This window comes from Sinohyriopsis cumingii, chromosome 18 (genome assembly GCF_028554795.1).
Source record: "Sinohyriopsis cumingii isolate HCF-2022 chromosome 18, ASM2855479v2, whole genome shotgun sequence".
Classification (NCBI taxonomy): Eukaryota; Metazoa; Mollusca; class Bivalvia; order Unionida; family Unionidae; genus Sinohyriopsis; species Sinohyriopsis cumingii.
Window position 1 is genome coordinate 85,588,282 of NC_142978.1, and position 233,290 is coordinate 85,821,571.

Below are 233,290 nucleotides of genomic sequence, written 5' to 3' on the forward strand. Positions count from 1 at the left end.
TTGTGAATGAAATTGTGATTTCCACTGTTGGAAATCATTAGGCCATTGATGGACACTACGTTTCCTAGCTTGAGACAAAAGATAAGCATAATGGTCACAAAACCATCGATCTACTTTCACATCGTTTCTAGCAGAAGAACGAGGATCAAAATGAGTCACTAAATGTTCTAAGGAATAGCCCAGGCTGCGATGATGCAGAAAATACACACAGTACTGTCCACACACCAAGGAATCTGTGCCTTGTAATTTCACATTATTGAATCGGGTGGTTTGAGCATTTCTTCTCATAAAGTCGATGATATCGTCTTCCAAAGGGGGCAATCCGTACGAATCAAAATATTCCACACATCCTTCTTGAGGAAAGTAGACGGCTACCCAGTGGGTTCCTGGGAGATGACTGTCATCCGTGTTGATCACGTAAGCTTGATGGTCTTTAGGTTTGCGATGAGGAAGTTCATCTTTAGCACAGACGACAGGATTCCACGAAGCCGTATACGAACTGTGGTTCAAAAGGTAATAAAGTTCCCAGGTATCCATTTGTGTTTGTTTTCTTCTTCACAGGTAATAATAAGTCGTCAATTCGATCCTGACTTTTTGCTTGAAAATGTCTGACGAATAAACGTTTCTTCGTTCTGTTTCCTCACTCTGATTCAGGAGAGCTTCGATACGATGGATCTCTTGAGTGGTTAATGGTGGACAAGAATGTTCACGCAAGTCTTTATACCACTGGTGCAACACGTCTTTGTTCGAGATGAGACTCCAAGCTTCGTCCAGATACTCGTCCAATTTTTCTTCTTGACTCAACATCAGGCATTTATCGTGTTGAATTTGACTGGGATGATCGTTTTGACATCCATAGCAATTTTTCTTGATCAATTCCGTCATTTTGTCGACCAAGTGTTTGGCAAAACAGGAGACTAAATGGGCTTCTTGTTCTGGCCATCTTGACTTCATCATGACAACTTCTTCGTCTTTGTCTTGAGATTCTTCTCCTTCCACGGTCTCCTCACATTTCATCTCCAAAGTTTCTCCACTTTGTAAAGAGGGATAACAGTCTTCCATGGTTTCTAATAATCTAGAATGACTTCTCTCAAACTGTTGATTTCTATGGTATTATTGAATTCTGCATACAGGATGACGTTCACTGTCTGGTCCAGTGGCTTTGCAAACTGAAGTTCCACACGAATCTGGCCAGATTTTATAGGGTGGAAATGTCCCTCGTCGCTGCCTTGGTCTGGAGTGAAATCGAAAGCCCACAAAGCGTAGCCTCCGTCATAATCGTCGTATGTAATGCCGTGACTGGTGTTGGTTCCTAACTGTCCCGTGGCTTCGTACAGGGACAAGTACGATCTCAAGTAATTCTTCTGGGCAAAGTTGGGTTCGAAAGGTCGGGTACACAAGGTCTTGCCATCGCGACTGACTTCGATCTTGCACACGCCAAAGTGATGAAAGTTGAAAGGATTTTTAGCGAAGGCTCCGTTGAAGGCTTCATTCTCGACCATACCAAGGATCAAACGTTTGGGTAACTGTCCTTGGAACAGATGATCTTGGGTTATGGATTGATTGTTACGGGGAATGGTGAACGTTTTCACTTCCACGCGTCGGATGGGATACTTGGCGGTCGTTCTGCTCAACGTTTGATTGATGTCATTTCCCACTTTAGGTAACACTTCCACGCGTCGTACGTAGAGTTTGGCCACCATGATTTCGCTTTTGGGATTGCCACCAGTAGTTGCATCACCATCAGCCAACAAATGGAAAGCGGCACTACTGCGATTCAGTCTCAGGCGAATATTCACTCCGTTTAGCAAATATTTCTCTTGCAACCACATGTCCAAATGCAAACGATCCATCAGTTCTAAACTCTGTCCATCTAATATTTTCTTTCTTCGTTCTACAAATCCCTCATTGGTGGATGCTTTTGTTTTGGGGTCAGGCTCAAGACCTGTTTTATCAAAATCGCCCGCTTCGTCAGGTTGCCACAGCACACAGGCATCGAGATGAGTATCCTTGGCATCTATTCCGTACGTCAAGAGATTTTCCAAGTAGGCACGGTAAGGGTAAGTATCCATGCTGCTGCTGATTAGTTTGTTGTTCAAGTACAAGTCCACTGAGCTGAACAAGGAATGCATGAAATTGTTGATGGGAGCTACTTTCTCTTCGCCGCTTATAATATCTCCTCCCTTATCTTTAACTATGACTTTCAAGTACAAGTAACTGCTATTCAAATCGATGTAATCTTCGGGTTGTCCTTTGATGTCAAACTCGATGGGAGCGGAATCGATCAGTGAGGAGATGGGATTAAATTCCACCCATTGGGATTCTTGCATGGTCATCATGGTGGGGGGCATGGCAAACAGATCCAGTTCCGTCTTGGAACAGGCGCAAGACTCTCGGTGCATCATTTTTCTGTGTTTCAATAATCGAAAACGTCTAAGTCTCGAACGGTTCTTCTTTTCTTGGCCTTTCTAGCTTGAAGTCTGGTGAAAGGGTGTTTTCTTCGTCGTCTCTTTCTGCCTTGTCCTTGCTGAATGCCTGACTCGGTAGCGTGCAGGGCATTTATAGGTGTGTCTCGTCGGCCTAAAATGTCTTTGCCCGTTTGCAGCAAGACATTTTTGCCAGCCCTCATGAAGGCTTCTTTAGGGTTCTGTTTGTCGATGATGACATTTTGGAGAAATTCTTTGCCTTGTGTCAGTGCCGCATCTTTCAAGGCGTGCAATCCGCGTGTCACCATCGGTTTCAACACCGGGGCCACCGAACGAAAGGCCGATTTTAACATGTCTCCTAAACCGTGTCCTCGCTGTCGAGCCACCCCTTGGTACACTGGATACATGACTTGCTTACGAGTCGTGAGAGAACCGTTTTCGAAAATGGAGTTTCACCGTGACTTTTCCTTTGGTGAATGGAATATTTTGTCCCAAATCTCCTTTTATAGAAATGTTGACCGTGTCCAAATACGACTTGCTGACCGGTAAATAGTGAGGATGGACAAATTCGCGGTGGACGTGATAAGTGTTTCCACCTTCCTCGTCAGCGTTTGTGGCAGAATCCACTTTGAAAGGAATGACACGCAGTAACGGCACGGAGGTGTGTCCCACCACGTTGTATTCCACCACATCGGAGTACACGAAGATCAAATTCAGTCCTTGGTTCAGTTCTACCGGGAAACAAAAATACCTCGCAAAAGAGTCGTTGTCATGAATGACTGCTAATTCGGGGCTTTTTTTTGTTCTCCTATCTTCCTCAGCTCCGTGTCACCGCCCAATATGTCAAACAATTCAGGACAAAATAAGAAAGACATGAATTTTTTGGACCCCTCAGAAAATTTCATCAGAAAGCGACGAGCTATTTTGTGGTATTCCAGGGTAACACTTTTTTGGACATTCCCCAAAGCTTTATGGAACACGCCATTAAACTTGGAGGCTATGGCGCTGTCCAAATGATGACCACTGAAATAATAGCCTGGGAGAATGGACAAGTTGTAGGTCCACGTTTTAGTTTTGTTATCATAGGTTCTATTGGTATATGTGCCAATCTTATCCAACTCATCTTGCAATTGTTTGTCATGAACTTCCACCTTAAAATAATTTTGATTGGGAATGACATTGTGGACTTGGGTTGGGTGAATCATTTCCACTAAAGCCACTTCCCAATGGGCTTCGTGATCTAAGGGGATGGCTTGAGGTAATTTGGCCGTGTAACAGCACAACGTGTTATTGGGAAACACCTCCATGGAACTGTCACTGGGTAAGGTTAAGTAAAATTGGTTTTGGTGACTCATAATTCCAGAGTTCTGTGGCTGTCCGAGGGGTTAGTGGACGTCAGAAGCGTGTCTCCGCCCAAAATGGGGTTCTGGTTGTGGTTGTTGGAGTGGTGACTGACACTGGCACTGGACACAACGTTCCCGTTCGAGGAGAATTTCAGGGAGGGATTGGGAAGCAGGTAACCGATGCAACTGCTCAATAAAATGGTCCACAATTGTTTGTCTCCTTGTTGCAAACTCAAATTGGCGATGGCTGCCCCGATGACACAATACACCACGAAGATTTGGCAGAAAAAGACGATTTGCGTTTTAGGCACACGTTCTCCACACCACACCCACAAGGGTTGTTTTTGTAAATCTTGCACAGAAGAACTAGGGGAAGAAGGAGTGGTCGACGTAGCTGCGTCTGCTGCTGTGTGAAAGGGCATGATGGTCACTTCTTCTTTTTGTAGTCGATGACTTGCGAAGCGTCGATCCAAGAATCGAAACTGGGTGGATATCCTTTCCAACGTACTTTCACTTCTTTGACACGTCGTTTGCCCACTTTACGGGTTCTGCGTTCGAGAATGCTTTCGATGTCGTACACGTCGTCTTCTTTTTTGGTGACACGTTGTAACTCGGGCAAATAAAACGTTCCTTTGAGCACTTCTCCGTTCATGTCTTCCAATTTATAGACGGCAGGATGACGGCCATGTACTCGTCCAGTGACGCGAAACAGTTCGGTCGTCCAGTTAGGTAAGTAACCTTTGTCAAAAGTGCGTTTGGTTTTGCCAATGCGCACCCAATCTCCTACGGTCAACTCTCCACTTTTCTTGGGGACAGCCCTCGTCGGGGACGTACCGAACAGACGCTCGAACACCAGCACTTCGTTGTCGGGAGTCACGTCTTGCGGGGCACGTCCGATGCTTCGATGGTAAGATTGGTTGTACGCTTGCACCAGGTGCGGTAAGATGTCGATGTACTTCAGAGTGTGGTGATGCGTAAAATATTTCCACATGCGTTCTTTCAAAGTGCGTTGAAAACGTTCCACGATGCTGGCTTTGGTTTCGGGATTCTCGGTGGTAAAAAAATGAATGTCACGTTTCTTTAATTCTTTTTGGAAAGCTTGGTTCAGAAATTCGGTGCCTTTGTCTGTTTGCCATCGAAGAGGGCGACGACCGCTTTGTTTCAACACCCGTTGCAGGGCTCGCACTAACTCGCTGCTCGATTTGGAAGTCAAGGGCACGACCCAGGCAAATTTGGAAAAGACGTCGATGACACAAAACAAATATTTGTAACCGCGATTGTAGCTGGCCAAATGAGAGACATCGGCTAAATCGGCTTGCCATTGATGATCGATGCCTTCCACTCGGGTGCGACTTCTGGCAAACTTGCGTCGAATGGGTTTGTGTAAAGTGTAGGTAGCTTGTTCTTGTAACCATCGTTGCACTTGAGGTAAACGGAGACTTTTCAGTCGCGTTTTGGCAGCACGATACAATTTTTGAACTCCTGCGTAACCTGCAGGATGCGAGGGATCGTAGTAAATGCTAGCTAAGACTTTTTCCATTTTTTTGTGTTGATTGGTGTCTTAATAAGGCACCCACTCTTGGAAGAGGCTACTCTTTTTTTCTTGGGGTATTTTCTTCGATTGTAATGCTTTGCGTGTGCGGCCAGCAATAGGTGTCGAAGAGGAGGAGGATGTCTGAGCAGGGGATATCGGTTCTTGTTTCACTTCTGTCTTCACTTCTGTCTTCACTTTCTTTTTCTCTTGTGAGGAAGAAGGGGTGGCCATCATCTTTTTAATCCATCCAATTCTGGAGGTAGGTGGTGTTGTTAACTTGCGTACTTTTTCTGGTGGAGTTTGAAACCCTTCTTCTTCTTCTTTTCCTTTTTCTGTTTTGGTCACGGGTACTGGTGGTACTGGTACTGGTAGTCGTTGCAAGAGTTGACCGTACTTTTGCGATTTTTCTGTTTCGGACAAATCTTGGCGATCCATCAAGGACTGCAATTCGTTTTGTAACTGGAACATCTCGCTCAAATTGGGATTGGGAGGTAAATGCGGGGTGCGTTGTTCTTGCCACCGATGGTATTCCATCCATCGTTTGTAAGGCACTAAAGCTAGTTTTCATCCTTCCATGGGGTTGTCAGGGGTGAATTCTGAGATCTTGGGACTTCCGAAGGCCTTTTTATCTTGCTCCCACCAGTCCTCCCAACATGGTTCCCAAGACTCCTTTCAGTATGGGGCCTAACAAGAGAGGTAAAATGCCTCCACGTTGGACCAACATCTTCTTTTTTTGACGGATGGGAATTTTCTTTTGAACCATTTTCCGAAGAACGTGACGATGTTTGCCTAAGCATTGTTTCTGGTGTTTGGACAAAGGGATCGTGCCTTTCAAAACGTTCAAACAACATTCGCACACGGTATCGATGACCTCTTTGGAGGCCGTTTGAATGAGTTTTTTCGTACGGGTGGAGAAGCTTTGGACAGGAAGATAACAGGTCCCCATGTTTGGCTAAACGTGGTGGTAGTCCTTTTCTTTTCTTTCCTTGGGGTTTTCTGGAGGGTGACATCTTTGAGTCTTTAGGAGCACCTAAAAACACTGATACCCTACTCGGTCACAGGCCTTTTTTATACTGGAACGCGTCGCCACTGATTGTCTTTACGTTTTATCAGTTTGAGGACAGGCATGACACGTCGTGCAGGGGTACGCAACGGACTAAATCGAGCCAGTTCTTGCTTGGACAAATCCAGTAAACTTTGTAACATGCCTGATCTTTCATGGACTTTGATTTTGGGAGAAGGTACTTTGTGAGCAGCAGCCACTGCCGCTAAATTGGAAGGTCCTGCCACTGGGGAAGTTCTTTTGGGGGTCATCAACGGAGATGTTCTTGGTGTGATCAACGTCTCCAAGTACTCTTCAGTTCCTGGTGACATCAACGGAGAAGTGGACAAACGTGAGGCTGCCGGAGACGCTGTGGCAGGTCGTGGCTTGCGAGTGTAAGGTTGCGTCCTGGCCGAAGTGCCTCTCTTGCGACTAGTTTTCTTCTTCTGTGGACTTTTCTTTTTCTGGGGACTTTTTCTCTGTTTCTTTTTCTGGGGGCTTCTTTTCTTTTTCCGGGGTGGTGGTGTCTGGTAAGAGGAGGGTCCTGCCACTGGAGAAGTTATTCTTCTTGGGGACTTGGTCTTTTTCTTTTTCTTCTTGGGGCTTCGTTGAACTTTTGTCTTGGGGATAACTTTGGGGGCATTAGGATCCCATCTTAAGAGTGAGCGAATGATGACCCCTCCTAGAGTACCGCTCCCTCCAGGTTTCAAAATGATTTGTTTTTTGGTTTGAGTGTCGATGCGGGGATCGGCCAGTTGGACCAAAGCGACTTTGTTTCGATCGAAAAAGCGTTGGGTTTGATGAGGAATCTGAATGATTCCTTGGAGTAATTGACGTGCCGTCACCGTGAACCATCGTAAGACTTCTTTGAGACTAGCTTCTAAGACACGGGCTCGTGTTTGTGGATCTTTTTCTCGACTGATGCCATACAAGGCACGAATCAATTTGACGGGACGTCATGTTGACGTTGTGTGAGACAGACGAAAAGGGTCTGAGGTTTTTATAGATTTTTTTCATGGGGAGTGAAATGAAGTCGAGGACGGAGACGTGTACAGGACAGGCCCTCCGTCTTGGCACCAGTGGTGAAACAAGTGGGTACGAAATCGCAAGTCATCGGGAGTCGTAGGTTTCAAATCGACGAGTAAATAGGCGTGTGGCGTTTGAGTGGCATCGTCGTACGCGTGAGTCAGCCAAGGCGTTACTAACTGTTTGGCTAAGACTTGCACTTGCGATTTATCTCGAGGGCTTTTAAATAAGACCACGTAATGCGCATTGAGACTGATGGTGCGATGGGCTTTACTTTGTTGAAACAAATTTTGGGTGATGTAAACGACACTGGCATTACGGTGATGCCCTTTGCGCGTAAACCACAGTTTAATTTCTTCTTCGTCTTCTCCTAACATGTCGTCGAAAATGACCAAATGGGTTAGACGGGAGTCAGAGACGATGCCATCGTCTTCTTTAGGAATGCCTTCCACAAACACGATGGAATCGCCTTGACTTTCTCGCAAGAGGCTGTACGCCGATTGCCACTCTTTGTAACACCACACGATCCGTTGAGGGGGTCGATCGATCAAATGATGTTTATGTTCGATCAAACGTTTGACGAATTCGGTTTTGCCTGAACCGCTAGGTCCAGCAATGAGCATGTTAAAGGGATGGCGAAGATACAAAGCCTCCCAACTGGCACGATCTAAGTGTTCGTCGATGACTTTGACAGTAGAGGAAGAGGGAGCAGAGACAGCAGAGGTAGCCATGGTGTGAGAAATGTCACTTGTGACACGAAAAACAAACAAGACAAGAGTTTATATACTTTTTCAGAACACGTTTATTGAATGTTTTTTTTTTTTTTCAAACATGAATACGAAAGACAAAAATGCATAAAAGCCAAAGGCTTAAGTACAAGGATAAAAGGCACATGATAACGATGAATGTGGAATAAACACAAGTGTCTGTACAACAACCACATGCTTTGGGTAATGTTCTAACCAGTTCTATAGTAGGGGGTAAGGTCACACAAGTGTACTCCCGAAAGGGTCTTTCAGGCCTGTCCACGACAGTCCTGTCCTGGGTGACGGGTTCTTCTTCTGGCACCGTCACTAACACGGGTTGAAAAGTAACTTTTTTCCTTGAACAACTCTCGTGCATACTGGGCCACTTCTTGGGTCCAAGCCTCAAAACCCCATTCTTTCCAGGCACGGACATCTGTCCAATGGGGATGTAAGTCACAAGCTACACACACATCGTCATACACGTCTTGGGTAGCTAAAAGTTGACGAATCTTTTTTTCCTGTTGAGGTCGAGAAGTGTCCAGATGAAAACGCACGGCTTTGAGCAAAAGGAGTTTTTCGTGACCATTTAAGGCCATGGAGGTGGTAAGTACTGATCGTAAAGAGTCCACAAAGAATCGGCTGGTAAACGAAATCCCAGAAAACAAGTCACTAAGACACACACCACTTGTCGTCCCAAATTGAATGGATACAATTCTTGTAATAATCGATGGTAATGATCCACGGTTTGAATATGGTCATTGAGTTCCTTCCACGGAATCTGTTGGATGACATACGACATAAGTCGTGGCATAGCAGCCTGTTTTTATAGTCTCTTTGTTTCGAAAAGAATACACGTACTTTCTAGCCAGTGATCTTCGTTCTCCAGTTGGGAATGTAAATCTTGCATACTGTAACCGAAACGTCAGAGTTCGATTAGAAGTTTCCTCTTCCGCTAAGTAGATTCCACGTAACAAATGTTGGTAATCCTTTACCTCGTCTTCCTCAATGGGTTGCTCTAGGTGAATCTCGAAGTAACCAAAATGATCAACACGTGAATCATCGGGGGCCTGGAAGTATTGAACAAGGTCTGACCACTGAAACAATTTCTGACGAATCAGTTCTCTTATACCATTCAGGTACCAGTGGTTAAAGATCTGGTGACGTAACGGATGCAGTTGTTCTTTACGTTTCACTTGTATTTTCACCAGCTCTCGGTAAATGCGTTCTCTCAACTCCACAGGCAAGGCACGAATGTTCTCTAGCAAAGTATCCATGAATAGGTCATACTAAATCCTCTTTGGTCTGACACAATAAATGTACTCTTTGCACAAACATGGTTTCACTTCAGTGTCGAATTTAAATCGTTGAGTCACTAATCTACAAATTACAATTCGTTCAGAAGTTTCCTCTTTCACTAAGTTGACATTGTGTTCAAGATGTTGGTAATTCGTTAACTCTTCCTCTGGAATTCGATGCAGTACGTTTACAATGATGTAACTACAATCGTCCATACCAAACCAATCCTTTTTAAAACTAGAGGATCGTTGATCAATGTCTGTCCGATGGAACACTTTCAATTGAATCAATCCTTGTATAGCCTTCAGGTACCAGTGGTTCAAACACCGGTGACGTAACGGATGCAATTGTTCTTTACGTTTCACTTGTATTTTGACCAGTTCTCGATAAATGCGTTCTCTCAACTCCACAGGCAAAGCACGAATGTTCTCTTGTAAAGTATCCATGAACAGATTATTATGGTAAGAAGTTACTTCAATGTCTTGGTCCCACTAAGGGTAAGTAATGACAATTCGGTGACCATCGAGCATGTTCTAAGTAGGCCGAATCTTGCGGTTCCCAGTGGTGAAGTGACACACCGCAACTGAAGCACTTGACTTTATCTCCTTCGCCCAAGTAGAAAAATCCGGCTCTGGCTAATTCTTCAGGGGTCGGTCCTCCCAGATACTTTGGCCATTTTCCTTTGAACGATTGAAGACGATTTTCAAAGTCGCAGTATTCCGACAAACGCACAGGAAACGAATATTCGTCTTTCACAAGTTCGTTTCGATGAGGGTTGAGTGACATGGGCAGGAGTTTGTTCAGGGCTGGATGACATCCGTAGGGGGGTAGACGTGAAGGTGAACATTCCCCTTTAAAACGAAACCCAGTAAAATGTCCAAGAGGACGAGCGGCATCGCTTTCGCATCCCTCAGGTTTGACACGCACAGCATCACTTTCCATGATAGGGGTAGGGACACTAAAGTTCCCATGATGCTTTACGGCATCGCTCAGGTCACAACGTACAGCATCGTACCCATCGCAAGGCTCACAATCGCACTCATCTGCAAACTCCGTTACGTAATTACAATGGTAACCACATGGACAATCGCAGTTTCCTTCCGGACATTTTCCGTCGCAATGCTTGGGTCTTATCCATCCAATATTAGTCACACTAGAGGAAGATACAACTTTTTTACAATCCCCAAACTGGAACGATGCCTCTTTCAAAGTATTCATCTTGTTCGCTCGGTCTTGGTAGTCACAATGAACTATCGATCTTGCCTAGGGTTCCTTTTTTATATACAGACCAATACCGACGTGACCGTACGGTAAGGTGAAATGATTGGGAAGTCGAACTCGCTTCTGGTATACAATTTGATAGATTTTTTCCAAGGGTCGACTGACGATGTGGTGAGTGGGTAAACGTACAATTTTGTTCGGTTGGTAGGTGGTCACTTTAAAGTTTCCATCCTCTCCCGATTGCAAGGCTTCTTTCAATACCCCAAAGTTGACCACTCGACTGGTACGATAATTCAGAGTCAGTCCTTTCACTTTGCACGTCGTGTGCACTTCTCCTTGTTTGTCACGGTATTCGTAGCCGTAATTTTTAGGACCGCCACTGACGAAACTTAAAATCTTGTCGTCGGGATGCTCGTCTGTCCAGGCTCCTAAACGGTCTCCTTCGATGTTAGGGTGATGTTGAATCGGGTGATGGATGTAAATGCAACTGTCCGTGTCAAAGTACAGGACGCGTTCCCCTAACAGTTCTAAAGCTTCGTACAATTTTAAGCGAGCATGGGCTGTCACGTAAGCCGCAATGATGACATTTCCAAAAGGGTCGTCTTGTACAAAGTCCAGGTCTTCTTCGTAATTGACCAAGATCAAATTCTCTCGAACGACGTCCACGTGTTTCATGTATTTGGTTTTGTCGTGAATCATCTGGAAGTAGCGGGAAGGTTCTGTCAAATATTCCGTCTTGGGTAAACACGGTCGTTGTGCCATTTTACCCCACAAGCAATTTAACATCACTTTGGCAAACGATCGCCTGCCTTCGTTTTTCTCGATGTGGTCTAAAGTGATGCCTTCTTGTTCGTAGTATTTCTCTTTGAATTGTATTTGGTCTTCGGGAGTGTGACACCAGGAAGGATAGCCGCTGGCTTCTTGCTTCAGTTTCAAAAAGGCATCCACGTAGTCTGTGAAAATGCCTTTCTGCGTGGGGTCACCCTTGCGGTATTGTTGTGTCTTGGGAAAGTGACAAATTTCGTACACTTCTAACAGTTGGTATCCCATGTCCAGAGCTTTGAACAATTCCACGCTGACCCAGGTTCCCGTCAAGGCACGTTCTTCCTGGCTGTGATGGCAAGGTTGGTCTTGGTTGCACGTTTCGGCACAAGTACGGCACAAGGGAAACATCAGTTTGCCTTGACAATGGTGAGGTAAGACGGGATGGTATAGGTTCGTGGGAGGCAAAACTTTGCACTTGATCAAGCCTTCGTATTGTCGAATGTTGACCAGGTCGATGTGTTCCGTCAGCAATTGTGGGTGCCCTACAGGAAAGCGACAATATTTGCACACGTAGGGATACAGCGAACACACGTCCAAGTATTTGATTTCTTCTCCTTTCTCTTCGTCGGCTTGGTACAGCAAACAGGTGGCATTGGTCCTTCCTCCGTACAAACTATCCCTCGGGTTCAGCGGGTCCATGAACTGGTAACTTTCCACGAGGCGTTTAAACTCGGGATCGGTTTTCATACGGTGATCGTACTCGTGTTCCCACATTTCCACCACTTGGTATCCTTCCTGTTCTAACTTTAGGCGCCGCTGACAAGTGTCCTGGTACAAGTCTTCCATGGTTCGTTGTAAAAACTGATTTTTAGTACCACGGTCAGGGTAACAGACGGGACATCCGTGAAATAAGCAACCGTTAAACTCGTACACGATCTTAGGGTTTTCTAAGTCCCAGCCATCGACCGAATACGTTCCGATGGTCTTTTCGCCCCCTCCGTTGCGGGCATGCTGAATCCATTTGTCTTCCTTGTCGCACAAGTAATGTAACCAACGTAGGGCTTTGACCGAGTATTGACGCTTGACAAAGTGATTCGTTTGAGGGCTGATGACAGCCACGGTGTTTTCAGGCATGAATCGTTGTCGATACACTAAGGAACACGCTTTGGCAATGGTGCAAGCTTCTTTCAAAGGATCGACCCCTCCGTGTTCCATGAACAGTTCTCGAAATTTTCCACAGCAACGCCGTAAAATGTCCACGTCGGAACGACAATACTTTAGCATTTCTTCCTGAAAGTCGAAAGGGTCCGAAGCGTGAGCCTGGTACCAAGCGTAGAAAGCTTCTCGTTGTTCGGTACGCATGTTGTCGGGGTCGTAATAGTGAGCCTCAGGTAAATGGGGTAGAACGGCGTGTTGATTGGCTTCCGTATTGAAAAAGTGTGGAAAGTACCCTTTAGCCATTTCTTTCATTCCAAACGTTTTAGGCATTCGACTCAAAGGCATGGCCAAATAGCTCATCGAATCTTTAAACTGTACTCGTCCCACTTGCATGAAAATGATTTTGGCTCCGTTCAAAGTCACTTTAGGACGCTCGGTGCCTTGTTCCGTATAGTACCTCAAAAGAAACTGTCCATCGTATCCGGAGAAATTGTGAGCCATCACCGTGGCATGACGATGACAATCTCCGTAACGTTCGATGTCCTCTTGGCTCCACGTCTTGTCGACGGGGTCTAAGACCCATTGGGCAAAATCGGCTAACGTGTTCGGTCCCCGAAAGATTTTTTCACGCCCTCCGGGAATCTTGCTGCAGTGAGGGCAATGACTGAAGATAGGTTCTTGAATGCACTTCTCGCACGCTCGATGAGCCACGCAGAAATTAGGAATGTGAATGCCGGTCTCTTGCATGCATTCGAAATCGAAAAAGATGAAATTGCCTTTCTTCTTGTGACCGTCCTCTTTCTCTGGTGGGGGTTGGTATTTTTGCACGTAGCATTGGTGTTCCAAGTCCACGATGTGGTGACAAATGTGACATTTTTTCTTTCCTCGACATACGTGTGCCTTGGCATTATTGGTAAGTATGCCTTGTCCACACGTAGGGCACAATCTGAGCAGTTGACAAGCGCATTTCTTCTGTGAACCTTGTGTTTTCAGATGTTGTTGGTAACAGGTAGGGCTGACAAACGTACGCAGACAAGTTGAACAAGGCACTGGTTCTTCGCTCAGACAGGGTGGAGAGGCCAAACATCCTGAGCATTTCCATCCACAATGTTTGTGTTGCTCTCGATTATTATAACCATAGTCACATTTCTCACAATAATAAGCATATCCCAGGAATCCAGTGATACTGGTAATGGTATCGAAATGGTCATCGTGATGATAAAGGTGAATGTATTTTCCGTCCTTAAAATCTTGGCCTCGAAACAATAGAGGCCCGCGCATTTCTTGAGGGTGCACTTTCAAGGTGTATCGTGGAGCTAGGACATCTTGCAATCTTTGCATCTCGGGAATGCCACAGGGTGTGTCTTTGGGCAGTCCGGCTTGTTGTAACAGGAGTTCTGCTTCGTTTCGTTGTTTGGCTCGGTCGGAACGTTGAATAGTGTTCCAGGTTCTTTTCCATTCTACCGTGTCGTTCTTGTTGGCATAGGTTCGTCCCACCACGATGGCACGGGCTAAACACATCTGGTCATGAGGGTTGTTAATTCGGACGAGACTCGTTTTGGTGTTGCGAAGGTCGTCCACCAATAACATCTTTTTGCGTCCTGTCCCTTGAGGAGGAGAGACGTGGGTCATGTCCAGTGTGGCTTTACCATCGGTGATGTCAAACTGATCATTAGATTGTTGTACGTGTTGAATCTTGTCCATGACTTTGGAAGCAGTCAATTCTGCAGGGGTGCTAAACTCGATCCAAACAGGGGATTTCAAACCGTCGTGTTGTATGGAAAGTCTCAAGCGATCGTCTTCTTTGGGTTGACATTGTCGCTTGAGTGCAGTGAGCAAAGAATCCCACACCTCAGTGATGAACACTTCTGCTTTCTCTAACGGCACTTCAGCCTTGAAATCTTTAAACTTCACCGTGTATTTGTAAGCCGTGGTTCTAAATTTTCTAGAGGAGCGCTTTTCCGTCTCTCGAATGGAATAGTACTTTTCAGGGTTGACAAAGGGTGGTGAACTTGGTTTAGAGGGTTCGGATTCTGGTTCACTCATGTCCTCTTCAAAATCACTGGCATGAATTTGTGCCAAGATTTCAGCCCTGGTACGAGGCGATAGATCACGTTTCTGCCTCTTACTTTCTTCTTCTTTCTTCTCGAATGAATGGGATCGTTTCATCTTGAAAGCAAAAAGTCAAATGACTCAAGTTCAAACACCATAAACTACTTTATAGTCATAGCAGACCAGCGTATATAAAAGGGTGTGTGTCTTGTCCTTTCACTATTCATTTCACTCTCAAGCCAAGCACAACGATGGAAGAGACTAACCAGATGGAACGTTTCGTCAGAGCTTTGCGAGGGGTCATTAGAAAATTCTCTTCAGACCAGCCTACGGACTACTCTCCTTCCTTTAGAGATAAAAGTCAAGATACTTGCTATATCTGTCAGAAGAAAGGGCATTGGTCTTCAGAGTGTCCAGACCGTCAAAAAAGAAAAAAACAGGGGATAAAAAAGACAAAAGTCAAGATACCTGTTATTATTGTAAAGAAAAAGGACATTGGTCTCCAGATTGCCCAAAAAAGAAACAAGAGGAGTCAGAAGAAAAGAGGAATTCTTCAGAAGAAGAGAGGGATTCTTCAGAGGAAGAGAGGGATTCTTCTGAGGAAGAAAGAAGACAGGTGAAGAAAAAGAAACAGGAGAAAAAAAGAAGAAGGGAAGAAAGCGAGGAGGAAGAAGAAGAGGAAAAGAGTGTGACGGTGAAGAAATTCAAAAAACAGAGAGACTAAACAAGGAGACAGAAGAAATCAATGAACTTTTTATTAAAGTGTTGTGTTGTGAATTGTGAATTGGATTGTAAAAAATGGAGAAAAGAATAAATGAATGATATAAGGTAAGAGTCTTTGAGTTTTGATTTTAAAATAAGAAGCTACACTCACGCACTCATACACAGACACGTACTATAAGGGTAACATGGGTGAGTTTTTTTTGAGTTATTGGCAAATTGAAATTGTATTTCTTTTCGAGAAATGTGGGTGGCCCTGAAAAGGGCCTTTTTTTCTTTATGGTGCAGGGGTGAGTTTAAGCAATCAATTTTAACTGCCTTAAGCCTTTGCCACGGCCAAGGCCTACTTCTGGACTGCGTAATGATGATAATGATTGGGTTGAAATCACTAAGGGTGGTACGGTAGGCTTAGTCACAGGGTTGACATGTTTGGCTCGGGAAGGTCGTATTCTCTTCGGTCGTGATAAAGAAGTCTGATACATTTGTTTCAGACTTCTTAACTCCGCTAAAATGTCCAACAGTACCGTGACCGTTTGATTTTCACCCTCTTGTTTCTTTGTTGCTACTTCTTCTTGCTGTTGTTTTTTTCTTACCTCTTCTTCTTGTTGCTGTTGCTGTAGGAGAAAAGCCTGTTCCGCTTCCTTTTGTCGTTGTATAAATTTCTCCAATTCTTCTTTCTGTCTCTGTCTAAAATTCTCCACTTGCGGTAATGAAGAAGGTAACGAAGGTTCCGGAACAAATTCTTGCGAGGAGAGAAAATCCACAAAATCCCAATGTACCTCTTCTGAAAGTAAGTCCGGATTCCCTTGGGCGGTCTCCCCTGCTGGTGCACCCCACTGGATCGTTTTCTGAGTTTCCGTCATGTTGAATCACTATCGCATAGATTGACTGCACACAAGCGCTAGCGAATCTATATTGACTACGTGACGTCACAGACTGCTCTCTTCGGATTGGATGCGGGCTGACTGAATTCTGTAACGCGTGTTCGGATTGGTGAATGAACTCAATCCGTTTCAATCCTTTCTGTCCCTATAAATAAGCGCAGTTCACTGCATTGATTCACCTATTCTCGGAGCCTCAACATGTGGACCGACGTTGAATCTTCAACCCTTGTGTCAACAATGATGTTCAGGACGGACATGCTCATGTATGTCCGATCCAAGTGGACCGTTGTCTACAGGACCAACAGCAGTCTGTGGATAAGAAGAGTCTATATAGAGAGACAAGGTTGCCTCAAGAGGACTCTGATGTATGGCCCTGCTGTAAGACGAAGTTTGAGGAAAAGAAGATGTCGCAAATGCCCTTTATGTTAAGGGCATATTAACATAAACCAAAGGCCCTTTTCAGGGCCCCCATATATCTCGAAAAGAGATAGCCTTTGAATTGCCTACCCCTTTTTTTAAAAATTTTTTTTTAAAAATTTAAAAAAATCCCATGTTAAATTCCCCTTGTACGTAGATTGTCACACGATTTATTGCCATGTTAAATTCCCCTTGTACGTAGATTGTCCCACGATTTATTCCCATGTTAAATTCCCCTTGTACGTAGATTGTCCCACGATTTATTCCCATGTTAAATTCCCCTTGTACGTAGATTGACCCACGATTTTTCGCCATGTTAAATTTCCATTGTACGTAGATTGTCCCAGGGGTCCCTGTAATGCTAATTCCCATTGTACGTAGGGTGCCCCACTTCACTACTGGCCTATTTTGATCATCCACATCACAGATACAAATGAGACCTGGAATCACAATAAGAATAGGGGCTACTAAACGTAGTTGATTCTTAGTAGGAAGCCCAGGATGGCAAAAATAAGAAATAAATAAAGAAAAGAAACCAAAATATAGTCACCACTGAATCGTAAACAACCCCTTTTCACAAACACGGCGTCAATTCTCTCTTTCTTCTTGCTAAAGCTTCGAAAATTCAGGAACACTCTCTCAAGGTTAGGGTTCTCGAAGGAAGCTTCACTCAAAGGTTCAAAATGGGGTTCTGATAACGCCTAAAGAACACAAGAAAGGTTCCAGCTAGGCAATAATGAGCAAGATACCGGCCTCTAAAGTTAAAAATACCTGACGTGATTAGAAAGATGAGAATCCAAACCAATGGTGGAACCCCTAGAGAGCTTGAGAGTGTTAGAAAGGGCTGCCATATGTCCTTAATGTTAAATACAGAACCTTCACTTTCCTCGAAATGAGGGTAAGAAAGTCTGCAACCGCAGTTAATGAGGGACAGAAGGGATCAACTCATTTTTACTACACCAGTAAGAGAAGATTCGCCTCTTTGCCTCGTAAACTTGAGAAACGGATTGCCTCCTAACTTTGGAGATGCAGCTGGCAACCCTGCTCAAAAACTGGTCTTTGCGGATTGATCACTGAAGATGACCCAAACGTTACGGTGGATAATCTAAGAATTGTTATGCAAGACAAACCTTGTGCTGTGGCAGCGAAATTATTTTTTAAAAGAGGGGTAGGTGTAAGAGTACAGACGATCCCGTTTTAAACCAAAGGCGTCCACCACTCAGACCCTTTGTTCTGGTACTAGAGAGACATGAGGAGGGAGCTTGTTGTTTAGTCTCATACCAAGAAAGTCCACAAATAGCCTCCAGCATAGTTGAAAAAGTGACTCTGCCACTAACGAGTGCAGAGACCATTGCGTGAGAACGGCCCCGTCTGGACATGCCGGGGGACACAATATTCCTTTTGCCTGGAATAATGCTAAACCTGAAAGTGTCAAGAGGATGCTCTACACTTTTCACCCAAAGAGAAGGGGAATGTGTACATCCTTGACGCTTGAAGTACGCAACCGCCGAGCTGTTGTCCCATGTGATCATCACACAACAACGATTTATGTGCTTGACACGCCCTTTTAAGTCCTGGAAACACTGTCCGCATATTAAGGATGTTTATGTCATGGGTCGTTTCTTCCAGAAACGAACAGTCCCTGGCACCAGGTGAGCTCTTCATCCCGAATTTGATACATATGTGTACAGAAGTGTGCTTTGGGACTGTGAAACGGAACTCCAGCCAGGAGCTAGCAACCAACTCAGATGGAGACAAAATTTGGATCCTGGGGAATCCAAGCTGATAGTGGGTAATTGTTTCCAGTTTCCTACATGCAGCAACTGGAGTAGGCGCAAGTGAAGTCTCACGATGGGGAACTAGATCCGCGTCTGCTTTCAGATTTCCTAGATCAGGGAATCGAAGTCTGTTTTTTCTGTCGTATGCTACTCTCCCGACTGCGCAATTCAGTAGAAGGGTGTACACCTCTTCCCTAAGATGAACTAGTCTTGACTGTTGAAAATAAATTGGGTCTGTGAGAGGGGAGAAGGTTCCCGGAAACGAAGAGGAAAGGCTCCACGCATCGTATGATTGTCTGTAATGTCCAACTAATACTCGAAGTTAAGAAAATTGCTGTGTGTGTGTGTATGTGTGTGTGATTTGGATTTTTAACGTAGCTTTAACAATGTCGCAGACATGTAGCGTGATGTCCCACCCAGTCACATTATCTGAAGCCAGGCCGACCAGTCCTAACACTAACTCGTAATGCTGAGCGCCATGCGAGGAAGCTGTTAGTACCATTTTTGTAAGCCTTTGATATGACTCGGCCGGGGATCGAGCCCACGACCTCCCGCAGCCGAGACGGATGCTCTAACCACTAGGCCAACGTAGCGGTAAAAACGGGCTAGTCACGCACCTACTGTGACCTGGGAAGAGGAGGATGTAGCATAGGGATGTGACTTTCTGGGGCCGACTGCCTCCCACCTTCGGGAAGAGAGAGAAGTCCAAAGACATCCATACTTCGACCCGCACGTTTAGCGAAGAACAAGCGGGAGGGAGTTTTGAACTGAGATTGCTTGTGTGGCTGTTGAAGTTGGCCCTGTTTTTAAAAAAAAACTTGAGAGGAGGTCCCACCTGTGAATCGGTGTCCTTCCTTGCCGCCGTCTCTTGAGAAGCAAACGGTGGAATGGGCAATTGGTCATCTCATAGCCCTCCAAGAAGGGAACGGTACCAACCTTACTATGATATCTCTTCTGTGAATGTGATTGATGATCATTTCTTGACAATCGTGGAGTAAAGTGGTGGTCCAGCTCCATTCTTTTGGACAAGGCCAGATATGGTACAGGTCCACACCCTGTCATGTCCTACATAACTTGAAACCAAGGCAGAGGCATCCATGATTGTCAAGGTGGAAACAAAAAGACTCCATACCGCGTAGTAGGACTCTCCAAATCCTTTTAGGATTAAACAGGAACATCAAACAGAGTGGATGCCAACCTGATCTCCTTCACTAGATAGGCAAGCGAAAATTGACTCCCTATCTTCATAGGGATCATAGGGATTGAGTGATAACCTGGAAAATTGGAGCGGACATCGACTCAGTCCATGTCCCAAGACCATCAATCAAAACTCAGTGTGTGGTTGCTCAAAAAGCATCAACTGGTGACTGGCGCCTTATGACTAGTGCCCGATACCCCGTGAGCAGTGACTTGCACCATATGACTGGTCAAAGATCATTTTGGAAAAGATCTAGAGACAAAACTCTGGTGAGTCTACATCAGATCTATATTACCAAGTGTTGCTCTTATCAATTTTCTGGAAGATGTAACTCACTCATATCAGTCACTATCCCTTCACATTCCTCCTGAGAGTGCTGCTCATCCTTGCTGGCAAGCTATGACCTCTTCTCAGGCACCAGCACTGTTCCTCTCTTTGGAAGAGACAAGAATTTATCCCTAACAGGCACTGACAACAATGGAATGAGCATCAGGGATCCAAGTTGTTTTGGTAATCTCCCAACCATGGAAATCACTACTGGTTTCTGCTCACTATGGATGTAGACTTCCTTAAAAATGGAAGTGATCCTGACCCTTCTTGGTAATAGAAGGCACCTTCAAGGGATGAAACAAGGAAGAGAGGTCTTTCTTCTTTCTCCAGCATTAAGTGCAGTGACTTTCTGTCAAGTACCACACTTAATCTGTTCACAGGCAACAAACAGAACATATGTCCATACATAAACATTTATACATGATAAGACAGATAGGGTGAGTGTGCCAAAGGGCATTCTTATGCCCACAATGTAACCAGAAACCAAAAATGGGTAAGTTATACTTAACCATTATCCAGTACTAAAAAGGGGGAACAATTAAAAGAAGCAGCACTTTGCTGAACAGGATGTAAAAACCCTTTAATTTCAATAAAAAGTAACACAAAATGACACAATTAATGTAATAATGGAGAGAAAAAGATGACATAAAATGAGAAACATCTGGCAAAACCAAGTAGTTAATGACAGCAATGAAGGCAAAATTCATTAAGTGTTCTGATGTATGTGTACTCATCTGCATGTCCAAGGAAAAAGAGCAAGATATTCCATATATTGGCTATAACAAAGGAAGCTGGCTGGGATCACATTTTCAATTCATATCTGGGCCTCCAAATACTAAATAAACATAGAAGGAATATTTAGCATGAACTGGTAGACTAAGCATCCTGGAAAAGGAAAGAAATACAACAGTAGCAGGTATAGTATTACTGGTATTAAAATTGCTTGAGTATCATCAAAATCCAGCCAGGTCATTTTCAAAAGGAATAAACGTGTGTCAATTTTCATTTCTGAAGTGATTTTGTGAAATTATGCTGGCAAGATATTAGTTATTGTGGGTTGTAACTGCACTTTTAACACATTATTAGCTATATCATAATGAGGAGATGGGAGCCAAGTTCCTTTCTCAAGGACACCCTAAGGCAGCAGACCTAGGTACCATGACCCCTGGATTTAAAGTCCATTTCTACATAATTTAGTCCTAAAAGGTAAAAAATTTATTTTAAAAAATTAAAAAAAACAGGTAATACTGCCTTTGTGGAACAAAAATCCAATCATGTCATCAAGATAGGAATGCAAACATACCTTCAGGCCTTCTTTATGTCTGATAGTTTCTGCATAATCTATTTATCACAAGAGTCCATGCCCCAAAAAGCTGTATAATTTTATGCTAAAAATTGAATACTTCATATATTTTTTAGTGGGATGAAATTCTAATCAGGTCAAATACATATGCATAAAAACATGACAGCCAAATTTATTTTGTCCAAGTAATTTTTGTGCAATCAAGCTTCCATCTATGCTGGATGGACAGAAACTTAGAACTTAGATGAACACAGTATTTTACCAAGAAAGAACATAAAATATTATTCAAATGTATTCTGAAATTCATTTTCTTCAGCAGGCCATTATCTTAAACTTTCTTTGAATGAAAAAACGAAGAAGAAATGTTATTGTAAAGTTTATTTTCTTTTTTTTGGTTTAACTTTATTATTTTTTTCCAGGTAGGGGTGTTTTTATGATGGGACGATGACACATCAACAAAACAAATATGCCCAATAGGACAGCATCGTGTAATTCAATAAAAATAATAGTAAAGAAAATGCTCTGTAAAAATACAACCATCGGAAGATTAATTATGCATATATACATCTATTATATAATATCCACTGCTTACATTTTTGATGGCAGTCCACATTTTAGTAAAGGTATTATAAAAATAAACAAAAGAACTGTTAAACATTTTTAAAAAATTCTCAGGAGATACCACCTTCAAATAAAAAAAAACACATTTAAATTGTAACAAAATTATATAGGTGTCTAAAGCTTAGAATAAAAGATAAGAGTCTTCTGGAAATTATACAAAATACTGTTCAAATGAATAAAATTAGGGACGGAATTCGACAAAAGCATGGTGAGAATATCACAGACGTGCTTGCTTGACAATGTAGATCCTAAAACAGTTTTTGGTAAAACATACATGCACAAGTAAATATACCATCTCAATGCAGTTCTATCATGTAAGAAAATGACTTCGAATAGTTTTGATAAGTCTTTCTTCATATATAAATGTACATATTTTCTTACTATGGTCTTAAAATATTCAGGACACACTGTAACTATTTGACTGTATTAGGACATGTACAAGAATAATAATAGCTCTTAAAAAGCAACAAAACACACAAAATAACTTACAGATATTCGATACTCCTGTGATAAAAAATAATGTATTTATCTGAAATAGTCATTTCATCCTTCTAATGGCTGCATATGTGCATCATATCAGTCCATCACAAGAAATACAAAACTGTTTATATATAACACACTGGCATTGAAGTTATCTTTCAATTAACACAAAAATTATTTCAATAAAAATAAAATCGCAAAAATGATTTTTCCAACTAAACAAAATTTAACAAGTTCTGTTTCGCAGCAGAGTTTAAATCCAAGGAATGTATCGGACAAGATTAACTCACTTAATCACTTTCTGAATTTTTTTCAATGAATGGATTATCCAAAAAATTGCAAAAATTTGTCTTCTTTTTTCAAACTTGTGATATAGTACCACAAGTATGTACTCTTTGTCATACTGGTGTCTAATCGGTGTTTAGAGTCAAACAGACTCCCTGTAGTGTCCAGTGACTGATGTGTTCTGTGGTAGCCAGATCTGCTTCAAACACCAGGCCCACACCCATAGCATTACGTCTCTGTGATGTCACATAAACAGGGGTTCGGAAAGTGTTCTGAAAATCAGCAAAGCAATAAATAAAATGAAGGCTTACAAAATTTATATTTGTTTTGAAACTATTTGGCATGGACAAAATCAACAGATAGAAAATCAGTGAAAACTCGACACTAAGCATGCAATGTTAAAATAGGTTCATACTGATGTCAAACACGTGTATCCTTTTGAGACACCATATCAGATCCTAAGTGAACTGCTCCTACAGTCATCCTAAAATTTCATAACCATTAAACCACAATCTCAAAAAATAAGGATTTTGAAGAAGACTTCAAAGTTAACAAAAGTAAACCGAATATAAGAATTACACTATATCTGTAGGAACCTTAAAAAGAAAGATGAAAACGAGCAAATTCATTTCTTAACATTCTCCTCCTATTACAAAGCTTGGTGCTCAAGTCTTAAATTTTCTGTGAGTAATTTCCCTTTCTGACCCAATGATACTGTCTGTTAATATCCCTTTATACTTAATTTTCTTAAACTATAAACTTGTTAAGTGGCATAAATGTGTACATAGCAAAGAGTGATTTACCATGAGCAAGCAATGCCTGACATAATCATAGTTTAACAACTGTGGCAGGTGAATAGCAGTAATTTCTGTGACTTACAAACACTACCTGTCAGTGTGTTTGAAAATGTACCCATGACCAACTCCCAATGTGTAAAAGAGCACTTGTAACTTGCATTCCTACAAATACGTACGAGTAGAAACAACTATTAAAAACAAAATCATTTTCAATTCAAGCCTGTCAAACCTAACAAGACTCTTGCAGTAAAGTGGGTCAATATTTTCCTTAAGTTAGACTACCAATTTTTTGTTTGGTGTAACAAAATATGTACTGCAACACTCACCTTAGAAAACATCCATCAACAGTTCAGTTTTAGAAACTGCAGTTCCAAACCCCATAGCATCAACAACTTCTTGCTAAATCTCTCAACATGATAAAATCTTTGGGGGGGGGGGGTTTAATTCATGTGGCAGTGGCAATCACTGCTCCAGCCATGAGCAATCAATATAACATGATGTCCAATAAATGTAACTGTTATCTTTCAGAGTTTTCCAAACATGATCAAGAATCTGAATACTCCTTTTTAAAATGTCTGATTGTGTGAACTTTTTAAGTGACTGATTGTCCCTTTGGCATTCAATGTATTTTCATTTGTTGGATTACATTTCCTCATGATGTTATAATATGAGCACAAAAGCTTGATCAAGTTGGCAGATTAATGCATCTGAGGTACTCCTGTAAAAGTTAGTCTGGTTCTCTGACCAACTCCACTGAATCTAATATAAATATCAGAATCCAGATCAAACCCAGACAAGTCGATAAACAGATCTGACCGCAACAATCCTATTTTCACAAGTTTGTAATTTAAGGGTCATTTTGCAATGATTTATATGGCCTAAACTGACCAAATGAATCCCAGTCAACAGCTAATATCCCATACTCTGATTGCATAGTAGAATTGCTTGCTCACAGTCAAATGTAGCTTGCAGTACGCATGCAACTAAAGATGTACATTGTTACAACAATTAAGTATTAATGCCCCAAAGGAACATGAGTTATGAGTGTAGTTAGACAAGGGTGACCTGGTAATCTCATCTTTCATTCAACACAGCATAGACTACCTGAGAAATACATAATATGTATTCCTCAAGTAGGCTGTGTTATATACAGTTTTACATGCTATGAGTACACACAATATGAACAGCCTAATTTTATCCAAACAATGTATGTAAGATGCACAGTGATTTACAAAGAGGACCTGATGAGTGTTCCACCAATCTGTATAATTCAAACACCATGTCGCTTTGATTTATTTCATGCAATGTGTGTGTAAGGATATCTTTTTCCCCAAACACCTCCTCTAAACTTAGAGCTAGTCAAGCAGTCCAAGAAATTAACAAGACTGCTCCACAGACACCTAAGACTTGTATTGAAGTCCTGGTGGAATTCAGTGATGACAGTCTGCCACCCACCTAAGACTTGTATAAAAGTCCTGGTGGAAGTAAGTGATGATAGTCTGCCACCCACCTAAGACTTGTATTGAAGTCCTGGTGGAAGTAAGTGATGATAGTCTGCCACCTACCTGAAGTTTCAGCCTGTGAGCCTCAATAGGGATAATCTTCATGACTGGCAGCTCTTGAATCAGCTGTTTGGGTTTCTGTTTCATCAAGCATGATTCCTCGTGGTTCCATGCTGCACCTTCAAGGTAAAGCCCAGACACAAAACAACCTGAAATCAGAAAAATAGTGAAGATTTTAGTTTAATTATCAGCATTATCTTGATTGTTCACTGTGTTATGGCTGTTACATTCAGTCTGAAATTGTACTAACCTTGATGAGCCTTTTCTGTCACATCACCTGGTGAAAGCCATTTTGTGACAGCAGTGTACAGTGTTGACTTGTCTAGGGGCCAGCCATTTTTACGACATGTGGCCTGTACCAGCGCAGTCAGGTATGACTCAGGGATATGAAGTCCTGACAACCACATCACCGCTGGTTCAGCTTCGTTCACCTGTAAATAAGAAAATGATTCTAATCTTTCAGAAATAAGTAGTTCATAAATCTGTGCATTCCATATAATTTTTCTGCAATAAAAAACATTTTCTCAGCTCAAACTAATAAATATAATTGTGTAAAAAGTGTAATTAGTTTATTGTGAACTAGGACCATGATAGAAAATAATACTAATTTCCGTTGTGCATCACAATTTTAAAGCTAAATATGGGAATTACTTCTTGGTAATTAAGAGGTCTAAATGTTAATTTCTTTGTACATCATGTATCTTGTTGAAGATGACATTCTAATAAACCTATTTACAAATTTAAGATTGTTCACTGTTTCAGATGGAACTAACAGAGCTCATACTAAAAAGAAATGATAATAAAATAAAAATATCCATGTCAAACAAATGCAAATATTGTACAAAATTTTAATAAAGATTTCATTAAAATTAAAAATTCACTGCTGGTAGTCACAAACTTGTTTTCAATGTTCTAAACCCATGGTATAGAAAAGCCTGATCTGAAACACCACTGTTTTGTAAGACCACAAGTTTTTAATGCACTAATAAATAGCATTATTATATAGTGAAACCCCTCGAAACTGAGCCCCTGGATATACTCAGATCCCCTCAAGACTCTAAGTTGTGTTTGTTCCCAAATTTTCCTTCTTTAATATCAACCTGTTTAAATCCAGTAACCTAAGCCCCTCAACTTTATACTTTTGATAAAGTACTAAAACAAAATCCCCATTAAAATGAAATTCATTTAAAACATGGAAGTATATTTTAGTTATGAACGTAAAGACACCTACCCAACTATAATACTGCTTGTATCTACTATCAAAGTGAATCATCCAGTTTCCAAGGGACTTAAGTGTTGCTGGTGCCAGTCTTCTCCAGATGCCGGGAATCTGGCCATTGAAGAGAGAACGTGCCACATCATCCAGTTCACTGCTCATACCCACCTCTCCAGCAAGGGCCTATAACAACAAGAAAATAAACTTGTTTGCTATCTTGTTCTTCATCTTACTTCTAATAAGACAATAATTTTACACAGCATGTTGGGTTAGAATTAACCATGGCATAATCAGGTAGCCAATCTGTATATTTTAATCAGGTCGTAAAGTGATGCATCAAGAAGAAAATGTGTCACTTGGGTTCATTCTTTTCACAATTCTAGGGAACAAACATTTTCACCTGAATCTCTAGAAAGTAGCAAACCATAAAACAGGCACCAAAATTGCTAACCATCTACCTGTGAATTTCAACCCAGGTGTATCATAAAATGCACAAATTATTATACAGTTGTTCCATTTTGCTTGAAATTTTAATTTTGGACACTGACTTCTGTGGGAAAAAGCATGGATTCATGTTTATCTTATCACTTTGCCAAGGTCATGAATCATCTTTAGCAACAAATGTTAACTCCGAAAACATTTTTCAACTAAAGATGACATAGATTCTGCTACACAATTTTATTAATTTCAACAACTGTATGCATCGTTTTTAATTTACAATCTCGATTCTATTTTCAAACTTTTGTCGTCCAACATTTACCATGTACATGTTAAAAACAACATTGATATCTAAACAAAAGAATAAAACAAAAGGAAGTGAATAAAAAATTATCAAACTAATCTGATTACATTTTAAACATATTTACCCTTTTTAAAGTGGCCAGGGATTTCCTCATTCTGTTAACAAGTGCATTCCAGCGTTCAAGCTCCTGTAGCAACACAACGGTGGTTGGAGATATGTCCAAACCAAACTTTTTCTTGATCTTATCCAAGGCAAACTCTTCTGGCAGTTTCCCAAGTACATCAGTGGCAATCTTATCAATGAAATCTTCACGACTTACACCAGATGATGATTCTCCTAAACAAAAGAAGAAAAATACCAACTGAAGGAAAATGTACTTAATAAGTTATTTGTTTTGTATTCAGCTTCTTTAAATATAGTGTAGATTCCATTTGAAATACTTGCTTTTGATGTCTCATTGTTTACATTTACAAAATACAACCATGATTTACTACCATGATGCAAAGTGACAATGACAATACAAAAACAAAAGCCGTCTTTCTCACTCGACATCAAGGCATCCACAAGCTTTGGTGACGGTATATAGCTGAAAACTGAATGTTATATTGCAGAAATAATTTTTCTTCATTACTTTCTAAGCCACCATAGTGTTCATATTAACATCTGAAACACTTTTGGAGGAATTATTGTGATTTCCTTTTAAAAGCATAATCTACTGCTGTTTCATATATTACCACCAGTGAAACAATATCTAGGGCAGATAACTATTATCATTTACCAAAATCTCAGTTGCCTTCCTTGACATAAAAGTAACCTAAAAAGCCAGTGCTATACTTTGATACTAATTTTATTAAGATGATCAGATTTGTTACTATTATTAAGTACACACTATATTTAGCAAAGGAGAATGGGCAATATGCCATAAAGCATCAAGGGACTGAATTTCATCAAAATCAAGTACAGTTTCAAGGGATACACACATTAGTCTCCTGGTATCAAAATCGTGCTTTCAAAGAGCAATTAAATATGAAAACTTAACCAAAATCAGGATCTCCCGTACTATATGTTTGGTCTGCAAATTGCACTATAACGCTTATTGTCTGACCTTACAAGTTTGGACAAACCCTCTAAACAGTGGTGACAATAATGCCAATGCATAACAAGAGTACCATAAATGGTATATTGTAGCAGGAATTACATTTCTTTTATGTTAAATACTCTTTATCAATGGTCAGATACCCTGATACTAAATGACACAGCACCCATTTAATTTGTGTTCTAAATTGCCGTTGTTAAGTGATGCAGCTTGGCAATACAAAATGATGTGCTCCCCTATTGAATAGCTATCTTCTTTGTCTCAATGCCAGCCAAAATTGGTCAAGATAAAAGACAGAGAACTCAAATTAACTTGCAGAAATCATTCTTCCTGTTTTAGTCTTGATGACACTGACCTTTGATATTTTGATCAAAGAAAATCAATAAGCACCTTTCTTGTCTCAAACAGAGTGTCTGTCTCTGTGTGTAGTGGGTTAAAAGCACATCAGTACAATCCTGTCTATACAGTGTCAAGTACTTTTAAGCAGCCCCACCAAAAAGTTTCATAAAACAAAGATAAAGCGAAAACTGCAACGAAGTTCTGTTCTTGATCTAATCCAACTTTTTAAAATGTCAGCTGGAAAATCATCACACAATGCACAAAGATTGGTCAAGGTCTATAGTATATGACTATGAATCATTTTGTGAAAACTGCTTTCCTTCTTGAGTCCCTCTGGCTTTGACCTTTCACCCCAAAATCAATCAGTGCATTATTTGCCGTAAGTGCAAGGTATATACAAAGTTTAGTCAAGGCATATGGTACAGAACTTAAGTAGTTTTGTGAAATGATTTTTTCTACTTCAGCCCCAGGCCTGTAATTGTGAGCTTCAACTTTATAGGTGCATTCCTCATATAATATGCAAGCCATAAACAGAGTTCAGTCAATGCATGTGGTACAGAACATAAAACTTAATTACTAGTTATTAAAAAAAATCATCAAAATGTAAATTCTATGTTTTTTTTGTAGAACATTACATGTACATAAAATATCTGTTTCAGGTGTCATCTTAAATATAGTCCAACCAAATTCTTGAATTTAACATTAAAATTAACAATAAGTTAGAATGTCCAAAATTACCAACAGGATTACCTCCCTTGCATAAGACTCGGTGTGCTGTTATACTCCAATGCTATATTTCATTGCGGATGCTGTATTATCACGGCGAACATCAGTTGCTTACAGATGTAAAGCTGTAGCCAGGATGGATGCAAATCTGTCAGAGCACAATTATCTCCAAAATGTCACATTTTTGGTATTATTATACCATGTGCTTGCTGCCATACTTATGTTAGGCAAATACCACAATAATATAGAGTTGTTCTCCCATGGTACGGTAATCAGGTTCAGCCGCCATTAGCAGTTTTATTTACATTTACTTGATTGGATTGACAGAGAATTTTTTTTAAAGGAAAAGATAGAGGCAAAGTCAGAGGAACTTTACAATTTGTAACAATGTAGCAGTAACAGAATGGTTTTAATATCTACTGATTACAACATTATGTACCACGATAATACAGTGCTCCAGGTTATATGCGATGTGGCTCTACAAAAAGCTGACAAGCCACTAATGTAGAAGTGTATCAACTGTTTCATTATTTCAATTAAAAATGATAGATTTTGTGTGATAATAAGGATCTGATGCATTTATTTTCTCAGTGTGGCTAATATAATATGAAAGGTATAAAATATATGTCAAGATTGCATTTCTATACAGTTTTGGGGATTTTTTAATTCTTTTTACATTAACTGTCATTAACTGTCATTATCTTTCTCTTGATCTATCGGTGACTATATTCACCACAGATGTAGCATTAGTCATTTCAGTTTCTTAAATTTCATTAGAATAACTATTCATTTCCCAACTTGTCACAAATTCTCTCCAGTGGCCGAGTGGTCTAAAGCGCTAACTGTTACAGATCACTGCCATCTTACCTCTGTTTGCCTGGGTTCAAGTCTTGGATTCAGCCAGTGTTGGTATGTGAGAAAGCTTACCAGTAGCTTCTCGTGGGTCGGTAGTTCTTTCCATGAGTTTCCAAGGTTCTTCCTCCACCATTAATACTGGCCGCCATGTATAGCCTATCATGTGCTGCAAAATGGCATTAAACCCAACAACAACAACAAATTCTCTACCTTAAAATCTCTCCCCATTGACTTCTTTGTTCTAGTGATATGTCACTTTGCATTGACCAACTTGTGTGTTGGACATAATTGTACTTTTAAATGCAATTATTTGCAAGCAATGTAATAGAAATTCATAATAACAATGAATATGTTGTCTTCAAGTATGGAAGATCAAAAACTAAATTTAAACAGAAACCTCCATATCTGAGTTCAATTTTTGCAGAAATAATTTGTTTTTCTTCTTTCAGACCTGTAAGCCAGACCTCTAACCACAAAATAAATGTTTGCCTTTCTTGTCTCAAGTGCAAGACATTTACAAAGTTTGGTCAAAGAAGATAAAAGAGAATTCAAGGTATACTATGTAGAAATAAATTATCTTAGAGTCACTGTGACCTTGACCTTTGATCCTATAATCAATGGGTGCCTTAATTCAAATGCAAGCCACAATTTGGTCAATTTGGTCAAGGTGTCTGGAATACAAATTACTGTGTGAAAGGAGTTTTCATTCTTTCAGCCCTTGTAACCTTAACATCTGATCTTTAGATTCTGGAATCAATCAGTTTCTTTGGTGTTTGAAACTCGAGCAACTTACAAAGTTTGGCAATGTTAGATGGTGAAGTTATTGTATGGAACATGATATGCTCCACACTGTGGCGTGAATGTAACATTTGCACCTTTTTATAATTCTGGCAAGAAAATAAAAACCTTTTAAGGAATAAAAATGTTTTTTAAACCTGTAAAAATTCAATGTGTTGCAAGTACCTGTTTGAGGCTGTAATTCTACCAGATATAGCCACATATCTCGTGCCGCTTGGGTGTAGTAGCCAATCTCAGCATTGGGATGGAGTCCAAATACCTCAGGGGTGTTGGTTAGAGGCAAACTCTCAATATAATCTGAAAACAAATCCAAATGTATTAAATGGACCAGAAAACAGCAGAGGCAAACCATACAATGGAAATATATGAAAATCTATACCATAAGTAAGCTGAGAAAGATTCCATCTATAAAGTGGAAAAGAAACCCCTTATTTCTCAAGCTGCATTAATCTTAATGACTTACACATTTAGTTTGAAGATACTTGTGCTTTAAGTTGGAAGAACACATGCACACACACACACACACACACACACAGAAGCTACCAGCATTCCTAAAATTTTGGATTATACCTGACATACTGCAGTTCAGTACATAACACAGTTGGCATTTATGGACCTCAAGTACTGTGTTCTGATCGGGGAAAGCTGTATTTGTTTTATGTTTTTATTAACATGATTCTGATACTGTGTCATGTTATATTTGTTATTGTAATACTTACTGCATGAATAGGGTTTCCTCTTTTTGCTATGCATGTGGTTTGCTAAACCCATCTGATGGCTGATGGCTGGTCATTTTGTAAGCTGGGCAAGTGTACACTTTTGATTTGTGTTCATGTATCGAGTTCGTATTTGCATGAAGATGAACTATACAGTAGGTATTTTGAAGAGACATAAAACTGAGTAATTTTATCCAAAAATACATGTTTCAAATTTGGCAAGTTATGTTTTAGCAATTACAAAATAAAGTGATATTCGGATGGGATTTATATCCATGATGTTGTTCTGAATCTTCAAAACAACTACAATTTTCCATCACTAAATATGCTCACTACAATCTCCTTTCTGCATATCACTAAAAGTAAATATTTCATATGATTTGGTTTGGATTGGTCTCTTGTGATACAACAACACAATTAAGTTACTTAGTGCTGAGACAATTGGGGTAAAATGCCTTCCATGTCCAAGGTGCCACAATAGCCATCCCAGGCTGATCCCATGATAGGATCCAACATGCACCTTTTGGGTGGGAGTCGGGCATGCTACTGTTTACCACTTAGCCACTGCAGTTCCTCTTTAAAATAAAAGTACAATAACAGGCAAAGAAGGATAAGAGAATATTGGTTGCCATCTTCTCACAGCAGACTTATCTGAATTGTTTAGATGAATATAGGAAAAATTAATATTCAACGATTAACTAAAAAGACAGAGATATTCTGTTTTCTAAATTAAAAAGTTTGGCAAGAATTCTTTTTAAATTAGAGTTTAAAAATCTGTCCAATATCAGTAACCGAAGGCATCACTGCAGTATTCAAGTTTCTATGGCTGTTATTCATGAAACTGTAATAGTTTCCTACATTATTTGACTTCTCCCCATTAAAAGTGATTTAGGACACTCTTAAATCCACACTTATGCTTGATATTTTACAACTGGAAATTGCAGACATCAGTTTCTAAATACAAGTGTTCAAACGTGAACAATTTCATGAAATAAATGAAAAGATGACACAAATTACACAAGAAATTGTTGTAGATTTGTAATGATTTGCATTTAATCAAGTGTTTTTGGTGGCATTAAAACAAATTACATTCACTCAATCTGCTTTAATTGTTCCTTTGTACGTTCAGTAATTTAGATGCTTTGGAAGTAAATTGGCTAATTTCATGTTATAATTAAACAGTACTTACCATTTCTGCTTACCACGTAACAATTAACAGTAATTTCTAGTAATCCAATAGCAAATTACAAAATAGTTGATTGACTAGATTGACTGTTATCGACAGCCTGTGGACAAGTATATAATAACATGATTGATAGTGTACTTGAATAAGGACTAAAACATCTGCAATGACAGTTTTTCATTTACACAGACATAATGACATAACTAAATTTGATTCAGAAATTCATTTTCCATTTTTTAAATTTGGCATCCCCATAATGAATAAAAACTGAAACTTAAAGACAGTGACTATTCTTTAGTTTATTAACAAAGAACTTTAGACTGAATTATGGAAAATATAAGTACTAAGTATACTGGCTACATTTATACGAATTAAAAAGTTGGAAAAAATTTAAAATAGAAAACTGCAAAGAAAACTTTTTGTAACGTTATGATCAATAAACGTAAACATGTAATGTGATAAGATAAAATATTAAAGGTAAATAGTTTAAAATTCTGTAAAGTCATATAAAGTAAGATATGAGGGTAAAAAATATTAACTCCACTCCCTAAACTTTCTCTTGTGGTACATCATCACAAGGTTTTTCGGACCCGAGTTTACATTCAGTAAACTCTGTTTCAGTGTGTGAAAGTAGATGTACTCTACAAAAATGTTCTCCACTGTCTGGGTTTGCACTTTGGTCAAGGCTCATGCTTCTGGAGGTATGTGTGAGTCAAATATGTATGCCCTATACACTCATCACCAAATATGTATGCCCTATACACACTCATCACCAAATACGTATGCCCCTATACACACTCAGCACCAAAATATGTATGCCCTATACACAGTCATCACCAAATATGTATGCCCCTAAACACACTCATCACCAAATATGTATGCCCTATACACACTCATCACCAACTATGTATGCCCCTATATACACTCAGCACCAACTATGTATGCCCTATACACACTCTCATCACCAACTATGTATGCCCTATACATCCTCAGCACCAACTATGTATGCCCTATTAACACTTGTCACCAACTATGTATATCCCTATACACACTCAGCACCAAATATGTATGCCCTATACACTCAGCACCAACTATGTATGCCCCTATACACACTCAGCACCAAATATGTATGCCCTATACACACTCAGCACCAAATATGTATGCCCATACACACTTAGCACCAAATATGTATGCCCTATACACTCATCACCAACTATGTATGCCCCTATACACACTCAGCACCAAATATGAATGTCCTATACACACTCAGCACCAAATATGTATGCCCTATACACAATTAGTACCAAATATGTATGCCCTATACACACTCAGCACATCACCTCATCTCTGTGATCTGTTCTCTATACGGATGCCACTCTTCAATGATGAGTTTGATGTTCCAAAGTTTGTTTGTGGAGTTTTCTTTCTACATATATTTCTATGTATACAGAACATGCTGATTTATGTAATATCTTAAGTCACTACATGAAATCTTCATCTCAGAAATGGGGGACTAAAGGGTAGTTTTAACTTCTTTATCAGCCCTTTCATTCCCTTTAATATCAAAGTGATATGGCAGCCCCCAGTTATAGTATACTTTTTCCGTAACACTGAATGAGAAAATCGGGTTTCTTTATGATCTGTGAAATTAATGTGTTGTCAAATTTTCAGTTTTTGCAAAATTCTTAGTGTGGAAAAGAACTTGTCTCTTTCAGCAAGAGCAAGTCAGGAGGGTGACTGTCTTAATAAATGTTATTGTCATACACTCTCTTTTTCCTTTTGTATTATAATGTATTGAATTTAACAACTAATTAGCAGCCAGCAAACTAATGATTCTTTTCAGCTTAAGCTATGTGGGCTTTTGTAATAAGCAATTTGCATCAACCTGGGAAATATAAAGATAATGGATGATGCACTGGAAAATTATAAAGTTCATACTTAGCAGGATTTCATTTTAATCTAGTTCATATTATTTTCATTCAATGGCATTCTTTGTTTATTATAGCTTCATCACTAACTTACCAACATATACATCCCTAGGCCCAAGATCTGGAATTCTGTAATCGACCTCTGGGTTATGGTAGAAATGGAATGGCTGGAATTTATCAAATATGAAGTCTCCCATGTATTCATCCATGTATGTCCGCAGAACTCGCCTGTCAAAGTTGTCAATGGCTCGGCCACCATACATCACCTGAAATGGTTAACTCTGTTTATTAAAAAGGCAGGCATGAGACAACTCACAGAATCATAGATGAATAGTCTTCACAAAAAAATCTATCAATCCAAATGAACTATCATTTTACTTCACTGTTTGAATCAATCCTATCTTTCCAATTTTAAGACTATCGAGAAATGAATAGTAGCAGTTTCAAATATATTATGAAACATTTAATATTCCAGTAAAACAACAGAAAATTCTACACTGCATAACATTAAATGGAAATCTATACACTGATATATCAGAGTCAAAATAATGTTATTCTATCTGGCTAACAATTTAAACACCTAAATTTCTTTATTTGGTAAAAACAGCTTACATCTGTAACTACTTTATTCTAATGCAGTTTTTATACAGTATTTTTGTTCTTTTTTCAATTGTATAATGTACTCTGGGGGTGCTGTAAAAACACGATTGTGCAATTGAGTATCTTGGATGGCAGATCTGTCTGAAGATGTAACGGAATATATGGCATACCTCTCCAATCAGGTATTTTAAGCTGCCCCATGGAATCTTGGCATCACCCTGATCTGATGCCTTTGTCAAGTATGTATTCAAGATCTGCATGCAGACACGGAAATCTGACTCATTGAAATCATAGGAGATGTTCCAACCTATCTTGCCATACTTCCTCCTCTCCTGAACGACAGCATGGAAGAAGGCCAATACAAACACTATCGATGGGAATGCCTCATGAGGACATTCACTCAGAGCTACTGATGAGATCTTGAGATATGTGCTACGCAGATTCAATTTTAAGCCATTTGGAGGTTCTGTCACAACCTACAATGAGAAATTACATATTTTTTGTTAGCAGACACACACAAGTTTGTTTTTCTAACATAAATTTCTGTATGCACTTTATGTTTTTGCTTACTGCATTCTGATGATTTTTCTATGTGCTTCAAGTTCTGGGATATACATGTATTTTTATTCTACAAACATCCTATGAAACATATGACACTCTAAACTTTTCTCAACATTATGCCAATAAATCTCATCTCAGTTTCATGTTCTTCTTTCTAAATGATGACAATCTTCATGATTAACTGCTAAATTTGGAATTTAAGTCCATTACATTACACATTTCAATTCTTGCACTAAAATAACTTATTATTTTAAGCCATAATAAGAATAGTCCTTAGCTACTCTATTTGGAATGTTTGTAATGCTGACACAATCACACTGTCATACTGCATGTATCATATCATACATCATAATGCTATATCACATTGTAATTCCTTATCACTGTTTGTAATGCTGACACTATCACACTGTCATACTGCATGTATCATACATTATAATGCTATATCACATTGTAATTCCTTATCACTGTTTGTAATGCTGACACTATCACACTGTCATACTGCATGTATCATACATCATAATGCTATATCACATTGTAATTCCTTATCACTGTTTGTAATGCTGACACTATCACACTGTCATACTGCATCTATCATAGATTATAATGCTATATCACACTGTAATTCCATATTACTGTTTGTAATGCTGAAACAATCACAATGTCATACTACATGTATCATACATTATAATGCTATATCACACTGTAATTCCATATTACTGTTTGTAATGCTGACACAATCACACTGTCATACTACATCATAAATTGTAATGCTATATCACATTGTAATTCCACATCACTGTTTGTTTGTAATGCTGACACTATCACAATGTCATACTACATCATAAATTGTAATGCTATATCACACTGTATATCCATAATACTGTTTGTAATGCTGACACAATCACACTGTCATACTGCATGTATCGAACATTATAATGCTATATCACACTGTAATTTCATATTACTGTTTGTAATGCTGACACAATCACAATGTCATACTACATGTATCATACATTATAATGCTATATCACACTGTAATTCCATATCACTGTTTGTAATGCTGTATCCATTTGTGAAGATTTAACACATTATATCAGCTTGTGATTCTAAATAACACTAATTCTCATTAACACCATTTACATTAAATTTTTTGATAGTCAATCACATGATTTAAGAGTTATTATAACACTGTATCACAATTTGAAATGCTGTACATTACAGTAAAGCTTTATCATACTGTATTAATGCTGTATTTACCTTAAGAGATCGCTGCAGAATGCCGATGGGGAAGCTAGGAGTGGGTTCAGTGGTTAGCCACAGACGGAAGTCAGGATGGGGTTTAGTGAGTTTCTCTAGCTGCTTTTCCAGCTGCTGCAGCCACTTAACCAGCAGGTGACAGTTTTGTAACATCAACCACTGACCACGTGCAATGGCTGTCTCCAATAACTGCAGTGCCACCTACAACAAAAAAAACAAGGTACATATCAAGTTCTGTCATAAAAATCAGAAATGTATACACCAGCAAAATCTGTAATAATCATATATATATATATATATATATATATATATATATATATATATATATATTGCAAGAACATTTACCACATGGTGTAGGTAAAACATAGGTATTAATATATATGTAAAATAAACTGTAATTACAATGTTGTGTTAGCTTTTATTTTCACAATAGTATGGTCCTATTCTAGGGATCATTGTCCAATCAGAAAACTAAATAATCAATCTTTTAATAGATCTAAGATACAGCAAATAAAATGATGAATCCACTCTACACTGTACTTCAGTCTCTCCATTCATTTATCATTGATTAGGAACTGAATGAAGAATTACCTTTTCTTGACCCTGTCCCATGGATAGGAATTTTATCTTGTTATTTCCAAACTCAATTCTTTCAGCCAGCTTCACAAGGTCACTAGCAGGATCTGAGCCTGGACTTAGAATGAAGACGATCGGGGACACGGGTGTACTCTGCTCAAAGATTGATTCATAGCTGATGATTGGTGGTGTGACATACTTCTCTCCCATAATTTTGGTGACATAAATTTCCACAGCACGATAAATTCGGTCCACTCGGAAACAGCGAATCAACATCAGTCGCTGGAAATCTGACAGGCTGGTATCATACTTCAACGGAAAGGGCTGAGACTCTGGAGCATCATGATCATACCACTGAAAATGGTCAACATATTCATGTCAAAAACAGACAAAGTGTTAAATTATTTTCTTTAATTCTTTTTAATATCTTTAACATAAATTCATCAGAGAATAGCCGTGAGACTGTGGCTACAGGATGTGAGTATGGTTTTACAGGAACACTGCACTAGAGATATACTGCATGCTATGAGTCTGTTAAAGATAAAAACTTAATCAAATACATCTCCATGTACTTTTCATTAGGTATTAATTACAAAAGTAAGAAAACAGGTGGATATGTTCTGACATAACTTTAAATGTTTGATTTATTTTTCACAATTAATCTGTACTGTTGTAATTTTTTCTTGAAAAAGACAAAGAATTTAGTAAACAGTTTAAGACAGTATACTGATTTTGGTCTTTTATCTACCTGCTGGTCTTTTTGACTAATTTTTTACTTTTCACCTCAAACAGTACTCAATCAATCAATCAGTAAATTTCTTCTTTGTTCAAAATCTGTATGAATAAAAAAAGGGCAATTACATAACATATTCAAAAGATACTGTTACACAGAATCAACATCTTATTCATCATCTAGTTCAGGTTTCAAGACACATAATGAAATAAAAGCTTACTTGCTTCCTTATCATTGTAAACACAGTTTGCCAGTTTAATAAATTATAATGAAGATAGTGTTCTTCTCATTGATTCTTGGAAGTTTCCTGTACAAGATTAGTTTGGCAGTAATGAAGTTCTCCATGTATGAGCATGTTAGGAGAACAAAAAAAGCAACAAGATTTACCTTTTTCCAGACTTTTTCATTTCTCTCTATATCTTCCAAAAGGGATCCAAATACACTGGGGAAGTCTGCTACCAGCCGAATGCAGTCCTCCCACCCCACATCTGGGAACCATTCAAATGACTTTCTTCTCTTGCTTTTTTCCAAAGCTATATTACCCTAATAAAATAATTGCAGAATTATTCCCTTGAATAAAAAATCAAACATCTCAATCACTGAACAAGAGAATATAATGCATTTTGAAACTTAAGGTTGAGCATGCATTCTAATCAGTCCAATTACTGTTCAAGACAGTGACAAATCAGATTTATGCTGTTTTTACAAGTTTATGTGTGTGGAATTGAAACTGTCAAATGGCACTAACAAATGTGAAAACATCTGCTGATAGCAACAATTTTTGTAAGGGACAACCTTCATCTTAAACTACATTCTATAAAAGTCTGGATGCAAAACCAGGTTACAGAATGACTTAATGCTTAGAGAGTTTGGGAGTTTTTACATTTCATCCTTTCAAGTGAAGAAACTCAAAAATGTTTGGAGGACTGTAAGGCAGGTCACTTGGTATATATATATATATATATATATATATATATATATATATATATATATATATATATATATACACACAAAACACACAAAATACTAGTATAATTGGAAGAAATTTTTTTTAAAATCCTCTTTACATGTTATCTTAATTTTCTGTCAAGTTTCAGAACAAGAAATGTCTATTCCTCCTTAAGGATCCTGATCTTTAAAATATAAATGTTAATGTGCAGCTTGAAATGATATGATCAGTACAATATGGCATCATCAATACAATGCCACTATGTGTATTGTAGTGAAATGTAACTAAATGTATTGTAGTAAAATGCCACTAAGTGTATTCAAGTACAATGCCACTAAGTGTATTGTAGTGAAATATCACTAAGTATATTGCAGTGCAATGCCAGTGAGTGTATTGTAGTGCAATGTCACTATGTGTATTGTAGTGCAATGCCACTGAGTGTACGGTAGTGAAATACCACTGAATGTATTATAGTAAAATGTCCCTAAGTGTATTGTAGTGCAATGTCACTGAGTTTAATTTAGTGCAATGTCACTAAGTTCAATGCCACTAAGTGTATTGTAGTTAAATGCCACAGAGTGTATTGTAGGGCATTGTCAATAAGTATGTTGTAGTGCAATGCCACTCAGTGTATTTTAGTGCAATGTCACTAAGTGTATCATAGTGCCATGCCATTGAGTGTATTGTAGGGCATTGTCAATAAGTATGTTGTAGTGCAATGCCACTCAGTGTATTTTAGTGCAATGTCACTAAGTGTAAAATAGTGCAATACCATTGAGTGTATTGTAGTGCAATGGCACTAAGTGTATGGTAGAGCAATGCCAATAAGTGTATTATAGTGCAATTACATTTCAAGAGACTAAACATAAAATGATTTGGTTGTGATGTATGTTATATGATGTAGTGAAAAATATCTACACAATTTAATAACTGCAATAACAGTTATGTGAAAGAAAATTACAAAGTCAATGAAAAATATGCAAACCATGGGAAATCATTTGCTATTTACAACCTGTTGTAAATCAGCCATGCAAGCTTTTTGTTGTGGAAACCTGAGATGATATCAATTAATGGTTGATATAAAAAAAATTCATTTATCTACAGGCTCTTTTCTTTGTGTATTGGACAAGAGCAGTCTGTAATCTACATAGTATGAATTTGATGAATTTGTAAAAACTCATTCAGTTATCATTTTATGGACAATTAGTGACATGGCACTTTTCCTCATAATTATCTATCTAATTAAAATCATGTTGAGATAGATGCACAACTAAGAGTATTACAGGAAAAAGAACACCAACATTTTAAGCGACCTGGATCACTTGGACCTTTAGTTGTGTTAAAATATCAATTTTATATGAACATAAAGACTCCATCATTTCACAAATAATCACCCTAAAATAACTATTTTCTGAAATGATACATCGATCTGCTTGCATATCTGTGCCAAACCTGCAAATAGCATAGATCCATATTGACAAATGTAGTATGAAAATAAAGATCTGGGTCTACGCTAGATAAAGCTAGGTATTCCTTTAACAGAAGTAATTGTAATTGTGGTTCCATTTCTTGTGGATAGACCCACACTGATATACAAACGTAGGTCAGATGGTAAGGAAGTTACCTTGATAAAGAAGTCAATCTCTTCTTGGCTGGTATGATTAAGGTCCTGTTCTATTTTCACTGTGATTTGGAAGGAAAACAACAGCTTGTGCTGCTCAAAGATACCTGAAAAAGATCAGATGATTTTCAATTAAGATAATGAAATTACTTACATTTTCAAAGATGAAACCTTCAATATCCCACTGGTATTAAATTTAAGAAGCATTTCTAGCAACACAATTTGACAAACAGTGCCAAGTTAAAGGCTGTTATTTGCATAAACTGTCTAGGGGACTGGTCAAATATAATCTAAAGAAATGTTCTGAAATATTTCAGTCATTATAGGATGAGAGAGAACTGAAAAAGATCAAATGATGGACAGTTTTCTTAGGAAATTATTTTCTCTTGTTACTACATAAGGATAAAGGACCTGATTTCCTTATAGATGTAACATTTTGAATATTAGAGCCATACTTTGCAAATACAGTGTGCTAGTATATATTGTTTCTAGTACATATTGTTTGTGAGTACCTGTACAGCCATAATTGTATACATTGTGTGTTAGAGTATCTGTGATGTTACGCAGTCTTTTCTGCAGGATGCTATCTGGCATGCTCTTCCTCAGGGAGAATTCAAACACCTCCAGGTAAGAGGACAGGGAGTATTGATACATGGAGTTAATCATAGCCAAATCTGCTAACACGAAGAAAAGGATGGCACCACGTCTTGCTGCCGGTCGATACCCATCCCTCAGTTTGTCAATGTCCACAGCTGTTTTGGCTCCAAGCTTCAATTTCTCAAAGACCTAGAATAGACGAAAAATATATTGCTCATGCAGAGAATATTTCAAAACAATTGTGGACCATAAAAATTTTTTTATATATTAAACTGTCTTAAAATCTGTGTTTCAATTTCCAATGGCATACTACTGACTCCAATGCCACAGACCCAGATCTGCTACTGCATAATGTGCAGAGAAATCTGGTTCCATTCAGTTTTCTAGAAGTAATTAGTAAAACAAACAAACATACACCCTGACTAACTGGTGCATTATATGATGACAGATCAGGGTCTATGTTGTGTGTAGTGGGACCTAACTTACAACAGGGTATATAGGACACTGATTCTTATAAAATGGGCTTATGATGTACTCATTAGCTGCATCGGTTTGGCATGATGAATATTCATTATTTGAATGAAAGCTTAGTGTTTTCCTTGCTGATAGTATACACTGTAAAACTGATACATGTTAATATCATACCATTATAAACAAAAAATCTTGAACACAAAAACGTAGACTTTGACTTAAAGTCTTTAACACAACCCCCTCCCCCCAAAAAATGGCAATTACACCAGCAATACCATATTACTGATTGTTTTATGACATTATGTTTTTTGTCATCAAATACTTTAGGTAAAAATAATGTTTGTATGCCTGTAATATTTGGACATCTTTTAAATAATTTATTTGTCTGCTTTTGCTGTCATATACAATTGTTCTCTGATGATAAGATGGACAGACTACCCTTGTTTTCTTTAAGCGATGGAATAGTGGTTTTCATTGAAACTTGCCCTGACAAGTGATTGTTGAAAACTGAAAAAAGCACAGTTCACATTTGGATGCTGACACTGATACTATAATAAGACTATTTGTTTTAACTGCATCGTTTACATGATGAGAAAAACTTCAGTTGTAAAAATATTATAAGAATATGTTACCTTTACTAAAAGAGAATAATGTTAAAACAGTTCAAAGAAATAGCACAAAAGAGACCATTAACACCTTCATTGTGGCTAATACAAAAACCTGCCTCTTCTCTTATAGCTTACTCAACATCTTCAGTAAGAAGCCAATTTTTGTCCCCAGCACAACATGGTTAGGTCAAAACCTTTTAATCTCAAATGGTTATAATATCACAGGATGGATGGAAAAGTAAGTTGTAAAACTTAAACACTAAGCTACAACAACCTAAATGACTGCATCTGCCAATATGATATATAACATCTGCTGGTGACGATGTACAAGTACATAAAGTTTCATCACTTAAACTCAAATGGCTTTTAAATTATAGAGAAGAAGGGAAAGGCTGATGAAAATCTTAAAATACTGAACTAGGAAATTGACTTTGAAGACAGGACCCATAATGTGGTATGTGACACACCTTTTAGTGAAGATATACAGGTATACAAAGTTTCATCTCCTAATCTCAAATGGCTTTAAATCATTCAGTGATGGGAAAAGTGTGACGAAAACATAAAATATTGAACAATGACTTTAATTTTAAAGATAGGGCCAATAATATATGATATACAGACTATGCTTCATCCCTTATCTCCAGTGGCTTTAAAGTTATGGAGTGGAAGGGAAAGTTTGAAGAAATATTGAACCATGACCTTGACCTTGAAGATACTATCCCCAATGTGGTATGCAACGCACTTTCTAGTGATAATATGCAAGTATACCAAGTTTTATCCCTTAATTTCAAATAGCTTTTTGCAGTCACAAGTGGAAGGGAAAGGGTGACTGAAAACTGAAAATACAAAGTCATGACCTTGAGCTTGAAGGTACCAATGTGAATGTGATAATGACACACCTTTTTGTTATGATGTATAAGTAAATAAAGTTTCATCCCTTAATCTCAACTGGCTTTTTAAGACATAGTGCTAAGGAGAAAGTATGATGAAAAATGTATCAGGTTGAGTTGTGACCTTTACTTTGAAGTTAGGATCCCAAATGTGGTATACAACACATGTTCTAGTGAGGAGCCAAAAGTATACCAGATTTAATGCCTTAGCTCCAAAGGTTTTCAGTTTTTAGGGAAAGTGTTATGGAAAAAAAAAGAAACATAACCTTGACTTTCAAGGCAGCAGCACCCCTCACCTGTCCCAGTTTGATTTGTGACACAGCTTCTAGTGATGATGTGTAACTACAATTTTTCTCATCCTGGTGAATGTTTGTCCCCATCCTGGCATGGAAAGGTTGTCATCCATTTATCTCAAATGGTTTTGAAGTTATGAATTGTAACAGAAACGATGATGGAAAATTGAAAATATCGAGACTCTGAAGACAGGACTCCCACTGTGAAATGTTCCATATCTCCTAATGATGATAATTATATCAAGTTTTATTCCTTAATCTCAAAATGCTTTGACAGCAGAAATTAAATTGGAATGGACAGACACACTGATGGAAAAAATTATACTTTGTCCCCCACTTATCTCAAAATGGCAGACTTGGAAATTTTACTGAAAATGTATCAATTAAGCCTTTGATTGGTTAAAATATTTTTAAGTAAGACTTTGAGTTGAATAAAGTTTTATGATTGAGGAGACTGGCCATGTATCTTGGAAAAAATATCACTGGGGAATAACTTAAGAATAAATTTAGAACAAGATATTCTTTATTACATATTTTACATACCTTTATGAAATTAAAAGTATTTGAATGTAATTAAAGTTTTGAAAAGTCTTGCAAAAAGCTTCAGTATGAAACCACTAACTCCAGGTTATATTAGCAATATAGAGATTTAGAATTTGACTTTCTACTATCCTACCTGCTTCTCTACCAAAATACATTTACAAACATTATTAATTATATGGAAATTATAATCAAGACCCATCCTGCTTTTCATCTAACAAACCCTAAATGCAATCTTTGTTATATCTGTGTAGATGATGGCAGGAGTGTAAGCAAGGCAGATTGTTACATCACACAAGATTTGTCACATGCCTGCATTTTCTTATAGACTGAATAGATGTGACAAAACAAGACAAGTAATGTCTGTCTTCATTCTCTAAAACTGTGCAAAGTGTGATTACCATATATACACACTTATAAGTTGAATAAAACTGAAAAAGCACATGCAGGTTGGGGCTTATGTTGTGTGTTGTACTGATTAATCCTATCAAACTGTATTGTCCCAGATCTGCCTGTAGAGTATTACAAAACAGCAGGTTTAGGTTTATGCAATTTGCAAGTGGACTCAATTTATAAACAAGTATATATGATAACTTGCTATGGATGGGGTAGCCCAAAATATCATAGGTGTGGTATTTGTTGCTGGAGCTTTGATTTTTATTTATTTTTCAGACAATGAATACAAATATTTTGTATGTTTTGGGACAGCAAACAAATTTATTTTTGCCATCCAAAAACAAATGGTAAATATGATGATAATAATAAAAATAATAATAATACAAAGAAGAATAAAAAGATACAAAATGAAATATCTAGACATCACATACCTGTATATCAAGACAGCTTCATATTACAAATGACTTTTCTTCCATCTCTGACATTAGCACAAAAGAACTTCAAAATAACAAAAATTTACCTCAGTGGCCTTCGTTTTGGTTTCCTCCAGTGTGGAAATCAGCTCCACATTGTCCAACATGTTTCCTTGAGACTGGGCAAGCTCTCGGAGTAAGGAGTCTTCCAGATCCTTCAAAAGCTTCTTGTTAACACTAGTTTCCTGAATCAAGCGTTCACGCTGTTCTTCCAATTCACGGCGTTCAAACTTGACAATAACACTGAGCAACTGGTCTTCCAGACCCTGGCAACAAAAAGTTTGAATGATTGCAATGTTATGGTAGTGATTATTTTATTTATCATTTTCTCAGTTTATTGAATCATCTTTATATAACACTTAAGATATAAAATGGGAGACTGATTCAAACTGCTTTCATGATGAAGACAAAACCTTAATTCAGATAAGGTGTAAAGGAATTTGAGTTCAAAGAAATGGACTAATTTAAACTGTCGATAGTTGACATGAAGGCTGTTAAAAACATTAGTTCCTATATGAATTACTGTACAGTCAAGTATAATGAAGAAGCTTAGAAAAACTGGATTTATGTTTGTAAAACACATTGGCCCCCACTGCTGACCAAACATATCTACCCCTAGCCCACCTGAAATTTAAAAAAAATTTCCATAAAATCTAATCAAGTAATCTAGATTTGCATAGAAGCTGGTTTAGTGGATTTCATTTGTATACCTCAAGTTGGATTTACCTGACTGTGCTAAGAAGATTTTTGTTGATCACAAAACTTTAGTTGCAAAAGTTCATAAATGTGAAAAAACATTTAAAAATTGTTGTTGTTGTCGTAGGGTTTAACGCCACTTTTCAGCACAAGATAGGCCATACATGGCGGCCAGTATTATTGGTGGAGGAAGAACCTGGAAAGAACCACCGACCCACGAGAAGCTACTGGCAAGCTTTCTCACATAACCACATTAGCCGAATCCGAGACTCAAACAGACGCGGACAGAGGTGAGATGGCAGTGATCCGTAACGATGAGCGCTTTAGACCACTCAGCCACTCGGGGCCCCTTTAAAAATTGATGCAATCACCTAAAATTTTACCCAGTCAGCAATATATGCATACAAATATGCCTTCCAAATTTCATTTGCCTACCTCAAGTAGCTTTTCCAGACACATGCTAGCTAATAGTATTTGAAAATCAATTCCAAAGAATAAAAAACTGTGTAAAATAAGTTATTAAAATTGGTGCATTGGCCTAAAATTTAAGCATGTCATGTTGATGACCATGATAAAGTGTGTAAACTTTCCAAGCCAATAGTTTAACTCATTATGTACATTAATGCAAAAAGGGATGTGAATATGGATAGTTATATAAATGTCAAGATAGATGTACAGTAGCAAACAACATGCCATCTCAACTTGTTTATAAGTCCAGTCCAACTGCACAGTGCACAGACCCAAATCTACTGTCACATAATGTGCCAGCAAATCTGGCTTTTTAGAGTGTGAGAAGTAATCATTAAAACAAGTAACACAGACACTGATATGCCAGCATATTATGTTTTGGCAGATCAGGGTTTTATGCTGTTTGCAGCTGGATTTGACTTGTAAGCAAGTATATACAATGACTCCTTCTTGTACCACAATGAGGGCATACCAAAAAAATGAACTCAAAGACCTAGATCATCTTCCTGAAATTTTACGGCAAAATGATGAAAACTACACCTTGATTCTAGGTACATAACGTAAAGTCTCATACCAAAATCTAGTTTCAATCCATGAAGTCTCACGTTACTGGGTGGATACTGTTGGTCATCTATTATTCTAGATAAAACAGCTCCATACAATTTTGCTAGAAGATGATTAAAATCAAAACTGGACATATTTCTCCTTAATATAAAGCCTCATACTCAATTTGGTTTCAGTCTGTAAAGTTTTTTTTAAAAGGCTGCTGTGCAGAAATGAAATTTGTGATGAAGGTAATATTACTTGATGTGACAGACTGACATAGCTAATACCATCAACATGCCGGAGGGCATAATACAACTAAAATGTGTGTTTATCTATGTCCTGTCTTACAATTCTAGGGGGAGAAGCATCGGAATAACAGAAAGACAGAGATAGAGAATGCCTACCTTGAGTGTGACAGTGTAGTTGATGACCATTGACTTTCCGAAGACATTGGGAGAATATTTAGGATTGGACAACTTGGTGTTGAGATAGAGTCTGAAGTTGGGGTCATAATCAACCTCCTTATCTCCAAGTACAACAAACTCTCGACCCTGGCCACCTAAAGTATCAGAAATTGGGGAAAGTCAGTTCAAATGCTCCTTTTTCTGTTTTCATAATGCTTGCAACTTTAAGTCACTATGGTTTTTCAACTTTGCTCAGTATTTATATTACAAGATGTTATAATTCACATATTCTTTCTTCTGCTCCAAAACTTCCATGTGACAATAAACTTAAGTTGAAACATTAAAAAAAATAAAGTTATTCAAAGAGTTTGTGAAACTGATATAAAAAAAAAATTAAGAGCTCAAACAGATTTGTACTTAATTAAAAATCAACTTCTCAGAAAATGTTATAGATTTGTGTCCCTGAGCTGAATACTTTTGGAAGTAACAGGGTGCTAAATTGGAACTAATATTTTGAATTCTGAAATCTTGTTAGGTTAAAATTATATGAGTTCTTCAAAGCTAGCTGTGTAACTGACAAATTAACAACCTGAAACCAAAACAACCACTTACATTGCCTAAGAATTGTGTGCAAGTACTGGTAAAAAGCAGGCATTATAAGGAACATTGTACTTCCATTCAAGCACAGAATAAAAATGAAAGTAACAACATCAATGACAATCATTTTGTACACAGGTCAAATCTTCATCTTTAATTTATGGTCTGTGGATAAAATCATGCAATTAAAGGAAGATCATTGCATATTTATCTAGAATTTTTTTAAATAACAATTCCCTAATTTGGCTGCAGCTTTTCTGGAGCAAGAGAGGGTTTTCATTTATGGTACTGCAGAAATCTTGATTTGAACAATGTAGAGCAAATGTATCAACATTAAAATATAAAAATGAAAAAATAAAATAAATTTAAAAAACAAAACAAAATAAAGTTATTAAATACAACACAATTAACAGTGAATGCATGTTTACTTACCCTCTGTGTTATTTTCAAGTACATGAATGAATAAGTTAGAAAACAGTTATTGTGCCAACATGAATTAATAAGTTAGAAAACAGTTACTGTGTCTACATGACTTAATAAGTTAGAAAACAGTTATTGTGTCTACATCAATTAATAAGTTAGAAAACAGTTATTGTGTCTACATCAATTAATAAGTTAGAAAACAGTTAATGTGTCTAATCAGACAAAGATTAATGGATATAATGCAATGTCCTAATGAAGATACACAACATCAAAAATAAAAATTACATTGTATTACAAAATTTCAGGAGTTTAATATTTCCAGTAATTTAGCAAAGACTCCCAATTTGCTTTTGCTATGTTCCTTTAATTAGAAAATAACTGATATCTGTATATTATATGATACATTTCAGCCAAGTCCAACTACACAGACCCTGATCATCCTTCATACAATGTGTAGTCAGATCAGGAAAGCTGTTTGTTAGGAATAATGAGTAAAAACAAACAACACAGACACTGATATGCTGGCACAATATGCGATGGCAGATCAGGCTCTGTTGTTTGCAGTCTGACCATATTTGTAAGTAAATATATATGGTAGTTTCTTTTGCAAAATATCTGTGCATTAAAAATTGGCTAGAAACATTAATGATGCCAAAATATTGAAAGTGTATTGTTAAATTGAAAGTGTATTGTTAAAGTGTATTGTTAAATTGAAAGTGTATTGTTAAATTCTGACCATTCAAACCCTTCTTACGTAACAAAGTTTTGTCCAATTCTTTTAAATATGAATCTTTGCATGTTGTATGACATCACCTTGAACAGAGTGTGTACCTAAATAGGCCCTGTGAAAGGTCCTGTGAGATTTGATATCAAACATAATGTATTTCAGACCATTCTTTTCTGAATGTGGTTTGTACATTTTATGCAACACACTGTAAATTAGACTTACATATATTTCAGAATCAATTCACACCGGGTGTACACAGAAAAGCAGCCTGAATCATACACACTTTGCAGTCATATTATGAAAGAGAGATATTCCCATGATTATACTAGAGAATCATGTGATGAAAGAGAGATATTCCCATGACTGTATTAGAAATTCATGTGATGAAAGAGAGATATTCCCATGATTGTATTAGTAAGTCATGTGCTGAAATATTCCCATGATTGTACTAGAAAATCATGTGATGAAAGATATTCCCATGATTGTACTAGAAAATCATGCGATAAAAGAAAGATATTCCCATGATTGTATTAGAAAGTTAAGTGATGAAACAGCAATATTCCCATGATTGTACTAGAAATGTATGTGATGAAAGAGATATTCCCATGATTGTACTAGAAATGTATGTGATGAAAGAGATATTCCCATGATTGTATTAGAAAGTCATTTGATGAAAGAGAGATATTCTCTTATGTTATTTGTTCAGGCTCGAAAATACAGGAACAAAAGAAAGATTGAAAACAACAAGCTTTGAAAAATTTAACAAATAATTTATTTCCCTGGAAAAACTCTGTAGAAAATGAAAAACTAAGAACTTACGGTTTTAAGAATCAAATCCAAAAATAATCCAAGAATAATCCACCAATTAAATTTTAGAAGTCCTAATAATGAAATGTTCTAATGAATCCAAGTTTGATTCCCGACGAAGAATCCAAGATGGAAGGCGATGACGTCTACTGTATCCTTTGTGGTGTTGTAATGTCTACAGTTCTGTGTTATTCACAAAACAATAATCCAGTGTTTTAATTTTGCAAAAAAAAATAATGAAATGTCTTTGTCCAAGAATTCTGTATGAGCACTCATATATTTCCAGGAAAATGAATTAATCTTTCGGAATCCAAATAATTTGAATAAACATTAAAATAACTCCAAACTGACACAATGAAAAAACACCTTGACATCAAGTGTTTTAAGCCCAAACTGAGAAAACTCAATAAACAATGATTATACAGTAACTCAAAATGAAAGAGAGATATTCCCATGATTGTACTATAAAGTTATGTGATGAAAGAGAGATATTCTGCATTGCTGTTCTATGCTGCATAATAAAATCATACACATGTAGGATTGTGAGAAAATCAAGTACTGTATTACATGTGAATTGGTCCTATCTCTACCTACCTTTAATATTTTTCTCCAGAACATTATCAATAACTGGGTCAATGTATTCATCCACATCTTGGAAGAGGAATGGGAAGCCATACTTGATTGCTAGCTCAAGCTGTTTCAAGAAGTCATGGTCATTAAAAGTGCAGACCTACAAAATGAAAAGTAAGTTTATTAGTAAATATCTACTTTGCATGGTATGATTTGAAACATACTCCTATAAAACGAACAGCTAATTTCAAGTATTTGCACCCAGAACTGCACTCACAATGGTCAAGATTACAGACCTGTCGGCTGCGGTCACCTATGGGAGAAGTTAAAACAGGCCTTAACCTTTAAAAATTGGTTTTTGAACAAAATACCATGCATTCAATATCATCACTATTATTATTATTATTATTATATTGCCAAGATTGTTTAATGCTCATTATTCAACAAAATCATAAAATATATGTATACGTTGTTCTTTCCTAAATTTAAGTTCCATACAAGGTTAATGTATCCTGCTAATTTCGATCCATTCTATAAATTAAATGATCCCTGACTTAAAATATTTACTGAACTAAATTTGTTTTGTTCACCATGACAAAACATTAATTTCGCAACTGACTGACAACTTACATATGACTAAAATAGAGGACCGACTCTTTTGTTGGCCAACTTCTATAAATTAGACTTGGAAACAGTATCCATGCTTCAAAAAACATCTGCATTAGTCAGCTGCTCAACTTGCCAAAATCAAGAGAAAGTCGGCTTATGCAAGAGGCTAGTAATCAATAGGGAATCAAAATTAATCAATAAGGAATCAAAAGTAACCAATAGGGAATCAAAAGTAATCAATAGGGAATCAAAAGTAAGCAAGAGGGAAACAAAAGAAGCTAGATATGGCTATCCACTGTTATCCATAAAATGAAACTTCACCTACATATATAGTCATGTTTTAGATATTGAATGACCCCTGACCCCAATGAAAAGGGATGTAACGCACATCTCTTCACAAAGATGAACAATGTTCTCAAACTTGGCCATAATATCTCAGTTATGATTAACAATCCCTTGGATCTGAGTTCATCCAACTCCCACTAATTTTATTTTCAATTAAATACTCATCTTACATGTTAGCGCCTCATTCATTTGTAACAGTCTTACCTTCAAATTATTGGCTTCCTCTTTTTTCTTGATCCAGTTGAGAGCTTGTTGCTGTGGATCAATACACAGAGGGAAGCGACTTGCCCGGATTGTCAGAATACCGTTCTGGATGGACAGTTCATCTGGAGGCAACCCCTCTGATGTCCATCTTTAAAAGGAATTCAAAAACTGTTCAGGTGCATAATGTGTAATTATAGAGTTAATGTGAAGACAAAGAAATCTAGTGAAACCTCCCTTAAAGGATACCACAATATAATGAACACTTGTCCATGAAGGACAATTTCAGGAATCCCAATGAAATCTTCATATTATTGTCTTTTATATATTAGGAATAAACGTTTATTCATGGTGTCATGAATTTCATGACTGCTTCAAACCACAAGATGATAAAATCTCTTTTCTGTCAGATGCAAACCTTAAAATTTAAGTACCAATTATACCTGCTTGTAAGTCAAGTTCAACTGAAATGCACAGACCCAGATCTGCCGTCACATAATACACAGGCAGATCAGGGTTCAGGCAGTTTTTTTATGAGTAATTAGTACAAGAAACAACACAAATCTGGCTCTGTTGGTGCAAGATGTGTTCGCAAATCAGAATCTATGTTGACTGAAGATGGACATGACTTACAAGCAAGTATGTATAGTACTGATAATGTAATTTTCGGCAAAACCATGAAATTTGATAACCATGGAAATAAATGAATTCATATTAAAAATGAACTGCAGAAACTTATTTTTTTTCCAAATGTCCATTCCCCATGCATCACAAAGACAGCAAACAAAAATAACAGTTGTGAACTTTTTCTTGTATAACAGAAAGAAAGTTGACATCTTGTCATTGATGTCAATGATATTCTATGAATAAAAAAATAAGGACCGAACATGAAAATATACATTCATACAAAAAGATAGACAAAAATATATAATAAAAACAATAAATATTAGCAAATCAAAAACTGCAGTTTACAAATATAATCATTATTAAAAATATGTTTAAGACAATTTGTCTTTTCAATTGAAACATGATACTGCAAAATAATATAAACACCAATGCATGATCTATTATAGCTGGGATATAATTTCAAGGAAAATAAATCTTTCAAGAGTGTGTATTTTCTATAAAAATACATACTTGCTAATTTCCACATCATTGGTTAGGAGATCTTCCACTCTGTAGGGATCACTGAGAGGCACTCCTCTCTTTCGCAAATCATTCATCCAGTCTTTGTATACAAGATCATTTCGGAACTCCCAGCTGAAAGCCCCCACATAACTTAGGAAAGCTGAGCTGATCAGGCAATCACCCAGAAGCTTGACTCTCTTCTTCTTCAGATCATCCAGATCGTTTCCCCATCTGAATATACCAGTGAAGAACAAAAAAATAAAATAAATGACATAAAATCTTATAATAAGTAAGCCCTTACACACACACACACACACACATACACACACACACACACACACACACCTCTTATAAATTAAAGTTTAGGTGCACCTATTACTGTTGTGCTTGTGCTCAGGAGAACTAAGAACATTCCCAAAAATACTTCCAAACTGACAATCTCCACATATGAAAATAATTAAACATGGAATAATGATATTATTATAAATAATCTTACTATCTTCACAATGCAATTCCACCGAGAGAAGCTATTACTACTGATATGTACCACAATCTCTTCATTCAAATGCACTGTGAATGCTGCACCATAATTAAAGGGCAAACACTTGTTTTTAAGGAGTTTCAATTTTATTTAATATTTGTTTTAGTAATGCAAACCATGCACAAAACATTCCAGATATCTTTCTTTCGTAATGCAATTTTTGGTTCTTGTTATACTGAATTATGACAGTCTTAGTCATTTAGAGTTACTGATGAAGTTTACCTGACATTTTCTGATCCCAAGCCAGAGATCAGTTTGTCAGCGGCAATGAGACGACGTTCCATGATTTCTGCTTCCTCCTGGAGCTTCTGTCTCTCAGACATGGCCTCCTCATATTTCTGTCCCAGTTCCTTCAGCTCCTTCTCCAGGGCATTTACTTCATTAGTGATTTTCTCCAGATCACGCTTTGCCTGGAAGTAGTTCCTCTCCAGTTTTGCCACCTATGGTATGGAAATAAATTGATCAATGTGGAAAAAAAAGAGAAAAGTTGTAATTAACAACGAAGTCTAATCTAATTTAATGACTATTTATTCATCTACTTCTCAAACACAATAAATATAACTTATTTATCAACAGAACTAAAAATCTGATTCATTTATCTCATCTATTCAATGCTTATGGTAGAAATGCACTGCATCAGATTAAATCTGACTGGACGGTATTATTAGCAAATATCTAACTGCAAGATTTAAACAAAACTAAAGTTTTTTAAAATTCTAACTCATCTACCAGTATGACAGCATTTTATGCTTTGTATAATCAATGACATTATGATATTTAAACCCTGGTAAGAACAACCAACCCAGAGAAAACTACTGGTAGCTTTCTCACATAAGCACATTGGCAGAGCCGGAGACACAAACCCATATGGACAGAGATGATATGGCAGTGATCAGTAAAGGAGTCTAGTACTTTAGACCACATGGCTACCTGGTGCCCCAGGAGAAGTTACATGTATAATGCATAGGGACACACATAGGGTGCACAGGGTCTCCTCTATTTCCTGAAAAAGCATGGGACTGTAGAGAATTTCCTGATGATAAATTCAAATAGATGAATTTATTATATTAAAAAATTTGTGCTTTCATTTCCAACTCTGTAAACGTTTTGCTAGGAGATTGAAGATAGGAAAAAATTTCACATTCAAACCAGTTTTTATAGGATGGTTCTGTTTATGATGCTTGCCCTCATTCAAAAGAGATATGACAGAAATTTTTTTTTTAAAGAACCTGGATGGCAAAGTGGTCTAAATTGTTTGTCTTTACTGATCACTGCCATCTAACCTCTGTCTGCATGGTTTTTAGTCTTAGGCTCAGCCAAAAAATGTAGATATATAAGAAAGCTTCCCAATAGCTTCCTGTCAGTTGGTAGTTCTACCCACACCAGTTATACTGGCTACCATGCATAGCCTATCAAGTGCTGAAAAATGGTATTAAACCCACAACAATAACTGTGCAATTTTATGAAAACACATATTCTATACAAATAGAAAATTTTCAAAATTCTTCTCCAGCCCCATGAGCAATACACACCTTTTCCCTCTTAGGTTTGATCTCTCTAGCCACATTACAGTAGCCAAGCACTGCCTCGACAAACTTCAGCAATCCTGCTCCTGCTCTGCTCACACTCCTCATTTCCTCTACATCCATGTCTATCTCCTTTAGCAGACCTAGTCAGAAAAAAATCAACGATGACGTGAAAGACTTGATATTATAGGAACTATCCAGACACTAAATGTATGTATCTTAGTCTCTGCTGTAATAACGTGTGTCAGTTCACAATTTTAATTATAGTATGTTTCTGTTCTACACAAATTTTAAAAGTTTTGCAGAATATAATCAATCCTCTTATCAGGCATGATAAGGAATGAACGGTGATTTTTTTTGTCCATTTAGCAGGTAGGTTGTCTCCCCTGTAATATTCACCGCAACAACCATAAATAACAGAAACAGTATTTATTGATTATCTAATTTATTACTTTTATTTTGATTTAAAAATTGCAAATATGTTTTGAAACAAGCTGCTTTGGAACTCAAAAACTTATATGAAAGACACATAAATCAAATGCACAAAAACTTTCACAACACATATTCGATTTAATAAACACTGATTTGGTGTATCCAGTAAAACAATTTTAACATAATTATTAGTCATAAAATAATATGCGGTCAATAAGTAATAGACCCTATGTCTCTTTCTGGACTTCCAATGAAGTTGAATTGGGTATACAAGTTTTGGGCAGTACATTCATTTCTTCAAGATATGATTTCACAATTAGTTTAATTTTGTTTTTTCCCCACGATAACCCCATGCTGGATCACATGACTATTCCCCAATTTTACCAAATTTGATCAGATTTTAAATCAAGCAAGCTTCTTTCTTTGATAAGCACAACATGTCTACAATAAAGTTACAAGGCAGGCCATGTCAGCAGTACTCAGACTGGTCAGTGAGTGCTTACTCTTTGTGGCCTGGGTTTGTTTCTGTGTAATGCCATCCACATCCATCCTGGTCAGGGACTGCAGAAAGTTGGCTTCGGACATCATGGCCTTTGCTGACTTCCATGACACTTCACGGATACCACGCAAGATTACAACACACTCACATATAGTTTGTACTGCTTTTGGAGGCTTGGCAAAGGATCTGTTGTGAGAAAACAAAGAAGACTTGTAATAATTTAATTTACTTACTGTATATACTCACATATAAATCAGACCAAACTGCAAACTGCACAGTCCCAAATCTGTTACTGTATACTGTACCACCAGTGCTGGGTCTAAGTAGTTTATATGGGGTAATCAGCAGAACAAACACAGACCTGGATCTGCTGGCGCATTATGCTAAGGCAGATAAGGGCTATGATGTTTGTAGTTAAACCCTAACTTTTAATGACATTTCACAAACCAGATAATAAATTCTGAAGTCCTTTTATACAATACTAGATATCAACAGAAAAATGTCTTATCCTGGAGGTTACAACCTTTTCGAGCAAAAATTACAGCCCCAATTAAAAAAAATGAAACCCTGAAATCCAATTTTGAGTTTATCAGTCTATATGAAACATATTAAAGATAAGATTGCAATTTAAAATAGTGTTATATTTCTATATACATGACTTTTCATATTGTAAAATATTTTGAGCTCACAATCAAACATATTTAACCTTTAGGTTTGGTCACGTCTGATGGTAAACTTTGTAAAGTTTTCTTTCTGTTGTTATCCTCAGCTGAGAACACAAGGTTTGGAACTGATAAAGGACTTATGCATTGCAGCTGCTACAATGTTTTTGTGAGTATTCATGTATTTGAAGTCAAGGTACTGTGTCAGAATGTTATATACTAATTAAGCTGAAAAGAGATCTTTAATGCTTATACAGGGCAGTTGAGCTATAGATAATCTCATGAGCCATATTTACATTTCTCTAAAATGTTTACAAAGAAAACTTCATTAACATGGATCCACTGGCAAATATGATATACTGTTATAAATCAGATCTCAAATCTTCAATTTCTGGTTATGAACTTTAGCAATATTTCATGGTACTGATTTGCATTCATCAATATTCTATTCACAATCAAAAACACTGATTCCGATTTGAAATTATTGAGTACATAATAAAATGAATGGGATGAATTTTTTTACTAATGTAATATAAAAGCATACACTGACGGTTATTGTCTCCTGAGGAGTATCATATTCAATTGAAATAAATTACATATATATAAAATGAAATGAACACAACTGTGAATGGCATGTTATACACTCAACCCATGTTTAACAGTCCGCTATCTAGGCAACTGTAGAGTGTGGTTGACTCTGGAAATTATTAACCAACAGGTCTCAACAACCTTGATGTCTGATCAAGGTATGTAGTCTTGAGGTAAACTTACAATGCAGAGCCATTATTTTCTTATTAGATTTACCATGCCCTTGACTTTTAACTGTCAGACCCCAAATTTATAGGTTACTTTGTTATCTTAAGTGTATGCAATCAATGAAGTTTAATATATGATCTAACTTTAGAATAAAAATTATATTCTGGAAAGCCCATTTTTCTTTGGGCCACAGTTACCATGACATTCTGAATCCAAAATGAATAGGTATCTTCCATACTTAAAGACTTCACAGACTCTGGTCAAGGTATGTGGTCTGGAACTGAATGTATTATGAAGAAGAAAAAACATTTTCTTTCTCAGTCACAGTGATCATGATCTTTGACCTTTGATCCCAAAATCAATAGGGTTTTTTCTTTTTAAATCCATCATGTTAAGTCATCAACAAACTTTGGTAAAATGGTCCAGATCTGAAACTTTTGTTCAGAAAAGTTTTCTTCTTTCAGTAAAAACAGCCTTGACCATTAACTTTTGACCCTAGAATTAATGTGGATTCTTCCCTATCCAAAGTATAAGTCACGCTCAAAGTCTGGTCCAAAACCTGTGATGAAGAACTAATGTTATTGTGCTGAAATAATTTTCTTCTTTCAGTCAAAGTGAACTTGATATATGATCTTTGACCCCAACATCAATAGGCTTCTTTCCCACCCCATGTGCAAGCCATCCAAAAGGCTTGGTCCAGGTTTGTGTTGTAGAACTAAAGTGATTGTAAAATAAAATGACCTTGACCTTTGACACTTTTTTTACTCTGAAATCAAAAGACTTCATTCTTAACCCAAGTGCAAGTGAACAACACAGCTTATTAACTGTAGAAGGTGCAGAACTTGAGTTTTGTGCTGAAATGAAATAGGGAACAGACAGACATATGGGTAGAAAACATCACAACATTATATGCCCTACCTCATGGCAGGTATATAAAACGGATAACGTTTGCTTAAAATTCCAAAATGTCATTAATCAACAAATTTTAGATTTTGAAAACATAAGGTAAGTTTTATTAAAATTCAAAATGTCATCAATCAACAAATTTTAGGTTTTGAAAATGGAAATGAGAAAAAAAGTGTTTAATCATGTGTACAAAGTATAATGTTACACATGGTTGATAAACTTCTTGATTACTCGACTAGGGTCCAATTTAAGTGAACCTATGCTGACACAAAATAGATAAACAGCAGCATTACAGTCAGCATACCTTATTTCAGTGACATCAGACTTGTTAAGATCATCAAGGGCCAGTCTAGCTCCTTCTAGGGCAGGCAGAGCTTCAGCCAGGGCATCCTCAGCTTCTTTCTGCAAGACAAAAGCAAAGGAACTGGAATAAGTTATTATTATCACAATACAAAGAAAAATATCATTTCAACCATCAAATGTCAACTCAAAGAAAGTAAAAAGGCTATTTTTTTTTTACAATTCCAAATGGAAAAATGATTCTAGCTTTTAAGCACAAGTCTCATTTAAAACTTTCAATATCTATATGCCAGCAGGAAAATACATGCATTTCTATTAATTTTTTTTTACCCTCGAGATAAAGTCAAGACTATTTGAATATTTTGTAAGATTGTTGATAAAAGACTTCATCATTTATCATTCAAGTAACAATTAACGACTGATTTCAAATTAAAATTGCAAAGTCTTTCTCTTCCTGAAAACTTGTTGATTTGTTATAAACATTTGTTTCTAAGGATGACTGTAAGAAATATATTTTCAGGAATATTAATTTATGGTGATATTAATTTATGGTAATCAGTATATTTATTTTTTAGTGATAATTATTTGCTATGAAAAGCAGGCCAACACATTCTGAGACACATGGAGGGGACGCTCTGTAACATGTATTTTTCTGTCCAAACATATTAATAAAAATTTAATGACAGACTCAGTATTTTTCAGTGAAAATCAATTTTATGGATGACTAGTATGTAAGATGCAGTCTGACTTGGTTTATGATTTCAAACATTCATCCGATTATTTTGTAAGGAATACACAAAATACAATACCTTTTCTACTTCAATGACTTTAGACTGCTCCTCTATTTCTTTTCCCTTGGCTTCTGCTAGCTTTTTCTTTTCTGTGGCTCTAGTTGTACCAGATGAAATTTCCGCCAGTAGTTTCTCACAGGCTGCTGTTTTCTCTGTTACAGCAACTTTTTGAACAGCAAGCTTAGCATTTAGTACTGCAAGTTGTTCACTAGCTTCTGCAATTTTTTGTAGCCCACCAGCCAAACGCTCACACTGTTGCAGAAAACAAATCTTATCACACTGCAAACTTTTGTACAATCAGTTTTCATTTAAATGGAAATATACTATTAAACAAACCATAATAAAAGAATAAAAGACAATAGAGACCATGACCAAAAGATAGATAATATAGAATATTTTTAAATGGTATTTTTCAAAGATTCAATTCATTCTGCAGCATGCTGTGTTAAAGCTGTTCATAAAGTTATCATGAATAACGTGCTAAAACTGAAGTCTTTAGATGGAGATACAAGTAAACTATAGCATCCACTAATTTCTTGTCAACCATACATCCTTTTCTCTGCTAAAGCATGTATTACAGTGGAATGATGAAAGCACATGTACTGCATGTTCAAGGTCCCAAAGTTTATATGTTTTTGCTTTTAATTTCCACCTTTATGGTCCAAAGTTAAAACATTTGACACAGACACGTTTTAACTGCCCTCAATGGTTGGTTTTATTTACTTGCTTGTTGTTTTCCTGTATGTTTTTAAGTTCATCCAACATTGTGAAACTCACCTGCCAATCTAAACATCACCTGTGATTTAAAGTTGAATATTAATGGCTGATACTAAAATAACATCATATTTTTTAAACTAACCTGTGCAAGAATAGATTTATCCTTTTCTTCTAGTAACTTCAGATAGGTGTTGATGAAATCCAAGTAATTTTTAGGGGTGACATAGTTGTTTCTCCTCAGTCTTTGTGCAAAGAGCTTGCTGTAAGTCCCTACACTGGTGTGTACCAACACAATATGGCTAACAACAGCTTCACGGAAGTTGTCTGGTATAAGCTGATTCTGGAAGTAAGCATGAAGAAATATTTATCAAGAAATTACAACTTCTTTATCTGATTTTATAACCTAGATAAGTGAGTTAGATAGTGTTCATGAAATACTACCACCATTTCTAAACATAAAAAGTGTAAACACAACTTTGAGAAAAAAGGGGAGATTGCTCTACAAGTACTAACCTGGAAAAGCTGAATCATACGTCATACAAACTCTTTTCATGATACAAACAGACACCAAGTTCATGAAAATATCACAAACAATTCTGGAAATATTGATCAGACAAATGTGCTGAAATGTGAATGGACATAATTGACTAGAGAATTAGGTTAAGTCTTAAAAATTAATGCTGGTCAAAAATGACTCCAATTTTTACAGGACACAATATCTAGCCATAATACAAAACTTACAAAATAACATGAGAAATCTGAAAGATCTCAGGAGATATTCAGTGAACAAAAGTTCAATAGACAGCTAACTTAAGTATATCCCCAGACCCCAAACTTTGTCTGTGGCTGTATAATACTGTTTAACGTTTTGCAACATTTATCCGATACAAAATTAATGGAACGCAATTAACTTTAATGATAGCTTATGGAAGAATTATAAACATGACAACACTCAATGTAAACTTACACAGCAAATAAACAAAATATGAGGAAATATTCAACCTCCAACTTAGTAATTAAATGATACCAATTAAAGATAAAATTCTAAATATGAAAATGTAAAAACATTTTGCACAAAACTTTAAAATCACAAACACTTTCAAATAAAGCAAATATGAAGTACTACGAAATAAAGGATATAAAGTATAACTGTTTAAACTCTATATAAAATATAAAATAAAGTTAAAAGTCATTCAAATATTGGCAATTACTTGACATCAGGGTCTTTCTTTCAGTACCATAAGCTGTATCATTCTACCTGCTTACCAATGATGTAATCTATGTACATTTTACCAGCTAAAAAATGTCTTTGATTCTATTAATACAAGCTCATAATTATACAAAACTTCTAAACAACTAGCTAATTACCTTTGCTTTTCAAAGGATTATATAGAAATGTAACCCATTTAAAGCACAATATTTCAAAGTGGAAATTGCTATAACCATAACACAAGAAATTCATCCATATGACAAGGAAAATACCTGCCAAATGGTTTGTTTGAAGAAATGATGGTTCCATATGCAAAGCCAAAAAAATAATAATTCAAACTAGGACAAAACGTTGGCAAGACTTATTTGAACATTTTAGATCTTCATATTAAGACACTTAAGAAAAACTTAATTCTATGAAACCCTGCCCACGTTATCCAGCAGAAACAAAAATTCCTGATGCAAGAATGAACTTTTAAGTTAAACAGAAGTCATAACTTGGTTAAAATCTAATTTAAATAAATCTACTTACTATTAATCCTAAAATAAAATATAACATAATCCATAAAGTCTTATAAAAATTATATAAATTAAATGGATGGATTCGAGGAACTATGTGCACCCTAGATAAAAACTACAGGAACATTTGAGGTTTACAGGCTAAAAATGCCAATAACCAAGCGACATTATGCCATGTACATGCTAAACACAAAATGGAACTTGATACATGCATACTTACATCAGGAGATATGAATACACTTGCAACAGCATACAGAGCCTGCTCTGGCCAGGGGAAGAACCAATCAATATTTGCATTGTTGACCATGCCTAAAATGTGGAAAACAAAGAGTGAAATTAGTCCTAAAATCCATATGACCATATCTCATTGCAGCAGCAATAGATATCATAACACAGGTATTAAAATTAGGTTCACAATTAACACTAATATATTTTTTAAAAACATTAAAGTAACAACAATCTTATTATAGTCTATAACATTATCAACCAATTCCACATGTGTATTTTTAGTACCATACATTAATGCATAATGATTTTAACATCATATTCTAACAGTCAAAATGAATGTCAGTTTAGTTTAATACCCTGCTTGGTTTCGATTGCCTCTGATCAATTAGCAGCTTCATGTGGCATAACAATTTTACATCTTCATGAAAGAAATCTGTTTAACAAGTAAGCATGTTTATCCAGCATATAAATCTAAATTTGAGAGAAAAACATGGAACTCCAAACTAGCTGACTATATAACATATTATGCTAAAGTAATATATTTTAAAACGATAAATATGATGAGTATAAAAACTTATATTATTTCAGACGTTATTCCAAGATGTAAATATATAATCATTTGTAAAACTGTATTGTTTTCTGACTCCTGGACATCTGTCACACATGATTATGCTTGAAATTCAATCAAATCATTGGTTTAGTGCATAAAAAGTAAATTTTAGCACATTTGTGAGAACTCAAATCATTTCTCAATTTTTTAGTCAATATGCAGTACAAATTGATCATTTGTGGGTTACCTGGGAAGTTCCTGCAGCGCGTTCTGAGGGTTTCTCCAACCGGTGACATGGCCAACACAACATGAAGATTATTGGCACACTTGGTGACAAAGTACTGCCAGATACTCTCCCTTGTATGTCCACTTCCGGCAGCCAAAGCCTCATTCCGGATCTGATTAAAAAGATAAAGATGTACAATAAAAAAAAAAGTAGACTGCGAACTAAAAAAATCCTGAAATCAACCTAAAACAAACTTATTAACTAACACATATTGCCTTCTCACAGATGTCTATTTAATCCTTTTGACCTCCAATGACCTTGGTCTTTGCTTTATTAGCCTGCCCACAGCTTGAAATTCTTGTATGCAAACCCAGGTACCGAATCTGATGGCTACTCACTGCACTCATCCCAAATTCTTCAGTAAATAATGAAGTGCAACATGAATGCCAGTAGAATGTCTTTGTGGAGCTATCAATTGCCTTTATGAAAGTATTTCAAAGCTGAGATTAAAAATGAACTAAATGGTTCAGGTTGTTTTGAATTCCAGGTCCTTATTTTACTGAGATGTCTTACATTAAAGAAATTTGAATTCCTATTCAAAGATCAACTCTTATAAGCCCTGGTCCTGGGCTGCATCAGCAATAACAAGATTAAACATTCATGCACCTATCAATAATTCATTTTATTTGCAAAGGATGAAATGAAACTTTTCTAAATTCTATGTGGTTTTCACATATCACATGTGCAAACCCTATTAACATTTCTCAAGTATTCTAGACTGCCCATATAGCTGTCTCACTGGTGACCATTGCAATAGGAGACAAATGAAAAACTGAAAGGAACAATTACCTGTCATAATCACTAAACCTTGCTGTGTCAGCTCATGGATCTTACATGTCAATGCTGAGATATGGAATAAATGTACTACTATCAAGAATAGAGAGATACAAAAATATACCACTACTGTAACAGTGAATGCAGAAATACTGAATAAATGTGCTACTGTTGCTGTGCAATCCAAAATCATACATGCCATCAAGGTTGATTTGGTAAATGTAACACTTACAGAGCCAATGATGCCTTCTTTCTCATCATCTGGGTACAAAGCTGGTACCATCCCTGATGTCAGCATGTTGTTAATCAATTCCAGGAATCCTGAAGGCATTACAAAAACACAATATACACATATTTAACCATGCACACAATATATATAAAAAACAAGGGAAGTAATTGTACACACAATATATCAAATAAACAAGGGAAGTAATTTGACTACTTTATCTCAATGTCTGGAACATTCCTCAAAAACTTTGAATCATTTATTATGTTGTTGATTTTATCATACTATTTTTAATTTTCAATAATTCTATTTTCACAAGACAATCAGCATCTGCAATCACAAAATGGGGAATAATAATTAGGAAGTAATGCTATAAGTGGGGTCAGGTTGTTGATGTAGTTTAAGATAAGTTAAAACATTCATTTACTGTCTGAAATGAACCGATACCAATGTTTTGAAGCAACCTTTCATCTAAATGCATTCCAATTATTAAATCATATACAAAATAACATTTGCTTCATTATAATCACAGAGTTTATCTTACTGCAGTAATGTCATTCATATGCAGTGTAAGCTAAGATTTAGACAGGTGTCAATTGCATACATCGGACCTTTAGGAACAGATTTCAATTTCAATTAAAGTTGTATTTTACTGACAGATATCAATTACATTTCAATAAATATTTCTGCCCTTTATGGATCAGGTGTCATTTGCATAAAGTCGTCTTTTTAGAACAGATATCAACTCAAAAAGTTGTCCTTTACAGACAATGCCTATCACATAAAGTTGTCCCTGAGGAACTGATGTTGATTTAAAAAATAGTCCTTTAGGGCATGTTTCACTAGCATCATTGCCTTGAAAAATGCAGAAACAACACAATCACATACCCTTAAATTAGCACTGACATTACAAGCAAAGACAGGAAAAGGAAAAATATATTTCCTTCACCTACCCTCTTCAGCTACATGCTGGTCTGTAAATAAAAAGACTGTCTTCTTATTCTCAATTCCAAGTTTGTTGTACAGAATCTTTAGATCATCACGGAATGTGGATTCATTGTAGCCACGGCTTAACTGGATCTCGAAAATCTCACATCCTGCAGCATAGGAGGCCAGTTTACACAGACTCTGTTTTCCACTCCCACCAACACCAACAAGAAGGGCATGACCTTGATCCATCCTGATCACACGGTGTATCCTTGTCAAGTGATCCAAAGCATCATCAAACAGGACAATATTCATGGGAGTGTGACTGTCATTGTACTCTTCTGCAATCTGCCAAAAAAGTATTACCTTTGAAGATACAATGCCATCTTATTCATATCACCTTGTTTATATTACATTTTCAGGCATGTGCAAGTTGTTATTCACCTAGCATAATCTGCCTTACACAGAGAAACCATGCTACAGCATCTGACCATAGACTTAGGATTTCAGTTTATAAACTCTGCCCAAGTTAACTTTCCATATTTTCCATGTATTTTGTCTCTGACAGTTTGATTCACCAAGATTTATATAAATTTATAAACTGCATGAAACAGATCCATGTGGCTATACACCACAGTTAACACTCCTGAGAGCTGAAGCTGGCACAGTTCATGTGAGGAAAAAAAATACTCAAATTCATTTACAGACAGATCAATGCTAAATAATATCATCCCATTTCTATGGAATAGTCTTAGAGTGTGAAAACAAAAAGGCTGTTTGCTGATTAAATACAAAATATTTGCATAATTATCAACAGTCTTGTGACCTTGTCTTCATACCATAAAAAATAAGCTTATTTTTGTTCAATGATCTATGAAAAAGCCATCAGTATTGATTCTTCATATATAAAAAAAATTCTGTTACTAAGCTTGGTAGAAAGCATAATGGCTCTCTGATTTGAAAATTCCAACTTCTTGATTAATTCCAAAAACAGTTGCTGTGAGAATATATGAAATAAACAAGTCTATGCAATTCACTCTTGCTGTATCACATTTTCAAATTGTTAATTACAAATGTTCAATGGTGAAGCCAAACAGGACATCGCATACCTCCTGAAAAAGTGCTTTTGCCGCCTCAAAGTCCTGAATGTCCTCATACAGTCGTGGTTCGGACTCCTCAAGTGCTGTCCTATAATCTCCATACAGTAATGGATCACGCATTACAAAATCCAGGTGAGGCTTGAAGTTCTCATCAATAAGCAGCCTAATGGAGTTCTATGTGTAAAGAACAGAACTAATGGTATTTGATATTTTACAAATTAACACAATTTAAGGACATATCAGTCATTAGCCTTTTTACAATGATTCTGCCTTCAACTAATTAAGTCTAGGATTAAGAAATTATTAAATTTTCCAATTAAAATTTTGTATGGTAAGACATGTACATTTCTCTCCATAACTTACATATATGTTCATTTTGAACCTAATCTATGCTATCATCTTCAACCTCTTGAGGGTTTTAATTATTGTTTTTCAGTCAAGTAAAGGACAATCACCCAGATTTATCAGTAGAGTATTGTGTACATTATATTACATTGTTTGGTTAAATGAAATACTGTCTTAAAACAAGGTACATCTCCAGGGAAATTCTGTCAATGAATGCAAGAAAAAATTCTTGAATAGTGGTCTGTGAATAATGTAAGTGTTTCTTCTACACAAAGTTAAATGCAGACTCATCATCTAATTGTGAAAACTCTAATTAATACATTAGCATGCCTTTCACAAAAACCTACACTTCTGCAAAAACGTGATTTGTGCCAGGAATGGTACTAAAAAACAAGTCTAAAAAATAACCGCAGGTCATAACTGCCTTAAGCTATACATTAACAGACATTTTACTTGAGGTTATTGACACTCATATCTCCAAAACACATTAAATTAAACAAATATAAATTAAATTAAAATTCTAAAATGCTTAAACTAATATATTTTAGTAAATAAAGGCTCTTGTAGGCTGACATCATACATTGACCAGCTCTTTGTCCGTGTCGATGATAAGCCGGTCTCCAACCACTCGCTGGCACTCATTTCTCCACACTCGTAAAAACTGCTCAATCTTGCTGAAGCGATCAGTGGTTGTGAGACACATGCCCTGGTAGATTCGAGACAAATCTCGGAGATTGAAGATGTAATGGAACTTGGATGGTGTGGGAGGAAGATCCTTGACAATTGTGCTGCAAAAATAAAAACAGCAGATCAGAACTGGTATTTATCATTGCTTGCAACCTTAGATTAATGGAAAACATGGATGTCCCACCACACAGCCTGACAAATGACCTATGGGTAACACATGACAAAGGTGAGAATGACAGAGAGAAGGATGCACAATGTTCTACATGTGTTCTGGTTATAAAAATGCACGGCTGCTACAAATTTTGAAAGATAACCAGCATAATAATTTTACCAATCATTGCCATGATGAAAGGCTTGAGTGGACAAAAGCCTGCATAGATGTGAAGATACAAAATAACTTAATTCACAGAAATCATATAGTATTCATACTTTTTTCTACAATGTACAAAATAACAGCTCTAAAGCCCCAATGCTGCCATTTATCATAAATTTCACCATTCTCTCAATCTAACTAAAGTTTTGAAGAAATGGAAATGATTTGTTACAAACACTATCTGACATAAACTGCTCTTTAAAATAATTAATATGTTAGATTTGAATAATGTTCAAACATTCAGTTTAGAATTAAGAGATGCCATCCCTTAACTCAGTCAATGATGTAACTGATAATTTCAATATTTCAAAAAATTCAGTCATATCGCTACGATGTCTATAGTGTGGCAGTGATGTCTGGCAATGAGGCAGTCACATTATCCTGACACCAGGCTGACCAGTCCTAGCACTAACCTCTTAATGCTGAGTTCCTAGCAAGGCAGCTGTTAGTACATGTACCATTTTTATTAGTCTTTGAGATGATTCGGCTGGGGTTCAAACCCACAACCTACTACATCCAAGGTGGACGCTCTAACCACTCAGGCCCCTGCAGCTGTTTTTAAACCTTTTGGTATATTCATAAATCTTAGTTTTGCAGAAATAATAACATAGTATATGTTAGACATGCATAACAAACATGAATTTCTTGAATATACTGACATTCTTATGATTGAAAAAAATGTGCAGGAGTCCATTGCAAGACCATTTCTCATTTTAACTGCCGAGTGTTTAAACCATCTCTAAAATTCTTGAGCAATAAAAGGATTTTCAAAATTGGCCACTGGTAATCATTTTTTATGTAACTGGCACTATTTTCATTTAAGTAAGTATATGTGTGTGTGTGGATTTGGATTTTTAATGTAGCTTTAACATTGTTTCAGCTATATTGCTACAATGTCTACAGTGTAACAGTTTCTAGTGATGACTAGCACCAGGATATCATGCCGCAGATATTTAGCTTTATGTGCTATTCAGTCACATTATCCTGATACCAGACCGACCAGTCCTGACACTATCCTCTGGATGCTGAGCACCTAGCAAGGCAGCTGTTGGTGCCATTTTTATAAGTCTTTGATATGACTCAGCCGGGGTAGGTAACTATGTATGTAGGACCATTTTAGAACACAATAGTGGCTTTATAGAGATAATTAAAGTTACATGTTTCAAAAACATAAAAGTGAATTGCATACAAATCTGAAAAAAATAAACCCTTAAAAATAAATGTAATCGTGAAGTACAACCAACAAAATATAAATTGCAAATGGTATTATTCTGTACAATGTACGTCACATAAAAGATTTGTTGTTGTTGTTCTAGGGTTTAACGCCATTTTTAGCACAAGATAGGCTATTAGGCTATACATGGCGGCCAGTATAACTGGTGGAGAAAGAACCCTGGAAAACCCAGGGAAGAACCACCGACCCATGAGAAGCTACTGGCAGGCTTTCCCACGTGCCTACGCTAGCCGAGCCTTGGACTCGAACCCACACAGACAGAGGTGAGATGGCAGTGATCCGTAACAGTGAGCGCTTTAGACCACTCGGCCACTCGGGGCCCCCACATAAAAGATAAAAGTAATGCATGTAAAATCCATAAAAGATTTGGTCAACATTTATTATATAAACTGCATTCCTTCAGAAAACCATGTTAGATGATCATGAAGTTGACATCAACATGACTGTCACAATTCCACCTCATCTCATTAATTTGTTCTATATCGGTGATGCCACTAGATAACAGTGGGGTTGATGTTCTTAAGTTTGTGTAGTGTTCATTCCAAATATTTTGCCAAGAATCATGAACATGCTGATTTATAAAAAGATGTAAAACATCATTATTTGGAAAAAATCCCATTTCAATATGATCACCCATTTGGAAGTAGTGATAAAAAAAAAATTCATGAAGGCCATCATGGCAGCCATACTGGATTTAAGAGTGGTACCATTTTCCTTCTGAAACAAATAGATATCATAAGAAGTCATCTCGTGAAAAGCACATATTCATATGGCCATCCATTTTGAATCAGTAAGGATAGCGAGATATTCAAGAAGGCCAAAATGGTAGCCATATTGGATGTTTGAGTACCATCATTTTCAGTTAGGACAAAATTAAACATCATAAGAAATCTTCTGGTGAAAACCAATGTCAAAATGTTTCTGTTTACAAGGCAAAGCAATGAAAAGAATTTAGAAATAGTTGCCATAGCAACCAAATTGGACATCAGATTTGCACCATTTACATTTATGCCCTAAAAAGACATCATCAGAAATCTTCTGGTGAAAATCCCCTGTAGACATGTCCATACATCTAGGTGTAGTAGTTATTTCAATAAGATTTTCAAGATGCCTGCCACAGAGGCCATATTGGAGGTCAGGTCAGCAACATTTGCATTCAGGACCAAAAAGTCATCAAAAAAAGTCTTCTGGTGAAAACTGTATGTCAATATAACTTTTTGTTTAGGAAGTGAAGCAACAGAACAATTTTCAAGATGGCTGCCATTGCAGTCATATTTGATGTCTGATCAGCAACATTTTCATCATAAGAAGTCTTCCTGTAAAACCTGATGTTGATAGTGATAAGTAGATTTGTAAAATGGCAACTGTGGTGGCCATTTTGGACGTCCAAGCAGCACATTTTCATTTAGGACCAACTTTACCTTGGGATGCATGTATGTGTAAAGTTTCATGGCAATCCTCCAAGTAATTTATAAGTAGCAATAACAAACCCGTACTACTAGCAGATGGAAAACTGATAACATGTCCTCCCAAGCTCTTCTGGTTTATGACTTGTAAGGGTACAATTAAAATCATTTTTATCGCACATCCTAATTAACCAAATGTTTAAGTGGGTACCTGTAGAGTGACATGGTCATCTTTGTAATTGTGGGCACACAATCCTGAATATCCTTGGACATGGGCTGAGTATGACCACTCAAGATGGAATTATAGATGTGAAACAGTGATTCATCAGATGGGAAAGTCATATTGTAGCAGCTAAAGAGGGAGATAAATCGTGGGTCAGTCTCATTACGGCCACCACCTGCTTTTCCCATCGCAGCCATGTAGCCCATGTCCTTCAGGTTTTTCCAGTTCAAGTCTTTACCACGGTCATAAACACCTCCACGCTCAAGCAGCAACTTCAACAAGGCAATAGGTTGCTGGGTTCCATACTTGTCAACCTGTTTGTGTGATGATAAGAAACAAAATTACTTCATCTTAAATTAAACCCTCTAAAATAATCTGCTGAAAACATTTCTAATTACATTCAAATCAAAGCTACCAGAAAAAAAATCAAATAGGTGTTCCAGTCCCATATCTCAATGTAACACATATCAGTTTCATACTGGTCAATTTAACAACAGGAAGTTTAGTCATAATGAACCTATTCCTCTGAAAGAAAATGTAACTTTTATACAATATACTGATGTATTACTGATCATTCTTAAGTATTATTTACCTTCATCCTGCATTAAAAAGATGTTTTGGAAACCTCCAGCTTATAACAGCTATGAGTCAATTGTCACAATATGATAGAAGAATGAGTAACAGCCAGTTCAAGAATGCTTTCCTTTCTTGTATGCACGATAAAAATTGGATATATAAAGAAGCATGGTATAGCTGTGTCAATCATGAACTAAAATTACATTCATTTCATTTTGAAGAATGAATAAATCCTGAATCCAATATTGCTTTCTTAATAATTTAATTGTCAGAAATACAATGATTTAATTGTCAGAAATACAATGATTTAAGTGTCAGAAATACAATGATTTATTTGTCAGAAATACAATCATTTAATTGTCAGAAATACAATCATTTAATTGTCAGAAATACAACGATTTTGTCAGAAATGCAATCATTTAATTGTCAGAAATACAATGATTTAATTGTCAGAAATACAATCATTTAATTGTCAGAAACACAATCATTTAATTGTCAGAAATACACTCATTTAATTGTCAGAAATACAATCATTTAATTGTCAGAAATACAATCATTTAATTGTCAGAAACACAATCATTTAATTGTCAGAAATACAATCATTTAATTGTCAGAAATACAATCATTTAACTGTCAGAAATACTATCATTAATTGTCAGAAATACAATCATTTAATTGTCAGAAATACAATCATTTAATTGTCAGAAACACAATCATTTAATTGTCAGAAATACAATCATTTAATTGTCAGAAATACAATCATTTAATTGTCAGAAAAACAATCATTAATTGTCAGAAATACAATTATTTAATTGTCAGAAACACAATCATTTGTCAGAAATACTATCATTTAAGTGTCAGAAATACAATCATTTAAGTGTCAGAAATACAATCATTCTAAGTCACAAAATAAGATCTAAAGCTTGATCAAACTCTCAATTTTCTGAAATTTCACTGTGCTCACATGACACTTGGTAAGAACATACAGTTTTTAAAAATCCACCATTTTATCACAATCTAGTCAAAAAAAGTAAATATTAGGTCCAGTCAGCATTATGTGACAAAGCTAGTTAATGTTGAGCAATTTTACAAAATCTAAAAAATAACCCAGCAATGAAAACAAAATTCACCCCCTTCCCCCATCCAGAAATATGATTATGCATGACAAACCTGTGGCATGTTCATGTCATCAATGAAGATCAGAAGCCTTCTGCCTGGAGGTGGGCCATATGTGTCCTTGGTCCTCTTCTCAACATTGGCTTCCAAATTCCGCTGTACATCAAGTGAGGAAGTTCGGCTGGAGAAGTTCATGTTGAGCAACAGCTGCAAAGCAAACCCAGTTTAATCAAACCAAGAATTATCTATGACATGCTTGTGTGATTTTAACTTCTGAACTATATAAAGAAGTAACTCAAACTAGCTTTTCTTGAAGAAATACAGAAATAAGGTCTCCAAATTAACCATACTTTTCCAGGATGATATATACAAGATGGTTGGTCATTTTCATAAATGGCAACTTACAAATATGTCATGCATGGTGCAGTGGTTCACCCTCATTTAAAACATGACACTGCAAGAGAACTATTATATACATAAAATATCACACACAATATTATGGTCATGTGGTTGATAAATGTTAATTTTTTTAATACTCCATTTCAACTCTATTTTCATTTTTTTACAGCTCTATTTTTGCTGGCAAATACTGTATTCCTAAGCCTCATTGATAACTTTAAGAACAAGTTTATGGGTGCTAAAGCAAATTCATGTAAAACACTTATGTTTGAAAACTACAATGGAAGTCGCATGTACAAAAAAGTTTTTGAGCATTGCTCAATTCTATAAAGATGAAAGTTTTTTTTATTTAATTCCACTTACATGACTTTCTGAGTCCAGTGTACGCAGGAAATTGGCAATAGTGGCTGTCTTGGAGGTACCAGTCTCTCCAATAAGCACAACTGGGCGCTTAATGCGTACCATCATTGTCAAAAGCCATGTTGCTCTCACTGTATCTACAGTGGGCACAAGAATCTGGTTATATTTCATCTCTGGCTTATGCACATATTTTGGAATAAGCTTTATCCACGGCACCCATTTTGCCTCTTCTATGTTCCAGAAATATTCATAAAGAGTTGGTTGTGCTGTCGGTATCTCACCAGCTTTAGCAAAAGTCTTGTCATCATCTGACACATTCTGCATGGAGGCCAAATATTTCACCTGAGCATCAAACTTGATGCGACCATCCTCGAGAAGACAAGCACCAATGGACCAGGTTAGAGCTTCTTGGAACAAGGCTTCCAATTCTGCTGGATCACTCAGTTCTTTCTCCAACAGGGCATCAAGCGTGTAGGCTAGTTGTGTTACCTGCAAATTGAACATTGATAAATCTGACAGTCTTGAAATATCATTTCTGAATAGATCAACTTGAACTTATCTGAAACATGCTTTATGTTAGAGTGTAATTATTTTGCCTCAGCATCACATTACACTGGACAACAAATTTTTACAAAAGTCATGTTACTGAAATAAAATTAGTCAATTCTTATCAATTTTTATGTGCTGAACACGAATATGACAGTCAAATTGCAAAATTGGCTCTAGTTTTTTTGTAATCTGCAAGAAATTAATGTTTACATAACGAAATGCATTTCAATAGTAAAAGGTCAACTGTAATAGCCTACCTATAAAAAATCAAGTCATTGACTACATCTTAGATTTCTTCGCCTGTCTCTTGTACAGCTGTTCGGGAGCATCTCTGAGGAGTGTCCAGCAGTAGTCAGCCAGCATTGTAGTGGACCATTTTCCCTGGCATCTTTGTTCCATTGTTGCGATATCTTGATGAAAACGTTCGCCGTGTTCATCACTAACAATACCACAGTTGCTAGGAAAGAAATCCAAATGGGAATGAAGGAAGTGAATCTTTAGAGATATATTGCAGCCAAGTTTCTTATACTTCATCAACATGTCTTCTACTAGTTCCTTATAGTTTTCTGCCCTAACATTTCCGAGGAAGTTTGTAGAAACTAGGCGAAAAGCATTCCATGCTTGTTTCGCGTCACCTTCCAGCAAGTTGTTGAACCGGTCATCTTTGAAAAGCTCTCGAATCTGAGGACCCACAAAAACTCCCTCTTTAATCTTTGCTTCGCTGAGTCGAGGGAATTTTTCATGCAGGTATCGGAATGCTGGCAAAGTCCGGTCAATGGCTTTCACGAAGTTCTTCATCAAACCTAGTTTGATGTGAAGGGGTGGTAGCAAGATTTTCTGAGCCTCAACCAGAGCTGGGTGTTGGATATTCTTCTCTCCAATGGCTACATTCTGCCCGTGAGTCCATTCCTTCCTCATGTAGTGCATTTCCCTTGCTCGGCTATCCCACTCGCATAAGAAACACATGTATTTTGTATATCCTTGCTGCAGTCCCATTAAAAGGGCAACTACCTTCAAATCACCACAGAGGTGCCAGCTGTACTTGTTATACTCAATGGAATTCAGTAGCTGCCTTAAGTTATCGTATGTCTCTTTCATGTGGACAGCATACGCTACTGGAATAGATGGAAGAATGTTTCCATTGTGCAAAAGCACAGCCTTGAGACTCAGTTTCGAAGAGTCCACAAATAGTCTCCATTCTTGTGGGTCATGAGTGATTTTTAAAGCATTCATGAGGCCCTCAATATCGGAACAGAATATCAGATTACTTTCCTTTCTGAAGAAAGGCTCCAATTGCTGGTGGCGCTTTCGATATGCAGTAATTGTGACATCTTCTTCTAGAAGATTCCATTGTTGGAGTCTTGATCCTAGCAATTCTGCCTTGTTCTTTGATAAGTCCAAATCACGAATCAGGTCATTTAGTTCTTCCTGTGTTATTCTGTGTGGGGTTAATGATGCACCACAGTGAAAATCTGGATCACTGCATGCTGATGGACCAGGAGAAGAACAGGTCGACTCACCTTTGTCTTCGTCAGATGAATCAAGAGAATATTCTGCTGGAGGTTCTGGAATAGGAAGTCCCTCACCATGTGGAACTGGTCTCAATGCAGACGGAATGTTTGGGTAGACTATTCTCGACTTCTTTCGCTTCGTTATTCCGCCGGAAAGAGGAGGAACCAAGCAGAAGTAACAGTCATTTAGGTGGTTGCTTGGCTCTCTCCACACCATTGGGACTGCAAACGGCATTGATGACCTTTTGCAATTCAACCACTGTGAAAGCTGTGTTGTACATGTAGCACAGCATATATGCGGAGCCCAAGGCTTGTCTTGGTCACCAACCTTGCATCCGAAGTAAAGATGATATGCCTTCTTCACTTGAGAATTGATACTTTTCTTCTGGTTGGCAAATGTCACTTCCCCACAAATATAGCAAAAATTGTCCGCGGTATTAACACTTTCGAGGCATTACTGTTCTTTATTGTACGTAAATGGATAAAATAATAAGTTTTATGTAACAGTAGCTTGAACTGTCTCGCACAACGTCTAAAATATTTTAAATGCTGAACCTATCTGATTGGGCTTTATATAGTACACTGCTTACGTCAGCTTCAGCAGCCGCCTGGCATTAGTATAATAGGCCTACACATGTATAGTACACTGCTGACGTCAACTTACTTCAGCAGCCGCATGGCATTAGTATTGCATTGCATCAGAAAATGATGCAATCAACTGTGGATGATGTGAGCATGATGGTATTATGCAATGTTACATCATTATTCCGGATGTTGCTGCAGTCCTACTGGAGAAATTTACACAGTGAAACATAGAAAATGAGGTATATGAATATCTTCAAAACGAGAGCCAATACAAATTTTTCACGGTTATATTCGTGTTCGGCACACCAAAATACTACAGATTAGGGCCTTTTCAAGTCAGTAATGATTTCACTGTTGACCAGTGTTATAAATTTCAATTTATCTTCAAAGGCAGGTTTGCCTAAGAAGAAAATCAAAATCCTAAATCAATAGGAAAAGATATAATAAACATGTCAGAAATTTTAGGACACTACCCCATTTACCAGTAATTAAGAATATAAAGGAGGTACTAAGACATTTACAGTATTGAAGAGTGATGTATCATAGCATTAATTTCATCAACAGTATCAAATAATAATCTTTTAAAACATAAAAATAAGATCGTTATATATTTTAAAATGACTCTTTGTTATTTATTTATACACACTGAGTATATCTCTCGAAGTTAGTACTTTGATATTAGGACTGTTCAATGAGTGATCATCTATAACGAGTACTTTGATATTAGAACTGTTTTTTGACTGATCATATTATATGTTAGTACTTTGATATTAGGACTGTTCACTGAGTGATCATCTATAATGAGTACTTTCATATTAGGACTGTTCACTGAGTGATCATCTATAACGAGTCGAGTACTTTGATATTAGGACTGTTCACCGAGTGATCATCTATAACATGTACTTTGATATTAGGACTGTTCACTGAGTGATCATGTATAATGAGTACTTTGATATTAGGACTGTTCACCAAGTGATCATCTATAACAGTACTTTGATATTAGGACTGTTCACTGAGTGATCATGTATAATGAGTACTTTGATATTAGGACTGTTCACCAAGTGATCATCTATAACAGTACTTTGATATTAGGACTGTTCACTGAGTGATCATCTATAACGAGTACTTTGATATGATTTTACCAATCATATATAATATGTTAGTACTGTGATATTAGGACGTTTTGACTGATCATGTAAAATATGATAATACTTTGGTATTAGGACTGTTCATTATGTGATCATGTTTAATATGACAGTAAATTTATACTAGGAGTATTCATTGATTTATCATGTATAATACTGTGTAGCTCTTCTAATAATACACGAGATAAATATGTTCAATCCTTCAAGTGTATAGCTGAGTAATGTGTGACAAGTTGGCTGAAAACTTCTACATACCATATTTAGGTTTGTCAGGGGTAAAATAGTCTTCATCTTTTCTCCCTGTCGGCCATCTAAAATGCCCTCAACTACCATATCGATCAATGTTGGTACATACTTCTCATACAAACGATGTAAATCATCTCGCTCACTCTTGCTCTGCCGGGTGTTGACCCACTTCTCCCAGAAGGGTTTATAACCCAGATTCTTTGGGTCTACATACACCATACCACATCTGGATACAGTGGCTGGGGAGGCATACTGAAGATCAAACACCTACAAAAAGAAATTATGCTAGCTTTGCACCCTCAACTCAAGGATAAAACAAAAACAAAACAAATGGCAAGTACACATTAATTTTTGTGATCTTGCAAAGTTTAATGTGTTCATAATAAACTCATTTTGCTAAAGTCATTTATCTGTCATGTACATATCTGAAAGATGACTGAAAATACAGAGCACAGAATGATGATGTGTGTATCACATAGGGTTTTCAATTGAAAGAGTAACTAAATTATAAACTTATTTGAATTGTTGGTATCTACAAAAACTAGAAGCTAACTACAGTCAGCATTCCAAGACTGTTCCTGAGCTTTTTGATAACTTGCTGTGTACTTCCAGATGTATCCATATACCATGTCATATGAGTCTGAGTAAAGTAAACAGTACCTAATAATCTGACCGCATAATAAATTTTAATACCAACTTTCAGCTAGAGTGTGGCCAGATGGATGGACATAAAGACAGATGGATGGACAGAGAAATACAGACATATGCCAAAGTGACCACTAAGTCCAGCATCTGCCAAGGTGGCTTGACAAATAGATATAATTATATACAGTTTACAAACCTCAAACAACATGGCACAGTGCTTCTGAAGCCTAATTCTCTCTCCATTAGCAAGGGTAAGCAGTTTATTGTCATCCATCACAGAGTTCATGTTTTCTACCCACAATGCATCTACATCCCCATCATACACAATGTACTTCCTCTCATTTTTGTCTGTAGGTTTGTTCATATCACGGAAAATGTTTGACAACAAACCATCTGTCCAGTCACGAGTTACAGGATCCAGAATTCCATACAGTTCTATAACACTTCTGTCCTTTGGATTGATAACAAACAGCTTGGTAGGTATTCCCAATCTGAAACATGTGCCACATGTTGCAAAAATCAACTATGATATAAAATCAAGTGAGAAATTACTAAATCAAGATTTCTAATTTGACAGATTTTTATAGTGATGCACAAAAAGACAGATCAAAAATAATATTTGTCCTAGTTACAAGTAGCCTTTATATGCCTCTTCAAACACTGATATATATTCCAAGCTTTATGCATGAAACAGACTCCTCCCAAATAATAAATGATTAAGTTGATGCTTTTTACTGATACCTGCCCCCCACCCCCCAACCTCACTGCAGACACAGGGATGTAGAATAGACAGACTTTGCTTTACTGGATGCTGTAAACAGAAACTAATGAAGTCAGTCTTTTCACCCATTGATGTGCTTCGAAATCATATTTACGCTGAGAAGGTACTGAAGGTTTTGAAAGAGTACAGATTAAATTAAAAAAATTCAACTTTGTATTGTTACTCATAAAATATTAATTTCATTTTCTTGAAACTTAACCAGAAGTTTTGAATCTCTATGATGCATATAATATGTCAGTATCAACATGCACATTTTCAAAATCTTCTCAACAATAGATTAAATCTATCCTCACAACTCTGAAATAGTAGACTAAATCTATCCTCACAACCCTGCAACAGCAGACTAAATCTATCAATATAACTCTGCAACAGTAGACTAAATCTATCCTCACAACCTTGCATCAGTAGATTAAATCTATCAACATAACCCTGCAACAGGAGACTAAATCTATCCTCACAACCCTGCAAAAGTAGACTAAATCTATCAACATAACCCTGCAACAGTAGACTAAATCTATCCTCACAACCTTGCATCAGTAGACTAAATCTATCAACATAACCCTGCAACAGTGACTAAATCTATCAACATAACCCTGCAACAGTAGACTAAATCTATCCTCACAACCCTGCAACAGTAGACTAAATACATCCTCACAACCCTGCAACAGTAGACTAAATCTATCCTCACAACCTTGCATCAGTAGACTAAATCTATCAACATAACCCTGCAACAGTAGACTAAATCTATCCTCACAACCCTGCAACAGTAGACTAAATACATCCTCACAACCCTGCAACAGTAGACTAAATCTATCAACATAACCCTGCAACAGTAGACTAAATCTATCCTCACAACCCTGCAACAGTAGACTAAATACATCCTCACAACCCTGCAACAGTAGACTAAATCTATCCTCACAACCTTGCATCAGTAGACTAAATCTATCCTCACAACCCTGCAACGGTGACTAAAACTATCAACATAACCCTGCAACAGTAGACTAAATCTATCCTCACAACCTTGCATCAGTAGACTAAATCTATCAACATAACCCTGCAACAGTGACTAAATCTATCCTCACAACCCTGCAACAGTGACTAAATCTATCAACATAACCCTGCAACAATAGACTAAATCTATCCTCACAACCTTGCATCAGTAGACTAAATCTATCAGCATAACCCTGCAACAGTGACTAAATCTATCAACATAACCCTGCAACAGTAGACTAAATCTATCCTCACAACCCTGCAACAGTGACTAAAACTATCAACATAACCCTGCAACAGTAGACTAAATATATCCTCACAACCCTGCAATAGTAGACTAAATATATCCTCACAACCCTGCAACAGTAGACTAAATATATCCTCACAACCCTGCAACAGTAGACTAAATACATCCTCACAACCCTGCAACAGTAGACTAAATCTATCCTCACAACGCTGCAACAGTAGACTAAATACATCCTCACAACCCTGCAACAGTAGACTAAATCTATCCTCACAACCCTGCAACAGTGACTAAAACTATCAACATAACCCTGCAACAGTGACTAAATCTATCCTCCCAACCCTGCAACAGTAGACTAAATATATCCTCACAACCCTGCAACAGTAGACTAAATCTATCCTCACAACCCTGCAACAGTAGACTAAATATATTCTCACAACCCTGCAACAGTAGACTAAATATATCCTCACAACCCTGCAACAGTAGACTAAATCTATCCTCACAACCCTGCAACAGTGACTAAATCTATCAACATAACCCTGCAACAGTAAACTAAATCTATCCTCACAACCCTGCAACAGTAGACTAAATCTATCTTCACAACGCTGCAACAGTAGACTAAATACATCCTCACAACCCTGCAACAGTAGACTAAATCTATCCTCACAACCCTGCAACAGTGACTAAAACTATCAACATAACCCTGCAACAGTAGACTAAATATATCCTCACAACCCTGCAATAGTAGACTAAATATATCCTCACAACCCTGCAACAGTAGACTAAATACATCCTCACAACCCTGCAACAGTAGACTAAATCTATCCTCACAACCCTGCAACAGTAGACTAAATATATTCTCACAACCCTGCAACAGTAGACTAAATATATCCTCACAACCCTGCAACAGTAGACTAAATCTATCCTCACAACCCTGCAACAGTGACTAAATCTATCAACATAACCCTGCAACAGTAAACTAAATCTATCCTCACAACCCTGCAACAGTAGACTAAATCTATCAACATAACCCTGCAACAGTAGACTAAATCTATCCTCACAACCCTGCAACAGTAGACTAAATCTATGAACATAACCCTGCAACAGTAGACTAAATCTATCAACATAACCCTGCAACAGTAGACTAAATCTATCAACATGACCTGCAACAGTAGACTAAATCTATCCTCACAACCCTGCAACAGTAGACTAAATCTATCCTCACCTCACAACTGTACAGTAGAACAGTAGACTAAATCTATCATCACAACCCTGCAACAGTTGACTAAATCTATCCTCACAACCCTGCAACAGTTGACTAAATCTATCCTCACTACCTTCCAGATGATATTGTCAAGCACACATTTTCTTCCTTTTACTTTCATTTGTTTATATTCAGTGATACCTAAATATGTAAACAACAGCTGGCTAGTAATGACAACACAAACCTGGTCTGTGATTGTGCCAGGGTATTGATGACCACAGACTTTCCACCACCAGTTGGACCAACCACCATGGTGGTATGACGTGTCATCATTGTCTCGTACAACTGTATCACCTTGTCAACCTGGGAGGTAGAAAAAAGCAAAGATCTAATTTCTCAGATGTGATATATACTATATAATTCAGTGACATATCTCTTGTTTGTTAAATCTGCAATGTTTAAAACAATAAGTTCAAACAGTGCCATAGTTCTTAATAGGAAAAGAAGTTTATAAACAGATATGCATTTTATCACAGATCACAACAGAATATTGTAATTATTTAAGTGGAAACACTTGTATGAGGTTTCTTAGATAAATAAATTTAATCCAGGATGACAGAAAACAATGTCAACAAACCTACTGGCATCTTACTTATCATGACATAATATTCATAGTGAATATACTATCAAGGTAACTTCAACAAGAGACCCTTGAAAGGACTAATGCTCTACAGGGCAAAAAGGAATTCAAGACCATTTCTTCCTTTTAATTCCTGACTCTTGAAACCATCTCTGATATTCTTCAGCAATAACAAGACTTTCAAACTGGCTGCTGTTGGGAACATAACTAATGTCATATTGGCACCATTTTCATTTAGGTCCAACTAGGTATCATAAGAAGTCTACTGGTGAAAACCCCATGTTTATATAGCCATCCATTTATCAAGTAGAGGTAACAGTATTTTCAAGATAGCCACCATGGTGACCATACTGAAGGCTATTAATTTTCATATATAACCAAGTAGATAGGATAAAGACTCTTCTAATGAAAATCCCATGTCTAAATGACTTTCCTTTTAAGAGGAGTAGCAAAACCAAGATTTTTAAGACAGCCATACATTTGATGTCAGATCACAGCATTTTTAATCAACAAAAACATTATAAGAAGTGAAAACCCCAAGATATGATCATTCATTCAGGAGAAGTAGTAATAACAAGATTTTCCAGCTGGCCACTGTGGCACCCATATCAGACCTGAGATCAGCACAATTTTCATTAAGGATCTAGTAGAAATCTTAAGCAGTGTTTTGGTGAAGACTCCAAGATAATACGACTTTCTGTTCAAGAGAAGTAGTGATAAAGAGTTGCTGTGGTGGCCATATTGGGCACCAGATTGGCACCTTTTTCATTTAGGACCAATTAGACATCTATTAGTGAAAACTTCATCGTGATAAAACAGCCCATTCAGGAGGAGTACTGATAACAAGATTTTCAAGATGAACACTTTGTTCTGGCATGTTGAATAAGTTCAGGACCATGCTAATTTAAGACCAACTGGACATCATAACACATCTTTTGGCAAAATCCACATGTCAATGTCACTGATCTTCAAAAGGAGTCATGATAAGAAGATATTCAAGATGGCTGTAGAATTAGCCATACTGGACTTTAGTTAGTATCGATTTTATTTAAAACCAATCTGACATTTTATGTCTTTTATTTAAAACCCCATGTTATATGATCATCCAAGCAGGAGTAGCGATAACAAGATTTTCATTATCACCATTGTATTGGCCATATTGGACCCCAGATTAGAAACACTTTCATATAAGTCTAATTAGAAATCATAAGAAGTCTTTTAGTGAAAACTAGAAATCATAAGAAGTCTTTTAGTGAAAACTCCATGTTGATATTACCTTCCATTCCGGAAGCATGGTGATAACAAGATTTTCAAAATGGATGCTGTGGTGGCCATACTGGATTTCTGATGGGTGCAATTTTCATTTAGGACAAAGCAGATATAATAATAAGTCTTTTGTGAAAACCCCATGTTGATATGAACATCATTTCAGGAGAAGTGAGGATACCAAGATTTTCAAGTTGACCACAGTGGTGGCCATACTGGACGTGTGAGCAGCACCATTTTAAATCAGGACCAACTAGACCATGGGATGACTATGTGTGTAAAGTTTAATGGGAATCCTCTAAGTAGTTAAGAAGAGTAGCGATAATAAACTTGAGCAAGCAGATGAACGGATGTCGGATGACAGACACCTGACAACGGACAACAGACTATCCCATAAGCTTCTTTTCTTCACTGACCAGTATAGTTTAAAATCAATGATTACAAATGAATTTTGGGTTATGTAATGACATCTGAAAACTGACAGGATGGGAAGGCTGATGAATATCAAATGTAAACATGATAATTCTGCTAGACTGATTCTGCCTTTTCAAAATGACTTTTCTAATAGATACTTTTAAGTGTGAAATAGCATTTTATTGATGCCTTTTGCTTTTGCTTTACAGATTATTTCATTATGACTGCACTATGTTACTTCAAATCATAACAGCAGGAATTTCAAGTAAAGCAGGACCTAACCTGGACTGGAAGTAAGATGTAGCCATTATCCTGTAGCACCTGCTCCACTGTGTCATTGAAGTTGGGATATCGGACGCGAGGACAGTCCAGGCCAGGGAAGAGATCTCCAATAAGACCCAGGAAAAGTGGAACATCTTCATACACAAACTTGGGCAGGTTCATATCACGCAGAGCCCTCATTAATACTACATCCTGCAAGATAAATTACAATTGCTACTTTCAATGACACTTATATTGATATTTGTATATATCAATGACTTAATAAAATTTTTACTTGAAATAACTGATTCTAGTTTAAGACTAACATAAATAAATACAGTGTTCATACAGTCACCTCATCAAGAAATTCAAGAACTTTTCAAGGACTATAAATACCTCCAACTAAGCTTTGGAAGAACATTAATTGCGATGTGTAAAGTCAACACAGTATCAGATTTAAGTAATGGGAAAGAACTCTGAAACCTTTTACTGATTCAATTAGTTTTGAAGAAAACACTGGCTGAGGGGTCCTGGGGCATTGCAGCTAGGAATACAAGTATCTACAACAGTTGCACAGTAGGCAGTCTTATTTGTCCACCTGTTTGACTTCCTACTGAGACTTTCATGTTTAAACAAAAGGTATTTTAAATCATTCCTATTGTTGACATTTCACTCTTTTTGTGCTTTTCCCTCTTGCATGCCCATCGCATAGGACATCAGAGCACTTTCACTCACTCATCCAACATAAAAGTGGCCAACTTTTCATTTGATGAGTTACTCTCCTAGCAAATCATTCACACACCAATTTTCATGAATGGGTCAAATAGGATTCAAGATATTGAGCACATAATGAACAGGTTGCTGAAAATATAAAAATATAAAAATAACTCAAGTGTGAAAATTTGGTTACAGTGGCCTAATTTTTGTAAGGTTAAGTTACTCTCCTTGAGATGGCTACACATTTCAAGTTTCATGAATGAAGATTAAAAAAAGGATTCTAGATACGGAAGGTGAAACAAATGGATAATTATTAACTCAAAACTCACTCAAGCATGGCCTAGTTTGTATATGGTAAGACTAATCACCTTGATATGCATCTGCAATGCATTTGCCATAAGCATATATAAAATAGGGTTGAAATTATTGATGCTGTAGTGAACAGAAAACAAAAAATAAAAGTCACTCAAACAGGATTATACGTTCACACTTACACAGTACTCATATGGTTGAGTTACTCTCATTATGATACATCCACATACCAATTTAATGAGTGTAGGTGAAATATGGTCCAAGATAATGATGGTGTAACAATGAATTAATCAAAATTCATGAAATTTAGCATGAAAATTAGGTCACAATGACCTAGATTTTGTATGCTTAAGTTATTTCTTTGAGATCTAATCAAACATTCAATTTCCTGACTGTTTGTGAAATAGGATCCAAGATAGCAATGGTGTAATGAAAAAGCTGCTGAAAATACAAAAGTCACTCAAGTGTGATAGGCTGGTTACAATGACCTAGTTCTGGCTGAATTACATTCATCAAGATGTTATCAACATTATCAACATACTAATTTTCATTAGTGTAGGTGAAACAGGGTTTAAGACATTTGAGAGTAAAACAAACTATCAGTTGAAATACATGAGTCACTTAATCATGAAAGGTGGATCAAACTGACCTCGTTTTTTGGTATAGTCAGTTATTTTCATCAAGAGGTATCTACATGCTAATTTTCTAAGATACTGAGGTTGTAGTGAATGAACAAAAGTCATGAATGCTTTGCAAAACAAGTCACAGGGACATAGTTAGCCATGGCTATGTTATTCTTCCTGAAAAGCATCTATATATCAATTTTTGTACGTGAAGCTGAAAGATGGTCTGAGATGTTGAAAAGGTATTGAATGACTAAATGAACACATGAACAAATGAGAAAATTGTTAGATCTTCTCCAAACTTCACTGGTGAGGAAATAATAAAAAATATAGAATAGCATTTTAAAATTAATCAAGGTATCTTCCATCTGGAAGACAAGGAATGTAAAAGCTTTAGAATCATTTTGTTTCAGCTACTCCATACTTGCAAATATTGCCTTGACACATTGTCATGTCCGCCTACAAATGGTCGATACATACATCACAACTACTCAACAAAGTCATACTATTTTAAGCTACACATGATCTTGAAAAGTGTTTGAATTCAAGTAGCTGCCTTTAAAAGCACTTGAATTTCAGGTCTGCTCCAAAACATACTGGAAAAGTGTTTGAAAATGCAATTAATAATTGTACCAATATCTTTTCTGCCCCATCAACCAGTCAGGTGTATTTTCTCATGCAGATTTCTCGCACATTTATATGAAAATGTCTTAAATATCTCTGGAAAGAAACTCCTAAATTAATAAAATCCATGCCTTTGTTGTTTCAATATAATACTGTATACATAATGCTTTATCAAACATGCTAATTCAGTTCACATTCATCTAACCCAAATTTATTGTATCAATGTTTGTATTAACCATATTTTTTACTGCATAAGAAATTAAAAAGCATGTATATTGATTAAAAATACAGGAAGAAGAAACATTTATGATAAGGAAATATGCAGAAAAATGGCACACCTCAGGCAGTTCAGCAGATCCACGCTTCAGTTCTCCAGCCATCACCAATACTGATTTGAGGGCCCGCAAACCAAAGTCATAGTGGTACTGCTTTGATAGCTGCTCACTAGCCAGTTTGTACAACACTGTCATTTTCTTTGCAAGAATCTATCAAGTCAAAAAAAAAGAGATAAAAATTAAAACTAACCTCAGAAGAAATAAAGAAAAGACTAAAAAAAATGATGTGAAGGTCATAAAAAAACTCCTTCCTATTCAGAGAAAAACAAACAGCTACACTGCTCCTTACAAGCAAAACTGGCATTCAAATGGGTGCAGTCATTCTTATTTCTAATAATACAGCATGAATTAGCTGCATGTGTTTATTTCATAATTCAATATATCAATGTTGGATTAATTTACAGAAATACACATCAATTTCTAAAGGGTTAATGTACTTGTGGACTAATAATATCTTTTACAATTATTTTCAAATGGGGAAAATATAAATGGGCTTAAGAAGTCTAAAAACAATACTGTAAATTATATCAGGTTCAAGATCTTTTGGCAAAGTTTTTCTGTGTCCGTGGGGTCAAGAATTTGATATATACAGTAAAGGTAACATCTTCATCAATTCTTACCTTTCTTATATTATTTCCATTCCTTATGAGATAAGACATTTCATAGAGTTCCAACAAAGCTATAAGCATGTGCCAGATGCTGAAAACTTGCTACTTTCAGCCCTCAGTCTTGAATGGATAGTTTAATTTCAGAAGTTATTAGGAAGATAAAGTTTAAAATAAAATTTGATATTTATTTATCTTTTTCTCTCTTTACTTTCTTTTTTAAACTTGTTTTTTGTAACAGTATTTTAATATTTAATGACATAATTCTTACCTTAGCGAGAAGGAAACCTTCTGAAAACAACATGATTTCACAAATCTGCTCCAGGTCTGGAACAATTACTACCACAGGTCGAAAGAGTGCCTTGACTGACTCTGGCAGTTCTGTCCTACCGGCATACCCAGGATTCATTGTGATGAAGATACCAACACGAAGGTCAAGATCAATCTCCTGTCCTTCAAACTGGAGATAAAAAAATATATTCATGATATAAAAAACTGCAAAAAATAAAACTTACTGTCATTAACTTTGTTATATTTCCCATACAATCTTTCCTTTTTGGAAGCTACCTGTTGAAATTTTTTAGTGATTCTCTCCAACAGCAAATAAGTATCTGGAACCCTCAGAGTACAGTTAAAAACATCAAGATTAGAATACACTCAGAAACTGCTTATGAGGGGCAGTCATACATATATTATGTCAAAGCTGTTGAACTTCAGGAAGATGAAAAATTGTATTCACTTGTTTAAAAATGCATGTTTTGCAGCAAGTTGAAATAAATAATATTATAATATTGAACCATCACTTAATATTTTGGTGCAATGAAAACCAAAATTGATAATTTCTCAAGTTTTGTTACGAATTCATAAACCTTATGTGTATCTTTCACTGCTTAATGCAGAATCCCCTGCATTTATAGTAGGTATCCTGCATACTTACTGCATGGCAGAAAACGAAAAGTTGTTACTCACGTGGAATCTCTTGAGCTTGAGGATGAGAGCATTCTGTATGGTTTTCAGCTGGGTTGATATGACTGACAGCACAGACACATCAATGCGGTTGAACTCATCGAAACAACCCCAGGCTCCACACTGGCACAAACCAGAGTAAATCTTCCCCACAGCCTGAAATTAGGAAAGAACACAGATGTTAACAAATCAAACTAGCTTTTAAAGAAGACTGAGTACTTGGTATATAAAACCTAATATTTGTAAAACAAGTAACATAGGACAAGTGTAAAATTGTTCAGCAAACAAAACAGGAACTAAGCAAGAGGTTATTTGCATTTGGGAAAGCAAGTAATTCTCTTTATCTACCCTTCTTCTAAATCTCATTGTTTGAAACATGGGACACTGCAATACAGAGAAGATAAATTTGATAATGCTCTAATCAAAACTGAATTAAGTCCAAAACCTTGGACATATTGGTTCATGCAATTCATATGATGAGCATGAAATCTAGAACAGAAACTCTTACCGTGCTTTATTTCATTTAGTGTTTCATATTCAAACGGTAAATAGAACTACACTTCTATGCTATACAATTTATTCCTAGTACTAATAGCACAAGTAAAACAATATATATATGTAAGCCACTGATTATGAATGAGGACAAGAAAGAGCGGTTGTTGAATGTTTGAAATATTACTACTGTAACTCTAGATGCACTTTATTTAACTACAGGAAATATTAACATATATCTAGGTGAAAATTTCCACTCGTTATTGCACATAAAGCATAAACTTTAAAATATAAAAACTTATCATAAAACTGTACACCTACCTTGAAGTCCATGCCCTCACCACAGTTGGTAACAACACACAAAAGTCCTAGAGCTTTAGCCAAGTCTTTGACTGTTTCTGTCTTCCCAGTTCCTGCAGGACCAGCTGGGGCACCACCAAGGTTCATGGACAGGGCCTAAACAGCAAAATGAATTGACTGACTGACTGACTGATAAGAAACTGGGCATAAAGAAAGTAAAACAGACAAGCAAAACAATGACAGAAGGATACAAAGATGAATACATACTGAAGAATGAATGATAAACAGATGATACATACATGTAGGCAGAAAGACAGACAGATAGGTGCTTAAGTGACAGTAGAGTTCTCTGTTTATACAACTTTTAAAATATTATACAACACAGTATCCTGTCATTAAGGATAATACTAAAAATTTTCCCCATAAATCTTTAATAATATTTTAATGACCACAGCAACAAGGCATGATGTTGAGCAATAGGAATAAAGATTTATACTCAAATATCAAAGGTAATAAACAAAACTTCAAAACTGAGCATAAATAAACATCTATTCACTTGTCATTCAGTATAATTTTGCAAATGTATTTAAATTTAAGTAATAGTTTGATTTCCATAAAGGAAGAGTAAACATTCCATTACCTGTTTTCTGGCTTAAAGTGCAAACTCTTTATTTTACATCAAATTTAAGTCGTCAAAACAAGGTAACCTAAATGGCTCTGATATTCGCCATCATCGGTCCTTGATGTGGAGGAAACCAGAAAGCCTAGAAGAAACCACCAATCTATGATGGGCAGCAACATAAACTTGTTCATGCTGGAACCAGGAATCAAACCTAAGGTGCAAAGCCAGTATAATTACCTGGGAGAGAGTGAGGTAGATTCTGTCAGTGAGTGGGGTAATGACCAATCTGCCATTAAGACCCATGTACTCATAACCATAGCCAAATTCTCCCGTACACTGCCTGACTATCAGCTCATCTGGTTCTTTTATCCAATAGAAACGAAGCTGGCTCTCCCATTCAAACTCCTTTGCATCCATAATGCTGAAAGAAAAAAAAAATAAGAAAGATCTGTGTATGTATATATATATATATATATATATATATATATATATATATATATATATATATATATATATATTGTATGCCAACATAGAATTCACTGGCTGACAGGATATTAGTGTTTTTACTGTAAGGAACAGGGTTTTAAAAAACTATCAGTGAAACTACTACCGTACACATAAATGTCAAAGATTTACAACATTTCTATTCATCTCCATAACAATCAAAGCTTCACAAATTCATATAATGTTATGTCAAAGTTTCCTAGAAATATGTATGGATTTCACTGCCTGGTACTTTAAATGTTCAACCGATGAGATAGTATTTTTCAATATCACTTGTATTAGAACAGACAAATCACCACAATCAGATTAGCATGCCTAGCATTTCCTGCAAAACCAACATTTTTCTGTTGAAAAATGTTTAATCACATTATAAAAGTATATTTCACAAGGTATAATAGTAAACACTTTCGGTCTTCTGAAAAAGTACTTCATTAAATTAACAATTGTACTTACAAACCTTTATAACATGAGGGCTCAGTTATTTTGAGCTGGTAAATACATTTTTTTTTTCAATTAAAGGTTCACTTTGTAGCAAATGATGGCAAATGCATAAATTCCTGTACAAACCAGAAATTGTTTCAAGCCATTGTGAGTAAGCCACTGCAGGGCATCCAGGGTAAATTTGGTTCACTGCTATACTTTCACTAGTTCATCCCCCCCATCAATAAAAAAATATTGCAAATTAGAACCTCAGACCAGTCATATCCAAATTACCTTGAAGAAAATTACCCACAATGACATGTAAAGATGGAACCAATTTGTACAAGAGCTTCTCATGTGATGACCACTATCTGCAAAAAGTCAAGTTTCCAACTTAAAACAACATCCATTTACCTGCTCACAATAAACCTGAACTTTAGTATTGTCAAGGTATGTTAACTACCATTTTAAAAAAACTGAAGTATTTTTAGAACTGCTGGAAGAATATACAAAGTAGAAAATGTTGAAATAAAGTTCAGAAACACATCATTGGTTGATTCTGAAAATTGCAAGCAACATGGATAAACAAAAAATATTTAACATTATTCGAATTTGAATTCTTACATGCAATATATTGAAATCAGTTCATATACCTGATCATCAAGGTGAGCAGAACACACCATCTTAGTCAATACAATGTCAATCAGAATACGTTTAAAACTTTTTGCCAATAATTGGAAAACACCTCAGATATGCAATAGCTACTGAGCTGCTGCTCTACCTTACTTAACAAATGACATCATTAGTACACCACACTCTCTCATAGCATTCATTATGAGCAATTTGACTGCGATGACTTATTCTTGGCTGAAACATTCTCAAGTTCCTTTTTCCAAAACAAGAACTCATCAGAGATATTTCTCTCACTAACTTGTGCAAATAATTCCCTAAGAGCATCATAATGCTTTTAACATGGTTCTACATTGCTAAACATGCTTTGGTGTGTGACTGAGTTCTCCACCACTGTCGCCTGATTTCACCTTTTTTATGCTGTAACACTCCATTAAAGTATTTCCAAGATGTAACTTTGTGGGTATTCCAATCGTACAACTGGTAAATTATGTAATAGTACCATGCTTACCAAGTGGCACATTGGAATTTTGTAATAAACAACAGCTAATGGATGGTGGTACATAAAGTTCATTGATTTGTCAATTGTTTGTTTATTTCCTCTCATTTGTGCATAATCCAATCCTTCTACTTCTTTCACATAGCAAAGGCAATTAACCAGCAGAAGTTAAAAATATTACATTTAGAAATCCCTTGTTCCAAAGACACATGCAATAGACATGCATCACATGGTTTACATACAATATCAATCAAATAAAGGTAAAAAACTTATTTCTTAATTGTCTAGCCCTACATATGTTAAATTCTTGCATATAACTTTACTTTTTATACTGATCTAATTGTGATATATCTACAAAATAATTTAGGTATATATTTTTGGACAGTTCAATGAACATGTCTACTGAATATTAATTAGAGATTCCAATTAAGTAAGAGTTTAACGTTTTTTTCTGAGTTTATCGTGGTATAAACTGTCAGTTGCTGATTCACACAGCAAATAATGCCCGAAGGGCATTATGTAAGCTGTGTGAGTCGGCAACTGACAGTTTATACCACGATAATCTCAGAAAAAACAATGTTAAACTCTTATAATTGAAATTTCAATTATTATGTTATTTTGCTTGCATCATTAAAAAATAGAAATCTTAATTAAGGGTAGTAATACATGTTTGGGGTTTTTCTGTTACGTAGCTATATATAGCACTTGGGATTGTCCTACTTGATCATAATAAGGTCATCATAATACCAGTCCTTCAACCAATGGAAGCCAAATTTATTCAATTATATTTTTTTTAAAATGTAAGAATGTTGTTTTCCTTTAATGCTTACTTCATTTTTGTCTTCAATGGCAGTGTTTATCTTATGCTGTACATGTGACTCTATTTACAGAAGTGGAAAAGTAGTTCTCCTTATAGCTCATACAGAAATGAACGCAATTCATTTTGATCACGTGGTAACATTCTGACCAATGGAAATGTTACTTTCCTGTACCAGCTACGGCCATTGCAACTATTCTGCTATAATTATTTGTTAGTTATACATACCTGTCCCTGACAAAGGCATCAATAATATCCCTGGCATGGACATCTATAATCAGAACTGTATTGAACTTTTTGCGGTCGTTTTTACTCATAGGAGATCTGATCTATAAGTAAATATGGAGAAGATTATAATCATACAATTTCTGCTGTAACATGACAGTATTGAATACAAAACAGCCAGTAATGATGCTTTAACATTATTACTCTCTTTGAGAATTGCTAACACTGGGAGTTTTAAATGTTTTACAATGAAACATGATTGAAAAGTATAACTAAATTATTTTAACAATTTCAATAACACTACAAGTTTATCAAAGTTTACTAAAAGTAGCATACTTGAAATAAAACATAAAAAAAAACAGAAAAAGAATGAAAACTGGATAGTATGTATTTTCATTCCTTGCACATTAGGGCAGGATGCTCCTAAATGCACAATGATATTTAAAGCTTTATATTCAATGCTTTTATTACAATTTCAAATGTGCAAGTACCTGGACTAAAGCGGTCATACCTTAACTACAAGCTCATTGATTTGTCCGTGTAACTTCTTGGCATAGTCTTTGAGGGCTGTTTTGACTCCTTTTTTAACTTTGTTGAAGACATCCTCCACTTCCCATGTCCACCAGACCTGGTTCCCGGCAAGACACACCATACCCTGGTATAGCAGCATCCAATCTACTCTGAAGAGGGCACACATAATAAAGGATTAAGTATTCATATAGAAATCAATCTGGTACCAAAGGTATTCCATTAGAAGAAGCACTAGCTATAGTTCAAATCTAGGTCAAGCTTTCTTTTATTTCTTCTATAACTTTCTTTCTCCCCCCCTCCCCAAACCATAACCAGGCAAATGAAATGGCATTATTGATTGAAGAGAGAGACAGAGGCATAAAGAAAAATAGAGACTGCCTTGATCAGAAAACTCTTCCTCCACCGTTTATGAATATATATGTTAAACTTTTGGATCTGGTTAGCAATGTTACACTGGAGTTGGCAGACTCAGAGGGGCAGTGAGATGGGAATGAAGGCGATGAGACTGAATAAAGTGAAGACAGGAATTTACAATATAATCAAGGTAAACATGGGAATTCTATGTTGCAAATATCTAATTTTATTATGCATTGATTGCATTTTCCATCAGAGAATATTTTTTCATACCAATCTTAAAAAGACCAAGATTCTTGTGTTAATGTTAAATTACCTGTTCTGGCCATTGGCACAATAGTAGAATACAGCTTCCTTGGTGATGAGTCTGTTGGTTTTCCTCATCTCTGCCAAAATATTTGTCATCCAGTCCTCTACACGTCCCTCTGCAGGAATGTGACTGCTGAAGTCCATTACTTCACCCTCCGCAGATATCATGGCTGTTGCTAAAGTCTCATTGTTAGCACCTGCTTGGAATCTCAGTGCAGAAATGTTGTCAAACATCTGTATGAAAACAAAAGGTGAATGATTGGGCAATGCTGTATTTCTTTTAGAGCAACATAAATTATATATTTAGCTGCACTGACTGATAGTGATCCCAATTCTATGGGGAAATATTTTATTTACAATTATTGCTATAATCCTTTAATTATTGATGGCAACTTCAATATAATATCACAGCCAACTTCACTTTCTTTGGCCCTGATATGATTCATGACTTTGGTGGTTCTTAACTTGTACATTTGTTTTAATTATGATTACTATCGATTACTAGACTAAGTCCAAAAACTTACCTATATTCTTTCCTAGTATGAAGTGGACTGTGTCAGGAATTGGATCAGATTACACTTTTAGCTTCAAGTAGAAACAAGCCTACACTATTTAAGACAATTTCTAAACTACTCATTCACTGCAGATATTATCTATTTTTTTATGTGATATCAATTTTCATGGGGTACCAGATTACACAGATTCGATGGTAGCTACAAACCACAAACTGAAAGACCCAACAAATAATTACACATTTTGGGAAAGAACATGAACCTTTCTCAATCCAAGATTTTAAGAGTACCAAGAAATCTATAACATTCTGCAAAATCCCAAATTAAAATTTATACCCACAAAAATAAATAAATTCACATTAACTTACTATCTTAAAATCCAATGTACCATAATTGTATCAATCCTTAAAAGTCAATCCATAAATCATTTACACTTTAGTTTATTGCAGTTCCTTTCATTTACAAATCAGGACTTCTTATATGAGAAATTGATCTTTAGACATAGTACATTAATCATGTGTTCCTATACACACACTGAGGCACAGCTGAAATAAGGCCTTCTTTCATGAGAGATTAATGTTGACAGTTAGCACCTTAAACATGGGTTCCTCTACACACTGGGTCACTGCTGAAATGAAACTTTTGTATGAGAAAATGATGTTGTGAAGTAGTACCTTAATCATATGTTCCTGTACACACTCTGGGTCACTGCTGCCAAGAATGCTGAGCAACTCATCATCAGAGATAAAGAAGAATCGTGGAAAAGCATTCCTTTTTGAGTCAAGGTAGTCATTCAGAGATTTCTGACATTTCTCCAAGCCCACGCTCAGACTATCCAATTCAGACAGGCGATTCTGGGCATGACATGCAATCTTAATAATAGGAACTTTGTGTGTCTCAGTCATGATCTGGAACAAGAAATACAAATAAAATGTAAGTCTTGATGGAACTTGAACAATTATCATCAACAATTTCATTGACAAAAATTCAGGAGATTAATATCTCCTCACAAACTGGCAATATGTTGGCATGTTTATCCAAGGTTCAAAGCAAGATGCCTGTAGAATAGGTAGGTGTAGACTTCTTCTTTGGCCTTTTATCTAGAATCATTCATATAAGATCAAAAGGAAAACAATGGCATAGCAATGCACTTATCTGCCAAAACATGATATTTATAATGAGCTAAAACAAATAGTATAGTGATAAAAACAGTAAATGTAGCGTACACAATTGAAATATCCCCCAAGCCTAAAAATTGCAAGAACTCTGTGATGAATGGTTTTGAGAGTGAACATCATCAGCTTTACAGCAAATTCAGAAGGTAAACTAGAGCTATTAGTAATCGGTCACTGCAAACAGGTCTGCTCACTGCAATTTCTTACACAGAGACTTAAACTGAGAAAATGTAATTAAACTGGGAAATCAGAACTAGAAGATGGGCATTCAAGAGTCATGACACATCAAAATAATGACATGGAATACATGCAATCCACCCTTCTTCAAGGATTTATCAATACAAGATATATAGCATATCAACAAGGATTATAACTCTGTATAAAATGGAGTAGGCAAAGAAACAAGATGCACAGTTTATCAACAAGGAACATAACTCTGTATAAAATGGAGTAGGCAAAAGAAAACCCATAAAAGACAACTCCAGGTCAGTGAGACAATATTAATCTGAATCAGAATATCTAGAATGAATCTTGAGTTATTTCAGTTAGAATCAATATACCTTTTGAATAGGCCTAGTGGTCAGAGTGTCCGCCTCGGATGCGGGAGGTCATGGGTTCGATCCCCGGCAGTGTCATAATAAAGACTTACAAAAATAGTACTAACAGCTGCCTCAATTGGCACACAGCATTAAGAGGTTAGTGTTAGGACTGGTTGGCCTTGTGTCAGGATAATGTGACTGGGTGGGACGTCATGCTACATGTCTGCGGCATGATGCCCCAGTGTTAGACTTCACTTTAAACTGCCACACTGCAGACATCATAGCAATATGACTGAAAATTTTTTAAAGCTGTGTTAAAAATCCAAATCACACACACCTTTTGAATATACAAAAGTAACTGTCAAGAGCCATAACATGTGTTGATAAGACAAAACACACACTTCTGTGTCAATGAACAGATCAAATTGTATCAAAATATGTTGAACAGATCCTGAGCTATTCAGGTTACAAGGATCTTCTGAACTGAATTTCTTTTTTTTTTTTAATGATAGAAAAGGGCAATAACTCCACCAGAACTGAACCAGAAAAGATAAAACATAAATTGTATATTTATGTGTCTTCGCAGTTCACCTACCTAATCACATGAATTTATGAACATGGGTTGCAAACCATAGTTACAAGAAGTTTGAATGGATGGACAGATGCACTAATGGCCAGATGCAAAAGGTGATTACTGGATCATGCATCACGATGACGAGCCCTAATGATTCTACATCCCTTTTCTGGATCTTTACCTTTTACCTTCCTGATACATACAGAAAAGCATAAAATGGAAAATTTCTAGGTTTTAATTACCTTTTTGAAGGTCTTGTCAATCTGGTCAAACTTCTTGGCTTCTTCTGGCAGCTGGGATCTAATGTCACCTCCAATAAAAATGCCTTCCAGGTACATCCACTTTCTCTGTACCACCATCCATACCTGGATGAAAGAGAAAAGCCCTAATCATAATCAAATTTAGAAAACATACCATCAATTCTTCAGTGAATAAATTACAATAAGTTTGTTTCTGTACCTGTCCATGGGAGGCTTGTGAAGTCTTTCATATACACACACATTGTAAATTTATTGTTTTTCAATACCAATAGTGAGGGACATTCAAGAATTTCATGATTATATTCCAAATTATGACCAGTGTTATGTATATTTGATTTAATTTAATTGTTTGTAAGTTTTAAAATCTTTTTATTTTTATTTCATTACAGTAATGTAATTTTGTTTACTGAAATTTGATACTTTTCAGAAATTAGTTTGACCTGAATGTTTTGTCGTAAACACCTAAAGCTGACCTAGTTCCCGACTTTGATTCGGAAACAAGTGAATCAAGTAAACAACTTTCTGTTTTTTATCTTATTCCAAGAGTAAAATGATGGTTTTTGTCAAGGTCATACTGGAAACACGTGACTTTAGATGTAACAGCCTCAATTTCGAAAATCTGGTTTTACCAGAATTGCGCAGTAGTCATAATTAACACTGATGTTTATAGAGAATTTAGTCAGTTTGGACTTAAAAACACTTGATGTCAAGGTGTGTGTTTTACTGTGACTGGCGTTAAATTTGAATTTTTATTCAAATTATTTGGATTCCAAAAGATGAATTCTTTTTCCTAAAAATATTTGAGTGCTCATACATAATTCCAGGAGAAATACATTTCTTTAAATTTTATTCGGAATTCAAACACTGGAATATTATTGTCTGTGGATCAACAAAGAACTGTAGACACAAGAGCACAATACTAGCTATAGCATACTTCATTGCCTTCGTCAGCACTCAAACTCAAATTTCGTTAGAACATTTAATTACTAGGACTTCTAAAATTTAATTCATGGATTATTCTTGGATTATTTTTTAATTTGATTCATAAAATCGTAAATTCTTCTCCTTATTTTTACATCATTTTTTCCAGGGAAATAAATTGTTTCTTAAGTTTTACAAAGCTTGTTGTTTTTCACTTTTTCTTTGTTACTGTTTTTTCGAGCCTAAACGCATAACATAAAACCAGCATGACATACAGATTATACTGTAGACACGTTATACTTAATGATACATTATAAAATGATGAAATTTATGTCTAATATAATCTTATCCTTCATTAATATTTAAAGTGAAAAGAATACCCTGACTTGTTTGACTCAGCTGACATGCACTTACATCAAGGACTTCAGAAATATGAGACAAGCTCTTTTCCCACATCTGTACAGAGTTGAGGAAGGGCCCAATAAACCGTGATGCTGACATACTCTGCATATTCATAGCACTGTCATCAAGGATCTGTAGAATTTCATCCACGGCACCCAGGATGAATCCACGGTTTGATGTTCCCTTCATATATGGCACAACTGTGAATTTCATATTGTTCCAGGTCTCCTCAATCTCTTTGACACCCTTAAAAAAGAAAGAAGATGCACATTTATGTTAGCTATTTCATGACAATGCCATGTTGGGGAAAATATGGTTTTAAATTAAGCATTTCAAGGCAATTAAACAATGTATTCAATGCATACTATGGTCAATTAAAGGCAAATACAATTTTTATCCATATGAATACAACTGTGTTTTCTATACGTCACTGGACACATTGGTCATGGACACCTTTTTTTTTTTAAAACAACACTTCCATACCTTGTAAGTTTTGGGTATTGTTTTAAAAGAATTTGATTTACACACCAATACTGGGACATACTGGTTGTTGTACACAGATAAGACAAGAGAAAATGACTAATGCTGCTATTGCAATGTGGTGTGTAGCCTTTTTTATCACTGGAAATGAACTCAAAAAGTTGCATGTATAATTAAAATTGTCAAAAATTTGATAATTATTTCAATGTTAGCTCACTAACACCAATGGGAAAAATAATGTGTGTTTAAAAGTATGTGATGTATAGAAAAACACTGAATTCTAAAAACGTTAGAAAAATATGTCCCAGGTTATTAAAAGAGAGAACTATTAAAAGTGAAAATCTTTATTCTCAATTTTTTTGTTTACATCTTCAATGTAGAAAATACTAAAGCCTATACCTTATCATGTACCAGTTGTGCAGATTTCAATTAGTTTCTGTTGATAATAACATAGTTTTTTTTAAAATAACCAAGTAAAAAACATGTCTTTATTTCTTGTGTTTCAGATATTGTTATGAATTTATAAATACTGGAATGTTGTTGTTTGTCTTAACACAAGTTTTATTACCAGACTGCATAATGGAACTGGTCAATTTGTTCTGTATATGGTAGATGCAAGTTTTAGTATTGTCTACAGTGGTGGTGTTAAATTACTTTTTCTTCAGTTGAAGACTTTCACTTTAGCAGTTTTCATTTTTAATAAAGAGTGATAATATCTTCTAATGTGCATACAATTTAGATTTTGTTTTTCTTATAGCTAAGTCATATAGTTTTAAAGGAATGTCATTTGTTGTATAAGTTTTGGTTTGGTGCTTGTCAGTACACCAACACAAGTAGGTTATTTAGTGCCAAGCCAATGGGAGCGAAGTGCATTGCCCAAGGACAAACTATGGTAGCTGACCAGGCTGGTCCTATAGTATGATTCAAACCTGAACCCTTTCAATTGTAATTCTGGCACATTAACCACTGAGCTAATGAATAACAAAATTACAGTATTCCAAAATTTCAAGAATCTGAATCGTAAATGTAATTTTTGAAACAATTCTGGATGATAAGCGAGCCATTCCTCCAGTTTTCTACAGTGTATCAGTCTGTTTCTCTCTGTCTTTTCGGGCCCCGAGTGGCCGAGTGGTCTAAAGCGCTCTTCGTTACGGATCACTGCCATCTCACCTCTGTCTGCGGCGGTTAGAGTCTAAGATTCAGCCAAAGTGGGTACGTGAGAAAGCTTGCCAGTAGCTTCTCGTGGGTCGGTGGTTCTTTCCAGGGTTTTCCCGGGTTCTTCCTCCACCATTAATACTGGCCGCCATATATAGCCTATCGTGTGCTGAAAAATGGCGTTAAACCCCACAACAACAACAACAACAACAACAACTCTCTGTCTTTTCACTGTAGAACTAGTACTGTGTCAGAAAAAATGATACAATTACAAGGAATGATTTTCTATTTGTATTTCATTTATAATTTCTATTACACTAATTAAAATTTTGATATATATTAAGGTAAATATAAAACATTTGCTGTCTGAAAACATGCAGAAAATACACTGTAACTCAAAATGACTGAGGGGAAGGTCAGACTTATCCTGAGGTTCTAGTTGGACTAATTCACAAACCAGTGTATCTGTCGAGGACATAATACAGTGTGAAACTTAAGAAGAAACCAGTGGAATAATACTTTATTGCACTGAGGCTTGAAATGAGTATGCTCTCCTCTGTCATAAAGAGATAATAATCTTTTCATAAAATTTGCTTATTACAGAAAGTCCAATTCATTTTAATACTGCATAAATGCTATGATAAACAAGAACTTGAAAACAAGAAGCTTTTTTCCAATTTTATATGCCTTTTCCTTGAACTATAAAGACAATTAAATCCTTTATATTTTCTTACCTTTTCTATACCCATTTCCTTGCTGGCCATGGTGACAATTTCAGCAATGGTCTCCTGGAAGCGATGCAGTTCCATGGCAAAGATGTTGGCCAGAGTGAATGTCTCAGGATTTATGTCAAATTTCTGACCTGTTTTAGTCATCAGTTCTTTCCAGTGCCTGTAGCAAAAGAATATGAACTATAATTTTAATGATTATCAAGCTTCCTACACATCAGAGATATAGATCCATGAGTCATTCTGCAAAACATATTTTTACAAATTTGCAAAGATAACAAATCTTTTTTAAAATATAGCAAATGCAGATGATAATATGGTAACAAAAACTGACTCAGGTGAAAGAATTTTATTACAAATGTTATTGTGATTACAGATTTGTCCTGCAGATATACAGTTTGAAAACTGACATTGTTGACTTTTCAGAAAACTACAAAGTTATGAAACTAATGTCAACTATCAGTGCAACATTAAGGTACAAACAACAAACAAATTTGTTATCATTTCCAATTTAAACCCAACAAAATCAATCAATACTGTTATTATAAAGGTTTTTGGACAAATGGACCTGAATCCTTAATAACCGAAGATCAAATTCTTACAGTTTGTACCTTCCTACTGGGGGCCCCGACTGGCTGAATGGTCTAAAATGCTCTCTGTTACGGATCACTGCCATCTCACCTCTGTCTGTGTGGGTTCGAGTCTAGGATTCAGCCAATGTGGGTATGTGAGAAAGCTTGCCAGTAGCTTCTCGTGGGTCAGTGGTTCTTCCTGGGGTTTTCCCATGTTCTTCCTCCACCATTAATACTGGCCGCCATGCATAGCCTATCGTGTGCTGAAAAATGGCGTTAAACCCCACAACAACAACCTTCCTACTGCTTATCCATTTGTAACTTCTTTCTTTAAAGAGCTTTTCTTTTTTAAATTAAGAAACAATTTGGCATCTAACAGCTCAATGTAGCTGCTGATAATAGTCAGACTGGTACAGCATTTCAAAGAAATCATGTTCTGAACAATCCTGCTTTGAAAATGATAATAATTATATTTCCTAGTCAGATGCATGGTGCATCTTCTTCCTTCATATTAGATTCTTACCGTTCCCGCAGAGCTTCATGCTTGAGGTCAACAAACAACGGCAAGGAGTCTTTAAATTCTTTCATCTTCTCCTCCAGTGCCCGAGCAACAGGCATCTGTTTAACCTCACGTGCCATCTTGCGCAGATTTTTCATCAAGTTTTCAATACCATCCTGCAGGATCTGTATGTTCAGATTGGCCCATAGTGTCTCGGCCCACTGCTCTCTGGCATTCTGCAAGGTAAACAATTGTGTTACGGCCTCTGGTTTACATATGTAAGTAAATGCAAATAAGACTTCATCAACAACAAGTATGAAAAAAGAGTCTCCTTTCAGCAATTGGATTTTATAAAGCAGAGTAAAATCTCTCCTTCAAAATGAAGCAACTACATCTACTACTTTGTAAAACAGCAACTGAACTACATATTGCATCATATAGTGTATTAAGGTAAAAGACAAAAGGGAAAACAAAAATTCAGGGAGCAAATTAATACAATATGCTAATTTTTTTATACCTTCATCCATATCAGATGACACATGCAAATCATTTGTCAGTAATAGTCACTTTTAGTTTTTCCCAATAGTTTTTCTATTTTTAGAACTAGTGGCCATTTCAATGGCAGATATGCATCTTTGGTACAAAACTGAGAGCCATCTATGCTAGGATGCTTTCTGTCAATGTTGGTCAAATTAGGCTGTGTGGATTTTTTAAAACATATTTAAAGATTTAGTAACGGGCATTATTTGAAAAAAGTTTGAAAGACTTTCAAGTCAGGATGCTTTTTTATTTTTAAATTCAGTCAAATTATGATTAGTTATTACTGAAAATAAGTTGTTCAAAGATTATTCTGTTTTGAGTAATGTTGGCCATTTTTGATGGCAGACTTGCATGCTATAAATCACTTTGAAATAGCTTTAGGGGAGGATGCTCTATATTGAATTTCAAATTCTGTTGAGCAGATTATGAGATGTTGTAAAAAGCAACTATGAGTGGACAACTTACAATAGATGACACAAGATGCATGATGGATCAAACCAACCTAGCAGATCAAGGTCAGTAAGTTCACTTGGCCTTACAAGGTGAGTTAAAACTAGTGAGACTAGTTTTACTTACAGATTATAAAATACAATGCATAGATTTATAAAATAAAATGGGCAATAACTCCAATAAATATTGTCCAACATACATATCTTTAAAATATTTACCAAGTTTTTTTGGCAATCCATAAAAAGCTGTAGGACTAGTTAAACTAACAAGATTGCATCATACACTGAATTTATCTGCAAGACAATAATGGCAATAACTGTAAAAAAAAAATGGAACAAAGTGATGTGTTTACTTGTGCATCTTCAGGCAATGACCATAATATTTACCAAGTTTCATGGAAATCCATCAAAAACTGCGCAGCTAGTTCCATTAAGAATATTTTGTATAACATAAAAACGGCTACAAGACAAAAGAGCAATGATTTTAATAAAAACATATAAAGCAAAGTTTATATGCACATCGTCAGATGATGACATAATATTATGAAGTCTCATGGCAATCCATCAAAAGTTGCAGGACTATTATGTTTACAGGACTGTGTCATGTATGGCATTAAGCTACAAGTCAAAAGGGGCATTAACGCTATCCTAAAAACAAAACAAATTGTTGATATCTGCATTATTAGGTAATGACCACAGTACATACATTTTAAGGTAATCCATTAAAACTGGGAGGCTAATTGTTTTTCACATGTGTGGATAGAAGACTAGACAGACAAAAGAACTACTATTTATCCGACAATATATATATATATATATATAGAGAGAGAGAGAGAGAGAGCGAGAGGGGATAGCACAAAAATAACTGGAACTCCAACTTAATAATACCTTTTGCTCCTCATAGAGGGCATAAATCTGTTCCAGCCCTTTCATCTGTTTCTGGACTTGGAGAAGGTCCGGATACATGGTGATTGGTAAGTCAAACAATTTCTCAGCATTAGCTAACTCTTGTCTCTCAGCCTCGTATCTGTTGGTTTCCTCACGGTATTTCTTCAACAATTCCACACCTGAACAATTATGTATTCATATAAAAAGTTTAAACATTTGCAAACATTTCTATGCTTTAAAACCCATAGAATATCTCAGTCAAACAGCAGCACATGGGAATAATTTAAATATTCAAAGAACAAAATTGCTAAATTAAATTAAAAAAATTAAAAAGACTGAGCAAAACAAGATGAAATCTTTTCAAACAAGTTTAAAATGGTATCAATCTGATGTGTTAATTAGGTTACTTGAAACAGTCAAGTGAAACTTGACTTTTAGTAACATTTTATATCAAATTACTAATCTTCTAACCTCGGCAGGAATTTTTTTTTGCTTGAACTATTTAAAATTTACTATGATTTTGCCATTTCAAAACTTAAAGACAAACTTTGATGTCTGATTTTCTCACCCCTTTCCAGATCAGTACCCACTGAACCAGGGCCTTCTAGGTAAAACCTCTCACCAAATTCCACTAGGTCTTTCCTGAACCCTTTGATCTGTTCTTGGGTGATCTGGCAAAAGGAAAAAGGAAAAACTGAACTGAAATGTAATTTTCATTAATATGTATAAAAAATAAACATAGCATCAAGCATGCTGTATCTGACAAAGAGCTGTGGGTAGACATTATATATATATATATATATATATATATATATATATATATATATATATATATATATATATATATATATATATATATATATATATATTGCAAAGAATCAGATCTGCCATTGCATGTACCAGCAGAGATTTAGATCTATGCAGTTTGTCAGGTTTAGTCAGTAGAACAAAATAACATACACCTTGATCTTACAGCATATTATACAACCGCATATCAGGGTTTATCCTGTTTGTAGTTGGACTCCACTTTTAACTGAGTGTATATGGTAACCACATAATGGAAACCTCTCATAATAAAAACTAGGAACATCAGATATTTGCCAGTTACACAGGTTTTCAATCTCATTTCCTCTTCTTCATGTATTCTGTTTAGTCTATAATATCATCGATGGACGAAAACATTTATTAGGACACTATTATGGTATTTAATTTTAACAAAATCAAATCTGCAATTAATTATTGGGATATTAATATTTGGCATAATGTAGTAGGTGTTATCATAAATAGAGGATCTTACGAAATTTTTGCCATAAGTAAATAACTTCTACCTTTGCAAGTCTTGTTGAACAAACAGTTGAAATTATTTAACAAGTTTCATCAGCTTCATCTGAATTACGCACAAATGCAAGAATTTATATCACATGACAAAAATGACTGATTTCATTTAATGAAACCACAGCAATCAGCAGTAAAATGACTCTGAAATACATCTGAATGTCTCTGTCATTACTTCCTGCCATGTTTAATGTTACGACATGAAATATAATGTCATGAGATGATATCATACCTGAAACATATAAAAATGATGAAATTAGTACCCTAACCTAAATAACACTTTAGTCATGTGATAAAACCATGTACATAACATTAAACACAATATGAAGGTCATTGTATAAGACAATAAAGTGAGGAAAATGAGAAACCTCATTGGATGTAAAGAGTAAGGGAAGAAGGAGCAGTATGTATTTACATATGGTATGATTTTTCTCTTACATGCTGAAAGTGAAAGGCATAGCTCAAGTGCAAGCAGGTGGAAGTAATTTCGGTGATGATCCATTTTCTTGAGAAAAGCCAGTAAAATGCTAAAAAGTATTTCCATCCAAACATTAAAACCCTTTCCATTAATCAGGATGGACACAAAAGGCCAGGATCAAGTGAGAGGAAAGACTTCAAAATATTTCCATCCAAACATTGAAATCCTTTTCATGAATCAGGAAGGACAAAAAGAAAGTGGGATCAAGTAAGAGGAAAGACTTTAAAGCTATTTCATTCATTGCTCATGAAAAACAAATTGTGACCACTGTAGGCCATCCCTAAGCATTATAAAAAAGGGCAACATCGACTTCTTTGAGCATTACTTGATTACCATCTTCAAGACCTATGAAATTTCAGTAAAATATCAATATTTCTTGTGACACACTGATTGACCTCTACATACATTTACTTGCCATATTTTTACTTCCAGCTGTATGCTTATGTCAATGTTTAAAAATATGAAATAAATAAAACAAATATAAAAAGGGGCTTGACTATTCTTCCTAGAGATAATTATCTTCAAATCTCACATTTTATAATATACTGAAATCAATTCTCTACTTAAGTGGCAGATTTCAACATTATTTTGCATTATAAATTTTTGGGAAAATTTAATCTATTAAATATTGTTAGGGTCAAGACATATAAGGTGTTGACTGAATTACTGAGATAAAACTGTCTCTTTTGTTTTTAAAGCAGAAAGAAACTAAAAATGCATTCATAGAACAGGAATGCCCTTCCAAAATGACCTTAACCTTACGGATGCTTACAAAGGGTAATACTAAGCCTTTTCAACATTTGTAGAGTGGTATGTAAAATATTTTAAATTTTAAAACCAGAAATGTTTTCAAACTTATTAGATTAGTTTTAAATACCACATGTGGTCCCAGCTGCTTGTTCTATCCATGATTCTTATGCTTATCTCAACTTATTCTCCACTCATTTCAGCTTCTGGTTCAAATGAAATGAATAGAATGCTCTTCTATACTTACTTCAGTGAATTTCTTCTTCACAACAACAAGGCTGGCATCAATATTTTTGGACTTAAGAATCAAGTCATCCCAGAGCTGAGGCAACTTCCATTGAAGCTCTTTTTCCTCATCTGTCACCTGGAAACAAATGCACTTAATTTTGTAGTACATCTGGGTCTGGGTATTTCTCTTCAAAATTGGGAGAATAAATCTGCTAACATGCAAAATTAATATATATAAAAATTTAATATGACAACTATTTAGTCAGAGGTAATCTGTGGTATTTTGTTTTAAAATTAACTTACAATACGCAAAGATATACTTGTCTTGCAGTCAAGTTTACTAGCATTAATGTTTTAGAATATCTCATTTTTTAAAACTATAATGGATGAAATTTGGTTGTGAATGCACAGATGCATAAATTATAGAGTGAGGGAAAAAAAGAAGTGAACGAGGTAATATTAAATGACATTTTCTTCAATGCTGCAGGAGAGTTCTACTTCATTTGACTCTTTGGGTACATAATTATATCATAACAGACTTCATGGTTAATGTTAAAATCCCTTGATTACAAGTCATTTACAGAATTATTTTTTTTTTTAATCTTAAAACAGTTTGAACAGATTAATGAAGCAGGATTCAAAGTATTCACTGAAAAACTATTAAAGATTTGCATGAAGCTTGTAAACATAGACAGCTAAACAATTGTAAAAACGAATTCAATAAAAACTTTTAAAAGATCTCTCTTTCTCTCTTGTTTTGTCTATTTGTAAATATGTTTTTCTGCCTCTTTATCATATATAGGAGAAGTTTTTTATCTGTTTGATATGACTCATGGATTCATCTCCCATGACATCTGAATCTCGATGTACCTATCTGTGTGTTTGTGTGTCTGTGTGTGTGTGTGTGTGTGTGTGTGTGTCAGCATTGTAGCAGTTCATATTGATGTACAGCACTGGGACATCATGCCACAGACATGTAGCATCATGTACCATCTGAAAACAGGCCATCCAGTCCTAAAAGTAACCTCTTAATGCTGAATGCCAAGTCTGGCAGCTGCTAGTAACATTTATTTTAAAGTCATTGGCATGACTCAGATGGGGTCTGAACCCATGATATTCCATTACAGAGGCAGACGCTCTAACCACTGAGGCCACTGGAGAGGTTGACACATACATACAAACATACATACATACCTAGGTAGGTACACATGTGTGTATGTACGTGCATGCATGCAAGCATGCACACACACACACACACACACACACACACACACACACACATTTAGGACTTGTTACTAAATGTAGCTGTTACATACAGATTTAAGGAATACTGTGTTTTATATCTGTTTTGCACGAATTATAATTTATGTTAAAGTGTGCAAACAGGAAGGACAGAATATGGGTCATTTGTTTATGCATATAACTTCCAACATTAGTAAACCAATGTATTTTTTTTTTAATACACTGATGTCGAGCACATATATATATATATATATATATATATATATATAGTAATACCTTGTGCATTCACATTTCTGGATTCGTGAAATTTTCATTGGTACCCTCTACGTAAATGTTTTCTTTATTTTATTGAATTGTACCTTCGTTATATGACTTCTGTGACATATGAAGTTTACCTAGTTTACCTTTCTGACAATGACAAAGAAAACATCAGTCATTAAGTTTACAGTCCCATTCGTTACTTGGTTTTACCTTACTGTGAGTGCAAAAGAAAATGGCAGCCAATGAATTAGTATAGGGGTAATATTAGTATACATGTACCGTACTGTAAATGCGCTAGTGTGGCAAATACCCATTAGGCGATACTGTACTCTATTTTTACGTCAACCATTTATTTCTCTTTTTAAGGGTAATGTATTAAGCTAACATTTAAATGAAATTAAAGTGCTTTGGGAGCATGACTTGGGTCATATTTAGGGTTTAAACCCTAGAAATAAGCATTTATTAGCATTTTTAGTGACTCGTACCAAACATTTGCGATTCCTCCTGATCCGCGACTGGTTCTGGAACCTAACCTCACAAATGTTCGAGGTATTACTGTATATATATATATAGAGAGAGAGAGAGAGAGAGAGACAGACAGACAGACAGACAGATATTGTGTGTGTGCCTCTGTATGTGTGTGTGTAATCCTCACCTGAATATCATACATAGAAAGAGTCCTGTATCTCTCCTGTATATCTCGTATCTTCTCCTCCACCTCCAGTGATATGGACTTGATGTCAGAGATGGTGGTCAATACAAACTTCAGATCCTCTAGTTTGGTTGGGGTCTGCTCTAGGTCATCTGACCTATCCTGATCAAAAGAAGAATAAGAGTCATCAAGTGGAACAGGTATCTCCCACAGACAATGTACTAGTAAGCATATGAGATTCCACAGACAATATACTAATAAGCATATGAGAAACTCCAAAGAATCCTGATCTCTCTGACAAATTATATATAGGACCCAAGCAACATGTATTTAACAGTTCTGAGAAATTTTCTTCTTTCAATATGATAGAGATCCAGGCAAAATACAGTGCACTTTAATATATGTCGTAAGCAACTGAGTCCCAATTTATCAGATGCCACAATGATAAATTTATCATCTACACTGGAATATATTCTTTATTAATGTAACTACAAACTATATGAATGCTAGCTGTACTTTATCATAAGATTGTAACTACCAGCAGGAAACAGACTGACGTATGTTACCAGCTCAGCAGAAAAAACTATCAAGGAAACTAAAGGCATAAATATAGAAAAAAATTCAGTTCAACAGATATCAATTATCTGAAGCAACTAATAAACTGGTCTCTTGTAATGCCCCTGAAAATAGTGTAAACTGGTAACAATTTCTTCGATCACTGACTTTATCTCCAAATTTCGAGCCTATTCTCAGTCCTTATTTGAAAATTGTACAAGTTCTTTATTTCCTTTCTTGTAGGTAAATTTTTTGTTTGTCAGTTACTAAAGACAGAAAACACATTAAACAAGTTTTGATATGTGACTGTAAAATAACCAGGCCTTACATCTAGCTTGTCTCTCAGTTTATAGAGTCCTTCTTTTGCTGAATCTCTAAGGAGCTTCCCAAGACAAGAAATCCACTGTCTGGCATGCTCCTTGACAGAAGATGCCAATGGCCCCATGTGGAGCCGGATACATTCCTGATCTTTTACAATAGGTTGGTTCTCCACTTCATCAATGGTTTTGTGGTAATACTGGAGTTTGTCATCAAATGACACCACCGTGGGATTCTTCTGGAACCATCTGTCAGCCAAAGCTTGCTGAAGTAAGAAAGCATCATCACAATGTCACGATGATTACAAGTGAAAAAACATTACACAATAAAGGTATATAACTGAATTTGTAAGACACAAAGATGCAACTTTACCCAGAAATAAGTACAGATGAACTTGTTCAATAGGCTGATTAAAATTAAGGGTAAAGAAAAAATTTGCAGGACAGCTGATTTTAATGAATATAAATCATATTTTAAAAACTCAAAACAAGGTCTCTTAATTTGATTTGAAGACATCATTTTAGACAACTAAGAAGAAAGCATTACACATTTATTGTTGCTGGTTTGATTTCTTCTCTCATTCTCAACAACAGCAACAACAGCTGCAGTGACAACAACAATATAACAGCAACATCTCAGATAAGACACAAATTTCTGAGAGTAAACAAGGTCCTTTTTAACAAATACCCCCCTAAAATAAGATTCATTAAACATTTATGTAGATATGCTACATTATTATCAAAATAAAAAGCCGCTACTCAAACCAGTTAGACATTTCTGCAACTGTACTTTATAGTTATTGTGCTCCATACAAATCAATACCAATTGGTATTCACTATGTCTCTCTGAACAGTTATCTTTGCTGTAAAAGATTACCTTGTCCACTTTCCAAATACTCCTGTAGTTTTTCCATTTGTTGAGGTACCTCTGCATGTTGGTCAAGGTGTTCTTTATGTCAAAATGAATGGTCTGAACAAGATCTATTATATCTGGATTTTGCGTAATATCCGAGTAGAAACTGAATGTATACATTTCATCCTCTCCTTCAACTTTCTGTGGAGGACATTCAATACATGTACCATTCATCCACCTCAGAAACATTTTTGTTCTGTTTAAAAAAAAAAGCATCTAAAGTCATTGTTATAGAAATGAAATGTGAAAGTGAATGCATATTCAAGAGCAGGTTTCTATGATTGTTCACAAGCAATTCAAAACTGCTGAGCTTGGACATCCTTTACATTGTTAATTGGATGCAATTCCACATTTCACACAAAAAAGGTGTTTTATATTTTATTTTATTCTGTGTAATGAAGATGTCATCAGGCTGCATCTTACATAAATTTTATAAAAGAAACAAAAATTTATAGAAAGAATAAGAAGAAAGACTGATCCCCTACCCACTTGAACATAAAATTACAAATATAAAGTTAACATAATCTGGCAATTTTATGTACAGTAACCTTGACCTCTAATCTACTGATCACAGACTCATTTGGAAGCTGTCCTTCCTCAAATGTAATTCAACTGTGTTGTTCATAATAAAATTGGATGCAGGAAATTTGAGGAAGATAGATTTATCATGTGGAACCCAAAATGAAAATTTTGGCTTCTGTCACACTGATCTGTGACCTCTGGACTTAAGCACTGATCAAGAGGTACCTCTGCCCAAGTGTAGACTACCAATGGAATTTGACAATAAATGGATAAAGGAACTATACATATTGAATTGAAATGCAAACAATTACAATGTTGAATCAAATGACCTTGACCTTTTACCTCTGAGCCTGAAAATTAATAATCAGCTATGCCTGCTAAATACAGTCTATATATATATCTTTGTGTGAACAAGTGCACACAATTAAGAAATCTGTTATTTTTTATATTTTATTTTAAATATGTGCATTTAATGAAACATTAGCTGAACAATATACGTTCCTAAAAAAGATTACATCCTATCAGATGAATCAATATAACTCCTCTTCATTGAAATGAGAAATGAGATATGGTACTTTAATTTATAACTTTACTGTTAAGTCCACTGGAATTATGAATGATACTCCACAATCTTTAAATACTCCATATAATTCACAATGTTCACAGTTCAAGAACCTGGCCCGAAGGCAGCATGGAGCATTGTCTGTTGTTTCTTACATTGTTCATTAACTAATGTGACTTATTTTAATTACTCCATTTATCGTGCCATAGCCAAATAATGGTCAGACTTAGCAGTCTCCAATTTTTTAATCACTTTCATAAGGTCTAAAATTTCAGGGTATGTCATATCACTGCTATGTGGCTCAGAGCATACATTCTCATCATTATTTTCATCGCTTTCATCATCAGCCTGATTACTTTCACATAACTGCAACACAAGTTCAAAGTCACTTGACTGCGATGTAGATAAGGTCCATGTGATGTAGCATTGTTGAAGAACATAATGATTTGTCTCTCCTGCTGACTTACCAGTTTGTTTACATTATTTATTCATACACCTCTTCCTCGATAACTCACTCACAACAGGGTCCACAAACATAGACCGCACTATAAACGAGGACAAGAGTTACCGAGGGACCTCCAAACATTTTTTAAAATTGCTTTGACATTGAGAAAATTGGGGAGGGGCAGTGTTAGGGAACTGGGCTGTTTAATGACTTAATCCTCATTTTATAATTATGTCGATAATAATTTTTAATAACACGCTTTTTATAATGAAGTTGTTCATTTGTCTGCATAAATAACATTTATTTTCAAAATGTCCAACATGTGAAAGATCGTTCCAACAGGTTTCAACAACCATCATGTGTATGCAAAAAATCTGTGTATTATGTCACTGCTTTTTGTTTTCTTGATGAGTCTGGTTCCCATATTGGTGTTTAATAGCAATCTACCAAATCAGAAGACCCAAGAGAGCAGGAAACTACACTAACTGTTGATACACTACCAAACAAGATTCCTTTTTTCAAAAACAAGCGATACTTATTTCACGAGACAATTATCTACGTTGAAACTCAATTTTTGTGTTGTTCAATTAATACAATATTGATGTTGTTGTTGTGGTTGTTGTTGTAGGGTTTAACGCCATTTTTCAGCACACGATAGGCTATACATGGCGGCCAGTATTAATGGTGGAGGAAGAACCCGGGAAAACCCTGGAAAGAACCACCGACCCACGAGAAGCTACTGGCAAGCTTTCTCACATACCCACATTAGCCGAATCCGAGACTCGAACCCACGTAGACAGAGGTGAGATGGCAGTGATCCGTAACGGAGAACGCTTTAGACCACTCGGCCACTCGAGGCCCCCTATATTGATGTTGTAATTTCATTGGAGGTAATAATGAAATTTCTTATCATTCTTGAGGAAGTGCTAGTGCAAGAATTCTCTGAAGCTCGCTTGCCCACAAGCAAAATAAAAAATAAAGCTTTTTTTTTCATGAGGAATTCATTTCACTTGGCTGCCTTGTTATCTTTGATCACAGTTATGAAGGAGTTGGTTAATTTAAGGTAGTTTATGTTATATACACAATAACATTTATAACAGTGTTCGACTGATCAAATGAAGTGAGTTCACCCAACATATGACTGGGGCCGCTAGATTTTAAGTTTGTAGGCTTTTCGTGCCTTTTAACTTTTCTTTTATTCCATCTCCTTTATTTGATTCAAAAGAAATAACTAACCTGATAATACAAAGGAGGCCAGCTTTTAATTCAGTGCAACAATACAACAAATACTTCTGCAAGTCCGTTATCAAAACACAGTCGGCACTTAATTAGGTTCTCTGAGAAATGTTCGTGGACATAGCTGTTTGATTAGATTTATGCATTTTACGTTTAATTACAGGAGGACACATGCACTTATGATGATTATACTTAAAAATAACTAAAAGACAGAAATAGACCTCAAGTTTTAATTGATAAAAAATCATTTAATTTGTATTTATTTAATAAAGTACTGCCTCCACTTGGTGTAAGTGACATTTTCATTGAAATTTCCTTACGTATCATTAACTGCGGTGTACTAGGAATGTCGTTTGGAAAGAAAATGTAAAAAATTGTATGACCTATTTTTAGATTTTATATTTCATAATGTTGATTAAAATTTCCTTGTCCTATCTACTGTTTTTGATGAGAAAACGAGCGATATTTCAAAGTGTCCCTTACCAATTTTGATTGCAATTTTCTTCCAGTTCAACAAATAGGGATCAATTTTGGGGGTATTTTCTGGTTAAAAAAAATGGGATCCATGCCTGACCCTGTGTTATAAGAGGGTTTGCGAGTTATCAGGGCGTGAGTTATCGAGGGAGTGGTGTATAATGAATATCTGTGCAGTCATCCACAATTTCCTGTTAGCTACATATGTCACTGGTGAGTTTTTAACATTAATATCCTTAAAGAAGCTGGGTTTCTAAGCACTGATGATTACAAGTGGTTTCAATTTCTCACCCATAGCACTGCATGCAAAATATCACAGCTTTGAGTGAAGATAAATGACAGTCATGGCTAAATATATATATGTAATGATATTTCTCTACTGAAAATCATTTGAGTGAATCTGACTTTTAAATACTGCTTTGTCGATCTCCATCGGCAAAGCATCAAAAGTGGTCACATGCCTGGTTAATGAAGCACTGATATTTAATTTAAAAAACAAGCAATGTTCTATTTATCGTCTGTACAAATAAATAGCATCAATCATAATTAGATAATCAGCATATAAATAGATTCATTCTTAAATAGCTTACATAACAAGCATTTAGTTATTATTTTTAGTTATTATTACATGTAATTAGCCTTAAAAGCTGGCTCTTTTGTATGGTACAAAGACTTCGGACCAGCCTATCATCATTCCTAATCTGTGTTGGCATGTATGTTTTTTTGTTTTTTTTAAACAACATGTACCCTTGGGATAATTACTTTACTGGGTCCTTGTTTTATGGATCAGACCACTCTAGTACCTGTTAACGATAATTAATCTGTTCCAGCATGTGTCAGAAATTTAGTACCTAAATATATTTCTAAGTTTCAACTGAGTTTCCGTTGTACAGAGTACTTTTAAGTGCAAACTTGAAATTTCAGATTGAAATTTGTTTCGGTATTCAGAGTTTACTGGACGAAAAAATGATATTAAAGACGGGAAATTTTGGAACTAAAAAAAATGGGTCTTGAGGGGTTTCAGTATATATATATATATATATATATATATATATATATATATATATATATATATATATATATATATATACACACATACACACACACACATGAAGAGTTATCTCCTTTTGTCAAAGTTCTGAGTTTTTTATTTTATACTTTCTCTCTCTGTCTGAAAATGATTGTGCGGAATCTAATGTAATAAATGATCCATTTCTAGACTGATTGACTTTCAAGTGAAATGTTGAGAGCCACTAGTCATTTTTGCTAGTAAGTTTCAAGCAAATTATAATGTTTAAGGCAAGTTTTAGCGATCTCCTACCCATGAGGTATGCTGGGATCAAGATACATCCACTCATAATGTCTGATGGCTGTTTGTGACCTAAGATGGATGTGTGCACTTACTGCAAGATGTATGGTCATTATGGAAAATGTGATACTTATTTACATCCACAAAATGCACAAACTTAAATCAATAAATGTTGCAATACTGCCAGTATAATGGTGACCAAATAGATTCAAATATTCTGAGAAAACTTAAATTTGTAAGATAGTCTTTTTTAAGAATTTATCAGCACGGAATTTCTACTATCAACATACTGAAGATAACATCAACGAATTCCTATATATTCTGTACAGGACGAAAATTCTGTAATTTGGCATTAATCCAAAGCAGAATCTGATCCACGTGAAACTGAGAATAAACCTCTATTTCAAAAACTTAATTCTTTTTACAGACAGGTATTGTTACTAATATGTACGGAACAATAAAAAATAATATTTGAAACTGAATTATGTTAGGATCTTAAGCTTAATCTAAAAGGTATGAAACAAAATATTATCAAAATAAACAGCTACAAAACAAAAATTGCCAAAAGAGAAAGCAATGCAATGTATACAATTTGGATGGAACAGGGGATTGAAACAAAAATATATATAAATATATGTAAATGCATATCAATTCAACATAAGCCTCAGTTTGACTCACCCTTCAACACAGTCCCTAACACACTGCAGTGTTAGCTTGTACACTTCATTGGCCTGCGGATGTAGCACCACATCTGGAGCAGCCAGAAGGGTCTCCACTTGGAAGATGGGTTTCTGTGTTCTCAAGGACACCTCAAACCGTCTCAGGTTTTCTGATATCATCTGCAGGCATACAAGAAAGTAATCTGTATTATTTCCTACAGGTATTCATGTCTTTAACAAAAGTTATTCAGGTTAATTTCTGAACAGCTCCAGGTTTTAGGAAACTTTATTGGAGTCCAATCATGACATAATGCCATGCATGTAAAGATCCAAGTTTCTGGAAAAATTTATGATAAACATACATTACATATCAAAACAGTGCCATGTCAAAATGATTTGTTGTAATGATAAGTGAGATAATCCAAACTTAAGAAAGTAAAAAACAGAAATGTTCTTTTATCTGATGAATTTTTGCATGCATCCCTGAACATGTAAACATACATGTATCTCCTTGCCTGAATTACATGTTCCATTTTTAATTTTAATATTGTTTTGTTTTTATAATCTTACCTTGGTCAGTGTATCATAGACTTTCCTCTCCCAGTGACCATAATACTGGTTAAGTTTGGGAGACTTTCCTGTGTTAGTATGAACCACCAGGCCTTCCATCTTGGTCAGCAGAGGTCCAATAGCTTTATACTTTCTGGCCAGGATCTCAAAATCTTTGGTCCGCTCTCTCTCAATGTGTTCAAAGAACTCCTGTCAAAGTATATAACATTGATGAATATGTCGATTACACCCCTGATAAATTTAGTGGGCAAACTCTATGCATTATGCTGACAACAGTCTTTACTGCAGTTATATTTATATGACAGATACGATCTTATTTATTGTGTTTCTGCATAAAGCAATTGCATTCCTGCCAGTGAAATTTATTTAATTATCTCCAGGCTCATCAAGGTAAGTGCATGGATAGTATTCTATATACAATACCTCTTCTCATCCTGCCTATCTTTATTTATGAGTTCTGTTTTATAATTGGGGCCCCGAGTGGCCGAGTGGTCTAAAGCGCTCTCCGTTACGGATCACTGCCATCTCACCTCTGTCTGCGTGGGTTCGAGTCTCGGATTCGGCTAATGTGGGTATGTGAGAAAGCTTGCCAGTAGCTTCTCGAGGGTCGGTGGTTCTTTCCGGGGATTTCCCGGGTTCTTCCTCCACCATTAATACTGGCCGCCATGTATAGCCTATCGTGTGCTGAAAAATGGCGTTAAACCCTACAACAACAACAACAACAACTGTTTTAAATTTATGCTGATTTGTGAGAATTATATAAAGTTTTGCTATAAGATTTATTGACACTAGCACAAACATAACAATTTACAGATGACTTCCTTAAAAAGAGGCATTCAATTTTAATGGCAAACAAGAGTCAGGTTATTTTAAAATCCAGTAGAACCTGACATGAAAGACCACCTATCTGCCCCCACAAAATAGTCTCTCAAGAATGGTGGTGTCTTATAAAAAGTCGTAGCATTACATAATAAAATAAATTGGATGGAGATCCTGGTATCTCAAGACAGGTGGTCTCTCAAGACAGGTTTGGCTGTACCTATAATGGTACCAAACAAAGCCAGCTCCTCTGAAAGAATGGTAATGTTGAACACTGATTGAGCAAATTCAAACTGGTGTATCAAATTTGTTTTCAATCTAATCAATTATTACAAAAAAGTCTACACATTGAAGAGGTCACATCAAAAATACGTCTTCAACAGATTGTGCTAAGTACCATTACAACTCCTTCACTTCAGACTGAAGATTGGTCAATTGACCAAATGAGCTACTTCTTTTAATAAAGTCATTATTATTTTTATTATTATTATTATTATTATTATAAACAAAGCACAAGAAAAAACTAGAAATGTATTCATAAAACATGAATATCCGATACCACAGTGCCTACAGGACAACAACATAAACTAAGTGTGATTGGAAGACAGCTGGCTGGTTGGAAAAGGGTAAGAATAACACCATGGTGGGACATAAAAAAGCTGGTCATGCACTGGTATATTCCTCATTTCTCATTACCCAAAAACATATCTGATAAATCGTTCAAGTAAGTATGAAGCAACCACATATGTCAGATCAAGAAAATATCTCCGACAAATGCCATGAGGGTAAAAAGTTCAATCTGACTGGTTCTTTACCTTGCAACTAGGTAAGATGTCAGGATACTTCAATGGAGGCTGTTTAAATAAGTTGGCACGTGCAATCATCTGCAACCTCTGATCTATGTCTTTAGAATTCTTCTGAACTTGATTGCACAGCGATTCAAACTTAGCAATGGCCTGCAAAACAATATATAATTATACATATAAAAAGATAAAAAAATTTCATGGTATAAGAATGAGGCCTAACCGGAAATCGCCTCAAACATTCGCCTCGGCCGAATATCCCGTTTTTCGGTACTATTTGGAAGTATTCGCCTCGGCAAATAATACGCGCACAAATGGTTACAAGTAAAATAATTCAATAAATATCGAACTTTAAAAAAAAAGTTTTTTTAATACATAATAATTTAGTTAAAAATAAATTATAATTACACAAACAGTTAACATTCCATTGGACTTCATGAATCATGATTGATGTCGCACCTACTACTCGGTTCGTGCCTGGATCTGGCAAATAGTGCATCCAAATACTCGGATTTGGTACTCTGTGAAAATTATCTACTCGGTTAGGCCCTATATAAGAACAAGATCTCAGTACAGTAAATATAAAAATGCATAATGAACAATAATACACTCACAATAATACACTCATGTTATGTTCTCCTTGGGGGCAATTGTTATTTCCATAACTATCCATTCATATCAGTGAAGGTTAAATATTCACCTTTGTCATCTAATTTAAAACTTGCTGACCTTCCCAAGTTTAAAAATTTGTTCATGGCACTTTTGATATATCTTCATCTATTTATATATCTTTTCAGAATTAGCAGCTTTTGCCCTCCCCAACCCCATCTGTAAATAATGTACAATGACTATTCCTTAGAATAACTTCAAAAGTAATTATGCTATCTGAAATGTATCCACAACTAAAAATAATTTCTTTCAACCAGACTCCTGCATGGAACCATTAGATCTTACAAGGGCCTGATAAAATACTTTAATGCTGTTACAGACAGAAAGTCAAACCTTGAAGAAGCGAAACTAAAAAGGCATTTCTCCCTAGCTCAAAATGTATCAATACATACTTTCTGCAATACTGAAGCAATATTTTTATCATTATTATTAAATTCTATCACCTAATATTACTTTTTAAACATACACCTATGCAGGAGGTATGTCTTAATCATCCAATTAATCAATCAAAGCTGACATGAAACATATATCTCATTATCATAATTATGTACTAAGTCATTTCATCTGATCACGGCAGGCAAACAAATCACTCTTCCAAAATCTGAGAAAACTTTGTATTAGCTTACCTGGAGAAATCTCCATTTTTTTAACAAAACCAACATTTGGAAGAGATTTCACATAGCTATTTGAAAGGCCTAGCCATATATGACAAAACTATAAAAGCAAAAAATGGGTACTTCATTGCAAGTAACACCACTCCATTACAACCTACATGTATTTTTGTTAATTTCTGCATTAAAAAGGTGCAAACAAATTCACTAATATTCTACCTATGTTTCTGACCTTTAACTGAAATGAATTATTGAATCTGAAATACACATCACTTTTTATTTTTTATAACATTAGCCCTCATGTATTAATGCAACATATATTGATCAAACAGTCCAACCTATTTTACCTGTTCACATTTCTGGCAGAAATCTCGTATACCCAGTGAGTTCCAGTTGAGACGTCTGGAGCCAGGCCTGATGACACGGCGTAATTCTCTCATGTGGTCCTCTAGTAGCTGAGTCTGAAAAAGAATTAAGGATCATCAGTATAGTCACACAACCTTTGAATCAGGCTATAACCTTCTCTCAATTATAGAAACACGAGTCCCTTAAAGGGGACTGCTGCTTTATGCACCAAAATGAATTTCCACGAATTGGGTCTGTTTCTTCTGTGCTTTTATTCCTTTTAACTGATGACTATTAAAACCATCTGAGATATTCTTGAAACACATATCAAATATGGTAGCAAAAATACTTTCTTCTGTTATATACTTAAGTGTGAAAAATAGAGACTTATTGGTGAAATAATTTTCATATTTTTTTTCGTTCCTTTATTTTCACATCTGAAAAATATAGCCTTATATTTTCATATCTGAAAAATATATCCTTACATTTTCATATCTGAAAAATATATCCTTATATTTTCACATGTGAAAACATAAGACATGCCATCATGCCATGCGACACTTGATTGTGTGTGCCCACAAAAATTGTGCCAGTAGAAACAAAAATGGGTACTTTGTGAGCTAGAAAAAAAAAAAAAGAATCTGCCTCACATTACAAACATGGAAATCAATCTTTGATAAACAAATCTGACCCGATTCCATTCACATCTCTCTGGAGTTATTTCCCCATATTTCCTTGACAACAGTGATAAACCCTTGGCAACGCTTTACTGAATTGGGCTCACAATGTTTTCAGATAGGGTTAAATAGTTTACAGAATGACAAAAATTTAATATAGTGTGATGGATTAGGTCAGCCCAATCCTACCACTTTCTTAGGTTATGTATATTTATATGATCAGCCTATGAAAGTACAGTGAATTTATAAAAAGGGGTTGGGACAAACATATTGTGCTGGAGAGTGAGTTTAATCTTCTAAACTTTGATTCTGGAACAAGTTTGGTATTGAATAAAAACAATTAAATTGTCTTGTCCTATGTTAATATGGGATATATTTCATCTTGTGGTACCAAACATGATATATTTTAATTCATGGCTTTGCCACTCATTAAAATATTACATTTTTGATACTACGTAATAAAATTAATCTAGTATTAACATAGGAAAAGAAAATATCCTCTTCTATGTTTGATTTGACATGATACTAATAAGTGCAGTTCAAATTCTTTGTCATGGCCTTTGACCTTGAATCTGATGTCAACAAAGGCATTGGCAACAATGAACTTGTCTCAAACATTGTTAAGATAGACCCACACACTAATTTTGGTCAAATCTATAAATAATAATTTAGGGGAAACAAAAAGTTACTCTCTTGAACTACATAAATAGTAGACAGCATTTCCTGTCAAATATACAGCTCGAAATCACTGGCTACTGGCTTCTATTGAAACTCTGTCAAAGTAAATACTTTCAGACCAAAAAAAAAACATGAAACTCAGACACCACTCCAAAGTGCATGAAACTGACCTAAATGCTAAACTTAACCAAAGCAAGACAAGACAAATGGATGAAGAGACAGAGGTCTGGAGTTACACTATGTTCTACCCCTTTTTGTTAAGGTGTCAAAAAGGCTATGAATTAAACGAAGCTAAATAAGAATTAAAATGATCAATGCTGAGTTACACCTTTACCTATCATTGTCCTACTTGATAAATAACTAATAAAGGGCCAGCATGCTCAGAATTATTAAAGGATTTGATGGAGAAATAGCAAGGCTGGTGGTTAGTCACCAAGTCAAGGCATGGCATAAATAGCATTGCTTTCCTTATTTAACATAACAATACCATGAGCATCTACTAGGACTACACAACCTCCAGCATACCTCCCCATAACCTGCATCTGAAACCAATTTTCAATTAGATGTGTGCAGGGGTTTATGATGGGTCATTAGGATATAACCTGGTAAATATTTTGGGGTAGACACTCTGAAATTTGAAGAAAAAACTTAATTATTAATTTGCTTGTTTTGGAATGTGCTTGCTTTTGGATATATATATATATATATATATATATATATATATATATATATATATATATATATATATATATGTAGTGGTCCCCCTCTTGTATGGTCACCCCTAATGCACAGAGGAAGTGGCCTTATAAAACAGGTGGCCTTTCCAGAGGGGGACAAAAAATTTTGTGAGGAAGTATATGTAATGTACATAGTAAGAAAGCTACATACTTCAAAGCATTTGATATCTTCATTTGAAAGTAACATTAATTACTGAAAGGTTCTTCTTGTTATAATAACAAACTTATTTCAACTGAATATACATTTAATAGTTCTTATTCTTGATGTAAGCGTGATACGCGAGCAGGTGTTGTTGCCATGCACAATGCAAAACCATTCAAAAACGTCATTTAAATCTTGGTACATACATAATTCTCTTTCCATTTGCTCTATTTTCCCCAGTGCTGCTGAATAACCTCCTTATCAGTTATGACATTGTTTATTCGAGTCTTTTCAACATAAAATTGTTTTATTCCAGTCTTTTCTACATAAAAATGTTTGGCAAGTCCCCCATTCGCACCTCACTTGATGTCATCAAGCAGAATAACAGACTTTCTTCTATAATATTATGCCTCTGTTTACATGATGACATGCTAATGTTTGGTAATGATTTATTCAGATATTGCTAACTGTATGCAATTTAATTATGCAGACAAAACTTTTTTAGAGTGGAAGAAATGCCTTCTTGGTAAAGGAAGCGATAAATGTATTGTCACGTGATTTTTCAGTCTTTGTCTGGTACCCTGATTTGTTCAAGGTTAATTTTTGTGTGTGTGTGTGTGTTAATGCATAAAATCTAATTTTAGCCTATGCTGACCCTGTTATGATCTTGACAATTATGTCCGGTTGTAATCATCAAAGAGAAGAACTCAACAGATGTTTTAAACCCAAAACTCTATCATAACGTTGTTGAGCCCATTTCCTGTAAATGTCAGCTTTTATAGACAATAATATAATATTAATGTATTTTAGTCAACACTTCTTTCAGTAACGGAAACTTGACACTGGGGGACATGTATCGACAAGAGAGATAGTCTGATTACTTACCTTACATCACAATATGACTTAATTATTGGTTCTGGATACGTTTGAAATAAAAAGTGGTCAGTTGTGAGGGGAATATTTTACATTTTTGTACTAATATGCTGGCCACTGGTCGTGTTAGATGGGTGGCCATTCTTGAGGGGTACTTTTGAGCACAAAATTGGTGCCAAGGGATTCTGGCCGTAAGATGCACTTCACTGGTCAGGGGGACCGTTTAAGAGGGGGACTACTATATATTTAGGGTAAGACTCAGTTCCACCTTCTTCTGACTGCTACAGAATTCTCCAGGAATAATAATGAAAGAGAGATAAATTAAATACATATTGACAATATGCCTAGTCTTACCTCTGCCTCATCCAGTAAAGCCAGCAATTTGTGATATCTCTCTAACATGTGTGTTAGACTTTCCACATATTTGATATATTTCTCTTCCTGGAAAATCAGAAGGAAAAACAATTAGTCCCCTAAAAGAATTATCTAACTAGTAAGAAGATGTGCAAGGATGATGATGATGATGAATATGATGATGATGATGATGATGATGATGAATATGATGATGATGATGAATATGATGATGATGATGATGATGATGGTGATGAATATGATGATGATGATGATGATGATGAATCGCTATTCTTAACAACAAAAATTAATACATCTAAATAAATAGAATATAGTGTTAGCTAGCAGTAATTTATTTCAGTCACTGGAACAGCATGTATTTTCATTAGACAAAATTTATGAAATGGAGACCAGTGTAACACATTTGTATGGACACTCCAAGCTCTATGCATTTCAAACAATGTATGATGTTTCCTTTAAGTAAATGTGCAATGCCATCTTTCTTATTCCTCAGTGCAAAGTACATGCATTCAATAGTAACAGTAGTTTAACGATTAAGACTTGAAAATAGGTTATCTATTTTAATTGATCAATATATATTTTTTCTTTAAAGTTTCAATTTTAAATTATCACTTAGCATGAAATCATGAGGGAATTATACATATACATAAAACAAAATGAACCTTAAAAACACTGGTATTTATTTATTGGGACAGATGTGTCTTTTTATGAGTCAATTCAAAACATGAAAAGTAAATTATTTTCAACATAATATTTAAACCACATGCACTCTGTCAAAGTAGTACTACACAAGCATCTCACTCAATCAATTGCTACACACTCTTGTGATAATTTTATAGTGAAACTGTAAAAAGAATATTCAACTTGCCTTTATCGCAAATATAAAGCAAAACAAGGACATTTTGTTGGTAATATATTAAAACAAGAATACGATTCTGCGTATCAAAATATTGCGATGAAACATGAGAAACTTGAAGCGTGTAAGTATGTCGAGTTGGTCTACTGACCTGTAGAGCCACATTTCTTGCAAGTTCTGGTACAGAGAAACCTAGCTGCTCCATATACCTGGTCTCAGAAATGATCTCCAAAAGCATGGGGTCAAAATCGACCACGTACTTCAAGTCTATGGAAGGCCCTGCAATTTGCAAAACATGTGATACAGTTCAAAGTACTTTAAGACTAGTGAAGTTTTATGGTGGATCTTGCTGTCAGAAACAGAGAGGGCATTTTCTTCCATTTTAATATTCATGAAAAACATTGCTTGAAAAAGTAATGATCTATTAGTTGCTTTTTTTACTAACAGATTTGATATATTCTCAATATGTTTCCATATATGGGAGTGACTTTCATCTTTCACGTAACTGCCCCAAGGTCAATAATTTTTTGCTCCTTCTCAGTGGAAAGCTTATGAGACATGTTTGATAAACTGTATCAACACACTACATTCCAGCAAACACTCCAAATTTATATATTTTCAGGGCCAATTTTTGTGGATTTGCAAAGAACTACCATAAGGACTTGCTTATATGTCAGGTCCAACTGCGAACTGCACAGACCCAGATCTGCCATTTTATAATGTACCAACATCTGAGTCCATGCAGTTGTTATGAGTAATCAGTAGAACAAATAAAAGACTGGTCTACAAGCACATTATGTGACAGCAGATCAGTGTCTATGTTGTTTGCAGTTGGAGTTGACTTATAGGCAAGTAAATACAGTACATGCTGATCAGAATTTAATTTCATGGATAAGGGGAAAAGGGTCTTATTGTTGTCATTGATAATCATTGTTCTTTGCATCTTTACATTCACTGTTTAGAGCAACCACAAAAAAACAAAATAACTGACACCCTCCAAGTGATTTTACTGTAGGTAAAGAGTGAAAAGAATAACATTAAGAACAACGAAACATTTTTTATACTTTTTCTCCTCAAGTTTGTGATATGAAATATATATTCCACTTACAGTATGTATGTATGTATGTATGTATGTATGTATGTATGTATGTATGTATGTATGTATGCATGTATAATAATGGCTTTATGGTGCCAATTAAAAGTAAAGTTCTAAAAATGAACAAAATGGTGAAATGCACAAAAACTTTAGGAACATAAACCTTCCCTCAAAAATTAAATAAAGTACTTAAATATAAAATATAAAAGGAAAAAAATTCAAAACTTTGCACAAGGTATATAAAAAATATATTAATGGTAAACATGTACAATCTTTAAAACATATGGTCAAAAATTCAATTATGTAACCACATAAGTCAAAGATTTTTCTAGGGTGACACATCATTATAAAGTTTCTTAATTGAGTTCTCAATCAAGTAATTGTTTTTCACAGGATGCTGCAAGCTGAAGGTAAATTTAAGACCAAATATAACTGAAATTAATATGAATGAACTAAACTTCAACAGAGATGCATGATAGCAAAATAAATCAGAGCCAAAATGCATGTAGTTAAAATAACATTATTATTAGATTCATGTACTTAAAATAACATTACTATTAGATTTGTGTAGTTAAAATAACATTACTATTAGATTCATGTAGTTAAAATAACATTACTATTAGACACATGTAGTTAAAATAACATTACTATTAGATTCATTATAGCAAGATATTTATTCAATATGATACAAAATAAAAGGTGTCAAGACAAAATGTTGTCAATAAAATACAAGAACACTGTGAATGGTACATTACTTGCCCACCCCACAATTAACAGTTCTTTATACGGACACTGGTAAGACAAGGTTGAAGATCACTCACAAATCGGACTCAGTGACATGAACATTGATCAAGGTATGTGCTCTTCAACTGTCACTTTGCAGATACCATCATTTTTTTCATTGTAATTACCAAGACCATGACCTCTGACCTCTAGACCATAGAATCAGAGTTTTTTCAAGGAACTTGTTGTTGCTGATTTTAATGAAACTTTCAATACAAGGTAGTGGCTATATTGTGCAGAAGAAATGGGAGCTAAGTATCTTCCCCAAGGACACACCAATTAAGGTTACCAACCTAGGTTGGCCTGGGTGGGTAACGAATTGGCAACCTTTGGATTTCATGCTACCAACTGAACTACCAGAACTTAATCTAGGAAAACATTAATCTATAATAAAAAAACAACACATTTTACTTAAGTTACAATGACCCAGCATTCTCTCTTACCTTTCGACACCAAACTCAATAGACCTCTTCATACCTCAAGTGCAAGGCCGCCATAAATTTTGCTTTTAGGTACATGGTCTAGAATTGAAATTTCCATGCAAAAAAATATATATATTTTTTTTTCAGTCAATGTGACCATGACCATTGATCTTTTGACCCTCAAATCTACAGGCTTCTTTCTTACTCAATGTGCAAACTATCTACAAACTTTGATGAAGGCATATGGTCAAGAATTGATATGTATGTATCAGATTCATTTTGTCTAGTCACAATGACATTTGACCTATGACCTTCTGACCCTTTAGATGATTAAGAACATAAGTTATGGTTCAGAAAAAGAGAAGTAAATCGGCAGACAGAGAGACAACCTGAGACAGGGTCAAAGCACATACTACTCAGCCAAAAGGTAAGCATATAAAAAGAAAAATTGTAGCTCAGTCTACAGTACTTCACACCCAGCACTCTAAATCTAACAGTTTTATTCTAGAAGTTATAATTGGTCTTGTGCAACCTACCTACCCAATAATACTGCAAACACAAAGCAACATTTTGCAGTTTAAGAAAAATATGCATTATTATCATATATTTCAGCATTTCTGTAACTAGTAATGTCTTCACAGAGCATGAATGCCCCGTGACACCCACTCTTTTCATTTTAAAGCAAAACTTAACTAGGCAATAACAAATGGATGAGCAGAAAAGGGTAACATTGTATGCCACAACAATATTTTCTAAGGGGCATAACAACTGTAACAGATCTAATATTCAATAATTACTTAAACATTAAGTAATCTCTAAACTGCACCAGAACTAAGTGATTGTTTGGAGAACTGTAATAAGCTTGGTATGTCCTCCTATGAAAATGGATCGTACTGACAAATTTCATGAAAAATTCACCCATTAGTATCAGGAGAACCCAACAATATACTATGCCATATATATATATATATATATATATATATATATATATATATATATATGATAAGTCTATACTTACAAATGGGTACAGATATATTTCAGTAATGTGTGGAAATACAACAGTTCTTAGCAGTATAGGAGGTCTCCTTTTGATACCTAGAGAAGCAAACCCTGTACTGGACTCCTCTGTTTAACTTACACAAAGCAGGTGAATGATATAGAAGCTCCTTAGTGTGCAAAACATAACTCTTACATGATCAGGCTAGTATGGGCTGTCTGGCTAGTATGGGCTGTCTGGTTAGTATGGGCTGTCTGGTTTGTTATCATGTACCTTTGTAACATCAGCTGCACTAAAACATCAGAATTCTTTGTGTTGCTTCAGTAAAGATGTTTTTTTTTAAAACTGTGTTTTCTTTTTGAAGATATTAGGTACATAATTTATATATGTAGCAACTGATCATGCAAGTATAACAATCTTACACAGTATGACAGGACTCAAAATTAATGTCAGCACAAAAGAAAAAGCTACTTTTGAAAGAAATTTCAATTACCGGTAGTATTATGTTGCTCTATTCTTTCCTCATTTTCTTTTACTTAAATTGTGATCACTGGCTTGCCATATTAAGAATCAAATTTAAAACTGTTCATGAGATTAATTAGTTGTATCAGCTATTACATGTGTCTGACAAAGAAAGATAGGAAGAAACCTATAACATGTATAAAGATGGACCTCAATCTGATATAGATAAAATGTATAAAGATCGTCTTCAATCTGAAGTAGATAAAATGTATAAAGATAGACTTCAATCTGATGTAGATAAAATGTATAAAGATGGACCTCAATCTGAAGTAGATAAAATGTATAAAGATATGCATTATATCTGAAGTGGATAAAATGTATAAAGATAGACTTCAATCTGATATAGATAAAATGTATAAAGATAGACTTCAATCTGATGTAGATAAAATGTACAATGATAGACCTCAATGTGAAGTAGATAAAATGTGTAAAGATATGCATTATATCTGAAGTGGATAAAATGTATAAAGATAGACTTCAATCTGATATAGATAAAATGTATAAAGATAGACTTCAATCTGATATAGATAAAATGTATAAAGATATGCATTAAATCTCATATAGATAAAATGTATAAAGATATACCTCAATCTGATGTAGATAAAATGTATAAAGATATACCTCAATCTGATGTAGATAAAATATATAAAGATGGACCTCAATCTAATGTAGATAAAATGTATAAAGATAGACCTCAATCTGAAGTAAATAAAATGTATAAAGATATGCATTATATCTGAAGTAGATAAAATGTATAAAGACAGACCTCAGTCTGATGTAGATAAAATGTATAAAGACAGACCTCAATCTGAAGTAGATAAAATGTATAAAGACAGACCTCAATCTGATGCAGATAAAATGTATAAAGATGGACCTCAATCTGATGTAGATAAAATGTATAAAGACAGACCTCAATCTGATGTAGATAAAATGTATAAAGACAGACCTCAATCTGAAGTAGATAAAATGTATAAAGATAGACCTCAATCTGATGCAGATAAAATGAATAAAGATGGACCTCAATCTGATGCAGATAAAATGTATAAAGATAGACTTCAATATGATGTAGATAAAATGCATTAAATCTGAAGCAGATAAAATGTATAAAGACAGACCTCAATCTGATGTAGATAAAATGTATAAAGACAGACCTCAATCTGAAGTAGACAAAATGTATAAAGACAGACCTCAATCTGATGTAGATAAAATGTATAAAGACAGACCTCAATCTGAAGTAGATAAAATGTATAAAGATATACCTCAATCTGAAGTAGATAAAATGTATAAAGATAGACCTCAATCTGATGTAGATAAAATATATAAAGATGGACCTCAATCTGATGTAGATAAAATGTATAAAGATAGACTTCAATATGATGTAGATAAAATGCATTAAATCTGAAGTAGGTAAAATGTATCAAGATAGACCTCAATCTGATGTAGATAAAATGTATAAAGATGTGCATTAAATCTGATGTAGATAAAATGTATAAAGATAGACCTCAATCTGATGTGGATAAAATGTATAAAGATAGACCTCAATATGATGTAGATAAAATGTATAAAGATATGCATTATATCTGAAGTAGATAAAATGTATAAAGATAGACCTCAATCTGATGTAGATAAAATGTATAAAGATAGACCTCAATCTGATGTGGATAAAATGTATAAAGACAGACCTCAATCTGATGTAGATAAAATGTATCAAGATAGACCTCAATCTAATGTAGATAAAATGTATAAAGATGTGCATTAAATCTGAAGTAGATAAAATGTATAAAGACAGACCTCAATCTGATGCAGATAAAATGTATAAAGATGGACCTCAATCTGATGTAGATAAAATGTATAAAGACAGACCTCAATCTGATGTAGATAAAATGTATAAAGACAGACCTCAATCTGAAGTAGATAAAATGTATAAAGATAGACCTCAATCTGATGCAGATAAAATGAATAAAGATGGACCTCAATCTGATGCAGATAAAATGTATAAAGATAGACTTCAATATGATGTAGATAAAATGCATTAAATCTGAAGCAGATAAAATGTATAAAGACAGACCTCAATCTGATGTAGATAAAATGTATAAAGACAGACCTCAATCTGAAGTAGACAAAATGTATAAAGACAGACCTCAATCTGATGTAGATAAAATGTATAAAGACAGACCTCAATCTGAAGTAGATAAAATGTATAAAGATATACCTCAATCTGAAGTAGATAAAATGTATAAAGATAGACCTCAATCTGATGTAGATAAAATATATAAAGATGGACCTCAATCTGATGTAGATAAAATGTATAAAGATAGACTTCAATATGATGTAGATAAAATGCATTAAATCTGAAGTAGGTAAAATGTATCAAGATAGACCTCAATCTGATGTAGATAAAATGTATAAAGATGTGCATTAAATCTGATGTAGATAAAATGTATAAAGATAGACCTCAATCTGATGTGGATAAAATGTATAAAGATAGACCTCAATATGATGTAGATAAAATGTATAAAGATATGCATTATATCTGAAGTAGATAAAATGTATAAAGATAGACCTCAATCTGATGTAGATAAAATGTATAAAGATAGACCTCAATCTGATGTGGATAAAATGTATAAAGACAGACCTCAATCTGATGTAGATAAAATGTATCAAGATAGACCTCAATCTAATGTAGATAAAATGTATAAAGATGTGCATTAAATCTGATGTAGATAAAATGTATAAAGACAGACCTCAATCTGATGTGGATAAAATGTATAAAGATGTGCATTAAATCTGATGTAGATAAAATGTATAAAGACAGACCTCAATCTGATGTGGATAAAATGTATAAAGATGTGCATTAAATCTGATGTAGATAAAATGTATAAAGATAGACCTCAATCTGATGTGGATAAAATGTATAAAGATAGACCTCAATATGATGTAGATAAAATGTATAAAGATAGACTTCAATCTGATATAGATAAAATGTATAAAGATAGACCTCAATATGATGTAGATAAAATGTATAAAGATATGCATTATATCTGAAGTAGATAAAATGTATAAAGATAGACCTCAATCTGATGTAGATAAAATGTATCAAGATAGACCTCAATCTAATGTAGATAAAATGTATAAAGATGTGCATTATATCTGAAGTAGATAAAATGTATAAAGATAGACCTCAATCTGATGTAGATAAAATGTATAAAGATGGACCTCAATCTAATGTAGATAAAATGTATAAAGATAGACCTCAATATGATGTAGATAAAATGTATAAAGATATGCATTATATCTGAAGTAGATAAAATGTATAAAGATAGACCTCAATCTGATGTGGATAAAATGTATAAAGATAGACCTCAATATGATGTAGATAAAATGTATAAAGATATGCATTATATCTGAAGTAGATAAAATGTATAAAGATAGACCTCAATCTGATGTGGATAAAATGTATAAAGATAGACCTCAATCTGATGTAGATAAAATGTATAAAGATAGACCTCAATATGATGTAGATAAAATGTATAAAGATATGCATTATATCTGAAGTAGATAAAATGTATAAAGATAGACCTCAATCTGATGTAGATAAAATGTATAAAGATAGACCTCAATATGATGTAGATAAAATGTATAAAGATATGCATTATATCTGAAGTAGATAAAATGTATAAAGATAGACCTCAATCTAATGTAGATAAAATGTATAAAGATAGACCTCAACATGATGTAGATAAAATATATAAAGATGGACCTCAATCTAATGTAGATAAAATGTATAAAGATAGGCAAAAGATGATGTAGATAAAATGTATATAGGATACATTGTAAATCAGCGAAGAATTTTAATAAGGATAAAACTAAACATTGTCAATAATTGTTGCATCTAGTTGCTGAAGGTACACAAGTTCCTAATCAAGTATTTCAGGATTAACTGGATACTGCCATAGACAAAATGTTAATTTTGAGTCCTATACAAAACACACAGCCCATCACTTTAAAACTTATTTTAAAAAAAATAGTATTTCCACTCTGCAGGAACTTATCCCTCTACTCTCCATCTGCCAATAACCAAAGAAATAATACAGTAACTACTAGATGTGTACTATCCCAAACCAAAAAATGCTGATTGACCTATAGAAAAAAGCACCGCATCACGTTACTTATCACTTTATCTTTGGTCATTCAGAAGCAACCTAATTATCATGCTATTTAAGACAACTGATCACAAAGTTCTAAAACAAACACCGTAAAGCAAACGTTATGGTATTTTAACATTTGAAATCATTTTAGTAGATCTAAAAGTAACTTCCGTTGACGGCATTCATGGCAACATGGTGATTGCATCCTTTACTTTCTTCTCTGCTTTGTAATGGTTTTCCCCATATTCCCCATACTAAAAATCTTTTTAATTAGGGGAAAAAGTCAGATGTGACAGTGATTTAAATTCGGGCTTTATGGTGGGTGATATAGGGTTTCAATTGTAAAGACTGCATTACAGACTTGCATGTGGGTATGGGAATGTTACATTGGTGCACAATGAAGGTATCCCTCAGTAGAGTTTGGACACTTTATGTTAATAGCGTCTAGTAAATTGTATTTTATTACTGTGCCATGCTATTTTCCATTTAATGTGGTTTTTATGGTACCATGTGGTTTAAAAAATGCTCCTTGTGAATGGAAGAAATAATACACATGATCTTTCTAGCAGATTTGGTAAGACATGCTTTGAATGATGATGGCAAACTTCCATACACTGCATTTTCTGTTACTCTCAGGTTCAAATTAGTGTATCCAAGTTTCATTCCTGGTAATAATCTAAATAGAAAATTTTGCCTTGTCATTTGTACCTGAGTGTATAGTAATTCTCTGTAGATCTTTATGCTTAAACACATTTATTCTCTATCAAGCAACCTAAAGGGGAACAAACCCTGTGCATTCCTAACCCAATGGTCAAAATTTCATTTGCTATGCCACATGAAATAAACACTTATCTTCTACCTTTCAGGCAGTAACACACCTGTATTGCATGATACACAAGTTCCATGAAATTTTTACAGCTTGGCCTGAAAGAGATATCTTTAACAGCTTCCCTGCCATCACTAAAGCATTTCATTCACCACTGATTCCAAATTTAGCAAGTGCCTTAGGTCCATAAATAGCATTCAAGTCAGCTTTTATCTGTGTCAAGGAGTTCCCTAATTTTGCAAAAATTTATAATCACTCTCCTTGAAAATGCAGTGTTATTTTCTTTAGAAGATGCTGCATTTGTTCTAGAATATTTTGATCAACACTTGTACATGTTCATCTATGCAGATCTTCTTATTAGAAGTCACTAATCTTATTCTAAATCAAAGGCATTCACTATGTCCTCGGTTTTTACATTACTATGACTTCCATGCTTAAGATAAACGTGTGCCTTCTCTGTAATTTATGACAACCTTTCCCTTTTATTTCCTAAACAAAAGTGCTTTTTACAAATGACAAAATGTATTTTTTTATATTGTTTCCACAGTAAAACAGTGATGTACAAATCCATAGCTCTGTTATAACTTCACTACAAAGTGCATCATTTATTTACCATATTTTGGTATGCATAATCTGCACTAATGTATAATATATATGCCACCCTGATTTTCAACCCAATATGATGTGAAAAACCTTAGTTCTATTGTACACTGCACATGTGATATCTTATGATTCAAAATCTTTATGATTTGGCTGTTTTCATCATGAAACAACATTCCACCATTTTAGACAGTGCAACAATTGTCATTTCTTATATAATGTTTTATTGGTTTACAATAAAACATCACCTGACTGTATCTCTGTTCTCTTCTTTTGATGCTTAATACTTCTTTTTGACTATGATCATTAGCTTGTCTCTTTCAGTGAGAGTTTCTTTTGCAGGCCATGTTAATCTCAATGGGCGATGTTTATTCAGATTCAAGATCAAACACAAGATGCATTGTGAAAATTCAGGTCCAGTATTTATCCTTATTTGGTCTAGCACAACACCTCTAAAATATATCTCAGTGTCTAATTTAAAATTTACACAGCCAATCCATCAAATTATTTCAGGCACATCAAAGCTTTAACCAGTGCAGATTACCTTTGAAAAACACCATCAAGATGATTCAATGAAGTGTTGATCACTTTAAGGACACAAAGAAGTATCAAATACTGTGATATAAAAATAAAACATATGACCATATTTGTTATCCAAAAAAATGCAAATAAATTCCAAATTGTAATACTTGTGCTTAGCAAATCAAAACTTTAGCCAGTACTCATTACTTCAATGCACCATGCCGAGTCAATGAACCACTAATCACTATATAGTCATAAAGAACTATCAAATTATGTAATTTAAGATGAGAAATGAAGCACTGAACCAAGCTTTTTTGTGTCTCATAAAAGTCAATAATAGCAAATTTACCTAGACAATGAATTGTTCTCTTTGCATTGTACATCCAAATGTTTGCCAACACTGATCGTATTGGAACAACATGCTGACTCTATTAAGCATTGATATCTATAAAGGGGCACAAAGAAGTACCAAACACTGATTCAATATGGAAAGTAGGACAAAAACCAATTCTTTTTTCCAAAGAAAAGTAAACAAATTGCAACTTTTTTTAATACAATGACCTATTTGTTAGTTTCATGATATGTATCTAAGCTATCATAATGCAGTATTTTGCATGACTGAACGATGAAAAATAAATTGCCAATCTCTCATGTATATTTCTGGCCAAGTCACAGAACAAAAACTATGCAGCAATGTGAAATGAAAAGAGTTTTATTTATATTAGCAATCAAACAATAGGACTAGATAGGTTTGTAATATTAGTTATTTCTTAACTAACTAACAATGTAGTGGCAATGCAATGAATTCAGAATTTCACCAGCATGTCACATGTGTAGGCAATTTTAGTGCCATGAATCCCTAGTCAGATCCACTGAGAAATTGTTACAGAATTGACTGTAAAATGCAACCCACCCTTGCTGAAAATAGCAAAACTAGAGACAAGTGTGTGTGTTATACATACCAAAATACAGTACATCAAAAACATATTTCCAAAAGCGTGTTTTGAGAGTACAAAAAAAACAACCTGCAAAAGTTCCCAATATACAGTATAGGAAGAAAGCTCCAAAGAGCCACATATTTATCAACAACTAATGATAGCTACAAATATCTGGCTAGATTTTCAGAACAGTCGTATTTTAGCAGATAGAACTCCTGAATCTCTGTCATTTTTTTTTACTGAAGATCTCTACATCAATATTACACAAGCAGAATCATTAAGACTGGATGATAGTCACTCCCAGTAATTATACCACATCTCTTCAATCTCGTTTTTTAAAATGAGTCTGTGTAATTAGCACTTAGAATGTTTATAAAATGCTTAATGATATACTATTTCCAGCTACAAATTATTCAGGTTTACATCATTGCTGCATATTTGTTATGATATGGTGCCTTCAAACCTTCAATTTTTTTAATCAATAAAGCGGGAGCTCCAAAAAATTTAAAAATGTATCCATGGTTGATCACACCAATATTGTACAAATGAAAAAGCCTGGTTTAACATGAGAGGGCAAAGCTCTCAGTCAGACGGAGGCCATAACTTGGTCAAAAGTTTGTCTGCAAAAATTTAAAACTAAATTTGACCAAAGTCATTTTAATGAAATGCCTAATACTAAATTTTAAATTTAATCCATGTAGCTCCTCAACTATTACTGAGTGAAAATTATATCTGTTGTTTAACTGAAATGGATGGACAGACAGAACAATACAGGATGGGGAAAAAAATGGACAAATGTGGGTAACCTCTCTAGAATATGGCGAGAGCATACTACCATTGTTATATAGGGTTATCAAACTGAAAAGTTAGCCAGATATCTGATTTTGTTCTGACATGTCTCCTGAGTAACTAACATGAAACCAGGCAGCAAAGAGAGATACATAAAGTAAAGGGTGTAGAAGGGTGGGTGACAACATCACTACACAGTCCACGACTCCATGATTTACCAGAATTGATCCCTTCAGGAGGCCCCTTTGGGGTTGCTGGAGCCTCCGGGCTTACATTTTTATCTGTCACATTATTAACCTGGACTGTGGGGACAGTTTTAGCTGCATGGGTAAAAGAAGGAATGACATAATGCATGATGATAGCTTATAATTACAACACTAGTACATGTTAAAGATAACAATCTTTACTCCAAAGAAGCATATTTATTACATAAAATATAATGTATTAAAATGATGTTATACAGTATGTCTAAAATTCACTTCATGTGGTTAATGTAATGTAACAATAATGAATAACACCTATAAATGACAATTTTTAACCAAGCATTACTCCCTCATTATTTACCTCTTCAGTCTTCTTCTGCCTCTTTTAAAACACTGGTACATCACAGATTTCATTCAAAAGGTTTGAGTTTTGTTTTATCATAGGTACTTACTTTAATTTCACTTTCTGTTAGTTCTGGGCTAATGGGAATCAGTTATAATGTGGTTTGACCTTATTAAATACTAAATTTCTGTGTATTTCTGTATTATTCTAATGTGGTTTGACATTATTAAATACTACATTTCTGTGTATTTCTGTATTATTCTGATGTATTGTATATACTCACACATATATCAGGCCCAACTGCAAACTGCATACACCCAGATCTGTCATAGCACAATGCACTGGCCATACTAGGTCTATACAGATTATTAGGGGTAATCAGTAGAACAAAGAAACACAAGACCCTGATCTGCTGGTGTATTATGCAATGGCAGATCTGGGTCGATGCTGTTTGCAGTTGGACCTGGCTTGTAAGTAAATATATATGGTAGCCTTATTAAAACTGACTTCAAGCTAGTTCTGTCTGGCTGACTCAAACCATTCACTCTGGAAGTGCAAGACTGATGTATGATTTGAAAAAAAAATCCAATTTCAAATGTTCCCAATCAAAAAATCTTAGTATGCATGTCACTGTATTAAGACCAAAAGTTCTGCACAACACTAGGTCTCTTCTGTAAATAGTGCTATAATGTGGGTTACATGATTTTAAGAACCTGAATTATAGTATCAAATATCACAAGAACACCCAAGAATATTATGTCTCACCAGCGCCACAATAGTCTCATCCACAAACCGTGCAAAGCCACTGGATTATGATCAGTAGGTCACAGCAATCTGGTTTTGGTCATGGTGAAGAGAATCCATTAAGATAAATATATACATAATGTTTCATACCTGTACATGAAACAGTATCGGAGATCTCAGAGAGATGTCTATATCTTTCTATCGGCTAACATAGGTAAGCAATCACTGGTAGGTAGTTCAATAAAGTAGACTAAACAAAATCCTATCAATATGAAAAAGAAAGGAAAAGAAATTTATGTGAACCCACCAATGTCTTCTTTCTCCTCTTCCTGTGCCTGAAGTTGGAGCTGTTGAGCCTGTGTGGGTTTGACCAGAAGATTACGTTTGAGTAGCGAGGGTAAAACCTGCTCTACGTGTTCACGCCACTGCTCATACTTCAAGTCCTCATATGATTTCATCTGCTTCCCGACACTCAAGTACTTTGCTCTCGTCTGTACAAAAAAAATTCAGCTAATTAGTAAACTAATCGGTTTTATGCACTCTGACTGTCCATAAAATTGAAGATGTGTCAAAACTACAGGACAAATCAAAAAATTCTAAGCTTACTTGAGGTGAAGTACAAGTACACAATTGCCCATGTGTGTTTTACAAGTTTGAAATCATTTTTGCATGCATTGAGCATAACTAGTTGCCCAAATGGAAAGAATAGCTGATGACAAACAATAGCAGCCATGTGCTTTCTGTGAAGTAAACTGAGGAAATAACTATGGCCAGCATTCAATCACATGAAAGTCAGAATAGGTTAGCTTCAAGTGATAACCAATCAAATCTTGACTGTGAACTATTAAACCTACTCAGTAACATCTGTGTATTAATTCATCTGCAATGCCTTTTTGTCAACTGTTGAAGAATAGGAATAAAGTTCAAGAAAATATTAAATATAAATTCAGGTTTTTCCAAAAAGATAAAGCAAAAATTTGAACCAATGAATTAACTTTAAGTATATCCTTGACTGCTTACTCTGAAGAAGGAATGGTTAATTGCAATGGGGATTTACATGGTGTTTAGTGACATGTACTTCAATCTGATTACGGTCTTTATCAAACAATGTGACCTGCATGACCTGCAGGGTTTTGAGAATTAAGTGTTTATCTCTGGGGTTTTTGCATGTGGTCAATCACTGCAATGTTAAGTCACTTATTCTGCTGAAAAATCATGATTGTTTGCTGTGTTCTACAGGTGGTTTCTCACAACAGTGCATTTATATAATTATATAATACAATCGGTCCAAGTATGATAATTGTTTTCATACATAGCAGGTGGTCACTCATGGCAGAGGTCACTCAAGACAGGTTTTACTCTAATTGTATTTGCCAAGGAAAATTTCTGATTCATTACTGGTATGATAGTTTAGCAGACAAAAACTAATGTATGCGATGTCAGTGAGTGTGTGAACATACAAATAGTGGACTACATCATGTTCCTTTTTCACACCTGTTTTCCCATTTCACTAGTCATCATATCCTCCAAGGACTGGAAGCGGATGATGACATGCTTGACTCTGTGGAACAAGGATCTTTCCCAGAAGATGGCACCAGCCACAGGAGAGTGATTTTTGTGGAGGGGAGGGTTATCTTTGTTCTCTTGAAATAGTTTGTCCATCAAATCTACCTGAAATGATAAATATACAGTTTGTATATGTATTAAATTCATCCAACATAATATAAACAATTACTGTGTTTTTTCAGTGTAATTTGGAATTTTTCCTTTCTTAATGCAGATCCTTTAAAATATACAGTAAATAAACACTGACAAAATTAACCAATCAATTTTTACACAAAGTTAAATCAACAACAGTTGGCACTTGAATTTGCCCTGAGTTATGCTTAAAATATCCAGACTCACCAAGAAAAACATTTTTTTGTGTATTTGATAAGGGCTATTCCATTTAAACATACCCTGGGGGGGGGGAAAAGGCACATTCAAAAATGGGTGACCACCCATAGAAGTGATTTTTTTCTACCACCACCAGTCACAGCAGTGAAGTTTGGACACCCATGGCCATGCATCTTTTGATATGACATGGCACAGAAGTGATTATTGTTTATTGATGACCATGCATGGAAGTTTTTTTATTTTGTCGTCCATGGGGTAGTGGTATGTTTAAATGGAATAGCCCTAAGAAGTCTATAACTCTCAAAATGAAGAGAAAAAACCACTATAACACAATGGCTGAGGTCACCAAATTGCCATCATGCCAAGTTTTGTGCAATATCTAGCCAAGGCAGTCAACTGAAGAATATTGTATGCGTATCAGTTTAGATATACAAGAGGGGGGGGCAAAACCACAGACTTCTCTAATGCAGTCACAAACTTACTTGATGCATATTCAACAAGAAATATTAAAACAATGGGTAAATGAAGTGTAAATATTTAGCATACATGTACTCACCAGCTGATCTCATAGTATTCATAATAGTAATTCCATTAAAAATGTTCACCAAAAAATACAATTTCTAGAATTATTCTGCCAGATTCCATTTATATCCTAAATACTTAATTTCTTGTTAATACACACACAATAACTTTATGAAACGCTCTTTTTTATGAAACATACATATTTACTGGACATGTCCAAAGGATATCATTTTTCACCAACAATAAAATACATAAATCAGACATTGTGAGTTTCTAAAGAGAAATTTGTGTTTAGGTTTGAAAAATACTTTAAATGAAATTCACATAGCGGGTCAAGGGGACTGATCATTTAATATACTGTAGCATCATCATTTTTTGTGGAGGACCAATTTTCATCATTTTCGCTGTTGCCCCGAACCCTGAATTTAAATCCCAAACTAAAAATGAGCCTCATAGGAGGATGCCCCCCGCCCTCCGTTTTCTTACAGTGTTTCATTCCTAGAGATTAACACAGCTATTAGTATTTGATAAAAATCAAGATCAATACTGTAATCTGGTAAGTAAACATTAGCTTTTACATGTGTTTGTTTTATTTTTTATTTTAACCTTTTGAAACAAGAATTATAAATCATTTTATATTGTTTCAATGCACACATTTCATAAGGTATCTGATAGCTGTAATTTTACACTCACTGTCTTAAACTGATATGTGAGATAAGTAAGGATAGAGAGAAAATAGAGAAAAAGCATAAGGTATTCAAACAATAATAATACTGAAAATGAAAGAAAAAATAACACAAAATAACAGTACAGTATATGAAAATTAAATTTAATACTTATTCAAATTGATCCTTCATTCGAGTACAACTATTGTTGAAAAGTTCATGTGTGATTTGTATTTTTAACGTAACTTTAACAATTTTTCAGTCATATCGCTATGATGTCTGCAGTGTGGCAGTTTATAGTGATGTCTAGTACTGGGGCATCATGCCACAAACAAGTAACATGATGTCCCACCCAGTCACATTATCCTGACACCAGGCCAACCAGTCATAACACTAACCTCTTAATGCTGAGCACCAAGCGAGGCAACTGTTAGTACTATTTTTTAAGTCTTTGGTATGACTCAGCTAGCTGAAGCATTTAAATCCTTCTGAAGGCACGTTTCAATTTATTCATGCATTTATAATCCAAAAGAACAACAATCCTGCAAAATACTATAAATATTTCTTGAACAACTATTATTAATGAAACACTATGTATATACACTAATTACAGCAGAGTATTAAAGTTCACACTTCACTGATTTTGGACAAAGCCACTGTATCAACATTGTGTCAATGAAGTCTCTTGGTAGTCATAAATGCTTCTTAGGTAAATAATCCCTAAATTGCTGAATTAAACAAGTCCAGCTCTCTCAAAACCACTGATAATTTCATTCATTGTCGCATGAGCTGCAATAATCCACTCGGCATGAATTTGCTTGATTAATGAGGATGCAAAGCTTACTAATACTGTGCACTGATTGTCACCAGTAACATCTTTTTCCGTAATGGTGTCCATGACCTGTTTAGCATACCACTCGTGGAAGTGTGACTTTAACATTATAAAAACATGTGGTCTGTGTACATGGATGTTATCTGGAGTTGCCAGCATTTCAAAAACAAATCAATATAACTAAGAAAAGGGGGGAGGGGGATATGTGGCAATGATTAAAACTGCTCCTGACAATTTGAGCAATAAACTTGTTTCAATGGGTGTGCATGATGACTGATCATGCAGGCACTGGAGTTCTTCTGTTTCCCTTTGTTTTAAGCAGTTTGTTGTTGTTGTTGTTGTTGTTGTGGGGTTTAACACCATTTTTGCAGCACATGATAGGCTATACATGGCGGCCAGTATTATTGGTGGAGGAAGAACCAGAGAAAACCCCGGAAAGAACCACCGACCCACGAGAAGCTACTGGCAAGCTTTCTCACATACCCACATTGGCTGAATCTTAGACTCGAACCGCCGCAGACAGAGGTGAGATGTCAGTGATCCATAACGAAGAGCGCTTTAGACCACTCGGCCACTCGGGGCCCCTAAGCAGTTTGTGAAATTACTGCAAATTTTTGGAAGCCACATCACAACTGTGCAGTATCAAACTCTTGTTTAGTTTATTACTAAAGCTTTCTAGTACTTCAAGCAATTAGTGAAATTACTGTAAAGTCAAATTATTAAATCCAACTCTTGTATAGTTTGGTGCTAAAGTTTTCTATTACTTCACGCAATCAGTTAAATTACCGTAAATTTCTGGAAGCCACAACATAAATGTGCAATATATGAATGTGTGTTATAACAAAGTGCATTATAGCAGAGTTTCACTATCTACAGAATAAATGGATTTCTAAATTCTGAGTCTGCAATTATTTTATTGACAATCAGTAACAGGATGCCTTTTCCCGTACTTTTCAATACAATAACCCCTACTTGGGGAAAGATATTGAGGTATAAAATGTATTACAAATGAATTCACACCAATCTATAAATGGTTCAGTTATTTTGGACCACTTGGACAATTAGCTATGTAAAAGTATGAACAAGTGAAGAAGTTAAACGCCCCAACATTACACAAGTCATAATCCTTGAGATGCCATGTGGTGGAATGAGGCTGTCTTTGAGAAGGAGAAAATCAAAGAACTCTAAAGAAACCACCAACCTCTATTGGGCAACAAACTTACCTTTACACCATCTAGCTTCCAGGATCAAACCTATGACTGCACAGATGCAAAGCAAGTATGTTAACACTTGACTATCCAGTACATCTTTATGTTTACTAAATAAATATTTTTTTAAATTTGCACAATGAAAACAAAGTGAACATGCTGAAGTTTCCCATACATTGTTGAAATGAACACCCGATACAAATATTGTAGTAAAAACTGCAAAATTCCAAACCAATCCTATACAAATTTTCCTTTTGCCATACAAGGAAATAAACTTTTTCACTGCCATTTTGTCACCTATCATTAAGTCCAGCTTGATGCTATATGTTTACAATAAAATCCCAAATAACCGGCTTTGAGAACATGAACACCACTAAAGTGGAAATTCTGAAATGAATAACTGTAGGGCATTTATCACTTACCTGTGTTTCAAAAAGGGATTTCAATGCACTCAAAGTCCTTGATAGTAATTAGTAGCAGAATATAACCCAAAACAAAAGTGCATAGTACAAAACTATATATTTGCAATATTTCCAAAATATGTATCGTTCAAAGTGAACGTGATGGGATATTAAATATCTTATAAAAGCTTTTTGTTTTGATGGTTTTTTAAAAAAAACTTACTTCCTTTTGATATTGCACAAGAATGTCTCGAAACTTTTGCATCATCTGGGCATTGATTGCCTCCCTTGATCGAATGTGCTTGAAGTTAAGGAGCATGTCAAAAGCACCCTCAGCAGACCGAAGAGACTGAAATGACTCATCGATGAACATCTTGGCTTCACCCTCTATGGCCTCCACCTCACGATCAAACCTGTCCATGACACTCTGCCATTGGGATTGGTGTTTGATCACAAATGGATCAAAAGCCACCTACAAAAAATAAGGAGTTTTAAAACTTACTACTTTACTTCATTTTGTTGATTATACACCAGAGTCTAACATCATGTAAAAAGGTCTGAGTTTCTTTCATGACCAGTGGTAACAAGAGAAAATCTTTATCATAAAGCCTTAACATTGACGGTGTCACTGCTGCCAACATTAATGTAAAGGAATATGTGGGGGGGGGTATGTGTGCATGTGTGTGTGTGATTTGGATTTTAACGTAGTTTTAACAATTTTTCAGTCATACTGCTATGATGTCTGCAGTGTGGCAGTTTATAGTGATGTCTAGCACTGAGGCATCATGCCACAGACATGTAGCATGATGTCATACCCAGTGTATCCTGACACCAGACCGACCAGTCCTAACACTAACCTCTTAATGCTGAGCGCCAAGTGAGGCAGCTGTTAGTACCATTTTTGTAAGTCTTTGGTATGACTTGGCCGTGGATCGAACCCACACCCTGTCGCATCCGAGGCAGATGCTCTAACCACTAGGTCACCAGAGCGGTGTAAAGGAATAATTTATCTCACTATCTTCTAGCGATAACAAGACAAAATGTTGGAGGGAAGCACTACTCTTTCTATGTATATATTGTGTAATGCAGAGACTGCATGGCCCTGCACTGTCAGTAACTGACAAAAAGTATTTAGCAAATTTTAACTTATCCCCAAAATCTGCAAACTATAACAGTGAACATTTCTAAACTCAAGCATCTCATTTTATTCTGACAAATCTGTCCAAATATTCTGGAAACATTTTGACAAGAAACTCAATCACAAACACAGCACTCCAAATTCAGATGCGATACTTAAAAGTTCACCTACATGATGGAAATTTAGCAGTATAGTAAAGGGACCTCAGTTCTAAAAACAGATCTGAAAATTCAGTCATTCAAACTTTAACTGTTAAAGATTTGGAACTTTTAGCTTGAGCTTGAGTTTCTTACTCAAAAGTTTTGTTACAAGTCCTGTCTTCTTTTAAAACTTAGAAAATTTCTTAGTATGCTGCTAAACATTCCCAAGTGTTCAAAACAAGTGTACTATTTTGTTTTGGACTTCCTGTATCATATAATTATCTTCGGGGGTGACAGTATTAAGTACAAAGTTATGTGAATTGTGACTGTTTACTGTTTATATAGGTTACAAACATATATCACGGTATCAAGAAATATTTCACTCATTTTTCTTTTCTTTTTTTCAAATAAGATTCATTGGAACTTCCAAGTCATGTTTTCAGAAACATTACCATGCTAGATGCTTTTGCATGACATAATAACTGGCAGGTACGATATCAACAATAAAATAAGAACTTAAATATCATTTTAGAATTAGTCATTTGTAAATATTTCCCAACTTAATGGAAAATTACAAAGAATTCTAGCAAATAAAACTATATAAAATGCAACTTTCCATCTTGTTGTATCCGGCTTTATTCTGCACCACATGAATGCAAGATTGGATCTCTTTTCTTCCAGACTGATGTACTTTATGACAAGAATGCAACACTTTTAAATTAGCATAACTAATCAATTAGCATGAGTCATAAAAATCATTTCTGAAAAAGTACCTCTTCTAAAGGTTTGACAAGGGCATTCACTCTGACCAGAACTTCTTCAATCCTCTTGGGGTCTCCTGTGACAGCTTTTAACTCTGGACCAAAGATGTTGTAGAATTCCTCCAGAACCTGCATGTCAGGAATGGTTCTTGTAGTGAGTCAATAACATCAAAAGCCCAATCACTAATTCAATTTTAATGTGAACAACACCACTAGTAAGTCTTTACAAAAAAAGAAATAGTTGAATTGTTTTAACTTTAATGGAAAAATTCTGAAAAGTATCAATTTATCTCAGCTTTTATTCACTTTATATTCGAACCTTTGATGATTATCTTGACATGAAGAAAATATTATATATTTTAATATTAGTATTCATTACAGAGAAATATGCAGCTAAACACTTTATTTGTATACTGTGAATTCATAGTTTTTAGTGTACATCAACTATCATGGTAAAAAAGGACATTTTTGCCGGTAAATAACTTTGTGGATAGGGGTGGGATATCATATTGATATACCAATCTTCATTGAGTCTTGAAACATTTCAATGGAGAGGGTCCTATGTTTGAACTGATGCATCATTCTTCATTGAGTCTTGAAACATTTCAATGGAGAGGGTCCCATGTTTGAACTGATGCATCATTTTTCATTGAGTCTTTAAATACGTGGATGTGGGTGGGGGTCCTATGACTACTGATAAATTATTCATCAATTTGTTTTGTTTAAATATGTGGGTGGGGTTCCTATGTCTGTATTTAAGGTTCATTGTTGATGAGTACTACAAGTTCATCCAGTGAACTCCATCCACATTGTTAAGACTAAGTGAAGCCAGTTAAAATTACTTAATAAAAGACAGAACATAAAATCATAAAATCAATGTGGCAGTTAATTTTTCTACCAGAATGAAAGCAAACAATATTTCTATATTTAAAATAAATTCCAAATTAAGACAACTGTACAATGAATTGTCATTTATGCACAAGCAGGCAGCTGATGAAGCTGTCCTGAGACCTAACACAGCTGATATATATATATACAAAGTCATCAAAAATGTGAATGATTTGAAAATGTATTTCCACAATGTGACAAAATTCAGAACACTGATGAACTTAATTATGTCTTCAACTGGGTACATTCATGGTTTATATGCATATTACCCATTGCCGATTTCATTCCCCCATAACCGACATGTTAAGAATTGTTCATGTAATGAGTAAATAATGTCAATAGCATAATAATTCTAGCATCATCCAGGGTAAAAGAAAATCCAGATTACCCATTGCTGATTTCAGATTAAATTTGTGGCTAGCAGATACTCACCTGAGCAACATTGTAGAGGTCTAGGCAAATTTTGGACATGTAGTCTGTCCTTTCAAACAGCTTCTTTCTGTCAAACTCCCATCTGGGGTCTCTCCCTGAAGATTCTATCTTGGCTCTGACAGTGAAATAGGATTGTTTCCATGCCTGAAGTGTTTTCTCAGCCTCTTTCGTTTTCCTCTTAACCTCCTCAGTATTCCTCTTATCCTCAGTTCCATTTCTATTTCATACAAGAGAAATGTACAATGCGTAACTGACAATCCCATGTGTGTGTGTGTGATTTGGATTTTAGCTTTAACAATTTTTCAGTCATATTGCTACAATGTCTGCGGTGTGGTAGTTTATAGTAGTCAAATTATCCTGACACCAGGCCAACCAGTCATAATGCTAACCTCTTCATGCTAAGTGCCAAGCAAGTCAGCTATTAGCACCATTTTTATAAGTCTTTGGTATGACTTGGTCAGGGTTTGAACCCACGACCTCCCACACCCAATGCTGATGCTCTAAACACTTAGGTCACTGGAGCAGTGACACTCCTATGTCACACAAGAGAAATCAACATATGTAACTGACACTATGATATAAAAAATTAGTGAAACTTTTCGAATTTAATTTGCTTAAATTTAGTCATTTCATACAATACAAGTACTCAATGGTCTTATCCAGTTTTAAGTACTATGTGTTCAATTTTAATTTTTAAATTTTTTTAACATTTATGCTACTTGTTCAAGTCTTTGAGTGATATGCCTATATTTTAATTGTAAAAAAAGACACACAGACAAACAAATAGGATCTCAGAAAATTAAGAAATTCTCATGCTACTGTAAGATGACATTATCCACGAGTTCTATTTTCTTGCAGTGTCAAGTAATTTCATCATGATTAGACTAAATTTAAATGGTTTGCACTTGAATCTCTTGTACTGATTAAACAGTATGACTGTTCTGTTTGGCCATGTTAAACAAATTCTATCATATAATTTATCTTTTTTCCTTGGGACTATTAAAAATGAACAAATGAGATGTAGAAAAAGTATATAATTACTTGAAAATGGTTCGAATGTTAATCACTTTGTCAACTCTTTCTGCCAGCTCCCATGCAATTCTGCTCATCAGCGGAACCATTCGTTCATCTTTGTTGTAATGCCGGGAAATGATCCAGACCATGCGTAAAGCATTCATCATGGATGGAATTGTCTCAATCACAACTTGAAAGGTAGCTCCGTGTGTGATGTTTTTGAAATGTCTTTCCAATGTTGACAAAAATCGGACATTATCTTTTGCCTCCACATAAAATTTATTCAGCTCTACCTTTACATCTTCAAAGTCATTCTCCAGATGAGAATAAGCCTCTAACATTTTGCTCACAGTTGGAATTTTCAGCTGTTCTACAAGAGCACTTAGTGCTGCATTTCTCTCACGCCAGAAATCAATTTCAGCAAGAGGTCCATTACCCTGCGGTATTTTTTTCACCTGAGCCTCCAAAGCACCATGTACCAATTTTGTCCACTCAGAACAAGTTTCCCTAATTTTGTCCATCAACTCTGTATTGTTAACAATTTCCTCTATATTATCACTAAGTTCTAGATCTGGTACTTCCAGTCTGACCTCTCCCTCAATTTGTTGTATAGTTCTATTTATACTGGATGAAAACTTTTGCATGTTTATTAAGAACTCATCTCTCAACATAGCTTTGGCCCTGGACTCAGCAATGTTAACTTTTTCTTCCTCTTTACCCTCATGGTGTTCTTCTGAGACTTGTGAAGCTTGAGTTTCCATCTGACTTACAGGACGAATCTCAGTTTTCATTGACTCCAGATGCTTGTGTTGATTGAAGGACAACAGAGGCATGTATACCTGTAAAGTCATAGGTCAAAAACTATACAGTTTATTACAATAGTGAATGCAATCATGTAATACACACAAATGTTGTGTATATTTGATTTAATTTATATTTGATTTAATTTAATTGTTTGTTTGTAAGTTTTAATTTTTTTTATTCCATTACCATTGCTATGTAATGTAGCTTTATTTACTGGAATAGAGCTCTGTACTGACTGATTTTTTTACTTTGACATAAACAACTTTATAGAGACAATGTATCTAATGCTGACCTAGTTCCTGACCTTGATTCAGAACCAATGATAGTTGTAGTAAACAACTTTTTTTTTTTTTAATTATTCTTTCTCAGAGTAAGATTCATAAAGTGGAATTCAGGCCATACTTGGAGTGTGTGACAAATAACGTGGTAATTGTTTCAAACTCTGGTTTTTCCAGAGGACTGACCACATCCGGGCATCTGTTTTGCATTTTAGTTAGATTTATTACTGATGTTTTGAGAAATAATAATTATTCTTGCCTTAACACTTGAGAAGTTAAGTGTTTTATGCTGTGACCAGTTTTAGGCTAATTATTTTAATTTTCTTCAAATTATTTTTAAGAAAAGTGATCCTTTTCCCTGGAAATACTAGTGCTCTAAATAAATTCTTGGACAAAGACATTTATCGAAATTTACACAGAATTCAAAAACTGAATATTATTTTCTGTGATTCAACAAAGAACTGTTGACACATCAGTACGACGCTGACCACAGCATATGTCATCGCCTTCCATTTTGGATTTCATCAGGATTTGACCTCAGTTTCATTAGAACTTTTTATTACTAGGACTTCTGCTTTTTAATTCTTGGATCATTTTTTGATTTGATTCATAAAGCTGTAAGTTCTTTTTATCATTTTTACCATGTTTTTCGAGGGAAATAAATTATTTGTTAAATTTTACAAAGCTTGTTGTCTTCACTTTTTTCTTGTTGTGTTTTTTAAGAGCCTAAACAAGTAACACAAATTCAACATCTTTGATAAAGATTTCAGTGCATAACACTTTGTTGACAAAACACTTAATCCACAGTCATTATGATAATGTATTGTCTTCAAACTGTCTTCTGTCGAACTGACCAAGTATGTACTTTCTTATGATTTATTCAGTCTATTTTCTAGACTGGGCAAGTTTCTTGGCATTTCACTAAGTGTCATATACTCAAAGAATCTGAATTAAAATCCACTCTGCTAAGTGGTGCAAATTTATGATCACCTTTTCAGTGATACATGTCTGTTGTAACTGATATAAAACAATTAGCCCTTTATCCAAAATAAGTAGTATTCTATTGCAAAATACAATTTAACACAAAATCTTAACATTCTTGATTGCTGCTGCCATAAAATAAAATATTACGTGTACCTGCAGCTTGCTTATGTACAGCTAATGAGATAATACAAAACCCCAATTAAACAAAACCCTGACAATTAAAAATCCTGGTCATGGATCAAACACTTAAGCATTAAGTCAGATTCTCTAATAATGTGAAAATAATGAAATTAGATCGCTGATGGACACAAGCATTTGCAAGTGAACAGGTGTACACAATGGCAAATTGCCATAATGTCCACTTTTCTCCTAAAATCACAAGACATGTATAAATAGAAAGTCAAATGTCCAATGCAGAGGAATGTTTTTATTACAAATGTCAAAAGAAGGGAGAATAATTTTGCCAACTTTTGTTTTAAAAAGTAACCAGATTATTAAATCAATTTATCAGTTTAGATTAGATGACTTGTGCAAATACTGTTTGTCATGGAATTGTGTAAATCGTTTTATTTATAAAAAACATGTACTCAGGTTTTGTTTTTGTGTACAAAGATACCTGAGGGTGATTTATGTATACTGTACAAAGATTTCAAAATAGTGAGTTTGGTTCATCCTATGCCACGTGTGCGAAGTGCTTTCAATGGGAAGAACCAAATACTTCCAGTGCACAGACAATGTATTGCGGCATTGTCTGTGTATAAATACCTCACCGTAGGTCAAAATCTTTACATTACAGAATGTCTTGTTAGTGAGCAGTCTACTTTAAGGACTTGCTCATCTTCAGCTGTAGAGGTATATGAGTTATTAATTTCTTGTGTATAAGTTACAACTATTGTACTACCACATTTATTTTTTGTATATTTCCTATGTTGCTTAGGCTTACATAGTATCATGCAAATATTTTCAATTCTTGTCTGTGACTTAGCAAGAGATTTATATATGCAATATATAAAGTTGCAATGTTTAGTACCGGAGAATTCTTGTTGGGCACAATTAGGTTCACTTCTGAACTTGTGTATTGTTTTGTAATTATTGTGCCGATAATGTAATCTGTGTAGCTTACTGTACATAACATCATTACGTTTTATCATATATGCCCATGTCATGCATAGTACATGGTGTTAGATGTATTTTCAGCTGACCAGAGTGATCGGAGTCGCAGCGGTACAGCTGATTGGAGTGATCAGAGTTATCGGAGTGATCAGAGTCAACTTGGTACCAGCTGCAGAGCTAACCACAGAAGTTGACAATAGCAGCTGTGAAGCTGAACCATAGCAGCGATAGAGCCGAGTAAACAGTGTTGCTGGTTGAGTAGCAGGTGATCAGGAATTGCTGACCGAGATTAGTGGGCGCTGATTGCTTGACTGACCAACCTGGAATACTGACTGCTTGATTGACCAGTGTGACTGGTAGCCAAGTGTGCTGATGATGGAGTGTGTAACTCCATACGTGTAATCTTTTAGCCGTGGTCTAATCTTTGGGGTTTGTAATACCCAGTGTGTTTTTGAGACTGTAAAGATATTTTGTACATTTGTCTCTTTGTTTTCATCATTTTCACTATCTGAGTGAATACATTTTTATTATATGAGTAAAATACCACAGTTTTACTATTTGAGTAAAACACATCATACTTTTGTTGTGAAATCACTGTGAATCATTCACCCCTTGTCCCTGTACTATGTAAGGTCTTTTATTTGAATTTTCATTATTTATTTCGTGTGGATTATGTTACTTGATCCAATATTTGGATATTATGCACACATATTAATCATAATTCTTTTCTCTTTCAAATCATTTGTCATTAAACATTGTATTTGTATCACCATCAGAAGTGTTATGTTGTAAATCTGAAATCCCACCCGGTTATCTTGTTACACTGTTTTCAAACCAAGTGAAGAGGACTATTTGGAAGAAAAGTGAGATTTACTTCGAGCTGTATTCAATTATTCAACATGCTGGTACATCATGATATTATTTGGTCAAATGGTATGAACAAAGCATTTCTTGTCATGCTTTAACTGCATCAAATAGGATTAGGAACTCATTATTCTAAACCGTCAATCATAAATGAGGTAGATTATCACTCTTATTAACTGGCACCATTGTTATACCTTTATTATTTAGCGATTATGAGGCAGCATGATTATTACATGTTTGTTCCCTGGCATATTTGTTATTTAAACAGCCACCGTATTTTACCTTGCCTCAGTGCACCCAGTGAAAAAAAACAAACATTACAATTGAGCAAATTTTCTCTCAACGGTCAAAAACAAATATTGTAACCAATTAAACATTGTACCATTGGGAATGCACAGTAATTAGAAACTTGGCCAGGGAAATTAAACTCGACTGTCCTAACAGAGATTATATTTTAACCATGAAGACAGTAAACACAGATTTAGCAGATTTGTATTATTATGCCTATTATAAATGGGCTGCAGTGTACTTAATACTACCAACGATCAACTGGTAGGCTTATATGTTACCTGTGTAATAATGTGTTCTAACATGACCAGAGAATGACCATTCAAAAGCCCAAACTCAAAAAAGCCTGGCAGTATCTGAAGGGCCTCCTCCATGCTGTTGGGTAGGGCCACCATGCCTGGCGTGTTACGAAGAAAGTACACACACTCCTGTTCTATGAATTCTTCAGGGAGATGTTGATAACACATGTACAGGTATGTCCGCATCACTTTCTGAAGAACAATTTTCTGAAAGACAATGAAAAATACAAGAATTTTAAGTACAACTATTGTGAACACTTTCAACACTAAATATAGTTAATGACAGGAAAACTACACATTATGTCACTTTTTTAAGAAGATTTCTTCTGACTGGGACTTTATAAAGTGGTAAGGCAATAACAATGACAGCAGTCTGACATCTTATACTGATTTGTCAACTTTGTGACAGGGACCTTATGTCCTACAAATCACAAAAACTGCTTACCGCATGTACTTGCTTATAAGTCGAGATGAACTACAAACATCACAAACCACAATCTGCCTTTACATAATATGCTGGCATATCAGAGTCTATGTTGTTCTACTGATTACTCCTAGATAACAGCACAGATCCAGATTTGCCTGCACATTATAAGATAGCAGATTTAAGTCTGTGCAGTTTGCAGGTGGCTGACTTACAAGCAAATATATATGGTAATTTCTTCATAGATAATATACAAGATTTGATTACTCCTGAGGCACAGATGATACTGAATGTTTTCCATCTTTACAAGACTATAGTATTCTCACACCATCACATTTTTTGTACCCCCCTACCAGTTTTAAAAACAGAAGGCATTAAGAACATCATAAATGCACAAAACTTAGTTATTTTATTCACTGATTTATAATTTCTAACCTGACTGTTGCCAAGAGGTTCCTACCAAAGTCAGTTTATTGGCTTCAATGCAAACGGAAGCTCCCAATGAAAACAAGCATACAGACTGTTTACTGTCCATTTCTGGTTTCTAGAATAGTCAATTTCTGTGAAATATTGTGTCATCTGCATCCAATATTTGCAATATCTAGTTAAAATATTTCTAAATAAATTGAACATAAAGATATGAGGAACTATTGTATACATGTGTTCAAAGAGAATTAACTCCAAAATTTACAGAAATTTGGAGATTACCAAAGACGATGAAGTACATCCATTGCTTGAAATATAGACTGGCCCAAGCAAATATGGCAACCATGATGTTAAAAAAACTCCCATTTGATTCAAAATTCCAACTAGCTGACTGTGTCTTGGGACCATCTGGCAGCAGTCAGGTTATAATGTATAATTCAATGAATGAAATGACTAAGTTTTGTGCAATTATTATATCCATAGTGCCATGTTTTTAAAATCGGTAGGGTTGTTGTTGTTGTTGTTGTAGGGTTTAATGCCATTTTTCAGCACAAGATAGGCTATACATGTTGGCCAGTATAACTGGTGGAGTAAGAACCCTGGAAAACCTTGGGAAGAACCACCGACCTACGAGAAGCTACTGGCAAGCTTTCTCGCGTACCAATGTTAGCCGAACCTGAGACTCGAACCCACGCAGACAGCGGTGAGATGGCAGTGATCCGGAAAAGTGAGTGCTTTAGACCACTTGGGGCCCTAAAATCGGTAGGGGGTTTATGAACAAATGGTACTGTGTGCGAAATCTATAGTTATCTGACTGCTGTGTCTAAATTTAAAATTTGTTGAATGCATTGAACAAAATTAGGTAATATAATCCAATCTGCAAAATGATTTAAACACAAGAAAAATATATCACAGGTCAAAATGTGTTCAAAAATGAAAACTATACATACAGGTCAAAATGATTTTGAAAAATGAAAAATATATCACAGGTCAAAATGATTTACATTTTGTAATGAATCTAATTTAACTGTGAAAACTTGACAGATTCTCAACTGGAGGCATCATACTCTACAACTGTAACAATTTTCTGTTTTTCCTACAGCTGCATTCAGCATCAAACATTACTCCAAGATCAAGTCTGCAAATAATAAGGTCCCTCAAATCCTTACAGACATTTGCTCATAATGAGGCACAACCAAACAAGTCACAACATTATCACTAAACCAACAAATATTAAAATGCATAAAACTGGGTCACAACTATATCAAAACCTATTGTACAAATCTGGTAATTTCAACAGGTCTTCTAAGTATCATTGTAATATGTTCAATCTTCTATGTGTGCTTCTGCTGAAAACAGATTCAAGGATAGTGGCAAATTGATGTACAGCAGATTCAAGAATACTGACAGACTGATGTTTAGCAGATTCAAGGATACTGACAGATTGGTGTACAGCAGATTCAAGGATACTGACAGATTGGTGTACAGAAGATTCAAGGATACTGACATACTGATGTAAAGCAGATTTAAGAATACTGACAGACTGCTGTACAGCAGATTCAAGGATGCTGACAGATTGATGTACAGCAGATTCAAGGGTACTGACAGACTGATGTATAGCAGATTCAAGGATACTGACAGACTGATATATAGCAGATTCAAGGATACTGACAGACTGATGTATAGCAGCAAATCAATGTGCTTCTTCTCTCTTCTTCTTTACAAATGAAACCATACAAGAATATAAACATACTGTTTTTGGTTGCTTTTCGTCCTGTGATTCTTCTGCCTGACCTTCTCCCTCACCATCATGGTCTCCTCCTCCTCCCCCACCCTCTGTCTTGGACTCAGTATCATCCTCTCTACCTGTAAGGGCCTCAGACACATCATCTCTCTTGTCATCAGATGGAGTGTCTTTTCCACCTTTCTTCTTTTTCTTACCTTCATGTGTCAAAGAGAAAAAAAAACACCATATTGCTATGTACATTAATTGCTTGTTTTTAACCTTAGTGAAGATAATGACTGTTTGGATGTGGAAGCGAACCCTCTCATCTGCTGGGTTGTCCTTGTCACTCCCTGTTCCTAACAAGTTGCGTTAATATTGTAACTCATCAGAGGGAATAATAACAATTGATCCATTTGTTCAACTGATCACTTTGTTATGTCAGGTTTATATACCACTTTGTCGCCGGTATCGGTGGTGCAGCTGGTATAGCTATTTGTGAGGTCATGTGACTAGTATTGTCACAACATAAGTTGTAGCATCCGGTTTCTGAAATAAACCATTGTCGCTTGACCAGGTTTTGGATATATAGAGAAATATGATATATAGAGGGGTATAAATAAAGAAATGGCTAGCAAACTCTTATGGATGTTCATTTTTATTTATAGAAACTTAATTCTATAAAGTTAATTTCTTTAATGCAAAACATAATACTGCAATGCTGTTATATTAGATGAAGAGCACTTCAGTTTAAGATATTCTGATATCAAAATGTGTGATCTTGACATAATGCGCTAAAGATTTGCGATGTTTAAACTTGGCACCGCAGTACATACATTAGTAATTCATTTTGCTGTGTGGCGGTTTCATAGCAGAGTGATTGCATCATAATTTGTGATTGCAATCTGAAGCTGGGGCAGCATTTTGAAGGAAGATTTCCCCAGAAGAATGGAATATACCAGCATACTGACTAAGGGGCCGAAACATCCTTGTTCGCATGGGAGGGAAAATAATAATATATTAAGTTAAAAATGACTGAACTCCCATTTAGTCCATGATTTAATCCCTACCGGCTGTAGAGTATGTAATAGGTATATCCAATAAAGTTATCTAAAAATAGTGCTACTAGAGAGCTCTGGATCAGATTGAATAATTTATATTATCTGATATGTAACACAATCTATGCTGTGGTCAAAAAAATTAAAATGCTTAGACACTAGGGAATCTATATGATTACGGATATCCCTCAAGTGTTTTTTATTCTTACATGGAATTCCCTTTTAGTTTCATATATATTTCATGCAGGTGAGTAAATAGATGATATGCATTTGGTACAGTGTCATCCTAGTTCTGAAGCTTCTTGAAGGATAGTGCACCAAGCACTGACAAAATTGGAAGAATTAGTGAATCTTGGGCATAGATTAATTTCTAATCCTCTAGAAATGTTCCTTTTAAGGTCACACTCATGGGGCTAGTCAGATACTTTTTTAATTTGACATATTTGGAAAGAAGTTTTCCTGCTTCTTTTATAAAGCAGATATTATTGGGATGGTTGAAGCAAACATATCGCTTCTGGGTGTTCTGTAACTTCCAGCTTTCTCTTTTTGGTTTGAAGTCTCATTTCCCCTGACAACTACGTATAGAAGCGCTTACCTTGATCTACCATCACACAATGCAGTAGCAGATTATGTTCTGTGATGTTTGTTTAATAATAATCATTTCTGAAATATTGGAATATATACCTTTTAAAAATCGTTATATCTTCATTTAGCTAAAGAAACAAAGTGAAAAGTTGGTGAACATCTTTGTCCTACTCTTGGTTGAATATCTATCTCCATGCAAACAGTCCAAAGTTATTACAATTAAACTGCCTTGGAATACAGAAATTCAATATCTATGAAAGAGTTATGTAAATAATTATGAAACAAAAGCCAGGAACTTCCACCAACCAACAAATAAATAAATAAAGAATGACAGAGACCTAGTTTTTTGTGATAAGTGCAGCTACTTAATGAGTTCAATAGTATTTAATCACATCTGTTATGAATAGGCTTTAATTCTTATTCCTATTGATACTAAGAGCAATTATAAGAAATAAATATTTGGAAGACAGTTATTTACCAGTGTTTGCTTATAAAGGTTAAAGGATGGCCTGATGCCACAGAAATGTTGAAATTTAAAAATAAAAGAAACATCTACCTGAGCACCAGGAGTGACTTTTATTCATCAGTCCCAATTTTATATGTAAAAAATAATTAACTTAAATATTTCAAATAAAAGCCAAGGGATCTGACATTAAGTGCCTTAGCGCTAATGTGATGTCATGTGATTTGTAGCTGTTAGTACCATTTTTCACAAGTCTTTGGTATTACTCGTTCGGGGATCGAACCCACAACCTCCCACATCAGAGGCAGACACTCTAACCACCAGGCCACTAGAGCGGTGCTTTAGCTCTAAGGTTATATGAACTTAAATAAGAGTACTTCCATATCTGTTCTAAATCTGAGATGGATTTATGCATATTTTTACAGATTTTAATACATATGCCATTCTCAAATATAAAAAACACTTAAGTTTGATGATAATTCTCCAATCCTATGACTTTTCCTTTATATAATTTGTACCTTTCTTTGGAGTTCCTTCCTCATCTCCCTCCCCAGCTCCTCCTGGGGTGGAGATCAGGAGTTGTTCCTGGGGTTCAGCAGCCTCACCCTCTTGTTCATGCTTTTCCCCCTCTCCCTCTGCTACCTCCTCCTCCTGCTGGATGTCAGGTATTTCAGGTTCTGGAATGGCATCAAAACATTATGTCATGCACATTCATGAACTATTTTATGACCTGCCATATAAAAGGACTGGTATAGATTTTTGTGGTAAAATATTTCTGAATTATTATGATATATATTAATGAAGACTTATATAATGAAGACTGTAAATTTATTTGTTATTTAATAATAACTCCAGCAGGTGATCAATACTACTTCTTAATTACAAAGACATCAGCACAATTGTAATGGTGAGACAAGACTGCCATAAAAGTATTTTTCTCACAGAACTTAAACTCTAGTGATGGCACTACAGGAACCAACTTATTATTGTTGTTTATCTGTTCTAATTAAATGAATGGGTTTTTTTATCATCAAGAACAGTCAAGTCATCTTTATATCTAATTTGATTAAGGCTAACACTGTATCACAACATCTTTGCTAGCCAAGGTTCCTATATGATAAACTTATCTACATCTTGGTGGATCAAACAGATTCTTTAGAGAGTTGTCCTGCCAACATCTGTTGGATTTCATGAGTTGCCTCCCTTTGTGTGTAATGCCAACTAATAGTGCACAACAGCTATGCATTGTACATCAGCCAAAAATGGCACAGGCAATTGACTTAAAAAAGATACTTTGTAACTTTAACATTGAAAGTATGACTTAATACCAGAGGGAAGCATTTACACTGGTATATTTGAGTGAAACGTATTTGTACAAAACATGGATCAGCAGTAGAAAATTGCTTATTTATCAGTTCATTCAAGATGTATGCACCCCTTGACCATTCAGTTTAATCAAGTCTGATGTAACTCTCTGCTATGGTCGACTTGAAAATTCACGTGTACCATTGATTCATGTCTAAGTTTCCTCTGACTCTTTCCCTCCCATTAAAATATTTTGAAATTTGTTACACCCTTACATAAATGTCAAAATATGTAAAACTGTGTGGGAAGGGCAAGAAAAAGTTTTGACTATAGTTTAAGTCATAAAAATCCTGTTGGCATTCAGTAATGACTATTTCATTGACGGGTGGCATTGCTTCAACTTTGATTACACATGCTTTTAAATTATGATTATTCAATTTATTTGGAGTCGCCATATAGATATATTCCTTGGAAGGTCATTATTTACATTCTTGATAAATAAATATGGCAAAAAACAAAATTAAAATACATCATCAATGGGACGAGGTCAACCTATCATCTTGTACAAATTAAATTAAATGCTGCATGTTGTGATGTCATAGCAAAAGTTGCACATGTTAAAAGACACATACCACCCTGTTATTTGTTATGACAGACCCAATGTCCTCTTGTCTTGAACCAGTTTAGTACCTAGCCACCACATAAGTATCCATGTATAAGTAAATAAAATTCCGAAATCAGTACTGAATAGACCTTGGTCAAACTATATTAGCATTTTGTTTAAGAACAACAATTATTTTATTTTATTTTATTTACGTAAATGCGCCTGCATGGCCTACGTTAACAAACACTTTCAATACGATCACGATCACAATCGTGCAAGTCCCTACACTTGTAAATCGAGGCACTACATAAAATCACATACATAAATCAAAAGAAAATATTAAATTACCACATTCAACTTCCACTTCTTCTTCCTCTTCCTTGATAATTTTATAGAAAAGGATTGACGACTCATTTTCATCTGGGGTGTCGTTCAGAAATTTTCCAAGTGCCCTTTCCCAGACGCCATCGTCCCGGTCCAGAAGATCTTCGAAAACATCTTTCTCCTTAATATCAAGTGCAAGATAAACTTGATCCCGAAGCCATTCTATTCGGGGATCATCCATCGTTATCTAGTTTGGATACGAACGAACAAGATGTTGTAGTGTCCCCATATTTCCTGCAAAGAAACTTTTCTCAGTTACGTCTTTCACAAGCAAGTGTCCGTTGTCAGTCAAATTACTAATTCTAAATACTCGGACAAATAGTGCGTAATTAATCTTGCACTATATTATTTAATATGAATTATTTCATTGAGAATTTTATACAGATCGATTTAATGTTAGTCGTTGTCTTATTCCGTTGACTTTAATTATATTATGGTGAAAGATATGTAAGATTATAGCACTATGCGCATGAATATAATAAGAACTGTGTACTATTTTCTGTATGTTCATCAACGCCATGTTGAAACATTTCGTTGCTGAGCAACATCTCAATAGGCGCATTGCTGGTAGTCTGGTTCCCTGACCTATCTCCACTCCGTTACTCTTCGTTCTCACTGGATAGTTTCGTATTTTGACACCTAATTTTTAAGGTAGAAGGCATGATACTAATTATCACAAGCCTAACATTTACAAATTCACACAGAATCTAAATCTGTAATGTGGTTGAGATTTACTTTGAGTTAGGTTTGGAAATGGGTTGGCTTTTTGGTGACTGCCTGTCACAGTTAGACGAGCGTTGGAGATCAAATGCGTAGCTTGGGCTGCAAACGAGCGTCGAACTTGGCTTACGTATTTATATGTGTCTGCTACAGAGGTAAATATCTAAAAATCTTGATGGTTGAGGGGTGATGAAAAGTATGCTAATTTGTTACCTTGATTCATGCATAAGGAACATACTGATTCTTTTAGCTGCCTTGTCACAGGAAATATTCAAAATAGCTATTTCCTGTCAAAAATGAATGTAAAAAAAGAGGGTAGGTGTCAGAGTTGGTTCAGTATAAAAGCCACCAGTTGCATTAGGAATTAACCTGATTGCCACAGTCAAAATCTCACATGTATGCTTTATACAAAAATCATTGGTTTGTTTTTATTGTATCTTCAGTGTAAAAAGTATTCTCATTTTCTTGCAATAGGTCATCGTCGGATAAAAAGTCACCAGATAAACTGTCCAGTGAGACCGTGCGTAACGTAACGAAGATTAAGGAAATGGATAGAGGTTAGGGAACCAGTCTAGTTTTAAAGCTCTTTAATGTCAGAGGTAAGTAAATATTGCTTGTAGTTCCCACATATTATAGCATTTAGGAAACTGCGATCAACCTTGTTTAATTTAACGCAAATAACCCATAGAATACGACAACTTGAATGTAAAAATTGATGTCAATACGTCACATAAAAGGACTGATAATAAACATTATTTTTTTTTTTAAACGTAAAAAATATTTATCAAATTTATAGTTATCAGTTAATCCAGCAAAGGTCCGGTCATTGTCATGTGTTATAAGCGTATATCGACTATGATCATTCGTAAAATTTGACATTTGAATGTATAAGAGGCATAGTAACTTACCTGATAAATATTGTTACCTGCTAGGGCTTAGACACCGACAAGAGAAGACATTCGGTTTTAACCAAATAGAGCGCATATTCAGGAGCATAATGTATGAATGTACTGTATTTAGAAGCAATAATTGATAGGCAGAGTTCAAATCCTAGCTTTGACCTCTAGTTTCAAGTTTAACTGTTTCGTGCCGCTGGAGTAGTGGAGAACTCGCCTTGGGATAACACGCCCCATGGAGTACTTGCCCCTTGGAGAAATCATCCCAAGTGTCAGGTGGTTGCCCCAAAGATCATAGATACTAATTTGGAGGTGTCGCCCCCAAAATGGTGACCACTTTATTTGTCCTACAATGTAAGACGTAGCACATGTTATTTTTGTTTTAGTGCTATGTCTTACTATCCAAATAATGACCTTGTATAGCCAGTTTCGATGTTGGTTGACATCAGAATGAGTAGTCAAAGTTTCAGGAACATCTCACACATCTGGCCACCTATATTGACACTCTTCCACTAATTTATGTGTAATTAATATACTTACTGTGCTGTCTTTATCCTGGTGGAATGAAAATATGACACTAGCAAATTGACGCATTTTCATGTTCCGTTGACATAACATTTGAATTTGTTGCAGTGCGACAGTAGTTCAGGTATGCCGAAGTATGTTTAAGTAGGGTCATGTGGGAGATATGTTTCTTGAATGGAACGAAACGTTGCTCACAGTTCCAATTAGCATAATATATTTTTATTCGTTTTGTTAAAGAATAATATTTAAAATTAACCCGATTTATGCATTCCCGGCTAAATTTCATCGCTTTCCAGCCAACTGAAATGTAGGCCAATGAAACTTGAAAACAGGTCCATTTCTTTTGTGAGAATCTGAATTTATCAGGGTAAGTAAAGTCTGACAAAAACATTATAACTTTACTTTGCAGAAAAGCGTGGTTATTGTTTGCCAGTTGTGTTTGATATTCCTGAAAAGTTGACTTTCATTACACTGTTAGTTGACATCAAAACATGATACACAGCACCGTTAGTTAGGCTGTAAGACCCATCACCCCCAGAACAAAAACATCAGGTGATGTGTCTTATGTTGCAGGACTACTGCTTTATATGATCGCCTCTTGAATTATTCAGGTACCTAGTAACTGAGATTGTATTTCATGGTGATTAACATTTATAGGGGGTGCTCACCAGTTATTATGTACTTTTGAGAGGGTGACCTATGTAAGGTGAAGTTGTTTGCATTTAAAACATGCACATTGGAGAGAATGTTGGCATACCTCTATGCTACATTAATGTAATATGGATGATTTTTCTTTGGATGATGTACTTTTGGAAATTGTACATGATTTAAGCACACTGCTAACTAAAATGACTGCTCCCTTGTGCTAAAAAATCAGCCTGAATTAGTCTAAAGTACACTATGAATTTTGCCGACTAAACAATACCAGCTTCTGAAAGTGCAATGAATGAATTACCAGATATATAAAATGTAAAAAAAGTTATCTGCTCTTTTTTATACAATTTACCTCTGAAGTTCAGGAAGTGAAAATGACCAAGTGGAGCTAGCACTTTTTTGAAAGGCGCACATTTGGAGTAAGGCCAAGCTGTATTCTCTATAACCCACATTACACCCATCAATCATAAACCAAAATAAAGGGAATTAAAGGTTCTTTGAATTATACGTAAAGCTATACAAGGTTATTTTTAAATAGCCAGTATAACCAGTGAGGAAGGCTAAGGAAATTCTTTATCTTTAAAATCCTAACCCTATGCAAAATGCGAAACTGTAGAGCGCCACCATAATCATTGTTCTGCAAAAACAGTAGTGAATTGAGTCACCGATATTCAAGTCTAAAATATTGTGATAGTGGGTGGAAATTTAATGTGTAATTTCCTTGAAGCATTTCTTTAATATATGATCTGTTTCGTATAGGACTTAATCATGCTTAAATTCAGATATCCCCCCCACCTGTTCTTTTCTGTACCAGGTGTTTACTTAGGCCTAGTCTTTCAATATAAGACATTTGACATGTTGTTTTTGTTTTAGTGCTATGTCTTACTATCCAAAAAACGGCCTTGTATAGCCTGTTCTGATGTCAGTTGACATCGGAATGAGTTGTCAAAGTTTCAGGAACATCTCACACACTTGGCTGCCTATAGCGACACTCTTCCACTAATTTATGTGTAATTAATATACTTATTGCGCTGTCTTTATCCTGGTGAATGAAAATATGACACTTGCAAATGGACACATTTTCATGTTCCGTTCACATACATATGAATTTGTTGCAATGTGATGGTAGTTCAGGTATGCCAAAGAATGTTTAAGTAGGGTCATTTGGGGATATGTTTCTTGAATGGAACGAAATGTTGCTTACAGTTCCAATTAGCATACTATATTTTTATCTGTTTCGTTAACGAATAATACTTCAGCTTAACCCAATTTCAGCAGGTCCATTTCTTTTGTGCAAATTTGAATTTATTAGAGAAAAGACATCAGGATAAGTAAAGTCTGGCAAAAACATTATAACTTTACTTTGTAGAAAAGCATCATTATTGGTTGCCAGTTGTGTGTGATATTCATGAAAAGTTGACTTTCGTTACACTGTTGACATCAACACATGCTACACAGCACCATTAGTTAGGCAGTAAGACCCATCACCCCCAAGAACAAAAATATTGGGTGATGTGTGTTACATTGTAGGACTAACTTAAGCCTTGTGTTTGTTAGACCATTATTGCTGGTCATTGCAGAATCGCTTTTTGCTATAGATTCTGTTTATATTAAAAGTCAAACAGGTCATGTAGGCATTCAACACCTACTCTTTCAATATTGGGTATCATTTTTTATAATTTGATTCTACATTCCTCTAAGTGGCAAGCATTCACTTCAGTTGGATTCCGATACATCCGTATTCCTTTGGAAGGTCATTATTTATGTGCCCCGAGAGGTGCTAACAGCAGAATCAATATTAAAGTACGTTGACATTTTGATAAAAAGTACCTAAAGGTGTGATCCGGTACAATCCAGATTGAATGTGACGCACTGTGATCTCACAGTGAAAGCGACACATTGATAAACAAATTCATACTACCCTCGATTGTGATGATTCCACTGGATGCTCTCTTAGTCTGACCCAAGTTTAGTACATGGCTACCATAGTAAAAGTCCATAGTGATAGATGACTTTTATCTGGAAGTTTCTTGGAAACAAAAGAACCATTTGGATTTAATTAAAAATGAGTAAATGTGCATACATGACCCATGTGACTTGTACTATAGTAATGTCACCATTGTGTGGTGTTATATCATTATATCAGACTTGTTTGTTTGAAAGTTACCAAAAACAAGATAATATAATAATCTTTGTGGTATCCTAGATAGTAAAAACTAAGTATGGCCTCATTTATTTCATCATATATCCGATTATTTTAAAGTTTCCTAATTTATCTCACAAGCTTTGTTTCCAAAACAAAAAAAACAGTGTAACTGTCTATTTAACTATTTATTTTAAATGAGCCTAATTATTTTCATTGGAATTTAATATTTGCCTCATATTATTAGTAATATTGAAATTATATCACCAAATACCCTTTTTAATAGAAACAAACCTGGGTTAGAATAACTTAAATATGCTGGGATTATCTGAAGGCTTCACTCCATCTGTTTGTCCACTAACTTCACTGATGTGCATCAGCACTCCCACCCCCTCAATCAACTATGTAAGATGCATTTTGAGGTGTAAAAGCCGGCACTTTAGTGTTTATTTCTACATGCAGTGTTACCTACATCTTAAGCTCCTCCTATTCTAGCTTATGCAATTGATACATGAAGCAAATTGTTGATAACTATACCAGTATTTATTGATGATTTCTTCTTCTTTGAGAATTGATATTAATGATACCTGATTGATTTCTTTATTGACAGTGGAAATCAGTATACAAGAAAGGTCTCTCACTTGTCCAGAAAAGTGCTCTCACACTCACTCTCTCTCTTCAGTCAGCCTGGAGGAAATCTTCAACCACCCTGGTTCACCATAGGGTGAGTTTCCCAAGGCAAGTTCTCCATGGGTGAGTTCTCCATTTCCCATATACATGCCACATGACATTCGATGCGACATTTAGTCCAAGGTATATAAATGAATCGTTTTGTATGCCCCTGTATTATTAATATTTGCATCTGTAATATATTTCATTTCTTTAAAACATATTATCTGCAGTAATACACTTATAAGTATAAATGACAAATATTTTCGAAAATAATAATAATTTTTTATTTTGTTTTCTTTGAAACTTTTGATAAATTAAGATACTTAAAGCTGAGCGAATGATATTAAGATTTTTTAATGTTATAATAAAGATGTTTTCCCCTTAGATTAAAATATTGAAATGAAAGATTTCATTCTGTATAGTTTCAATTAGATTAATTATTCCTAAACTAGTCGCATACCTGCCGATATGTAGAGATGCGAAAACATTGCTACATTACTGCTTTATGTTGTTGTTTAGTAGTCTGGTTCCCTTAACAATATATTCCCTGCTGTACTCTCAACTATAGTGCGATGCAATGCAATACTAAGCAGGGAACCAAACTAGTTTATGTGTTCAAATTCACAATCAAACCAGGTTCCTTTTCTTTTAAAAAACAAACAAAAACAGAACATTTAGTTCATGAAACAGCCATCATCTTTGACAATCACTTATTTTATTGTTTTATTAGTAAAATATTGATGCCATAATTTCATTGCAAGTAATAGTCAAACTTCTCATCCATGAGGAAATTTCCAAGTGCCAGTTCAATAATTACAAATTAATTACAAACTCTGAAACTATTCTCTCAATAATACAACGTATCTGTGAAACAGAATTTTATGTCATCAGGTATTCACTTGGTTGTCTTGCTATCTTTGGTCACATTTGTGAAATGAGTATGCTAATTTAAGGTAGTTTTATTAGATTACGTTCACCCCAAATATTGTAACAGTACTCGATTGTTCACTTGAAATGTGTTGACCTGACACTAAACCGGGGCTGCTAGCTCTTAACAGGTTGGATTTGCTTACCTTTAAATTTTTTAGTAATGCCACCACACCCATCTTTATTTGATACAGATATGTCGATAACGTGGTAATGCAAGGAAGTCAGCTTAAAATTCAGTGCAACAATACAGCAAATACTTATTGTCACAACCCTGCTGCTGTATTATAAATAATGCTGATCCTCTATGTTATTATAAATAAAACTGCAGAAGATGTGCATTAAAATTTAATGACTCACGAGCCCCCAGTCAGCAGTTCCGACTCTCTAAATACATATAACAACTCAAGGTTGAATAAATAACAATTTTATCAAATATACGAATGCAAGAATTTCATGGACATAAATCTTCAGCTCAATATATCATAATACAGTAATGGCCGGTTTGACCAAAGCCCTTTTACTCTTTGCTTCGTCATAAAAAAATTACTGTCCTATTGTGAGAGAGTCTCTGTTCAGTGAGTTTTCCCAAGTACTCATCTAATTTCTCCTTCCTTCCTCATCCTCCTTCTATACACTGTGCCTCTTGTGTACACACTGGAAGTCTCCACGGCTTCCTTATTTTCTCGGTGTCGTCACTTCATACACCCTGGAATATCTCAGCACGGACTCTCACGGCACCCTGGGAGCTTCCTGAAGAAATATAAGGGATGTACACCATTGTCTCCCATCTCTACTCTTTGAAATTATCCACTCTCTCACAGACCTTCCATCAGACTAATGGGCGAACAATTTTACCAGGCCCTATGTACATATAAATTTCCACTTATCGGATTCATGCCTTGCGCTCTACACATGAATAGCATTACTCAGTGACTTATTGTAACAGAATCACACTGTATCTACCCATTGTTATTATGTAATCATTCCTATTTCATGCATCCTAAGAATTACAGAATTATACATATAAATACATATGCCCATAAATCCAACTCCGTCTAATTTCGCATAGTGCTCAATCTACATTCTAATAGATGTTTAAGTACATGTCATAATTCAATTATTTAATAAATTCAACAGTATGATGTGATTAAATACTCAAATAAATGCAACTATACGTGAGGATTCAGTATTCTAATACATTCAACTATCTACTCAAATCAAGCACAAAGACTTGGCCAAAATACCATCTTACCTTTGAGAAGCTTGTTTACCCAGTTCAATTCCCTTCTTTTTACGAGTTAAGTCTCGGAGTGGCTTTTAGCTAAAAATTCCCCCCTCAACATAAGCTTCCTGCTTTACTAGACATTACGTCTCTCTCCCCCAAGAATTAGCAGCTCACTGATGGGTCTGTGCACGTTTACGACTAAGAATGAAGCATTTTCCTGCCTAAAGTATTGGCCCCTCCAGCGGAAGATCTAGCTTCTCTTATCCCTAATTAGTCAACATGCCTACCGTTTGATATTCTTTCCACCTGGGTCCATGTTTCATCACACCATCTTGGCACGTTACGGGGTATCCGGCCCGAATGTGCCCTTCGACAGAAGCCCCGCTTGTACAAGGATTAAATACGTTTGAAGCCAATTTAGAGATCCAGAAGTATGTAACTCCTAGTAAGACATCTGGCCAACATGCTCTGATTCTGCAAAATTCTGCCTTCGAATCATTACACTTATGCAAATTAGAAATAAAAACGCCATCAACATTTAATTAGGTTCTCACAAAAATGCTCATGGACATAGCTGTTACGGTAGATTGACATAGTTCCTGTTTGAATACAACAGGGAACGTAATATTTATGATCATTGCAATTGGTATTTATTTATTATTGTGCTGCCTCAAGTAAGCGTTACTGACATTTTCGTTATCGAAATTTTGTTGCATACGGTTATATGTTACGTTGTACCAAGATTCTTCTTCGGAAAGAAATTTTAACAAAATACATGCCATTCTGTTAAAAGTTGATAATTTGATAATGTTGATTCAAATTTCCAGGTCATATCAACCGTTTTTGACAGTAAAGTGAGCATTATATCATGATTTCAATTACCAATTTTCATCACGATTTTGTTAACAAATAGGGGTCAGCTTTTTGGTACTTTCTAGTTCAAAAAATGGGATCCTCAACTGACTCTGTGTTATAAGCGGCTTTGTGAGTTATCAGGGAGCGAGTTATATGGCAAGCCCAAATGATCCATACTGCAACCTCATAATATTATATGTATACAGTCCTACCCGCTTATGTTGACATCCTCTTGCCCGAGGAAATATTGTCGACATAGGCGGATGTTGAGATAAGTGTTGGGAGGAAGCGAGTGTGAAAAAAAAATGCAAGTTAAACTCGTCAGTAAGGGGTGACCTATCGTCAGTGAGTTTTTGTTGTTGTTGTTCTAGGGTTTAACGCATTTTTCAGCACAAGATAGGCTATACATGGCGGCCAGTATAACTGGTGGAGGAAGAACCCTGGAAAACCCAGGGAAGAACCACCGACCCACGAGAAGCTACTGGCAGGCTTTCCCACGTACCCTATCTAGCTGAGCTTTGGACTCGAACCCACGCAGACAGAGGTGAGATGGCGGTGATCCGTAACGGTGAGCGCTTTAGACCACTCGGCCACTCGGGGCCCCTCATCAGTGAGTAGCACTTACACTATGAGAAAACAAACAATGGAAATTTTTAGTACATGAAGACAAAACCATTGTGAAATACACTTGTTTATTGACAAATTACATTTTGGTTACCTTTATGTAATAAACTCCACAATAAAATATTGCACCGGTCACATCCTGATATGAAAAACATTCACTACGATATTCAGTGTCGGTATCAGCACATAGTTGCATAGTTGTTATTTACATGCTTCAAGTACATGTACCTAAATTGTCCTAGATTTTGGTCAGTCTGTTCCCATCTTATTGAGGCTACCAAGGGGATGGGGCTATTCACAGGGAAATGAAAACATGTCAACAAGTTGGTTTAAACAGTACATGTATTTAGTTAAAGAAGTCGTTGTGAAAAGTACATAAAGTGAACAAGAGGTATGCGACTGATATGATTAGTGAAGGCATAATATTGTATTCATTGACACATGCTAAATAAAGTTAAAAAGGAAACTGTCACAGCACAATAAATTTGTTTTAATCACCGATCACTTTGGAAAATGCAAGAATCAATCGTATTTCATTGCTTTTATTTAAGTCGACGCGAGAGGCCAACTTTATAGAACCAAACAAAATCCTGTTTTTTTTCTCTGATCGCGACATTACAGCCTGGCGGCAAGATCAACTAATTGTTGAATAAAGTACAGGTCGGAGATAGCTGAATGCCGACATAAATGAGTAGGTGAGAAAATTGAAGCTTGTCGGCAACATCAACTAATTGTTGAACAAAGTATGGGTCAGAACTGGCAGCTTGCCAACATAAATGATTAGAAAACAAAGGATTTGTTCAAGCAGGGACCAATGGCTTCTGTCGACATGTACGTTTATTTTTTATATCGACGTTGAAAGCATGACAATTTTGGTAGTAATAGTAGACTAAGGGACCGGGACTTTGCTTTTTTTTTGTCAAAATAGGCAGCTTGTTGACATAAGTGATGTCGCTATAAGTGGGTAGGACTGTATATATATATAGATATATATAAATATATATATATTTATATTACAAGACATAATTACGGAAAACTATGAAAAATATACATTTATTCATTTATTTTACTTACCTGGATCTGCAGTTAAAAGTTTTATTGTTGTTGCTATAGGGTTTAATACCATTTTTCAGCAAAAGATAGGCTATACATGGCAGCCAGTATAACTGTGGAGGAAGAACCCTGGAAAACCCAGGGAAGAACCACTGACCCATGAGAAGCTACTGGCAAGCAATCGGGATATACATGAATGGCAGGTAACATAGGCATTCGGTTGATATTTTCCCTCTCAAATTTTCTCGTTCTCTCATTTTATTGGATCTAGGTTTTTGGTCTGATAACATGTTCATACCATGGAGTACAACCAAACATGATTCATTTCTCTTGATTCACATCAATGAACAATGTGTCGTGTGTTATCTGATATAAGCAATACATACTGCAGTATGCATATGAGACATATATGGAGTTTGTGGATAAATTTGTTTCTTTAATAAATTGCTCATGATGATCAGAGAGGAATAGATGATAACAATATAAAGTTTGTTTCTTTCATTTTATTACCTAATAAGCATTTTGTTTATCTTGGTTATTGTAACGTGCAGTGGGGGGGGACGGGCATAAATTCAACAAATTTTTTCATTTCTTAAGTCTTGAAACAGATGACCTAGGTGAAAAGAAGTTTCACCGTAAGTTCTGGGACATTTTCTGCCGCCACTTAATGCCAGTTAAATTTATCGAGGTCTAACCATAATATTATGAGGTTGCAGTATGTATCATTTGGGTGCTTACCATTAACATATTGGTTGAAACAATCCAAACACTCTGTGGATTAGATTTGTTTAGCATCACATGAGGCCAGCATGGTGGCGGCAAAGTGTAGCAACTTAGCAAATGGCCTACCAAACTTAAACATTGTTAAATCGAGTCATATCTGCATGAAATCGATGTGAAAATTAGTTATTTTCTCAGAAATTGCTAGTATTAAAATCATTATGTCTTTAATCTGCTGAAAGATGAAGTAAAACTATGGCATGCAGTTTTGATTGCTATATAGTCACACAAGTAAACAAATCTCACAACTGACATTTTCAAATGTTGTAGAAAGAAAAGAAAAAAAAAAACAAATGAAAGTCATATACTGGTTGTAATAAAATACGAAAACAAAAGAACGCAAAAGTTTCTATATTTATTCCGAGAACAACTTCCGGAGTTTTTGTATCTGTGTAAACTCAAAGCAAGATGGATAAAATTTGTCCTGTTTGTGTTTAGTTCTTCCTAGTATGTATATTTTGATCATGGTGATATTTTCTGCAGACCTTTTGGCATTTAGTTTCAAGTCATCATTTGGTATTTGTATTACAAATTGGATTACTATTATCTAGTACACAACATTTTGAAGCAGTGTCATTAACTAATGATGAAATTGATGAAAAAAATACATTCTGATATATGGATTCTTTACTACTTTTCTAATCTGTTCATCCTGATTCTTTTTTACCATCTGGTATAACGGTACCAATTGCACAAGTCCAGGTGGGCGGAGCTTAAGGTGTATGGAACATTGTATTCAGAATTAAAGAACAACACTAGCTGTGATTGGTGCATTATGTAAGAGTTGTACTTTCTGTTTGGCTTTTAAAAAAGTTGAGCCTCTTGGCAACATGTGAACTTGTGTTAATTTCTATCTAGATCATATTTTGTATTTTTTATGATTTTTTTAAAATATGGTACACATGGCTGAAAATGTGCTTGTTGTGACTAGATAACTCTTACCCCTGTCTAGTTCCAGTAGAGTTATCTCTCTTAAATGCAATGGAGTACCTGGTTATGTCATTGTCAAATTGACAATCTAGCATTGTTCTATATGACAGTGTGTGACACGCATGCCCAAGTAGGACAGAAAGTATATTTATTTCACAAAACATTAGCATTGAGGTATATGGAAAAACAATTGGTACCGTGATACCATCTCCTTTAGTTTTACTGGTACCAGTACTTTTAATAAAATTGTAACTTCTATTTTCTTGCAATCTAAATATTTGTAATCATGTATTATTGTCAAAAGGTAAAATGTGCTTAGTTTTGTTGTAAAATCTAAAACTAATAATTAACAAGGGAATAAAGTAAAAAGTGGGTCAACAAATTATTGTCATATTACAGTATTGTTAGAAACAACAGAATAGTTGTACAAGATGTATTTTGCAAAATTGTAGAACCAGCACTCGTATTGTCACCACATATTCCATTTAAATAATAATATCGTTATTTCTGCATGTTACTATCAGTATTTTCCCAGTGGTATTAATTTTCTGATCTGATGTTTGTTTCTTGTGCAATTTTTACACATCAAGATTCTCACAGTATCATTAAAAAATGTAATCTGCACCAAATTGAGTTGTTTGAGAAGAAATTCATATTTTGAACCCAAAAATCACTGAAGCTATGAGTTCTGGCATTAAAGTCTTACATTAAAAAACATTTGAAGTAGCCATGACAATAATTTAGGATGCAACAGTGTGCTAATTTCACCTTTGGTATATTCAAATCTTGAATGTGATGGAGGAACATGGCTCCAAAAATAAACGTCGATTTTAGAACCTGTTCATAGACTATGAATCAAGTATATAATTCTTTTGACAACATCGTATTTAGCTATGGCCTTTCTGCCATCCCAACCAAGACCCCACCACATCCAGATGACCATACCCAATGACATCACAGTAATAATCACTGTACAACTAGAGATGACATTCAGATTATTTTGATTTCAATAGAGCCTTAACAGAGTGGAAGAGTAAGAAAGAGTGACAGATATATAAGTGTTCGGGAGATATTTAACAATTGATATTCCTCCTGCCACCACTTCCTCATTGGAGATCACATACACACGCAAAACTTAGAATAAATCCTGAAATCCTAGCAGCATGCCTGCAAGGGAGATAACTTGACTATTTTATTTGATTTTATTGGTCTCTGGTTATCCCATGGTATTTCTGTTACTTGAACATTTTCTTACAGTGTGTCCAGTCAGCATGGTTGAAAAAGGCTTACAACCATTGAGAGTTGTTGAAGGACTCACCTTACTACACTGATATGAAAGAATGAGAACCATGCTATAACTCAGTGAAGATAAAATCAAATATATGGGTTTGACTGTCCCTGATTGGTTGATAATGAAAGTAAGATTTTAGTAAAAAGAATCTTTTGAGAGCTTGTCCTACTTGTAACTGAAAAAGTTTGGAAGATTTGTTACTGAAATCAGCAGCAGCTGACTCTTTGATGTAGGTCCAGAAAATGGTGCAGCTGTTATGGTTTTCTTTTCACAAAAGTTGTCATCATAGATGTGTCTATACTGATACAAATTTGATCATGAGCACTCAAAATTTTAAGTTATTGAATTTTAATATGGTGTTTGCACAGGTTTACAGTGGGAATTGAATTATTACAGCGATTCCTGAATTCTTGAGTTTTGTGCATAAACATGGAATCCAAGCAGAATACATCCAAAAATGCCTCTTTTTTTTATGTGTGCAACATTATTTTCTCAGCTTCAGTAAGAAATTACATGAAAGGGAAGACAAAGGATGTACAGTTAACTAAACCAGTGTGAATTTAGCTACTTAAAAGATGTATTAAATTGATTTTAACCTTCTGGTTATATCTGTTCTGGTCTGTTTCTGTCCATTCTGGTGATTATGTCCACTGAATCAGTATGGTTGAATTTTTTTGTGCCAGATTATGATACCTATACACTGTACTTCTGCCTAAGAGATGTGAATAATTTTATTTCTTGGTTTGTTGATTCTGGTTGTTGCTCAGTTCAAATGCATCATTGAAAAACATTGATGCATTCTAATACTTTGTTACAAATATTTATTACAGATGCATATCTCCAGATATCAGTGAATATAGCTTGAATAAGTTATAACAGTTCTAGCTGGAACAATCAACATTGTTAGAGAAACTTTAAGTGAGCTAAAATGTAAACTTTTCAGCAGCGTGTGATGCAGGATTGCTTAAGACTTCTCCATCTCATAAGCTCACCATGAAAAATCCATTTGTACAACTTGATGATGACTTTTAGGTAACTGTCAGAAAGGCATAATTGACGATATTCAAAGGTCTACAAAAATGACTAGAGTCAAAATTTATAAACTCTTACAGCTGTGGCAAAAATGATGGACTGGTGCCTTTGCTGCTGTTGCCACAGTTGATTAGCTGGTTGATTTAGTTTGGTTTGGTATTTTTTTGTGGTTTTTTAAATAAATATATTAGGTGGAGGAAGAACCCTGAAAGACCACCAACCCAAATTGGTTGATCTGTGACAAAAACTCTCTCTGTGAGATGTGCAAGTGATGTAAAAGCTTAGTACACTTGGGCATATGGAGCTTCTGTTGATTTGATGTTTATCTCCAACAGCCAAAGTCATTTAGACATGAGATCTCATGTTTCGGTAGATCATTATGGCCTTTACACCATTTTCAGATGAAGAGAATCTATATATGGCAGCCAGTTTTACTGCAGAAGAAAATCCAAGTACTTTTGAGACACCAAACACCACTCTGTAGAAACACTGACCTTCCACAAGTAACTGACAGCATTCTCACTTACACAATGGAGGCAAGAAATCACATGACAGGCATCTTGTACCACTCAGCCATGGAAGCCCCTCAGATCTGTATCACAAGACAAGCATCTTATACCACTCTGCCATGAAAGCCCCTCAGGCCAAAGGTATAAGTCTGACATGAAAGACTAGAAGTGGGATATAGAACCTGTGACAACTGGATTGAAAATGCATAATGTTACTGCTAGGCCATCGGTGTTTGACTTGCTGTATTTCTTTTGTTTTTTAAAAACTTTATATTATTCTTGCAACAGGCATAAAAATAAGACATCGGTAACTGAAATATATGTTCTTACCAAAAATTATAGTGTAAAAGTAGGCAGAAAAATTGCAACATCACATCCACAGGCATTAATGTTTTTTCTTCTGACAAATCATGTTTTATAAGTTTACCAAAACATTTATTGAAAAACATAATAACAAGGAATCATAGCATCTGACCACACATTCAAGCAATACAAGATTTAAATATTATTCTAATCAAAAGCAGCATGCCTGAGAACAAAGAAAAATAGTAAAACATAGTGATCACTTTAGTAAACACACAGTGTAGTAAGGATACAAATTCATGATTTCTGTATTAGAATCATCATCATCATCATCAGTCCCATAGTCTGGAAGATCATTGGGGCACCGCACAAGACCTAAGAACCAGCTTCCTCCATTCCTCTCAATTTTCCGTCTTTCTCCGTGAGTTGCTCAATGTCGAGCCTGTCCACTATCGAATGTTACCTTCACACCTCTTTCTTTGCCTGTCTCTCTTTCTTCTTCCTTGTACAGTGCCTTGTAGCATTGTCTTGGCAAGTCATGATGATCATGAGACATGCCCATACCACTTCAGTTTACATTTTTTCACTGTGATCAGGAGTTCATCATGAGGCCCAATGGCTTGTCTTATCCTTTGCCATATTTCTTCATTGGTGATATGGTCTTTGTATGTGACACAGAGGATCTTTCAGAAACATCTCATCTTTTTAGCCTGTATCCTTTATTCCAAGCCAGCTGTTATGGTCCATGATTCGCAGGTGTAGAGAAATATGGAGATCACCAGTGAGTGCATCAGTCTGACTTTTGAGCTGAGTGCGATGTTCTTAACTTCCAGATGGGCTTCATTTTTGTCAGCACTGCTGTTGTCTTTGCAATCCTGGAGAGTATTTCATGCTTTGATCTTTCATCTGTTACAGTTGTCCCCAAATATTTGAAGCTGTGGACTGTTTCTAGCTTTGCATCTTGGACCCTGATGTCAGTGCTGATTCCCTTGATTTTGTTGATCATCATTTTTATCTTCTCTGCACTAATTTCCATGCCATAGGCTGCAGAGGCTTTGTAGAGGCTCTCTACTAAGCTAGCTAATTCTTCCTCATTTCCTGTTAGTCCATCAATGTCATCAACAAAACGTAAGTTGGTGATTGTTCTGCCTCCGATGCTGACTGTCCCTGTATGCTTATCAAGTGCGTCTGCCATGATTCTCTCCAGAAAGATGTTGAATAGTGTGGGACAGATCAGAAAGCCTTGTCTGACTCTGACTGGCATTCTGAACCAGTCACCTATGCTGCCATTGGCCTTGTTGTAGAGGTGTTCTGTTACTGTGATGAGGTTGGCATTGATGTTGTACAGTCTCATAGTCACCCACAAGGCTGCATGCCCTACCCTGCCAAATGCCTTCTTGAAATCCACGAAGATGTGGTACAGATCTTGTTGGTGTTGGAGGTACTTCTCACACAATATCCTGAGGTTGAAGACCTGCTCTTTTCAGCCTGTGGTTTTAGTCTGATCAGCAGTATCTTCCACCAATAGCGTTGCACCTAGCTAAATATCAGTTCATGCCTTCACATTGATAGAGTACGTATACAAACACTACATGCAGGTATGTTAAGAAAAGAGTGATCATTGTTGTTTTCCAGTCTGTACTCATGTTCTTGATTAATGACTGCAAATCCCCCTGCTAAGGTCATATAAACCTTGGTCACTTTTCTTGCCGCATGGTAACAAAGAACAGTTTTTAAATCAACAAACCGACTGGTAATTTCAGTACACAAAGCATTTATAAATTCTCCTATAAGTACTTCTTCATATTATTCAATAAAATTACAATTTCTTTTCATAAATAATATCAATAAAATACACATCTGATCAATAATGTATTTTCACATTTCACTTCTTCCCAAACACACCCATACACACACATATATATCTAAACACACTCGATTGCGCATGCACTGATTTCCATGCATGTCCAAGTTATATATATATGTGTGTGTGTGTGCGTGTGTGTAACTTGATTTATCCTCGATAAAAGGGGTAAAAGTTAGTTTCATATGATTAACTTTGATAACAGATTGACATTTTCTGGCATAGGAAACGTTTTATGACAAAAGGGACATATGAATCGTAAAACTTCTATGATTTGTCTGCTCGATACAGCACCAGACACGCATTTTACATTATAGTGAGCGCTGTAGAGACGGAGATGAACCGATTTTACAAAGGCCTTGCCAAGGCCGATATAGCAAAGCAAACCATGATATAATTCTCAGGCGTTACCAAGATATTGAAGAAATAGTTCTCATATAACCTTGACCCTAACATAACGTGACAAAAATCCATTTTCCTACCAAACCTCTGTACTGATTTTCAAGAAGTACCTATCTATCGGGATACATAAGACATGTATTGCAGTGAAAACCTCATCCAAATCGCCCTGTCCATTCATACATTACCAGAAAATCGTACCCTAACGTATGATAAACCTATGGGAAATCACAAGAAACTGAATTCCTCCCAAACCACTCAGCCGATTTTTTTGAAGCAAGAACCGATATTTCCGGCTCCATAAGACATGTATTATAGTGAAAAGTGATCCAAATCGTCCTATCCGTTCTTGGGTTATTACCAGAATCATGTAATCCTAACCCTAAACTCTAGCACTAACCCTAAGTCACAAGAATCCGATTTTCTCCCGAATGCATCGACCGATTCTCACCAATGAGGTATAGTTGGATTATTCTCCTCGAGATACATGTTTGGACATACGTATCCTAGAACTCCGATGATCCGTATCATACAACACTGATGATCTGTTCGCTCACTATGTAATACTCATTTCACATTATAGGGGCGTTGTAGTTGGCAAACAGACAAACGAACCATATTTACATATGTTTCGTCAGGGCTGATCTAGCAAAGCAAACTGCATGACAAAATTACCATGCATTACAGATATATTGAGAACATAGTGATCTGGCAACTTGGCCATTTCACTTCAAGCAGATTATATTACGGTGCTAGCCTGAAAGACATGCTTTTTTTCCAATTTATCTCGTATAGGATCTGTTTTTGCGCTCAAATCCAAGTATCTCCGTAACCCTTCTAGCTACCTTCATGGACTAGGTGTCTCAGCGTGTTTTTTTTTGGCGCATCTGGTAGTGCTAATGCCACGAAACGATTCCTAGGGGTTTCCAAGATATGCACTGAAAAAGACAAAAATTATCTAAACACGACAAAATCAAACTTTCGCTTGTAACAGTATAACTTGGCCAAAAATCAAGCTATCTCAGCAGGATGTCGATAGATTTATCTTCTCAAGACACAGGTATCAGAAAACTTTGATGATCCACCTGCTCACTACAATAACAAACACTCATTTCACATTATAGGGGCTTCGGGTCACAGAAAAATATACGTACCACCTTTATACAGGTCTCACAAAGACTTGTCAAGCAAAACAAACGGCATGAAAAATTTCCCAGGTGTTGTTTGAGTACCTGGTAGGTAACCCAAATGTGTCACAAGACTGCCCTCAAGTGTCTCATTAATCAAACATTAACTTCCACGGTTATTTTGTGGAAATACAATCAGAACACAGTATTATGTATGCATTGCGTAGTAAATATTCTGGAAGAATCAACACATCCAAGTTCAGAGTGGTAGAAATAAGTTAGAGAACCACTCTAAACACATGAAGCAACGATGTGTACATATTTCTGGCCTTGTTAAAAAATATGCTGACATTAATCTGTGTGCCAATATTTTTTTACAGTTCGCAACATACCACAAACTTCAGATTATTCAGACCTGGGATTTATTTTCATTTACTTTTTTCACAACCACTGTTTGAGAACTTTATTTCAATTTTATTTTGAAATACTGCTTCTGGAAAATAAGCTTGCAGAGAAATATTGCAGATTAGATCTGGTTGTTTTGTTCCTTCTTGTAAAATGATATCTCGACAACGGGTCATATCTGGAAAGAGCGATCAGAACAAGTATTACCAAATTTTTCAATACCGTTTTTCATTTATTTTATCTTTATATTTTCCTTCTTCCTTTATTTTCTTCTTCTTGCCTTCCTTTATTTTCTTCTTCTTGCCTAATATTTGAAAACTAGTCAGATACAGTTCCCTGCCTGTGGCAGAATTAATATATAATTGCATATTTTTGTGATTCTTTGCTAGACTGTAAACTTTGTGATACTTTAATATTCTACAGTATACATTTTTTCACAGAAGCTACATCATAGTGCAGTGTACAGAGTACATCCTAGTGTAGTGTACAGAGTACATCCTAGTGTAGTGTTCAGAGTACATCATAGTGTAGTGTACAGAGTATGTCATAGTGTAGCGTACAGAGTACGTCATAGTGTAGTGTACAGAGTACATCATAGTGTACTGTACAGAGTACATCATAGTAAGTTCCTTCCCTGTTTGGCCAGAGTCTGTGAACTCTCTCTCTCTCTCTCTGTCTCTGTATTTATTACCTACAAAGTAAAGTTGCTTTCACTCCCAACTTCAGGTAAGAAATTAGTGTGCTCTGCTATACAAATGCCATAAGTATACTAGAACTGCAGCTGTTAAAAAAAACCCAGCAGATCATGAACATTCAAACTCATTTGCATATATTAATCAGTATGTAAAGCTGAAAATTAAATGATATTAAATCATCGCTATGAATAACAAAAAAAATTAATGACTAAAATTAATACCGCACCTAATAATACAATATGCCTGCAATAACTTATGATCACACGCAAACAATTCAAACTGAATTTATATATCTAGGACATAACTGAATTAATGCATTTAATCTAGAAACATGGCACTTGTTGCTTTAAGTGTTTGTAGGAAAAGCTAATAACTTTGGCTCACAGAGGGTTAAATGATTGAATGTATTTTGAATGTATTTTAATTACACAGATATTGCAGTTTTCTTGTTAATGTTACAGAATAATATACCATTCAAAAATGCCCGTCCGTAGGAAAATGTACCTTTCTATATGACAAATTAAAATGTTTTCACTCTATTACAAAATGAACAATATTTCCCCTTATACACATCATTGTATATCATATAGGTTATGAGATATGGCAGACAACTTTAAATAGCTATTTTTTTGTCTCAAGAAGTGTATAGGATAGTCAAGCAGTGTATGGGACAGTCAAACAGTGTATGGGTTAGTCAAGCAGTGTATGGGACAGTCAAGCAGTGTATGGGACAGTCAAACAGTGTATGGGTTAGTCAAGCAGTGTATGGGACAGTCAAGCAGTGTATGGGACAGTCAAGCAGTGTATGGGACCGTCAAAACCAGGCTCATATTATTCTAGAATGGATGCTGATACCTGCTACAGTCATCCTTGATGTATTCAGTGGAATATATATCTTTGCTGCATCACATTTCTCAGCTTGTCCTTAGTCTCTGAGCCATCTGCAAACCTTTATTAGAGGAAATATGAACATCTTTTCAACTATCGGGTGACAAGGTCCATAAAACAAGCCAAATCAGCCAAAATCTACACTAATCTGCAAACAAAGTTAACAAAAAGGAGAGAAAATAGTTCTAATGTAGGCTGATATTTCATACACAAATGAACTATAACGACATTATTGTCAGCTGGTAATTCATTGTAACAATAACATTTAATTGATCCAATTACTTTAACTAAGAACAGTAACTTTGGTGACTCTAATTCCTTATGGTGATAAAGATGTCAGGGGTCATCCATAAGATGAAGTTATTAATACATTCATTAAAAATAAGCAGAAGTTTAAATTAATACTATGTACTAAAACTTCTTAACCAAAATGATTTTAATATTTGAAAATGAAATTAGGAATGTAATCACATCAACTATAATTTGTACCTTGACTAATACATAAAATTGTAACCAATGTTTTTCTAAGGCAAATGTATATACTTAGCTCCAATAATAGTACAAAAAGTGTCAGCAGCTAATATTTAGTAGATTTTAACATGTTGCAAAACTTTAATAGTCAAATATCAACCAGTGACAACAATTCTGATTTCAACCAATCAAAATGCAGTTAACTGGAATATTATCATCCTTGTCAACATTTGGAATGACTGGAGTCCAGTTTTCATCCTTAACTTCTGTATGATCCAAATCATGATCAACAGTTATTTTCTTGGGTGACAATATTTGTAAGTTGTGTGTGGTCATGCTGGCATGAGACAGGTGATAAATTCCTATGCATGACATGTTCTTCTGACCAAGGGAATGCTGCTAGTCAGGGGTTAAATTGGTTTCCTGTCAAAAGGGAACCAACTGTATCAGTGGGAACTGACTGGGGGTTTCTGAATCTGTTAACCAGGGGCTTGGGATCAGGTAGACAATCAGGTATACATTTCTGACTCAGAATTTGAGTGTTCTGGACTGGGGTTGCTGGGACTGATTGGGGCTTCGCTTTTCAGGACTTTTTTGGACCAGGAGAGCTAGGGAAAGGTGGAAGGAAGTCAAAATGGAGCAAGAGATTCCTGTGAAGGGTTCTCTAGTTTCCTTTACCATATTCTCTCTGTACCCTGTAGGCTGGTATGTCAGGGTTGGGAATCTGCTTGACTATATAAGGGTGGTGTTCCCAGCAGTCAGTCAGTTTACGCTTTCCTTGGAATGCAACTTTCTTGATGAGTACGCAGTTGACTTTTAGCTTGGCAGCTCAAACCTTTTGATTGTCAACATCCTTGTTACATGCAGCCTGTTTCCCGTCCTTTTCAGCAGCATATCGGTAAGCATACTTTAGGCGTTGTTGAAGTTGCTGCACGTAACTGGCCAGATCTTTGCCACCATCATTTCCAGGATGAGTATCCAAATAGGAATCAACAGATAGCCTGGGATATCAACATTAAAAATTGCTGGACGATTGGTCCTATGTGTGATTTCCAGTCAAGTTTCTGGTCTGTTTCCAGTATACCAAGCATTTTTAACATGGTTTGGTTGAAACGCTCAAATGAACAATTCTCCATGTGGTGATATGGAGTAGTATGCGATTTGGCTACTACAGCTAACTTGCATATGAGCCTTTCAGGAAAAGAATAAAACTTAATGAAATGCTCATACAGGGCATTGACACTTGTCTGGACATCTGGCTGTGGCAGGGAACATTTTGAGCATACCTGGTGAATATTCCCACAACATAAGACACATCACCCGATATTTTTGTTCTGTGGGGTGATGTACTAAAACAAAAACAACATGTGCTATGTCTTATATTGTAGGACTAACCTGCTGAAATGATCTGTGATCACAAGAATATGCTCTAAACCACCCTTAGACCTTTCAAATGATTTCATTATACACACTACTATTAGTAATGCTGTGCTGGTAAAATAGATGCGATCTTTTTACTAAACCACGAAAACTGATAATGGTCACAAATGTGTATGGCGTGTATACTGTATTATAATTTCAATTCGAATTTCAAAACTTATCTATTAAAAAATATAAGGATACAAAGAATTTCATAACTACGGTTAAAATTCAAATAATAATATTAATAATAATAATGATAATAACAATAATAATAATAATAATAATAATAAAGCAACCTTACAATTCAACTAATCCATGAAAACTGATAACACTTCCAATGATGGTCTAATTTCAAATCGTACTTAACATTTTGTTTCCTAGAAAACAAAATAAAATGCAATTACCAACGCTGAAATGAAACATAAAATGAATTATGAGTAACGGTTAAAGTATATACACTACCAGTCGGATAGCATTATAATAAATTTAAAGTAACACAAGTCTCAATGTTGAAATGAACTACGTTATTTTTTAAAACCAAAATGTTCAATGAAAACCGTCATTTCAAGCATGATATTTTGCAGATTTGCATAAATGAATTTCTCCTTTGCACTATGTACATGGTATATTATTGGTTGTTATGTATAATTCATAACTATCATAGTTTAATATTAGCTACATGATAGATTAGAAGGATTTTAAATGAGCGAGTAAAATATAATAAAAAAATACACGGACAGTATGCATATTTTATATTACAATACTTTTAGGTATATTATATTCAATAGTACATTTAATTAATCCAATCCTAACTAATCTCATATGTTTTAAATTAATCAATTAATTAATAATATTGACAACAACAACAACACCATAATTTCATTATAAAAATACATAATTTATGCTACACTACATTAAGGGTATTTAATTATAAGAAGTGAGTTTAATTATTCCATTCTTAATTGATGATCTACTTGTTCTGATATCAAAAGCAAACAAATTCAGTTGAAGTGGATTAAAAACAGGAATAATTGTTTCATGTTTAAAGCATGATAATTTATTTTATTTGATTTATAAACAAGTGAAAATAAAGATTACAAAATAAAAAATATTGTGTAAGGACTTATTAATGAGCAATGCAGTGTTAATACTTACTCTGTTGTTCTCGTTGAATGCTTTCTTGTGAGACAAATCGCAAACCAGTAAACCGACTTATTTTATCTTCAGTCTACAATTTAAAATTATTAAAATTTTGCAGAATATACAGAAGACACAGAATAAACAGAGGAAATTCTTGCAGCGCCATGTGATTCAGTGGAGGAACTAGAGAGCCTTTGCCAGAGGTTGGAGGAGAATCCCGAACTCTCCAAGATGACGGTAATTTGGGGCCTTATTTTCTCAAATAAAACTGTTATGTCTATAACCTTAATTTGCTGTTGTGAACCTCAATATGCATCGTACAAGTGCTAGGGCGCCTGCAGAATTATTTTTTTTGGGGGGGAACGGGAGGGGGACGTCATGTAGTGGTCAGCTATTAAGTTTTATGGATGTGGGCCAAAACATGTTTAGAGGTGAACATGTACAGGTGTTTTACTACATATACACTTACATATTTTTGGCTATTTTAATTCAGTCTTAGAGTGAATGTCATTTATGAAGTTAAATGATTCACGGTGGTTAATTTATTTTATAATCGCTGTTAGTACATTGTGTTGCATAGTTGGTGTTGGCAAATTGTTTCACGTTAGAGCAAACAAATTTGCATGCAAAACCATGGCAATAAAGAACTATATTAAAGCATATTTTGTCACATTATCATTATTATTATTATCAGATATACTACTTGAACTTTCTTGGCGGGTATATTTTTTTATTGGGGATAGTGTCCGCAGAATGATGAAAAAGCATGGAACAAAAAGACTCTGGTCAGAGTATAGCCTAAAGGGACGTAAAGGGAAAAAAGCATTTCAGGAGCTTGTGATATGCCAGGTTTTGATAAGTAAGTATGACTTGATTTCAGTTGTCTGTTTTTCATGTGACTCGCCAGAGATTTTTACATGAATGGATAAAGTACTACATGTTTCTTCACACATATACTGCAATTACATGTATATAAAAGAACCTGAGACCACATTTCAAAGTATGTGTTTTAAAAATACTCCATTGATTATTGCTGGCATTTAGAACAATGGAATGCATCCTTTGTTGTGAAACTTATTTTAAAACTGTGTTACTCTTGCAGAAGCCTGCTTGAAAAATAAAGGCAAAGCGAAAGCAAATGAAAATGAAGAGGCCATATCGGAGACCCGCAAATGTGCACCCAACCACCGCAGAGGGATAAAATACAAGGTTAGCAATTTGACTCTTATTTCATCAATATTAGATTCAATTTTGTCTTTAAAAGCATGATATTTGCAAAGCGGATGCATTTCTAATATGAAAACAAAAACAGCTTATCGTAGTTTCCAGGACTATCAAAGCTTGAGTACAGCTAACAATTTACATCCATCTTGACTGATCGGTCAAGTGCTTCCACATGGAATTTTTATTCACATGAAATATTTGAACAAAATAAATTCATCTTTGCATCAGATGATTTCACCAGCCACTTGCCTGAAATGACAAGTATGTGCAAAGTTACCTTGTAACTTGGCTTAACAATATTAAGGGAAGCACAGGTGCAGTGAAGAACGTTTAATAATGCTAGTTAATGTGACTTCTAAATATGTAAGCTGTGCTGAGATGATATTCAACTTTGTTTAAGCATTCAAATTATTTTTTAATTTGCAGGTGCCTGAGCAGAAGAAGAAACAGATAAACTTTAGAGTGGAGGAGACTAATTCTGATTCGTAATCTTAATTAACTCCAGAAAATAAACAAAACGTGATATTAAAATATATGTTGTATTATTTCCTTTTTTCAATTTTGTCTCTTAAAAACAAATATCTGAATCTTCAGTCTGTAAATTCAGGGGATTCCTTATCAGGCAAAAATCATGTGATTTACCCATCTACTTTTACTTTACACCCTGCTACTTAAAAAAGAATTACTTATCCCCATTGGGGTAGGTCCCCCCAAACCCCCGCCTACTTTGTCAACTTACCTGCCACATTTAAGTCTAATGGAAGGCCCTGCTGTAATGCCTTTTAGTAAAACTACCCAACAAGAGGATTTTATACTATAAACGGAAAGCAACGTTTACATATAAACCATGTTAGAACACCAGCACTGAAACTGATTGCATACTTCAGTATGGACATATGTATTTTTATTAAATAAGTATCCTTACTATATTATCTAAGATTCCTTTTCAGTGTATGACCAGATAATGAAGAATTTCTATATTGTACAGAGTGTATTTTTATGTGCGACTTTGAACTAATTTGTGAGACTTGCCATACATCATTGCATGCAGAGTGCAAATTTGTACAATGTTGGAACAATTAGTGTACCCTGGCATCTTATTGCTACTATTATTAGTATGGTCAAATGACTAGTAATGTTTGGTTTGTCATAAATGAAAATGGTGCAAACTGGCACCTAATACGGTGGCGATAGCAGTCTTGAAATTCCTGCTATCGCAACTCCTAGATGGATGGTAATGTTGACATTTTTGTAATGTTGGCGATTTTGACATTCTTGCCAGCAGAGACGAATATGTGTTTCAGAAACACAAGCAGCTTTCATCAGATTTCCATGTAGCTTCTGAATGTTGTAGGAAGGTTATTTTATTAAGTTAAACAACAATGTTGTAGCAACATCTCAGGAAGTTCACCAAATCACGTTGCCACGTGATATGACAACGTTGCCACAACCTTACTGCAACGTGCCTGTAACGTTGTTGCAACGTGGAATTGTTAGCTGGGAATGTTGTATTCTTTGGCGACTAATGATGCAGATAATGCAACTGTGTAAAAAAAATTATAGCAGCACGGTCAGGCCTCTTAATTTGTGAGTTTACTGATACATAATCACGAACAAAATGTATCTGACCATTTATCAGCATTCCCCTTCGACCAAACGTACTTTTCTTCCAGTTATGATAAACAAGATGATCCGGACTCGATCATCTTTAAGATTTAAGGTTTAGGTGTATCAAAACTATTTCCACCAAAAGTGAAGGCAAGTCCGCCGCTTACTTACGTTATTCCGGCATTTGGTTTTTCTCCTTCAATTAATATTTCCGTAATTGAGGTCCATAAGGTTGTTACGCGTTGTGGTGCGGGTACGTTTTTGATGTCTTCATCTCATCAATGGCTGTATCAACATACTCTTTGATAAAGGCAACCGACCCTATCTCTGATTTCACCGTTTTAATTGAGCTTAGCCAGATTCTTTACTACAGAGTCACTTTTGAGCCCAAGAATATACTGAACGTCCACGTTACACGTTTAGAATTTACCAGATATATATTCAAAAACCACAAGCTCACCTGGGTCCGCACCAAGAACAAGCAATATCCGTGTACATGTCACTGGTCGTGATATACATCAGCAACGAGTCATTGTCGGTGTATAACATCTTGACCCGATCCTGGTAAAACGATTAATCTTCTCATAATAAAACATTATCAGCTTCGACAAGTCAACTACTGACGGTCCAACAGAAATACTGAGTTTCGATATTTACTGTGAATGGCAACACGTCCATCATCAACGATCTTTTTGGATTCAACGGCCGGTTAAGATCGACTCCAATCCATTTGCACAGATTCTCCGTTGTTTTTCCAAACACAGCATACTTTTCAAGACATTTTTCTCAAACTCATTTGTGGCCCTTGTGCACAAATCCGTATTCGTTGGTATGTACAGTGAAATTCAAGCACTCGATGGATCTTGGTTACATGCATACCCAATCGCAAGTACGACTGCAGATTTCGCACATGTAATACATAATAGTTTATTTTTTTGTCATAAGACTTGATACTAGTTTGGTTCTTTCAATAAAGTTATGTCTTAATCATCAACGATTGCGTACTGATACAGGGACAACCACGAACCAGGTACCGACAACTCTTCTGGTGCGTATGGATAGTTGTTTACATCATGTAAATATTCTGCATATTCCATATCAACTTCAAAGAAGTATCGTACTAGCTGTTGCTGGGTTTTTTCTCGCGTTTTTGTATGTCAATGCATGTAGGATTTATCAACGGAAACCCACCAACAGGTAACGTTTGCATCAGTGCCCATTCATAAAGGTTATTTACGCATATATACTTAAGTAACTGTTAGGGGCAGCGGGGTCATAACCGTCTATGTTTGGATTGTTTGCGTGAGCGTGTCTGTGAATCGCCATGGAAATTCCGCCACAAAGTGATCGCTTAATAAACAAATGTTGGTCACTGTTCGTGAGCAATTCCAACTAAATTTTAGTTTTTGACAACAACGCATCTCATGCTATTACCGGTGATGAGAAGTAATGTGATCGATCAAATGCATCAGCGAGTAACAACACATCAGTAATTCAATGCCGATTGTGATAGTCATCCATGATTTTGCAATCGAATGCTGACCAAACCTTGTTTGCGCGCGCGTAGCCTTTTCCTGAAATTTCTTTACGTGACAGTGATGAATGAAACGCTTCAATTGTTGACGACTGAGTTTCAACAAATTTGTTCTAGTCGCTCTTGTACTCGTATCGATATACACCGTATTTCGTTAACAAACGACCATCATAAATTCTCATCTGTAGATTACAAAAGATTGCGGCATCTATGTGCAAACCAGTGATGTGACAATGGTCGAAATTAAAGCTTCTTCGCAGATCTAACAATGAATGGCTGGGTTTGTCAAAGTTGTCCATGTGGAGATGGTGCCAGCGGATAACATCCTTTGTCCCAAGTCAATACAGTAACAGCGATGCCTGGGTTAAGTGTGTTGAATTTATGTAATGTGATCTTGGTAGCCTAAAAAGAAAATTTAATCTTGCCAAAATTAAGTTCGCCCAGTTGATGTCGGTATTTTCGAGGCAGGTCTTCGTTATCTCTCGCTGGATGTAACTCTGACAAAATTGACCATTTAAAACATCTGTCAAAATCTTTTAAATTTATTACTGACCTTGGTGAAACCCACATTGGTGTTGGTATGTAAATGAATCCACGGAACGGTTGATATAGTGAAATAGGTAGCCTCACTTGTGCACATCTTTCGAGAATCAATCCCGATCCTTATGGTGTATTTTTTCAACATCTTGATAATCTTTTCATTATTTTTATCAATTTCATCCTTGAAGCCGCTGGTGTCGATATGGTTTAGGAATGCATTGGCACCGCTGTGAATCAACGGTGTAATAGTTCTAAATGCATCCTTTTTACGAAATTCGCATTAAGAACAATATCTGCTTTTACGCCAGACTCGCGAGAGGGTTGATACACCGATGTGATTCAAGGAATCATATTTGATAATAGCTGTCAAGCGTCTTTGCCTAGTTTGTATGTGAGTGGAATAATTGCAATATGATTTTCCGATTCACACTACGCGTTTGAAATTTAACTTGTGATTGCTGTGCTTTTCACGAAGATACTTAGCAGTTTCAGCAGCATGCAGGTGCAATACATTTTTGTTCATCCTCAATTGGACGACGGTTTGTTCAAACCCATCTAATAATGCAAGTATGTCAGTTTTCATGCATCTCTTGGTATTGGTATATTACGATCACGTGCAAATTGTTTCATGGTTTGTACCCTTGCTTGTGCTGTTGCACTGGCAACCGGTGGAAGATTATTTATGACAGCAAGTTGATCCAGTGCAACTATGGGCCTCAATAATTAAATAACATCAGCCTTTATTTGGTATTCGCTTTCCATGCTGTTGAGCGATTTGTTTTGGCTGATGCACATTTGACATGCGTATATGAGGAAAAGCCTTCTCTAATTTAAAAGTAAAACAATAACTCATCTTAATTTTTGTTTTCTACCAGAAGCAGAAACTGTTTCAGTCATTCATAGGTTTTATTTCATTTATTTCTGTGTCAGTTGTTTATTCTTGTATCAGTCACAAGTATATGTACCTATCTCTGACACCTTGATAATATTCACGCACACGTTCAATAATCATGTGATTTGACTCTGATGTCACATTCAAGACAGGGTTGAGCATCTGAGCCAATATATAACACAAGCAAATATTTGTATAGAAGTATATCTAATTGGGCGTAAACACATGAGAGACAGTGCTTCATTTATCTTGATCTGAAAAATTTCACCAGGTTTTGTAAATAAACCGGTTTTTTATCTGAATACTTCTTCATAATTAAATTCATACGCTTACGGGTATGCGTCTTAAGTCGATGGCGGCCCAATGCAGCCCAATGATCCATCACTAAGTACTGCCCCAACCCACATCGACGGTTTGGAGCATTCAATCCAATGATTATAAACGTGCTGGAGCGTTTTGCCTTCGCTTCTCTGGACTTAAAAAGGGGTTCATGTGGATTAGTAGATATTGTTGATTCCTCCTAGATGCTGGCGTTGTATCTCGCTATAGGCCTCCAGTGGTATTTTATACAAAAAATCAAGTCCGCCAAATCAAATCAAATAAAAACAATCAATCAACTTTTAAATCAGCCCTTTCAACTAGTCAAGTGTACCTATTTCAGAATAATCATAGGGAAATTCCATTGGGCGCTAGATAAAATATCTTTCAGAGACGATTCCGTGTAAATAACATCCAATGACCCATCACTGAGCATAATACCAACATGAATTTTGCCAGACTGACGTACATACCCAATAATATCAGATGCCTTGTAAATTTCATCAATATTTATTTGTTATTTATGTTTGATAACAGCTGTTAATATATATGTCTTGCGCTTGCGTTGCTTTTCTTCTGCACTGATATATACCATTTCGTAAGATATGTACTGTTCATTAGTGAGTTTGGATTCCAGTGTTATGTAATACCCAAAATCATTTGTTTAACTGATCTGCTCCTTGATATCTATATCATTACATCATTCACTGCAATTATGATCAGAAAATTCATTTATGTAACTCTCCTCGCTCGCATCAGGTGTATTAGGCGATTTATTCAACTTTAGGGAGTCAATTTTTACTTTAACGATATTATATAATTTTTATATATTTTTTCTGCTCATACACTTGGCCTGGTTTATTCCGTTCTAGTTCTAAGATCATTCCTAAGTTAACTAATGTATGTTACAACTATGTGTCTTAGAAAGCGTATAACATTTTTTGAGGTTCTTTGATAAATCTATATGATGCATACAAACGCAAGAAGATTTTAAGTTTTTCTGCTAGTTCTTATTCAAGTCCAGTCATTTCGTAGATTAACGCCATTTTTGAGACCTCCATATATTCCTTAAAATAGTAATGGCATTAATCTGATTTTTTTGGCCATTATATACCATGATAAGTCTTCAGTATAAAAGATTTCTCCGTCCAAGCTGTAGTTTTTGAATTCGTTCTTTGAAATTATTAGCCTACTTGTAAGCTGTTCCAAATAACCTTATGTTAGCAATCCATGTCAGTCACAACGATTCCGTTGGAATCCCAGATGAACCCCTTTCTTGCCAAACGACACACTAGAAGTTTCAGTGGTCACTAGAAATCAGATACGTTTCAAAGACTGTGAGTGCCAGGTATCCATAATTAACGTCGACTTTACATCACCAAATTGACTTTGGCTTTTCATATTTTACCATCTTAGAATCGGTAGTCCCGCCAATTATTGAAAATAAACTTTTCTTGGACTAGAACCGACATAGTTGTGTTTGATAGCACGACAGTTTAGCTTACACGGCCATTGTCTGTGTTAATTGACGTCGACTTTACATTACCAAACTGACCTTGTTTTTTCATATTTTACCATCTTGGACTCGGTAGTCCCTCCAATTATTGAAAGTAAAATTGTCTTGGACGCGAACCGGCAATGTTGTGTCGATAGCATGACTGTTTAGCTTTCACGACCATTGTCTATGTTAAGATAGCAAGTGAAAAGCCTCGTATGTCAAGTTAAAATGTTTTGGGTAAAAAAAACGCGAGTGACCTCTCCCGGTAAAATAATATGGCATTTTGAATTACTGTTTCACAACATTATTATGCATATCCACAGCCCTGTATAATGTTAATAAAATAGCAATTTTAGGCCTCCCAGATATTCGCCAGCGTGATAACAAGAAATGTTTCAGGTAGTTTTCGATATAAGAGAGAGCAGATTTTGTTTTTACTAGTATGTGTTAAGCTTGGATTAATTTTGCTTTGAATTTAAGCTCGTCAAAATATAAAACACTGCTTAATTTAATCAAAATGGCCCATTTCTCTCTGAATTTAAGGCACGTAAAATGAACTTGCTTGATTCTTATATGTTCCACTACAAACTGGATTATGTAATTACGCAGTTTGCTTGTATAGAAATACTTTCAATTGATACAGCACTGTTTCTTAGAAATGATGCTGTATACAGCCTCAAGAACATGTATGCGTTTGGCATTTTCGTTGATTAATATTACGTGGCTTGCTATTTAAAATGAGCTCATGTCATGGGGAATAGAAGCTGTCACGTATATCAAGAATAAAAATGGCAAGAAATAGGCCAAAACGGTATAATGACATTACTGACAGTTACTTCGCCGTAGTGGTGTGACAAAAATAATTATCCATACCCCACATATATATATATATATATATATATATATATATATATATATATATATATATATATATATATATATATATATATAAAGACAGAACGGAAAGTGATATCCCTGGATTATATAGGAGAATGCTTGATAATAGTACTACATAATTAATATTTAATACGAATAATAGTATCATACTGGTCTCATCTCACTTGAATCGTCAACTCACACCCGTTACCCACCTGCACTCTGCCACGATCAAATGTTCAGCTCAGGGCTTTCCTATAGCCGAGAACCTTCTCTTCAGTTTCTTGTATGTGTCTGTTGAAAAATATGAACAATTATTTCCGTCGTATCACTGATTATGCTAAATTTGTTTTTGACGGTAAGGTTGAACTCTTGCCGGATCTGGAATCTTCTAGTTTGGCAATGTTGAAGCATTGCATTGTATTCTCTCCCAATTTGACCTTTCTCAGTTAAATGGAAATTTGGCTACCAACAAACTCATCTCAGCCGACATGAGCACGTCATTTGACTTGGGCATCTTGCAGTTAGTGTATCCATTTGCTCAGCACATCGTTTGTCTGGATTTATGTCTTGCCATTCGGATATTTTCACTTATATTACGGATTTGTTACTCTGTGGAAGAGTTCATCTTTTAACAAGGAGGCCGCCTTCTCAGGCGTCACATAGTCTTTCACCAATGACATTTTTGGTCCTATTCAGTAACTACCCATAATCACTCATTGTATCTGTTATCTGATCTGGTCGTGCGTTGAAAGTGCCAACAATGAGTAGTTAGTCATGCTTTGGTGTTGCGTCAACAGCCGAATGCAAGCTGTCGTAGAAAAGGTCTTTCTCCTCATTGTCAGCGTCCTCTGTGCGGGCATAGCAAGCTATGGTTGAAATCTTGACGAATTTTGAGTTAAATCTGGCATATATTATTCGTTTGTTTACTGAGCTTATATGATACTATTAAAATAAATTAATTCTGGTTCTTTTCAATTTAATAATTCAACATCAAAATTAGAAAATTAAATTGAATTCCTGTAGAGACATGTAATTGATTGTAATTATTGTTGTCAGCGATCTATATTGACCTACATGAAACAAATCGATACTTTGCACACATTTTCGTGTTCGCAGTAAACGCATACAGAGAGAGAGAGAGAGAGAGAGAGAGAGAGATGGGGGGTTGGGGGTTGGATATTATTTAGATATGGTTAAGTGCATCGAGCGATTTCACACCCGATATGAACATGCCTTGTTGACTGGTTGATTTTAGCCGCATTATCATCAACGCGTTATGCGTTATAGCATGGAGAGGAAATACGAGCCAAGCAACTAGGTAATGATGGGCTGGTATTGAATACATTTTACTCTGTCAACTGGGCTACCATGGGCGGGTATCGAATGAGTTTGACAGTGTCAACTGGTCTACCATGGGCGGCGGGTATCGAATGAGTTTGACTCTGTCAACTGGGCTACCATCGCTTCCGCGGTATGAACATACTAAAAAGTGTAATATCTTATCTTTGAGTCTGTCAGGAGATACCTTAGCTATGACGTTTAAGTGCGATTCCAAGAAGATACCTTTGCAATGAAGTTTAAGTACGTCCCCAAGAAGATACCTTTGCAACGAAGTTTAAGTGAACATAACCATGAAGTTTAACTGAGCCGGTAAGGAGGTAGATTAACTCTGAAGTTTAACCGAGTCGGTAAGGAGGTATATTGGCTATGAGGTCGGTAAGGAGTGGAGTGGTGAATGAAAAATCTTAACAACATTTGCATAAGCGTGATAATGAAAACATTTTCTCAATACCCTGTCTTCAGACCTAAAAATTACCAATTCGGCTTTATTCTAGATCTCTCCATTGTTATTCTTTTTTAAACTGCATAGACTGAATTTTTTTAATTTTCATAAACGGCTTAGAGGGTATTTGCCAATAACTGAAATATTTCTTTTTCCGGCAGTTTATTCAGCTGACGGTAATATTTCTAATGTTCGGATCTAACATCTGTCTGCATGGATTCAAGTCTTGGGCTCGACCGTTGTGGATATGTGAGAAAGCTGCAAGAAGCTACTCGTGGGTCGCTGGTTCTTATCTGGGGTTTTCTAGGATTTTCCATCTTCCACTTACACTGACCGCAATATATAACGTATTTTGCGCTGGGAAATGGCATAAAACCCCCAAACAACAACTGATTTTCCTACAATTTGTGAAGCGTACGATAATTTTACTCATTTTCTGACAGTTTATGCAACTTACGGTAACAATACTAACTTTCAAACAGTCTATTCAGCTTACAGTACTGATTTTTCAGCTTAAAAAATACAAGCTACATAAAGATGAATTGTAAGCAAGTATGTACTGGCATAGAGGACGCAACATTATACAATAGCAATATATTTCTGAATGATAATGCGTTTCATGGGGGCAAAATACCATCAGTTACACTTCCACTGTCAGAAACGATTCTGATAGAGAACGAAGAAGTGGAAAATAGTGACACATTTGCTACTTACAGATTGATTACATTTACAAAATGGGAAGTGCCTAAATAAAGGAATGAAGGGCAAATGTTCTTGGAATTAATCTTTCTTTGCTGACCTTGGACGTGATTGAATTATTCTCCAAGAATCCACCATTTTAAATGCAGTAATAGTGTAGTAATGAGTAATTTTTGCACTCTTATTTCTTTGTCAGGAGACAAAAATACTTTGCATGCTGTATCCCTGTATAGTAAATAATTTGTGTTTTATCCCTTTATAATAAATAATTTGTGTGTTTTATCCCTTTTAATAAATAAATTGCATGTTTAATCTCTTTATAATAAATAATTCGCTTGTTTTATACCTTTATAATAAAAAGTTTACGTGTTGTATCTCTATATATTAAATAATTTGTAACAAACGATTATGCTTAGAATTTTCCGTAGTTCATTGGGTCAAACAATGAAAAACGAAATGTTCATTTTTTAAGTGTCTTAAGAAATAAACTAGAAGTAAGACCGATATATACATCACAAAGAGCCATGGTTTATACAAGTTACATAACATGGCCTTTATCAGAGAGGCTTATCGATACAAATTTAGGATGTACCCCTTAAAAAATCATGACGCAAAATATCGTTGATCAGAATTCAGTCGAATGTTCTACATTAGAATGCTCCACATAAAATTCTCTTGGAGTCCTTATATGATCCTAGTGTAAAAACAAAATTGACAAAATGGATTTTATTTCAGCAACTTAAAGTAGTAATATGAAAAGTATATCCTATTAATATAAATGTCTATACCTAATTTCAGTCGTATGATATTAATTAATATAAAAAAGCACACAACATTTCACTTGTCTGACATCTCATTAATACAAACGTGCACACCAACATTTTGTTGGAATTCAAACAGTCGCTACTATGACGTGTCGCAACAGACGATGTTAAACACTTTGGCATGATCTAGATTATTTGAATTTGATTGATGTTTGTTTTTTAACATCTTGGGAATTTGCATAATTATATCTAATACGGACAACTGTAATGTAAAAATCAATATACTATATTCATATAATTCTACAGAAAACACATTGGACAACGGTCAATTTTAAACGCGTAGCGCGGACAAATCATTTTGTTTCAGAGATAGCTCTATACGGATGTCTCTTTTGTTTTGTTTTTTTGTTTTGTTTTTTTGGAGGTCGAGAACCAGACAACGATTAGTACAGACACATTCTGAAAACTCCAGGACCGAAATATACATATGACGTGATTGTACAAATATGTGCAAATTTGATACAAATGCATCTACCTGAACATCCTACTAAGCGTTATACGGTGAGAACATATATTGCTACATGTGATAAAGAACGCCACAATACTACTTTAGGCATCATCGTTAACCAAGATTCCAATATGTTAACCTAGCTACACCATAGTGGATCGATTTAGATATTTAAGTGCTTCGGATCTGTGAATTTCATTGGATGCACCCACAAGCCAATGCATCCAATTAAAGTCAAGATGTTCAAATATGAACACTGTTCCTACATGATCGAGACAAACGGGCACAAAACTGGAATGGACTCAAAATTAAGCAATTTTCCGCCCTCTGGTACGTAGTTAGACTTGCGAAGCATCATTTTGAAGTAACTTGCCTGCATCGTTTTCTGCATATGTACAAATCACCGCTGTTATACACTATTTTTGGCATTACGTACTAAGGGAGGCAACTTATGAAATCCAATAGATATCGGCGAGAAAAAGTACTGAAATATCCGATCGATCCGCCAAGGTATTGATGGGTTAACGTATCTGAATCTTGGCTAGCGAAAAAGTATTTTATTATACAAGTAATGAATTTTAAAGTATGTAACATTTAACAAAATAAATAAAAGTAAAATCTATACAGCCCAACTTAGCTTTCATATTTAAATATAATCACCATCATGACTTAAAACTAACATTCTGACACATATTTTGTGTCCTCTTAAAATAAAGTTCTACAAATACATTTACCAAATTAAAATATCTAACTACAAACGTTGACAAAGCGATAGCTCGGTACGTTTTAGCAGATAAATTAATTTTATTTTTAGAGCACGATTTGTACCAAACGTCGGCAGAAATACCTGTAAAAAAACGGGCAAATTTAAAGGTCCATATGGTAGAGTTCAGCAAGGCATTATGGGTAAACTAGTAAAATAGTACACCCCTTTATCAACGAAACTTTTGGGAACGACACTATCTTTTAGAGAATTACCCAGAGCAAAGGATTACAGAGCTGAAGACGTTACAAGTTTGCACATGCGTGGATACGTCATGATTTCCATACAATGAATACACGAACCGCCTTAAATATCCTAGTTGTTCATTTCGCGTTGTTTTATTCGATTCCAATATGTGTGGAGTTGATGGACTAAGGTTTATAGGACACGGGTCTAAATAGCTTTATAATGAGATGATTTCTGAATGATATGAGCTATGATGAGGTTAGTCGTAAGCTTCTTGCATTGGGAACGCCTTATTGACAAGCAAGGACGATGAATAACGCTAGAACATTGTACTTGGGAACGCCTTATTGACAAGCAAGTACGACGAATAACGCTGAAATATTGTATTTGGGAACATCTTATTGACAAGCAAGTACGATGAATAACGCTATAACATTGTATTTGGGAACGCCTTAATGACAAGCAAGTACGATGAATAACGCTGAAATAGTGTATTTGGGAACATCTTATTGACAAGCAAGTATGATGAATAACGCTGAAATATTGTATTTGGGAACATCTTACTAACAAGCATGTACGATGAAAAGCGCTGAAATATTGTATTTGGGAACATCTTATTGACAAGCATGTTCTATGAATAACGCTAGAACATTGTATTTGGGAACATCTTATTGACACGCATGTACGATGAATAACGCTAGAACATTGTATTTGGGAACGCCTTAATGACAAGCAAGTACGATGAATAACGCTGAAATAGTGTATTTGGGAACATCTTATTGACAAGCAAGTATGATGAATAACGCTGAAATATTGTATTTGGGAACATCTTACTAACAAGCAAGTACGATGAATAACGCTAGAACATTGTATTTGGGAACATCTTATTGACAAGCGTGTACGATGAATAACGCTAGAACATTGTATTTGGGAACATCTTATTGACACGCATGTACGATGAATAACGCTAGAACATTGCATTTGGGAACATATTATTGACAAACATGTACGATGAATAACGCTAGAACATTGTATTTGGGAACATCTTATTGACAAGCATGTACGATGAATAACGCTAGAACATTGTATTTGGGAACATCTTACTGACAAGCATTTACGATGAATAACGCTGGAACATTGTATTTGGAAACACTTTATTGACAAGCAAGTACGATGAATAACACATATACTTAGCATTTGGGAACACCTTATTGACAAACAAGTACGATGAATAATGCTTGTACAGTTGAAACATTTCCATTTTATTTCCCTTATTTTCAAAAGAGTAATAAGTAATCTTTATGAGAAGAAGAACAAATTTACCCAGTCACTATATACTATGTTACTATGTATATTCAATTTATTCTTTGTACTTAACATTCGTTCATAATTATTATTTGTGAACAGAATGTTTACGCAGCATCTGAGTTCAAAGTCAGTCTTGTTTGCAGTTAGACTAGGTTTTTCCATTAGAAATCTTCTCATTCTAGGTCAGTGACCCCCCTACCTGGGTCACTGATCGCCAAACCTGAGTTATTAGAGTGGAAATAATTGCAAAAGTTGTAAATAAAAACCATGCTATGATTAATTGTATGAGACAGAATGAGAAATATGGTTCATGATACGATCCCTCCAGTATCCTCGATTAGACGGTCCAATGCTGTCGGTAAATATATACTTGGTCAAAATCCATTGAGCACATCTGGAGTCTCTTAGCTAAATTAGTAAATTCACTTTTTAGAACATATATATATCAAAACAGTCGGAAATGAATTAGTTAACCGAATAAGGTTGTGGGATGAAAAAGTAATTACTAAATCAGTTTAGGATGTGAGATGATAAAGTTTCTCATTTGAAGTAAACGATTTTCATTTGCAAAAAAAAGTATCGATTTATCAGTGTTTATTCTTGTGTTTGGAAGGCCATATATTTCATTATTTTTCGTCAAAATGTATATTATTGCAAATCAGGATGGTTATTTTCTATTTAAACCATGTTTTCTCCGCGTCAAGCTGTACATGGTAACTATGATATACATCACGTTTATACAACTCAAATAAAACTAAAGTCCAATCTGGACATGGTTACTATGGCTACTGTGATATACTCCACGTTTATACAATTCAAATTTAAAACTGGTTTCTGTGATATCTACGAAAGATAGGACATACCATAATATCTAACATCTTTACTATGATATATACCACATCTATACAAGTCAAATCAAGACGTAGTTACTATGATGTATATCACATGTATACAAGTCAACTCATGGCATATAAACCACGTTTAAGTGAGCCAATAAGAACGTGGTTACTATACTTACTATTAAATACACAACGTTTGTATTTCAAAATAATATGTTTTTACTATGATGACCAATACATGTACCACGTTGATACAAGAAACCTTAGTACGTAATTACAATGGTAACCATAACATACACCAAGTTTATACAAGTCAAATCGAGATGTGGTTGCCATGGTTACTATAATATACATTTCAAGCTTAAAGAGAAGACAGAACAAGAAATACAGATTTGTACTCCGACAAATAAAATGGTGCTAAATAGAAAGCATTTCAAAAACGATAAGTTCGTATTCAATGCTAGGTTTCAATTAAATTTATTGGTGTTCAAAAATAGGTTTAAATTAAATGAATTCATATTAAAAATTAGGGTTTCCTCCCATATTTAAATGTAATTTGGTCGATACCTGGTAAATTTGACTTCAATTTTAATGATTCAAAAGCAAACGCACAGATGAAAAAGAGAGATTTGAGGGTAAAGAACTGAATGAAAAACATGGTCTTGTTATTCGAATATTGCTGTCGGAATTGTATATCACGATATGGTTTGATATACAAACGTTTTTATCGCCACGAATAAAATAAATATACTATTTAAAAGGGCCAAATTTAAAGAGCTTTCAGATACGTTTTAATAATTACAAAATTGTATCTTACATATTGCATAATGTCTAAATATAAATGTATTACTAGGCAAGGATGTTGTGCATTCCATAATTTACTTCATTTTATACTTTCTCGCAGTATTCCTTGACACCCTGTTTCGTCGTAATGTTTGTATGCTTTATTTTGTATATGTGTATATATGTATACCCACGCAATGTAATCTTTCAATATCTCCTTATACAACACAAAACATAAAGAAACAACGAAAAAGGATTGTGTATGATATTAAACCGGAGTTATTCAGAATGATTTGAAAGACTATTTTCAACTAGAATTATACATGAAAAGGAGGGAACCGTAATATATTTGCTAGCATTTCAAAGACAGAAGTTTTAAAGTTTTCCAGCGTTTTATTGCAAAATAGTTTCTGTAATTACTATCAAGAATTTGTTTGATCTCAATAAATGTACCAATTTACTCCACATACGGGATCTAGCTAACAAGAAAAACATCACTGTGCCCATTCACACATAAAATAATGACAAGGCAAATTACCTCTTTCATCCGTGTCCACTATGCTCATGCATACGGGAAACCAGGAGAAAAAACTGTTTGAAATCACTCATGCTTGGAAACATTTATCTTGTAAAAGCAGTTTTCTTACTTCATCATTTGTTTCTGTCTTTCTGTATTTTTACTTTAAATTTTCTCGTTTTATTCATACTGTCAAATGTACAGATCATTAGAAGAAAGATCATTAAGTAGTTCATACGATTCCATGGCTGACCATGATGCCCCACCCAGTCACATTATCCTGACACCAGGTTGAACAGTCTCTCTCTCTCTCTCTCTCTCTCTCTCTCTCTCTCAAATAGTTTTTAAGGTTTTATAGAATCACTGCCAAAAGCCTACAAAAACCACGTTCTTCCTCAATGTTAGTTCCATAAATGATAGTCATTACCTGCCCGTATGTTTTGTAGTTATATCCACGAACTAGTCCTTACATTCACGAATTTGTCATTACTTACCCGCATGAACGACGTTTGGGGGTGGCAAGTGGGGCAACCACCCCAGGCAACGCTCTTGAGGGGGCCCCGCGCTTCAGGCCTAAGGTCGTCCTTATGAGTTGGTCAAGCTATGTTCTCCGGAAAATTGGAAACGAGTTATGACCAAGACGTCGACGTTCAGAGTACACTTGCAATTATGCAATTTTTGTTCTTGATTCGTGTCTTCATGTTATTTGAAAAATGACAATAATAATCAGTTTATTAGGCCAAAGGCATTATCGTCATGTTATTATTTCGATTAAAAAACCCGTTGTCCACAAACAGGATTTTTTAAAATAAATAATAAAAAAAGTCGATCTAGTCTGGACATAATCAATGTCTGCAGTAGCATACCAACCGAGATACCGATACGCTGGCCCCGCGCGGTCATGGTCGGCCCTAGGCCCAGCGTACTCCTAACGCCGCCTCTGCATACCCGTATGTTTTGTCATTCTATAAACGAATTCGTCATTACATACCCGTATGTTTTGTAATTCTATCCACGAATTCGTCATTACCTACCCCGTATGTTTTGTCATTATACCCACGAATTTGTCATTACCTACCCATGTTGTGTGTGTGTGTGTGTGTGTGTGTGTGTGTGTGTGTGATTTGGATTTTTAATGTAGCTTTAACAATTTTTCAATCATATCGCTACGATGTCCGCAGTATGACAGTTTATAGTGATGTCTAGCAGTGGGACACTAACCATCTTAATGCTGTGCGCCAAGCGAGGCAGCTGTTAGTATCATTTTTGCAAGGTAAGTCTTTGGTATGACTCGGCCGGGGATCCAACCCACGACCTCCCGCATCCGAGATGGACTCTCTAACCACTAGGCCACCGGAGCGGTTCATATGTTTTGTAATTATAGCCACGAACTTGTCATTTTAATTACGTACCCCTATGTTTTTGCTAATTATATCCACGAATTGCTTAAAAAATAACTTTTTACATGAATTTAAAACTTGGCCGAGATAACTTTAATTATAATAAAAAGTCCCGGATGTGAGTCTATGTATATGATACAGTTATACGTCGTCTAGATCTATTACTTGAGAGTGCAATCTACCTCGGGCGTCACGTGACTTCGGAAGTATGCTTCTTAATGACGTTGCCTTTCCGCCATTGCTAAAAGATTATTCCAATTTTGTAGAAACTTACGATGTGTCTAACTGACGACCTGCTATGTTTCAGAGCTTAATGAAAAGGAAGTGTATATCAATTGAGAAGAAGATTTACATTTCACAAATGGATAGAAGTTTCGAGAATTGGTTTAAATTATGACAAATAATTTATCAAACTTTTTCTTAGAAAATAAATGTTTGTTTTCTGTTTTCAACTCAGTGCTAGAAACGTATAGTTTTCTCCTCGAAATATAATTACTATATATGTGCTAGGTGATACAAAATAAACAGTGAAGAGAACTTCCACGATAAGACGCCGAACGAGAATAAGCAAAATAAAATGTTTTGAAAGTGTACGTGAAGTTTTCCAATGTTTGCAAAGGCCGACTTCTAAAATGGTAGCCACGTGGTAGCTGGACCCAGTGCATTACTATTGCAGCCATCATAGGAATAAATTGTATACAAGGCGGCAGAGGTGACGATTTTTTTTATATGTGATGTCCAGTGTTAAAATAAAACTCACTACTGGAAATCCCCACGCCGTTTTTACTGTATGACTTGAAAAATGTATAGAATAAACAATAGAAATTAGTTGATAAATCTGTCTAGAATAAACATATGTACTAGATAAACTTGTATAGAATACAAAGAAGTACTAGATAAACTCAGTCGTATGACCATTTAGGTAAAGGAATTTAGAAAGTAATAGCCGAATAATGTATGGTTATCTTTGTACATCTTTTTACTTATGTGAACATCCGTGTCAAGTGGAAGAATAAGTTCGTAAATAGAACACGTCGTCACCTTGGAAACACCATGACATAGAAAGAAATAATTCCATGTTATGTTACATAACTCGATTCTTTTCTACTGTATCTAATAGCTTAAGCAATGCATGACTTGAGTGATAAAGTGAACAACAACTATGTTTAGTAAAGCAGACTTTTACACGGGGATTTATTATCTGCCTTACATCAGGCTTATGGCCGTATCTTCTACATGTCGGAGAAAGCATTGTAGAGTCCCAGTCCAATGACCCATATAAAGCCTGCATTGTCATAGTGCAGTTTTCAATGTATGACACTTAGCTAATTATCCTGAACATGTACTTAGATGAACTGCGAAACACTCAAGTTTTAAATTTTCTCCTAGCATCTATAATTAAGAGTGTTTCTTTTTAAGATTCCTCTACTGATCTATAGAATGTTTTCATAATCTCGCACTTGAGAGTAGTATCAAGGTCTCTTACATCTTTGCAATTTATATCCTTTTTTTTCCGTCAATGGCAAAACTACTGCTACTTCTTTGGCCTCAAACTGACTTTGTACAGGTCACTGGCTAAATGTGTAATTACTGGAATACTTTGTCTAAGCACATACGATACGCTATGTGAGTTTGTATATCCAGCCATTTCGAGATGTAAATCATGTTTATGGTTCCGTCATTATTCACAAGATAGATTTTATCTATTGAATGTGGCCTACACTGGAGTTCATTTTTTACTAATGTATATCTGTTGTACAAAAAATTAAAATTGTACTTTAGATGCCGAGTCTTCAATGGAACGTTTCACTTACTAATTGTCATCGTCTACTGATCTTGTACAACTTGGTACAAATACGTAAAGGTTTTTTAAATTTAGATGTGAAAAATATTCGTAACAAAATATCGTTTATACACAATTATATCTTCATCTATAAATAGTTAACGTCATGTATTTAAAAGGATACATGTTAAACATTTATGTGGTTCAAAGATGAAGATTTTATCCTTCCATGTGAAAGGCAAGCTGTTTTTTTTTCCTATGTAATTTGATCGATTTTGAAGACAAAAAATCAGGAGAAAAGTATAGAAGGACTTTAAGAGCATTTTCGGGTTGAGTGGGAGTGATTTAAGAGCATTTTCGGGTTGGGTGGGAGTGACAAACATTTAGTGGTCAGCTAATACGTTTTACGGATGTTGGTCAAAACATGTTACGAGGTGAAATCCGGGGGAGGGGTGGCACACGCTCATATATGTGGGCCCTCTATGAATAATGGTGACAATTCTTTCATCGTTGGGATTTGATAATACAATTTATTGACGGTGGCATAACAGAGGATGCGTCCTTTTTTGTACCCGTACATCATAGTGTTCTCTCTAATTACAGTGTAACTCTAGAGTCTCAAAATCTGCAATGAATAATGTAAGATAGTGATGCTAAAAATTTTGAAATCAGCCCGGTACGTTACGTTTGCGATAGAAATAAACTGTTGAAAGAGATGTGATAAAACCAGATTTTTAAGATTTTGTTTCGTACAGTCGATACTATCACAGTCAATTACTTTTCTCATAATTTTATTGTGTTTATTTTCGCTAGGTAGTAATTTATGCTAAAGCTTTCAATTTTCAAACGTGTATATTTTCTGTGTGTTCAAATGTGTTTATATCGAGAGAGAGAGAGAGAGAGAGAGAGAGAGAATCAAAACATTTTATAAGTTGTCGGGTTAGAGTCTAAATTTAGCATAAGAATGTTACCAATTATGCAACACTTAATTATCATTATATATTCATAGTGACACTGCGGTGGGTACATTATTAGTCTGTAATACAGCTTGGGAGATATTATTTGTCATCTCTAACACCGTGCTGGAGGTGGAATTATTCATCGTATAACACCGTGCTGGAGGTGGTATTACTCATCGTGTTACACCATGCTAGAGGTAGTATTACTCATCGTGTTACATACACCGTGCTGGAAGTAGTATTACTTATCGTGTAACAACATGCTGGAGGTAGTATTACTCATCGTGTAATCACCGTTCTGGAGGTAGTATTGCTCGTCGTGTAATCACCGTGCTGGAGGTAGTATTGCTCATCGTGTAACACCATGCTGGAGGTAGTATTAATCATTGTGTAAACACCGTGCTTGAGGTAGTATTACTCATTGTGTAACACTGTGATGGAGGTAGCATTACTCATCGTATAACAACGTGCTGGAGGTAGTATTACTCATCGTATAACACCGTGCTGGAGGTAGTATTGAAACAATCCTGACTACCTGTCAACTTCTGTTTTTATAAAGTGCATTTGCACATATCATTAATGTTGGAGATAATTTATAATCTCTATTTATTGTTTACATTCCCTTCATGTTAGAAAGCCGTACCTCTGTTTCCAATGCAAATAATAGTAACTGTAGTATCAGTTTTTGTAATATGACGCCTGGACAAAGGAAAAGTGATTTGATACAATATGTAAATCATATAAAAATGATTTGTTTAAATATTTGTCATCTGGGTAAAGATTTTTGAAGCTCAGTGTGTACATGACAGGATTGTAAACTGTTATCACTTACCTTGTATTTTGCGAGAGAAATAGGCAATTGTATCCATTTTTCTCCAGGATTAAGGTAAAACTCGTGTAAGTTCATAATTTTTCGTCACCAGTGTGATGAAACCGTTCGTCATCAATGTTGAATCTTTGTATAATTTATTGTGAAATAATTGTTATTTTTGTCGTTTGAAATCGGGCGCCATTTTTACTACTGTGTGTGTATTGAGCGCTCGGCTTTCCGCTAGGAGGCGCTCAGGTTAATCTTTCCGAATTCTTCCATATTTAGTCATATTCGTGAAAACTTTGTCATGAATTTCCCGAGTGTGTCCCCAAAACCTATAAATAGGGGTGAGATCCGCCGTTTTGACAGTTGTGGTTCTACTGGATTCCGGTAAAGGTCTCAAGACCAAGCAAAAAGTCTCAACTGATAATTTCAAGCCTTAAAAGCAAGGTATACTAGTTACTACCGACACATTAAATTTAGTACTCATAATGACTACTATAAAGTTTCTCTGAAATTGTTTCAACGTTTATTTCCTCGTTATATCAGATAAAAACTCCCACAGAGGGATTTAGCTGACGACATTGTCACTGTGTCGTCATGAACACAGCCGTCTGCTATCCATTGCAAATTTAATATTCCGATTGGCATTATCGAATTTCCTACTCAATTTCATGTAACATTTTGAAATCACAAATTTCCATCCATTTTGTAGTGGTTGTGTCATTTAGTTGTCGAAATAATATACCCGACACAATGACACACCGTGTCGCTCAAAACGACACACATTGTCGCATTCAACTCAAGCGACACACTATCGACATCCGGTTTCAGACTGTGTCGCTCAAAACGACACACTGTGTCTCAGACAACAAACGCGACAAAATATTAACATCCGGTTCCAGACTGTGCCTTTAACATATTTACCATAGGACTCTAAAACACAAACCCGGGTGTGGTTCCGAACCTTGATTGGGTGCACAAAATCATTACCACTTCGGTACGTTATATGAACAAACTTTGGGATAATTAACTTCTTTTTCTGTATAAGATTAGTTTGGGAATTGGGATTATCTGAGTTAGAGATGATGTGAATTAGGACAAATGAAACATTTATGCTGATTTTCACATGCAATTTAACACTGAAATTATTGTTGTCATTTCAACATGCTTTATGAAACATCTGTTCTGAAAATTGGCCAATCATATAATTCACTATTATGAGCACTAGATTTTGTGAGAAAACACATTCAACCCTGGAATACATATAATAAATTGTGTTGACTATTTATATTTGTTTTGTTTTGTGCTTTTATGACCTATATAAGAACGTTTGTAGTGAACACATATTTCTTGACACTACAATACACTGGAGAGGTCTAGTAACTGAAAAAGGCGTGAGCTGTCCATCTATTCCATTTTATTTGACCTTGACCCTTGGCACGTTACAGTATTACTCATCGTGTAACAACATGCTGGAGGTAGTATTACTCATCGTGTAACACCGTGCTGGAGGTAGTATTACTCATCGTGTAACACCGTGTATCGTGCAACGTTGTGCTTGAGGTTTCTTTTACTCACCGTGTAACATCGTGTAGGAGATAATATTATTCACCGTGTAACACCGTGTAGGTGATAATATTAGTCCTATGTGACACAGTATAGGAGATCATTTTTTTCATATGCAACCTCTTTGGCTGTTAGTAATCAGTCATGGTGTAACATCGTGTAGGGGATAGTATTAGTCATATGTAGCTTTGTTTGAAGGATTAGCTGGCGCTCTATGGATAATACGATAGTGGCGGGTGTCAGGTGAAGTTGTATTTGTGTGCATTAGCAACATGCACTTTGAAGTGAATGTTGGCATACCTCTATGTTAATTTCATGTGCTGTGGCTAAACGTTCTTTAGATATTGTACTTGTGGAAATTATATATGATCTAAGCACACAGCTAACCAAAATGACTGCTCCCATGTGCTTAAAATATCAGTCTGTATAAGTCTCAAAAACACTATCTTTAGTAGTTATTAAAATGGTGAAAATCCGACAAAACTAGACAATACCGATTTTTGAATGTACAATGAATGAATTACCAAATATATAAAACATAAAAAGTTGTTGCTTTTTTTCTTTCTTTAACTTAACAGTTTACCTCTACGTCCAGCAAATGAAAATGACTAAGGGGAGTTAGCAATTTTTTTGATAGGTTCACATCTGAAGTAAGACCAAACTAGACTTAAATGTTCTCTAAAAATAGTTAAGGTCTCTTTTAAATAGCTAATATAACCAGTGTGAAAAAGCAGGAAAATTCTTTATCTTTAAAGTTCTAACACTGTGACAAATATGAAACGGTAGAGCGCCACCGCAGTCATCTGTACCACCGTGTTTGATAGTATTAGGAATCTGTAACAAAGTGTTTGATAGTATTAACCATCTGTAACATCATGTGTGATCGTATTAGTCATCTGTAACACCCGCTGATAGTATTGGCCATCTGTAACACCATGTGTGATCGTATTAGTCATCTGTAACACCCGTTTGATATTATTAACCATCTGTAACACCATGTTTGATCGTATCAGTAATCTGTAACACTCGTTTGATATTACTGACCATCTGTAACACCATGTTTGATTGTATTAGTCATCAGTAACACCAGTTTGATAGTATTAGCCATCTGTAACACTAGTTTGATAGTATTAGCTATCTGTAACACCATGTGTGATCGTATTGGTCATATGTAACACCAGTTTGATAGTATTAGTCATCTATAACACCCTGTTGGAAATAGTATTTGTCATCGTGAAACACTATGTATGGGATAGTATTAGTGTGTAACACCGTTTCGAGGATTGTATTAGTCTGTAACTACTTTTGGGGGATAGTATTAATCATATGTAACACCGTGAAGGAATAATATTAGTCATTTCTAACACCGTTTGGAGGAAGTTTTAGTAATCTGAAATACCGTCAGTACCGGATCGTCCTAGTAGTAAAAGTAGCATATGCTACGGGACCCTCAATTTCAAGGGTCCCGCGCCAAATGCTTTCAAGTTATCAATTACCTACATGTAAATAATACTATTACTGAAATGTCACACATATTTAGTCGTATTATCTGTCTTTATAGCACATGAAAAAATACAGTTACTTTACTATGCAAGTTAAAAATGTATGTGTTTTAATATTTATGTGGGATCTTTTTTAATTTGGACCCATTTATAACATATGCTACAGGCCTCGTTAGCTTAATCCGGCACTGAACACCGTGTAGGTATAGTATGTCATTTGTAACATCGCGTGGGGTGGGGTGTAGTATTAGTCAATATTCTCCAAATTGCTAGAGATAAAATAATTTGGCCTCATTCACGATGTCAAATGAAAGAAATCTCTAACAAGTGATCTTTGAATTGGTAAAAATTGGGATTTTTACCTCAAAAACTAAGACGGTGATTTTTAGAAATTGCCTGTAAACGAAATATATTTTAAAAAGCTTGACCGTGTTTGTATCTAGTGAACTGTAATTATTTACAGTGTGTAATTTCATATATTGCATCGTGATATACACTTTGGAGACACACTAATTGCGATTTGTTTTATATATACATGCGCAATATTAATACAGGTCGGTTAGTATTCTACCAGTACCTTTGTTATTGTTTTGACCTATATCAATGCTATCCCTACTCATTTCAAAGGCAAAATGTTAGAGAATTAGTATTCATTGCCACATGGAAATCAACTATATTCGCATAACGTAAACCTTAGGGAAAATCGTGTCATTAAGCATTATTTCCCGAGGCAAATACAAATATAAGAGTGTTTTTCAGAAACTTGTGTGTTTGTGAATAAAAAATAAACAATCGTGCTAACTCCCTAGTATCTTAATTACCATAAAGATTAGCTGTGGTAAGAAATATGTTGGAACTAAACATTTAAGGATCTGTTTGTGGCCATTTCACATAATGATACTTTAATGCTTAAAGACCTATCTGTGGCCATTTCACATATTGATACTGTAATATATTTGGAGTATGCGCATTTGGTTATAGCGCCCCGTTTTAAGGAATTCTTAGATTTTTGTGATGACCTTTCTGATTATTGGAATTCGGTGCAATAGACATATTCCTTGGCCCGAAATAATTAGCCATTTACTAGGAACAAACGTCACAGAGTGAAGTTTTAGTGAGTTTCCATTATGCCATGGTTCACTAGTACTGAATTCAGGTCAAAACCGAATGAGTGTCCCTGTAATAGCAACGTCCCTACTAAAATCTAGTGATGTACATTGGTGGTGTGACTGCAGTGGCAGTATTTGCGGTAGGAAACCGGCAAATTACACAATGGAATCAATAGGAAGGGACTCGGCAGATACCGTTTATGTCGCCATGGTGGCAAATGTGATGCAGTTGTACTGGCGAAATGTGCTTGGAAACCATAGTTTTACTGGCCTAAGGTGGCGTAGTTAAAATAGTTCCCTGTGTTAAGGGATAGTTGTATAGTTTCTACGGCGTGAACTGCTGGCGGTACGGAAACCTAAAGAAAAGAAACCATGCAGATCTGCAGTTGGTAGATATTTGACAGGTTGTGAAATCTGTGGTCTTGCATTGATTAGAGTAAAATTTATGTATAGAATGGACACGTCGGGCTTTCTAATTTGCAACTGAAGTTGTATGGAAGTCTTTTGAAATTTGGGGTAAACTTATTACTTCTATCAGGAATCGCGCCAGGATTTGACACCGCTCGGTCAAGTAAAGACTCCTGGCTTGTAACAATACATTATTGTTTACAAACCTATTTGTGGCTATTTCACTTATCGATACTTTAAAACTTACGGTCCTATTTGTGGCCATTTCTCATATTGATACATTATGGCTTACAACCATATTTGTGGCCAGTTCACATATTGATACATTATTGATTACAGGCCTATGTGTGGTCATTTCTTATATTGATATATTATTGCTTACAAACCTATTTGTGGCCATTTCTCATATTGATACATTATTGCTTACAAACCTATTTGTGACCATTTCGCATGTTGATATATAATTGCTTACAAACATAGTTGGGGCCATTTCACATATTGACTACCATTAATACTGGCCGCCATGTATAACCTATCTTGTCCTGAAAAATGGCGTTAAACCCTACAACAACAACAACATTCACATTATTGCTTACTAACCTTTTTGTGGTCATTTCATATATTGATAATATAATTTAATGCTAACAGACCTATCTGTGGCCATTTCACATATTGACACCTTATTGCTTACAGACCTAGATGTGGCCATTTCACATATGATACATTATTGCATACAGATCTATTGGTGGTAATTTGGCATATTGATATATATATTATTGCTTACAGACCTATTTGTGGCAATTTCATCCATTGATACTTTATTGTCTTCAGACATTTTGGTGGCCATTTCACCTGTTTGTACTTGTTTGCTCAATTCTGTATTGCCAGAATGTGAACTACTATCGATTTTAAATGAAAGCAGTCAAAAATTAAATGTAGGCGAATAGCTATGACTGTGCTGAAGAAATTTGAAACCATATAGCGAATCCTTCTCCTACTTTGTCTAGTGTTTAATGATATCGTGTAGGTGTTTAGTGTGCATGCAAGTGAGTGTGCGTAGCATATACAGAGTTCTTCGGTTTTATTTTAATATACCTAGTAGTGTCAAAAGTCGAATTTCAGAAAAAAGAATTTTATCAGTGAAGCAACTTTTATTTTGTATTCATCATTTAACATCGTGTGTTGCAGCTCGTGTATTTAATTCATTTCGTCTCGTCTTTTCCACTGACGTATCCACAGACTGATCATTTGATTACACTCCAACTTGTTAGGGGTGAAAATTACCAAATAAATTGTCTCCATTTACCATCACAAGCAATGTCTACATAAAGGAATGAAACGGAGGCTTATGCTTTCTTTAACATTATAATGTACAATTTTAGACATCACATTTCTCCATTTATCCATACTGATCGGACATACACTTTATACCGGCTTTCAGACTTCAGATTCTTGACTGTATTAAACTAAGTTGCAGAAAAGATAAAAAAAAACCAATAAGTTTTGGAAGTTGGAGTATTGTGAGTTAAATCCCTAATAGTCCTAAAACTTTTATCACAGGTCCAAATGTATGAAGTTCCAACTGAATTTCAGTGGTGTTCTAAATTAATTCCAATATTGAATGTGTTGATGTGCCTGTAGTCTCGAATGTGTTGACGTGCCTGTAGTCTTGAATGTGCCTAATTCCAGTGCATACTAATTTGAATAAATAAATCCACCAAATTAAAAACTAAACACAACAGTAAGACTGACTTAGGTTCGGATGTTAAGGTACGAATGAAAATCCTTAAGTAAAGAAGTTTATTCACGCCCTCCAATTGTTCTAGGTCGCAATTACTATTTTCTGGAAATATTCTCTCAACTTAATGGAAATTTCTTTTCCGGAATTTTCTATTTTCAGAATCAAGGCTGTATATTTAACTCAAAACGAAGTAAATAAGTTTACAATTAATAGTCATCTGAATCTTTAATCTATATTCATAGAGATATATAAGCTATGGATGATGTTGTTTACAAAATAAATATCATTATTTACGTAGACCATTATTTTGAATTTGTACTAAGTTCACTCGTTAAATACAAATATTCAAAACATATAACCAGTGAAAACAGCCAACAAATAATCCAAATTAAAGTGGAGACACTATAAATTCTAGACGAGAATATGTCAATAGAAAACTGTGACATGCTGATCTAAGCCTGCCTTTAATCTGGAAATATTCCTTGCCAGTACCGGTGGCCTTAATCAATTTTACACCGAAGTATGCCGTATCATTGTGCACGTACTCATAGTATGCACGGACGTATACCGTATACATTATACCAGTGGTGTACGTACTCATATTCTGACGGAATGTTCCAAATGAATTTCAATAATCTTGAATGTATTGAGGTACCAAGAGTCTGATTGGATGTTTACAAAATACTTTTAATTATGTCTACTTGTTACTATCTGACATCCACTTTGAAACATCGTGTTATTGCTCAATAATATCAGAGATGATTTCAACACTCAGCAGTTAGAAAGAAGTAAAGATTATATTCTTATATACCTGGAAAATACTTCTCGATTGTTCTGTTATAATCTATTCTCTACAAAACATGATAATGGCGCACATATTAGTTAGCTGTTTTCCACTTATATGACGATTTCTTTTAAGACACAAATTCTTTCAAATGCTCACATATAGCATATGACTTCTACCAAACGTCGTGTATTCGATCTGTAGGTTCTTCCCAGGGACTCTGTTAGTAATTCCCAAAGTAATATGCCTTACACAGAAAGCTACGTTTTATTAATTATTGTTACTCTATCTGATATATAGCTAATCAATATGTCAAGATTCCGACTGATACAACGTTTTATTAATTATTGTTACTCTATCTGATTTATAGCTATGACAGGTCTAATCAATTTATCATGATTCCGACTGTTACAACTCTTCAATAATTATCAATAATCTAGTAGATTTATAGCTATGACAATTCTAATAAATCTTTCAAGATTCCGACTGATACAACGCTTCATTAAATAGTGTTAGCTATGATTGTCTGTCATTTACTTAAAATATAATTTATTTTCCTACTTTGATGTTTGATGAGCTACTATTTTGTAATCAATTCAGTACAAATTAAATCGATTTTCACAAGGATATTATTCAACAACACATTGACCAAACAAATATTAAGATGAAATATCATGATAATTTCAAATTATACCATCTCGTCAGCCAATGAAATGACATTTTCAGTTTTGGAAACAAGCCACTGTATCGCCATTCGAAGCGTATTTTTCTCTTTTCGAAGAGTGACCAACAGAGTCGATCAAAGAATTGTCTATAGATTTAACTTGACCGTGTCCAACAATATGTCCTGGAATGTAATACAAGCACGGCAAAACTCACTTATTTCTAAATTATTTGTCAAGTTTTCATCAATGAGTCGATCGAAGAATTTCCGAATGGTTTCCAAGTGATTCGTCCAGAAGCGGTTGTAGATGAAAACGTCATTAATGTAAGTGTCCCAGATATCTAGACCAGATGTTAACATATTCCTTAAACAGCTGGAATGTTGTCGGAGAATCGTTCATACCAAATGATATCACTTTATATTGGTAAACTCCATCTGGATTTGCAAATGCAAAAATTTCTTCTTTTTTTTCTGTCAGTGAGTGGACTGTGCCAGAATCCATTTAAAAGGTCAGACTTAGTGACATATTTTGCATTTCAAATTTTGTCATTGCATCAACGATTCTTAGCATTAGAAATTGATCCTTCTTGGTAACACTGTTGACTTTTCTATAGTCAGCACACATATGGATTTTTTTTTCTGGCTTAAAATCAAGAATACATGGTGAATTCTAAGTTGCTTTTACTCCGTTCTATGAAATCATTCTCCAGCAAATACTGAATTTCTACTCTCAAACATTCCTGTTGGAGAGGATTAGTTCTTTAAGAATTTCGTTTCACTGTTTTGGAATATACATTTCTGAATTTCGAAGATTAGTTAAACCAAGGTCACTACAGTAAGATTGGATTCCATTGTTTACATTCTCACTGTGTGGAACAGGTACAGATAAAGTGACTGCACGAATAACAGGGTTGTCTCTACCTAAATACACCTTTGACATATCTATATGACGAAGTTATTTCTGTTTCCTTCTCCGAGGAGTGTTAACGATATAATTCAAGTCATTAACTTTCTTTTCAGTTGTATTAGGACTGTAAAATTTAGCCAGTAGAGGATTTTGATGTATTGGCAAGAGAGCTAGAACTCTATCACTAGGCCGAAACCTTCGTAACATTTTTCTTTCATACCTTAATTTCAGTCTTGACTGAGTAGAGTTAATACTAGTTCTTGCGTCTTCAGAAGCCGTTGACGAATTTGAGAAGAAGACTTACTGACAAACGTAATCTGTGGGTCAAGGAATAATCATCAGCCGTGCGAGCAGCATTTTCCACCTTTCGCTCATCAAAATAGGCATCGACATCACTATGGACAAAATTCTTGAACTCTTCACTTAATAAGAATTGTCTGCGATTATCGGAATCTTGATAAACACTCTTTGCTGAGCACGTACTGTCAAATTTCCGTTGCAATTCGACTTAGGTTTGTTCAATTTCTTTTCTACAATTCCTAAACCTTTGTTGAAGTGTCCCAAGTACCAACTCAACCCTTACAGATACATTCCTTAAACACATCATAATCAGTACATTGTCGTGATAGTGAAGTGTAAAGTGTATACTTCATGAGATTTAACATTTTACATATTCAGCAATTTTCTCAAAGCGAGGAAAGTATTTATCTTATTTTTCTTTAACAAGGAGAACAAATAAAATATTTGGAAATATAAAGACCTGAAATTGCATGAAAAGAAAGGGAGTGTGCTGCGCAGTTCAGTTCTAATTTTGTCAATTTTAATTGCATTTCCTTTTCTTATCTCTGTTACGTATATCTTTTTTAATTCATTTATTTATTTTATTTTAATTGTTTGTCAGTTTTACATTTTTATTCCATTACATGCTATTGTAATGTAAATGTATTCCCTGGAGATGATATTTTTCCAGAAAATGGGTTGACTTGAATCATTCTTTTCATAAACACCAGGTGTTGGCCTAGATGCTGACCTTGATTCAAAATTAGTAAACAAAGTTCTTTGTTTTAAAATGATTGGTTGTTGTCAAGGTCATGATGGAGCTTTCGATTTAAGACGTAAACAACTTTTTCAAAATTTTTTTATTCCTTTGGAGAAAATGGTTTTCGTCAGGGTCATTTTTTGGTGTACGTGACCCCCCGCCCCCCTTTGATTTCGCAATTCTGGTTTTCCATTGCTACGCATTTGTTAGTTTTAATAGAGCTGTATAGAGAGAGAGATTTCTCAGCTTTGGGCTTTTACACTTGGTATCAAGTTGTTTTCTTTGTTGTTGCCAGCTTCTGAGTTAATAATCCTCAGATCTTTTGGATTTCAAAGGAATTAATTCTTTTTTAAGGGGTGCTCACACAGAAATTTTGGAAAGACATTGCTTACAAGTTTAATTTGGATTTGCAACACCGGAATCCCATTATTTGTATTTCTACAAGGAACAGTAGATAAGCACAGTACTGACTACAGTATACGTCAGCGTCATCCATCTTGGATTTTCCATTAGGATTCGAACTTGAAATTATTAGAACATTTGATACTAGGACTTTTGCAAAATAATTCGTGGAATATTCTTAGATTATTTTGGATTGGATTCTTGAAACCGTAAAGTTCTAATATTTTCATTTTTACAGAATTTTTCCAGGAAACGAAATTATTCGTTAAATTTTTTAATTTTTTGAAAAGCTTGTTGTTTTCACTCTTTCTGTGTTACTGTTTATTCGAGCCTAAATACGTAACAATCTCTCTGTATCTGCCTCTTCACTTCTGTCTCTTTGAGAATGTTTCTTCTTCTATTTGCATCTAATTTCTTTCTCTCCTATTCTCCATTTTTTTGTCACTCTATGTCTGTCTCTGTCTGTTTATGCCTTTGTTCACTCTCTGCATTTGTATTTCAATCTTCTTTATTTCTTTTTGAAATTGCTATTCCATCATTTCTTTCAGAAACAAAACTTTCATAATTCCAATTGCACCTTGTTTTTAACTGTCATTGCATCCAAAATAATCCTTTTCCACCAAATGTTGAACTAAACTATTTTTTCTTCTTGTTTTGTTAAAGATTGTTGTACTTCTGAAATATCAAAATGTCTTGCAAGGTCAAGAAACTCGTCCTTTTTCATGGAGTCTGACCCATTCAGGGTGGGATCTAACACAAGGTTCACTGCAATGGATGACATAGTGAACGATTACTGGTTTTACTACAATGGATGAGGGTGTGAAAGCTTACTGGTTTCACTACACTGGATGACATTGTGAGAGTTTACTGGTTTCACTACATTGGACGACATTGTGAAGCTTACTGGTTTCACTACACTATGACAGTGTGAAAGCCTATTGGTTCCACTACATTGGATGACATTGTGAAAGCTTACTGGTTTCACTGCATTGGATGGCATTGTGAAAGCCTACTGGTTTCACTACATCGGATGACATTGTGGTTAATGGTTTCACTACATTGGATGACATTGTGGAAGCTTACTGGTTTCACTACACTGGATGACATTACATTGTGAAAGCTCACTGGTTTCACTATTTTGGATAAAATTGTGAAAGCGTACTGGTTTAACTACACTGGATGACATTGTGAAAGCTTACTGGTTCACTACACTGGATTACATTGTTAAATCTTACTGGTTTCACAACACTGGATGACATTGTGAAAGCTTACTGGTTTCACTACAGTGGATGACAGTGTGAAAGCTTACTGGTTCACTACACTGGATTACATTGTTAAATCTTACTGGTTTCACAACACTGGATGACATTGTGAAAGCTTACTGGTTTCACTACACTGGATGACATTGTGAAAGCTTACTGGTTCACTACACTGGATTACATTGTTAAATCTTACTGGTTTCACAACACTGGATGACATTGTGAAAGCTTACTGGTTTCACTACAGTGGATGACAGTGTGAAAGCTTACTGGTTTCTCTACACAGAATGACAGTGTGGATACTGGTTTCACTACACTGGATGGCATTGTGAATGTTTACTGCTTTCACTACACTGGATGAATGTGTGAAAGCTGAGCGCTTTCACTACATTGGATGACAGTGACAGAGCTTACTGGTTTCACTACGCTATGACAGTGAGAAAGCTTATTGTTTGCGCTACACTGGATGACATTATGAAAGCTTATTGGTTTCATTACACTAGATGACATTGTGAAAGCTGACTGGTTTCACTACATTGGATGACATTACTGTTAATGCTTACTGGCTTCACTACACTGGATGACATTATGAAAGCTTTCTGGTTTCTGTACACTGGATGACATTGTGAAAATTTACTGATTTCACTACACTGCATGATCTTGTGAAAGCTTACTGATTTCACTATATTGGATGACAGTGTGAAAGCTTACTGGTTTCACTACATACACAAACACACACACATAGACACATGTAACATTAACTGAGTGTGGACAGAGCAGCCCCACAAGGTCAGTAAATTCTGTTACTGCTAAGATAACATTTTGTTTCAATTAATCACTATGGGAAGAAAACTTTCTATTAAACATGAATAAATAAATACATTGATTCAGAAACTAAGAATAATGACTTAGTGATTCAAGATTGGCTGATTCTGGCGTAGATTTATCAAACCCACTAACCATAAATATATTTTTGAAGCAAATGTAACGTTATGTCCACAATATATTACATCATTAATTATTATGACAACGACACACTGACAGAGATCAGATTATCTCAGATACAAGACATCATTAATCATAATCACAACCACACATGACGGAGCACTGACTATTTGACCCATCCAACATAATGATTTCAAAATGGACATAATGTTTTCAAAACAGGAGCTCTAGTTTGAGCTACAATTTGTATAACCGTGATACAACTTTTGCTTTCATTACAAGGAACAATCTTTGAATGCCTAAATAAGCCATTCATACGCTGGACATATTTTATTTTCATCTTTAATTTTTGATACATTTCGTAAACAAATTCATATATATATATATATATATATATATATATATATATATATATATATATATATATATATATACACACACACACAAATATGTGTCCTTCTCTTTATATCTAACCATATCTAAATGTCGCTCCGATTGGTACAAATCCTGACCATACATCGGATGCGGGAGGTCGTGGGTTCGATCCCCAGTCGAGTCATACCAAAGACTTACATAAATGGTACTAACAGCTGCCTCGCTTGGCGCTCAGCAGTAAGAGGTTAGTGTTAGGACTGGTTGGCCTGGTGTCAGGATAATGTGACTGGGTGGGACATCATGCTACATGTCACACTGCAGACATCGTAGCGATATGACTGAATCTTTTTTAAAGCCACGTTAAAAATCCGATTCACACACACACCTGACCATACAACCAATAGACAACACCATCCAAATTATTCACCAAATATATGCTGTTCCGTATAGTCAGTCTAGTATAGGATAAACTGAATACTTGTCCAACAGTGTCCGAATTTATCATGAATGATTTAAGACTGACTGAATATTACATTTATTTCGGGCAATGACTGATCACACCGTTTCGGCTTAATTTTTAGTGGTTCCCTGAATACATATGTCAGTTGAGAAGTCCCATCTGATCACATTATATTTATACCTGCATATATATGTCACTGCTCTGAAAGGACACGTTTTCTTATTCCATGTGAACTGGATGGAAGGAAAGGCTAGGAACAAAAGAAGCTTACTTTTGTTGCTCGCTGTAGTGCATCGTCACATTTCTTTGAACGCCATACATGTTTGAATAAGTGTAGATACAAAATATCCTACAAGAAATGATGGTCCTTAATAACATACTAACCATGACCTGAAAAGTTCATTTGCGGAGGAAAAAAAACATGGAAGTGAGTTTTGAACCGATGAGTGCTATTTTTAGTGTGTAATCTTTCGTATAACGATGAGCTTTGGTGCGACATTTATTAGGGTATATACAGTATAACGTTAAAATTTGGTGCGACATCTATTAGGGTATATACAATAGCTTATTTCAATTCAAACATGAAAATTACTTGAGTGTATTTTGGTCAAAAATATGGGCGGTAGATTACAGTTATTCTGTGACAGGACTCAATTTGATTAGGGTATGGCTAAATATTCAATGAATCCAGAGGAAAAAAACCTATACAGTAGATATATAATAGCCAAAGGATACTTCATATGTTCATTTAGTCTATGCATATATAAACTGTTATAACATGGGAAGGTGTCATTTTCTTGGACTTGTTATACAATTTGGTAAGTTTGCACATTTATTTGTTTATTATTTATTTATTTATTTATGTATTACACTTACTTAGTATATTAAGAGTAAATTCAGACACACGAAATCTTTGACTCATAAAATCTGACGGCCACTAAGCTGGGGATTCTATAAGGAGGATGTTGCTTACGTTTGCTTAAGTAAAATGTTGAGGACCGTTGACCTAGGTTGATGGTCAAAGGTTATGGTGTATATAGAAGGTAAAGGGACACAGGTCAAAAGTTACGTCGGCAAGACATTACATTTACTTTATTATTGATATTTATCTATCCCATATATATATATATATATATATATATATATATATATATATATATATATATATATATATATATATATATATATATAGATAGATAGATAGATAGATAGATAGATGCGAAATATCTCATGATCTGTTAAATCTTGACCTATGTTTATATAATAGGTAGCAATGAATAAAATGGATTCATGTGTCAGCTGTCATTTGATAGTGTTTGATGTTGTAGGTGTCAACATAAATATAGGTCACTGTTGTACAGTCTTACTGCAGGAAAAATAAACAAATGTATCAAATGCACAAGAGTCCAATGCAAATAAAAATATTCCAAAGACAAAAGCAAAACATAAAGATTTTTGTTTTTTCGTTACTGGTTATATTCGGTGTGGTTCAAAGATGCAAAAAACATCTGTTCAATTAAGAAATGGTACGTATAAATGATATTAATTTGAAATTCACAATTTAACACATACACATTATATATATGAAATTATATAAGAAGCGAGAAGATTAGCTTGGCAAAATTAATCGGTTTCGTCGAACTCAAAGAGGGCTTGTAAGGTACCGTCCGCGTACAACTTTCTATACAGTATAGGGATTTTTAATGTTAAGAAGTTAATGTAAGAGTTCACTCTAAGATCGGTACATTTGCAACATTGGATTGTTTTAATATTTCGCTACTGTTCTTTAATATAATGTATTGGAAGAAGAACTTACATTTACCTGTAATTATATTATTGATTATTGTAAAAGGTGACGTTCGCTACCAACTTCATACTCAGTAATATTTAAATCAGAAATAAAATACTCTTGAAATAATAGAGTTGAATATGTTGGTATTTTAGATTAAATTCAATAAAATATATTTCTACTAAATGATTGCGGTATTCGTCTGAAATATTGAATATTAGATTATTGAGCTATCTTGAATTTTTTCGATATTTAATTATCTGTATTGTATTCTAAAAGGCAGATTATTATACAAATGTATGGTGTTGGTAAGTGAAAGAATATTGTAGTTTTATATGTATCTCTTATATCCATAGTTTAAGTTTATGTAGATTGATATTGGAATGTAATTTTGTATGTTGAGTATTTCAATAAAAATTAGTCCGTTTCGTCAGACTCAAAGAGGGCTTGTGTCTTTACAGCGATCCCCGTGCCTTTGTCGCATCGCCATATTCCCAGGATGTAGCTGTATCTACATAGTTATGAGTGACACCCTCTTTTAAGAGAGCTTGAACTCTTTCTTTATCTCTCTCTCTCTCCTTCTGGCCATGGAATAGAGCATTTGCCATGAGTTTATGAGAGAATCAGTCTCATAAAAGAAATATATTACTAAATCAATTACAATCTGTACAAATATATTATTAGATCAATTACAAACGGTAGAAATGTATATTTAAATAATTACAAACGTTAAAAATATTTTATTAAATCAATTGCAAACGGTACAATAAGTAAAATCCCAATTCCAAGCAAAAAAAAATACAATGGTAATATACGATAGTTAAGAAAAATGATCGATAACATAAATCTGTATGTTTGTTTGGAAATCCATAATTGATAGTTATCAACGATCTTCTAACAAATCTATCACAGTTTAAAAAAATTGTGTGAGTATTTCAAAATATTTAGTGTTAATTCTCTAAGGTAAAATTCTAAAAATATAAAACATATGACATTTATACCAGCATGGCCCTGTTGAAAAGTATCGTACATCATTTAACAGGTCGGAATACAAGGCTGTGAAAATGAGACGCTTAATTTGTGTTTGTTCGCTTTAGTGCATGGTCCGTATGTCCAGCCGCCATGCATATATGTGTAAGACTGGATGGAAAATATCGGGCTTCACCTAATAGTCTTAATGCATGCAAACCAGGACCTGACAAATTCATTTACGGAGAAAAACAACATGAATAGAGCAGTCATTCTTGAAGAAATAAGGAGTTGTATTTACGTGTAATCTGCATTGGCATAACATCGACTTTCGGTGTGACGTGTATTAGGGTACATACAGTTGAGTACCTTCACATTTCAAGTGAGGAAACTATTTACGAAGATGTAGCTGAAAAATATGAAGGATACATTACAATCAATCAATTATAGGAGTACATTTGATTTGGGATATGGCTAAAAATACAGCCCTTTGTGAGGAAAACACCAAGAGATGCATGCTAGGCAAAGACACTACTTACATGCTGTAACATAGCAAGGTGTCTTCAACTTGGACTTTGTTTACTAGTTAGTAGGTTCTCACATTTAAAAAGTTTGGAACTATATTTATGTCCGTCATTTGCAGATATTTGATATATGCTAAGAAGAAAACTACATCGCTCTGAAACATAATAAATTGTAACGTAATAAATTTGGAGATATATTTATTGGAAAGAGCGACAAGCGAAGAAGATTCAGGTACTAGCTTTCAATTTCAGCTGGCATTTGAATGATGGGGCTGTCAGCTGTAATTTGAATGGTGGGGCTGGAATCTTTAGTGCTGTGGATCCAGGTGTCAGCCTTCATTTGAATGGTGGGGTTATAATCTATAGTGCTGTGGATCCATGTCTTAGATGTCATTTTAATGATGGGGCTGTTGGCTATAGTGCTATGCATCCACGTGTTAGTTGTCATTTGAATGGTGGGGCTGGAATCTATAGTGCTGTGGATCCATGTGTTAGCTGTCATTTGAATGGTGGGGCTGGAAGCTATTGTGCTGTTGATACAGGTGTTAGCTGTCCTTTGAATGGTAGGACTGGAGGCTATAGTGCTATGGATCCGGGTGTCAGCTGTCATTGTTAACTGTAATTTTAAGAGGGGTGGGGGCTGGAGGTGTAGTGTTATGGATCCAGGTGTCAGCTGTTATTTGAATGGTGAGACTGTTGGCTATAGTGCAGTTGATGCATGTGTCAGCTGTCATTTGAATGGTGGGACTGGAGGCTATAGTGCAGTAGATGCAGGTGTCAGCTGTCATTTGAATGGCTAGGCTGGAGGTTATAACGCTATGGATCAAGATGTCAGCTGTTGTTTGAATATTAGTATGGAGACTATAATGCTATTGATCAAGATGTCGATGTCATTTGAATGGTAGGATGGAGGCTATAACACGATGGAGCTAGATATCAGCTGTCATTGTCAGCTGTCATTTGAATGGTGGGGCTGTTGGCTATAGTGCAGTGAATGCAGGTGTCAGCTGTCATTTGAATGGTGGGACATGAGGCTATAGTGCAGTGGATGCAAGTGTCAGCTGTCATTTGAATGGTGGGGCTGGAGGTTATAATGCTATGGATCTAGATGTCAGCCGTCATTTGAATGGTAGGATGGAAGCCCTTGTCAGCTGTCATTGTCAGCTGTTATTTGAATGGTAGGATGGAGGCTATAACGCGATGGAGCTAGATGTCAGATGTCTTTGTCAGCTGTAATTTGGATGGTAGAATGAAGGCTATAACGCTGTGGAACTAGATTTCAGCTGTCATTGTCAGCTGTAATTTGACTAGTAGGATGTAGGTTATAATGCTATTCTGTTTAATGCACCAGCCTTAAGCAACATTTAGGCGTTAGATTTAGAGGGCACTTGATTACACATGCCAGTTGAAGGAAGTCCCACGTATTGATATTGTATTTATACCTGTATATAAATGTCACCTGCTCTAAAAGGGCACCTTCTACAACTTGTATTGGAGACATATAAAAAAACGGGCTTGACTGAAATTCTACTGCATATTTAATATTTAATCAAAGAATGGACTAGTCCTAACTACTTCCGGGTACTTGGAATTTTGTGGTGTATCGGCCTCGTTGTTAGATGTTCGCGCAATGACATTGAGGGCGATTAGTTGTTTCGGCACAACTTTACAAAAGTAAATTTTAATGCTTTTAAAGGCTTCCGAAAATTAACGAAAATTCCAAATAAAAAAGTTAAGAACAAACGAAGCAAAAGAAAGCATGAAGGAAAGAGCATCCCCCATCCCCGACAAATAAAACTATGAACTGAACAGGGAAAATAGGACACAAAATATTAAGGACATCGGTGTGCGTTTTTCTGTATGCTATTCAATTTTTCTTTTACATTTTAGCCATGTTCTAATTTTAAAAATGCATTAAGTCAATCACTATATTCTCTATAGTATTTCAGCTTCAATTTCTCTAAAGTATTCGAAAACATTCAACAGTACGCGAGATAAACTGTTATTTAATCAGATAACGTTGTAGTGGCCGTCGGTGTCACTACTAGGGATTATCATCAGTACACCAAGACTCCGGTATCAAGTAAGTAAACAAGTGACCTATTTACCCGTAATATCCAAACTGAATGAACAGAAGACAGATTGTAGGGATGAAATTGTTCAACTTCTCTTCACTGAATGGAATGAAAGGCTGTGAACAAAAGACGCTTACTTTTGTTGCTCGCTGTAGTGCATCGTCCCATTTCTTTAAACGCCATACATGCTTGTATGAGCGTTGATTCAAAATATCCTACTATAATTGACGGTCCTTAAAACATAATAATCAAGACCTTAAAAGTTCAGTTGCGAAAGTTAAAAACATGGAAGTGAGTTTTGAACCAATTAGTTCTACTTTTAATGTGTAATCTTTCGTATAACGTTGGTAATTTGGTGCGACATTTATTAGGGTATAAACAGTATAACGTTGAAATTTGGTCGACATCTGTTAGGGTATATACAATAGCCTATTTCGCTTCAAACATCTAAATAACTTGTGCGCATATTGGTCAAAAATATGGGCTGTAGATTACAGTTATTCTATGACAGGACTAAATTTGATTAGGGTATGGCTAAATATTCCATCAATTCAGAGGAAAATACCTCTACAGTAGACATATAATCACCAAGGGACAATCGATATGTTCATTTAGTCTATCCATATATAAACTGCTATAACATGGGAGGGTGTCATTTTCTTGGACTTGTTTTACAATTTGGTAAGTTAGCACATTTATTTATTTATTTATTTATTTATTTATTTACTTTGTATATTGACAGTAAATTCAGACACACGAAACCTTTGACTCATAAAATCTGACGACCATTAAACCGGGGCTTCTATAAGGAGGCAGTTACTTACTTTCGCTTTATTAAAATGTTGAGGACCATTGACCTGGGATGATGGTCAAAAATTATGATGGAAGTAAAAGGTTAAGGGACAGAGGTCAAAAGTCACGTAGTGAGAAATATCTCCTGATCTGATAAATCTTGACCTACGTTTATATAATAGTTGATGTAGCAATAATTAATATGGATTCATGTGTCAGCTGTCATTTGATAGTGTTTGATGCAGGTGCTGGTTGACGTTGTAGGTGTTAACATATAAATATAGGTCACTGTTGTACAGTCGTACTGCAAGAAAAATAAACAAATGCATCGAATGTACAAGAGTCCAATGCAAATCAAATTTTTACCAAAGACAAAAACAAAACATACAGATTTTTGTTTTAACGTTACTGGTTTGATGTGTTAGTGCTAGTTTCCCCGTCTCTCAGAGAAAACATATATATATATATGTGTGTGTGTGTGTGTGTGTGTGTTAGCCAATAATAAATGTTTTAAATATGTTATAATGCTTTAGGCCATTCATTCATTGGCTAGTTGACTTTGCGACAATCGCTCTCCATTTTTCCCTGTTCTCCACTGTCCCTTTGGACTTGGCAAAGTCCATGCATGTCCACTCTTTGATGTTATCGTCCAATCTCTTCTTCTGTTTGCCTCGTGTTTTCTTTCCTATCAATGTGCCCTATCCGGTTGTCTTTGACAGACCAGATGAGCATGATACGTGACCATACCATCTTAGTGAGCATTTTGTTATGGTACTGAGCAAATCTTAATATGGTCCAGTTGCACATTGGGTTATGATACGCACCTCCTCATTAGAGATATGGTCTAAGTATCAGATGTTGATGATCCTTCAATAACCTCCCATCGCTAGGCATAGATTATTCTCTCTAGTTTTGCTGTTAGGGTCATTGTATCACATGCATACTTGAATATCGACATTACGAGGGAGCGTATACGCCTGATCAGGACCCATGCTTGATCTTGCAGTCCTTCCAAATAGGCTTCAGTCTAGCCAGAGCAGTTGCTGTCTGCGCAATCCTGGAAAGATTGAAACCTTCATCAGAGATTATAGCACCTGGATACTTGAAGCATCTCAGGATGCCCAGCTTCTGCCCATCCACTCGTATTATCCATTTTTGTGTAACCTGTTTGTCATTAGTTTGGCATTTTCATCGCTGATCTCCATCCCATACCTTAGGGATGTTTGCTTGAAACGGTTGACTAAGATTTCGAGTTTTTGTTCATCTCCTGCTAAGCAATCAATACCATCAACGAAGCGCAGGCTGATGATTGTTGTGCCTCCAGCACTGACACCGCCCTCATGGTCTTCCAAGGCATCGGATATGATCCATTATAGGTAGATGTTGAAGAGAGTGAGTGGGAGAAGGAACCCCTTTCTGACTCCAACTGTAGTTCTGAACCAATCTCATATGTTGTCATTGACGAGATCTGCGCTCGTCGCCTTGTCATCAATGTTTCCGGAGAGTTGATTGGTTTTCTGTTTATGTTGTAAATCCGTATGGTGGCCCATAAGGATGCATTCCATACCTTGTGGAAAGCCTTCTCAAAGTCAATGTAGATGTCGATGTCGTAGATACGTTTTACAGAGGATTTTAATAGGTTATTCAAATATATTCTAATAGGTTGTACAACAATATTTTATTACATTTATATTGCTATTTTGCTTTAGGTTGTACTACTATATTCCAATAGGCCTTACTACCGTATTCTAATAAGCTACATCAGGGGTCCCAAACTCAAACCACCCTGAGGGCCACGTGAGGGCAGTTTCGATGGCCCAAGGGCCGCACCACCTTCGCTATCTCTCAAGACATCTTGTGACTTTTGCTGGCCACAGAATACGACTTGGCTACGCTAATTTATTCGAATAGGCTATACTAATATACTTCATTAGACTCTACTACTACATTCTAATAGACTATACTGCTGTATTTCAATAGGCTATACTATTATACTCCAATAGGCTATACTAATATATTTCATTAGACTCTACTACTACATTCTAATAGACTATACTGCTGTATTTCAATAGGCTATACTATTATACTCCAATAGGCTATACTAATATATTTCATTAGACTCTACTACTACATTCTAATAGACTATACTGCTGTATTTCAATAGGCTATACTATTATACTCCAATAGGCTATGCTAATATATTCCAATAGGTAATACTAATAGCACAATAGGCTATTCTACTATATTCTAATAGACTATACTGCTGTATTTCAATAGGCTATCCTATTATACTCCGATAGGCTATAATAATATATTCCATTAGGTAATACCAATAACACAATATGCTATGCTACTATATTCCGATAGGATATACTAGTATATTCTATGAAAGTGGAGATTCACATAGTAATTGTACTTTTTTTATATATGGTTACATCATACATTATGTTGTATGGTGGTTGTCCTAGGACTGAATCATACATGATATTGCATAGTGATTGTCATTAGACTGTATCATACATGAAACTGCATGGTTAGTTCAACAACCGTAAAGCCATTTGAAATTGAGTACATTTAATTTTGCTGATTTGGCCATATAATGTATGATTTAGTAATATGACAAGCACCATACAATATCATATATGATACAGTCCTAGGACAAGCACCATGCAATATAATATACGATACAGTCCTAGGACAAAGACTATTAATGTCAAATCCGATGTCTGTATCTTTGTATGCAATTTCATTGACGACTATATCCATACCACAAGTATCGCTATATCAGCAATGCATCTTTTCACGTAAGTGCCAAACTTTGTTTCAGGAGGGGTGGGGGTGGATTTCTGTATTTGTATTAAATAATCTTATCAAAAAGCCTTGACACATTCAATATATTTATATATACTCCTTGCATTTATAATCCGTGTCGACAAAGCCGTTCCATGGACTGGACCATTTTAATCCAAGGCTAGCGTTATCTGCCACTTAAATAATTATATTATTACGTACGCTTTATCGGATTCTTGTAAAGACTTTACTTTTGTACCTACATGATTAAATTAATGGCAGGTACACGGTGTACTTTAAAGACTGCGGTAAATTTTATGCAGGGGAGGACTAGATGATAAACAAAATACATAATCTTTGTACCTTTTATACATTTGTTTAGTTATGATTTGCACCAAGCCCTGATTGTCAGTGTCAAAATGAGCCAAATTATTCTCCCATATTGCAACACTTAAAAACGTGTGTGTGTGTGTGTGTTGTATTACGAAATTTATGTTAATCTGACAATAGCAGGCACACAATACACTTTCTATATAACCAGAGTTTTGTCTGTTTGCCGATTCACTTACTCTGGAGTTGTCTTTTATTAATCTTTTTCATTTGTACTAAAGATAAAATGTATATTTGAGATTCCTATTCTTCTTATTTCCTATCTGACTTTATTTCTCATATTAGCCGTCCACCGCTTATCTCCTAAACTATTATAGTTACCACAAATACACTAAACTTATTTTGCAACGTAGATAGGAAAAATATTGTTTTAATACAGTTACACCCGTATTTAAAAAAGAATATATGTTTAACCGTTGATGTGTTTCCAAGATGCAAAACATCTGTTCAATTGAGAAATGGTACGTAAAGATGATAATAATTTTAAATGCATACTTTAACATATACACATTATTTATATATATATATATATATATATATATATATATATATATATATATATATATATATATATACGTTTGTGCGTGCGTGCATGCATACATACATACATACATACATACATACATTCTTTGGTCCATGGTCAGTTTTAAATATATATTTTCGACTTCTGTGAATGTATTAAAGTAGTGTCTGGGGGGGGGATACGTGATCGAGATCGTATTAAGCTAGTGAATGTAACCCACGGTCGAAATGTTGATTGAACATGTTGCAGGTGCGTATGTGTTATTGACCCAATCAATTGGCTGAGACCTCGGTTAGTTATAATTATGGATAGTCTTGCCCCAACCTTATATCCATCCGATGGTCGTGGTAAATTTTCCGGTTTTATTTATGTTTAGTCTGTGAACCAAGGCTTATGGTATTTTACATCAATAGTTAAAGTACATTTTGCAATTAGGTAACCTTGGGAGTGGTGGTATGTGTGGGAGAGAAACCTAAATGTGTAATCAAGTGTGTGTGCATAATTTATGCCATTTAAATGGTTCAGTTTAAACGCTGGTAAATTTCCTGCACTCGAGGGCTAGATGACAAGCAGAATAGATAATATTTCTATCCTTTGAAGATTTTTTTTAGTAATAATTTGCAAGAAATCCTGGTTGTCAGTGTGAAAATAGCCCATATGACAACATTTAAAAATATGGGATACGGTTATAACAGAACAAAGCTCTAATTCAATCACTAAGACTTCGTGGATCCAAGGAAGGTCAAGGACTGTACCAATGGAGGTAGAACCGGCTCTAACTAGAAATAAGTAAAGCGAGTCTGATGTGTCTTGTTTAGTAGCATATTAAATAGATATTTAGTTTTATTTCCTAGCCATGCTAATTAATGATTGACGATTTCAAAACTTTGTCATCTTGGAACTAACTATATGTAACTGACAGACACTGTTCGTAATAGCATTTAGCTGACAGAAACTGATCGTAATAGTATTTGGTTGAAATACACTGATCGTAACAGTATTTGGCTGACAGGCATTGATCGTAATATTATATGGATGACAGACACTGATCAGAATATTATTTTTCTAACAAACCAATTGTTGTTTTTCAACAAAAGAAAGGTTTCTAATTCATGATTTATTTTTTTGTACAGATCTTGCGGTTGAACTTCAGCAGACTTTTCCTTTATTTGATTAATCAAACTTTGAAAATTAACGTTAAATCCGTGCTTCTACCAGTTAATGAGACAAATATTTGAAATCAACGTTCAATCCATGCTTCAACCACTTAATGAGCTAAACTTTGAAAGCAACTTTAAAACAGTGCTTCAAGCACTTAATGAGCTAAACTTTGAAAAGCAACGTTAGAACAGTGCTTGAACCACTTAATGAACTAAACTTTGAAAGCAACGTTAGAACAGTGCTTCAACCACTTAATGAACTAAACTTTGAAAAGCAACGTTAGAACAGTGCTTCAACCACTTAATGAACTAAACTTTGAAAGCAACTTTAAAACAGTGCTTCAACCACTTAATGAGCTAAACTTTGAAAAGCAACGTTAGAACAGTGCTTCAACCACTTAATGAACTAAACTTTTAAAAGCAACTTTAAAACAGTACTTCAACCACTTAATGAACTAAACTTTGAAAAGCAACGTTAGAACAGTGCTTCAACCACTTAATGAACTAAGCTTTGAAAGCAACTTTAAAACAGTGCTTCAACCACTTAATGAACTAAACTTTGAAAAGCAACGTTAGAACAGTGCTTCAACCACTTAATGAGCTAAACTTTGAAAAGCAACGTTAGAACAGTGCTTCAACCACTTAATGAACTAAACTTTAAAAAGCAACTTTAAAACAGTACTTCAACCACTTAATGAAACTAAACTTTGAAACCAACTTTAAAACAGTGCTTCAACCACTTAATGAGCTAAACTTTGAAAAGCAACGTTAGAACAGTGCTTCAACCACTTAATGAACTAAACTTTGAAAGCAACTTTAAAATAATGCTTTAACCACTTAATGAACAAAACTTTTAAAAGCAACCTTAAAACAGTGCTTCAACCACTTAATGGGCTAAACTTTAAAAAGCAACGTTAGAACAGTGCTTCAACCACTTAATGAACTAAGCTTTGAAAGCAACTTTAAAACAGTGCTTCAACCACTTAATGAACTAAACTTTGAAAAGCAACGTTAGAACAGTGCTTCAACCACTTAATGAACTAAACTTTAAAAAGCAACTTTAAAACAGTACTTCAACCACTTAATGAAACTAAACTTTGAAACCAACTTTAAAACAGTGCTTCAACCACTTAATGAGCTAAACTTTGAAAAGCAACGTTAGAACAGTGCTTCAACCACTTAATGAACTAAACTTTGAAAAGCAACCTTAAAACAGTGCTTCAACCACTTAATGGGCTAAACTTTAAAAAGCAACGTTAGAACAGTGCTTCAACCACTTAATGAGCTAAACTTTGAAAGTAACGTTAAATCCATGCTTCAACCACTTAATGAGCTAAACTTTGAAAGCGACCACCTTAAAACAGTGCATCAACCACTTAATGAACAAAACTTAGAAAAGCAACGTTAAAACAGTGCTTTAACCACTTAATGAGCTAAACTTTAAAAAGCAACTTTAAAACAGTGCTTCAACCACTTAATGAACTAAACTTTGAAAAGCAACGTTAGAACAGTGCTTCAACCACTTAATGAACTAAACTTTGAAAGCAACTTTAAAACAGTGCTTCAACCACTTAATGAGCTAAGCTTTGAAAAGCAACGTTAGAACAGTGCTTCAACCACTTAATGAACTAAACTTTACAAAGCAACTTTAAAACAGTACTTCAACCACTTAATGAACTAAACTTTGAAAAGCAACGTTAGAACAGTGCTTCAACCACTTAATGAACTAAACTTGAAAGCAACTTTAAAACAGTGCTTCAACCACTTAATGAACTAAACTTTGAAAAGCAACATTAGAACAGTGCTTCAACCACTTAACGAGCTAAACTTTGAAAAGCAACGTTAGAACAGTGCTTCAACCACTTAATGAACTAAACTTTAAAAAGCAACTTTAAAACAGTACTTCAACCACTTAATGAAACTAAACTTTGAAACCAACTTTAAAACAGTGCTTCAACCACTTAATGAGCTAAACTTTGAAAAGCAACGTTAGAACAGTGCTTCAACCACTTAATGAACTAAACTTTGAAAGCAACTTTAAAATAATGCTTTAACCACTTAATGAACAAAACTTTTAAAAGCAACCTTAAAACAGTGCTTCAACCACTTAATGGGCTAAACTTTAAAAAGCAACGTTAGAACAGTGCTTCAACCACTTAATGAGCTAAACTTTGAAAGTAACGTTAAATCCATGCTTCAACCACTTAATGAGCTAAACTTTGAAAGCGACCACCTTAAAACAGTGCATCAACCACTTAATGAACAAAACTTAGAAAAGCAACGTTAAAACAGTGCTTTAACCACTTAATGAGCTAAACTTTAAAAAGCAACTTTAAAACAGTGCTTCAACCACTTAATGAACTAAACTTTGAAAAGCAACGTTAGAACAGTGCTTCAACCACTTAATGAACTAAACTTTGAAAGCAACTTTAAAACAGTGCTTCAACCACTTAATGAGCTAAGCTTTGAAAAGCAACGTTAGAACAGTGCTTCAACCACTTAATGAACTAACCTTTAAAAAGCAACTTTAAAACAGTACTTCAACCACTTAATGAACTAAACTTTGAAAAGCAACGTTAGAACAGTGCTTCAACCACTTAATGAACTAAACTTTGAAAGCAACTTTAAAACAGTGCTTCAACCACTTAATGAACTAAACTTTGAAAAGCAACATTAGAACAGTGCTTCAACCACTTAACGAGCTAAACTTTGAAAAGCAACGTTAGAACAGTGCTTCAACCACTTAATGAACTAAACTTTAAAAAGCAACTTTAAAACAGTACTTCAACCACTTAATGAAACTAAACTTTGAAACCAACTTTAAAACAGTGCTTCAACCACTTAATGAGCTAAACTTTGAAAAGCAACGTTAGAACAGTGCTTCAACCACTTAATGAACTAAACTTTGAAAGCAACTTTAAAATAATGCTTTAACCACTTAATGAACAAAACTTTTAAAAGCAACCTTAAAACAGTGCTTCAACCACTTAATGGGCTAAACTTTAAAAAGCAACGTTAGAACAGTGCTTCAACCACTTAATGAACTAAGCTTTGAAAGCAACTTTAAAACAGTGCTTCAACCACTTAATGAGCTAAACTTTGAAAAGCAACGTTAGAACAGTGCTTCAACCACTTAATGAACTAAACTTTGAAAAGCAACGTTAAAATAATGCTTTAACCACTTAATGAACAAAACTTTGAAAAGCAACCTTAAAACAGTGCTTCAACCACTTAATGGGCTAAACTTTAAAAAGCAACGTTAGAACAGTGCTTCAACCACTTAATGAGCTAAACTTTGAAAGTAACGTTAAATCCATGCTTCAACCACTTAATGAGCTAAACTTTGAAAGCGACCACCTTAAAACAGTGCATCAACCACTTAATGAACAAAACTTAGAAAAGCAACGTTAAAACAGTGCTTTAACCACTTAATGAGCTAAACTTTAAAAAGCAACTTTAAAACAGTGCTTCAACCTTTTAATGAGCTAAACTTTTAAAAGCAACGTTAGAACAGTGCTTCAACCACTTAATGAGTTAAACTTTGAAAAGCAACCTTAAAACAGTGCTTCAACCACTTAATGAGCTAAACTTTTGAAAGCAACGTTAGAACAGTGTTTCAACCACTTAATGAAACTAAACTTTGAAAGCGACCTTAAAACAGTGCTTCAACCACTTAATGAGCTAAACTTTAAAAAGCAACTTTAAAACAGTACTTCAACCCATGAGCGAGATAAACATTCGAAATCAACGTCAAATCCGCGCTTCCAGCAGTCAATTCGATAAACATTGAAAATCAAAGTCAAATCCGTACCCTTAATTCTATAATTTAATTTTACAGTTCGAATATAGAACTCGTTACCAGCCGAAGTAAGAAATAATCCTTCCATATATATTTTTAAAGACTACTTGAACCGCGATTAAAAAAAAGATATCCGAATCATGCATCTAATAGTAAACATTGTTCCTGCGGTGAAATTGAGAATGCAAAACTCGTTCTTCGAAACTGTTCTAAATATTCAAATCTTCGAGATCAAATCCTATATACACTCCTCATTGCTCTTGCGATTGAAACATTATTTGACAACCCCATCTTAACTGTAAAAAAATAACACACATATATTTTTCAATGTGCAACATTATATTACGATGACCAAAAAGTTTAAACTAATTGACCGAACTCACAACCTTTTGAATCACAATTAATTAGTTCTTATTCTTTGTTATGCTTTTTATGTAAGTTTTCACACGTTTCTGTATAATCGTTCGTATCGGCATCGAGATCACCAATGTTATATTTTTTGTCACTGTTGTGGAAACAATGCTAATAAGCTGATGCTTTCTTCTGAAACCTCCAATTCATATGTTTGTAATTACATTTGACAAAGCTTCTCAGGTAAATATGGTTTAAACTAAACCAAATCCGTGCTTCAACTGGGGTGTATTTACTTGGGCATATTTACTATTAGTTATTGGTTTATTTAAGGAAGGTTGATTTGGTTTTACTTTTCCCAGTTCTTTGGGATGATTAGGATATGCATGCCTTGGCAATACCTTGAAAGGCTGGGTTATGGGCTTGGCACAGCGTATGATAAAATTGGCAGTACCTTGAAAGGCTGGGTAATGGGCTTGGCACAGCGTATGATAAAATTGGCAGTACCTTAAAAGGCTGGGTTATGGGCTTGGTACAGCGTATGATAAAACTGGCAGTACCTTGAAAAGCTGGGTTATGGTCTTGGTACAGCGTATGATAAAATTGGCATGGACTTGGTACAGCGTATCATAAAACTGGCAATACCTTGAAAAGCTGGGTTATGGGCTTGGTACAGCGTATGATAAAATTGGCAGTATCTTGAAAGGCTGGGTTATGGGCTTGGTACAGCGAGTGAGTTAACTGGCAATAATTTAAAAGGCTGGGTTATGGGTGTGGTACAGCTAGTGATAAAACTGGCAATACCTTGAAAGGCTGGGTTATGGGCTTGGTACAGCGTATGATAAAATTGGCAGTACCTTGAAAGGCTGGGTTATGGGCTTGGTACAGCGAGTGAGTTAATTGGGAAAGTATTTAATGAATCTTCAGCAGCCGAGGACGATGTTATTCAATTCATCACAGACATCCACGAAGCGCCGTCCGCGGAGGATCTCAACGGGGATATCGACAATCTATTGGTTTACGATGATGTCATATTTGACAAACAAGAAATCCAGCCAGAATATTTTCACGCGGCAGACATAAAAAACACAATTTACGTCACTCAGCGTTATAATCAGATTCCCAAGGTAATTAGAGCTAACTGTATTTTTGGGGTTATATTTAACGGTCTCGATACACATACGCTTCGAAATATTCATCAGACATGGTGTCCGGCGAAATGGGCATAAGTAAGTTTAAAGGTTTCTTCGCACATGCTCAGAAAACCCTGCATGGATTCGTCGCAATAAGTTTACTCGATCCAGGAACACGTTATCGAATTGGTCTAGATAGAATCTTTTATTAAAGAAATATATTTTATTGTATAATGAACCCGGAAAATATTAATTCGATTATCTCTACGATTGAACAATTGTAGCAAGATGGTCTCGCGATTCAACTGGCTGTTGAAAAAATCAACAATGATCTTGAGACGATACATCAGCGACGTGAAGAGGGCAGATCTACGCTAGCTGCAGAATACAGATTTATCAAATTAGCCCAACGAGAAATGGAATTGTCATTGGTAGATTTAAACGAAAAGCATGATATAGCTAAATTTGCTCCATTGGCAAGTGCCTTTGAGAAAATACGATCGGTTTTGTCTCGACAATATGAAACTTCAGCGGCTGTAAGTGCTCGTGCGAGACAGCGAAAAAAACTTGTATTGGAATCTATAAAGATTTCCGCAGAATGAGAAGAATAGCCAACACAACAACAACAAATAACGACAAATTTTTTTTTTTTGTCACTTACTGAGAGAGGTCTTGGGATCTGTCACGCACATAAAAACTAACGGGCAATTCTTCACTACGTGTGTCCATTAAATTATCGTCTTGGTCGGTTAGACGAAAACGTATTCGTGACAGTGAGGGATTATGACATCTTAAATAAACAGGATTAACGAGCACCGACACAACCAATGACCCGGTGGGACATCCGGAGAAAAGCTGTAATGAACATATCCTTGCTGGGCCTGTCCTAATGCTTGCCCAGACGCGGCAGAGCTATCGTGGACCGCGTCACAGATTAGATTTACATAAATCGTCGACGTGATATGGACAATACCCGGCGACACATGACGACCACCACCTGTTTGATCATTATTATGTCGGATTTTCTACCATGCCTCAACAATCTTCGGAAGATATTAGTCAGCTATATCGTTTATATATTGCATCATCTTATAATAATTAAGCCCAGGCATGTTGAGCGTACTCACATCTTCTCCGGTGATCTAAACCGATCCTAAAAATGTTTGTTGAGCGGAGTCCTTCCCATATATGGTTGCCTCATGAGTATAGGCTGCTAAACGTTAAGCATCGATACTCAAATTCCTTATATTTCTCATTTCAGAATAGATATTTGATCGAAGAGATTAATTAGGATATTCAATTATATACTTCTCAAACATATCTCTCAGTTGTAGCTCTGCTATTTCGTACTCATTCGCGATCGTGTTGAAAAACGTTTCTCCTTGAAGAAATTTGTTATCCAGATATAGCCGTTTCTCGAACAAATTAATATTCTCTTGAGCTCTATCACACCTACGAGGGGTCGTCCGGTGAATAAAAATCAGATCCCGCTGGACGTGGTGGCTTAACAACAGCTGGTGCTGACAGCGTCCATCCCAGCACAGTTCTGATCGACGATTTGTATATGTCAACGGCGTAATCCTGCGTCGATAGTAGCATTCGGTGTGGCTCGTGTACCTTGATAGCGATCTTTGATTCTTATTGATTTAATGCTACGCTGAAGTTCATCTTTGATTTGCTCTTTTTGATATGATTCTGTTGAAAAGGTAACGACTTCCTAGATTGGGGCTAGCCCACCAGCTGAATTAGCGGTGGTTTTATGTGAA

At 35.4% G+C, this 233,290-nt stretch overlaps 2 protein-coding genes across 31 annotated transcripts; one reads left to right on the plus strand and one right to left on the minus strand.

Annotated features, from left to right (window-relative positions):
- Positions 1 to 21,602: 21,602 nt before the first annotated feature.
- On the minus strand, positions 21,603 to 157,191 carry LOC149777211 (dynein axonemal heavy chain 10-like). Of its 2 annotated transcripts, XM_089941918.1 has the most exons (73): positions 156,881 to 157,191; positions 155,142 to 155,300; positions 152,548 to 152,735; positions 149,927 to 150,151; positions 145,342 to 146,153; positions 144,301 to 144,517; positions 142,993 to 143,109; positions 141,165 to 141,413; positions 136,912 to 137,088; positions 135,725 to 135,908; positions 134,346 to 134,447; positions 122,636 to 122,763; positions 121,611 to 121,697; positions 118,152 to 118,265; positions 116,537 to 116,677; positions 114,903 to 115,091; positions 114,352 to 114,512; positions 109,090 to 109,321; positions 108,224 to 108,478; positions 107,344 to 107,502; positions 105,205 to 105,321; positions 102,966 to 103,068; positions 102,398 to 102,576; positions 100,545 to 100,756; positions 99,456 to 99,612; positions 97,099 to 97,332; positions 95,746 to 95,868; positions 93,890 to 94,123; positions 92,711 to 92,937; positions 92,021 to 92,189; positions 91,513 to 91,613; positions 88,652 to 88,835; positions 87,814 to 87,948; positions 87,004 to 87,156; positions 86,306 to 86,494; positions 85,433 to 85,579; positions 82,840 to 83,031; positions 80,482 to 80,600; positions 77,215 to 77,509; positions 76,383 to 76,640; positions 72,341 to 72,826; positions 71,633 to 71,785; positions 69,875 to 70,200; positions 66,544 to 66,751; positions 65,628 to 65,792; positions 64,545 to 64,866; positions 63,598 to 63,686; positions 62,553 to 62,703; positions 61,748 to 61,836; positions 59,942 to 60,139; positions 59,101 to 59,334; positions 58,296 to 58,393; positions 55,672 to 55,853; positions 54,743 to 54,879; positions 53,433 to 53,650; positions 52,679 to 52,900; positions 51,545 to 51,692; positions 50,411 to 50,546; positions 47,263 to 47,417; positions 45,196 to 45,414; positions 41,393 to 41,666; positions 40,884 to 40,987; positions 38,698 to 38,853; positions 37,593 to 37,931; positions 37,002 to 37,202; positions 35,354 to 35,659; positions 34,678 to 34,849; positions 30,922 to 31,053; positions 27,067 to 27,278; positions 26,216 to 26,383; positions 25,235 to 25,415; positions 24,988 to 25,133; positions 21,603 to 22,897 (listed from the first exon to the last, which is right to left on the minus strand). In XM_089941918.1, exons 1-73 carry the CDS (start codon positions 157,095 to 157,097, stop codon positions 22,751 to 22,753), a joined length of 14,115 nt encoding a protein of 4,704 aa, XP_089798044.1. In that variant the 5' UTR covers positions 157,098 to 157,191; the 3' UTR covers positions 21,603 to 22,750. The 2 variants fall into 2 exon arrangements, with proteins under 2 accessions (XP_089798044.1, XP_089798045.1); XM_089941919.1 differs by lacking the exon at positions 134,346 to 134,447.
- Positions 157,192 to 157,485: 294 nt separating this feature from the next.
- LOC149777212 (uncharacterized) lies at positions 157,486 to 182,228 on the plus strand. Of its 29 annotated transcripts, XM_089941944.1 has the most exons (9): positions 157,486 to 157,791; positions 158,111 to 158,235; positions 158,704 to 158,808; positions 162,537 to 162,607; positions 171,648 to 171,896; positions 180,588 to 180,706; positions 181,213 to 181,328; positions 181,572 to 181,678; positions 182,120 to 182,228. In XM_089941944.1, the coding sequence occupies exons 7-9, from the start codon at positions 181,223 to 181,225 to the stop codon at positions 182,180 to 182,182; spliced, it is 276 nt and encodes a 91-aa protein (XP_089798070.1). In that variant the 5' UTR covers positions 157,486 to 157,791; positions 158,111 to 158,235; positions 158,704 to 158,808; positions 162,537 to 162,607; positions 171,648 to 171,896; positions 180,588 to 180,706; positions 181,213 to 181,222; the 3' UTR covers positions 182,183 to 182,228. The 29 variants fall into 29 exon arrangements, with proteins under 29 accessions (XP_089798070.1, XP_089798063.1, XP_089798071.1 ...); XM_089941937.1 differs by lacking the exon at positions 171,648 to 171,896 and having other exon boundaries at positions 158,704 to 158,886; XM_089941945.1 differs by lacking the exon at positions 171,648 to 171,896 and having other exon boundaries at positions 162,465 to 162,578.
- The last annotated feature ends 51,062 nt before the right edge of the window (positions 182,229 to 233,290 follow it).

Coding starts and splice junctions, on each gene's coding strand:
- LOC149777211 (XM_089941918.1), bottom strand. CDS start 157,097: ATGGATGATCCCCGAATAGAATGGCTTCGGGATCAAGTTTATCTTGCA. Junction 150,152..152,547: donor ACGAAAAGCAACCAAAAACA/GTATGTTTATAT, acceptor ATTGTCTTTCAG/AAAATTGTTCTTCAGAAAGT. Junction 105,322..107,343: donor TTTCTATGTATGATATTCAG/GTGAGGATTACA, acceptor ATTTGTTTCCAG/GTGACAGATGAGGAAAAAGA.
- LOC149777212 (XM_089941922.1), top strand. CDS start 162,639: ATGACATTCGATGCGACATTTAGTCCAAG. Junction 181,329..181,571: donor GATATGCCAGGTTTTGATAA/GTAAGTATGACT, acceptor TTACTCTTGCAG/AAGCCTGCTTGAAAAATAAA. Junction 181,679..182,119: donor GCAGAGGGATAAAATACAAG/GTTAGCAATTTG, acceptor TTTAATTTGCAG/GTGCCTGAGCAGAAGAAGAA.